This window comes from Castor canadensis, chromosome 4 (genome assembly GCF_047511655.1).
Source record: "Castor canadensis chromosome 4, mCasCan1.hap1v2, whole genome shotgun sequence".
In the NCBI taxonomy this organism is placed as follows: Eukaryota; Metazoa; Chordata; class Mammalia; order Rodentia; family Castoridae; genus Castor; species Castor canadensis.
Window position 1 is genome coordinate 119,296,169 of NC_133389.1, and position 208,913 is coordinate 119,505,081.

General features: G+C 34.8%; 1 protein-coding gene across 4 annotated transcripts; it reads left to right on the forward strand.

Moving 5' to 3' along the window:
• Window positions 1-41,381: 41,381 nt before the first annotated feature.
• Scn2a (sodium voltage-gated channel alpha subunit 2) lies at window positions 41,382-208,695 on the forward strand. 4 transcript variants are annotated; one of them, XM_074070999.1, is made up of 27 exons: window positions 41,382-41,601; window positions 109,672-109,989; window positions 110,919-111,036; window positions 125,028-125,118; window positions 126,243-126,371; window positions 126,925-127,016; window positions 127,881-128,153; window positions 130,911-130,974; window positions 132,477-132,618; window positions 132,753-132,959; window positions 134,309-134,596; window positions 145,149-145,496; window positions 148,712-148,844; window positions 153,093-153,331; window positions 158,537-158,710; window positions 160,595-160,951; window positions 173,608-174,087; window positions 184,044-184,164; window positions 185,703-185,857; window positions 187,724-187,897; window positions 191,104-191,226; window positions 192,460-192,741; window positions 195,226-195,279; window positions 198,240-198,377; window positions 198,751-198,855; window positions 203,350-203,620; window positions 205,021-208,695. In XM_074070999.1, the coding sequence occupies exons 2-27, from the start codon at window positions 109,723-109,725 to the stop codon at window positions 206,214-206,216; spliced, it is 6,021 nt and encodes a 2,006-aa protein (XP_073927100.1). In that variant the 5' UTR covers window positions 41,382-41,601; window positions 109,672-109,722; the 3' UTR covers window positions 206,217-208,695. The 4 variants fall into 4 exon arrangements, with proteins under 4 accessions (XP_073927100.1, XP_073927103.1, XP_073927101.1 ...); XM_074071002.1 differs by having other exon boundaries at window positions 109,779-109,989; XM_074071000.1 differs by lacking the exon at window positions 41,382-41,601 and adding an exon at window positions 107,876-108,028.
• The last annotated feature ends 218 nt before the right edge of the window (window positions 208,696-208,913 follow it).

A 208,913-nucleotide genomic window follows, 5' to 3' on the forward strand; every position in this document is an offset into this window, starting at 1 on the left:
ATCAGTTTTTAAGACTGCTGTAACAAAATACTGTCTTTGGTGACATAGATCAACAAAAATTTATTGTCTCCCATTTCTAGGGTATAGATGGCCAAAATTAGTTACCATCAGGACCATGAAACCTTTAGGAGAAGGATCCTTGCTCTTTTCACCTTCAGGTAGCCAAAGACATTCTTTGATTTGAGTAGCATAACTCCAATCTCTATTTCCATCTTTACCTAGTGATTTCCTTTTATGTCTTCACATAATTCCCCTCCATGCATATGCAAATTTCTGACTTCTATGAAGACGTCAGTTATTTTGGGTTACGGTGCACTCTGATGACCTCATGTTAACTTGGTTAGCGAGCACATTATCTGTTTCCATGAATCTGAAACAAAACATCAAGTATATGGAGCAAGGGAGAAGTGGTAGCATGGAAAGGCAATGGAGGGAAACAGTAAACAGTAGACAGAGAGCAGATGAAATCCAGAAATAGTGATCTTTAGACATATGAAAGAAAAAGTGGACCCTAACATAGAGAACTAAGCAAAATGGTAGGTTAGGGGGAGAATCCCCCATTAATTGCTGTAAGCAAAAAAAGAAAAAGAAAGCCTCAAAATCCCTGCAGATGCCTGGTCTGTCACTGTGCAAAAGTAAATTTTAAGATGGGGAATCTTCATACTGCTCAGCAAGTAAATGTGAAAGCAGGGACACTTGCACTTCTTAGCTTGCTCACTTGGGCCTTAATGGGGAGAACAGAAGATCCTGAATTTTCCTATCTCCAAACTCCAATGGCTTTCCCTGCCACTGACTAAGCAAGCAACCACCAGAACAATTTGTGTGGGCCCACAAAACTAGGTGTGCCATGGACCCAGAATCACAAACACAGAACTACTTAGGTGGGAAATGCAAACTATGAGCTGTGCTGCACTGGGAAGCCAAGGACAAACATTGGTAGAGCTGTGTCCAAACACTGGTAAGAGGAAAGAGACCAGCTGTATGTGGAAATGAGCAGGGGTGGTAGAGTAGAGAACTGTGAGGTCAGGGCACACAGGATCAGCTAGAGTCCTGTGCCTTGCCCAGCACAGATAGCTTTGGTTTGACTGCTTCTTACACTCACATAGGACTGGAGAGATTAGTGGAAAGCACCCACTGCCTAGAAAGGACGCCGAAGGGAAGACAGGACTGGGTGCAGCCTGCAATCAATTCCTTCTTATCTAACTAGTTTGGACTTCAGAGAGAGAACTGGCCTCCACCCCTGCATACAAAATAAACTGCAAAAGACAAAGCTGGAGAGAAAATTAGCCCTCTTCCTGGCCAGAACACAATATTGATGGATGTTTTTTGTTTTGATTTGATCTATTTTTTGACTATTTTTGTCTATGTATTTATTTAATGGTGTTTTCTCTCACCATTATTTCTTATACCTTTATCCCATATACTTTTCTTCTTTCCTATCTTTCTTCTCTCTTTTCGTTTCCCTGCCCCTTTTTTTTGTTACTTTTATATTACATTCAGATAGAAATAAAGAAAAAAATAAATAAGCATGACCAAAACATTTAAGAACTCTGGTACATGGTCAAAAGACCAAATCTAAGAATTGCTGCAGACCTAGAGAGAAACGAGATGGAGTGCATACTGAAAAGAAAGACTTGGAGTCTGCATGAAATTTGCAAGCAAGAAGGAAAGCTGGGGATGTGAGAAAGGAGAAAGGACTCAGACCCAGAGTGTTCCACTCCTTCAGTATTTATTGAGTTGCTGTGTATAGCTATTGATCATGAAGCATATGTGGATTAATAGTTAACTTCTGGATAAAATAGGGTATATTTTTAAACTTCTGTGCTCTGCAAAACAGCATGTAGCACTATTGAATGTAGGAACAATCATGTGTGGAAGGAATTCAGACCAAAAATAATCACAAGAGATAAAGAAGGTCAGAGCTTATTAATAAAGAGAGCAATCAATCAGGAATATATGATTGTAAATATATATGCACTAAACATTGGTGCACCCAATTTTATAAAATAAATACTAGTGGATATGAGGGTCAGATAAGTTCAGTTAACAATAATAGTGAGTGACTTCAAAACTCCATTCTTATCAATAATAACCCAGACAAAAAAATATAGAAAATTCAGAGCTAAACTGATCTATAGATCAAATGGATTTAATAGACATTTAAAAAAATTTCCATCCAGCACATAAGGAATACACATTCTTGTCAGCAACCCATGGAACTTTTCTCCAAATACATCACATTTTAGGACATAAAGCAAGCCTTTACGAATAAAACCGAATTCAAATTATTTCTTGTACCTTATCAGACCATAATGGATTAATATGAGAAATCAGTAGCAAAGAAACTATACAAATACTTGGAGATTGAATAATAAGCTTTTGAATGATATTGGGGTTTTGAAGAAATCAGGGAGGAAAATTTAAAATTTCTAGAATCAAATGAAAATGAAAATACCTTCTGTATACAGAAAAAATCTATTCTAAGAGGGAAAATTATAGCTGTAAGTTTCTACATTAAAAATCAGAGATATATTAAGTAAATAACCTAATAATGCAAGCTCTTAGAAAAATAAGAAAAGGCCAAACACAAAATTAGTGCATGAAAAAATACTAATGATGAAGGAGGAAATTAAATAAATGAGCTAAGAAACAACAAAATGAATGAATGAAACAACAAAGAGTTGATACTCTGTAAAGATAAACAAGATTGACCAACAATTAGCTAAGCTAACCAAAAGAAAAAGAAGATATATATTAACAAAATTAGAGATTAAAAAGGTCATACTATAGGCCAGGCATGCTGGCTCACATCTGTAATCCTAACCACTGGGGAGGTGAAGATCTGGAGGATTGTGATTTGAGGTTAGTACACACAAAATAGTTGGTGAGTACCCATCTCAGCCAATAAGTTGGGCATGATGGTGTTTGCCTGTTATCCCAGCTATATGAGATGCCTAAATAGGTCCAGGCCACCTGGTCCAGGTCACATGGTCCAGGCCACCTGGACAAAAATGTAAGATGGTATTCGAAAAACAACTAAAGTAAAAGGGAGTACAGGCATGGCTCGAGGGGTAGATCATCTGTCTAGCAAGTGCAAGACTGTTAGTTCAAACTCCAGTACTGCTAAAACAGGAGGGAGGTCACTACAAGAGAAATTGTGAAATCAAGAGGATCATTATGGAATATTTTGAAATTTTATATTGCGATAAATTGTAAAACAAAAAGAAATGAATACATTTCTAGGCAAAGTTCTAAAAAATTTTGAACTATGAATAAATAAATAACTGAAACAGATTTACAATGAGCAATGAGATTAAAGCAAAATAAAGAATCTCTCAACAAAGAAAAGTCCAGGACCAGATGTGCTTACAGCTGAATTCTACCAGACCTTCAAGGAAGAACTAACATCAATGCTCCTTAAACTATTCCATAAAATAAAAAAGTAAGGAATACTAACAAACGCCTTCTATGAAGTCAGTATAGCCCCAATATCAAAACTAGCAAGAACACATACAAAGAGAACTACAACAATTCTCTTGATGAACCTAGATGCAAATACTTTCAATACTTGCAAACTGAATTCGGCAACATACTAAAAAGATCATACAAAAAATGATCATACATCATATCATGATCAGGTTGGTTTCTTTCAACAGACATAAGTATGGTTCAGGATATGCAAGTCAATAAAAGCAATACAGCAAATCAGGGACAAAAATCATGTGATCAACTTAATAGATGCAGAAAAAGGCTTTGACAGAATTCAACGTCCAAACTTGCTAAAAGTTCTGAAGAAACTAGAAATAGAAGGAATATACCTTGCCACAATAAATGTAATATATGACAGACCTATAGCCAACATTATACAAAAAGTGGAAAAACTGAAAGCACTTCCTTTAAAATCAGGAATGAGACAAGAGTGTCCACTATCATCACAGAAATAAAGCAAGAGAAATAAATAATAGGGATATTAGAAAGAAAGAAAGAGGAAGAAGTTAAATTATCCCATTGGTAGTTGATATGGTTCTATGCTTAAAAGGCCTTAAAAACTCTACCAGAAAACTCCTGGAGCTAATAAACATTTTCATTAAAGTGGCAGTATACAGAATCAATATACAAAAATCCATAACTATTCCATACACCAATAATGAATATTCTGAGAAGGAAAACAATCCCAGTCACAATAGCCTCAAGAAAATTAAAATAAAAAAAGGGCTGAAGGCGTGACTCAAATGGGTGATCACCTACCTAGCAAGTGTGAGAGCCTGAGTTCAAACCCCAATATCATCACAAGAAATAAAGAAATTAAAATAAAGTAAAATACCTAGGACTAACCCTAACCAAGGAGGCTAAAGACCTTTACAATGAAAATTATAAAACACTGAAGAAAGAAATTGAAGATGATAACAGAAGATGGAAGGACCTCCTGTGTTCATGGATTGGCAAATTAATATTGAGAAAATGGCCATATTACTGAAATCAATCTACAAATTCAATAGAATGGACATCAAAATTCCAATACCATTCTTCACAGAAATAGAAAAAGTTCCTAAGATTCATATGAAAGCACAAAAGATTCCAAATAGCCAAAGCAATCCTGAGCAAAAAGTGCAATTAAGTATCAAAATACCTGATTTCAAATTATATTATAAAGCCATAGTAACTAAAAGAGGCATGTAGACCAATGGAATAGAATTAAGGACCCATAATAAACCCACACAGCTACAGCCATGTGATTCTCGACAAAGTTGTTAAGTCATAAGTTTAAGAAAAGATAGACTCTTCAACAAATGGTGCTTGGAAAACTGAATATCCAATTGTAGAAAACAGAAACTAGATCCCTATCTTATACTCTGTACCCCAAATCAATTAAAAACTGGTGAAAACCCGTAACGTAAGACTCAAAACTTTGAAACTCCTACAGGAAGACATAGGGAAGACAGTTCAAGATATATGTATGGACAATGACTTTCTAAATAGGACACCAACTGCTCAGGAAATAATAGCAAGAATTAACAAATGGGATTGCTTCAAATTAAAAAGCTTCTGCACAGCAGAAGAAACAGAATAAAGAGATGGCCTACAACAGAATGGGAGAAAATCATTAACAGCTATCCATCTGGCAAGGAATTAATATCTGCAATAAATAAAGGACTCAAAAATTTAAGTACCAAGAGAACAAGTAATTGAATCAATAATGTACAAGTTAATTGAGCTGATAGTTCTCAGTTCTCAAAGGAAGTACAATAAATAGATGAAATAGCCATCAGGGAGATGCAAAACTACATTGAAACCACGCATGGTGGAGTGCACCTGTAATCCCAGCTACTAGGGAGGCAGAAACAGAGGATCATGAGTTTGAGGCCAGCAGAGCACAGTTAGTGGATCCTGTCTCAAAAACAAAATAAAAACCAGGACTGGGGACAGATCAAGTGGTAGAACACTTGCCTAATAAGTACGAGGCCCTGCATTTAATCCCCACAACAAAACAAACAAAAACTACATTGAGATTTCATCTCACCCTATTCAGAATGGCTGTTATCAAAAAACAAAAAACCATTGCTGGTGAGGATTCTGGGAAAGAGAAACCCATATACACTGTTGTAGGAAGAATCAGTCCAGCCACTTTGGAAATCAGTATATAGTTTCTCAAAAAAAATTAATTAGGGCTACCATATGACCCCACTATACCACTCCTGGGTAACTATCCAAAGAATCAAAATTAGCATGCTATAAACATATCTGTACACCTTTGTTTATTGCAGCACTATCCACAACAGCCGAGTAATGGAATCAGCGTAGGTGCCTACTGATGAATGATTGGATAAAGAAAATGTGGTATATATAGACAAAATCAAGTATTATTCAGACTTAAAGAATGCAATAATGCTGTTTGCAGGAAAATGGCTAGAACTGGAGATCATCGTGTTAAGTGAAAGAAGCAAGTCTCAGAAAGAAAAATATTCCATGTTTTCTCTCAAATGAGGTATCTAGATTTAAAAATAGATACAAAGTCAAAGGGACTCTTTGGGGGCAGGGGCCACCAGTAGTGGAGGAGAAGACTAGAGAGGGTAATCAGGAGTTGAATGCAATTGAAACTACATTATATACCTGTATGAAAATATCATAATTAAACGCTGTGCATGTGTAATTAGTATATGCCAATAAAAAGATCCTATTTCCAAATCAGGGCATATTCTGAGTTACTAGGGATTAGGACGTCAATATTTCTTAGACGGAGGTGACACTATTCAATACCTAACATCTAGATGGAAATGTAAATTTATAGCATAAGAACCTGGTGATTCTTTCACTTAACTCCAATGACAATTCTATTTTGACAATAACAGCCTTCGTTTTTGGCCAGAATTTTGGGCAGTGTGTGGGATAATTGGAGGAAGAAGAGTTTTAGGTAATAGGATATTCAAAATAATAACAATAGTAATGATATTGACAGTTACTCGTAGTGTGTGCCAGAAACTGTTTTAAGTGTTATACATATAATTAATTTACCCTTTATCCATAGAAATATTATTACATATGTTTTACAGATGAAGCAGCAGTGAAACATGGAGGGAAACAAAAACACATTGGCCAGTATTTCGCATATCACTGGAACACACAACATTATAATAGAGTAAGATAATTCCTACAAATATTTACAAGGTACTAGAGGAGCATAAATGAAATAAACTTCCACAAATTTATAATAGAATCATGTGTACTACTCACACATTTAATGAACAATTTATATTTTATTCTTTCATGGTGTAAGCTTTCTATCACAAGTGCTCTCTATTTTCTAGGGATTTTAAGTTTTTCTTCTGTGGTCACAGGCAAATTATCCTTGTTTACCACCACATGACTAAGTGTTCACTATTTATTACCTCTTCCTCACTAGCAACATTATTTAGTGGTGTATGGTCATTCTAATGCTCACTGTTGGCTACCCAAACATACAAACAAAAAAGTACCCATACTAACAAAAAAGTGTTTTGTTAGTATGTTAGGGAGCTAATTTATGGGGGGAGGTGGTAACACAAGGCCACATTTTAGTGAAAACTGGCTTGAAAAAAAAAACAAAATGAACAATTATTACTGTGCCAATACACTGACAGCAAAAAATAAAGATAAAAATAAATAAATGGCAGCAAAGAGACCTTTTCTCTGTGTTACTAATGAAACTCATTTTAATTTAATTAATTAACTTTTTATGGTACTAGGGATTGAAATCAGGGCATGGATCTTAATAAGCAAGTGCTTACCCACTTAAGCCTCACTTCCAGCCATTTTGGCTTTTTAGTCTGTATATGTTCTCATGCTAACTTTGCCGAGTCTGGCTTCGGATTACAATCTCACCTCCACCTTCCAGATAGCTGGTATTATAGACATGCACTGCCATGCCCAGCCCTTGAAACTCATTTTATATGGGAAGAATTTGTCATTCATAAGAATAGAAAAATAGACAAGAAAGGAGATATTTGTTAACGCTGCTGACCTCATGGTGGCATTTGTACTTTCCTTTGGCAGAAGGAAGGATAGATAATTTTCAGATCCTGAGAAAGTTTAGGTGAATTAGTCATTGATTACAACATAAAGCCTCTGGATCTATAGCAATATCTGACCATACTTTGTAAACATATGCTTCATAAATCATAGAAATTCAGAGTAGAGTAGAGCAGAATCTTCCAGGTAGGACCTTTTCATTGACTTTTTCATCCTCCAGCCTCTGGCTCCTTGAGGTCTTTAAAAAACTGTGTGGGTAGAAACTTTAACTCTAGATAAACTTTTTTGATTATAAATAGCACTTTTTCATAGTACCTATGGACACTGGGAAAACTACCCAGACTTAGGTCTCACTTTCCTATTTTCTGGCTTATTAGTTCCCAAATGGTGTTCCCAAATGATGTCTGTCCTGCTGACCTCTGAGGCACTACCACACACCACTAGAATGGCTAAACTTAAAGCGGGGGACTCACTAGGTACTTATGGGATCTGGAGCAATAGCAGCTCTCCTATGCTGATAGAACGTGATCTGTTTTGAAAAACACTTTGGAATTATCTGCTGAAGCTGAACATGATTGAATCCTATGAGCAAGGGGTATTACTGGCCAACAATTGACAAACATGTACGTGTTTGTACATGATGTGCTCACTGTAAAGGAGCAAATATAGTCATCTTAAACTGACAGAGGCCACTCTGGGAAGGGGACCAGAAGTAGTGAAGAGGTCTGGTAAAGACAAACCAATGTGGATTGCAATACACAAGTGCATGGAAGCAACACTAGGAATTTCTCTGTATAGCTAGCTTTACCTCAAATTAGCAAAAATGCTTTCTTTCTTATCATCTCTTATGTTTTCTTTTCAACAAAATTGAAGAACAAGAGGGTGGAACAGGTTCTGCCCAGAAGTGGGGAGGGGGAGGGCGGGAGGAGGGGGAGGAGGGGGGATGTGGCCTAAACAATGTATACACATGTAAGCAAATATAAAAACAACAAAATAAAGGAAAGGAAAAAAATAAATTTGGAAAACAGGCAACAACAAAAAAGACTGCATAGCCACATCACTGAAAACAGCACAAATTAGAAAATGTCCAAATATTCATCAATAAAAAAACAGATAAAAGAAATGCAGTATATCTTTATTCATCATATCATATTAAGATTAAATGAAGGGAAACAGCTGCCCAATGAAATGTGTTTTTCACAAATATGTGGCTGAGTAGAAAGAGGCTAGACACTCATAAGCAAAACATTATGATTCTAATTATTAAATACTAAAAACAAAATAAATGATTTCTAACATTAAAAGTAAGAACAGTGGTGTCTCTTGAGATAAGATAGCCTTTGGCAAGGACTGGTTGAGAGAGAGGCCATTCTGGGGTGAGTATGTTCATATTTCTTGACCTGGGGATGGTTATATAGGAATTTGTGGTAATTAATTGAGCCAGACATATATGTTTTGAGTACTTTTCTTATATATAGACTAGATTTGCAATTAAACACATACAGACCACACACATTAGTAGTTCTATGGTTGGCACTTCTGGGGAGGGAAATGGGAATGAAGTCTGAAATGTACAGAACTCTCAAAGTCTCTATTTCTGTTCTGCTTGAACTTGTACACTTATATATGAGTGTATTAGTAGTGTAATTGTTTTCAGTTAGGATCTTGTTATGTTGTCTGGAATCTTGGCCTCCAACTTGCTATCCTCCCGTCTTAACATCCTGAGTAGCTGGGATTATAAGTGTTTATCATCACCCTCAGCTCCTATTAGTATAATTTAAAAAAAAATTTAAGACATTGAAAGTGCAATAAATATGTACCTTAATACCATTTGTACTTATGTATCCCTCAGTTATTCCTTTTTTAAGTTGAATCGAGAGGGGATCACTTATGCTATTTTAAGTTGAGTCTGCCCTGGAACCCTCTGTGTTTCCATTTTCTGTCACCTTGATAACAAAGTTACCTACCATTATACTTGCATTACTTAAGTAACATCAATTAGCATGCATTATGCTGTGTGTACCTTTATAGCTCTAGAGTCCACTTCAAATTGGAATGTCTGGTGGTCAATACTAAGATTCATTCATTTTGCCTGGTGCAAAAGGTGTCATAAATTATAAAAAGATACAAATACCCCTTTTCTGAGGAAAGGTAATGAAATACTTCCACATCTATTACATCTTTTTTTTCTTTATAACATCTTTTAAAAAGGAGAAACATGGATAATTTTCACTTGGAAAAACTGATATGGAAAAGCAAAACTTACATGGTGGCAAAAATTGGTCTAAACATCAGAATAATTGTCAGTCTAAAATTACTCACTACATAATATGATTATCAATAACTCAAATATTCCATATATAAAACCTGTCAAAATATCATTTATTATGCATACTTGAATTCAGTAGCACTAAAATATTTTTAACCTTTATCATAAAATTTAGTTTCTAGTGTAGACTACCTTCCATGCTGTAGCCATACAGCTATGAAACTGTAAATTTGCAAAGGTATCTTGAACCACTACTATCTTTTTAGTTGCTATTCTCATGGTTTGAAATCAATTTCTTTATATCATTCTCATCACTATTTCCCTCCAACACTTGGCAATCTCCTATTGACTCTACAATGCTGAGCCCAGGTAGTGAACTTGATATCCTGTCTTGCTCTTCCCATGCATAATTTAGGCATCCTGTTCTGAATTCCCTCAACATTTTCCTAGTGGTTTCAGACTGCACTGTAAACGTTGACTTGTTTCTAGCCATTCTCTTCAACTCTCTCCTGCACAAGAATATGAGTTCCTTGAGAGAAAGTATGATAGGTTCTTATTTCCTTTTTCTTTTATTACTTAATACATTGCCTGGAACTAAATATATATATATCTGTTTAGGGCAGGAGAGTTTTTTGTCACCACCTATATATTATTATGTTGATTACATCTTCCATTTAGGAAACCAGTAAGAAGGAAAGCCTTGCCATCTAGTAGCAGAGTTAGAACAAGATTTTATTCTATTTTTAAAAGATATTCAAAGTTGTTCCATCTCACCAGTAGCATAGTGGTAACCTCTAAGTGTGAAGTATCAGCTTAATTTTATTGCCATTCATAGATTTATATATGTTAGAACTAAGAAAATGCTTCATCCATTCAAATGACTAAATGTTCTTAGATGCTTATGTATGCCATTATTTATGAAAGGGTTTCATTAGGGAAAGACAGGTGTGAAGCCAATAAGGACAAGTACAGGAGATGTATTTCTGTGCTTCTCTCAGGAAGATCACTGGATGAGCTGTTTACCCTTATGCACACACAATCTCCACTCTAGGGCTTTGTGACTAAGCAACAGGTCTTTTTTTTCCTACACAAACTTTGTTAGTATGACACTGTCAGACTGTCAGATCATCTAAGCAAATGGGAAAAATACATTGTTGTTTTTTTCCCATGAGTCCTTAGCATCTGTAGCTAATTATAAGCAAGCACTTAAGACAATTCACTTATGCAATCTCTCATTCTCTCTTCTAAAACTTAGTGCATGCAAGTAATACAAATTGATGCATGGATAGGTTAATATGAGTAAAACTGAAATTTTAATTTAATGTGCTCTGTATGTTATTTTTGAACATATTCACTTGCACTATTATTTATACCTAAACTTTTATTTTTTACAGCTTAATTTGCATTATTTAATACTAAAACAAAGGTGGGCATGTAACCCAGTGTTAGAGTGTTTACTTGCCAGTGCTAGACTCTGGGTTCAACACAAAGCACGACAAAAGAGAATTCTAAAACAATAAAACTGGGAAACCATGTTTAGATCATATTTCTTCTAAGTCTGGAGAGCATGAGGTTTTTTAAAGTTTTATTTTATGAAAGATGAATTTTATTTATTTTTCAATTTTAAAAGACATTTAACAAAAATAAAAAAACTTTCACAGTTTGAAAGTTCTCTTTATTAGTGGACAAAAGAAATTAAAGGAATCTTTTTTGCATTGTTGGGGATTGAACCCAAAATTTTATGTATGCTAGATGGGTGTTGTATCACTGAGCTATTTATCCAATCCAAGAATTCTGTTTTGATTAATCAGATTAATCATAATTAAAATTACTACATGCTTGTATTTCAGAAAATTTAACCTGAATTTACAAAGGTAAGGTGACTAATGCAACTTTCCAATGTGCTGTGAGCAGAAAGAAGGGCTACTAAGAAGAGTGTGAGGGTAGGGGTGAGGGTGCTGAGAGGACTTGAAAGATGCTAATGGAAAAGATGGAAGGAAAGTACAGGACTGCATTTTTCTTTCTTTCTTTCTTTCTTTTTGGTGGAACTGGGGTTTGCACTCAGGACTTTGAGTTTATAAAGCAGACACTCTACCACTTGAGCTCTACCTCTACTCCATTTTGCTCTCGTTATTTTGGTGATGGGATCTCACAAACTATTTGCCCTGGCTGGCCTTGAAACACAATCCTACTGATCTCAGCCTCCCAAGTAGCTAGGATTATAGGCGTGAGCCACTGGAGCCCAGCTGCATTATTGAGGAGCTCCATCTATTAGAAAGAGGCCAAGAAGACAGAGAGAACAATGGAGTGTTATTGTGAACCTGAGTGAAAAATGTTTAACATTCCTTGATGAAAGTGGTGATGGATAAAGGTTTATGGATTTAGAAGAAATCATAGAGTTCATGTTGTAGATACAAATTTCAAACTATGTCTATATATTGACAAATATTAGATTCATAGTAATTTTAACTTTAGTAATTATTAGGACACTTCTGCCATCATATCAAAGATTCAGTGTCATCTGTAAGATTTGTTTATGTATGCATAGATTATAAGGATTCACTTATTTCACAATTATTATTAAGCATTTCCTGCTTGCCAGCAGCTGTTCTTGGTGTTTGGAACATATCAGTAAATAAAACAAAGAACCTTATTCCCATGAATCATATGCTTTGAAGTTATAGAAGATGTAGGCAACAAATAATAATAATAATAATAATATTATAGTAATAATAAATTAGTAAATTACGTGTTAGAAGCTGATATAATATATTGGGGCTATGTCTCTCAAATAGCCATTGTTCTCAATCCGTTCCAGTTCAAGAGGTCTCTGCAGAAATCTCTCCCCATCTTTTGCTTCTTTAGGTTTATTTATTCTTTCAAACCCTATTCTCCTTCTTGTTCCTTTATATGGTGCTTTTATAAACTACTGTTCTCTACCCAGTTTTCCAGCTGCAGTAATTGGGACCAGTTTGGGGTATATTATTTGCTACAAATTTCATGTGCTTTCTCAGAGTCCCTTGCATGTTTTTTTTCTCTTGGTTAATGGATCAGGATTTTGGATTGGAAGCAAATACCACACAATTCAAGGTGAGGATCTGCTTTCCTGAGCGGCTAGAAGGTAGAACCCTGAGATGTGGGGAGTTTGCTCTTTATAACATCAAACTTGACCACATGTAGCAAGAATAGTTCAGAGTCCACAATCTATATGCACAGGAATTATCACATTTCCTTATATTCTACAAATGTATTTTCTTTAAATTTGATGCCCTATCCCATTAAGATGTAATCTTCTCTAACACCAAAAGTGAAGTTTCTGATACCATACCTAATCATACCAGTCTTCTAATCACATTGTCTTCTCAGTTTTTCATTGCTTTGTGCACTCTGTCCTTTCATTTCTCTAATACTTCATCTTATGATACATTATAATTTACTGTGGTGGAGTCAGGAATGCAACCAGGGTCATATCTTCTTACGAATATTATGAAGCTATTTTTTAAAAAAGTAATATTATCTCTCCAGAGGTTTTCTGAGGAACAGGGTCTTTCTGCAATCCAGGTTCCCACAGACCTAATCCCTTTCCTATTCTTTAGAATAATTTTTTTAATTTCCTGACTTCTCTAAGGTACACAGCTTTCCTTATTCCCCCAAAGTTTGTCTTTTCCAAATAAAATTTTGGAGCTCATTAAACCAATAATTGTAATCTATGACAACTAAAAAACTACATCCCTTTCACTGGGAACATGCATAGGTTCATCTTCAAACTCTCGCAAGAATTTGGAGAAGTTATTTATCTTCCATTCTGCCGATACACCAAGGAATAGGAAAAAGCACTTGTTTTCAAGTTAAGTAGGTTTTCATATTAAAAAAGGAAAAACCTAAATTTTATTACAATACTGAAGAGGTAAAAATCCATAACATGATTTTGAGGCTGGATAAAGCCTCAAAAAAAAAAAGTGGAATAAAGAAAACCCTCCAGTTATTTTCATTCTGTTCTTTGTTTTCATGGTACAGGGGATTGAAGCCAGGGTTTCACAAGTGCTAGGAAAGTCCTCTATCATGGAACCTTATCACCGGTCTGACCCTGAGGTTTTTGACTTGAGAAAAAATAAAGTCTCTTCATGCTTTTTATGAAGATGATTAAAACATTAGGGGGAATCAGTTTTATGTGAAAATGAGCCATTTAGTGGAGGAATTTTGTTTGAGGTACTTCTGGAACATGAACTTGAAATGTCCAGGGACATTTAAGCCAATTTGTAGTGATGAAAAGAACTCCCAGATGAACAAGTTGCATCAGAGAAAATGAAAGCATTTATCCATTCCTGGCTTCCCCACCAGTGTTCTGAATTCCATTCCCTCCAATTTCTGCCCCAAGCTTGCTCTTTCTGTTATTGTGCCTTCTTTCAACCCTCTTTCTTCAATCACTACTTCACTTATGGAATAAGTACCTCTGACCATAAACAAGTTCCAGTATAAAGAAAGAACAAGAAAAGGAAAGAAGGGGAGAGGGAAAGAAGGGAGGTAATAGGAAGGGAGGAAGGGAAGGAGAGAAGACAGAAGGTTTTCCTAACCTTAGCAACTGTGCCTTCCATGATCACTTTTAGTGTATGGCTCCCAAATCCCTTTCCAGCCTCATTTTTTATGTTCTCTTTATTAAACATAGGTCTTTAAACAATAAGCATCTGTCTAATATCATGCCACCACTACCAACTCAACATTTCTAAAACTACTCATGATGTTTGACACAACCCTGTCTCACCCATATCAATAAATATTAAAGGTATTTTTGTTGTTCAGTTATAACTTTATCTACTTCTCTCATTTGCTACATTGGTTTACTCACTGGGTCATGATAATCAATTATTCATTTCTGCCTTAATTTATTTATATTATTATCTTTGCCCAGCCAAATTCTATCTTTTTCTCAAGGTCCACATAAAGTGTGACCTCCTATGTTAAGTGTCTCATAACAATCTTGTCTGATTAATAATGTACCTCAGAATCAATGGAATTTTTCATCATGAACTTGCCATGAAATACATTTGTTGATTGGTTATTCACAGTTTTATGTTTTGGGTCTTACTCTAAAGTGTACACTGGAAGCTTTACTGTCAAGTTGAACCTTATATTTTTCATAATGCTCTGCATGCTTGATAGAAATTTTATGCCCACTAAAAGCTTGGTGATGTCCTCCAGTACAGCTCCTCGATCAAGTCCCTTTCTCCAAGGATAACCTGCAGTAATCATTGACTTTCTTATTCACAATTCTCCAGGTTTGTAATCTTGAGCAATTGCTTGACTTCTTGAAACCTTAATTTCTGAATCTTTAAAATAAAGATATTACCAACACTTAGCTCATAGAGTTGTGAGGATTAAATTTAAAAGTTCATGTGAAGCTCTTAACAGAGTGACAGTCACTATATCTAATAAATATTATTCATTAGAATTTTACTGTCATATAGTTTTAACTATGGCCCTATAACTGTATAATGATGGAAAATTCAGAGATATCTTTATCTTCTCCTCCTTTCTTACTTCACATTTGATCAATTGTTCATTACAATAATTCTCTAATCAGCAACATAGTAGTACTCCTTCCAGAATGAGGTCCTAATGACCTCTTCTTATAGATAGTGCAATCATTTTATGCCTGATCACCTAAATAAAACCCACATTGCCAAGCATGCTACCTAGAGCACCAAATTCAACATGCCATTCTCATAAACAAAACTTTTAAGAAGCTCTAGGGTCCTGCTCTATTCGACAGAATCAAATCAAACTTTAATTAGCATCCATGACTTTTCATAAAGCATACACTACTTCATTCTAACAAACCAAATGTGAAAAGGTATTTTCAAGACAAAAGAGGAATTTTGAAAATAGGCAAGTTACGAAAATAATAAATTATTTTAATTTTCCTATGAGTAATAATAGCTTTGAGTTATATGAAAAAGTGAGTGCATGTGTTAGAAATGCAAGCTAAATAACATAAGGATATAATGTGAAACCCTGGAATTTGTTTTAAAATAATTTAGAAAAAAAGATTGATGAATCAAGTTTGGAAAATCTTGGTAATGGCCGCATATGGTGCATTTACTCTTGCTCTGCTTTTGAGTATTGTTTAACACTTTTAGCAGCACTAAGGTTTGAACTCAAGGCCTCATGCTTGCTAGGCAGGTGCTCTTACTGCTTGAGCCACTCCACCAGCCTCTTTAACATTTTTTATACTATGATAAATGATAAAGGATAATAAGTATTATAAAAAAAGCCCTTTCCCTGCTCTAAGCTAATCACTTTTATTGCTCTCTTTTAGCAGTTATTATGTATACAAATGTAATATATATATTATATGTCTATATAAAATTTTCAGTTGTCTAGTGGATTGTAAATTTAAGAAAGCTTGAATATCTTAGTTATCCTTATAATCATTAAATTTTCTAATGTGGATCCTTTTACACAATATTTTATGTACTAAATAATTGTGGAAATGGAGGTGGGAAACTTGTAAAATAAAATGACAACCAAATATCTCTGCAAGAAAGGATTATTTCTTTGATAACAAAAGAAGTAATGCATTTTTAATGCTGTAGCATTTTTAACCTGACACCTAATTAAGTAACTGGAAGAAAAAGTGGTAAAATTAAGAGCCACTGTTAACATGAGTAATTATACCAGAAATTTGTAACCACTGTGTGTGGCAACAAATAACTTTTTAAAATGGAAAATACAGAGTTTACAGACACAATTCTCACAAATTATCCAAATGAAAGTGTAGCAATGGCACAATTGTTAGGGGAAAAGATATCCTGAAGGGAAATATTGATTGTGTTACACGGTTTGAAGCTTTAAGAACAGGAGGAGTTAAAGATAATTTTACACATACAAAATGTGATTCTCTGGAGAATCACTTTTACCACTGATGTATTCACTTGTATGGCCAGAATCAAGCAATTCTTATCTCTCCCTTGATTACTGGCATGAAACAGCTTCTAAAATATTTTAGAGAAAAACTGCATATTTATTTTTCGTGCAATAGGTTACCTCTAGCAACACAAATTTTTTTTTTTGTTTAATTTCCATTTGGAAAAAAGTAATATCTTTTTTCTTTTGAAATGTGTCCCTCCAGTTGCAGACATAATTCATGCCATATCAGCAATGTTTAGTCTTTTAGAAAAATCTTTCCCTCTGCCACATAGGAAGGCAGGTGGCCTGGCTTTGGTCCTCGTTGTTCAGTGTCATTGCACACCTGGATTCATGTTCAGCCTCAAATAGAGCAGGTGGGATGAGAGTGGGCTGCCATGCTGGAAATAATTGGACTAAATACAGTGGTTTGCTCCTGCCCCAGGCAGGCTCACTGAGTGGGTGGGTGGGCATGGGCTACAGAAGGCTTAGGAGGGAGCCAAATAGAAGGGCAGATAACGCAAACACAGACTTTAGATTCTAAAATAATCCCGGGAATTAAATAGGGCCTGGCAGTCTACTTACACAGTAGTTAAATACTGGTTAACACCAAGGCAGGTGCTTCACATTGGCTGGACAATTGTAAGCGCTTGGATAAATATTAGCTGTTGATTTATTCTCACTGTTTTAAGAGTGTCAGTTTCCCAGCCTTCAGGTAGTCTACTAATTTACTCTATCTAGCCCCTTGTTTATTTACTTATTCACTCGTAAACTCGCAGCAGAGGAAGTGTCAGCTATTAGTTAAAGGATGATTGCAATTTGCTTTACCTGTGTACGTTTGCAAGCAAAAATAGAGTGAATGGCCTGATTAGCTCTGTGTTTTAGGTGTGGGACCTTCCTAAAGAGGAAGAATTGTGTTGTTCATCTGTGATGTTTGATCATTATGAGAAATCAAAAGGATATGTGTTTTGCATGGAAAAAATCATACAAAATCACTGTGAAAAGGCATACTGAGTCTGAAAAACTTATCTGAAATACTGTGGAAAAATTTGTGACAGTCATTTGGATGTTTCCAAAATATTGAAGTTTGAGTTATTCATTAACTCAACAGCTTGAGCTGTTCGACTCATTGTGCTAGATGATGGGACACAAGTAGGAATGAAATGTAGCCTGTGATCTCACAGCCTGTTGAAGGAGACTGGTCATACAAGCAGCCAGCCATTACAACATGACACGTGTGTGAAGATGGAGGTGTGCACACATGCTAAGGACATCAGACAGGGACTGCTCTTCAGAGGAAAAAAGCCAACCCTTTTCATGTGCAGTATGAACAGCTTCAAAACTGGAATGGCAACTTTAAAAAATGTAAATGTCCCAAAGTCAATGACCTTACCCAGTTACATGTGTTAATATGCACTTCTAGAATATAATTTCAAAGAAAATCATATGGCTGGATTGACAGCAGCAGTTTGGGGCTTTGTTGAATATAAGTGACAGAACCCTAATTCAAAAGGACTCAAGACAAGGGAGTATTAAAAGTCTCATGGAACTAAAAAATAGCAGGAGCTGCAGGTACTTCAGACACATCTGCATCCAATCCTCAAATGCTGGCATCAGGAATCTGTTTCTTTCCATCGCTCTTGGTTTTCTTCCATGCTTCCTTCCTTGTTAGACAAGCACAGGGAACGTTCTGCAAGTCCTGGCTTAATACAACAAAATTCAAGAATAGTGGGAATGAATACACTCTACTACCAAGTGCTCCAGGAAAATATCTGGTGGCCTCTGTTCAGATCAGCTGCCCAATCTTGGCTGATCACAGGGGCCAGGACAATGTGAGACTGCAAATGGTCACCTTGGTCACATGCCCGTTGTCAGAGAAGGGAATAGAATCAGCTGACCTAAATCAGTTGAACTGAGTGTAAGAGTTACTTACTTGTGGGAAATTGAGGAACTCATTAAAAGAATGATTGCTGGGCACTCCCATTATCAAAATCCATGGGTTTCTTTTTAAATTACATTTTTATTTTGAGATAATTGTAGACCCATATGAGTGTTTAAGTATTGAACATTTTTCTTAAATTAAAAAATGCATCAATCCATTCAAACTTCGTAAGGTATTCATAAAAAAATATTGCAATAATTTATTAGAGGAAAATGTTAATATGTATTTAAAATCAACACCTCCGTTTTAGAGTTTAAAAAGACCTTGTATTGGTCTGGCTTCTCCAGGAAAACAGAACCTATAGGATAGACAGATGACAGATAGGTAGATAGATGGTAGATAGATGAGAGAGAGGACAGAGAGAGAGAGAGAGAGAGAGACAAAGAGAGAGAGAATAAGGAACTGGTTCATGCAATTAGGGGGGCCAAGGAGTATCAAGTTCTACAATTGTAAACTGGAGACGTAGTTGTAAACTGTGGACTTAGTGTAAGTTCCAGTCCACATCTGATCCAAGGGCAGGAGACAATTAGAATGCTAGCTATAAAACAGTCAGGCCTCTGCCTGAAACCTTTTCTTCTTTTTAATCTTTAGAGTAGCTTTTTGACGTTATTTGGACAAAAAGGTCTCATTTTTAAATTTTCACACATGTATATAAAGGTACTTTGATCAAACTTATCACTCTGTTATTTTATCTTCCTTGCTCCACCTTTTAAACAATTTAAGAGATTCATTCTATTTTCAAACATGTGTGTAAAGTACTTCCATCGTGTTTACTTCCATCACTTGCTCCTTTCACCCTCCTCTCTCTCTCTGGTTTTCATCTCCAAACAGTCTCTGTTTTACACTCATGTCATTCATTTTTCCTTGGGTCTAGATTCCTTATATGATTGAGAGCATGTGATATTTGTTTTTCTCATTCTGGCTTATTTTACTTTCTTACTCAGCGTGTTGTTCTAGCCAGGCCTTCAATGGATTATATGAGGCCCACCTACATAGGAAAGAACAATTAGCATTACTCAGTCTAACAATTCAAATATCAGTGCCATCCAGAAACATTCTCAAAGACATACCCAAACATCTGAGCAACTCATGACACAATCTAGTGAACACATACCCAAACCCTCACAGACCCCTAGACTCAAGTCCTAGTTCTGCTCTTAAACATATATGTGACATTAGGCAAACCACTTGTGTTCTCATTTTAAGTACAGTAATGTTTCTGGTCCTACCTATCCCAGAGGATTGTTGGCAAGATTAATAAAGTGACAATATGGTTTTTAAACTGGAAACTGCTACTAAAATGATGCTTTATAACATTTGTTCATAAATTGTATTTTTGAAATGTACATTTTTACTCAATTTTGTATAAAGATTTCTTTCCATTATCTTCTTTCTACTGTCGTAGGATGGCTCAGTCAGAGAGACAGGGCACCAAAGCTTTCTGGAAGCAAGTTTATTAAGCAGGGCAGCAGCAACTCAGTGGATTCGCATCCAAAGCCTGAGCCCCGAGAACAAAGGGGGCTTTTCTTACATACCATTTAGAGCAGGTTACAGAAATGGGGGGTACAGTGTCCCATACATGGTCACTTACTATTTCATTGGCCGTTTTAACCTCTGGAGCAAGGTGACCCTTCTCTGGTCTCACCCCAGGTGGCATTCCTCAAATCCGGAGTTTTCTTAATTTCATGATGGCACTCATCATCATCTCTCATCATCTCCCATTCCCCCCGCCGTCCTTCCACACTACCTCTTATGAACACATGAAAAAAACTTGCACAGAGCACCTAATGTGGTAATTCAGCTTCTTATACTTTAAAGAAAACTAAGCTTTGGGTCTAGCATACTCCTCTCTTAGACTCTTCCAATGGTTCCTTATTTCTTAGTTGTTAGTCACCCCTAAGTTGGCCACAACTTCATGGTTTGCAAGTCTTTAAAATAAGACAGTCTTTCTGTTGTTAGGTAGGTGGGCACTAAAGAGCTTGAGCAAATTATATGAACAATTCCTATTCAGGAGCCTTAGGAATAAGCATCCGTGTGCACACAGTGGCAATATAAATTCTAGAGAATTAATTTATTTACTGAATACACAAGTCAAATAATGCATTGAGCAGGAAGGACTCACAGTGTGAGCTCAAAGGCAACTCTATGTTTATCACTACTGTTTTTGAAAAAGGTATAAAATGGTAGAATTTTCCTCTTCTCATGGTTCAAAACTCAGATATGCCCCAAATACTTTTAGTCCATAAGTAATATAAAGTCTTACAGTCTCATTTATTACAAACATATTTTCAATTCAGTAGTTATATGTATTTTGACCCATTTAGGATGTAAAAGTTAGAATTTTATTTAATCTTAATTTTTTTTGTCACTGGTGGAAATAGGAATGCAGTCCTCTCTTTTTCTCTCCTAAAAATTCCACTTTTCCTCTCCCATGATCCCCTTCTTAGCTTCTGACCATACTTCTTAGCTTCTGACCATATGGGATTAAAGAAAGAAGGATATGGGAGTGTTTGCTCCCATTTCCTGTATGAGGAACAGGAAATGTTTCTCTCTTCTCTCCCTCTGCCTTGTCTATACCTTATTCTGTTATACTAAAATAAGTACTTGCTAAAACTTAAGAAAAAGAAAGAAGGAAATAAAAAGCGTAAAACAGTAAGTTCCTGGTCTTATGTCCATGGCTCACATCTGTAATCCTAAATACTTGGGAGACTGAGATGGGTGGGTCACAGTTCAAGGCCAGCCCAAGCCAAAAAACAAAAGTGTGTGAGACTGCCCTATCAACAGAAAAAAACTCTCATGTGGGCGTACCTGTTATCTCAATGACAGTAGGAATCAGAAGAGTAAAATAGGAGGATCATAGTCTAAGTTGGTGTGGGCAAAAAGTGAAAGTCTAGTTCCAAAGTAACCAGAGTACAAAGGCTAAAGGTGTGGTTCAAGTGGAAGAGCATCTGCCTTGCAAGCATGATGACCTAAGTTCAAACAGCAGTAAAAAGAAATTCTAACTTGAATGGTACAGTGGTAAGATGGCTTTGTTATCTCGTTGTTTGCCAAATTTTACAGATGATTCTTTCTCTCATGAGTGATCCCTTATAGGGAATATTTGATAATATTTGATTACTCCTTTCTGGACAGAGACAATGCATTTTTTTCCCTGAAAAAAATACTTCTTCTTTGGCTCCTGATTTTTTAGTGATCCACTCCATGTAAACTCTTTGTCCATATATTGCTGCCTTTTCAGATGAACAGCTAGAAAAGTTTAACATGGTCCTAGACAGCCTCCTCTACCATTTGAAAACTCTTGCAATTTTTTACTTAACATTTTCCAGTAATACACTCCAATGCCAGTGTGGAAACCAGCTGTTTTGCAAAAGCATCATGTATAAAAATCAATGGATTAGATATCTCTGTGTCCTACGCCTAACTCAGTGCTGGCAACTTAGCCCGAGCTTAATGACTGATCACACCAAAACCCTCATCATTCCACATGAGGTGAGAATGCAATACCTTCATCTTTGTCTCTTGATGATGGAAGTGTTGGGGACTAATGGAAATCTCAAAAAATGATCTTTGAAATTTCTACTATGCACACCCCAGAGTTTGTTCCGTTGAGGTCAATGAATGTTTGTATAACTCATGATACTTCATTCAGACAAGGATGTCTGAGATTCTCTTTGCAACACAGCATTGTATTTATTAATTATTGGTAGGTTGGTTGAAATTCCCAATTTAAACATGGTGAATCACATATCTTGTTTTCCACACTATTTCATCTCTCTGAATCCTCTGATGTATGCTTTTACAGCTGTAGAAAGCCCCATTGATTCATTGACTTCCCCACATCCTTATCATCTACTGAATTTTCTACCAACAAAATCAATCAGATACTCCAATTTTGTCCTTGTGGTGCACCTCTGCTGAATAATGTCTTTGCAGGTTAATTGGACTAGCATCGTTTATGTCATCACTGACAAGCATGATATAAACAGTGACAACTGTCGATAATGCAGCTAATTGTTTCGATTTTAAGATTGAGTGGCAAAATTAGAAATTTGTTCTACATATTCCCAAACATAAACTCTCTTTTATTGGTAAATTTAAGAGCAAATAAAGTTCAGAGACATAGGTTTTACTTTTTAAATTAGCTTATGAATTGTTTGTAACCAAGTAATAAAGAGTCTTAAGCAATAAGTAGATTACATGGTGAGCAAGAAATAACTGTAATCATAAACCACAGTTCTCACCTCCTAAACTACTTGGCCAGCCCCTAAAAGCTGACATAACTAAAACCACACAGTTAATCAAATTCTTGACCCTAGAGATATAGACAGAGTATATCTGATGGAAAAGCAAGTCTATTCTAATTTTGATGGGCTGGTGACATGGGGAAAGATTAATGATTCAGGTTGTAGACAATTTCAGCTCTTATCTATCTGTCTATGTATCTATATCTATGTATATAGAAAAAGAATGAGATAGATGATATACAGATATGGATATAGATATAGATACAGATGTATAAGTATTGGCAAACAAGCTCTTGAAGAAGAAAGCACTGAAAGACTCCATTCTCTAAATCATAAATCTGGAGGAAATAAATGAGATGACAAGGCAAGGTTCTCTCCCCACTTCCTCTCTCTCTCCTTGTTCCCCTCCCTCTTCTTTTCCCCCTCCCTCCCTCCCTGTCCATTTCTCTCTCCCCCTCCCTCCCTCCCTTATTCCTTTTCCTCTCTCTCTCTCTTTCCCTCTCTCTCTCTCTCCTCTCCCCTCTTTATTTTTGAAATAGGGTCTTGCTAGTAGCTTGTAACTTAGGCTGGCCTGTAACTCATAATCCTCTTGCAAGCCAAGGTTTTCTACCAAGCTAAATGTGTGGCATGTAGGCAACACATTGTGTTTGCAGGACACTTTCATGCCATTTGAAATATGTACATTAATTGAACAAAAGATAGAAAGCATTTCCTTAAAAGCTTAACTCACAAGGTGTGTCCTAAGTATTGGCAAAAGCAACCCTCAGAAAGCATAAGAGAAAATAAAATAAAATTGCCATTTAATAAGTCATACTTGTAATTGAGCATGAGAATTTTAAGTGCTAAAACTAAAGCTACTTTTTGAAGATTGTCACGTATCTGGTAATGTTTTCCTGAGCACTTGGCAAATAAAGTTTTTTTTTAACAAAGTGCGATTTCACTTATGTGGTTTACTCAGAGTTAGATTGATTACATTAATAATCAACATCATTTGGGAAGAAAAGATAGTTGTTAAGCCAACCTCAATTTATGATTTATTTATTACTATATGGGAATGTAGCTTTCTATAAAGAAGACTGCTCAGTTTTCTTTTGCTTGCTAAGAGGCAGACATTTTAGAAACAGTGATATAAAAATCAGAATAATTTTGCTTCAAATGGCAGAATACTCTCTTGTAATTGGCTTAAGCAAAAAAGAGAGGCTTTTGGCTTATGAAACTGAAAAACTTAGACAGTGCTATGAAGACAATCTCTGTTCCGTCTATCTCCTTTCCCCTTCTCACTATTGGCTTTATTCATCAAAATGTTCTCCTCTTTTGTTCCAAGGTGGCCAACAGGAGCTGGATCATGTTAGCCCTTATAATTCTAGTTCAGTTGAGAAAAAGGTATGCCTCTCTTTTAACAGTTCCCAAGTGCTTATATTCCAATCCATTTGCTCAGATTAGGACTCATGTCCAAACTGGCTAGGTGACCAGAGAAATGCAGATTCTAGACTGAGTCTAAGTTACACATCTGTTGAAAACTGAAGGTAAGGAAAGTATCACTCAGACTACAGGAACTAGAATTTGAGTGAGAAAATTCTCTAGTAAAAACTTAGTTGGATGGCATAAGAAGGTGAGTGAATGAGAACAGGGTTGCAGACACAGCAAATGTAGCCTGTGGATCCTAGTTCCCACTGGTCAATCCTAGAAAATCACAGTGAAGTGAAGGGAGGGTGTATTGTGATGACATCTAAAGTCCACTAAAGTCCACCCTGTAAATGGCTCCTTGAAGGATTATGGAGGCACCCAAATAAGTGGCAGCTCCTCTTCCTGGGACAAATTCCCAGCTTTTACACCAGCATCCCCAGCCCTAGGCAACCATTAATCCACTTTGTCTCTATTTCTGTTTTATATAAATACAACCAATCATATATGATATGGTCTTTTTTTGTACTTAATCTCACCACTTTGCAAGGCAGCTAAAAGTATCACAGAAACACTGGTTCTGTCACTTAGCAAAATAATTTTAAGGTTTATCCATAATATGTATTTCATTCACTTTAATCATCAAAGACTATTCCATTGCACATACATACCAGATTTTATTTATCCATGTATCGGTTGATGGACATTTGGATTATTTCTACTTCTTAACTACTCTGAATAATGTTATCAGCATTATTTGCAAGTTTTTCGTGGATGCCTGTTTTTATAGCTCTTAGGTACATATATAGGAGTAGAATTGCTGTTTTGTATGGTAATTCCATGTTTAAATCTTTCGAGAAACTGCCAAATCACTTTCCAAATGGTTACACTATTTTACATTCTCACAAACAAGGTTCCAATTCTCCATATCATCACCAATATTTGTTTTATGATGTTATTTAAATTTTTGTAATTATAGCCATGTTAGTGGATATAAAGTAGCATCTCACAGTTTTGATTTGCATTTCCCTAATGATTAATGATGTGCTTTTTTCTTGCTCTTTGTGACCGCTTGTGTATTTCCTTTGGTGAAGTATCTATTCAAATCTTTTGCTCATTTTAAACTGGATTATTTGTAGAGTTGTAAAAGTTATTTATATTTTCTACATACAAACCCCTCATCAGGTGTGTGATTTGTGAAGATTTTATTCCCTTTTATGAGTTGTCTTTTCATTTTCTTTGTGGTGTCCTTTGAAGAACAACCATTTTTAATTTTGACAAAAATCTAACTGATCCATTTTTCTTTGTCACTTGTGATGCTAATGTTACATCTAAAAATCATTATTTAGAAGAAGATTTACTTCTGTGTTTTCTTTTTAAAGTTTAGCTTTACATTTACATATATGATCTAGTTGAGTCAATTTTTCTGTGATGTAAAAAATGGTTCTAATTGTGTATGTGAGTGTCTATTATACCCAGCACCATTTGTTAAAAAGAGCATTGAATTGTCCTGGAATTCTACTCTTCATTTGTTTTTAAATACAGTATTTTGCAACTGTAACATTATGCCATAAGCTAGAAGCTTATAAATAACAGAAGTTTGTTTCTCACAGTCCTGGAGGCTGGAAGTTCAAGATCAAGGCATTGGTAGATTCAGTGTATAGTGTAGGTCTATTTTCTTGTTTGAAGAAGGCCATCTTTTTCTCTAATATCACATGGCAGAAGGCATGTGAGCCTTCTGTGTTCTCTCATTAATTGCACTGATGAGTGTTTTACCTTCATTGTCTAACCACTTACCAAAGTCCCAACTGTTTAATAGCATCATCTTGGGTGTTAGTGGAATTCACATGTAAATTTGAGAGAGTCACAAACAATCTATCATATACCTACTCTTCTTTAGATTCTGCTGTCTCTGCCTTAGTTTAGGACCTTGAAAGTTCTCACTGGGATTGGGGAACATTTTATATATATAGAGAGAGAGAAAGAGACACAGAGAGAGAGACAGAGAGAGAGAGAGAGAGAGAGAGAGAGAGAGAGAGTTCAATGAGAACAAGGGAAAAGACAGGTGGAAATGTACATTGTGACTAGGAATATTCAGTGATATCAAAATTAGTGGTGGAGAGTGGAGATAAGGGAGGCATCTATCAACAAAGATAAAGCAGACAGAACTGTACCACAAAGGATATTGATTCCCATCTTAAGGGGAAATACTACACACTGTGACTATTGCATACTGATATGTATTGTAACTAACACCTGTAAAATCCTCAGAAATGAACAGGAGGTTTTAGTTACCATTTTGGTATTATCTAATCAATTGTATATGTACACACATACACACTCAGACAGAGAGAGAGGGAGTCTGTATGTTTCCATGTATACATGTGTATGCTAGTGTGGGTGTTCGTACGTATACACATTTTCTGAGTGTCACCTAATGTTCGTTTTTCAGGAAAATAATCATTTCCCCCATAGAGATTTAGAAATTTAAAGAGAAAATTCTCTGGAAAACATTTTTCACTTCCTCACAAACTATGAGACTGAGTTTTTAGAAAGTCGCTCCTTAATTTACTCTTTAGGAAGTAGGTAAATGATGGAAAGAGGATGGAGTAATTGAAATGAGGAAAGTGATTCTATTAAAGGGAAAAAATTGCGACAAGAGATGCAATTTTATGGAGCAGATTAGTGAGGGTATGGCAAAGTTTGATTTCCTTGTACTTTTGGGGGGAGGTTCAAGTATTAAATGTTCTTTTAGATAAGATACAAAAAAAAAAGAATCTGTGAATCTTTCAGAAGGTTATTTAGGGACTATTTAAGGGATAGTTTTATCTGAATATATATGAAAATTAATACATTTTGAATCTCAATGATATCTTTAACTAAAGTGTAGTTTTTTTCTGCCCAAAAGATACTTCACATAAATGAAGCTTCCTTCCATAGTCCATTTATAAAGAAACTATAATAGCATTTGTGGAATGTTTCTTCTGTTCTAGGGTCTCTACCTTTTTTTTTTTTTTTGTACTTAATCTCACCACTTTGCAAGGTAGTTACAGATGAGTATCACAGCAACACTAACTGATATGAAGAAGGTTCAGTAAAGTACCCGTGGTCACAGAGCTAGTAAATATTTGGACCCGAATTTCACCTAAGTAAAGTTTATCCTGCTCCAAAGTCTACACACTCCAAGTCTAAGCACACATTGAGGTATTATTCTATGATATAGGAGTAAAGGCTAGGGAAGTCAAAGACAAGAAAACAAAGAGGTGAGAGAAGCTTAAGAGGATAGAAAGAGAAGGTAGAGGTATTTTATCATAGAGTAGTATTGCATAAGGAAATAGTCTAGGAATATTTGGTCCAGCACTCATAAAACATGCTTTTTTGCTTCCTCTCATTGAGATAAAAGTTCCTGCCTGATTTAATAGATATTTTTCTCTGCAGATACCTTTGAGCCATACTCTGAGATGCAGAGATATTTTGTGTTGGAACCAGCTCAGTCGGCATGCTTGAATAAGCAGAATTATTCCTCTAAGCTATCTGAAATAGAGCTGAGTTACCAATGAGCAAATCATAACACACAAGAATGGAAAAGACAAACATTTATTCCCTCCAACTAGTGCTTACATTAATCTGATTAATTAAGGGATGAATGAAAACTATTTACTTGTGCCTGTTGTAAAAGAACAGCAGTAAATTAGCTCTTACCCTGGGAAACACACTGTGATTGTTAGCTCTCATTCTGTTGTTAGCCTCTTTACTTTCTCATGTTTCCATGTTTGAAGCTGGGCCAGTGCATAGAGAAGAGGCCTTTCCTTGTTTCACTGGTGATCAGATTCAAACAAAAGCAGGGTTTTAATGTTAAAATTAATCAAGAAGTTTGTCATCAGACAAGCTCATAAGGGTGTCCCCAAGACAACCACTTGGAATGGGAACAATAAAATGAGAGTCAGTTTTTATCTTTCTGAGAATTTTTCTTGGAAGTTTTAGTTTCCACTTGGGTTTGAGTTTCATCTAAAACTTTTATAAGCACTAGGTTTATTTCCAATTTTCTATCTGTTGCTTTACTAATAGGGTTTGATAATTTATCAGTAGATATAAGTTATTTATATTGAATCAATGAATGCTTCAAGACTTTGAACTATACAAGAATCATAAGAACCTGGCAAAATTTGTTCATAAAATCATAAAATAGCCTTTTTTCAGGGTCTTATGCTTGCTTGGGTTCTGGCTTTCACCCTGCAATGTCTGTCTGTAATAGCCACATTATATATGGTAGTAGAACTATTTTTAAATTTATTAATTGTACAACATCATGGGTTTTATTATGACATTTTCATAGAGGTACAGAATATATTTTGACCATATTTAGTATGATCTGCTGCCTTCATAAATGAATCTTCAGTTTCCACAAAGGACCATAAAGAGTTGACAGATGTTTTTAAATGCCAAAATAAAAGCAATAGTGTGGGGGGAAATGACTTGTAGTTAAAATCAAGTTACAATGAATGTAAGCTGTAAATAATTGACATCGATATTCAATTTGAAATATTCTTGGAAAGAAAACCAATATGTACAGTCATAAGTTTAAATATAACATCAAGTTTTATTTAAATAAACATCAAATTTATCTAAAATTCAGATAAGATAGAAGACAGGAGAGGAAAAACTAGAAGTTTTATGAAGTAATTTGAAATGTAAGTTGCGCCGTTTTCCTAAAATTATAAGCCTTTTGATGAGGTGATAAATTCATAGACAATATGCTTTGAAGGGATGGGCAAAAAATGTTTATGATGGAAAGTTGTGTAAGTATATATTCTTTATTGCACTTTTGTTGTTTTGTTTCAAATAGGAAGTTTTTTTTTTTTCTCTTTCTTGCCTCCAACATTGTTAATATGTCATTTGCCATACTTGTTTGTATTATGGAATGTATCCTAACCAGTGGTCACCTTGGTTTCATTTTCCTTCTAATCTGTTAGAAGATAAGCTACTTGAAGCAGAGGCATTGCCTTGTTCATCTTTGTGTACCTAGCACTTTACACAGGGCCTGTTAATAAATAGTTGTAATACTGAATGGTATGGGATGGCATTTGCTTGGAGATAGGAAGGCTTTGAAATGGTTTGTCACTGTGTTTTTGAGTTCACATGACAAATACCTAGAGGTGCAAAGTAGGTGAAGGAAAGTCCAGGAGCTATTTCTAGAAGGAAAGCATTTCTCTGATTCTTTGCTTCTGCCCACAGTATTAATAATACTTTGTTTAGCAGCCACACTCTCAATTTCATTCCAGATGGGACTCTTCTGATTTGAAGTCTGCTCTTTGCCTTCTAACAGACAGAGTAAGAGGAGGCACAGCAACATCAGAATTAAATAAATAATGATAATACATTGTGACAACATCTCACATCAATGTCAAGGGGAAAAAAGACAAGCAATCTCAAAAATTCTATCAGGATTATCATAAAGCACTGCCTGCCTATAATTTCACAATACTTTTGTAGTAGTTGGTTGTTTAAGAAGTACCTTCACAAATATATTTTCATATGATTATCCTGATAGGAATCTTGTGAGTATAGGAAAGGGAGGGATTTATGAAGCTGTATCTCTGCTGAGAGAGAAGAGAGTAATAAATCTGCTTTCAAATGGTTGGGGAAATCTTTGCAGGGCCTCTATTTATAAGATGAATAGCTTACCAAGCACATGATGCTGGAAAAGATAAAAAGGTTTCCAACAGAGATTTCAATGAGAAGAAGGGAGAAGACAGGTGAAAATGTATATTGTGACTAGGAATATTTGGTGATATCAAAGTTAGTGGTAGAGAGTGAAGATGAGGGAAGCATCTATCAACAAAGGTAAAGCAGACAGGAATCGTACCACAAAGGATATTGATTGCCATCTTCAGGGACCCAGACTTCATCCTTGGACAGAATTGAGTCACCGAATGGTTTTCAGAAGGGCACAGCTATGATTCATTCTTCTCTTAGTAAAAATTATTGAGAAAATATAGCTGCTTGTGATTAGAATGGAGACATGCAATTTTTTTTGCTTCAAAATTTATGCTGTTCTCACTTGAGACCAATTCCATGGTCCTATCCAAAGTGAAGTAAAATTATTAACCTGCTAATTGTAAATCTAACTTGCTTCCTCTCAAAAAAGCCAAGCTAGATAAAAGGGAGTAGTGTTTGTGCTATTATAGGGATAATCCCAAATATACTTTTAGTTTTACAAAAAAAAACTAAAAGTAACTATTAGCCCATTAAATATGATGCTCAAATTAAATGCGATTCTCTTTATAGTTAAAAGACTATCTTATCAGACAAAAATGATAGTAGAAGGAGGAAGACAAAAGAGCAATCAGAACACTAGACAGAGAACCAGGAGACCTGGATTTATTGGCACATGACAGAAAACTGAGCTTTGTTGCTATAACCACAACTGCTATTATATTTGTCCCAACAGCAAAACTCCCACTCACATATTTTAAGCTTTCTGTGCTGGTATTCTGTTCTAAACTTACAAAGCTAGATGACTCCTAACTATGTTAAAAATACTGAGGCTTTTTTTTTTAACATGTGGGTAAAGAGTTTTCCTTCTTCAGAAAGTTCAATTGAATAAAGCATTTTATGCTTATTTCCAAACACATATACAAATTTGGGAGTTATGAGATAAGTTCTCTGAAATTATTTTGGTTTGTGTTGTTTCCTCTTTGGAATCTGTGGATAGAAACTGTTATATTAGATTTCACATAGGTGTATTTTAGCCAAAGCTTTAAAAATAGAGCTGAGGTTTGAGGTAGTGGTCACTTCCAGAATAGGTGAGCTATATGGGTCTCACCTTTTATAACCAGAGGAATGTTATGGGTTAATGTTAGATAGTATGCTCTAAAGATTAATGCTTTCTGATAGTATTCTTTGTAGTAAACTAGCCCCATAGATGCTCCAAAGACAAAAATATTTCTGCAATTCAAAATTTATGGGAAATTCTTCTTATAAAAAGGTCTCTTTTGAAGATCATAATACACAGTGTTTTGAATATCTCAAAATACTTCAAAAACAAATCTCTTTCACAGTTTATTGATTACTTTCTGCTTCTTGTCTTCTTCACATTCATGTCAGAATGTGGGCATGAATGTCAGCCAACCTCAAGCATGAGGTTGAGAACAACACCCTCAGAGGATAAAGAACAGCAGAATCATTCCAAAATAACCTTTTGTGTATAGGTATGAAGGCAAGCTCTGCTCCATAAAGTTTTCTTTGCTACAATATCTCACCTTATATATTATTGTACTCAATATTCTTAAACTATTTTTTAATTTTTTTCTCATTCTTTAATTGATACATAACAATTATAAATATTCATGCAGTACAGTGTGATATTGCAATACATGTACATAATGCACAATGATCAAATAAGCATTGGTATATCCATTACCTCAAATATTTATCATTTCTTTGTGTTGGAAACATTCAAAATCTTCTATATTAGCTATTTTGAAATACACACTTAAACATCGTCAATCATAGTTACTCTTCTATGCTACAGAACATTAGAAGTTATTCCTCTGTCCACCTACACCCTTGGATTTTGGACAATTTCGAGATAAAGTAAAGAGAACTGATTAAGGGGAGGAGCTTATGCAACCATGGAGACTGGGCAGTTTCACAATAGGCCACCTGCAAGTTGGAGAAACAAGGCCAAGTCGAAGTTTTAAGAAATAGCATAACTCTCAGTCTGAGGCTGAAGACATGAGAACATGAAGGACTTCTGAGGCAGAATCTAAAACCATGGAACTGGAATTCTAATATCAAAGGGCAGGACAAAAAGAGGGTCTCAGTTCCAGAAGAGAAAGAGTAAATTTTCCTTTTCTCTGCCTTTTTTGCTCTATCTGGACCTCAGCCATTTGAATGATTCCCAACCACATTGGGTTAGGAATGTGACAGATCTTCCTTACTCAGCCCACTGGTTCAAATGCAAACATCTTCCAGACACAGCCTCATAGTCACACCCAGAAATAATGCCTTACTTGCTATTTCTGTATCCCTCAATACTTTCAAGTTGGCACCTAAAATTAATAATCATAGTCTTCTACCTTTTCTGAGAATCAGTTTCCTGATTTGTAAAACAAAAAAATATGATATTTACATATTTATCTGATGACAGTTTCTTTTTATTTAAGAGTTAAAATGCTTAAACTAGCCAGTTATTCCTACATCACAGTCAGTACAAGAAACCATCTCACGATACCTCTGACAGGTATTCATATTCTTAGATAATTCAGAGAGATTTTGGTTTGTCAAGACAGTTCTATTATCATTTAGTTCTCTCTCATATTGAACAAAAATGACATTATAAAAGCAATTATACGTTATAGATTTGAGTTCTCCTTCTTTATCTGGAATCATTGTGAATCAGTTGACAACCTTTCTGCATTATTTACCTTCCCATGGAATCTTATCATCTATTTTCATAATTGCACAGATATTATCTTTCATTCTTTAGAAATCTCATGCAAGTGTTCCTTTTTTGGTTCAATTCTATAATAACTGACTTTATCATCATGGGTAACATAAAAAAAATCAAAGAATATTTTATATTCTTTGACAGCTTTATCTTCCTCATGTATGAGTTCACCTTGTCTCTCAACATTGATTTTTTATTCTTGTATCAACATCCTCATAAGTACTCCATTTGTGATAATGTGGTTCCAATCCCTGTTATAAACATTAATTGGATACTATTTCATCATTTTGTCCCTTCTTATTCCATAGACACATATGGAAAATTAAAGTTTTGTGCTTATTTTGCTTTTTATCCAAGAAGGACATGGGTTGAATCTCCAAAGTGCAGGCATTTCCCCCCAAGTCTCTGTACACCTCAACCTGTGAAAAGGTAAAAATAAGGATGAGAAATTTGAGCTGTGCCCAGCAGTACAATTAGATTTTTGTGTACCTGGCCACTGAGTATCTGACAATGCTAGATAAGGGATTATCTCTGGGAGGCACAGTTTTGATCAAACATATTTTGTCATTTCTAGGATTTTTTAGTTCCTAATATCGAGTCACCATTAATTTTCCCATCCTGTTTGTCACAATTACTGTCTCAAGAAGACAAAGTGCTTCATATCATCTTTGAGTAGATCTAAAGACTTGCTTACCCAAATGTTCTATTGACTTCTGCTCTGCAATTTAGCTTAGTGTACTGATGACTTGGACATGCTGAGAAGAAATTATTCTCACAGGAAAACTCTTTCCCTTTTCTGTTTAATCTAGGTTGCTGGTCCTGCTGAAGATACAACTAATCAACAAAGTCTTGTTTGAGATTTAAGTACTTTCTTTTGGTGCCACCTCCTTGATCTCCCCATGTGTCACTACCTACCATGGCTGGTCATAGGAACAGCTATAACAGTATGCTTGCATAGTTGATGAAGATATCACTGGTTTTCCCAAAGGCCTTCTGAACTCCTTACCACACCATTGACCTTACATTGGAGTTTATCTCTGGTAATGTCATCGTGGTGGTAGTATTCTACACATTTAAACTACTACTCTGATTTCAATCCTCCTTTCCACTTTAGCATCTTAGTGACTTGATACATGCCTGAAAGAATGTTATTATACCCAAATTCTATATTGCTAATAAATTTTCAGAACAAGAAGATATCCATATAGTCAAATGAAAGCAAAGAATGATTGACGTGGATATATATAGGAACTTGTCTCAGTCAGTTTTCCATCACTGTAACAAAATACTTGATATAGTTAACTTATAAAGAGTTAAAGTTTAGGTGGAGGCAGGAGGATCATGAATTCAAGGTCAGTTTGAGTTACAAAGTGAGGAGAGAGAGAGAGAGAGAGAGAGATTTTATTATTTTGACCATGATAAATCAGTTCCATCATTCTGGGATTATGGTGAGGCTGCACAATGGCAGGAACCCATGCTGGAGCAAAACTATTCACCTCATTGCCAGGAAACTGAGGTCCCACAATCCTTTTCAAAGGCATCCCCTGCCCCCAATGATTTGAAGACGTCCCATTATGACTCACCTCTTAAAAGTCCTTTACTTCCCAATGGCACCCTGGGGAACAACTCACTAGACATATGGGACTTTCTAGAACTTTCAAGATCCAAACTATAGCAGTACGTATGCATATATGCTGGGTATTTTTGAGCAGTGAGATTAAGTTCTCTACAGCTATTTTGATGTGTGTTGTTTGTTCTCTGGAATCTGCAGATATAAACTATTATATTGGGCTCCACATCATTAGTTATATTCTACCTAGAACTTTAGAAGTGGGGCTGGGTATATGTGCATCTTTACTGAATGTATATTCATCATTGAATAGTGGATATATTTACATAATCCAATGATGCTGGTTGCTGGAGGAACACTAATTGGTACCCAGGTGGCAAAAGTTGGTAATTCCGTAGCATCTAATTTACATGGTTCTTTCCAAGATATCCTTTATCTTCTAGGATTCAATGATTTGCCTGATTCAGAAAAGCACCTTCACTTGCTAGTGAGGTACAGTATGATGAAGATAGCTTTAAGTCACTGGTATACTTGAAGACGGGTCAAGAGAATAGATGTGCAGTGCCATTCCTACCTCCAGAAGCATCAGAAAGTATTTATGCCCTTTGTAAGGTGAATCCAGGGTCACTCTGAAACTTCTCTAGAATTCATTTTCTTTGATTACTCCACCAACAAAACAAATGGCATCTTTTTGTTTCCATCAATCTAAGGTTTGCTTTTGAGTTCACTTTTAAAGTTTTCCATATTGCAATTTTCTCATATGACTCTGGTCCCTGTGCCTTGACAGAGTTTAATAAATCCAGTAAGGGTAGTGGTTGTTTCTGACAATTAATATTTCTCTTGTCTTGCTGCCCACTTTGTTTTCACATTTCATGTACATTAGCAGCAGGACTTGCTGCCTAATTCAGTTCCCAGAATTCTAATCATCTGAGATTTATGCATACCCCTTCATACCTCGTTCTATGGAGACACTCCCAAAGCTCTTTGTTAGGATCAATTAAGAACAGAATTGAAGGCCTCTGTCTTGGGTTCTCTAGTCCCATTGAAATGAAATTGTCAGAAAGTAAAACTAGGAATGAGCCATCTCCATCCAGTTCTTTTGCTTTAATTTGTTTTCAAATAGGGTCTCTTGCTTTCCCCTGGACCAACTTCAGACTGTGATCCTCCTATCTTTGCCTTTTGACTAGCTGGGATTACATATGTAAGTCACCATGCCTGATTTGCTCTTTTACATAGGGTTTCACTAACTTTTTGCCTGGGCCAGCCTCAAAACATTGATCCTCTATACTTCCCAGGTAGTTGGGATCATAGTTGTGATCCACCATGCTCAGCATCTACCCAAAGCCTTTTTAACAAGGTTTTCATAGATGATGATTACTATTATAGGCAATAATAATAATGATGATGATATACCTGGAAAAATTAACCACTATGAAATGACTACCATAAGAACCATCAAAAGGATGTGGAATTGATGATCAATCCTCTCCCTAACAGGGGTTTATTTGTGAACACCTGTGACCACATTTTAGCACAGAGTTCAGAGAGTGTGAGTTTGTCTAAGTAGTTCTTTATCATGCCAGATATAGTTATTTGCTCAAGGAGAAAACACACCTCCTAATTAGCAATGTCAGGACAACCTAAATGTACTTCAGTTTACTTCAGCAGGGAGTCAACAGCCAGAATCACTGTATTTCTGGTGCTAGTAACAGAATCTTGTGAGGCCTGCAGCAAAGTGTGAGAACTCTGCTTAGTGCATAATGAAATGCTGCTCTGTTTTAGCAAGTCATCTTCAGGGAACACACGGACTCTGGCAGGGCTCTAGGATACTGTGCTTGCTTTTTAGCCTCTCTGCCTTCTTCTCATTGATCTTTTGACAATTTGTTTTCCTTAAACACCCTAGCACCTTCTGTTTGTCTTCCTGTGTTAATCCTTCCAGTTTTTGCAAATCCATTGCCTATTCTTAGATGCCACAGTGAAGAGAAGTACTCCCAATATCAACTTTCTCTTGCACTCCTATCTCACTCTCTTAGTTCACCTGAGTGGGGAATTGCTGGAGCTTCGAAGAAAAAGCACAAAAACTCTAAAGGTCATTGGAACCATTTTCTCAGATTACATTTTGTGTGTCTCAAGAAGAATTCAAATAGAACCTAAGTATTGAGAACAGTGGTTTGAGTTGAAGTTCAAGATGTATCTTTTACTACATGAGAGACTTAAGGTTTTATTTTTCTCTTCTCTAAGAAAGAAAAATAAGTTTTTAAACTACTTCACAGATCTGTTGAGAATTTAATTAGATAAGTTGTACAAAGTGCTTAGCACACTCTTCGACCCATAAAAAGCAAGCAATAAACACTATTGCTAACATTGTTTTGTAGCATCCCCTCTTGTAAAGATTATGAGAACTATTCTGTTTGTCTGATTGTGGAAACAGAATAGTTCTCATAATCAAAATTGCTTTTATCACTCTTCTGCTTATCTACTTTTTGATAACATAATATTAAATGTCATTAATTTATACTAATTGGAATTAGTGTGATAAACTACTCATCTCATCAGTATTAGTAGTCTTTGATCATGGTATAAAAAATCTGATTTTTTTTTATACCATGACAGTCTATGATGTTCTAATGATAACACAATAAAAGAAGCATTAGATTTGAAGTTCAACTTTTTAAAACTGTCCTGAGGTCACTGATCAAATATTTGAAAGAGGCTGGCAGAGGATTTGTTTTGTTTTGTTTTTGCAGTGCTGGGGACTGAACCCAGGGCCTCATGCTCTAATATTTGAGCCACACCTCAGCCCAAGAGGTTAGCAGATTTTAATGTGACTAAAACTGTACAAACTAAATTGCCCCTTTCAAATATTTATTCATTTACATTTTTCAATGTAGATATATTAAATAGGAAGAAATGGTATAAGATAAATGTAAACAAATGTTAGATATAAACTAGACTTTTAAATGGAGTTCCTTTATTTTTATATCTGATGAATAACAACAAGACTGTGTAAATGAAAATGGCAAAAAAAGAAACCATAATTAAGTTTTGATCAACTTAATGGAAGTGAAATAAGATTTACTGGCCTGTATCTCCAAACTGTATCTGCAAAAATTAAAATAACTGAAAACCAAGTTGCCAAAAATAAAAGTATAGACTTAATGATTAAAGCAACACAAGAGAGATATATCATTGAGCAATTATGTAATTGGTTTATTGTTGATAGCCAAATCAATGCCCAACTCATGTTTCAGAAAAAAAGTATATCTGCACACATACAGAAATTTTTTTGTATACAAATATTATAAATATCTGTCATTACTCATAGCTTACAACTTGTTTTAAAACAGATAAAATATTCCAATTTCAGCATGGACATTATTAACTCAGTCCATTTAATGAATATTCACCGTATGTCCAGCTCTCTGCTTACACACTAGATCTAAACAAGGTTTAGAGAGTTTAATGAGAGAATATTCCGTTTACTCCATTAATTTACCACTATGGAAGACATGTTAATGAAAACATAGGCATTCACATATAAAAATAATAGCATTCCCAGGATAAAAACCATGAAAATGACATGAATATTCTATGACTAGGGCTTATTTATTTGTTATGTGGTTAGCTTTTAGGTTTCGGGTATGCTATATGAGTCAGGCTTATAGAAGTGACCAAATCATCTTCATGGAATTTACATTTTCTTTGGAGGAGGCAAACAACAAACACAATATACAGTATGTCTGTTAAGTACTTCAAGTGAAAAGTATGACTTTGGGGTCAGCACCTGTCAGTTCTGAGCCATGGAAGGTGGAAATGAGTAGTAAGGAGCCCATGGATATGGGCTCTGGGCAAAGGGATCACAAGGTGAGTACTTCCTGAAGAGGGGCATACCTGCCATGTTTGAGTAACTGTGAAGGAATCAGAATACATGGTGTAGAGTGAGTGAGAGCAAAGCTAATGTCAGAAAAGTACGAGGCTCTGATTGTGCACAATATTGTGATAATTTGTCAGGTTTCAGCTGTATTGTGGAGCACATGCACAGCCACTGGAAAGTTTTAAGGAGAGGAGTAGGAGATGTGACTTAGAGTTTAATAAGATCTTCCATTTGCTGTGTCACATCACCCCATGGTCCTCAAACTGAGATATCATATCCTCCGGAACATATGGTGGCATACCTAAAGAGACACATGATTCTAGAGTAAGTTAGGCATATGCTTGTAATGTGTAAATTTTACCCTCAAAATTATGGGGAAAATAATACTGTGTAAAGAAAAATGTTTAAGTATTTAATGGTTTGTTGAAAAATCCCCACAAGTTTAAGCATTGAGGGAGGCTTCAATAATATTTTATATTTATGGCATCATAGTCTTTGATCTTATTGGTTCAAGATTCTTGGTAATCAGAAGTGATTTTAAGGAAAAATGTAAAATGTATTGTAATTGATGTGACTGAAAAGTTTATAACCGTGTCTAATATTAATGAAGAAAATCTGTAAGATGAAATAGTTGACGTTGGTGGGAATGTAAACTAGTACAACCACTCTGGAAAAAAATTTGGAGGCTACTTAAAAAGCTAGACATTGATCTACCATTTAATCCAGAAATACCACTCTTGATATACTCAAAAGACTGTGACACAGGTTACTCCAGAGGCACCTGCACACCCATGTTTATTGCAGCGCTATTCACAATAGCCAAGTTATGGAAACAGCCAAGATGCCCCACCACCGATGAATGGATCAAGAAAATGTGGTATCTATACACAATGGAATTTTATGCAGCCATGAAGAAGAATGAAATGTTATCATTCACTGGTAAATGGATGGAATTGGAGAACATCATTCTGAGTGTGGTTAGCCTGGCCCAAAAGACCAAAAATCGTATGTTCTCCCTCATATGTGGACATTAGATCAAGGGCAAACACAAGAATGGGATTGGACTACGAGCACATGATAAAAGCTTTAGCACACAAGGGAGGGGTGAGGATAGGTAAGACACCTAAAAAATTAGCTAGCATTTGTTGCCCTCAATGCAGAGAAACTAAAACAATACCAGGAACTAGAGAAAAGGTTAGATCAAAAAGAATTAACCTAGAAGGTAACACACATGTACAGGAAATCAATGCAAGTCAACTTCCTGTATAGCTATCCTTATCTCAACTAGCAAAAATCCTTATTCTTTCCTATTATTGCTTATACTCTTTTCAACAAAATTAGAGATAAGGGCAAAATAGTTTCTGCTGGGTATTGAGGGGGTGGGGGGGAGAGGGAGGGGGCAGAGTGGGTGGTAAGGGAGGGGGTGGGGGCAGGGGGGAGAAATGACCCAAGCATTGTATGCACATATGAATAAAAAAAAAGATGAAATAGTTGAGGGCACATATTAAAATACTTTGATGTAGCAAAGTGTTAGTGTATTTTAAAAAACACATGAATGTATCTTAATACATTCATCCTAAAAAGTGATATTTAAGGAGGCAGATTTATTCTTCTGACTTATTAATTAGTTCTGGATAAGTTTCTACAGATAGGCTTTGATTTTCTTATCTACTCTGTGGGGGCACAGTCTGTGTAAAAGAACCTCAGCAAGTACAAAATGAAATGTAAAGGATCCAAAGAAAGTGTTACTTTGCAATCATATTTTCATTAAGTAAATTTGCCAACATCCTGGCTTCTGGTTGACATATATACATATTTTGTGCATAAATATGACATAACTGTTTGTATATTAAACAGCATCACTTTTCCTGCTTGGTATAGAGTTTTTAAAACTAAAAGTTTAGCTGGGTGCCAGTGGCTCACGCCTGTAATCCTGGATACTTGGGAGGCTGAAATCAGTAGGATTACAATTTGAGGACAGCAGGGGCAAATAGTTCACAAGATGCCCATCTCCAAAAATCACCAGAGGAAAAAAATGGAATGGATGTATGGCTCAAGTGGCAGAGAACCTGCTTTGCAAGCACAAAGCCCTGAATTCAAATCCCAGTTCTCCCCAACACATACAAAAAAAGAAAATAACTGAAAGTTATTTATAATATCACACCTTATGAAGACTTTCAGATTCCTTTAAGACCTAGAACTGTCTATGTAATTTGAAACTGAGGTTCAGCACCATGGACAGCATTACTGCAGCAGTTAATGAAAGATTTAGAGTATCAAAGACTTTTTGTACAAAGAATTTTATTTCATGTTACTGCCTACTGTAAAGAGTATTGTGGAAAAAGTAGAGCAAAATACCTATCTGTTTATTTCAAAATTTTTAATGAACCAGTGCTTCACAACTGATCATGAAAATTAATAATATATATCATATATAATTATATATACTAAACATATGATATACTCAGTAAAACTTTGGTTTCATAACTGTTATTATTTATCAAATGAAAAAAATGTAACTTTGCTCTTATCCTCCTAAAAAGACCTGATTTCACAATATATTATACCACAGTTAACGAATGTCATATGTAGCATATAACTTGATATGTGGACATTTTGAAATGGTTTAAAGTGCTCAGATTGGCTTAAGATTTTCAAACCTATCTTTTATTCATTAACTGTTCTATATTAAGTTTAGCCATCTAATATTTCTCCTAAACAACAATAACACTACAACCCAGAATTTCTCTAGTAAGAAAATACATGAACTCCTCTACAAAGAGGTACTCAGTAAGATAACGTTTGACAACTAAAATCATTTTTATAGGAGATATATATAACATTTTCAGATAGTACATGAGGTTAGATATATAAAGTTAGCCTTAATCATTAAAATTTAAATAATGTTAGAAAGCTTCCATTTAGTGTAAACACAATGAATGAATTTAAGTAAATCCCCAAAATAAAATTACAAATTTAAACCTTTCATACTGTAATGCTTCTTAAATGTTTTATTTCAATTAATTATGGTAGTTGGTTGCAAATGCATTGGATTTATGGGCTCTGCACCATTTAAAATCATACTTGATAAGTGGTGCATTGCCAGAGGAGGTTGAATTAAATGGTTCCACTTGTGGCCAGGAGATGGAGCTGTCACGCAAGATGCAGTTATATTTATTTATTTTTTTTTTTCAATTTAACATGCTGTTTTCTAACAGACAGTGGGTACCATCGAGTGAGTGTCAGAACAGAAAGCTAAGACAGAAGCAGAGCGGATGCTGTGATTGCCCTTTCTTGTTTTTTCTTTAGTGAGAATAGAGCACATGTGAGATTTTACTTTCTGCTCTCATCAAAATTCTAAAGAACTGAATTGGAGATTGTTATATTCAACACATACATGGATTCTGTGCTATGATTTACAATTCCCTTTATCTCAGGTAAGCTAGCATGATTCTATTTTTGTCCTACTGATGAATTGTTATCTATGTCAATAATAGCATTTTTTAAAAGGTACTTTGTAATCTTGTATTCAGAATTAAATGATTTGAAATCTCTGATTCTGACTGCTCTACATCTAAAAATCTTCCTAGGCTAAAATGAGCTCTGACCATGCCATTTTATGTTCTAGTATTTTGTTGGCTTCCCAGCCTTAAATGTCCATCCATGGCTATATTTGTTTTCCTTTTTAAAGGTAAAGCTTTCAAAGTGAGGGATGGGTCTTCACTCACAAGGGAAATACTGCTCCTTAGTGCACTGAACAAATTGCAGAGATGTAAGGAAACAGATTAATACGGCAGTGGCTCTGCTGAAACCCAGGGCTGAGCCTCCTTCTTGATAGCAGCCTCAAAGGCTCACCAGTATCCTGAGCCCAAAGGCCTTTTTGACAATCTCTGCTTGCTATAATGCTATTGATTGTTTATACTTTTGCTTTTACATTTTAGAAATAATATGTAAGTCACCTCCCTCCCATAAAGATTTATATAATGTATTTAACAGACTTGGAATGATAGCACAAAAATGCTCCCCCAACACACACACAGTATAGATATGAGAAGTATACTGAAAAGAAATTAATTGCTGTGAAAATGGATTTTTCTTATTTGTAACAACAGGACAGTGGGCATTTAGAATAGTTGATATTGTAGGAAGTGTTCACGTTTCAAATTATTTTAGGTCATGTGACAGCTGTGCTAAAGAGTGAAATGACTCAGGAGGTATAAATTGCATGCAACAGTCTTGCTGCTCTCCTCTCATGATTTCTCTAAGAACATTTTAATTTTTATTGTTATCAAAATAATATAGAAATGCCACATTTAAAAGCTAATGATTGTCACTTAGATCAATTTTAAATTAAAAGTATTTTAAATACTTTCACAGAATTGTTTCAAATGCTTCACTCCCTCTCCTGTGGAAAGAGATGTGTGTGTAAATGTGTGTGAGTGTGTCTGTATTTGTGTGGGTTTGTGTGTGGGGGGTGGTGTTGATGGTGGAGGTGGGAGTGCATGAAGATGTTTTTATTGCTTTCCTATAAAGGGGAGTTGTGCTGTGTCAGAGCTGTGAAAGCTATGGGAATGATTTTGTGAAATGGTGTGGACCACTGAGAAAAAAATGATTATTTCTAACATGTGGAAGCTATAGATATTTCAGTTTTATAAGGTTCTGTATATATAGGGAGCTTTAGAATCATAGATTTTTTTTTTTAGCATCCATCTTATCTTTTAAGGAAAAGCAATTGTGGCTGAAAGATTATATGGACTTCACATGAAATGGATTGTCATATTTAGAGTTACAGAGTAAATTAAAATCAGGTAAAGCTAGAACACTGATTGGCAGCTTCAGTACCTTTCACAGCAGTAATGAAATTTACCTTTACTCTGACATCCACATGGTATATACCAGTTGTGCTGATATTGACTCTCTATGTGTGTGTGGGGGGGGTCTGTGTGTGTGTGAGAGAGGGAGGAGGGATGGGAGAAAGAAAGTCAGTCTACATAAATCCTATAAAATAGAGCACAGGTTGCTTAACAGAATATGCAGTGCTAAATTTTCTCAGGGTTCTTGTCAAAGCACACAAGAAAACTAAATTAAGCAATTAAGAAATTCTGCCTCTTAGTGTTCTCTGTACACTGTTAGATTAGGTAAACCATTCTACCCCATGCTCATGAATGACATTATTAGACACATACCAGCTCATTATTCTATTTCTTCTTCTTCATAGAACAAACTATCCATATATATTAGTCTATTGACACAAGAATATTATCTCAGGTCCTGGCCTTCTCTTCTTTTTTCATTTAATAGGTTCAGACTATATGCTAAATCTTTAACACCTTGAAAAAAGAAGGGTATTAATATGTGCCACTTCCACATACAGTATTTATGGAGTACCACATTAGTGCCAAGGACTGTCCATGGTAGAGATGGAGAACTGACCACGGGGTTTACCTCAAGGAGGTTAACATGGAAATAGATGTGTATAGATACTATCATAGTTCAAAACATTATAAGCACCAAAATGAGTGATGAAGAAAGGTAAGAAAGTGAGTGGGATTGGAATATGAGGTCCTGTTTCATGCTACACACCCTGCAAAACATCTAGATTCTAATAAAGTCACAGTTTCTGGCCATGATGATCTCATAGCTCAGAGAGAAACAGTTAGAAGGATGTGAGAGTTAAATTAGAGAAAACTAGGTGTGAATGAACAAAAATAGAAAACTGTTCATTTGAGGCATAGAAGTTAAGTAAACAAATATAAGGCAATGAAGAATTATTTGGAGTTGGATAGGAAAACTATAGAAAATGATAAACAATCTCATTGGAGATTTTTGTTTATTCTGTTTTGTTTTATTATTATTTTCCCCCTAGAGAAGCAAAAGTAAGGATAACAAATTTGTCTTTCAGTGTTGTATATTTGACATAGTGACATACAGACATGTTCTGAAATAAGCTGAGAAATTTATATTCAGATATCATATTAGATGTTAAGACTGAAAATATGGATCTTCATGAAGTTATGGACAAGAATTAGGTCACAAATAAAAGCAAATCAATGGGGAATAAAAGTAGAATGAAGATAACTGGGGCATAATCTTAAGATTTAAGGAGGAAAGGAAATTTAGAAAGATATCAGTTAATTATGGAAAAGTAAGGGGAGAGGATGGGGAATAACACTGTCACAGGAGGCAAAGCAAGTAAGTTGAATACCAAAACAGGATCAGCAATATAGAAAACCTATAAAGGAGTTGACTAATAGAATAGGGGAGACCTGATGAACTTAGTTCTGACTATTAAGTCCTGGATAGACTTGAAGAAGTATAGCAGGGGCTCTGATAGAGGACTAAGTAGGAAATGAGATAACGATGAGTATATTTAAATTTTAGCAAGTTTATCAGTGAAAGGTAAGGGAAATAATATCTTTAGCTTATGGAGGAAGGTACTCGAGGGAAATTTGGTTTGGTAAGGAATAGAAAATCTTAAGCTCCTTCATAGACCAAGAATATGAGATCAGTAGAGAAAAAATAATCAAGGTCTGAAGGGAGACAGAAGAAAGGTTCAATAGCTTTTTAAAATTTTGAGACAAGAAGAAGAAAGCTGTTATAACACACTTTGACTTGTTCTTGGAAATTAAATCCTGTCTGTAAGACAAAATGCATTTTCTATTTAAATCAGTGTTTCCTCAGAAAAGGCTATTTGTGTCATATGGACTTTCTAGAACAAATAATTAATCCTCAGTAACAAAACACTTTCCTCCAGAGCATAGTCACCTCAATCCTTGAATCAGAGACTAATAACACTGTTTCATATTAAGGTTATTGTACCTACTTCTTCATCTATTTCTTATTCAGAGTGATCTGTTTAAAACAGGTTCTATTTAAAACTATTGAATCGGACCAACACATATCTATTCTAAGTTATGGTTAGCTTGCTAGCATCTGAACTGTTCAAGTGCTTTCCTTGTTTAACTCCCTCATTTCATTTGTACCTTCACCAAGATTTGTACACAGAGAAAAGAAAGTCAATGTAATCACACAGAACTTTTATGAAGCCTCCTACCAGAAGTTCTTTTCTCCTTTCTATTGGCAGTTCCAGAATCCTCCCTTATCTTTCTTAGAGCTGATCTTTAGTCATTATCCTGCACTCACTTTATGGAATGGTAGTGAGAAGCCTTGAAGAAGGCACAGATGTTAATGAGAATCCAATCCTTCTACCAGAATCTTTTGAAAAAGCTACTTTTCCAAGTCAGACAAACTTGGTTCACTTTAGACTTGACTGGAAAGAAATATAACTCCTGAGTTTCAGAGCTGACTCCATCCACCATGTGGTGGGCCTGGCAGGTCACAGTGAGAAAGGCAGAGTTTCCTGTGTAGGAGGCAGTGAAGGTGCTGATGACTTCCCTTCCCCCAGGGCAACCTTGGGCAACTCTGTAAAAGCAGAAGTCTGGTCACACCCCCCACTCACCTGTATCATATCCTCCCTCCTGTCTTCTTCCCCCTGGGTCACCTGGATATCCTCCCACCTACTTCATTCAGCTTCTAAATCTTGTAAGTGAGAGGATCTTTATCTAGCTCCAATTCCTAGTTACTACACTAAGATAATTACAATGGTACATGTGGGTTTAAGTTTTGGTTTTTAATAAATTTAGGTTATTATTGCCATCTATTGAATTCATGACCCAATAAATTTCAGAATGTGATATCTCCATATTTGTTTTTGGAGCAGCAGCATGGAGACTTTTGAGGGCAAGGATGGCCCATCTGATGATTTAAAATGGAAACACTCACAGCTTTAATTCCATTAACATCTGTTGCACACCCACACAGGCTCATGAACAATGCTGGGCACTAGAGGTTCTGAGGATGAAGCTCACCATGCAGCAAACTCAAGTCATCACTTCTTAGCTTAGAGCACTTTCAAAGGGATTAAATAAGCATATGAGTTTGTTGTTAATTTCCTTTGAATAATATCTATCTTGTAGTATTGTAATTTAAAGATAGGTCATAGAAAGCAGAAAGAAAATCTTAGAACAATAGTTTTTTAGCTCTGCTGTAAGAAAATATGTTAGAATTTCTTAGATATTTTTTGTAACGAAGGTCACATACTCTTAATATCAACTCCAAACCACTTTCAGATGCTGCCAATAGACTTAAAAAACACTAATTTTCTTGACAGTATCTCTTTACTCTATAAATTATTAGTACATTTTATTCAGTGTTTTTAATAGTTATAGGCAAGTTTATTTCAAAGAAAAACCATTTTTGTAAGACAAAATTGAAGGATTTGAATATAGACTATGCACTTAAAAATATTTTTGATACAGATTTTGTCAAACTACTTCACATGTATGTTATTCCTAGAAAATTAGTTTATTTTTTTTCTCTAGGTTTTTTTAATTTAATAAACATAAAATTTATGAAAAATGGCTTGCTTATGTTAGCAAAGATCTTGATTAGGATTCAAAAAAGAAAAAAGCCATAATGCCAGTGAAGGCAAATGAGATCTCTAATATCAAAATGTAATTTTGATATTAAGGAGTATCAAAGTTTTATATACATTTTGATGAGAATAATAAATACCATTGGCAATCCAGTAGTGCCTAGTGAAATATTTTAGAGCATGAGATGAAATTCTGTTAAAACTGAAAAGCAAAAACTGATTTTTTTAACCTCTCTGTAATATTCATACATTAATGTCATCTCCTTGATATTAATTTGTATTTACAGTAGTTGGAGATTGAGTGAAACCAGAGGTACAGGTGGAATCTGCAAAACAAAGCTGTACATTTTCCCAGAAATTGGGAAATTGATTAAAAAATATAAATACTAACTATATGAATAGTAAAGAAAATTTTCTAACATGTAAGCTTTTTTGTTAATTTGTGAAAATTTTAAAGACATAGTTTAAGAATCAAGGTACTTAAATAGATTTGTTCATCAGAAGTGTTAAAATTTTTGAAGACAATAAAATAATGATTATAGTTAGGATTTTATCTGTACTTGCCAGAAGACAAACATATTGGAATAAAAGAACTTTAGGAAGCAATCATTCTCGAGAAGTGTTTTGAATTGCTTCAATTATTATTATGGTTTTGAATTATTAAGTTTTTTTGTTGGTATCTAAAATCAGTTGAGATTATAATATGCTTTCATTGTGAGTCTTGGTGGTATTGGTGAATAAGTATGCAGTTATGTGATTGTGCAATTATGACCTGCTATATCTTATACTGGGTGATGTGTATGGAAGAATGCCAATGACATAATTATTACTAACCATGTATGAAAGAGAGTGAAAAAAAGAGGGAGTTTATGATATAATTGTGGTGAGAGAAGACTGAAATTATTTCCCTTCTCTGTATAACTGAGGTCAAAAAGTGAAATATCTAGGGCTCAGCACTACATTTCTAACAAGGAGGTTTTCCTCCTCCTGTGTCTTCTGTAGCCTCAGCAACTGAGAAAGTTCTACACCTTGTAGACAGTTAGGATCCGCCAGATAAGTGCTCAGACCTACACTTGCTATTTCCTGCAGCAACAGTCTTGGAAGTGAAGAAGCCTTATTTTATGGACAGGGTGATGGTAAAATGTATCATATAAACCAGGATGTGGCTTGTTAATAATTTCTTGATAACATCAGGTGTAAATTAGGACTGTTCCAGGCAAACTGGGATGTATGGTTGCTTCATTTCTAAGGTTTAAAAGAGGAAAATCAGAAGATGATTCTGCCATAGCTATCATTTTACCAGTCTATCCAAATAAATGGTTCCTGATTTTGGTGCCTAGGAATCAGAATGTAAAAATGTAAAATGATCTATCAACTAGAGAAAGAACATTCAGACAGGATGTCTCAATTACTATCGCTGATACATCCACTAACTAAAATCTCCAATGACTCTTGTTGAATTCTTAGTTACACCACTAGGAGTGATGAATTTCCATGGATTTTGAGACTGATTCTCAGAGAAGCCAATTCTGTGCAGAACTGTATATTCTTATTACATGAACTCAAAAGAAGCAGATAATAGGAAACCCTTTTGCACTTGACATAGCTACCCCACAGGCTGTAGGGAAGGATCAGTATGGATGGTTTCTTGCAGTAGTCCTACAGCCTCAGGCCAACAAATTCCTACATCCACAGCATTTTAAAAATGAAGTGAGTTGTTAAAATAAAAGTAATAACTTATACAAAGCCTATGAGTATTTTCAAGTATGATAACTTGGTAGGCTAAATGAACATGCAACTTCTTTATCAAGAACTAAACAATTTAAATAAATGTAGTATATATATTTCAAATACATAGTTAAGCTCATAATAAGTAAAGAGAGGGACTGGGGTGTGCAAGTGTGAGTCCCTGAGTTCAAACTCCAGTATCATAAAAAAAAGTAAAGAGAAACCTCCATATCCAAAAATGAGGAGACAACTACAAACTTAAATAGTAAACATGAAATCTGACCAAAGGATATGGGCAGTAAAAGGAGATGTATATGTATATATAGATGTAATATCTAGAAAAAATTCCAAATGCCCAGAGTATTTAGTTTTAAGACTTCTGTAAATATAAAGAATAAGTAAAGACACTTTAGAGAGTTAAAATTGAGAACTCTTGTAAAGAGGAGGGGCCCTTCAAAGAGTTGTAGTTTCATTAAAATGAGAATTAGAAAATAGTATCCACAGGTCCAGGAATATAAAGAAAATTATCATTGTCTTGTGTTTTATATACTATTATGCATGTGTGGAATTATCACAATAAAATTCTCTCATATTATTAATATATAATAATTTTTTAAAAATTAAAAAAATTTTAAAAGACACTAGAATTTTTTAAAAGAAAAAAAATGTCCCTCTCAAATAATTAAAACCCTTGGACTCTATCGAATAGGATTAGAACTTGAATATACACTACCTTTTAGGCAAATAAATCCTTTGGTGTCGAAATCAGTAAAGAATCAGTATTCTGCTGATGAAATTTGGGAATTTTTTTTGTTTGTTCATTTATTCACATGTGCATACATTGTTTGGGTCATTTCTCCACCCTGCCCCCTGCCCTCATCCTCTCCCCTCTCCCCCCTCAGTTCAGGCAGGTCCTGTTCTGCTCTTATCACTAATTTTGTTGAAGAAAAGACACAAGCATAATAAGGAAGACAAAGAGTTTTTGCTAGTTAAGGATAGCTATACCGAGAGATTCCTAACATTGCTTTTGTGTACCCATGTGTTACGACCCATGTTGATTCATCTCTAACTGATCTTTACACTGGTTGCTGAGCCCCTTCTCATGTTAACCTTTGTCACTTTAAGGTTTCTGTATTAGTTCCTCTGGAGTGGGGACATCAAATGCTTTCATGTTTTGGGTTTTCTACCTATTCCTATACCTCCCGTATGTGCTCTCCCCTTGTCATGTGATCCAAGTCCGGCCACATTGCTGCATTTACCCTAGATCTAAAGTCTGCATATGAGGGAGAACATATGATTTTTGGTCTTCAGAGCCTGGCTGACCTCACTCAGAATGATGTTCTCCAGTCCCATCCATTTACCTGCAAATGATAAGATTTCATTTTTCTTCACGGCTGAGTAAAATTCCACTGTGTACAAATACCACATTTTTTTGATCCATTCATCAGTAGTGGGGCATCCTGGTTGTTTCTATAACTTGGCTATTGTGAATAACACTGCAATAAACATGGGTGTGCAGGTGCCTCTGGAGTAACCTGTGTTGCATTCCTTTGGCTATATCTCCAGGAGTGGGATTGCTGGATCATATGTCAGGTCTATGTTTAGATTTTTAAGAAGTCGCCAAATTTCTTTTCCAGAGTGGTTGCACTAGCTTGCATTCCCACCAGCAGTGGACGAGAGTTCGTTTTCCCCCACGTCCTCGCCAACGCATGTTGTTGGTGGTGTTTTTGATGATGGCTCTTCTAACAGGGGTGAGGTGAAATCTTAGTGTGGTTTTGATTCGCATTTCCTTTATGGCCAGAGATGGTGAGAATTTTTTCATGTGTTTTTTGGCCATTTGAATTTCTTCTTTTGAAAAAGTTCTGTTTAGTTCAGTTGCCCATTTCTTTACTGGTTCATTGATTTTAGAAGAGTTTAGTTTCTTAAGTTCCCTGGATATTCTGGTTATCAGTCCCTTATCTGATGTATAACTGGCAAATATTTTCTCCCACTCTGTGGGTGATCTCTTCAGTTTAGAGACCATTTCTTTTGTTGTGCAGAAGCTTTTTGATTTTATGAAGTCCCATTTATTCATCCTTTCTCTTAGTTGCTGGGCTGCTGGGGTTCTATTGAGGAAGTCTTTGCCTATACCTATTTGTTCCAGAGTGTTTCCTGCTCCTTCCTGTAGTAACTTCAGAGTTTCAGGTCTGATATTTAGGTCCTTGATCCATTTAGAGTTGATACTAGTACAGGGTGATAGACATGGATCTAGTTTCAGTTTCTTGCAGACGGGTAACCACTTTTCCCAGCAACATCTGTTGAAGAGGCTGTCTTTTCTCCATCGTATATTTTTGGCACTTCTGTCAAAAATGAGGTGGGTGTAGTTGTGTGGATTCATATCTGGGGCCTCTATTCTGTTCCACTGGTCTTCATGTCTGTTTTCATGCCAGTACCCTGCTGTTTTTATTGCTATTGCTTTGTAATATAGTTTTTGAAGTCAGGTATTGTGATACCTCCAGCATTGCTCTTTTTGCTGAATATTGCCTTGGGTATTTGCGGTCTCCTGTGTTTCCAAATGAATTTTAAGGTAGATTTTTCAATCTCTGTGGTGAAAATCATTGGGATTTTGATGGGAATTTTATTAAACACGTAGATTGCTTTCGGTAGTATAGCCATTTTTACTATGTTCATTCTACTGATCCATGAGCAAGGGAGCTCTTTCCAACTTCTGTAGTCTTCCTGGATCTCTTTCTTCAGGAGTTTGTAATTCTCCTTGTAGAGATCATTCACATTCTTTGTTAAATTTACTCCTAGGTATTTGATTTTTTTTTGAGGCTATTGTGAATGGAGTTATTGCCATGTATTCCTATCTGTTTGTTCACTGTTGGTGTATAGAAAAGCTAATGATTTTTGTAGGTTAATTTTGTATCCTTCCACCTTATTGTAGCTGTTTATGTTGCCTAGAGTTTTGGGGTAGAGTTTTTTGGGTCTTTAAGGTATAGGATCATATTGTCTGCAAATAGGGATATTTTGACTGTTTCTTTACCTGTTTGTATTCCTTTTATTTCTTCTTCTTGCCCAAATGAACTGGCTAGAAATTCCAGTACTATGTTGAATAGGAGTGGGAATAGTGGACACCCTTGTTTCATTCCTGATTTTAAGGGGAATGGTTTCAGCTTTTCACCATTAACTATGATGTTGGCTGTAGGTTTGTCATATATAGCCTTTACAATGTTGAGGTATGTTCCTTCTATTCCTAGGTTTCTTAGAGCTTTTATCATGAAGTGGTGTTGGATTTTGTAGAAGTCTTTTTCTGCATCTATTGAGATGATCAAGTGGTTTTTGTCTTTGCTCCTATTGATGTGCTGTATTACATTTATAGATTTGCATATGTTGAACCACCCCTGAATCCCTGGGATGAAGCCAAGTTGGTCGTGGTGAATGATCTTTCTGATGTGTTGTTGAATTTGGTTTGCCATTATTTTATTGAGGATTTTTGCATTGATATTCATTAGGGATATTGGCCTGTAGTTCTCCTTTTTGGAGGTGTCTTTATCTGGTTTTGGGATAAGAGTAATATTGGCTTCATAAAATGAGTTAAGCAGGTTTTCTTCCCTTTCTATTTTGTGGAACAGTTTAAGGAGAGTTGGTATTAGTTCGTCTTTAAAGGTCTGATAGAATTCAGCTGTGAATCCATCAGGTCCTGAACTTTTCTTTTTTGGGAGGCTCTTGATGGCAGCTTCAATTTCTTTTTTGTGTTATAGATCTATTCAGGTGATTAATATCCTCTTGGTTCAGTTTTGGGTGGTTGTAAGTTTCTAGGAATCTGTCCATTTCTTTGAGATTTTCAAATTTATTAGAGTATAGGCTCTCAAAGTAATCTCTGATGATTTCCTGGATTTCGGTGGTGTTTGTTGTTATCTCTCCTTTTGAATTTCTGATTTTACTGATTTGGGTTTTTTCTCTCCTGATTTTAGTCAGGTTTGCCAGGGGTCTGTCAATCTTATTTATTTTTCCAAAGAACCAGCTTTTTGTTTCATTGATTCTTCGTATGGTTTTTTTTGTTTCTATTTCATTGATTTCAGCCCTTATCTTAATTCTTTCTTTCCTTCTGCTTGTTTTGGGATTTGTTTGTCCTTGTTTTTCTAGGAGTTTGAGCTGTAGTTTTAAGTCATTGATTTGAGATCTTTCTGTCCTTTTGATATATGCACTCATGGCTATAAACTTTCTTCTTAGGACTGCCTTTGCTGTGTCCCATAGGTTCCAGTAGGTCATGTTTTCATTTTCATTGACTTCCAGGAAACTTTTAGTTTCCTCTTTTATTTGACCAGTGACCCATTCATCATTGAGTAATGTGTTGTTCAGCTTCCAATTGTTTGCATGTTTTTTACTGCTGTTTTTGTTGTTGATTTCTAGTTTTAATGCATTGTGGTCAGACAGAATGCATGGGATTATTTCTGTTTTATATTTTTAAGGCTTGCTTTTTGCCCTAAGATATGATCAATTTTGGAAAAGGTTCCATGGGATGCTGAGAAGAATGTATATTGTGCAAAAGTTGGATGAAATATTCTGTAGACATCAGCTAGGTCCATTTGATCTATGGTGTGATTTAGTTCTAGGATTTCTTTATTGATTTTTTTTGTTTGGATGACCTATCTATTGGTGATAGGTGGGTATTAAGGTCTGCCACTACCACTGTGTTGGGGTCTATTTATGCTTTTAGATCCTTCAGAGTATGTTTGATGAAATTGGGTGCATTGACGTTGGTGCATATAAGTTGATAATTGTTATTTCCTTTTGGTGTATTCCCCCTTTAATTAGTATAGAGTGTCCTTCTTTATCTCATTTGATCAAAATAGTTTGAAGTCTAATTGGTCTGAGATAAGTGTTGCTACCCTTGCCTGTTTTGGGGGACCATTGGCTTGGTAAATCTTCTTCCTGCATTTCACCCTAAGCCAGTGCTTATTTCTGTCGATGAGGGGGTCTCCTATAGGCAGCAGATCGTTGGATCTTCCTTTTTAATCCAGTTTGCCAATCAGTATCTTTTGATGGGGGAATTTAGTCCATTAACATTCAGTGTTAGTATTGATAAATAAGTGGTGATCCCCATCATGTCTTTGTTGATTAAATGTTTGATTATGTGTAGCCGAATCAATGTTACTCTTTGCTTTCTTGTCTTTTCTTCTCCTGTGGTTTGGTATTGCTTGCCCTTTCATGGTTTTGTTTCCTTTTGTTTTCTGTGTGCAGAATTCCTTGGAGAATCTTTTGTAGTGGCGGCTTGGTGGTCATATATTGTTTTAGTTTCTGCTTATCATGGAAGACTTTTATTGTTCTGTCTACTTTGAATGATAGTTTTGCTGGGTAGAGTGTCCTAGGATTGAAGTTATTTTCATTCAGTGTTTGGAAGACCTCACTCCATGCTCTTCTTGCTTTTAATGTTTCTGTTGAGAAGTCTGCTGTGATTTTGATAGGTTTACCTTTGTATATTATTTGTTGTTTTCTCTCTTACAGCCTTCAATATTCCTTCTCTAGTGTCTGTACTAGTTGTTGAAATGATAATATGTCGTGGGGTAGTTCTATTTTGGTAAGGTCTGTTTGGTGTTCTGGAGGCTTTCTGTACCTGAATGGGCATAGTTTTCTCTAGATTTGGGAAATTTTCTGTTATTATTTTGTTGAATATATTACGCATTCCTTTTGCTTGCACCTCTTCTCCTTCTTCAATGCCCATGATTCTCAAGTTTGGTCTTTTGATGGAGTCAGTGAGTTCTTGCATTTTCTTTTGACAAGTGTTGAGTTGTTTAACTAATAGTTCTTCAGTTTTTCCTTTAATTGCCTTTCATCTTCAAGTTCTGAGATTCTGCCTTCTGTTTGTTCTATTCTGCTGGAATGGCCTTCCATTTTGTTTTGTATTTCTGTTTCATTCTTTTTTCTGAGGTTTTCCATATCTTGGGTTACTTCCTCTTTAATATTGTCAATTTTTGTCCTTAATTCGTTTACATCTCTTTTTATGGTGGTCTCAGTTTCAGTTTGGTGTTTATTTAGGGCTTCTATAATTTCATTTATCTGTTTCTGGGTTTTCTCATATTCTTTGTTTTTGTTGTCTTGGAATTTGTTGAGTGCCTCCTGTACGTTTTGGTTGACCATGTCTATACCATCTCTATGAAATTCTTATTAATTACTTGTAGGATTTCTTCTTTCAGATTGTTCTTGTGGGCTTCATTGGGTTCCTTGGTATAGTTTATCTTTGTTTTGTTCGAGTCTGGATCTGGGCATCCGTTTCCTTCATTTCACTCTAAATCCTGTACTACTTTATTTTTGGAGGGGAGAATGGTTTCCTTCCCATTTTCATCTTCCCATATTTCCACTAGGTAACGTTTCTATCCTTGGACTACGTGTAATTTAGTATTAGCTGGGTAACAATATTAATACTAACAAAACCAAGAAAGAAGGATAAAAGAGAGAGAGAGATGGAAAGATAAAAGGAATAGAGAAGAAAAGAGAAAAAAAATGGGAGAGATGATGGATGATCAAACAGCAAACAAGGCAGCAAATCCCTTAAAGAACGGGAAAAAAAATTGCCAGTTCTGGAACAGTAGAATTGCAGTCTTAGTTGTTCTGATGTTAGTTCTTTAGCATCCATACCTGTCTGTGTGTGTCTCTTAGATAGGTTTGGAGCCTTCCTGTGGCAAGTGTATGGTGGGTGTGGTCCCATGTGCCTTGGGTGGAGGCCTTTAGCTGAGGTGAAATAGGGCCTTTGGAGCATGGGCTTGGCATGCCTGAAGAGTGCAGGCTGGTGGAGTGGAGATCCTGCATGTCTGTGGATCCCCACCTTGACAGGCCTGGAGGGCACAGTCCAGCAGAATGGAAATCGTGTGTTTGTTTGTGGGTCCCTGGCTTGGCAGGCCTTAGGGGCACAGGTTTGTGGAGTGGATATCCGCTTCAGGCCTGTGCAGGCCTGGAGGGCACAGCCCAGCAGAATGAAGATCGTGTGTGTGTGTGTGTGTTTGTGTGTGTGTGTGTGTGTGTGTGTATCTCAGGCATGGCAGGACTTGGGGATGTGTCCAGAGGAGCAGAGATCCTGCAGGCTTGTGTAGGCCTTGGGGGCATGGCCCAGTGGTGATTGTGCAGGCCTGTGCAGGCCTGGAGGGCCCAGCTTGGCAGAACAGAGATCATGCGTGTTTGCATCTCTGGCACTACAGGCTTTGGGGGTGTGGTCAGCAGAGCAAAGATAGTGCAGCGCTGTGCAGGCTTGGGGGCATGGCCTGGCTGAGATCGTGAATGTCTGTGGATCCCCAGCTTTAAGGGCTCATCAGAGGGAAATCCTGTGTGTCTGAGGGGTGGGAGTTTGGGGGAGCACAGCCCTGGCAGGGCAAAGGAGCAGGGCCGGAGAATTGGAGATCCCACTGCATGCGGAGCAGTGGCTCTGTGGGCCTATGGGGCAGGGGTTAGCATGCAGCATCTGTTATTCTTTTAGTATATGCTGGAGTGGAGAGGCCTTCCATGAGCTAGGGGTTCAGAGTGCTGATATTTCAGCTCTCCCTGGTGCTTTACCTCAGTCAAGTGTGTCTCCAACTTCTTATCAAAGTCCCTGGATCACTGAGGTCAGAAGTCTGTGGCTGTGTTCTGGTCACCATCTTGGATCTCAAAATTTTGGAATATTTTGAAGAATATTCCAAATTGTAAAATAGTGGAAGTCCCTTTTCCCAAGTTATAAATCTCAAAGGAAGAAAAAATACTCAAGATAAACTCACAATAAAAAGTTACAAGCTGAAAGAGAAATAAACTAGCACAGCATACATTCACCAAACAAAAAAATTATACAGAACTAGCATGTTAGAAATCTAGGATAATAAGTAATCTGAAATAAACTATAGATAAACAAGTTGAAAATCCTCAGAGTTAAGGAATAAAAACTATATTTCAAAGCAAAACATTATTAAATGAAAATAAGCAGATATTGAAAAGAGAAGTCAAGTAGAAATTATATAAATGAAAATGGTAAGAATCAGCATTAAAAGGTCAATGAATGAGTTGAATATATTATACATGGCTGAAGTGAAAAATAAAGATATTTAGGAATATCAGGGTATCAATGGCATGCTTGAGATTAAAAGAAATGATAAGTAAGATTAAAAGGTACAATAGAATCAGACATTCTACAGGGACATAATTGAGACAATGAAGGATATTTGACATATGAAAAGATAATTACAAAGAAAACTCCAGGATTGTTAAAAGTCATGTTTCCTTGGATAGAAGAAACATAGAAAATTGTGAAACTGTTTTTCTTTAAACCCAGGAAAAGCTATTTAGCCATTTTTATTTATTGGTATTCATGAAACAGGAAATGGTATTTGTCATTCATTAAAACAGTGATAAAAGGTAAGAATTTATATGCAACTGTGCCATCCAGGCATGAGAAACCTCTCAAAAATCAGGAGCAGAGCAGATGGGCCATGAGTGGAAGGAGACACATAAGGACCAAATGGAATGTTTCTGGAAAAAAATTACTTTTAAAAAAATTACGCACTTTTTATTGTTGTCCAAAGTCTACCTGAAGTAAAAAGAATAGAACTTGAAGCAAGTTCTACTGGATTTAACTTTTAGCATATTTTAGCATATTTTTCTCATTTTGACTTTATAGACTTTTTACTTTTAAAACTTCATGCTATTTTGCCATGTTTTAGATTCTTACAAAAAGAGATAAAATATTATGCAGTGGTAGGCTCCTTTGTATCCAATACTAAATCTATTCTTATCACTCTCAAGCAATAGCAATTTTGAATTTGTGTAGTTTTTATAATCATATTTTAAAATTATGCTTTAGACAACTTGCACATATATATAATAGGTAATATTGCTTTATGTGTAATTTTGCTTTTTAAAAGTTTATACAAGTACCAGCATATTTTTTATTCTTCTACATTTTCTTTTTTCTTTCAACATGATGATTTTGAGAAGTGATCATTTTGATACATAAACCTATGCTTTAATTTCTTTAACTGGCTACACTAGAGGAATGTAATCACAAATTACTTACACTTCCCATAGTGATTAATATTTCAGTTGTTGCCATGTTTTTACTATTATAAACAATATCACAATGAAAATGTTTATGCATTTTATTTTATGCATATTGACATGAGTTTGTGTAGATTAATGTATTTGAAATACATACTATTTGAGAGCTTTACCCCTTTGATTGTAGTCTAAACAGTTAGTAGTCCCTATTTCTACTTTTAACATTATAACAGCTGTGAGTTACAGCTGTAAGTTCTTTGACAGAAGGCAAATTCATTATAATGTTTTAGAAAAAAATGAACGGAAAAAGTTTCAATAGTAATTTGATGCCCATTGACTGGTTTAAGGAGTATGGTTAAGTTTTTTAGGATGCCTTTCCTTTGGAATTAGTTTGATATTTTCCTTATGATTAGACACATAATAGTATTTTGGGGGGGAGGAAAACCACAGAATGTAAAGTGCCAATTTCAACACATCAGATCAAATATGTGTTTTATCAACATGATATATCACAGTTGATATCGGCTCTGATAACCTGGCTAAAGAACTGCTCATCTTCTCTTCTGTACTGTAAAGTTACCCTTTTTCCCCCCTTTCCATAAAATACTTTTGGTGGGGATGTCACTAAGTATTACTCACAATTAAAGAGTGAGGAGTTATGCTCTCCCTTCATGAAGACAGAGCATCTACATAAATTATTTGGAATTTTCTGCATAGGAGATTTCTGTGCCATTTGTTTATTTATTGAATCACACACATATCTCATTATGGATCAGGAGTATTTATTATAAACTTTGGGTCACAGTCTAATATATAATTTTTTTTTTGTCAAATCATTCCAATTTTAGCCATCGGGTGCTCTCTCTCCATCAAGGTGAGCACGAGGTAGTTTTAATCGTGTTTTAGAAAAGCGTAATTAGGTTGGTGGAGTTGCTGAAGTAGTAGAGTACCTGCCTAGCAAGCGTGAGGCCCTAAGTTCAAACCTCAGTATAACCAAAAAATAAACACAATTAGAATGTAGCTTAAATTGGAAAAGCAATATATTTTATATAGAATTATGCCTATGACATAATTTGCTAGAAAGTTTATCAATTCTCATTGCTCTTTGGCAAAATGTTTTCCTATGTCTCCATGTCTTTAGTGAATCACTCTTTGCTAGTCACAGTTCTAGAGAATTGATATACAATAGAGAACTTTGCAATACCCCTCAGTCATCAATTTCACATTCCAGCTGGGAAAGATAATACACTTCCAAACAAGTAAATGAACAAAATTTCAAAGAACAATATAGTAAATGCAATGAACAACAGAAAACACAGAAATATTAAAAAGATATGGTTGCATGAGGAGTGGGCAATTAGCTTTTGCTGGTTAAGGAAGCTGTCATTGAAGAGGTAACATTTGAGCTAAAATAAGACGTTCTCATCAGTGAGAAAATCCAGACTTTTGTGCCTCAAAGAGAAGGAATGGTGAATGCAAAATCCATAAGGAGAGGCCACATCTTACAGGAGTTTGTAAATTATAAAGGTTTCATTTTTATTCAAAACACAAGTGAAAGTCATCAGTAGGGATTGATTCAAGACTGAAATAATCTGCTTGGTGTTTTTAAATGACCATTCTAACTATAGGTAGAGAATGAATGATAGAGAAATGAAATTGAAATTATAGAATTCTCTTATGGGATACAAAGGAGACAACTAACTTAAATTAACTTATGCAATGTAGATAATTTGATCCATGTTCAAGGGATCTTATAGACAGAGTGAACATGACTCTGAATGACAGTGCTAAAAATGAAAAAGATCCAAGGTTAAATTTATTTCTCCAGTTCTCAGTGACAGTGGGACTAGTCTTCAGAGAAGATTCCCTATTCTCAATTAGTCCTAAGCTAATTGAGAGACTCCAGGTTTGATCTTTCAAAGTATCATGGGCTACAGTGCAAACAGCAGGTTTTAGTTTCTGAGCACAACATCTATTTATTTCTTAAAATTTAAATTGATTTTTTCATTACCATAAATGTACTACATATTCATTAGAATCCATATAGAAAACACATAAAAGAAAATTAAAGGATATATGATTTATCACTTCATTTTCCATCATAATTTATGTATTAGCTAATTAGTTCATTCTTTTATAAATGTATTCATACAATACACACTGTTTTTTATTGTTGTACTGTGTGAGGGTACATTATGGCATTTACAAATGTTTTTATGCTATGTCAAATATATCACACTTGAATTGAGCTCCTCCATCATTCTCATTTATCCTGCCTTCCATAATTCCTGGAATAGTTTCAACAGGCATCATTTTTCCATTTACATACCTGTGTGCAGAGTATTTGCACTGTGTTCACCTTCCATGACCTTTCTCCACCTTCTCCCCCTCCTACTAGTAATAACCCCCCACCCTGCCCAGGCAGGACCTGTTCCACCCTCCTGTTCTCTGATTTTGTAAAGGAAAACAAATGACATTTTTATTTGTTTAAGATTTTTGGTTTTCTGAGCCTAGCTAAACTTGTTCAAAATGATCTTTTCCAGTTCTATCCATTTACTTGCAAATGATAACATTTCGTTCTTCTTCATGGCTGAGTAAAATTCCATTGTGTATAAATACCACATTTTCTTAATCCATTCATCAGTAGTGGGGCATCTTGGCTGTTTCCATAGCTTGGCTATTGTGAATAGTGCTGCAATAAACATGGGTGTGCAAGTGCTTCTGGAGTAACCTATGTCACATTCCTTTGGGCATATCCCCAGGAGTGGGATTGCTGGATTATATGGCAGATCTACGTTTAGATTTTTAAGAAGCCTCCAAATTTTTTTCCAGAGTGGTTGCATTAGCTTGCATGCTCACCAGCAGTATACAAGGATTCCTTTTTTCCTATCTTTGCCAACACTTATTGTTAGTGGTGTTTTTAATAATGGCTATTCTAACAAGGATGAGGTGCAATCTTAGTGTGGTTTTGATTTGCATTTCCTTTATGGATAGAGATGGTGAGCCTTTTTTTCATGTGTTTTTTGGCCACTTGAATTTCTTCTTTTGAAAAAGTTCTGTTTAGTTCAGTTGCCCATTTCTTTATTGGTTCATTGATTTTGGGATAGTTTAGTTTTTTGAGTTCTGTATATTCCAGTTATCAGTCCTTTGTCTGATGTATAGCTAGCAAATATTTTCTCCTACTCTGCGGGTGGTCTCTTCAGTTTAGAGACCATTTATTTTGTTTTGCAGAAGCCTTTTAGTTTTATGAAGTCCCATTTTTCTTACTTTCTCTTAGTTGATGAGCGGCTGGGGTTCTATTGAGGAAGTCCTTGCCTATACCTATTACTTCCAGAGTGTTTTCTACTCTTTCCTGTACCAACTTTAGAGTTTCGGGACTGATATTAAGGTCCTTGATCCATTTAGAGTTGATACTAGTACAGGGAGATAAACATGGATTTAGTTTCAGTTTTTTGCAGACAGCTAACCATTTTTCCCAACAACATTTGTTGAAGAGTCTATCTATTCTCTATCGTACATTTTTAGCGCCTTTGTCAAAAATTAGGTGGGTAGAGTTTTGTGGATTCATATCTGGGTCCTCTATTCTGTTTCATGTCTGTTTTGGTGCCAGTACCATGCTGTTTTTATTGCTGTTGCTTTGTAATATATTTTGAAGTTGGGTATTGTGATACCACCAACATTGCTCTTTGCGGTCTCTTGTGTTTCCAAATGAATTTTAGGGTAAATTTTTCAATCTCTGTGATGAATGTCATTGGGATTTTGATGGGAATTGCATTAAACATGTAGATTGCTTTTGGTAGTATAGCCATTTTTACTATGTTGATTCTACCAATCCATGAGCACAGGAGATCTTTCCACCTTCTGTACTCTTTCTCAATCTCTTTCTTCAGTGGTTTGTAGTTCTCCTTGTAGAGGTCATTCACATCCTTTGTTAAGTTTATTCCTAGGTATTTGATGTGTTTTTAGGCTATTTTAAATGGAATTGTTTCCATATATTCTTTCTCAGTTTGTTCATTGTTAGTGTATAGAAAAGCTAATAATTTTTGTAAGTTGATTTTGTATCCTGCCACCTTCCTGTAGCTGTTAATGGTGTCTAGGGGTTTTTTGGGTCTTTAAGGTACAGGATCATATTGTCTGCAAATAAGGATATTTTGACAGTTTCATTACCTATTTGTATTCCTTTTATTTCTTCTTCTTGCCTAATTGCTCTGGCTAGGAATTTCTATACTATGTTGAATAGGAGTGGGGATAGTGGGCTCCCTTGTCTCATTCCTGATTTTTAGGGAAAATGGTTTCAGTTTTTCACCATTAAGTATGATGCCAGCTGTATGTTTGTCATATATAGCTTTTATAATGTTGAGGTATGTTCCTTCTATTCCTAGTTTTCTTAGAGCTTTTATCATGACGTGGTGTTGGATTTTGTTGAAGGCTTTTTCTGCATCTATTGAGATGATCAAGTGGTTTTTGTCTTTGCTTCTCTTAATGTGCTGTATTACATTTATAGATTTACATTTGTTGAACCACCCCTGCATCCCTGGGATGAAGCTAACTTGGTCGTGGTGAATGATCTTTCTGATGTGTTGTTGAATTTGGTTTGCCATTATTTTATTGAGGATTTTTGCATTGATGTTCATTAAGGAGATTGGCCTATAGTTCTCCTTTTTGGAGGTGTCTTTGCCTGGTTTTGTGATGAGTATAATACTGGCTTCATAAAATGTTTCCTTCCCTTTCTATTTCATGGAACAGTTTAAGGAGGTTTGCTATTAGTTCTTCTTTAAAGATCTGATAGAATTTAGCAGAGAATCCATCAGGTCCTGGACTTTTCTTTTTTTGGAGACTCTTTATTGCTGTTTCAATTTCATTTTGTGGTATAGATTTATGATTAACGTCCTCTTGGTTCAATTTTGGATGGTCATAAGAATCTAAGAATCTGTCCATTTCTTCAATATTTTTGAATTTATTAAAATATAGGTTCTCAAAGTAGTCTCTGATGATCCTGGATTTCTGTGGTGTTTGCTGTTATCTCCCCTTTGGCATTTCTGATTTTACTGATTTGGGTTTTTTCTCTCCTCATTTTTGTCAGGTTTGCCAGGGGTCTGTCAATCTTGTTTATTTTTTCAAAGAACTGAGTTTTTGTTTCACTGATTCTTTGTATGATTGGTTTTTGTTTCTATTTCATTGATTTTAGCTCTTATTTTTATTATTTCTCTCCTGTTTGTTTTTGGATTTGCTTGTTCTAGTTTTTCTAGGAGTTTGAAATGTAGCATTAGGTCATTGATTTGAGATCTTTCTGTCCTTTTAATACATGCATTCATGGCTGTAAACTTTCCTCTCAGGACTGCCTTTGCTGTGTCCCATAGGTTTCAGTAGGTCATGTTTTCATTTTCATTAGCTTCCAGGAACTTTTAATTTTCTCTTTTATTTCAACAATGACCCATTGATCATTGAGCAATGTGTTGGTCTTGGCTTCTGTTAATATTCTATATTACATTTAGTGATTTGGTATGTTGAATCATTCCTGCATCCCAAGGAAGAAACTAAGTTGATCATGGTATATGATCTTTTTGGTATGCTTTTGAGTTTGGTTTGCCAATATTTTATTGAGGATTTTGGCATCTATGTTCATTAAAGAGATTGGCCTATAATTCTCTTTTTTTTGTTGTGTCTTTGTCCAGTTTTGGGATCAGTGTAATACTGGTTTCATAGAATGAGTTTGGCATTGTTCCTTTCCTTTCTGTTTTGTGGAAACATTTTGGAGTATTAGTACTAGTACTTTTTTAAATGTCTGCTAGAATTCACCAATGAGATCCTTTTTTGGGAGACCCTGTATTGCTGCTTCAATTTCATTGCATGTTATAGATCTGTTTAGGTGGTTAATATTCTCATGGTTCAACTTTGGATGGTCATATGTGTCTAGAAATTTGTTAATTTCTTCTAGATTTTCCATTTTACTTGAATATGGATTTTCAAAATAATCCCTGATTATTCCCTGGATTTCTTTGGTGTTCATTGTTATCTTCACTTTTTCTTTTCTAATTTTATTAATTTGGATCTTTTTCTCCTCATTTTAGTCAGAATTTCCAAGGGTTTGTCAATATTGTTTACCTTTCCAAAGAACTAGCTTTTTGTTTCCTTGATTCTCTATATTGATTTTTTCTGGTCTCTATTTCACTGATTTTGGCCCTTATTTTCATTATTTCTCTCCTTCCACTTATTTTGGGTTTAGCTTGTTCTTGTTTTTGTAGGTGTTTGAGATGCAGCATTAGGCCATTTAGTTGAGAACTTTCTGTATTTTTAATATACACACTCATGGCTATAAATTTTCCCCTTAGCAATGCCCTTGCTCTTTCCAGTGGATTCTGATAGGTTGTGCTTTCATTCTCATTAAATTCCAGGAGCTTTGTGATTTTCTCCCTTATTTCTTTGATGACCCACTGATCATGAAGCAATGTATTGTTCAGTCTCCAAGTGTTTGAGTATTTTCTCCTGTTTCTTTTGTTGTTGTGTTCTAGTTTTATTGTGTTGTGGTCATCAGACTGTATGAAGGGGATTATTTCAATTTTCTCATATTTGTTAAAACTTGTATTATGACCTAAAATATGATCTATTTTGGAGAAAGTTCTATGGGCTACTGAGAAGAATGTATATTGTGTTGTTGCAGGATGTAATGCACTGTAGATGACTGTCATCCATTTCATCTATGTTGTCATTCACTGCTAGAGTTTCTTTATTGATTTTTTTTGTCTGGGAGACCTATCTATTTTGGTGATAGAGGAGTACTGAAGTCTCTCACCATCACTGTATTGGGGTCATCCATGTTTTTTAGTCTGGTAGTGTTATTTTAATGAAGTTATGTGCATTGGGTCCATATATGTTAACAATTGTTATTTCCTCTTGATGTATTGTTCCTTTTATTTATATGAAGTGACCTTCTTTGTCTCAGAAAGGTTTGAAGTCTACTTTTTCTGATATAAGTATTGTGACTCCTGACTATTTTGGGGGGGCCAAGAGCTTGGTAAATCTTCTTCTACCCTTTCACCTTAAGGCAATGTTTATTTCTGTCTATAAGGCAGATTTCTTGTAAACAGCAGATTGTTGGGTCTTCCTTTTTAATCTAATTTGCCAGTTGGTGTCTTTTGATGGGGGAGTTGAATCCATCAACATTCAATGTTATTATTGAGAAGTATGTGGTGATTCTTGTCATTTACTTTTTGTTGTTGTGTAAGGGTTTGTGTGTGTGCAACTCATTCTATGCTACTTGCTGATTACTTGTCGGCTCTTCTCTTAATAATTCCCATCCTTTCATGGCTATGTTTGTTTTCATCTTTGGTGTATAGGATTTCTTCCAGAATCTTCTGTAGTGGTGGTTTAGTGGTCATGTAATTTTTTTTAGCTTTGTTTATCATGGAAGATTTTTACTGCTCCTTCAATTTTGAATGATAGCATTGTTGGTAGAATATTCTAGGACTGAAATTGTTTTCTTTTGGTGCTTGCAATACCTTGCTCTGTGGTCTTGTTGTTTTTAAGGTTTCTGTTGAGAAATCTGCTCTTATTTTGATGGGTTTACCTTTAAATTTATTTGATTTTTCTCTCTTACAGCCTTCAATGTTCTTTCCTAATTCTCTGTGCTAATTGTTCTAACTATAATATGCCTTGGAGAGGTTCTGTTTTGGTCATGTCTCTTTGGTGACCTGAAGACTTCTTATACCTGAATGAGCATCTCTTTCTCAAGATTTGGGAGATTTTCTGCTGTTATTTTGTTGAATATATTGCCTATACCTTTGGCTTGCAGCTCTTCTCCTTCTTTGATGCCCATAATTCCCAAGTTTGGTCTTTTGATGGAGTTGGAGAATTCTTGCATATTCCTTTTGCAGTTCTTGAGTCTTTTGTCTAAGAATTCTTCTGTTTTTTTCTTTAATATTTATTTTGTCTTTGAGCCTTGAAATCTGGCTTGAAATCCACTTTTTTCCAGTCTGCTGGAGTGGTTTTCAATGGTGTTTTTTATTTGACATTTGGAACTTTTTTTTTATTTTCAGGATTTCTCTTTGATTCTTTTTCTGAGATTTTTCCATATCTTTGTTAAAGTACTCTTTAATGTCTTGTGCTGTCTTCTTTATTTATCTCTCTCTTTTTTTATAATCTCCTTAGTTTCATTTTAGACTTTATTGAAATCCTCTTTGAGTTCATTAAGTTGTTTCTGTGTCTTCTCAAGTTTTTTTTTATTAATGTTCTCTTGGGAGTCATTGAGTTATTTTTGTATTTCCTCTTTAAGTTCCTCTTTTAGCTCATTGACCATTTTTATCAACATTCTTCTGATGTTAGCAACAGGGAGTTCATCCCCTCTACCGTCCATCACATTTTCTATCATGTCTTTATTAGTCTTCTGAGGAGTCATATTCCCCTGCCTTCTTTTTCTCCCCATGTTTCTATTTTGTGCTTTGCTTGTGTGTTGTTGATTAGTTAGTTGGGGGTTTTAATCACCTGTTATCTTTCCCTTGACTTAATTTCTATGCTCTGACTAACTTAGTTGTTAGCTAGGTTGTTGTAATATTTCTGTTCCCTGACCTGGAGGTATAATTTAGCAATAACAAATTCACAGATTCAATGTCAAACCAGTTACTTACATAATATATTAAAAAACTGTTGACAATATTATCTATAAACCATGAGTATTGGGGAGATAACAGTTGGTTGCATGGTGATTGATACTTAGGTAATTGAAAACGTGGTGCTAGAAAAGGGGGCAGGGAAAGAGGATGGGGTGAGGTGGAGAAGAGGTATATGGTATAAGGACTAAAGAAGAATAAGGCCCTAATGTGTGTAAAGGTGTAGCTCAGTCATTGTGAGGGAGGGTGCTATTGTCAGGGATTGCAGAGAGATAGAAAGTATGGGAGTAACATGTAATGTGAATATAATAGACTATTCAGTGAGTGTTGAGTTTGGAAGAGGTAGGGACAGTGTGGACAAATGGAGGTGGAGGAATGGAAGGTGAGGAGAAAAAAGGAAGAGAGTAAAGAAGAAAAAATGGAGGGAGAAAGAGGAAAGTAGAACAAAAGAGGGTTATGCAAATTGATAATTGGATAGAATAGAAGAGGGAGAATGGTAATAACAAATTAAAAAGAAAATTAGTTTAAAAAAATTTTAAAAATAATTAAAATAAAATACTAAATAAGAATATATATGTGCATATTCTTCCTTCTTATGGGAAGGAGGAATGGGTTTCTTTTCAGTTAAATGAGTAGTCTGGGCTCTTTTCTGATTTTTCATTCAGGTTCTGACACTTTTGACAGGGGCTTTCTCTGTCTCTGCCCCTTCTTAAGGTTGGTATACTGGGCTGCATGACAATTGATGCTGTCCCTCCCTATTGGGAAGTTTTGGGGGATCAGCTCAGGCTGTTTGAGCCCAGGCTTTCCTTGGTTGGAAGGGTTGTTTGAGTAGGAAGGTTTTTTCCAATGTGGTCCCTTGAGGAGCTGATATGTGAGTTGTTGCCAGCCCCTACTATCTGCAAGGCAAGACTGGGAGCTAGAATTGAGCTTTTTGGTTCACTGCTTTTCTCTTGGAAGTCTGTCAGCTTCAGCTCACTATCAGTTTCTCCAAGGTGGTGGCCTGTTTTGTTTTTAACAGACTGTGGCTGGGCTGCCCCATCCACAGGCTGGATCACTCAGCATTCTGTCCCACCCCCCACCAGGCACAGGTGAAATGGTCCCTCCACTTGGCCAGCAGTTTGGGAGGGGGTGGGGGTGGAGGGGTGGGAATGGGGGGAGTGCACCCTGCCCACTGGCTGCACTGGACTATGTGGTTCTCTCCAAAGCAGATTATGTGTCATGCTCACCTGGCAGGGTTGCAATGTGGAATTGGATCAGTTCCAGGAAGGCTCAGGCAAGCAGCAGTCCGAGGTTCTGAGGTCTGTGAATTATGGCACTTCCTGCACATCCCAGATGCTTGCAGAACTCATTTTGCAGTTCTCTGTCTTGCATTTTTGCATGCAAGGAGAAAAAAAGCCAAAAGAAAAAAAAAGGAAAAATGGCTGCCAGTCTGCAGCGCCTGGGCTTCCAGAGGTGTTATGTGCTATAAAAGCTAATTTAAGGGTTATTCATGGTACTGTATGTGCCTCCTATGTATTGGCGGTATTAGTTGGCAAAAATAGCCAGTTACCCAATTCTTGCTTCCCCAAAACTGAAATATTCTTCTAAAATTGTGGAGTTCAGTGTCCTAGGGTCCTTCAGCTATCCACCATCTTGGAAAAATCACTATTTTCTTTTTAAACCTTTATTTTTCTTGTCATGTAATGTTCTTGTACATAATCATTTTTATTACTGCAAATTACACTATTATGGTATACTCCATAATTATTTAGCTAAAGTCTGTTGAGCATTTGGATTATTTTCAATACCTAAATTCCTACTGTAATAAAAATTTCAAGAAATTAATGATAAAGCTTTATAAATTTTAATTGGAGATTTAAAATTTTACGTGATTTTTAGCATAGTTTCTTTCTTTTATGAATCCTCTAGTCGTATTTACTACCTAGTGTTTTCCTGTCAAGATATTTGTTGAATTATATGATTTTTATATTTTAAATACATCATTAAAAACAAACACTCAAATTTATATTTAAGAATTATTTGTAATATTGGGTTGCTATTGTTTTACAGTATGTACTGTCTTTTAACATTTTATATATACATAGGAGTATTTTATATTTATATGTTATATATACCATACATAATTATATATTATATGTTATTTATTTGCGCTTATATATAACTTTGATGATTTCTATCGTAGTTGAACAGTTAGAAAGACTATTTATTCTAGGATATGTAAATACAGTAAGGTCACCTTATTTGTGGATTTATTACACATTGTTTTGACTAAACACAGTCAAAAACAAATTCCTGTGTATACGGCTTAGTTGATGCAGAGAAGTTCTCACTCAGTCTTTCATTATTATCCACTGCATTTAAACTCTACACATTTTGAGCATTCATGATTTTTCCTCAATGGAGGTCTCCTTGGGACCACATACCCAAAGATACTGTTTACTATTCTTAGTATTTAAAAGCTTTTTCTGGCTTCTCTGGTAGTAAAAGTTATGTGCTAAAGATCTAACTTTTTAAATTGATAGTACACCTAGATAATTTGTGAGGTAAGATCATTTTAAAGAAAACATTATTATGTATTAGTTTTTAATATTCAGTTTTAAAACTTAGACGGGCACTTGACTCCACATCAATGTCTATTTTACTTAGATATAAAGTTTATAACCTATTTTACTATCTAACATTAATTGTTCCCACTATTATTCTTTATCATAATGTTATTGGCAAGAAGTCATTTTGACTTGTTAATAAAAATTATAGACTTTACTAATACTCAATGTTGATGTGAATGAAGATAAGTAAGAAGCACTTTTTGGAATATAAGGTGGTAGCACCTATCAATATTTACCTTTTGAGCCAATATTTCCCCTTCTAGGACTTGATCTTAAAAGACTGGCCACATAACAGTAATCTTCACAGCACTGATTGTAAAAAGCAAAAACCTAGAAATGGTCTAAATGTGGAAAGATGACCACATGAAAAGAAATGAAAAAACAAAATATAATAACATTATGAATGGTGCCATACCATCTGTGGAAAAAGAAAATAAATATTTCACATATGTAATCTCACATATACACATGCCTATCTTTAGAGATTTTTGCATGGGTATTTAGAAACTTGGGCAAATATATAGGACTGCCTAACAGTGGTTATTTTGGGACTATTGACTTGTATAAGAAAACTTGTTTATAGAAGTTTTATTTTTCACTCTTTTCCCTGTTCAGGTGCACTTTTAATAGTAATCACATTTTTTTATAAATTGAAAATACAGATAAAATGTTCTTTGTGATTCACATTTAAACAGAAGGCAATTTTTCCTTTGATGTGTAAATGTTAAGATGTATATCAAAGTTTTTATACTGTAGATCCATAGTGCTTGGATATAGTCTATTAATTTTTATCCTAAGAGATATTTCTTCAGGGTTTTATTTTGTATGTGCTTTACTCTGTTTCTCTTTCCATTTAACATCATAATTCTATCTAAATATAAAAATGAAAACTGAATGAAATATGGATTTAAATTATTTTCACATTGAGAAATACATTTTTTAAGGAATTTGCACAAGTGTTTAATCCTTTTAGGAAATTAGCTTGAAGAAAATTGGCATTCTCTACCACATAACACCTATCCCAAATCTTGGTACTTCAGTATGCATATAGATGGCCTTTCTACAGACTCTCCTCTGAGTTTCTAACTTTTCTGTCCTCCAGTGATTGTGTTCTTTAATCTTCCTCAGACATTCGCTCCTATGGTCTTGAATGAGATCTTTTCATGGCCAGTAATCTCTACTTCATGTATTATGTATCACCTGTCTTTGTAGCCCATGTCAACATGAACTCCAACTCAGAAATCATTTTAACCCAAGTAGGACTTCAACTCATTGACTTTATCACATTTTCATGTCCCTCACTTATTTGATGCCATCTCTCATTTCATTGAATAAATTAAATTCATGGTCAGCACAATAATCACTTTCTACATATAGCTACACACTTAACCTTTTTCTCTTTCATATTTTTTTTGTAATTCTCTGGGAAAATACACATCTTGGTTACATCCAAGTTTCCTGTTATGCCATACCCTCACCCCTGCATCTGGACACAATTACACATGGGTCCTTGATAATGTCCAGAAATCATACAACTGTTCCCTAGACTACTCATTCTCCCACCCCAATTTCATACCCTCTCTTCTCTATTCAAAGAACCAATGCTTTCTGGTTCTCTTTCACTTTCATTTGACAACTTTGTTTCCCCTATAACTAGGAAAGCTGCAACAGAAAAAGATTTTCCCTGCCTCCCTGTCAAATTCTGCACCCACATAATCTGACTTCCCACCTGTTACCTTAAGTCAACTATACATGTTTCTACCTAAAACAATTGCTGCATCTATGCACTAGATTCTGTTCCTTCTCACTTCTACATTCTCTCTCTCTCTCTCCTCCTATATCAGTAATTTTAGCTCTCTACTTTTTCAGCACACAAGCATTGTATTATTACTCCTATTAATTTTTTGAGGAAGGGTCTTGATATATAGCCCATGCTAGCCTAGAACTTGCTTTGTAGCTCAGGCTGGCCTGAAACACTCTTTGCTCCTACCTCAACCTCCCTAGTACTATAAGAGGTGTGAATTTTTTTTACTCTTGATAGGAGTCCAATGATAACCATATAACTAAATCTAACTGTTGCTCCTCAGTTTTCCTCATATTTGACCACCCAACAATACTAAAAAAAAAAGTACACTGCTGCTTCCTTATTGATAATCTTCCTTCCTTGGACTCCAAGAAAGCACATGACATTCTGACTCTTCTCTTATTTCATTATGCACTACTTCACAGTCACTTTACTTTTTATTCTTGCTTTCTAAACTTTGTTACTTGGTAATATCTTTGGTTCAATCTCCAATTCTCTATCTACATCTACTTCCAGTCATCTCTTCTCATGAATTTAAATGCCATATAAATAATGATTGCATACAAATATTTATCTACAGTTTTTGCTTAATTAGCTTTATGTGTCTGTTATTTGACATCTTGATTTGAATATCTAGTAGATATCGAAATGGTAGCATGCCTATGGTGTGTTAATCTATGGTTAATCTTGATTGTCAAATTAATTGGATTGATAAATTCCTAAACACTAATAAATCATACCTCTAGATGTATCTGTTTCTGGTATGAGGAAATTTCCAAAAATGGTTAACTGAGGGAGAAGACCCACCCTGAAAGTGGGTGGTATCATCCTGTAGACTGGGGACCTGGATAGAATAAATGGAGACAGCCCACTAGCACTGGAACTCTCTCTGTGTCCTTCCTGGTTGCCATGATGTGAGTTGCCCTGCCCTGCCATACTCTTCCTTCCATGATGAAGGGAAAATCATGGGATAAAATAAATTTATTCCTTCTCTGGGTTGTTATATCATGTATTTGGCCACAGAAACCAAAAAATATAGCTAAAACAGAAAATTGGTAATGGGGTGTGTCATTACTGTGACTAAACTGATCATGTAATTTCTGAAGCTCTTGAACTCTGTTCAGGGGGAATTTGGAAGCTTGGAGAGGTGAGATAGTCAGAAGTCCTAGAATCCTATAAACTCAGCCTAATAAATGATTCTGACAGGAGGTCAGAAGACCAGGATAGAAATGCAGACAATAAAGATTATGCATGAGGTTTCAGATGGGAGCATGAAGTCTCTTGGGAATTGGACTGGAGACCATTTTTGCTATCTTCTGACAAAGAACCTTTCTACATTTTGTCTGTGTCCTAAGACCTTATGGGATGCTAAATTGAAAGGTGACAGAATAATTAATCTGGTGGAGGAAATTTCAAGCAGTCCAGAATTGGGGCATGTAAACCTGCTAGCTGTGGCATGGTTATTTCTACTGCTTCTTAAAGAATTACAATGAGAATCAGGAGCAAAACAGAGCAGAAAGACTTGAAAAACATGTAATTTGGTCAGAAATGCCTGGAGAATAAGAAAGTCATGTTTTCTGAAGAGATTATTATCAATTAAAAAGAAGCCAAGTACTTTTCCTTGAGGGAATCTTAAGAACTGGCCAGACCCCACCCATTACAGGCTCAAGGGTATGAAAGAGTAAACTCTTCTGAAAGACTTTCCCCTGAGAAGAGAGTACCTCTGGGGTGCCTTCTTCACAAGGGCAACCTAAGAAAGTGTTTCCCCATGTTTAGTCACCCAAGCACTAAGAGGCTGTTGCAGGTATGGGCCAAGGTACCTGACTATTATTTGAGCTGATGGCAGACCTTGGCATCACCCATGTGATGTTGGTTTTGCGGTCATGAAAAATGTGAAAGGCACAGGGTCACGGAGGTTTCCATGAAGACTTCAAAGGAATGTCTGTGAGGCCAGGAAAAGTATGAAAGGGACAGAGTTCCTTCAGGCATCTCCTGAGAGTGTGATGTGTCAAGCTGTGAGAGTGAAGCCAAAGATGCAATGGAGACCCCGGAATGGTAGAGATGCCAGGAACATGGAACATCTGCCAAGGAAAGCTGTAAGCAATGAGTGGAGTCAGCATGAGAAAATATGTAGGCTGCAAACCGCAATGCCATAGGGGCAGGATTAAGCAGCACACATCATGCTATCTTGTGTCTCAGATGACAGCGACCTGCTTCATGTCTGTGCTCAAATGCCATTTCTAAATGATGCCCATCTGACTATCCTATTTAAGATATAAGCCCCCTTTCATTAACTCCATTCTTCTGATAACACACATTCTGTTGTATTTTTTTCATTGTCATATTTTTCTTGGCTTTGCTTTAATGCTATATACTGTTTATTTCACCAATTTGTAAGGTAAACTCCAAATAGACAGAGATTGTTGTTTGGTATAAGTGTAAGTACTTATAATGGTTCCTGACACATAGAAGAACTTAAAATCTGTTGACTAAATGTATGAGTCTTAGAATTTTCAGTTGCATTTCTTTAGGCATATGAGAGGAAACCATACTGTTTTCTTCACTTTTATTGGGCTGATTCATGCTTACGAATGCTCAGTACAATCTACCTGCTTTTAAATTTAGTGTTTACAGCAGTAGGGATGGAATGCATAAGATTGTTAGAACAGCAAGTCTTGCAGGGGAGAAATAATATCATCGATACTGACTGATGACTTATTTCTGATTTATGTAACATTTAATACGTTTCTCATATAATCTCTCAATTCTTTGCTTACTTATTCATGATTAATATTGTGAGCTCCTCCATCCAAATCAGGAACTTGATCGTTTGTTTTATTTTGTTTTGTTTTTAAAGACAAGTTCTTGCTATGTAGCCCAAGCTGGCCTCAAACGCACTATGTTTTTTTCCTCCCTTTGGGATTTGAATTTAGGGCTTCATGCTTGCTAAGCAGGTACTCTACTACCTGAGCTACTCTGCCAGCTCTTTTTATTATTATTATAGAAAAATTATTAGGATATATTCATTATTCAGGGGGGATTCACAGTGAAAATTCTGATCAGGCTTAGATGGTACATTGGTTAGATCACCCACATAGTCTCTCCTCTTCAACCCCCTCCCCGCCCCACTTAAAGCAATTGCAAGAGGTTTCTTTGTTCTATTTCATGTAAGTATATGAAGTTCATCAAGTATATGCCCTCACCTTAATCTTTGTTCACGCTCCCCCTACCCCTTCCTAGGGGTACTCCCCTCCATACTGTACCTATTTTACAGTCCTGTCTTTCATTATTAATATTTAAGCTGTTCAAAGGGGTTTCTCAATGCATGCCCACTGTGGATATACTTTGCTTTGGTTCGTTCAACACTTTCCATTACTCTCCCTTAGTCGTTTGCCTCCCACTCCCCATTTTTCAGCAGCTTTCAATACACATCCTACATTCACAGTTGTTATGCTTTATATTACTGATGCTTTATCATTATCTTTTCCTTTCCCTCTTTCCCCAAGTTCCATAGTGTAGTTCCACTGTTACAAACATGTTCAACATATGAATCAAACTCACTATGTAGATTGGTCTAAAATTCATGATGCTCCTGCCTTGGCCACCAAAGTGCTGGGATTACAGTCCTGTGCCACCAGGCCCAGCATGGAAATAATTCTTCACATATGGTGCTCAAGTACCTAACCAATACGTGGCACATAAAAAGAATAGATAGAGGATGTGTGCATTCTTAAAATTTAATATTGTTACAGCATGCAATATGTGTCCTGATCTTTCTTTCTGCAGATTCCTTTACTTCTTAGAACAACGCTGTAAGGAAAGTTCTATTCTTGCTTAATCATTGCAAGTACGCTTACTGAATGATTTCTGGTGACCCATATCACAGAAAGTTAAATCTACTCCCTTTCTGAGGTGTACAGAAATAATAACTGTAACACAAGAGGTCTTGAGACATTTTTGTTCTCAGTTGGAAGTAAACCCTTAGCTTTATGAATAAAGTATAATGAATTTTATTTTGCTGTTCAATTCTGGGTGAAATTGACTTCACCTTTTTGGTTCTTTCAATCCCTTAACTCTAATAAAATTATTTATTACTTTAGTTTATAGAAACCACCAGGACCTAATCAAAGTTAATTAGCTGACTGTCCTAAAGTGTCTTCTTGCATGTCTCATTCTAAACCTTAGTTTAGATATTTGTCTTTGTTAAATTCCTAATGTCTGCATTTTCATTTATGAAGTTTTGTCTAATATAAATATGCCATCTGACCATTAGAAAATATATGACTTTCTATATGACCATATGCTGAAATTTTTTCCACTGAATATATTGCTATCCTTCATAAAATTCAGTTTTCATGAAAACTTTGTTGTGATCTAATTTGATATAACTTAAATGTCACTTCTTTTATGATATTCATTCATTATCATATACAAAATACATTTTAATTTTCCCTGAAATTATCTCTACATTTGGTAAAATATCAAATAGTTGGATATCTGTGCACCTGGATAATTATCTCACCAATGAAATCATGAATTATATAAGAACAAATATTTTGTATTATAGTCTTATCAAGCTACCCAATACCTACATGCTCTGTATTAGTTTTCTCATCATTGTGACAGAATGCCTGACATAAACAACCTAAAAGGAAGAAGGATTTAATTTAGCTCAGACTTTTAATTTAGTTTCAGAGGTTTCAGTCCATCATGACAGGAAGGACATGGTGGAGCAGCAGTGTTCAATTCAGGGCAGTCAGGAAACAGAAAAGAGCAGAAATAGGAAGAATCCATGACAAGACAAAGCCCCTGATGACACACCCTAGTGCTATACTTCTTCTTCTCTCCAGGCACCACCTTCCACAGTTCCAACACCTCCCAATAGTGTATTTAAATTTTAAATCCATCTGTGGATTAAACCATTCATTGGATCAGAGCCCTCATTACCTAATTATCTCTGGAAACATCCTCATGGATACACCCAGTGGTATGCTTTACTAATCTCCTAGGTGCTTCTGAATCCAGTAAAGTTGACAATCACAATTAACCATCACAACTGCCTTCCACAGTAGGTGATCAGTGCATTTGCTCAACTCCAGTCACTAAAATTTCAGTTATTATACTATTTAAAGTATACTATTTTATAACATAAATATGTTCTACTTCAAGTGACTAATTAAAATAGCCTTCAATAGACTACTTTAATATGACTGCCTCTAACAGCATTTAAATTTGATTTTATTTGAGTATACTACCTGTTGATTTCTAAAGTGAAGGAATTAATTTTATTTAGTATGTGCTATTTTAGTTTTATTGACAATGATTCTACAAATAAAAGGAAATGATATTTCAGAACCTAATGTTCTCTACAGCAAGTAGCAGAAACAGATTCATGGCATTTGTAAGCAACACAGAACCAATTCAAACAAACAAAAAGAATGTATTAGCTGGGTAGAGAATGGTTCACAGACAAGGATAAGTATTTGAGATTTCCAAGTACACAGTTGTTAATAACCAATAGAACATTAGCAATTGGGAAGTAGCCAAAAAAGCTATAATAACAACAATAATAAAAAAATAAACTGAATCTGGTATATTTTACATCTAGATTTTCAAAGAGGACAATATGTTGTCTCAGAAACTGCAGGCAATGCTGCATATGTTTATATGCTGGGCATTGCCAACTTGGTGAAGATTTCTATAACCTTGTCTGATTTAGAATTCTCCTTACCAGGGATGGGGATAGGGTATTTATCTCCCAGGTCCTTTTTGCCTGATTGCCAAAGTGGGACAGAAAGACCATCATCCAGCAAGTGCTGCCTACTCCTCTGGATTCCAGTAATTTTTCCTCTTTTGCTTCCTGCTGCTGCTAGCCTGGTGTGTACCATGTTTTGCTGGTTTCTTTTAACACTAATGCAGTTTTGTTAGTAGTCTTTTTGTTTTTAGTCTCTTCAGCTAAATTCTCCTATTTGTCTGTATAATATGCTTTGTGCCAAGACTTAGATTGATAAAACATTTATGAAATATTCACTATAATATAGGCACTACAAAAACAATTCATAGCTATTTATCTTCACATAGATCCTGTGAGTTAGGTGCAATCATGGCCACATTTAACATCAGAAGATACTGAGGAACATAAAATTTAAATAACTTGACAGTCATATAGATAAAAACTATCTAAGACAGAATAAAATGTAGGGATGACGGCTCCAGATCTTAACTTAGACATGGTAGTAAAATAGTTAATATCCTTTTAAGGATAACCTCATGCTTTTGGGGTCTATATAAATTATATAAACAAAAATCTAAGTAAAGAAAAATAAAGGAAAAATAGGTGCAAGTCAGAAAAATTTAGTGCACAGGTAATAAGGCTAAATATAGAAGACAAAAGGATCTGAATTTGCAAGTAGCTTATACACAAATTTGGCATTGTCTGAGTGTTTGCAAGTAGCTTATACACAAATTTGGCATTGTCTGAGTGTTTTAGGATCTCACTAAGTATCTTAATTTTTAGGGAAAATGGAAAGAGGCAGTATAGCATTTTCTTCAACATATAAAGAAAACATTTTATTCATACAAATATACTGACAAATTAATTGAAAAATTATCTCTCTGTAATCATTTTCAGTAATCAAAAATATATAACTTAAATTGAAGATTGAAAAAAATGTACTACTTAAATCCTTAAAGATTGGTTAAAGTCAATAAATACATTTTACTTATTAATTATCTCCCTCAAAATGCACATTATATCCTTTACAAATTGATTTTAAAATTTTTTAAAGCTATTACACAAATAACAGAAGAAAGATGAACTGATTTTTTAAATGGGTAATTCTTGCAGATTTTCACATATGAGTGTGACAAAAATGATGACAGAATTTATTGCTATTCCACCTACAGAAAGTGGAAGAGAAGATGATTTAACTCTTTTATTAAATCCCTCCGTGCCTTCTACTTGCCCTTCCTCACCTTTACATCAAAATTCTCCTCCTGCTGTGTATATATATCTGGTAGTAAGTAATCTTCCATAAAGTTTATGAAATACTTCATGCCATGACATAGACTATGACAGCACCATTTTTAATCTGCATTCTTCCTTAGCAAACTGATTTATGATAACATCACTGAAAGGTCACATATAACCTATATCAGGATCTAGCAAACTGGTTCTTTGCAGTCTCTTTTGCCTTTTTTTTTTCTGGTCTGCCATTTGAATGCAGGACCTTGCACTTTCTAGGCAAGGTCGCTACCTACTTGAGCAAGGCCTCAAGCTCTTGCAGTCTCTTATGTTTAAAATGTTTGGGAAATAAAGAATATTTCATGACATATAAAAATGTAATAAACTTGATGTTTACTGTAAATAAAGTCTCATTGGAATACAGCTATGCTCATTTATATATATATTTTCCATGGCCTTTTTCATCCTGTAAGGACAAGCCGTTTATCTGAAACAGAGACCAAATGGCCCACAAATTCTACAGCAGTTGCTAAGTGGTCACTAATAGGAACTAAGTTGCTAACCCTGGCTCATATGCTTATGCTAGTCTATAATGGCAAAGTGTAGGTGATGAGTGGTATTCAAACTTCTAGATGAATGATTTTTACATAGTGAAATGTGTAGGTATACTTACATTACAAACATCTCATATTAATTATCATTTTTCACTTGATTCTTTTAAATCTTCTAGTCATATGAGTTCTTCTAAAAATTATAATAATTGTATCAATATTTACTTCTAAATAGTGCTTCTTCTGCTTATTTCTAATCGTGGTATCTCCTAATTGGATTGACAGATTTATCTGGAAAATATTAACAGTGAAAATTTCTGTTTCCTAACTTTGATACAAATATTTATAGTGTTTCACCACCATGTTTTTATCAATATACTTACTGGTATAATGTATTGATATAAATTTGATTTGAGACAGACTTTGTCATGTAAAGAGGTTCTTTTTATTTCTCTTTCACAAAGAGTGTAATTTACAAATAGATATGATATTTATTTAATACCTTTTTAGCATCTAGATATAGTTCGTGTTCTTTGTAGACCCACTGATATATTTCATTAATATATTTCTTATATCATTTTTGCCTTCCTATTTGGCTCATTTTTCTATTAAGTTGCTGATAAAATTTATTTTAAGATTTTTATGTCTGCATTCATTAATGACATTGGTTGTAGGTTCTGGTTTTTTTCTACTATGATCTTTAATCATCACAATAATTTTTTTTTATTATTGTTGTGCTGGGGGTACATTGTAACATCTACCAAAGTTCTTACAATATATCATAATTGAATTCACTTCCTCTGTCATTCTCCTCTATCCCCACATTCCTGGAATAGTTTCAATGGGTCTCATTTTTCCATTTTCATACATGTGTGCACAGTATTTGCACCATATTCACCCTCCTACATATCTCCCTACATCCTCCCTCTTCCCCACTGGTACCAACTCCCCAGACAAGAACTGTCCTGTTCTCCTATTCTTGTAAAAAAAACTAAAGCAATGATATGCATATTGGTTTCCTTGTGACATTTCTATGCATATATGTATTATAACCCAAATTGTTTCATCTTCCCTATTTTTCTCCTTTGTCCCTTCATCCCCTCCTTATGGTGATTTCAACAGGTTTAAAAGTTCTATATTCATTTTGTTTTTAAAATTTTTTTAATTCATTTATTCACATGTGTGTACATTGTTTGGGCCATTTCTCCCCCCTGCCCCCTTCCCCCCCCTCCTCCTCTACCCTCCTACCCCTCTCACTTCCAGGCAGAACTTGTTCTGCCCTTATCTCTAATTTTGTTGAAGATTCTTGAATGTGAATTACATCAACCATTTCACCTTCTTAACTTCTTTCTTTTACCTGCCCTTTCTTGTGTGTGACCTCCCCTTAGTGTGACCTGTTTTTCATATTGCTTGTGTTCTATTAGGACTATAGTCCACATATGAGAGAAAACATGCAGACTTTGCCTTTCTGAACTTGGCTAATTTCACTTAAGATGATGTTCTCCAGTTCCATCCATTTACCTGCAAATGACAAAATTTCATTATTCTTTATAGCTGAATAAAATTCCATTGTATATAAATACCACATTTTCTCAATCCATTCATCAGTAGTGGGGCATTTTGGCTGTTTCCATAGCTTAGCTGTTGCATCACAATAAGTTTAAGACATAGGCACTCATATTATTCCTTGCCCACGGAATAGCTAAGGTTTAAGAAATTAAATCTTTTTCCCAGTAGGTTCTGTTCTTGAGACTATTTTTTGGGGAAAGTTTTACTATCAAATTTATATTTTTCTGTGAAAATTTTTTGAGTAATAGTTCTAGTTTTATGCTTTGCATCAACATACTAAAATGAAAATAATTGTTTCTGGATAATTTCAATATTTCCTAGAAATTTTCAATAACTTACCTGTAAAAATCTTACTGTCATCTAATGGGAATTTTACATATTTTTTCAGATAATTTCCTTGTAATTTCCTGGTCATGTTTTCTACTTCTGGAATCATCCTAACAATTTTGTTTTCATATGTCCATTGTATAGCGAATTTTAGAGATTTTTTTTTAACACAGTTTTTCACAGCACATTACATTATTTTTATTGTAGTCATTTTTCTCATTTTCTGGCTACATATTTGTCTTTACTTTTAAGTCAAATTTCACAGAGATTTTTCCATTTTTCTGGAAGTTTCAAAGAAAATAAAATCTTAAGGTGTTTGTCAATTATATTTACTAATCCATTGACTTCTGTTTGTTCTGAAGTTTCTTGCTCCTTATTTAGGCATGTTTTGTTCAGTTCTTTTGATTTTTCCAATCTGTAGCAATGGTTATTGAATTTTTATTAAATAGTCATATAAGGTCAGTGAATTTCTTTTGAAAACCACCATGACTATATCACTAAAGATAATCTGTCCTGATGTTTTCTTTAGTGTTGATTTTTTCCTTTAAACCAAGATTTATTTTGAGAAAAGATTGTTCAGCCTTCAGTTTCTAATTAGTAATTGAAATTTTAGGAAATTTCATAAGTTTAATATATTATTCTCAAAATACGTGATTGAAGTCTATCAAATTCCTACCTTCAAGTGTTTATTTAGGTAGGATTTTGTTTGCTTATTTCACTGCTTCATAGCTCTATTTGATCGCTTTGCCGTTTTATAATTGATCAATTTGGGAAACTATAAAAAGAAAGTATTCTCGGTAAAGTGCAAAGTTTGGTAGATAATTACTAAAATAATAGAGCTGGATGTAAGCGATGGCACCCATCTGTAGTCCCAGCCACTCGGGAGGTGGAGGGAAGAGAATTGCTGTCTGAGGTCAGCCCAGGCATAAGTGCAAGGCCCTATTTAAAAACAAATTAAATAAAAACATCTGGGAGTATAGCTTAATTGGTACAGCAGAACTTATATCTTCTACAAAATTATATTGAATTAATAGCAGTTTTGCATATTAATATACAAATATTTACTATCTGAATTTATGGATACCTGTATTTGAAAATTTACCTTTACAAGTATAAAATTGCCTTATTTATATATGAAACTTATTTTTGCCATGAAATAAATTTTGTCTCTAATAAGTGCAAAAACTACATTTTTGTTTTTATTTGCCTGATATATTTTTGCCCTCGTGTTATTTTTAATTTTGGCAATTTGTTCCATGTTTCTTTTAAATAAACAGCATCTGTTCAATTTTTGCATTGTGATCTAATTTGGTACATTTTGTTAGTTAATATGAATCAAGCAAGTCACAATTTATTATGATAACTACTTGGTATATTTGGTTTTTCTCAGATAACTTATTTCATGGTTTCCACTTTTAGTCATTATTATTTTTCCTGATTGGCCTAATAGGATGTATCACTACAGTTTTTTCCTTCTTTTATCCATTTCTTGAGTTATTTATAATGCTTATAAATTGTCTTGCTTTCATTCTTTACCTTAAAAAAATTGCCAGCATTATAAATGAAGCAATATCTACTAAGTATCTTTATGTGCCCAACTATTTTCTAGTTTTAAAAAAAACTTATGTATATACACATACAGTATATATCTATGTATGTATGTATATATGTGTGTGTGTGTATCTCTCTCTATATATATAGAGAAAGAGAGACACTGGCTCAGTAGTAGAGAGCTTAGTTAACAAGCTTGATACCCAACTCTACAAAAAATAATACATATGTAAATAAATAAACAAAATACACATAATTTGGTATACGAAATTTTGAGAAATATTCTTCAAAACTGTATTGCCTTATAACGGTGTTGGCAACAAAGACTTAAATGTATGTCTGTGGTTTAACTGCATGCTTAACTGAAAATTCGTAATTTTCCCCATTCTTTCCATCATCTTCTCTAGAACTAACATGTATGTTAGAAACACTGTTCCATGCAGGGCACATTGGTGATATATTTCTTCAGCTGTTGCTGTGTGATGTTTCTCTAATCCCCTCATATAGGAATGACAATTTTGCTTGGTACACAAATAACTAAAATAGTCTGTTGTATTCTCAGACATATAATATGGCCAAAGATAAGATACAGTCACATTATTTGATTGTGTTTTTTCTCTTTTTAGGAAGTAACCACTTTTCCCTACCAGAAACTAAATGGAGTTTTCCTTTAACTTTCTCTAGCTCATAGGGTTATTTCATTAATATGTGTTATTCAATGATAGCTATTTTATTTACAGACTTTTTTGATTTAATGATTTCATTCTTTCTTGAGATTAGAAATTGTTACAATGACTATGCTTGTTTTAATTTCTCCTCAAATTACTATCTTCAATTATTGAATGCTTTGGACTTTTTCTCCTAATTATCTTTACATTTCTAATAATCATTTTTATCTCATTGTGTTTTTACTCAGATCTTGGGAAACATTTGAGTTTGTGTTCCTATTAGTGGACTTGATTTTCTGCATTTTCAAATTTATTGGTCACTGTTTATATTGAATATATGAATTTTGCTTTTTTTTTTAAAGCGTCTTCTTACTGGACTCCCTGGTTGGCATCTTTACTTTCAGATTTAAAGTGTTGCCTTTAATATTAATTAGGGTAGATTCAACATTAAAATGTTCGACAACTTGCGGTAATTCTGTTCATAGGGAGAAACCCTCTCCAATTACCAAGAACATACTCCTTAGTTTGAATAATGTTATCTTTCCTTTGTCTTGGGATTTCTTTTTCTGCTCACTCATTCTTACACATATTCTTTAAAGAATAACATTGGGATTTGAAATAATTTTGTCAAATATTGTTAGTTCCTATAAGCATGTTGAAACCTTTTAGGTAGAAGGGAAAGCTTTAACTTTATTTTAATGGTTTCTTTAGCTTGTTTTAAATTTTCTGGCTTACAGCTCTAGTAACCTCAGGAAAATAAGACAACCACAGCAGGACTCTGCAGGTTTGGTGTCCAGGACTAATCACGGGAAGTGATGCATTATTTCCTGAACTCAGCGCCTTCCCAGGGAGCAGCATTCCTAGTCATTGTCTGGCAAGGCACTCTACACCTGTAAGCCAGGCACACTTTCCCATCTGGTAAACATTTCAGAAATATTCATGAGACCTGCAGAGTCCTCTAACTGGTGCAAAATTTGCAAGTCCTTCCACCCTGTCCATGAGATCCTACAGTTTTAGTGGAGAATATTTTCTGTTTTGTTTTATGAGTTAAACTGATCTTTCCACAATCCTGCTTATGTTTGCTTTCCTTCAATCTGGTCCTGCTGATACATCTTAGAAAAATACATATTGAAGGTGCACATCTCACTTGTCAAGTTTGTAGCACTGACACCTGCTTTTCCTCCTTGACTCTTTTCTGATTATGCAATGATCAAAAGATCATTGCATCTAACAAGAGTCCATAGTTGATGTTTGTGATGTAGCAACTATTTTACCCAAAATTAAATGCTTTCAAATCCTAAGGCTAATTGCATATGAAAGAGGGATAATGGAAATGTTCAACTGTCTTATAAATGTGTCTTCTATTTAGTTAATATAAAACAATTATTTTATCCTTCTTGTTAAATAATTTCTCTTCCCTTTCTTTTTAAAAATTTCATAATCCCTTCTTTCTTGTTTGTTCTCTCTCTCTCTCTCCTTTTCTTTGCAGATAAGAAATTTTGGTGATGAAAAACTACTAGACTAGGAGTCAGAAAAACAGATGTAGCATCTTTAGTGATACTCTTAATTTCAATATGCTTAATTTTTTATCAACTCTGAACTGAGGCTGCATTCATTCTAAAGTGTCTTCCAATCTGTCCTTCTTTTAGTCCACATTAATAGAGTTGCTGCTGGGCTGCTGCCGATTTTTAATGGACTACAGAGTAAATCTATAAGGAGGGACAGCGTTGCTCTCTCATTTGGAAGACAAAAGTTTGCTCAACACCACTGTCTTGAATTGTGAGGAATACAGAAGCTGTGTACTGCGTCATCAGTGCACTGTGGATCTTGGCTTTGGTCTGTGAACTTTCTGTTTCATTTATTTTTTATTATTTGGGATAATGAAATATGATCAGCCAACTCCAGTATGAGGTGGATGGATTTTCAGAACCCTCCATATAGACCTTTGTTTATGCAAATTATTTCTAATGAGGAATATTTCTATGGTTCTCATACTTTACCTGAGCTTCCTATCAATCTGGTCACTCTACATCAGTATGCGTTGTGTTGAGTGACTTGTGGACATTTGAAAAAGAGAAAGAAGATGGTGTTACGGCTGATTGGTAAAAATTATCAGTCGTTGCTCTGGGTATTGCTTAATCTGTATAATGAAAATGGCTTTTGAGTGCTTTGGCTATCTCTTTGTTGAAATTGTCTCTGTGTTTTTAACTGTTAATTAGTGAAAAATGTCCCAAGTGAAAAATATAATACAAATAGTGTTTTTTTAATTCATTTATTCATATGTGCATGCATTGTTTGAGTCATTTCTCCACCCTGCCCAGTGCCCTCACCTTCTCCCCTCTGCCCCCTCAGTTCAGGCAGGTCCTGTTCTGCCCTTATTACTAACTTTGTTGAAGAAAAGACACAAGCATAATAAGGAAGACAAAGAGTTTTTGCTAGTTAAGGATAGCTATACCGAGAGATTCCTAACATTGCTTTTGTGTACCCATGTGTTACGACCCATGTTGATTCATCTCTAACTGATCTTTACACTAGTTGCTGAGCCCCTTCTCATGTTAATCTTTGTCACTTTAAGGTTTCTGTATTAGTTCCTCTGGAGTGGGGACATCAAATGCTTTCATGTTTTGGGTTTTCTACCTATTCCTATATCTCCCGTATGTGCTCTCCCCTTGTCATGTGATCCAAGCCCAACCACGTTGCTGCATTTACCCTAGATCTAAAGTCTGCATATGAGGGAGAACATATGATTTTTGGCCTTCTGAGCTTGGCTGACCTCACTCAGAATGATGTTCTCCAGTTCCATCCATTTACCTGCAAATGATAAGATTTCATTCTTCTTCATGGCTGAGTAAAATTCCATTGTGCATAAATACCACATTTTCTTGAACCATTCATAAATAGTGGGACATCTTGGTTGTTTCTATAACTTGGCTATTGTGAATAGTGCTGCAATAAAATGGGTGTGCAGGTGCTTCTGGAGTAATCTGTGTTGCATTCCTTTGGATATATCCCCAGGAGTGGGATTGCTGGTTCATATGGCAGGTCTATGTTTAGATTTTTAAGAAGTCGCCAAATTTTTTTCCAGAGTGGTTGCACCAGCTTGCATTCCCACCAGCAGTGTATGAGGTTTCCTTTTTCCCCACATCCTCCCCAACACATGTTCTTGTTGGTGTTTTTGATGATGTTTATTCTAACAGGGGTGAGGTGGAGTCTTAGTGTGGTTTTGATTTGCATTTCCTTTATGGCCAGAGATGGTGAGAATTTTTTCATGTGTTTTTTGGCCATTTGAATTTCTTCTTTTGAAAAAGTTCTGTTTAGTTCAGTTGCCCATTTCTTTACTGGTTCATTGATTTTAGAAGAGTTTAGTTTCTTAAGTTCCCTGGATATTCTGGTTATCAGTCCCTTATCTGATGTATAACTGGCAAATATTTTCTCCCACTCTGTGGGTGATCTCTTCAGTTTAGAGACCATTTCTTTTGTTGTGCAGAAGCTTTTTGATTTTATGAAGTCCCATTTATTCATCCTTTCTCTTAGTTGCTGGGCTGCTGGGGTTCTATTGAGGAAGTCTTTGCCTATACCTATTTGTTCCAGAGTGTTTCCTGCTCCTTCCTGTAGTAACTTCAGAGTTTCAGGTCTGATATTTAGGTCCTTGATCCATTTAGAGTTGATACTAGTACAGGGTGATAGACATGGATCTAGTTTCAGTTTCTTGCAGACGGGTAACCACTTTTCCCAGCAACATCTGTTGAAGAGGCTGTCTTTTCTCCATCGTATATTTTTGGCACCTTTGTCAAAAATGAGGTGGGTATTGCCATGTGTATTCATATCTGGGACCTCTATTCTGTTCCACTGGTCTTCATGTCTGTTTTCGTGCCAGGACCATGCTGTTTTTATTGCTATTGCTTTGTAATATAGTTTGAAGTCAGGTATTGTGATACCTCCAGCATTGCTCTTTTTGCTGAGTATTGCCTTGGCTATTTGCGGTCTCTTGTGTTTCCAAATGAGTTTTAGGGTAGATTTTTCAATCTCTGTGGTGAAAGTCATTGGGATTTTGATGGGAATTTTATTAAACACGTAGATTGCTTTCTGTAGTATAGCCATTTTTACTATGTTCATTCTACTGATCCATGAGCAAGGGAGCTCTTTCCATCTTCTGTAGTCTTCCTGAATCTCTTTCTTCAGGAGTTTGTAATTCTCCTTGTAGATGTCATTCACATCCTTTGTTAAATTTTCTCCTAGGTATTTGATTTTTTTTTGAGGTTTTGTGAATGGAATTGTTTCCATACATTCCTTCTCAGTTTGTTCATTGTTGGTGTATAGAAAAGCTAATGATTTTTCTAAGTTGATTTTGTATCCTACCACCTTACTGTAGCTGTTTATGTTGTCTAAGTGTTTTTGGGTAGAGTTTTTTGGGTCTTTAAGGTATAGGATCATATTGTCAGCAAATAGGGATATTTTGACAGTTTCTTTACTTATTTGTATTCCTTTTATTTCTTCTTCTTGCCTAATTGCAACAGGCTAGAAATTCCAATACTATATTGAATAAGAATGGGGATAGGGGGCACCCTTGTCTTGTTTCTGATTTTAGGGGGAATGGTTTCAGTTTTTTACCATTAAGTTTGATGTTGGCTATAGGTTTGTCATATATAGCCTTTACAATGTTGAGGTATATTCCTTCTATTCCTAGTTTTCTTAGAGCTTTTATCTGAAGTGGTGTTGGATCTTGTTGAAGGCTTTTTCTGCATCTATTGAGATTTTTGTCTTTGCTTCTATTGATGTGCTGTATTACATTTATAGATTTGCGTATGTTGAACCACCCCTGCTTCCCTGGGATGAAGCCGACTTGGTCATGGTAAACTAGTATTTTATCTAGATGTCTAATCTGCCCAGAAATGATAAAAGGAGCTTTATAATGAGTTCTGGAAATTTCATTTTTGTTATGTGTGTTTTGTGTCCATTTATAATTTAAGGTAGGGGTTTAATAACACAGTCTTCCACCTATCTCTTAATTCAAAAAAAAACTGGTGGGTTTTTAAATATTTGTGACTTTTTAAATTATTGGCCTTTTTGATGAACTACATTTCAACTTTCCTTTAGAATTTTTTATTATTTTTTGATTAACTGTTTAAAATAATAGGATATTCTTTCTCTAACTAAAATGAAATAATTTTGAACTGTCTTTTTGAAGATATCACCATTTTGCTCATTGCTATAGTAAAACAGTGTGTGATAATTTTATGAACTATGGAATATTCACCTATTTTAAAAAAAATTTTTTATTAGGATATATTAATTGAATAAGGGGGATTCATTGTGACAATTCCAAATAAGCTTATATTGTACATTTGTTAGATTGCCGCCACTATCTCTCCCCTTCAACCTCCTCTTGGCCCCATTTCAAGCAATTGCAAGAGGTTTCATTGTTCTATTAAGGTGAACGAATATGGTTGATGGACTTCATATATTTGTAAGAAATATTCACCTGCTCTTAACAAGCACATTTATGTTTTTATCTCCAAAGACTACATTTATCAGCCATTCAAACTTCACCCAAATTTTTCTTTCATGAATTAATCAGGAATATCCATTTTCCACACCACTCCACTCAATTTAAAGCACACCTGGGTTTTTCTTCTGTGAAAGGGTCCTCACCAGTGACCTTGAATTTTGTCTTCTTGCTCCAATATCTCAGAGCAGAATAATTTTTAAATTAACTTTAATTCTTTTTTCCTGCATAAATTCGGGGTGGCTTTGCATGGAATTGGACTTCAGAGACTATTAATGTTAGAGAAGACTGTGAAAGCCAGAGAAGGTTTCTGTCTCTTCTGTACTAAGTCCCTGAACAAGTACCTTGCATTTCCTTCAACTTTTGAAACTCCTTCTTCAACATGTGGTCAAATTTCAAATTTTATGGATGGAAACTCAGAAATGCTCAAGTCATTCTCTCCTTATTCCCATTGTCTGGGTTTAGACATTCATTGTCATTTTCCTGGGTTCTTGAAATACTATTTTATTTTGCCTCCTTTCTGTAGAGTGAAGCATTGCTGATCTTCTCCACAGTACCAAAGTAAAATCTAAAGATAAATCTGGTTATGTTTCTCTTCTGAAGAGAGTTCCCAATGATTTCCAGTGCCTTTAGTAAGAAATATACATTGTTTAACTTGCACATAAGGGAACTCCACCCCAAGAATTTTATACTTTGCATAAGGTTCTAGCTATGTAGCAGTGACCATGGTCAAGATCTGACCTGATATGGGAGACCCAAATTAAACTTTTTTTAGTGGGACTGGGATTTGAACTCACTGCTTTGTGCTTGCAAAGCAGGCACTCTACCACTTGAGCCACTTCTCCAGCCTATTATGCTGTAGTTATTTTGAAGATGGAGTCTCTTGAACTATTTGCCCAGGGTTGGCCTCAAAACTGTGACTCTCCTAATGTCAACAATCCTGATTAGCTAGGATCAAGGGTGTGAGCCACCAATGCTCAGCGTGTTCATTCACATCTGTAATCCCATAACTCAGGAGGCAGAAGTAGGAGGATCATGAGTTCAAGACCAGCTTGGGCATACTAACGCCCTATCTGAACAATCAAAACTTTATAGTTATTAAAATCTTATCTTCAGTTTTTTTACAAAAATGGAGAATAGGAGAGAACATATCCTGTCTGGGGAGTTGGTACTAGTGGGAGTGGGGGAATATTGGAAGAAGATATAGGACAGTGAATACATTGTAAATATTTTGTACACATGTATGTAGATGGAAAAATGAGACTTCTTGAAACTATTCCAGGGACCGGGGGGAGAGGGATAAAGGAGAATGATGGAGGGAGTAAATTCAACTATGATATATTGTAAGGACTTTTGTAAATGTAGCAATGGACTCCCAGCTCAACAATAATAAAAAAAATCGTATCTCCAAATGTCTGTACTAACTTTTTTTTTTTTGGCAGTATTGGGGTTTGAACTCTAGGCCTTACAGTTGCTAAGCAGGCACTCTACCACTTGAACTACAAGCCTATTTTTGCTTTAGTATTTTTTGAATAGGTATCACACTTTTTCCCTTGTGCTGACCTAAGACTGCAATCCTCCTATATACACCTCCCACATAGCTGGAATTTCAGGCATGCACCACCACATCTAGCTTGTTCGTTGAGATTAGATCTTGCTAACTTTAAGCCCAAGATGGCTTCAGACCACAATGTTCCCCATCTCTGCCTCCTGATTAGCTGGGACTGCAGATATGTGTCACCATGCCCAATCCTATACTACCATTTTATTAATATATTTTATTTCTTCTATAGTCGGCCAAAAAACTTATTTCTTATTGGCGATAATTCAAATGGCCTTATTATCCTTTCCAGAATTTTCTAATGCCAACTGTTTTATCCTAGAGTTTTGTATAGTACTCAATTGAAAAGATTGAAGTTTACCTTAGTTTAGGTATCTCTTCATCCATGTACTTTGACTTTTTCCCCATGCTTAAAATTACCTCCCTTGATTTCAAAATTTAAAGATTTCTTCTTTGCTCTAGATCTCATCTGATCTTTTTTATTTCAAGAGAAATTTTTCTTAAATAAGTTTTCTTTCCATGCCTTTAATTCTTATTCTTCATCAAGTTTTTCTTCTGCCTTCAAGAAAGCATGGCTCTTTTTATATGATGAAATATGCTCTTTGTTTCTATCCTGCTCTTAATATAAATTTCTTTGAACAACTTTGATCCTTCAAATTCCTTTATTTCTTTATAAACCATTCATTTCTTATCCATGCTTAACATCCTACTAAAATTGCAATCTTTCTTAAATATAATGCCAGTACTTTATAATGATTTGTAATATTTAATATATTCTGTGTATGCCTTTCTTGGTCTTCCATTTTCCTTCTTAAAAGCTTCAGCAAACTGCCCTTGACCTTTAGCATTCTATTTGACACTTTCTTTGCTATGCTGCATCTTTCTCTGAGTAAATCTGCAACTTGATCTAGACAAGAACTTCTACTCCAGTGCAACTAGTCCTCTTGTTTGCTATTGTCCTGCTTTTTGTAATAACTTCAACCCTCAATGTCTGCAACCTTTTAAAAACAGGAAGTGAAATATAGAATAAGTCCCTTTTTTGCTGTTATGGTCAAAATCCAGGAGTTGTAGTCTTGATCTGTCACTTATTTGTCCAGTTATATAGACTGACTAATAACTCAGCTTCTTAATAACTCATCTGAAGATGAGGTTTTTCATCCATTCATGATCCACCTTACGGAGTTGTTCTAGTGATGAATAAAATAGTGTATATAAAGTTGATTTGTCAAATTAAGCTTGTCATTTTTATCACTAAAAAATGGTATAGTGCCTTTTTTGTTTTGCATTATTTTTATATGTTGCTCTTTTATGTTGTAAATGGACTCAGTATTAAATAAATTTCTCTGTTTATTTCACACACAACTAATTGGGTAGGTTACTAGTTTTTTGTTTTTGCAGCACTGAGGCTTGAACTCAAGGTCTTCCACATGCAAAGTAAGTAAGTTTTTTACCACTGAGCTACACACTCAGCCCCTAATTACCTAGGTCTTGAATTCATTAATAACAGAGAATATTGAAAGAGCCAATTCCTATTTATGTGAAAGCTAATTATCTTGGAGGCATATTTGGGCTTGTGCTTCCTATTAAAGTATGACTTGATTTCATGGTTTAGGAAGACTTTATCAACACAAAATGAAACAGTTGGTGAGTCTCAATTTATCCAGGCTGGTTGGTATAGCAACATAGACTTATGAAAAAGTAGGTAAAAGTTAGTGGAGAATGGGCTTACAACACTTTCTTACATTTAAATATAATTTGTATGTGTTGGGTATGGTGTATATGCCTGTAATCCAACCACTCTTGAGGATGAGGGATGATGATCATGAGTTTGAGGCTAGGTAGGATATATAGCAAGTTCTAGGCCAGCCTGACTATGAGATTCTACCTCAAAAACCAAAATAAAATAAGATACAATAAAAGGAAAAAGATATAGCATTTTCCTAAAATAAAACATTTTTTCAAATACACACCAGTTTGAATGTTGATAAATTTCTTCCTCTGCTTAACTACTATCCCATCCAAGACATAGAATATTTCTATCACCTAGTGCCTTTTCCTAGACAATTCCTCCTGTTCACAGAGACAAATATCATAAGGATTTCTGTAACTACAGGTTATTTTACCTGCTTAAAAATGTCACATAAGGCCTGGCATTGTGACTCACTTCTGCAGTCTCAGCAATGGGGGAGGTAGAAGTCAGATGGTTTGCTGCCAGCACTGGGAAACAGTGAAATCCCATCTCAACAAACAAACTGGGTGTGGTGACAGGCATCTGTGGGTCCCAGATACTTTTGAATCTGTTAGGAAGGAGGATCACCGTCTAGGCAGGACATGAGCAAAGACTCAAGACTCTATCTATAAAAAATAAATAAATAATCTAAATGTAAAAAAGACTGGAAGTGTGGCTCAAGTGGCAGAGTGCCTGCCTAGCAAGTGCAAGGCCCTGCAAACAAACCCCAGTATTGACAAAAAAAAAAAAAAAAATCACATAGGTAATATCATGATGTACTCCTTTTTTTTTTTCGCTTCTCTCACTCAATGCAATGCTTTCTTTAGATTTTAACATTTTTCCATATATAAGTAGTCCATAGCATTTTGTTGTAGAATAGTACTCTACTCTATATCAGTTTTTTCACTTACCCGTTGAGGGACATTTGAGTGACTTTGCATTTTAGCTAATATGAAAAGGTTAGTATGGTCATGATTGCAGGGTCTTTTGTGGGCATATATTTTCATTATGCATGAGATTGTCAAATTGATAAAAAAGCAGGGTCCAGAGACACTGTTTTCAAGACATATATTTTTAAATATACTAACACAGATAGGTTGAGAGTAAAAAGAATAGCCAAGATTTAGCATGCAAACTGTAAGTAAAAGACTTTACTAATATCAAATGTAGTATAATTCAAGACAAAGGATACAAAAGCAAAGATAGAAATGGTCTGTTCATTGGGATGAAAGAGCCAATTTGTAACAAGGCTTAAGGAGTATATGAAAAAAGTCTCAAAATCCAAGAAGAAAGGTGGAAAAATGAATGTTAAAAGTAAACAAATCTACAACTATTTTTAAAGATTTCAACAATCTGCTTTTAGGAGTTGATAGGACAAAAGACAAAAATTAGTAAAGATAAAGAATTGAATAATATTATCAATTATCAAATATTGTCCTAATTGACATTTATAGATTATACCCAAAGACTGCAAAATATGTATCCTCTTCAATAGAAAATTCACTATAAACCAGCCATAAAATTAGTCTCAATCCATTTCAAAGCATATTGTATTACAATTGAATTAGATTAGAAACCAATAACAGTAAAATATATAGAAAAGTCTGTTTTAGAACTAACCAACATATTTCTAAATAATTGAAAGAGGAAATCACAAAGACTTAGAAGAGGTGTTAAGTCTCACTGAATGTTAATAGAATATTTCAGATTAAAAATCTGTGTGTTCATGTCTTTAATCAACATTGTTGTCTCAGAAATCAGTTAACCAATTTAGCATTTCATTTTCTTCAGAAGAAATGAGGAAAGGATGGTCAGGAAAGTAGACTGAAGGGTGAGGAATTATAGTAATCATGACCTCTATCAGCCAATGAATTTCTTCTACTACAAATATAATGAAGTCAGTGGATCTTGGTTAAACCAAAAGGTAAATAACTTTTCATTATGCCAATAAGCAAAATGGTAAATAAACATTTTTTCCAGTAAGTGCCTTAGAGTGGTATATACAATGTTTCCATGTCTATCCAATGAAATGCTCCTGATAGTCTGGATAGTGCTCATTTAGCAGAGATTATAACTAAAGAATCAGTTAGATGGTGATTAAAAAGTTGAATAAGCAACCCAGGAAAGCTATGAAATCTCTGTTATGAGATACAAGAAAAACCATTTGCTTCTGATTTTAGTTTAATCCTTAATGAATATAAGAAGCTTGAGAAATGATCTCTTGGGGCCCTCCTTCCAAACATAAAAATCCATTATTCTAATTAGTATTGACGATGGTGTCAGCACAAGAAAAAAATTGCTCAAGATCATAGAGAAAATGATGAATCTGATTCTAAATATGTCATATCTTTTCAATCACAAATTCTTTCATTTGGAAAAATATTTTCTATATAGAACTCAAACCATTCCCTTGCCCACAATCTTTTATGAAAAATTGAAAGGAAATGTGGTTTGCAATTTGTGATCATGATTTGAACTTTTTAAAAACTGTGTGAGCCATTTCTTGCTCTTTGATAATTTCCAAATGACAAGGCTTTGCTTTTATATATCAATCTTAGCTTTTAATTATTTCAGCATATTTCATTTGGTTAGGAGCTAGAAAATAAATGAGAAATGTCATTCATGAGTATGAGCCTGGTAATGAATGTAGAGAAAGCAAGTGGTCAGTTTATGCAGGGTTGGGACTATGTTTTTCTGAGTCTTTTGCCCTTTTCTCTTCTCTAACCTGCTCTTTTTCTTGTGGTGATATGGTGGGGTGGAAATTACATAAATCTAACATATATGTCCTTCTGCATCTGTGTACATGGGTAGAGATGCTGTTCAAAATCCAACCATAGTTTTTAAATCCACATATGTGGAATTAAATAGGGAATTTTTAAATACAGAATGCAGGAGATAATTTCTTTCTCCTATTCATTCCCTACATGAAATTTAACAGTATTAAGAAAAAGAATGAATTATCAGTTATATTGTTTTACTCCTCAAAAAATATTTCATTTCTAACAATGTGAATTCATTTCAGTAACGACTTTATGGATTTATCCAAGAGAACCAAAATTATCTTTATTCTAAAGAGGAGAGAAAAAAATTTTAATTAAAAACTCAATGGTCAAGAGTTTAACTGAACTGAGGAACAGAATGGTAGATCTTTATTTGTATTCTCTATGGTGTAAGGAGTGATTAGAAGTGAAGACATGCTGGCAAGGGTACAAACCCACAGATCAAAGAGACAAACGCATTGTCAATACACTCAATGTCCTTTTCACCATGAAATAAACAAAAGGAAAATTATGGAGCAATACTTGCTTTGTAGCCATATCTTTTCTTACTGCTATTGTCTATGTTAAAATTTGCATCATGTTAAAAAAATCACCATTTTTTTTTGCAATCTTTTAAGATTTCAACAACTATTTCTAGGCATTAAGGAGAGGCAGCATTTTGCTTTGTCTACTTCTCTGATACCAAGCTGTTTCTAGCTGCTAAATTCAGCCACTGAACTTCCCATATCCACAATGCTGCTCTGAGGTCCGCTCAGCAGGCAGGCATCCAGGTTAGGATTTTTCCAAGCAGCCAGGGGTATGGCTATCCTGCTTTCAACATCTTCCCTTTGTACTCAGGTTGAGGCTGAGGACGTGGAAAAGCAGCGAGCTTTCCTTTGTTTCTGATGCAATTGCTGTTTCTCAGGGTTTGGCTTGGGCTCAGATCTTGACATTTATGTCACAGGTGTCACTGGTAAAACTGCTGCGAAACCAGATGGCAGGCCTCACTGGGGTTGGCAGCATCTGCTATTGTCCTCACTGTCACTGCTACCTGCTCTACTTTCTTCTTCCTGTGGATGTGTTATTGCCTTGTGTTGTCAGTCCATTCCTTCCATGCAATTTACCTTCCTCCAGGCCTTTCCAAATATGTATATCTTTCTGTAAGTAAGTCTATGATGCATTTACTCTACTTGGCATGCCTTCATTCAGGAACGCTCATGATTAGGCTGGCCTCCTCACCTTCCTTCAGAATTTCTGTTAAATTGCATTTTCTCAGCAACACTCTCCCTAACCAACCTGCTTAAATTTGCAACCCATTATTCTCCTTACCCACTCTGATATTTCTCTTTCTTTTAACTATAGCATTTTTTCCATAGCAATTCCCACCACCTGTTGTGCTCTATGTTTAACTTGCTTATACATTTTCTAGAGTTCTGTGTGGTTGGTTGATTACTGTACTCTAAGCAACTGGAAGAATGTTGCTCCTTTGTTGCTGAATTGTCCAGGGTTCGATCTCCAGCACGCAATAATAATGATGGCAATGATAATAATAACGTAAAAAGGAAAATATAATTTTTGGTAAATGACTAACTGGATTGTAAATATTGAAATTACAGGATGCTACTTTTATATTTGGATTTACTCATTGAGCTTAGTACAATGCTATGCTACAAATGTAAGACCTTGAAAGGCACAGGAGAAAAAATGAACATATAGATCTGCTATGTACACTGGATATTCTACTTAAATTATCTTCTTTAATCCTCATAAAGTAGTTGTGTCTGGCTCCAAAGGTATTGCTTTTTTGTCAGAGGTGTGGTACTACCAAATAGTAGCAAGTAAATAAGAGCTCTTTCAAATTAATGGTATTGTATTAATAAGGTAGGGATATAAACTGAATGTCAAAAATAGCTTGCTCAGAAAAACAAAGATCACGTTTTCTCTCATATGTAAGAGATAGACACAATACAAATACAAGCAATACTATGAAAAACAGGTTATGCTAAGGGGAGGTCACTAACGGGAGAGGGAAGATAAAAGAAGGTGAATTTGGTGATATATTTTCGATACAAGAGTGAATATAGAATTTTTAAACCTGTTGAAATCACCATAAGAATGTTAGAAAGGAGAAAAATAGAGGGCATGAATCAATTTAAATTATTTTATAATATATATGTATATATATATGTATATTTCCATATATACATATATATATGGAAATGTCACAAGGAAACTCCTTGTATAGCTATCTTAAGCAAACAAAAATGCCTGTTTTCAAAAATAGGGAATAGGAAGGTAAAACAGGTCCAGTCAGATGATTAGCACCAGTGAGACAGAGGTATCTAAGGAAAGGGTGCAGGAGGCTGAATTTAGTGGAAATATTACGTACTCATTTATGAAAATGGAAAAATGAGACATGTTGAAACTCTTCCAGGAATGGGAGGAGGATAAAGGAGAAGGATGGAAGGGGTGAATTTAATAATGATATATTGTAAGAACTTTTGTAAATGTCACAATGTACCCCCAGTACAACAATAATATAATTTTAAAAATCATTTTAAAAACTCTGTAAATTAGCTTCCTGAAAATATAACCATCAACTCCAAAAGAAAGAATTCCAAAATTACTTAGAGAAATAGCACTCAAGGGTAAGAGTTTGGACTTCCAAAACAGCTCATTTAAATGGGAAAACGTGTGTCTGGACATATATTTTAACATACTTGCTGAAAACACATTATTTACAATATGAACCCAATAGAGACAAAAATTCATTTCTGATGCTAAAAAGAAAAGGCACAAAGACCTCCATGACATTGATCTTGGATGCTTTCCTTATTGTAGCCCAAAAACTGTAATTAATTAATTTTTAAATGGAACTTATTTTATTAATAAGATCTTTCCTTATTTTGTCTTCTCCTTTGATTCCTTTTAATCTAGTTATACAAATGCAAATTAGGATTCATTATTCATTCAGCATCATATATTTATGAAGACCTGACATGAAGCAAAAAAACACAAGAGACTGGAAAGTCTGGCAAGCCAGGACAAACTCCCTACCCTCAGGAGGCAGCATCAGTCCCCAGTGAGGAAGAAGACAAGCTCCTGATCACCTCCTGGATGTTACCTTTAAGCCAGAATCTTGATAATAATATTATAATAGCATAGTTCTTTAATTAAAAAGATAAATTATTGCTTTGTTTTTAATTCAGCTGTAGACTCTAGAAGTTGAAAACAATTTTCAAACAATACATTCCAATTATTTGCCCCGACAAGTATCCTCACTACAGAGTCTGCATTAATGCTCTTATCTGATAGTTAAGAATTACTTCACCATAAAATCTGTTAATTTGTTTTGTGGAATTTTCAGAATTTAGCCATTATTATTTATACTTGATGAAGAGTAAATTAAGAAACAATTTTAGCAAACAGCAGTTCTTGAATCAGACAGCTCCAAAGCAGAAGTGATTTGAGGGCTCCACAAGTAAACGCAAAGAGAAGACTTTTGTAGTGTGCATGGGGAAGTAAAACAAAGAACATTGATTGTATTTACACAGTTGTTATGTTTGGTCTATCCTGATGGAAAGTCTTTAATTATATAACTGAATTAGCTAGTGCTTTTGATTAGTTAATCTTAAGTTTCATTTTTCTTTAATAGAGGCAGTCAAAAGGAAAACCTCAAGTTAGGTTTTGTTTATATTTGCAAATTAAGGAAGGGTATTGTCACATGTAAGACCTAATGGTTTTGTCTCCTTAGGGATTCTTTCAGACCTGACCTCTCTTAATTTACTTTAAGATATTAAATCAAAATTTTTCTTCTTACATCTTATTAGTCTTAGATGTGCCCTGTAGAATCACAAGAACCCAAAGCTTATCCAACTTCCCTATATGACAATTTGCTCAATGTTGCATCTCTGAATTCTTCTGTTATTCAGTTATTTGACAGAGTATCTATTTTGTGCAAGGCATTGCTTTATGTATTGCAAAAGTGATAATGAGAATAAGCATAGCCTTACATATAGGCAGTAGAGACAATTGCCTCCATTTTCACAAATGGTATGTGAAAAACAAGTGTCCTTGAGCTTGAAGAAGTCAAAGGATATGCCCAATTGGAAAGATGTGAAAATATTCATGGAAAACGCAAAGTTTGAGAATTAATCCTGCTGTTGTTTTGTTGGATTAAACTGGTGATGTAGTGAATTTGGACGACAAAATCAACCTAATCAACAGCTTGGAAGTAGAAACAAGGAGATCAGGATGCAAGTAGAAAAATGAGCAAATTATTTGGTCTTTGCAAAATAATGGTAGAGGTTGGTAGAAAAGGAAACTGGAAAGGAAAGTTGGGTCATTATCTCTAGGGGAAGAACTCATACTTCATATGGATGGTACTGGAGAACAGTTGAAAATTCTTGAATGTAGGTGACAAATGTAGGGTAACACTTTCACTAAAATTGACCAAGAAGTAGCTTTGGAGATGAATTAAAGTAAAGAAAAATGTATATAGAGGGAAGAATGAAGAGGTTAATACTGAATTAATTTTCTACTTTGAGTAAAATATAAATTCAGATAATGAAGAAGAGATAAAATTTTCCAGATCCAATAAGAATTGGTAAGACTTTTCAAGCTAATAAAGTGAATTGTGAACTTTGTGTGCTAGTGAAATAAGCTACAGAAGCAGGAACAAATGTGTGAATATGTATAAGTTAGTGTGCTTGTGAGCATATGGATAGTGTCTGTGTGTGTGTGTGTGTCACAGAGAGAGAGAGAGAGAAAGAGAGAGAGAGAAAGAGAGAGAGAGAGAGAGAGAGCTAGCCTGACTTTTGGTCAAGGACCATGTATAAGGCCCTATATTGTAGATATGTCATAGTGTATATAGTCACATATATGGTATATAAGACTCACATCATAATATATAAACTATACAAGACAGAAAAGAGCATATTGAGTGAAAATAAGAAGGAAGGTACTGAATAAATATAGGCTTAAAGAAATGAATTCACCAATTAGTTATTGAGAAACTTGTTTCAGGTAAGAGACTATGCAGGGTACTTTGGAAACCACAGGGAAAGATGAAATAAGTTAAGATGAGAAGAAAGGAGAGATACATAAATCAAGCATCTTTATGTGCCAGGCACAGTGCTGTCTTCATTAAGCACTTTCTATGCATCAATCATCATATCAGATATAAACTTATCTGAGAAAACTCAAAGTAAGCCTTCATTTCTTACTGGATGAGAAAAGTGAATCTCATCAGAGACTTACCCAAGGTCAAACTCACTGAGTTAGTAAATGGCAGGGACAGATTTTTATTCAAATCATTTGATTCAAAGCTCATGTTCTTTCTAGTGTCTCATGACTTCAGAAAGGAGAGATAGCTTCTAGCTTAGAAAATGAAGAGAGGCTGCTTAGAGAAAAATGATATGTAGGTTAATTTTGATGCATTAATTTTAATTGGTTTTATTGGGACAGGGAATACCTTTCATTACAAGGGAAAGAAACTGAGCAAGAATACAAAGTGTGAAATATGAGGGCTATGGAGCAGAAATAGTTCACCTTTAGCTGAGCATCATCAAAGAAGTATAAAGGAGTAAAATAAATTTAAGATCAGATCACAAAAGAATAACAAACTTGAGCTTTTAATTAGAATTAAAACTTTAAATGTGAAAGTTTTAGACAGTTTGTTAATATAACTATAGTCATGTTTTAAAAATATAGTAGCATTTATACAAAATGGATAGATGAGAAACAGACTAAAAAATGAAAACTGTTTATAGCACTATTGCTAACTGATAGTAAGTTCCTAACTCTGGTGTTGGCAATGGAAAGAAAGAGAAGGAAAGAGACAGGAAAGAATAATTTGAGAGGCACAATTGACAGGAATTGATGAACAGAAGGAGGGAGGAGATAGATGACATTGACACTGTGAAGCTGAGTGCAGGAGACAATGCCTTTAAAAGAAATAAGAAAGATAATCTGGCTTGGTGGAAAGGTCAATATTACTGTGTACCCAGACTATTATAGTGCTTTGACCATCATAGAAGATACTCATTATAATCATTTATCTATTCATTTAGTCCCTATTCTGCCATGGATTGTCCTAAGAGCCAGAGGTATCAAAACAAAAAGAAAAGAGGAAAATAAAATTTCTTTCTTTGGGTTAGTACAGTGGACATTGTGTTACTCCACCCAAACCAAGTCATCTTGGTCCCTTCTTTTTTTTTTCTTGGTCCCTGCTCCCCTGTGGCTGAGTATTTTGCTTCTAGGAATCTGTACCTGTGTCTCTCTTTAGAGGACTGCTTCCAGGTTATTTAAATCTTTTTCCCACTTGACCACAAAGACTAAAGTGCCTGGGAATTTATATTTCTCACCCACATCCTTAGCCAATGATAGACTATTACAGTCCTTTAAAGAAGACAAACAAAATTTGGAAATCACAACTTTGGATAGCTACTTCTTCATCCAGACCTTTAGTTTCCCCCAATCCCTTAATAGGTTGATCCTGGAAAAACTTCCTTAAACCATCTCATTGTCTGCTTCTGAAGAAAGTAACCTAAGGCATGTAATTTGCATTCTGTTGGCAGAAACAGATAATATAAATAACTCAGTTGTATGGTGGATTAGGAGTTGAAGTTATAGAACGAAATAAAGAACGAGATGTGTTCATGGTGTGTGGGGGTGTGTCTGAAATGTATGCACACATGCGTTTGTAGGAGGCGGTGTGCAGCTTACACAGTGTGGTTAGGGAAGGCATCACAGAGGTCACAGCTGAGCAAAGAATATGAAGTGCTGAGGGAATGAGCCATGCAAATGATGCAGGTGCAGTGAGCAAGGGGGAAGCACGTCAGACAGAGGGGAAAGCAAGGGCTAAGTCATGATCAGGGATGTGTCTACAGGGCTTGGATAAGAGTGACCATGCAGGACAGGACAGGGCAGGAGAAGAAGTGAGAGATGGTGGTGATGAACGTGGGCAGATCTTACAGGCCAACAGAAGCCACTATATGTATTTTGATGTTTCCTGACTAAGATGGAGAGTGATTGTGGAGTTTTAGTAGATTAGTAATTCAATTGTGTTGTGTTTAAAATAATCTTGCTACTGTATTGAAGAGACCAAGAATGAAGCTGGGAGAGCAGTTCAGAGATCATTACTAGGGTGGGATTCATGGGAATTCACACAGAGCTGTATATTCAGAAGGGTCCACATATGGATCTAATGCTCTGCACTCAGCAACTTGATATTTTTAGTAGTTTATCTTTGAATTTGGATTATGTTTGTAAGGTCCATGGAATGAAAGAAGGTCATATCTAAATCTTCCTGCAGCATCCCTGTTGGAACCCTGTCCCCTGGTATTTCAGGTTGCTTAGCCTCCTTCCACCTCTTCCTAATGACTATTGCCACCTTCCACCATGGACTATACTAGGTTGCTCATGGAGAAAAATCTTCTCTCTACTATCATTAACATTGTTGAGGTTTCCAGGCACAAATATAGGTCAAGTTGCAATCAGGAACAAATACTGTGTGCTGGCAGCACCAAGGTAAGTGAAATAGTCTCTTGTCCACTCCCAATCCAGGTGTGTTCAAGTACAGAGGTTTCAGTTCCTTGGGTGCCACTGCTTCAAAACATTAGTTAGAGCCATAGGCTAATGTCAAGGTAAATTGACTTCTTTGGCTCCTACTGGAGTCACATTGCTTCAGTCCAGCAGCTCGTAGCACGAATTTGGCAGTAGGAGTGGAAGACAGGGCAGAGAGAAGCTTGAGCTCTACTCTTGCCCTCTATCTCCTTGCTCTAGTTAGTGCAACATTAAACAGCAGATAAAAAAAGCATCAAATCAGGAGCTCATTCACATTATGTAAGAAAAAGTTTTATGTTTTCTTACCTTGTAATGCCCCTCCTTTTGCCACTTGAATAAAGAAGCCCCACATTTTCATTTTGCATTGCACTCCATAAATTGTGTTAGTGGATAACTACAATTGAAGGATTATAACTTAAAGGTCATGATGACTTGACCAGGGTGCTGGAAGTTGAGGAAGTGAGAAATGGTTGTATTCTAGATATTTTCTGAACATAGAACAAAAGAATTTTCTAATAGATGTGATACAGTACAGAAGAGCAAGAGAAAGGATTCAAGGATGACTCTAAGGTTTTTCACCTAAGGAATTGGTTATCATTTGTTGAATGGATGGATGGATGGATGAGTGCCCTATTTCATCTATGCCTGAAATACGTTGATGGTAATAAAGCCATAGGAATAAAAGTGAATCTTATAGGTATTTTTAAGAGGTAGATAAACAAAGATTTGATTACAGAGATATAAATTAAATAAAGGAGAGAGAAGTAAAAACACTTCGATTTAGGGAAATAGAATTGGTACCATCGAAAGAAATAAAGCATTTTAATATTATGGTTTGAATATGAAATGTTCCTCAGAGGCTTATGTATATATGCTTGGTCCCCTGCTGGTGGTGTTATTTTTGGGAGGGATTCTGGAAACATCAGAAGGTGTGGCCTATTTGGAGGAGTAGGTCACTGGGGTGATGCCTTTGAAGGTTATAGCTGGTCCTCAGTACTTGGTCTCTTCCTCTCTCTCTTCCTGTTAACCATGATGTGACTAGCTTCCACCACATATTTCTGTCACACATGGCTCCTACCACTATGATGTTCTGCCCAAGTACAAGGTGTCAAGCAACCATGGGCTGAACCCTCTGAAACCATGGGCCAAAATAAATTTTCCTCCTTGAGTTGTTTATTATAGGTATTTCATCACATGATGAAATGCCGACTAACACATAAAGAAAGGGCAAATTATCTAGCAAAGATAATTTCAGTTTTGGAATGTTCACTTGAGGTTCCAGAAACAGATAGCCAAAGAGAGATTGTCTGGATGTAATGAGATCCTAAATGAGTGTTCAGTACTAGGGATCATATTCAGAGCATCACCATGCAGCTGTAATGGTGTACAGGAATGGGCAACTGATTGAGAAATAAATATAAGGAGAGAGTTATACGATATTGCAGAACAAACTTTGTGTGCCACTTATCATTAGAAAGGAAGAGGAAGAACATAAACCTGAAAAGGGCCAGAGAAAGCAAGTTCAGAACAGGCTACAGTAAAGTGACGCAGAAATTAAAGACCCACCTTTCTAAAGAGTCATCAGTCATGTCAATGTACAAGTTCCTTATAAATGTGTAAGCTCCTCCTCCATGTTAAAACCAATATACTCAATATGGCCCACGTGAAGATATCTAAGATAATTTAGGCTTTCCAATAGAGGTCAAGTTAGTCCCACAATGCCAAGGTTATCAGAAGAAACTAGTTATTACAGTTTTCCTAATATGAGTGAGCCTGCTGGATTCTAAAATTATCTTGGGTATAGATAAGACATTTCACACTATTTTTTTCAGTTAGCCTGTCAGTGGTACATCTCTCACTTTTGAGGGAAAAATAGAACAATGAAATATATTTAGTATTTGAAATCAGACATATGTGAATTTAAACTTTTATTCAATGTAACAATGGCAAGCTACCAAACATCTATAAACCCTGAACACTACCATTTGGAATGTGACAACAAAAATACTTCAGAAATGCTGCAACAATTAAATAAGTAAAATCAAGAACCTAGTAGGGTGTCAGAATTTAGACTCTGTATTGACAAGACACAAAGAAACAAATCCATGGTCTCTTAGGATCTCATTCTGTCTTCTCTGATTCTTTCTCTCCTTGACATGAAGATATACACATATACATGCCCACATGCACACATGTATGCATAAAAAACTTGTATCTAGGAAAGGCTTAGTGTTTTTACTGTTTTTATTAGTTTTTTAATTTTTATTGTTTTGTTTGTTTCACAGTTCTCAGGATGCAACTGAGGGCCCCCACATGCTGGGCAAGTTTTTTACTACAGCTTTATCTCCAGCACTTAAGGATAATTTTTTGAGCATTATTTTTCATTTCAAAGCCCACCCCCAGGTGGGCTTGTTCTGACCTGGGAAAAATACCCAGACATTCAAATCTACTGCCCCATTGAGTTTAGAAGCTGCTTTTGATTCCACCACGGAAAAGGATGAGGGCTTATAGAAAAACTTTAGGTAGAAATCTTTCATAAAAAAGAAAGAAGAAGGAAGACTAAGTTATAAATACTCAGGCATACATAACAAATGGAAAGGTCTCACCCTCACAGGAGAATCACACCCAGGAAATTCTCTTCCTACCTGATGATGAAGGTCCAGAAATGAAATTTTTTGATCCCAGAATAATCTATGCATTAAGAATAAATATGTCATCAGATCGAAGGCGGCTTTTGTGTCGATGAGCCACTGAGAGAAGATTGATTCAGTGCCTGGCAATCTACTAACATATAATACATCTGAAGATTTAAGAAGGAACTGTAAATATACGACAGCCAACCTACAATAGAAAAACAAAAGGAAAATGTTTATATAAAGATACAGGTATATCTCCTTTTTTATAATTTATGGTTATCAGGACAATTTAACATTAAGTGATTATTTATAAGTTGAATTATATTATGATAAAATTCATATGCATTTCAGTTAATGGCAAATTATGTCTTAAGACATAGCAATAATTTAAATCAATGCCTATACTTTTATGAAGAATAATGCTCAGTTCATATAATATGATAATGAAGAAATGAAAAAAAGTTTCATATTAGAATAAGCCTCATATTTAAAGAAAAAAATGACAGTTTTCTGACCAGTACATACTGAACTTAAGTCTTACATAATCTATTGTGCACTGTTCCTAATCAATTGCAGAAAAAAAAAAGTAAGTTTGATTGTCCAGAACTTTCTCTCCTTGTGGAAATTGTTAGTTACAGAAATGAGCTGGTGGATTAAGCCTAAAGAGAGAAAGTTACACAAAAACACAGCAGGTAATGATCAGGAAGCTCTTGAGAACATAGACTCAAAGTTTTGGATTAAGGAAGCTAGAAAGTAAATCTTCAAACAATGCTTAGCAAGGCTTTTCTTAGTTCATTTTATACTACTCTAATATACAGAAGAAATTAAATTTATAATTTATAATTGTAAAACAGGATTTGAAGGGCACTTCTAGAAAAGGATATTCCTCAGTCTTTCTTGGCTTTCTTAACACTTGGTTAAAAAAGTCTCTAAGGTTTTGAACACTTGTTATCCACAACCATTAATTGTAAATTAATCCCTATCTATGAGATTTCACAACTCAATCATTTTCTTAGTTCAAGTTTTATTGCACAAAATACATAAATGATTTTTTTTTTGGTGGTAGTACTGGGGTTTGAACTCAGGGCCTCATGCTTGCTAGGCAGGTGCTCTACCATTTAAGCCACTCCACCAGGTCCTTTTTTGTGTTGGGTGTTTTTGAAATAGGCTCGTCTGAACTATTTGCTTGGGCTGTCCTCAAACCAAGATCCTCCTGAGCTCTGCCTCCTGAGTAGCTAGGGTTACAGATATGAGCCACTAGCTAGGGTTACAGATATGAGCCACCAGCACCTGGCTATAATTGCTGATCTTTATGAAGAGAAATTAGCTACATGATAATTATTACAACACATCCTTTTTTATTGCCAGTCCATAAAACTATAACAATTTTGTTTTGGAAATATCATTATGCATGCTAACATGGCTTAATTTCTTTATATTTTAATTTGGAAAGTTAATGCTAGTTTTTTATAAATTGAAAGGGAAACTTTATAGAAATGTCATCAGAATTTAGAAACCTAATTTTCAAATATTTTTGTTCTCTGACCACTTCAAATAGCATTGTATATCTTTCTCATAATTGGTGGGTGTTCTAAAGATAGGGTCTGGACTCAAAAGTTGGAGCATTGGCCAGGAATGGGGGTTCATGCCTGTAATCTCAGCACTCAGGAGGCTGAGGCAGGGAAATCATGAGTTTGAGACCAAGTTGGGCTATATAGCAAGATCCTACCTCAAAAAACAAAAGCAAAAATAAGCGTTGTAACAAAATCTTCTGTCTGAAAAATAATACAAATGAATATAGTTTTAAATCTTCAGGTGCCTGTCATATAGGATTCTCATAAAATATCAGACCAGAACCAAGGGAATAAAAATTAATTTGCGTGATTTCTGAAAATCTCATCCAGGAACATTAGTAAAAGGAGATTATAACTCTTATTTCAAATCTTCATTACCAGAGTCTCTTTGAGATGGGAAAACTATTCAGATATTTGCTTATGTTATGCCTGAATAGTTTGGTAAAAGATTTTGTGTTCACTGTTTGAAGTATTCTAAGGTACACTCTATGGTTAGGATTAATGGGAGAGAAAGGTGTGACCCCACAGTTGACACAGTATCAGAAAAACAGCACCAATGGTTGTGTGCTTCTGACAGAGGATTCCAGAAAAATCTCAAATACTGTATAATTTTTAGAAACATGGATTCTGTAGCTAGAGAACATTGGGCTTCAATTTTGGCTCTACTATTTTCAGTTGTAAGAACTTAAGTGTTGCAAATTATTTCACTTATTGACACCTCAGTTTCTATATCATTTAAATGGGCTTGGTCATAGTACCTACTTCACTAGATTGTTGTATGGGCTAAATGGTTTCATAGCTCTTAAAACAGTGCTTGACAAAAAGTTGCTATTATATGTCATTCGACAAATAAAGCTGATGCTCGCCATGGACATTTGTGAAGTATTTGTGTGTTTGATTACAGTAGTACCATTTACCTGGTCCCTAAATTTCACTACACAAAGTGTGTGTGTGTATGTGTGTGTATCCTAATGTTGATAGTTTTGATAACTCTATTCTTCAAATTTGAGGGCTTTGCAAATGTGACTAGTATGTGACTAGTGTGCCCACTTATTTCTTTTGTTGTCCAGTATTAATCTCCTCTCATCCCAACAATAAACCCCAACTCTGCTTTTGGAAAACTTCTATGTCCCTGTTTAATCTTCCTCATTCCAAGAGTCAGCCATGTGGCTTAGGGGAGACCACTTACAGCACAACATCACCCTGAACAGAGTAAAGAGTGCTTACTTCAGGAAGGGCATGTGACCCAACTGGAGTCAGTGAGAGACCATGAGAGTTTTCTGAGGTTTTTTTTCCTTTCAGAGTTGTCTTGGAGGTTGTCAGACTGGATCTGCAATAGCATCTTACTGCAGTAAGGGAAGAATTTCTAATGAAATTTATCATCTATCTATGAGCATAACTATGTAGTCTTAGCATCAGTTGAGCTCCTGAGTCATCCTATGCTTAAAGTTAGCCCTAAACAGACAGTAAACTACAAACCAAGAAATCCCTTTTTCTCTCCTTTTTTTTTTCTTTTTGATTCAACCAGTTTGAGCCACTCTTCTTTCTTTTAAATATAGTGACTAAAATATTCTTTCTGGCTAGATCATCCCCTTTTTCATTTCCAACAAGTTGGAATGAAAATGATGAAGCCAGAAAATGTGCAAACATACATATTTTCATTATTAATTAGTGCCACCATCTGATTTTTATTTACTATTTATTTCAGGGTTAGATTGCATGAGCAAGTATTTCTTTTCATGATTGAGTAAAGATCAAAGATTTCTGATATCAGACTTTGAGTTTGAATCCTGCTTATAGGGTTTCAGGGAACTTCTCCTGGTCTTAGTGCACCTCCGTTCTTCAAGTTTCAAATGTGGATCATGGAAGCATGTGTTCGACTTACGGGGAAGAGGAAATGGGACAGTGCATGCAGACTCGTAGCCTAGTCACATCTTAACTTTGCCAGAAGTTAGAAACTAGCCTTTACGACTTTGCTTTCTGTCAGTACTTTTTAACTTTTTGGTTGCTTTTCAATGACTTAAGTCAGGGATAAAATAAGATTGATGTATTATCAGGTTAATTTTTCCTGGGAAAAGTTAACTTCTATGGCACAAAGGCTGTGTTGAATTAGAAAAGAATTTTGAGTTTCAGATACTTTGGGACTGAGGCTGTTAAACCCAAACTATATGGAATACCCCCATTAATATAATTGCCGTTTTATTCAGGCTTTTATTTTTAATCCTTCACTATTTACTTTCTGTTTACTCTTAACTTCAATTATTTATATCGATTGAATGACTTTCTAACTTAGCAAATAAAAAGAATGAACAGAAGCATTGTCTGTTAACAAAAGTAATTATTGAAACCAGCAATGTTATAACGTTTAGGTCTAAGAAAAGCTTAAAGGAGAGCAGAACTCCATCACTGAAATCTTTGGGCTGCTTCATTTGTGTCTGTGTACACACTGTGAAGGTGGATTTCTTCACAGTTCCCCGCCCTCTAGTGGTAGCTATAGTAATGCCACTTTGTAGTCTCTGCACAGGAAATGCCTGTTCTTACTTCAGTTACCAGAATCCCTTTACAGGAAGTTAGGTGTGGTCTTTGAAGGAGAATTAAAAAAAAAAAAAGAAAAAGAAAAAGAAAAAAGAAAAAAAAATTAAAGCATGATGGAATTTTAGCTGCAGTCTTCTTGGTACCAGCTTATCAATCCCCAACCATGAGTGTAAAAGATTCTGCAGGGGTAATGTTTTCATATTCTTCTTATGCTTGTTCTCTGTAAGGCTTCTGTACCTTTACAGTAGAATCCTTGGGGAAATCTGCAGGGGGAACACGTTCATTTTGAAGCTGCTGCTGCATGTTTTAGCATGTCTCTTATATTAGAAGATCCAGGCATGACATTTTACAACCTTGACTGTGTAAAGACCGTCTTCATGCCTATGACTGTTGCTAGGCATGAGGGTCTCTGGGGATGGGTGAGGAAAATGAGGTATGTTTTGGAGGTGCTGTGATACTGTGATGAGAGCAATCTGATAGCTGGTGTCTGAAAGGTTCTGGTCAACTTCAAAAAATTTTTTGATGGAAACTATACAATAGCTTATGTTATTTCAGTATTCCTTCTGTTTTATGTGGTAAATACTGCAGAAATGAATTGAATATTAACATATTTTACACTTAGAAAATGTTTCTCATATATTTTAGAGGCAACTCTCATTTCTGTGGTGTAGAGGTTGAAAGAGATTGATTTTTTTATTAACAAAAAAGGAAAAAACTGAAGTGATTTTATACAGATGGCATTCAGCAGTCAAGATTTTCAATGTATTGTTTAAATAATGTAGAAACTCCTGTCTCTGGTTCAGAGATTACATTTGGAATCATTGCTATGCTGTGTTAACTTAATCTACTTTAATAAAATATGATTTGTATACCAGTAAAACTCCATTTATGTTATCACAAAGACTCATATAATAGATATATGTTTAAAAGATATGGTATGTTAAACTTACTAGTCTTCACAAGTCCAAATCCTGAAATGGATACTCATACTACTATGCTAGATTTTTGTAAAATGAGACCTTTTTGGAAAAATGGTGTCTCTTTGGTATTTCCTAAGGTATGGCAAATTTGTTCACTTAAGATGCAATTACACTAGCTAGCAGCAGGTTGCAAAGCCAGGGGGGGTCCAAACTACAGACCTCTGATGTGACTGACCTCCTGTCTGGTTTGGCAGGAGCTGGGTCCCTTCCTGTGTAGTTTCTGAGCAGTTCCAAACAGAATCCTGCATCTCTTGCTCCTCCCATTCCCTTGGTTTCAAGCAGTATCTACCTATGTTCTCACAGCCTGGCATTTCAGGATTTCCAGAGCTCTTTCCCTGGTGTAATGATTTTGAATAAACTCTTAAAGTAGATAAAGTGGGTCAAAGGGAACCTGGAGAAAAGCATGGAGATACAAGATCCTCACATAGCCCTGGTTCTACAATTTTGCATGCTTTTCATCTCTTGTTTTGGATCTGATATATTTTCAGAAAGAATGCTGAAAAACATGGCTGCCAAATTATTCACACAAGTGAAACAGCAAGCACAAATCAGTATCCTCCATTTCCAAGTTCAGAATTGGGTATTTTTCTCCAAGTAGCACAATCACTTTAAACATTTTGGGAGTGGGAGATTAAATTACCTCATAGACACCTACTGAATGTGAAAGATAGATCTACATGAAAGCAAATGAATGCATGCATAAGATTGCCTAAATGTTAAATACAGCTTCTTTTGTAAAGTACTCTACCTATCTTGGTTTATATATCTATGTCACTGCTCAGTGTCATATAATTGCTACAGTCATCTTTTATCCTAATGGTCATTGCTTTTTTCCCCCCTGTTTCTGTAGCACTTTCTTATGCGAGGAGCTAAACAGTGATTAAAGGAGCAGGATGAAAAGATGGCACAATCAGTGCTGGTACCGCCAGGACCTGACAGCTTCCGCTTCTTTACCAGGGAATCCCTTGCTGCTATTGAACAACGCATTGCAGAAGAGAAAGCTAAGAGACCCAAACAGGAGCGCAAGGATGAAGATGATGAAAATGGCCCAAAGCCAAATAGTGACTTGGAAGCAGGAAAATCCCTTCCATTTATTTATGGAGACGTTCCTCCAGAGATGGTGTCAGAGCCCCTGGAGGACCTGGACCCCTACTATATCAATAAGAAAGTGAGTTCTTAGTCAAATTGATTTATTTCCGCTAATATCCAATTGTGTCTGGGCTGGTCCCAGGGGTCACGGTGAACAATATTGTGCCTTTTCCTGTCTGCTAAAGTACCACAAGGATGCTGGATGGACCTGGTCAAGTAAAGGAGCAATTATCCTCCAAGTCTTTTGGAAGCATTCATTTGAACCTGCATTCTTGACACAGGCAGAGAACTGAAAAGGCTTTCTGCAGCGGGCAACTGAGGAAGGACAAAAGCCTACTCACTTTCAGATATAATTATATCATAAATTGATATAATTTAAGATGCAAATAGAGCTCAATTCTCTTGCAGTATGGTGAAATGAAAAGTAGAGAGAAGGAAAATATTTTATTGTCTTTATATTTCCAAGAGTAGTATCTATTTCTTCTTTATTATCTCTAGCTCTATATAAGTCCTTGAGTCTTTAGTAGGTTTAATCATATCTTCACACTATAGACTTTCTCTTTCCATGGCTCTCTGCCAAAGAAATAATAGTAGTTAACATGAAAATGCTAAAAAAAGTTTTAGCAAAAAACACCCTTGGGAAACTTCAGAGTTCTCATGAGAAAATGATGTAATTGAAGAAGTAACCAAAGCCTCATTGCTGTGTTTTATGTGAATTATTAATGTAGATTAAAATACTGATAACAAAACTTGATAAAGATGCTAACAATTCCTGTGGCACTGACCACAAATTATCTTAATATTCTTTAAATCCTCATGTCACTTATCCAGTTTAGGGGAGTCTGCCATGTTCAGAGGGAAAAAAGCACTATCATCCTATCATATGTTCATAATTAGCATATTACTATTTTATAGAGCAATGTTTCTAAATTTGTTCTTATCCATCTGCTAAAGTGTCCTGAATGTGTATTCTAAATTCTGTTTTACATGTTGTGTTTTCTTTTTCAGACATTTATAGTATTGAATAAAGGGAAAGCAATCTCTCGATTCAGTGCCACCCCTGCCCTGTACATTTTAACTCCTTTCAACCCTATAAGAAAATTAGCTATTAAGGTTTTGGTACATTCATATCCTTTTTATAATATCTACATGGTTTTTTTTTTTTGACCAAATTCTTGAGCTGAGCATTTTTGAAATATATGTGGTTAGCAATGTTATTTGCTCTTTGTTTTTTCTCTTAATCAACAGATAACCTGATGCAAAATGGGCACGTAGGTAAGTAGAGCACCTTTTCCCATCATCTTTTTTTTTTATTGTTGTGCTAGGTGGGGATACATTGCGTCATTTACAAAAGTTCTTACAATGTATCAAAGGTATCATGTTTGAATTAACCCCCTCCACCATTCTCCTTTATCCCCCCATTCCTGGAATAGTTTTACCAGGTGTCATTTTTCGGTTTATGAACATGTGTACACAGTATTTCCACCGTTCAGCCTCTTACATCCTTTCCCTACCTCCTCCCCCCTCCCACTGGTACCAACCCCAGGCAGGACCTGTTCTGCCCTCCTGTTCTCCTTTTTGGAAAAAGAAAGGGAAAAAAATGACAGTTTTTCTTGTTTGCAATAAAGGTAGTGATACTGGGAGTTTCCCTGTGGTATTTCCATGTATATATATGCATTATAAACCCAATTGGTTCATCTCCTCTACTTTTCTTCATTCTACCTTGGTCCCTTTCTTATGGTGGTTTCAGCTGCTTTAAGATTTCTGTATTCATTCTTGTATAAAGAGTACATCAACCATATTCACCTTCTTAACTTCCTTCTTATACCATTCATCTCTTGTATGTGACTTCCCTTGGCATGATGTGTTTTTCAAAATACTGCTGAAACATGATGCCTTTGACCTTCTCAACCTGGCTAACTTCACTTAAGATGATGTTCTCCAGGTCCACCCATTTACTTGCAAATGACAAAATTTCATTCTTCTTGTGACTGAATAAAATTCCATAGTTTATAAATACCACATTTTCTCAATTCATTCATCAGTAGTGGGGCATCTTGTCTGTTTCCATAGATTAGCTATTGTGAATGATGCTGTGATAAAAATGGGTGTGCAGGTGCCTTTATTGTAACCTGACTTACAGTCCTTTAGGTATATCCTTAGGAGTGGAATTGCTGGATCATATAGCAGTTCTACTTTTAGTTCTTTGAGGAGCCTCCATACTGTTTCCCATAGTGGTTTTACTAATTTAAATTCCCACCAGCAGTGAATGAGGGTTCTCATTTTCCCCACATCTTCACCAACATTTGTTACTATTTGTGTCCTTAATGGTAGCCATTCTAACAGGAGTGAGATGGAATCTTAACATGGTTTTGATTTGAATTTTCTTTATGCTCAGGAATGTTGAGCATTTTTTCATGAGTGTTTTAGCCATTTGGACTTCTTCCTTTGAAAAAGCTCTGTTCAATTCTTTTGCCCATTTCTTCATTGTGTCATTGATTTTTTTAGGAGTTTAGTTTTTTGAGTTCCCTGTTTATTCTGGTTATCAATCATTTATCAGATGTATAGCTGGAAAAGATTTTCTCCCATTCTGTGGGCTGCCTTTCCAATTAACAAAACATTTCTTTGGTTAACAACCAAAGAAGCTTTTTGGTGACTTTGTCAAAAATCAGGTGCGCACAGCTGCATGGATTCATATCTGGGTCCTCTATTCTGTTCCACTTGTCTCCATATCTGTTTTTGTGCTGTTTTCATTGCAATGGCTTTGTAGAATAGTTTTAAGTCATATATTGTGATACCTCCAGCCTTATTCTTTTTGCTTAGTGTTGCCTAGGCTATTCCAGGTCTTTTGTGCTTCCAAATGAAGTTTAGGGTTGATCTTTCAATCTCTGTGATGAATGTCATTGGAAGTTTGATGAGAATTACATTGAACATATAGATTGCTTTTGGCAATATAGCCATTTTGACAGGTTGATTCTACCAATCCACGAGCATGGGAATTCTTTCCATCTTCTGGACAATTTCTTTCTTCAGAGGTTCATAGTTTTCCTTGTAGAGGTCTTTCTCATACTTTGTTAAGCTTATCCCCAGGTATATTACTTTTTTTGAGGCTATTGTAAGTGGAATTGTTTTCCTATATTCTTTCTCAATCTGCTCATTGTTGTTGTATTGAGAGACTACTTATTTTTATAAATTGATTTTGTATCTTGCTACTTTTATGAAGCTGTTTATGGTGTCTAAGAGTTTTTTGGTGGAATTTTTGTGATATTTTAGGTATAAGATCATGTCATATGCAAATAAGGATAGTTCAACTACTTCCTTTCCTATTTGTATTCCTTTTATTTCTTCTCCCTGTCTTACTACTCTGGCTAAAAATTCCAACACTAAGTTAAACAAGTTAAACAAGAAATTCCAACACTAAGTTCAACAAAATACCCTTGTCTTATTCCTGACTTTTGAGGAAATTTTTTCAGTTTTTCCCCATTTAGTATGATCTTGGCTATAGGCTTATTATATATAGCCTTTATTATGTTGAGGTACATTCCTTCTATTCCTAGTTTCATCAGAGTTTTTATCATGAAAGGATGTTGAGTTTTATCACAGCCTTTTTCTGCATCTATTGAGATGATCATGTGGTTTTTGTCTTTGCTTCTGTTAATGCGCTGTATTACATTTAGTGATTTGCTATGTTGAGCAATCCCTGTACTCCAGGGAATAACTGACTTGATCATGGTGTATGATCTTGTTGGTATGCTGTTGAGTTTGGTTTGCCAATATTTTATTGAGGATTTTGGCATCTATGTTCATTAAATAGGTTGGCATGTAATCCTTTTTGTTGTGTCTTTGTCTGGTTTTGGGATCAGTGTAATATGAGTTTCATAGAATGAGTTTGACATTGTTCTTTCCCTTTCTGTTTTATGGGAATTTTTGAGAAAGAGTGTTGGTATTAGTTCTTCTTTAAAGGTCTGCAAGAAGTCAGCAGTGAATATGTCAGATCCTGGACCCATCTTTTTGGAAAGACCCTGTATTGCTGCTTCAATTTCATTACATGTTGTAGATCTGTTTAGGTGATTAATATTCTCATGGTTCAATTTTGACTGGTCATATGTATCTAGAAATTTGTTAATTTCTTCTGGATTTTCCAATTAATTTGAATATATGATTCTTGGGATTTCCTTGGTGTTTATTGTTTTCTCTCCATTTTTTCATTTCTAATTGTATTAATTTGAGTCTTTTCTCTCCTCATTGTAGTGAGATTTGCCAGAGGTTTTTTGACCGTGTTTATCTTTTCAAAGAACCAGCTTTTTGTTTTGTTGATTCTTTGGATGGCTTTTTTGGTCTCTATTTCACTGATTTCTGCCCTTATTTTTTATTATTTCTCTCCTTTTGCTAGTTTTGGGTTTATCTTGTTCTTGTTTTTTTCTAGGTGCTTGAGATGCAGCATTAGGTTATTTATTTGAGATCTTTCTGTGTTTTTAATATATGCACTCATGGCTATAAACTTTCCCTTTAGAACTGCCTGTGTTGTGTCCCATAGATTCTGGTAGTTTGTGCTCTCATTCCAGAAACTTTTTGACTTTCTCATATTTCTTTGATGACCCACTGAACATGGAGTCATGTGTTGTTCAGTCTCCAAGTATTTGAGTATTTTCTCCTGTTTCTTTTGTTGTTGTGTTCTAGTTTTATTCTGTTGTGGTCAGGTAGTATGCAGGGGGTTATTTCAATTTTCTCATATTTGTTAGGACTTGTTTTGTGACCTAAAATATGGTCTATTTTGGAGAAAGTTCCATGGGCCACTGAGAAGAATGTATATTGTGCTGTTGCAGGATGGAATACTCTATAGACATCTGTCATAGAGTATTGTCTATGTCAAAATATCAGGTCCACTTTGATCTATGGTGTCATTTAATGTTAGAGTTTCTTTCTTGATTTTTTTGTCTAGGTGACCTATCTATTGGTGATAGAGGTGTATTTAAGTCTCCCATCACCATTGTGTTGGGGGTCAATCTGTGTTTTTAAGTCCAGTAGTGTATTTTTAATGACGTTGGGTATACTGACATTGGGTCCATTTAAGTTAACAATTATTATTTCTTTTTGACATATTGCTCCTTTTATTATATGTCTCTTTTGGCTACTTTGGGTTTGAAGTCTACTTTATCTGATGTAAATATTAGTACTCCTGTCTGCTTGTGGGGACCAATAGCTTGGTAAATCTTCTTCCACCTTTTCTCCTTGATGTAATGTTTATTTCTGTCTGTAAGGTAGATTTCTTGTAAACAACAGATTGTTGGGTCTTCCTTTTTAATTCAATTTTCCAATTGGTGTCTTTTGATGAGGGAGTTGAGTCCATTATTATTTAGTGTTAATATTGAAAGATACATAGGATTCCTGCCATTTAGTTGTTTTTGTTGTATAAGGATTTGTTTGTATGCAACTAATTCTATGCTACTCACTTATTACTTGTCTTCTCTTCTTTTGGGGTTTAACAATTCCCATCTTTTCATGGTTATGTTTGTTTTCATCTTCTGTGTCTAGGATTTCTTTTAAATCTTCTGTAGTGGTGGTCTATTGGTCATGTATTATTCTTCATTTCTGTTTATTATAGAAGATTTTTATTTCTCCTTCAATTTTGAATGATAGCATTTCTGGGTAGAGTATCAAAGGACTGAAATTGATTTCTATTAGTGCTTGAAACACCTCACATCATGCCCTTTGTGTTTTTAAATTTACTGATGAGACCTCTGCTGTTATTTTGATGGGTTTACCTTTATATTTATTTGATTTTTCTCCCTTATAGCCTTCAATGTTCTTTCTTTGTTCTCTGTGCTAATTGTTTTAACTATAATATATTGTGGAGTGGTTCTGTTTTGGTCAGGTCTATTGGATGTCTAGAGGCTTCCTGTATCTGAATGGGCATCTCTTCCTTAAGATTTGGGAAATTTTCTGGTATTATTTTGTTGAATATGTTGCCTATACCTTTGGTTTGCACCTTTTCTCCTTCAATGCCCATGAGTTTTGTTCTTTGATGGAGTAGCAGAATTCCTGAATATTCCTTTTACAGCTCTTATTTCTTTTGTCTAAGGATTCTTCTGTTTTTTATTTAATAACTATTTTGTCTTTGAGGCCTGAAATTCTGTTTTCCATATGTTCCAGTCTGCTGGAATGGCTTTCAACTGTATTTTTTTATTTGACTTAAGGAACTTACTATTTCTAGGATTTCTGTTTGATTCTTTTCTCTGAGACTTTCCATATTTTTGTTAAATTCATCTTTCATATCTGTGCTGTCTTCTTTATTTCATATATCCCTTTTTAGTAATCTCCTTAGTTCCATTTTGGAGACCTTTTGAAGTCTTCCCTGAGTTAATTTAGTTGTTTCTATGTTCTCTCCCATCTTCTAAGGTGTTTATCCTTCTTCTGACTCATTAATTCTTTCTTTCTTTTCTCCTCCATACTCTTCTGAATTTCAGTATTGCCAGGTTCTCCTTTTAAGTGTTCAAATTTTACAATGTTATATAATGAATTGATTTCCATGTATTAATTTTCTTTACTATTTTTACATTTGGAAAATATATATACATATTTTCAGGTGTACAATTTTGTGTCTTTTTGGTCTGAATTGCTACTTCCTGCTTTTTATGTTGGCACTTGAGAGATCTGAGTTAATAAATGTTTATAACACATTAGTCTTTTCAATGTTTCTCCAACTTCTTCCCCGAGAGAATTCTCATTGACTTTCTTCTCCCACCCCAACTTTGGTTACTCATTTCTATGCTTTATTCCAAAGACTTAATGTCTACCTATCCATATATATATATATATATATATATATATATATATATATATAATTCTTTACTCTCCTTATTGAAGTATCTCCATCTTAGAAATAGGATCAATGGCATCTTGATGACAGACAGAAATTTTATTTACTCTTATCAGTTAAATAGAGTAGTTGGGAATGAGAGGTTTTATTTTAGGTCAAGGGCAGTAGTTTAGCTGAGATTCAGCATTGGAAATATGGAGAAAGAAAAGGCTTGGGAGAGTATGTCTGTGTTGAACTGGGACATTTCCAGGAAGAATATAGCAGCCTTGTAATGAAGAGTGGTATGCATCAGGAACCAGACAGAAGGCAGGGAAAAATGAAATTTAGCTAAGTGCCAGAGAAAACAACTTTCACTATTCTTTCTTCTTTAGAGATAGTCATGGCTCAGAATTCCATGACATGGTCTACCCACAGCCAGGCTTTAAGATTTATAGCATATAAGCTCACTGCCACTAGCAGGTATAGAAAATATTTTGAATTGGATAAGGTAAAAGATTAGATTGGGTAATCAATTCAGGAGATGAAATAAGTCTGGTACAGGGAGTTTGTCTCAGTTCTGGGCATAGGGGAATAAAGGAAGTAAAGCATGTTCCTAGGTTTGCCTGGTTATGTGGCAAACGATGTGTTTAGAAGCATTACATTCTGCAAGTCTTCTTTGTATCTCTAGTGCATCCTCTCCCCAAGTCAGTATTGACATCAGGATATTTTCATTACATATTTATGTCTTAGGTTTAAAAAGTTACTTTGCATTACCTTAAGCAGCAATGTTTCTTTACCTCTGTTTATCAGTTATCAGAATCTAGTTGCTTATGGAAAAATGTCTGAGTTAGCATTAGAAATTAATGATAAAGTTGAGATTTATACTTTGGCCTTCTGAATTATAAATGATGACCTATTATATTTCAAGTACTTATAATCTGTATACTGCATAAATCTTCTGTAAATTATCATTATATTTTTAAATAACAGCATTTCTCTTGTGTAAAAATAATTTATATGTGAAAAGCTGAAGCTTGGTTCAATGCCCTGTCCACATAGTAGATACTGGGAGCATATGTAGTAAATAAGTAAGTGACTAATAAATGACAGATTAGAAAATCAGATACAAAACAAATGAAAAAGAATATTTGAATGGATCAGAAAATGCTTATCATTGTGAGGATGAAAATAAAATCCCAAGAGATTGTGATTCCCAATTTAAGACCCTCAGGAAGAAACTCCCACTGGTAGAAGGCAAGGAGGCTTCAGAAGTTCTGATCAAGGAATCTGGGCTTTGGGGACATAGTCTCTGCAAAGAGCTCTTGGGAAGTTCAGATACAACTTGAATATGTGGGTTTGCATTTGCTTCCCGTAAGAAAGAATTCAACCTCCAAGTGTCAAAGTTGCCAAGAAACCTGCAATGATGTAAGTTGAAATGTGAAGGCAACCAGAAAAATCTTTTAAGTTGTGTCATCATCATGAACTCTTGACAATCCTGGAGTTTTGGAAATAGTTCATAGTCACAAATTTCTTCCATTATAGAAATTAGATTCTATTAAATGTCCCATTGCCTGAATTAAAATATTATATTTCAGATGTCTCGTCTTGGAGTAAAAGGTAAAAAAAGGCAGGTGGGCTAATAGTCTTAGATAAGTTCTTCCATCTTTTGGCTTCACTGAAATAATTTATCAGAGATCGATCATAGTAAGCTTAAATGTATATAACACCACAGTTTGTAGCTGGTTTTCACAGTGACTCTATCCTTTATTCCTCAAAATGAAAACTCTAGACTCAAAACTGGGTTTTGTAACTTTGAGTGCAGTGCTTTTGCTATCAGTTAAAAATGTTTGGAAATGGTCATGGGACTACAGTGGACTATAGTGGGAATGATGAAAGTGGTAAAACATCATCATAATACTTAGATTTACTCTGCAGAAGGTATGACAGGGTTTGCTGAGCAATTGGATTTGGGCATAAGTGAGTGAGAGAAGCAACGGGTAGCATTAAGTGTTTAGTCTGGTCAAAAAAGAAAAATGGAGTTACTGTTGACTAATCTTGGAACAAATTTGGGAGGTATAATTTGGTGGATATAATCAAGAGCTTGGTTTGAACATCTTACATTTGAGACACCTGTTAGATATTTAGTGGAGGAGTTGATGAGTTATGTGTATGTGAAATCTGAAATTTAGGAAGGGTTGGCTGAAGATTTAACTTTGGGAGATGACATTAAGTGGACTTATTTAAAGTCATGACACTGGATTATGCTTCCAAGGACCTGAGACACTTCAAATTGTGCAACTAGTGCTGATCTGCCTATCATTCATGAAGTGTAGGAAAATGAGAAACAGATTTGAGTATCAGAAAACCTAGACTCAAATCCTCCCCCTGAAATTTACCCATTAACTATGTGATGTTGAACCACATTACTTCTTTTAAATCTCATTTTCTCTATAAAATTGTAATCATGGCTTATAAACCAAAAATAATAAAATGTACATCAAATACCTAGCACCAGAATCCATGAGTTGTACTTGATAGGTACTTGATAAAAGATAACTGTGACAGCTAGTGCTGGTAGTACAATTCTAGCAGTATCTGCTATAAAGATTAGGAAAAAAAATCTATCAAATTCCTCAATGAATTCTGTATATATCACCACTTTGCTCCAGTTTGTGCTTGCAAATTTAAAAAAAGTACAGGTAGCATCAGAATTTTGAGCTTTAAATGACCAAAATACAATGTGATCATTCCCAACAGTTCACTTTTCAGATGAGAGGTAAGGCCAAGACATGTTTAGTCTCTTTCTAAAGGAACATTTTCTTTCTTTTTATTTTTTGAGAAAGTCTCATTATGTAAACCAGTCTGGACTGGAACTCTTGATTCTCTTATCTCAGCATCTATATATAGATCCCAGCATCTAATGAGTGCTGGGATTATATGTGTGAACCACCATACCTGGCTCCCTAAAGCTACACTTTCTATCAGTGGCAAGGCTAAAAGTTCAGCCCAGATTTTCTGATTCTTAGTCCAGTGCTTTGTGCATTTTTCATCCAACAGACTCTTCTGATTTTTAAGCTCAATGTTCTGGGAACATTTCCAATATCTGTCACTATACATTTCAAAGGATCATTTCAGTGGATCCAATGTATTAAATTTATATGATATTTATGTGGAAAATTTTAAAAGCTCATAGTTTTCCATGCAAAGAACTATACAGTCTATAGGAAAGAGAGTAATACAAACTAATGATTTCCCTTTCTTCTGCTTTCAATGCTCAAAGGTTATCACCTTGTATCTACGGGCAAATACAAGCTTGCTAATATTAAAATGAAACAACTCAGGAGTTAACAGTATATTTATGACTTTTATTTAATATTTCTCCTGCCTCAGAAATATGCATTGATATATATATATATATGTATATATATATATATATATACACATAGAAAGAGACTTGTTCTATTCTGTTTAGTTTTACACTTTTTTTTTCTTTTTTGGCAGTTCTAGGGTTTGAACTCAGGGCCTATACCTTGAGTCACTCCACCAGCCCTTTTTTGTGATGGGTTTTTTCGAGATAGGGTCTCTGAACTATTTCCCCAGACTGGCTTCGAAATGTGATCCTTCTGATCTCTGCCTCCTGAGTAGCTAGGATTACAGATGTGAGCCACCAGCACCTAGCTAGTTTTACATTTTTATGTTAGAAAAACTCTAATATCAAACTATCTTCTACCTCTGGCTTTTATACATAATAAGTTAAAAATTCCTTTGCAAATTCTTTGGCTGGTATGTAACATTGCTAAGTTCTTGACAAGAGCAAAGTACCTTTCACTTCTTTAATAATGATAAATACCTACATTTTACATCTAGTAAGTAAATGATCTGTGGTAATAAAAGTAACTAGCAATTATTATCTTAGCAGATAATGAGTATGTCCAATGAAAAAATATTAGTACTATTATCCAGATTTATATAAGAAAAGTGAGTCTCAGAGCATTAAGTTGGTGAAGCCTATGTGGCTGGTAAGGATATATTTGACTCCTGGTCAGTGACCTTGAAGCTCATGCTGCTTCACCCTGGCTTGTGGTTATAGGGGAGGTTTGGCAGTGCTCCACATCACAAGCTACACAACCATTTTCCATATAAACTTGAAAACATTTTTCCTTGACATATGTGCATAAGAAATATTTTAAGTTTGCCAACTTGTACATTAGTATCAGTCAGTAAGTCAATCCATCTTTATTAATCACTGGCATAAAGAAATTGATAGAGTGAAAGACTTTCTTTTGCTGTTATATAAGGTTCACCTGCTTCTATTTTATTTTACATAAACTAAGTTCTTAAAGAAGTGTTGTTATAATATACATTTCTCTTTTGAAAAATGTACTTTAGTTTATATCTTAGACTGTATATTTTTTAAAATAATATATTATGTATGAATTTTGCCACTAGTTTTAGACCTTTCAAATCTGCCTTGATGTATAGTTTCTATGTTTTTTAGTATGTGCTGTCATCAGTGTAAAATTCATACTTATATTTTTCATATTTGAATATTTGTTGTTTAGCTGAATCCCTACCACTCACCAAAATTCAGAAATTTTAAAAGTATGTGACTGATGAAGTAAGTTAACTATTAATAAAAGTTAACAGATTTGAAACATTCTATTCAAAGATACATATTATGTATAAAGTGTGCCAACCTGAATCTAGTTATCACCTATTTTATTCTAAAAGCAAAATACTTGTATTTGTTTTTTAGTGTTTGTCATAATTTTTAACTCAAGTATATAGTATACTATTAAAATAACAATTATGCAATATGGAAAGCAATGCTTTAGCATAATCCCCTATTATCTGTAACTAAATAATCATTATTTCTATTGTTAATATTGAAATATGTTACTTTATTACATTTAATTAGATTCTAGTATTATAAAAAGAAATTTTTAAAAATCACAAAACTATGGCTGAGTCTATTATGTGACATAAATGAGGCTGTTAATTTTCCCTTTATATTTATTCTATGTTCTACCTTTTAAAATGTAGAAATTTGTTTACACAATATATGTGGAGTTTGTCATTGTAGAAATACTTTAAGGTGCTATAAGTACATAAAAATGGTAGACCTAAATAGTCTGGTGTTATGGTGAACAGCTTGCTATTGAAAATAAGCTTTTGTCTAAGTACTAAAAAAAGTATGACTAGGCCAAAGTAAGGCAGAGAGAATTTTCAGGTACTAGAGGTGGCATTTGTAAGATCCTGATTTAAGAAAGTGCACGTGCCACACTTATAACATTCTATGACCTAAAACTATTACACAATTGTTGAAATGGAGATAGTGGAATAGGAGAAAATAAAGTGAAGCTAAAGAAATAGACGGGTCAGATCTCTTAAATCTTGCCTCAGTGTTAAGACATTTGATCATCATTCTAACAGTGAGAAGTACCAAAATAATCCAAATTACATTTACAAAGGTAATTTTGTAAATTACATTTACAAAGGCACAGTGTGCAGAATGTATTGGAAGAAGCCAAAAATTGGTTCAGAAAAGACCAGTTTATAGGAAACTGCATTAATGTAAGGCTTTTTGACTTAATGGTGGTTTTTGTGGACACTTGAATAATACAGTAATAAAGAAATAGATAATTGGGGATTGAATCTAGAGATAGCTGGCAGAATTGACAATAGTTGGTGCTAAGTTGAAGGTAGAGATTTCGGGAGAGGAAGAACTCCAAGATGGCTCCTATATTCATGTCTAGATCATGGAACATTACAGAATGCAAAGATGTCAAGGGAGCCATATGTAGCTGGAACAGAGGGATAGGATGAAAAAAATTAGTTCAATTTCAGATTTCAAAATCTTTTAAATGATTTTGAAATGTTGAGAAGACATGTAAGTGCAAATGTCATGTGGACAAAACAGTGTGTGGACTTCAAGAGATAAATTTCTCTTGGAGAGAAGTGTTTCATATTGGTAGGTATAGAGATGATACCTGGAGTTATTTTTCTGATGAGCTCTAACAAAGACAGCAGAAGAGGAAGATGGTTCAGGTGTTCCATGTCTTTCTTGTCAAAAAGGGGATACAGAAAAATGCTGCCCCCAAGACCTGAAGACACCAGAGAACTGGAATATTGTACAAGCAAAGGAATGAACTTAATGAAAGGGAGGGATCAGCTTGTTGAGTGCTGCTGGAAAGCAAGCCAAACAACAGCTCAAAATGATCCTTCTGTTTTTCTGTGACAAAACATGGAGGGTTTTCAGCATTAGATAGAAAAATTGGCAGGCTAGAAAGGCGATAGATACATAAGAACAAGAGAGAGACAAACAGTTCCTTTAAAAAGTTTGGCTGTGAAATGAAGAAAAGAGGTAGGGCCATAAGCAGATAAAGAGGATGTGGGTTACTAGGGAGAATCTCCTTTTTCCCTGGGATAGAAGAGGTACAAGCAAATTTGTGTTGATAGAAAGAGGCCAAAGGAGTGGGAGACACTAAAGGTAAGAGACAGAAGAGATAACAGATTGCTGAAGTATTCTGGAAAGTGAAAGGTATTCAGAGTATGGGTGGGGAGATTGAAAACATTCCCACCATCACAAGACAGAGAAAATATTAGGTTCCACTGTACAGAGGTTACCAGTTGGGAGTTGGACTGTGCTGTCTGATGCTATCTTTTCTCTCTGTGGAAAAATAAAGTCATTAACTTGCAATGGAAAGGAAAAGAAGAAGGTTGGAGACTGGAGGAAGTAGAGAATGTTTAAAATTGTCCTTATGGGAAGTACAAGGTGGAAACAAGTAGCCTTATGGGAAGTACAAGGTGGAAACAAGTAGAAAAACATAGGACTGTATTGAAGACCAACTGTGGTTGGTGACCATGAATTAGAATGCTGTCCATCTGCTGGGGGTGTTATGTGTTCTTAAAGGGCCTAGAAGGCACAGAGAAACTTCTGGTTTTATATTCTAACGGGAGGGCATCTTTTATTTTATTTTGTTTGTTTGTTTTTAACTGAAAAGATAACTACATGTTTCTTCTTCAAAATTTTGCTTTCTTGTATTGTCTAGATTGTAGTGCCCTCACTGGGCTAAGCCACATCATTCACTTATAACTATTTCCATGCAGATGAGTCTGAATAAGCTGAAAATTAAGGTGGACACTGTAACACTGTTGCTAAAATCCAAGAAAAAAAAATCAGTTTTTGCTATGTCTAAAATTAATTATAGGTGCAAAGAAGCTGCCTTTCCAGATTAACACAACATTGCCTCCTCCCTTTCCAACTGAACAGCACTTGAAATTGTGTTGATGTTTTGTTTTGTGTAAGTAATGTGAGTGAGATTAAGATATGAGTAGCATTTATTCCATTTCTAAGGCTTCTATAACTTTGTACAAATACTCATTGATAAAGAATGCTGTTTTACATACTTGAAAGATGCTTTATTTAAAATATGTAAGTAATTTCAATTATTTGACCACTGAATATTTTCTTAAATGCTTTTTTGCTGTTTTTCTTTCCAATGTAAAAGAAAGTGAAGGCTATAACTACAAAGGAAAAGAGGGATATAAGATGATCAAACCAGACGTCTTTTGGAAGCAGTGTTTTCTCTATTATCTAGGTGTAAAGAAAGCAATTTGTTGATTGTCTGCTGTGTAACCAGGAACACTAAGGTGGAGGAGATTTAATATATTTTCATTAAGTTGGTCCCCTTAGAAACTCTGTGAAAAGATTATTTTTCATGCTTGTATAACTAAGTCAATCAAGACTGAGGAAACTTAATAATAAGTAATTTGACCTTTGTTAAAACCCAAGAAATGCCACTATTAACACCAATCATCTTCTCCCACAATTTGGAAATATTTTATGAACAATCATAGCATATTATGCATTCCATTTAGAAAGGACCTTATTATGAGATGTTATTCCAGTGTGACCCTTAGAAAGATGTTATAGTGCACTTAATTAACTACTTGAATCCTTTTGTTGAATTTTTGCTAGTGTTTATTTACATGCTGGAGTTTTAATTTTATTCTTTAGTCTAGTCTGTCATTTAGAAAACTTAAATTAATAGATTATTTACTAATGAACTCATTGCTTGCATTTAATCTTTTCAATTACTAAAGATTCTAAACAGCCTCAAAATGTTGACAGCCCGAAGAGATATAGTCTATGTGGAGTTGTTGGATTATATAATGAAAAAAGAAATCAATGATAAAATAATAAGTGGAATAAATAATAAGCATGAAAGTTTTACACTTAATGGTAGTGAGAGCATGGGAGTGCATGGAAATGAGAATTTCCTGTTGGACTTGTCTTCCTTAACAATATTCTTCTACTTTATTCAATGTTCTCATTATGTGCACAATTCTTACAAACTGTGTATTTATGACGATGAGTAACCCTCCAGATTGGACAAAGAATGTGGAGTAAGTAGAAAATTTTGAACTGTTTTTCAGTATTGACAAACCTTTATATTTCTAATTATGACTTTAATATCTTAAGACCTTTTCAGTTTAACAAATCATGCTGGCTACACTAACCCAGAGACTGCTTTGAATTCATTTCAATTACTAACTTCCGTTAGGACAAAGCTCACAGTGAGTGGCTTATTCAGTTACTCAAATGACTACACTGGCTTGCCTGCCAGTATGTGCAGCCTTAGGCTGGGTGTGGTGGCTAATTCTTATAATCCTAGCTACTCTGGAGGTGGAGATCAGGAAAATTGTGGCTCAAAAAAAAAGTTAATGAGACTCCATTTTAAGTAATAAGCTTAGTGTGGTGTTTTCCCAACTACAGAGGAGGTAAGCCAGGCAAAAACATGGGCCCTACATAAAAAAAAATAACTGAAAGCAAAACAACTGGGAGCCTGGGTCAAGTGACAGTGTGCCTGCCAAGCAACAGTGGAGCTCTGAGTCAAACCCCAGTACTATCAAAAGTAAAATTAAAAAAAAAAAAAAAAATATCTGTGGCCCTTAAACTTTCTTATGAATCTTATATGCTGGAAGAATACCAGTGATTACTAACATTTACTGACAGAATTATGCTTAATTTGTGTATTCCTTTTCTCATGGCTATCACAGTTTTGTTTTAGCAGTCTACATTTCCTGGCTTTTAATGGTGTATATTCTATGAAATGCAAATACATCATTCACTTGGAGATTAATAACCCTTTATTTAAATCAGATTGAAAACTAGTATATTTCAGGAAATAGCATCATATAGAAAGATATTATTTAAATTTTTAAGTGAATTACTATAGAAAGTACAGTATTCATTTATTTATAGTCATTGAGAATGTCTTTTAGGAATTAATGCTACTTTTTGACTTAGGCACTCCTAAGCTATGTATCATAGGAAGACTAATGTATGTTTGTTGTTTAACCCATCTTTAAGATATGTACACATAAGTCTGGGTACAGGTCAGTGGTAGTGCACTTGATTAACAGGCATGAGTCCCTGGTACTAAAAGTATTAATAATGATAATAATAATAAGTACATTTGTAAACTACTTATGAGATCTTTACTGTGAGCATGGCTATTTTTTCTTAGGTACACCTTTACAGGAATTTATACATTTGAATCACTTATTAAAATACTTGCAAGGGGCTTTTGTTTAGAAGACTTCACATTTCTGCGGGATCCATGGAATTGGTTGGATTTCACAGTCATTACTTTTGCGTAAGTATTTTCAAACATTTTCATTCTGGAAGAGTAAATCATTGATGAGAGCCTAGACTACATTTCTCTGTGGCTTCTCTTGACAAATCAAGCATTTTTCTTCATTATCATGTGAATTTAGACTATTTTCTTCTAATCAAATTGTTCAGTTTGGAGAAATTAGGAACTATCATAATTTGGTTTCAGTTAGCGCTGTAAAGTAATGAAATAAAACTTCCCAGATAATAGAGATTATGATTAATGCCATTCTTCTCTGAATTGAGAAATTTGATGGCAACACTTGCTGAAGTTGAAAAGGTCTTAATTAAAGACCAACATAGACTTAGATTTCCCAAAATTCTGAATAACTCTGATTTAATTCTACAGGTATGTAACAGAATTTGTAAACCTAGGCAATGTTTCAGCTCTTCGAACTTTCAGAGTCTTGAGAGCTTTGAAAACTATTTCTGTAATCCCAGGTAAGAAGAAACTGGTATAAGGTAGTAGGCTTCTTCTATCTCCAACTCTTTCTTGTGTTCTGTCATTGTGTTTGTGTGTGAACTCCCTATTACAGATATGTGACAGAGTTTGTGGACCTGGGCAATGTCTCAGCGTTGAGAACATTCAGAGTTCTCCGGGCATTGAAAACTATTTCAGTCATTCCAGGTGAGAGCTGGGTTAAACACCGAGGCTGACTTTAGCTACACTGGTGCTACAATTACAGCTTTGTGGCAGAAACCTTGTTGCTTGGCGCATATTGCAAACAACTATGTAAAAAGCAAGAATTGTTACATCATTTTTGGATGGATTTTATTCTTTGCTTTTTACTGGCTGCTTTTTTCAAATTGTTCTAAATCAGCCTTTGAGTTTAACAAGTTTTGCATGAGGTGCTTACAGTAACAGGCTATCTAGTTTGCATCCTATAACATCAAGCTTTCTGCATAGAAGCTAAAATGTGAGACACCCAGATATGTAAATTTGACCAGTTCTGCCTAAACTGGCAATCTTTATAACCAGAGCTAGATGAAAAGCAAGGGATAGCATGAGTGCTGCATGGAGCTCAGTTTTCAGATGTCTTCCTTGTTTTGACCCATACTCAAGCTTTCACAATTCACAAATATATAACCTCACAATTCAATGGCTTCAAGATTTCGCACTCTGTTTATATAGGCTTTAAAAAAAACCAATAATGGGTTATAGACTAAGACATCTGCAAATAAAGGCAAAATATTTACATAAGGTTATTTAAGCATGAATAACAGAATTATTTCTTTTGCTCTAAAGAGTGTTTAGAAAACACATTTGGTTTGTTTCCATTCAGTTTTGTAATGAACATGCAAGTTTGCTTCCATTCATTTTCACCAGCTAGCAGGCTTTTCATGAAAATGTTATTCAGTCACAAACATAAAACTAATATTGTTGGCATTTTGCATGACATTTATATTTTCCAGGACAACTTTATGATATTTTTGTTGGTAAAGTAGCTGTTGAATCATATGTTAAAATTCCTCCTTCTGATTTTGTTTCTAGGCCTGAAGACCATTGTGGGGGCCCTGATCCAGTCAGTGAAGAAGCTCTCAGATGTCATGATCTTGACTGTGTTCTGCCTGAGTGTGTTTGCTCTGATTGGGCTGCAGCTGTTCATGGGCAACCTGCGGAATAAATGTTTGCAGTGGCCTCCAGACAATTCTTCCTTTGAAATAAATATCACCTCCTTCTTTAATAACTCATTGGATGGGAATGGTACCATGTTCAATAGGACAGTGAGCATGTTTAACTGGGATGAATATATTGAAGATAAAAGTAAGATATACTCTGTTTACCGTTATGTTGTTTAGTCTTTTAAATATTAAAAACCATATATGGTGGAAATTATCATATTTGATGTGAACCAAATGTCTAAGACTAATATAAGGTAGCTTAGTACATGTTATAAGGGTATCAAATGATATCTTATTCTTTTTCCTTATCTGACAGTTAGCTAGCATGATAAAAATTTTCATTTGAAAGTAGTTTATTATTTTCTAACCCAGTGTCCAAAGCAGTTACATATTATGCTGCATAAACAAAAATATTTATTTGGCAGGCATTGGTCAGGAGTTTTCACACATCTAATAAAAAATCTAGCAACTTGAACTCTTTAGTATATTATGCTGAAATGTGTTGCTAGGAAGAGGAAGACTGGGGAAAATAATTTGGACCTATTTTGTTGACTCAGCATACATATTGAGTGCAGATGATTTATCTGGAAATAGAGAAATCATTTACCAAGGTGATATCAAAACTCATGTAGTCATCAGAAAGTTAAGCAATCCTGATTTGGTCATTCACTTATTCTTTATTCTAATTAGTTCATTTGGTGTCTGTCATTATATTATAGTTATTTATCAGTGTGAGTTTATTTTATTTTAGGCATGGACATTAGAATAAGCTTATGATGCTTATATACTTTAGCATTATTTCTTATCACTGAGGCTAGTCCCTCTGTCATTTGGTAACCTGACCTCCTTCCTCTCCACGACTATTAGGTTAGCAAAAGTCTACTACTCTCTTTATCATCCATTCTCTACTAGGATATTCATTTAGAGATATATTTCATAGTCTACATGTTTTTAGAAGTGTATGAAATTATATCACTTCTCACATTATAATGCTTTTTTAAAAATAGCATTCTTAGGAAGATTTGTGCTTGAGATAGATAAGATTCATTGGATAGATGAATAAGTGAAATAAACCATTCCATTAATTATGGGATTTCCCATTTACTAATATTATGATTACTGATGATGACAAGTTTTGCCCTTAAATCTTTTTACTATTTCAGATTATTTCCTTCAGGTGGATTTCTGTTCATGGCATTTTGGGAAGGGGTCAATTAAGATTAAGATTGTAGAAATATAGTGTCAAATTTCTCTCCTGAGAGGTCATACCATTATTCTCCCTGTAGCAGTGGCCATTGAACTGAATTCTCACGAATATTGACTATTACTGTAGTTTTAAATCTTTTAATAGAACAAAAAATATACTCTACTGTTTTTATTTGTTCCCTAATTATTAAGGCTGAGAATTTTTCAAATATATTTGCTAGCATCGTTGGAAAGTTATATGCTTTCTAACACATAAATTATTTGTTGATATTTTTACCCCTTATTTTATCAGTTGGAAGTATTTTGAAGGAATGCATATGGACCCCTTAAGTTATCAAGTATATTAATATTTTGTCTTTTATTTTGGCAAGCATGTTTTCTAGCTTGCTCATCTATTGCTTCTTTCTGATGCCTAAGTGATTTAATTTTTTTAGCCAATCAGATCATCAAAATTGTTCTCATTTTATCCAGTTTTGTATTTAGAAAATGATTCTTGATTAAGAGAGGAAAAAGTCTCCTAAATATGTAAAAACAATCACACATATTTTTGATATCATGTTAGTGGATTGTTTTAATATCTATAAAAATCAAGAATTTTTAATGTAAGAATTTAAATTATAACCTAATTTTTTTTTTTTTTACAAATTCTGTTAAAGTACTCCTTTGGGAGGGCATGGGGGGTTTTGGAGGTGGGGGTTAGGACTTGATCTTAGGGCACCATGATTGCTAGGAAGGCACTCTATTATTTGAGCCATACACTAAGCCCTTTCTGTCTTTAGTTATTTTTTTAGATAAGGTCTCAAGTTTTTGCATGGCTGGCTTCCAACTGTGAACCTCCTGATCTCTGCTTCCCGGGTAGCTAGAATGACTGGCGTGCACCACTACACCCGACCACTTAAAGCAATCCTTATATAAAGTGCTTCAAATGTTTAAGTAATAATGTAACAAGTTTGTGAGTGAGGTATATTTGTGTTTGTTTATATGGATGTTTGGTTTTATAGGTGAATATATAAATACACATTTTGTGTGTATATATACACATTTCCTGAGAATATTTTTACAACTTACTAAAGTTATGTGTTATACTCTAAAAATAAAAATGAGACATACTTAAACTACATATATTGTCAAAGGAAAAGAATTAATTTTGTTCATCTGAAAGACAGAAACCAAGCAGAAGACCAAAACATCCTGAGAAGGAACAAACACCTAAGCCCATGTCTCACAAGAGATTAAGTGAACATTGGCAGGATAAAAAATTTCTTAATCTATTTTAAGTCCAAGCAAAAAACAGTTGTAAAATAAAAGTCATTTGCATGGATAAACCTAGAAGCATCAAGCCTTCCTCTCTCCCACACTGTGCCAAGCAAGCAACCCTAAGCCACAGCTCCCTCTTGAAGTAACCCACGCAGTGTGAGTTTATACTTGCTATAAATGCTGATATGAGGATGCCATCATTGTTATTCCCTCTGGAAATGCTTCTTTTAAAAACAGATATTCTGAAAACTTATTTAGTAAAAAAAATTTTACATTTTACATTTGTTCAGTATTCAAGTATCATGAAAATCTTTTCATTTAGTCATGTTTTATCTGGTTTGTTACAATTGGACATATTTTGAAGCTTTACTATCTGAATATCATGATGTTTTAAAGGCTTTTTAATGATTCTTGTTGTTCTTTGCTCTTTTAATAGGTCACTTTTATTTTTTGGAAGGGCAAAATGATGCTCTGCTTTGTGGCAACAGCTCAGATGCAGGGTAAGTTGTGTGTCCTACTGATTCTCAGTCCTCACTGCTCCATTAGCCTCAATAATCTGCACCTCCCACTCACCAACCCCCATTCGCTCCTCATTCAAAACCCTCCATAAATTTCACTTCACGCTGACTCTCAGAATAGCCTGAATAAGTGTAGATTCTCACCTCTTTCACACACTCATATGCAGTGATTATTTTTCCATACCAGGTCACATTTAATCTTCCAAATTAGCTCAATGAAAAATAGAGAGAAAAGCAGTGCATTTACATAAGAAGCTTATGTTAATAGAATTCATAAACACATCCTTGTATAAGTATGACATTTCATTTATGCTAATGTGATCCCTGTGGCTTAAAGTGTAAAATCTCTGGGAATAATGTCACTGTATGCAACATGGTGACTATATGTCTAGCATATTTTAGCAAAATGCACAAAAATGAAGAGTGTGGTCTAGACAGTATGCATAGATTCATATTTTGAATATACTACATCATGTCACTTCTCCTTGATTTAGTTTTTTTATATGATAAGTAAGTATTGCATTAGAGAATGTGTAGCTATTGTAGGGTTTTAATTATTATAATAGACATCATACTAATGATTGTTGTTATGAAGCATTGTACATAGAACAAAACCTAGGAAAATTCAGAGAAATAGTTACTTTTGCTATTTGGGAAACTCACAGAATAATAAAAAAAGTCTTATGTTCTTTGTACAGCTAATAATTTATGGGCATAGTAAATTAGTAAATAGTAATTAGTAATTGGTAAATAATTCCTTTAGCAAAATTCCCAAAATAATAATAGCCTTTGCATTTGGATCTTATGATTAAAATTGTATTGTCTTTATATCCAGATTCCAATGATAAGCAAAATAGATATTTTAATGCCTTGTGTCTACTATACTAACTACTTTGCATACATTTATTATTCAATGTTTGTGAATTTTCTAAGCAGATTCTATTATTAGCCCATTTTTCATATTAGGTGCCTGAAGCCTAGCAAGGTTAGGAAATTTGCAAGTCATTCAGTCTACAAGTATCAGGCACAATGTTAAAGTCCCATCTGCTTGATCTTTAAGGTTATTCTGTGAAATCCTCACTGCATACTGTCATTTTCTCCTTGTGTCTTCCCCTCTTTGTCCTACTCCACACTCAACACACTTCAATGAACACACATTGAATATTTCACTACCACATCTTCAATGAAAATCAATTGTTTCCCTGTAGGCTTATTTTATCTGGGCATGTCTTTAAGTCCCAGAAATTAACAAGGATATGATCACTTTTATATGGATATGTGGTAAATATAACTTTATAATTATGAATCATTAAAGAATTCACAAAATAAACTTAATAGAGTGTATGATTATATAAACAAGCTCACAGGTTACACAGTTAAATGCTAGGCTTTCCTTAGTGCCTGTGTAAAATAGAAAAAACAGAAAAGTCAACTAGCAGACTTACAGCTATTGACTTCCTGTCTTTCCTCTAATTTAATTACAGCCAGTGTCCGGAAGGATACATCTGTGTGAAGGCTGGTCGAAACCCCAACTACGGCTACACTAGCTTTGACACATTTAGCTGGGCATTCTTGTCCTTATTTCGTCTCATGACTCAAGACTTCTGGGAAAACCTTTATCAACTGGTGAGAAGACATACTGATTCTTCTGGGAAGCATGAAATATAGAGATCAAGAGAAATGCTGTAGAATACTTTATTGCTTAGAGTGTGGACTTGTAATATCCTACATTAAATTTATTAAAATGTCTATTTTTACAGACGCTGCGTGCTGCTGGGAAAACATACATGATCTTTTTCGTGCTGGTCATTTTCTTGGGCTCATTCTACCTAATAAATTTGATCTTGGCTGTGGTGGCCATGGCCTATGAGGAGCAGAATCAGGCCACCTTGGAAGAGGCAGAACAGAAAGAGGCGGAATTTCAGCAGATGCTTGAACAGCTTAAAAAGCAGCAAGAAGAAGCTCAGGTAAAGTTAGAAAGCATAGACTTTTGTTTTGTTCATCTCAGTTCTCTGACCTAAGTGTTGAGGATGATGCCATGGCAGATGGCATTAGAAATGTGTCGTATGTGTGTTGGTTAGTATTAGGAGCCTGTGGGTTTTTGGGAGAATATGACTTTCTTTCAGTGATTACTGTCAATATGAATGGCATCAAACATGGAGAATTACAATTGATTTATTGACATTTTTCCTCCCCGGTGACCCCTTGCAGAGATTAACTATTAACACCCTCATTTACTGAAGCTCATAAACCAGGTAGACCAATATGCCCTCAGTCAAACTATTTTCTCAATCTTTTGGGGAAGAGGAATTCAGTTACAGTTGCTTCTTTATTACAGTGTCAGTAGAGGTGAGAAAAGTCAAAACACTGTGTCAAACTAAGAAGGCAATTTCATAGAACGTTATTTCATAGAGTCTGGAAAGGCAAAGACTTTAGAATAACAAAATTCATTGTCCTATATATGAAGTATGTAAAAGCACATTTGTGGTTTACATCAGAAAATCACTAAAACACTCACTTTCTTTGCTGCTTACACAGTAAATCCTTTAATTTGGACTTGAGTTCTCAAAATAAGGGAACTTTTTCTAATTATGCTAGCTTGATTCAATGGCATTTGCTAATCCAATTGCCTATTACTGTCTTTTTTTTCCCTTCTGTCACTGACTGTCCTTAAATATGCAATAAAGGCCAAGCAAATAATAAAATATACTGGGGTACTAGCAACAATGCTGAACACTGTAGTTTTTCTAAAAACTGTACTATTATGATTTACAAATTCCCCTGTTGCCATGATGTGGGAATTCATAATACTTAATCTGCAATATGTATTGCTGTGCATTCACTCATGGAAATGGGAAATATTCAAATTAGGTCAAAAAATGTTCACTAAAATGAATACTTGACTGTATTAAATTCAATAATTCAGTCTAGCTGAATACTTGACTTGTTGTCAAGTGGAAGTGTGATGCAAAACAAATACCTCTCAAGTTTAAATGGGAAACGTTGAATTCTTTTCTTCTTAAAATAGTGTTTAAATAATAGAAAAAATATTGTAATACTGAATGTCTTGTTCATAGCACTAGATGATTAGAATGTGAGGCCAGTGCTTAAAGCTGCTCATCATTCAGTGTCATATTCTACACATAGTTGATTTTATTCTTTGAATAGTCTAATGAAAATGCTGCTTTCCAAAATAGAACAAAATGGAGAATTGATTTTCAAGATTGTATTCATTATAAGAAAGATAAGTGAATCAGTACATAAATAACTTTTTTAAAGTTTCTGCTCAGTTAATATTTACTTTGTGCCACTCTAGGCTGCAGCAGCAGCAGCTTCTGCTGAATCCAGAGACTTCAGTGGTGCTGGCGGGATAGGAGTTTTCTCAGAGAGTTCTTCAGTAGCATCAAAGTTGAGCTCCAAGAGTGAAAAAGAGCTGAAAAACAGAAGAAAGAAAAAGAAACAGAAAGAACAATCTGGAGCAGAGGAGAAGGAAGAAGGAGTCCGAAAATCTGAATCTGAAGACAGCATAAGAAGAAAAGGATTCCGTTTTTCCTTAGAAGGAAGTAGGCTGACATACGAAAAAAGATTCTCTTCTCCACACCAGGTAAAAATGTTAGTCTACCTAAATTGCAATTTTGCAACCAAATTTTTTAAAGAATATGCCAGAATTTGGTGGAGCAAAAGCTGCATTTTTCCTGGATGCTTTTGAAATGGTAATGGATAAGTGTTTAGGTTGCCACTTCAGAAATATTGTGAGTTTACAATGTTTTGGAATCCCAGGAAGGAATCTTTAGATCCTAATAGACTTGGGGAGGTTTATGGTTTTGAGGTTTTGTTAAAGACTTGAGCCTCCCTGGGCAGTCTTCCAATGATTGCCTTATGGTTCTCATCCCTTCTTAGCTACTGGACTTGGACCCAGTGAACTATGGGTTTTCTGAGTGGCAGGTGCCCGAAAGCGGACCAGAGATGCTTGCAGACCATCCAAGTGGTTGTTCCCATCCATGTGCACATGTCACCTGCAGAGTGCATTCCTCATGCCCTTGTTTCAAAGGGAGCCGAAGTATTTTTTTTTCCTAAAAATATAGCAAAAAATCTTAACTAGCCATGTGCTGAGGCAAAATTATATGACAATTAAATAAGCAATGATGTTTAATTATACTTTATCTATGTGTCCCTTGTTAAACATAGGACTTGTGGAATTTATATACTGCAGAAAATGCTCACTAGATGCCTCTGGCTTATGTACCCATTCAAGCTGTAGAAAACTTAAAATTTAGGATCCTTAATTGTCTTTAAAATTACCAAGATTATACAGAGCCTCAGAGAATAATTTCACCAGGAGTGAAACCTTAATATCCATGAATAAGCAATAACAATATCACAGCATTGATGGTGATGATAATGCTAATACTTATAAATTGCATTATTACTTGTAATATAAATTCATTTAAACCCCTCATTACAATCCCACATATATAGTTTAACTTTCAACCCAAATTTTCAGATATGAAGAGAGGAGAGACTGTGTGCTTTGCTGAGTGTTGATTTTATATTTCTTCCCTTCTTTTTTCTTTCCTTCCTTCTTTCATTTTTGCACATGCATTTTTACTAATGTGTATTAATTATATAAAATAATGGGTTTCAATTTGATAATTTTCATATATGCAAATAACCTGCTTATATCATTCACCTACCATAACCCTCTCTTTTCCCCATCTTCCCTCCCCTCTTTTCCTATTCTCTTCCCAATTAGTCTGCCTTCTGCTTTCATGTCTTTTTTTTTCTTTAATCTAGATTCCCTATATGAGAAAAAAAACTTGTTTCTTTCTGAGTCTGGCATATTTCACTTAACATGATAATCTCGTTTCATCCATTTTCCTGCAACCAACATAATTTCATTCTTCTTATAGTTGAATAATAGTCCTTTGTTTATGTATACCACAATTTCTTTATCATTCATTCAGTGTTGGGCAGTGAATAGTGCCACAACAAACATGAGTGTATTCCTTTAGATATATACACATAAGTGGTATAGCTGGATCATGTGTTATTTCTATTTTTAGATTTTGAAGAACCTCCATACTGATTTCCATAGTGGCTGGATTAGTTTACAAGCCCATCAGTTATGTATAGTTGTTCCTCTTCCTGGAATCCTTATGAGCACTTGTTTTTTGTTTTCCTGATGAGTTAGCCATTCTAGCTGGGAGGAGATGGAATCTCAATGTCATTTTGATTGGCATTTCTCTGATGGATAAGGATGCTGAACACTTTTTCATGTATATATTAGCCATTGGTACTACTTCTTTTGAGAACTATTTGAGCTCATTTACTAAATGGACTATTTGCTCTTTGGGTGTTTAATTTTTTGAGATCTTTATATACTCTGGATATTAATCTGTGTTGGACAAATATCTTTCTGTAGGCTGTTTCTTTTTTCTGGAAACTTTTCTAGGTTGTGCAGAAGCTTTTTAATTTGATGCAAAACTATTTGCCAGCTCTTGCTATTATTTCCTGAGCAATTGGAGTCTGATTTAGAAGGTCATTGCCTATACCTGTATTTTAAAGTGTTTTTTCCTGTTTTCTTCTGGTAATTTGAAAGTCTCAGGTCTTTGATTCACTTTTGACTGGTTTTTTTACACAGGGTGAGAGATAAGGATCTAGTTGAAAATAACACCATTTGTTAAAGAGACTCTCTTTTCTCCAGTGTATGTTTTTGTTCATTCTAAAACATTTTTATTTGTGTACATTAATTGCAGAGGCTTCATTGTGATATTTCCATACATGCATATACTGTACTTCAGTCAACTTCATTCTTTCATCACCCTCTACTTTTGCCCTGCACCCACCTTTGTTGAGATCCAGATGGCTGTAGCTGCCTGGATTTATTTCTGGGTCCTCTACTCTATTCCACTTGTCTGCATCTCTAATTTTGTACCAGTACCATTCTGTTTTTGTTTCTATGACTCTGTAGTATAATTTGAAGTCAGGTATTGTAATACCTCCAGCATTTCTCTTTTTATTCAAGATTGTTTTGGCTATTTGGGCTCTTTTGTGCTTCCACATGATTTGGGGATTTTTTTTTCATTTCTGTGAATAATGTCACTAAGATTTTAATGGAGATTGCATTGAGTCTGTAGACCAATTTCTGTAATTTCATAATATGAATTCTGCTGATCCATGAACATGTGAGGTCTTTGCATCTTCTAATGTCTTTTTCAATTTCTTTCTTTGGTGATTTATAGCTTTTAGTTTAGAGATCTCTCACCTACTTGGTTAGGTTTATTACTGGGTATTCTAATTATTTGAGACCATTATTGATGAGATCATTTTCCTGATCTCTTTCTTAGAATGTTTATTGTTCATGCATCAAAAACCTTTGATTTTATATCCTATTTTGCTGAAAGTGTTTATCAGATCTGATAATTTCCTAATTATCTAATGTATATATTATAATAGATTTCTAATTTTCTAATATATATATGAATAGGTTGACATCGAATAACAATGGGAGGAGTTAAAACCCTTCTTTCATTCTTGGTTTTATAGAAAATGCTTTCAGTTTTTTCCACATTTACTATAATGTTGTCTTAGTTTTGTCATATATAGCCTTTATCATGTTAAGAAAGGATCCCTCTAGTCCTTATTTCTTCAGGGTTTTATTATGAAGGGATGTTGAATTTTGTCATAGACTGTCTTCTATATTTTTCAATTTATTGGAAAATAAGTTGTCAAATATTCTCTAATAATCTTCTAGATTTTAGTGAAAACTTGTAATATCCCCTTTTTCATCTCTAATTTTATTAATCTGGATGTTCTCTTTCTTTAGTTTGGCTAAGGGTTTGTCATTCTTATTTATCTTTTCAAAGAACCAACTTTTTGTTTCATTGATCCTTTGTATTATTATTTTAGCCTTCATTTCATTAATTTCCACGTTAATCTTTATTATTTCTTTCCTAACTTTTGGTTTGCGATCTCTCTGATTATTTAATGTAGCTATCATAGCTATCAACTTCCCTCTGTCCTCTGTCTTTGCGGTATCACAAGGTTCTGATAAATTGCGTTTTCATTGTCATTTGACTCTAGGAATATTTTAATTCCTCTCCTGCTTTGGGCAGTGACCTACTGATCCTTCAGAAGTAGATTGTCCATGTGTTTGCATGGTGTCTATAGTTTCTCTTGATTTCTAGTTGTATTCCACTATAATACAATAAGACACAAAAATATTTCAACTTGTTTATAGTTGTTAAAACTTCCTTTGTAGACTAAACTGTGATCTATTTTGGAGAAAGCTTAATCAACTGCTGAGATGATATGTATTTTATAATTATTGGATGAAATATTCTGTAATTCTGTGTTAAAATATTTTGATCTATGTTTCAGTTTACTCTGAAGTTTCTTAGTTGATTTTTTGGTATGGATGATCAATCTATTAATGAAAGTGAGACACTAAAGTCACCCAATATTATTGTATGTGGATCTGCTCCTTTATGTACAATAGTGTTTCTTTATGAAATTTGATGCACAAATTTTTGGTAAATATACACTTGTAATTGTTATAATTAATGAAGATTTATTGGAGTTCTCTTTTTTTGGTGGTGCTGAGGCTTAACTCAGGGCCTCACGCTTGTTCAGCAGGTGCTCTACACTTAAGCCATTCTGCCAGTGTTATAATTGTTATATCTTCTTGATGAATTGTTCCTTTTACACTGTGTAGTCATCCTCTTTAGTACTTCTAATTTTAGCTTGATGTTGGCTTTGTCAGCTGAATATAGCTACTCCTTACTTTCTGATTCTGTTTGCTTTTAATATCATTTCCATCCTTTCACTTTTAATCTGTGTATATCTTTGGCAGTGGGGTGAGTTACTTACAGATAGCAAACAGATCTTGTTTTATAATCCATTCAGCCAATTTATGTCTTTTAATTGGAGGGTTAAGATCACATACATTTAGGGTTATTATTGGAAGGCATATATTAATTTCTGCCATTTTAATCTTAGAGGTTTGCTGATTTACTGAGTTAATAATGTTTGGTTCTTTTCTAATTCTTATTTATCTAGTCTTTCAATGAGATTTGTTCTTTCCTGAACCCACGTGATTGTGTGTATCATTCTTTTCTGTGTACATTATTCCCTTAAGTATCTTCTGCAATACTGGATTAGTGGTCATACATTGTTTTAGTTTATGCTAATCACAGAAGGTAAATATCTCTCCTTCAATTTTAAGAGAAAACTTTTCTGGATATAGTAATCTTGGTTCATAGTTATTTTCTTTCAGGTGTTGAAATACATCAGCATATGCTTTCTTATAGGGTTTCTATTGAGAAATCTGCTATAATTATTATATGTAACTTGGTATTTTTCTCTTGAAGCTTTCAGTATTTTTTTTCCTTGTTCTGGACTTTGAAATCTTTACTATGATGTAACCTGGCAAGTTTCTTTTCTGCTCATATCCACTTTGGGTTCTGTGCTTAGATGTTGATATCTTTCTCTGGATTTTGGAAGTTTTCTTCTATAATTTCATTGAACAGATTCTCAATGTTTTTATTCTGTATCTTGGCTTCCTCTTCTACACCAAATATTCACAGCTTTGATCTCTTAATCATGTTCCAGAGGTTTTGAATATTGTGTCTGATACTGTTTCTTCCACCTGGTCTAGTCCACTGGTAATGCTTTCAATTGAGTTTTTCATTTGATATATTGAGTTTTCACTTCTAAGTTTTCCTTTTTTCAGAATCTCTATCTCTTTACTGAATTTCTCATCCAAGTTGCTTTGTTTCCTGTTCAAGTGTTGAATTGACTTCTTCGCTTCATTCATCTGTCTATTTGAATCCTACTTGAGGTCACTGATTCTTAAAACTGGATCTGAATTCTTTGCATTTCAAGCATTTCAATACCTTTGGATATTGAATAATTGTGAATTTTTAGATAAGCATTCTGCCTTACTTTTTCATATTTTTGTGTTTCTGTGTTGTGATTTCAGTATCCTTTAGTTTGGACATCTCCTTAGGTGTTGTATGGAGTCTTCTTAGTGAGCAGCCTTCTCTTGGACTCAATTGCCAGTACACTCAGATGACAAAAACAAACCCCTATAACAGTAAAAACACTAAAACAAATCAGGTATAGAAATATAATAAAAACCAACTAAAGAAAACCACCACATCATCAATAACCATAGAAGAAGGGGACAAAAATAATGTAGAATAAACTGAAGTTAAAATTTAATAAAGGTAGGCAAAATAATAATAAAATAATGAAATAAAGAAGGGGATAGGGAAAAGAACAAAAGAAAGAAGAAGAAACATAAAAGAGATAAAGGAAAAAAAGAAAAGCAAGAAAAGAATGTGAGGCAGAGGAAAAGAATGAGATAAAAAATCCAGTTACAAAATCAAGAAAAATATATAACCAAAATTAGATTAAAAATAGGAATAAAAATGGAAACAAAGATTTTTAACAATATAATAAAAACAGTATTAAGATATAATAGTAAAAAAGAAAAATTATGTAGAAGATAAAGAATTAAAGAAGTTTCTTTTTGAGTCCTCTAATATTGGAATCCCCAGATTGGGGAGGGAGATAGTGGGTTACATCTGAAGTCTGTTGTGGTTCCTATGTTCCCACTGCACAGGTTGGCACTGTATGCACACTGAGTCAAGGACATGTTGTCAGCAGCAGGGCTACATTTATTTTACAAGCTTCTTTTCTTTGCTTATTATTGGCCACTGCTTATCCCAAACAAGCTTTGAAACCTGTGGTCAGACAGGTTCCCATTAGATCAAGAGATTCTCATCAGTGAATCTAGGAGAGCAAATGTCTATGCCACGGGGTACTTCCCAAGTGTACCAGGAAGTGGGGAAAGCAGACAGAGCACTAAGTTCTGCCCTGGAGGAAGAGACCTGAGCGAACTGGACACCACTTGCTGATCTCGGGGTTTTCAGATCTTTCCCAGCAGTAAGCCACCCTGTGAGAAGGAAGCTGGGGAAATCCAGCAATATGCCAGGACTGAGTTCAAACCTATCTGTCTCACCCAGTAGCAAACCACACGTGAAGGGGGGCAACTCTGGAGGCAGACCAGTCACCTTCCACAGGTGGCAAGGCTCAGTGAGACTGACCATTCCACTCTCCACAGCCTGATACCCCTGCTACTTAAACTTCTCAGCAGGTTGTGTCTGACCCTCTGACTCTCCTCAGCTGCCTCTCATGACTATCTCCCACCCAGACCCTGGGGCAGGGTGTTTCCAGTCTTCCTGACTTGTTCCGCATTTTCAGGTCCCTAGAGTAGTTCAATTTCAAACAATAGATCTTGTTTGAAAAGGGTGCCTGACTATAGTTCTCCAAGGTATGGGGAGCAATGCCATGGATATCTTCTTTAATACTAGTTTGTCATGTAGGAGCAGTTGTCATCAGACCAAATCTCTGCACTGGATTTGAGTCCTGTGAAATGCATGGGCTTTTCTTGCAACTAGGAACACCAGTGTGCTATCCTCAGGGCCACCTGCACTCTCCAGGCTTACTCTGTGCTTGTGGCTTTGGTTCAGGTGTTTTCTTTCTACATTATTATAATTAATGCTAACCTTGCTGCACAGTATCATTTTCACTATAGTTTTAGCTCAATGACGTTAAGTAATTGCCTAATGTCAGACAGTTATTAAGGGCTGAGACAGGATTCAAACTTTGCCTGGCATTGAAACCCTTGAACTTTTTCTTTTATCAAGCAACATCAAAAGAATATCTTTCAAAACTGATGAGGAAATTTATAATTTTATTTCATTTTAAAGATACACATATAAAGAATTATACTTACTCTTTATACCTTTTGTAGTATGAACAGTCTCACATAACGTTACATTTAATATGTGTAAATTTTTATAGATTAGCTAATTCATTCTAAATCCAAATAACATTATGAGCTAGGATAAATTCAAGTTGAAATCAAATTTAAAATAGCATTTGCTTTTAACTAAATATAAACATTTAATTTTTTCATTTTGTTGTCATAACCATTACAACCCCATTAGTAGAAATATAAATCAATTAATGTGAGTCCTTTAAAAATCAAATTCCCTTTTTAAAGTACTGGTCATTTTGCAAAGGGAAGAAAGAAGGAAAGAAGCAGGAAAAGAAGGAGGAAGGAAGGGAAGGGAAAGAAGAAAGAAAAAAACAAGGAAAGAGGAAGGTAGATTATTTCTGATTAAATCCTTACTTTTGGTCCTAAATTTGTCTAAATTATAACCTAAATTTGGTGCAATTGAAGTTTCATATCAATTGGTGCCCAGAGATTCTCTTCAATTTGCCTTATTTCAAATTCAGTAGAACTAATACTAGGCAAAATAGTGAATTCTTAAAAAGATGGACTCTGTCTCATCTCTTTCTGAAAATTTTGCTCATGATTGTAACATTTCCTCAAGTGGTCCCTTCTTCATTCCTCCGTTTCCTAGGTAGCTGGACATTATAGCTGATCACTGACTTACATGACATGGCATGTCTGCCTCAATTTGATATTTGTATCTTAAGCAGTCTCTGTATAAAAATAGTTAAGTACTTTTAAAAATAGCTAAATACTGAAAATTTTTCTCCTGATAAAGAAATAGTCAGACAAGTTAGGCAAAGAAGATGAAGAGGGAGAGTAAAAGAGAAGTGGGAGAGAGGAAAGGAAACAGAAAGAACCCAGAAATCACATTAACCCCACTCTGCAAGCCCTGGAAGTAATACTGAAAATGTCAAGTCAGATAAATATACTCAACCTGGGTGTAGTGATGGAGGGTCCATAGGATTTGTAAGATTTTTTTTCAAAGGTCACGGTCTCCAAAAGATTAAGAACTATGTAGTGACATGATGGAAAACATATTGTGTTCATAACCATTTCTGCTTTCATATTGAAACAATACATAATGTAAGCTTTTACTGAAAGATTATAATTTTCTCAGTAGAGTTGTAGAATTGTGAAATAGTTCTTAGACTTCTATTTGATTTGTAAGTGTGGGAGAGAGAAGAGGAGAAAAATCAAAGGTGCAATCTCCAATCAAATATCAATCTCACAGTATTTCATTTGAATTTATGAAACATAAGTAATTGAAATTAATTCTAATAGATGGGGTGCAATCGCTTCTCAAAAAGCTGTCACATGTAAAACTTACTTCTGAATCTTGAGAAATATTGTGTGCAATTTCATAGCTTATTTCCTCCCAACCCTCTATGGTTCTAATTGAATGGAGTACTTGTTGTTAAAATGTAAAACTCTACTAAAAGTGGCATGTATATACATACTTTTTTACTTTATTTCTTTTTAATCTTTATTTTTGAACTAATGATAACCATTAGGTCATAAATCCTATAAGTCTTATATCTGTAATATCCTCATAGCTACTTCAAAGCTCCTTGTGAAAAGAAAGAAAAAGACATGAAAGAAATTGGGTAGTCCTGGAGAGGCTTAAAAAGATAAAAGCTTATATGGAAAACAATAAAGGAAAAAGAATAACTCTTACTAATAAAGTTAATGATAGGATGAAAAACACAGCAATAAGAAAGGAGAAATTACTTTTGTTGGGGGAGCAGGTACATCTTATTTGTGGTTCTTTCTGTAAATATTAAACAGGATCACATAACAGGAGAGTGTTTAACATTTCTAGATATTTTATAGATATATACAGACATAGTTGAGAAGAATTATTACCTGAAAAGAAAATTTAAAGTATTTTTATGGTTCAGGAAATTGAAAAGCTATATGGGTATAAAATAATAATTTTATTTGGCTTCAAATCCTTTGGGGAGAAAAAGATAAATCAATCTTATTTAAATGACAAAATTAGTATTCTTTTTGTTAAGTTAATACTATTTAAATGATGAAATTAGTATTCTTTCTGTAAATAATCTAACTCAAGATAACTTAAGCAAAGAAAAGTTATTTGATCATGTAAATAATGTCTTCAAGTAGCTTTAAGAATGGCTGTATTCAGGAGATTAAATCATGTTATCACAACAAAACCTTTCTCCATATTTCAGTTCAGGTTCTTCCCAGGCAGTGGCAAGATACCCAGTGAAGCTTGGAACTTAGATCCAATATTTCCAGCAACTTCAATTGTAAAAGCACCTCTTTCTCAATCATAGTAAAAGAAAGGGTTGGCTCTCAATAAGCCATGCAGAATCCATGCTTATCCTTAATCCATTCTTCAAGCTAATAGTATAAAATACATTAATTGGCTTGGTCTGGGACATTGTCTCACTGTTAGACAGGGTTTGGGGTTAGTGCCTTCCAAGTTAAACAACCCAAGAGTTGAGGAGAACTTCTTAAGGGCCAGAGAGGTACAGTCAATTGAAAAGTGGATACGTCCAAATAAAAACAAGTGTTCACTAGAGGGAAGTTTTACTAGTAGCAAGTTGTTCTTCTCAGTGTTGTTACAGCTAAGAAAACAGCGTGATCCATGAAAGTAGTAACAAGGTCATTAATTAGAAAATGTAAGTTATTGTGATCATTCTTAGAGACAATCGGATTTTTGTTAAGAAGGTGCCCTTCAGATTTCTTGAAACAGACAGAAGCATGAAAAATCAGGGAATGAATCATACAATTATTTCAGCTTGATTTGTTTAATTTATTCATGAAAGCCATTATAAAAATATGCAATGGAAGGGAAGAAGCTGCTCCCTGTACTATAATTAAGCAGATCCACTAGCAAGATTGATTTTATTTTCCTGTGTGGGAAGATCTGCATCAGGGTGTGATCACTTGTGAGCTCTTACCGAATATATTTTTCCACTTCAAAAAATCCAAATGTAGATGTGTATTTAACTGCTTTTCATTGAATTAAGTAAAATTAGCTTTTAGAAGATGGCCTAGCAAAAATTTCAGTTCTTGGTGTCAGTAGTAAGACAAAACAATGGCATGGGAGTTCTGTGGACTATGTTAAGGCATGTGTAAAGTAGAAGAAAATGAGTGAGTAGATGAAAATGAAGGATGGGAGAAAAGGGAAAAGAAAAACAAAAGAGGTGAACCTAGTAGTGCTGGAATGCTACCTGCTATGAACAAAGGAGCCTTTGTTTCCCCTGTCCAATGAATTGACCTTAGATTAGTCAAAAGCTATGAAATCAAAGGTCAAGTCACATTTTTCAGACTCTGACTGTAATTCTGCTCATCTTTTTTCTTTTCTTTTCTTGTTATTCAGTCTTTATTGAGCATCCGAGGCTCCCTTTTCTCTCCAAGACGCAACAGTAGGGCGAGCCTGTTCAGCTTCCGAGGTCGAGCCAAGGATATTGGTTCTGAGAATGACTTTGCTGACGATGAGCACAGTACCTTCGAGGACAATGACAGCAGAAGAGACTCTTTGTTTGTGCCACACAAGCATGGAGAACGACGTCACAGCAATGTCAGCCAGGCCAGCCGCGCTTCCAGGGTGCTCCCCATCCTGCCCATGAATGGGAAGATGCACAGCGCTGTGGACTGCAATGGGGTGGTGTCCCTGGTCGGAGGCCCTTCTGCCCTCACGTCTCCAGTTGGGCAGCTCCTGCCTGAGGTGAGGCCAGTTAAAGCTGCAGCTGAGGTGATGGAAGGATGTGCAAGGCTGGTGCAGGCAGGGATGGTGGGTTTTTATTTCCATATCTAAGAATGTTTTTGATTCTGTTTTTCAAAGGCTAGGAGATGAATTTATCAAATTATAAATTTATCCCGTCAAATATTTCTACACATACTTTTCTACAAATTAATTAAACCGTAAGACAAGTCATACATATTACAACTTTACCTTTTTATTATTATTACTACAGTGGGAACTTACCAGAAGGCAACAATGTGTAATTAGTACAATGGAACTGAATGTAAGAAAATTAATATGCACAAATTATATAAATTCTCATCTTAAAGACTTTGCTGTCATTGTTCCTTTAACATGACAATTTGGTACTTCCCCTCCAAGCAGATACTATTACCAAATATATCTCTCTCTTTTCAGGTTATAGTGCTGTAACATTTTTAGCACCCAGTCAAATGACTATTATAAATTTGTGTAGTAAAGAAGTTGCTCAAAAAGTGTAGATGGTATGGAGTCACATGTTATAATTTTTAGAGCAGATTTCAGTTTTCATATAGCTGTCATGAATTCATTTTGTAAACAAACTGGCCCCAAATTGAGCACATGAAAAAGGGCTTCAACTAAATACTAGACATTTGTCAGAATATTATTGACATTTTCTTCACAGAACAAAAGACACTCTTAACATTTATATTAAATAATGTCATTTGATTACATTTTATAATTTTTTGAATCATATTAAAATCTCCTTCCTATGAACTCTATTATTAGTGGACAAATTCTCCAAAACCCCATTAAAATGATACAGAGTTAGCTTCCAGTCACCTCACAGAGGAGATTCTTGTCTTGAATTATAAAAATATTCATCAATCTGCTTCACTTTTTTCATGGGCCTCTTCCCATCCCTTTCTCCCAGAGAAAAGCAGCCTGGGAGAAAGAAAACCATGAGAAAAGTAGAGCTTTGACATGAAGGAACCAGGAACAATGAAGAGGAAATGTCAACTTTTCTTAAATAATAATTATAGCCAACTCTGTACCAGACACTGTCCACAGCATTACATTTGTGAATTCATTTAACCCTCATAACAGCCCTTTGTGATAGTTATTAATATTCTTCCCATTTTGTGGAGGAGAAAACTGAGGCCTGTGCATGTGGAGCTAAGATTTGACCCCAGGTATGCTGGCTATGGAACCTACATTCTATCCATATTGAAATACTGTCTCCCATGGAATTCCTTTAAATGGAAAAGAGGAGATGATTAAGGGAATAAACATTTGCATTAAAATTAATGTTTCTCAAAGTATCCTTCACTCACATCAGAATCTTCTGGGATGCTTCTAAAAAGTGGAGATTCACAGGCCCACTCAGACCTACTCAGAATGAAACATTGCAGACAACAAATCTGGCAATCTTTTTCTTTTCATAAGCACTGCACATGGTTCTCACATGTAATAAAGTATGACCATCACTCATCTTGATGTTCATCAAAAAGGAAAACCAAAAAGAGAAACAAAAAATTTATTTGGGTAAATACAAAGAGAAGGCCAGACTGTCAGAAATAGGCTGGCATTTGTTGCCAGTTCAAATAAATCTCCTTCCTATCAAGAGAATGCCAAAAATGCCAGAAGGCAAAATTTGGGCCTGTTTGAAGCAAAGTCTAATGTCTTCATTTTACTTCCTGCTTCTTTCCTTCCTTTAGTCTCACCAGCAGGTATTTTGTGGCAGTCACTGCACTTTTGCACAAAGGAGCTGAAGTGGCACACAAATGATGTCAGCTTTGGGAGACTTAGAAAGGGGATGACAGCAGAAAATAAACAGCTGCAGACAAATGGCACCTTCCAGGAACACAGTTTCCTCAACTTTACACATAAATTCAATTGAGACAATTTAGCTTAGAAAAAATTTCCTCAGTAATATTATTAGAGGTTTAAGAATCTATCATTAAAATTTAGACAGATCTGGAGTTCTATATATGGTTCTGCATGCAGGAGAAGAGACAAGGTAACCTTTATGTGACCTTGGTGCTTTTTTCTTAAAACTTTGCCTCTGCCAACGCCAGATATTTTAAATTCTGCAAGTCTTCATTTTTATTTAGAGAATTTTATTTTCAGAGAGAGGTTGTTTCTTTTCACATTTGATTTACTTCTGTTTTACCTTAACATTAATTTTAGATGACCTGTATGGATGTTTATCAATATTAGTGATGATCATATCATTCAGTGGAAATTTTGGTTTTAAATATATATGCACATGATATACAAGTCAATAAAGATAAAAGTAATTTTAATTGCTCACATCACAACAGGTCAAGATAGATGAATAGCATTCACATTGTTCTTCTAGAAATAGTGAAAATACTCAGGGAACTAAGAATAACTTATTTATCTTGAACACAATCAGACCTGCATTTGAAATGCTTGAGTTTTGCCCTTTGATAATTACCTTCATTGTTTGAACTTCTTAAGTAGTAATAAATGTCGACCCATCTTTAAATCCTGGTGAGTTCATTTTAGCATAGGAAAGTGTCAAATCATTCTGTTTGCTAAAAATTAAATCCCCCCAAATTGGTGTCATATCCTGAGATATGATAGAAACTCTCAAGATATGACACCAATTCGCCAAAGGATGGGCCATCTTGGATAGAGTTGTTTTGCAAATGGAAGACAAGGATATGGATTAGTTATAATTTAGTTTTGCTATTAAAAATGTTGAAAAGTGTATCTGTCTCTAATACAAGGATTTTACATCTGGAACACATTTTAGGGAACTATTATTACTGAAGCATGGGAAACTATTTTTTCATATATAAAGGTTAATGAACATATGTCTATGAAGGCCTAACAACTGAACTTAGGTGTAAATCAAGGAACGATATGTTTTAATCTGAAGCCTTCAGTCCGATTGGTTGAAATGGTGAAAGAACACCTATCCAATTGTAGACATGGTTCCTCCAGCCCAAAACTCAAGCATGGGGGAGTAGGAAAGACCACCTTGGCAAATCCAAGCATCCCAGAAGGCTGAAGACCTGATGGACTCTAAAACACTTGCCAAGAATGATAATCCCAGAAAAATCCTAATGAACTGTTTACACCTGAGAAAGTGTGGTGAACCTTTAGTCAAGTAATACCTACTATAGTCATTTGGGTTTTGCTGCCCTCAAGAATAATGTAATTTTTTTGTCTGAAATTTTGTTTATTAGGGTACGACTACCGAAACAGAGTTAAGAAAGAGACGATCCAGTTCCTATCACGTTTCCATGGACTTGTTGGAAGATCCTACATCAAGACAAAGAGCAATGAGTATAGCCAGCATTTTGACCAATACTATGGAAGGTATGTCAAAATTCTTACTCCACAGCTACTTAGTGGTACTTTGGTAATGATTCAAAGACATGTCTATAAATTTTAAGAAAATACTTCCCAACTTGTTACTATACCATCATTATTTCTTTTACTAGGTCAAAGTAAAATCCACGTATGACACATTGATCCGTCTTATTTAGAGTTTTACACTCAGCTTCCAGGAAACTGCTACAAATTGAAGGCATATTTGGAATATTTCTTTCATAATTAAGTTCTGAAGTCTTAAAGCTTTTCATGTGCATGACTTTGAAAAAAGTGAAATGATAAATGCTTGCCAGTGTGATAATGTTAACCCTTTTGAATTGTATTAACTGCTGGAGACATAAATGATAAAAATCTATCAATTTAACTGGAAATATAAGTGAAAAATGCCAACTACGGTTTGATATTCACCTCATTGAAGCCAAGTGTTCAAAATTTTATGGTCCTAGTTTTGTCTCATCCTGGCCAGAGTATTACAATACATCCACTTTCTCTTTATTTGCAGATTATATCTAAGTTGTTAAAAATGTGTTCCAAAGTCTGGATTTCATAATATCAAAATAAAGACTTTAAGGATAGACAGCTTAATCTGTGATCACTTCCTGGCTTTACCATATGTTAAATGTGTTAATTTGTGATTTAAATTTTGTTTTTCTCACCAGTAAAATATGGATAATGATGTTTAGACATAAAGTTGTTATAAGGATTAAGTAAGTCATCATATCTAAAGCATTATGTATTTGGCATGCAGAAGAGAGTCAATAAATATTATCACTAGTAATTATTCTCTTGTGCTTTTGTAAGTTCACGTTTTTGCCTTTTCATGCTGTAAGTGAATTCAAACAACTGTCATCTTCAACTATTTGAAAAGTACTTTTATGTAAAATGTTTTCTATTCTTCCCTTTTGCCCATCTCTTCCCATCTCTTCTGATTTTCCCTTCCTATTTTCACATAAAATATAATCTATCTCTCTGATTTTACAACTCTTCCTTGCCCCCTTTCCCACATGTGAAAGTATATTTGTGTGTGTGTTTTGTATGTGTGCGTTGTGTGTGTGTGTGTCAAAGGAGAAAGATAAAATAATTAGAATGGGATTGAGAAATAGTGAGTCTGTGCATGCCTTTCTTGATGTTAGTTTCTCTTGTGATTGGTTAGATACTTAGAATAATTCCTTCCCAGTCTGAATGCAAAGATTCCATGATATTAATGCAAATACCCCAACGTCTAAAGTTATAGCCAGAAAAAAAAATTACAGCGTAGTTGACTTTTTACATCACAAACATGACAGTATTACAATACCCAGTTTTCATAATGTCCTAATGCAGTGTCAGGAATCTTTTCACTGATTTCAATGAAATATTAAACTCTAGTACGTTCTTCCCCAACCTCGCCTGCATTAGCTTGCACTCCTTCTTCCCCCCCAGCTGCCAGTAGCTTGCTCCTCCCTATCCCTCCAGGTAAATCTTTTGAAGATTCTCTGGGCTTCTGCTCCTTGCCATAGCAAAACCACTGAGGGAGCTGCCAGTGGTTCTGCTACCGATGTCAGCAGCATGTCTGCTCCCCCAAGCAGGAAGTAGAGAAGGAGACAGGGTAAGTCTAAACCAACAGTCATACTTTGCACTTCTGATAGCATTAAGTTTGAGCTAACATAAGAAATTATTTTAGCAACCATCACAAGATTGGACTTGTTCACAACACTCACATCTTCCTCCATGGAAATGTCTCACGGAGTTACTTGGGATGAAAAAGATGTTCTAGGAACAAGGAGCTTAGGAGGCAACAGGCTGAGTGTTTTGTTTTTAATTTCTGCCGCACCTCTGTGAGAGCCAATGGCTTTGTGTTTTTGTGAAAGACAAGTGGTTAGCTTTTATTCTGTTTTGCATTGGTTTGTAGAATGAAAGCCTGACTTTTCTTTATTCAGTTATAGCTGAACACTTTGAATGTGGCATTGATCAAGGTTGGTTGGCAGCAATATTTAGCACATACATAAATCCTGAAGCTGACTTTAAAACAGTACTTTTGTTCCTGATAATGCTGGGGAGGTTTCTTGGTTGTTATAATCTGTTTATTTGAAGGTTATTTCTTCTCAGATTTAGTCTACCTTCCTTCTTTATGAACCAGGCTCATTAATCCGGTTGGCAACTATTGTTTTCCTTCTTTTTAACTACAGCCAAATCTTCATTGTCCTTAGCAATGAATAGTCTCGAGCTTAAAGAAGCAGTAGTGGATGGACAGAAAGGAATTCTTTGCTTTTTAAGCTTATTTTTAAATGCAAAACCATATAGAAATATTTTCTGGTCATACCTTTTTGAAGGATCTTGGGGAATGAGGTGAGGCAAAAACACTAGAAGAATCAAGGTGAGCCAGCAAAAGATACAAACATAGCTGTGAAAGGTTTTCAGTCTGACAACCCATGCAGGAATAATGGAGAGGTGGCTGTAGTTCTCCTGGATGCTTTGTTACAAAGTGTAAGATTCTCTGTTTTGGAATGAATAACTGAATGATTTTATTTTAGAACTTAAAACAATTTTGTTCCACTTTTTCCTGGTGTCAAGATGAAAAATACCTGCTGAATTTCCCCTTCTGAACTTTTCTCTGATTTATGTTTTCTATGTTATACCTGTTTGCTTCTCTTTATCTACTAAGTCATAGCTAGTGTAAATTTCTTAAAAATTTTCTCTGACAATATACAGGCTTTGTGAGATTTTGTAGTTTCTCTTTTACTAATCATTGTAAATGATATTTCCTTTTTATCTTCGGGGCAAGTATGAGGCTATTTGGGGGTCTTTAAAGTGTCTACAAAGTAACTAATGCATAACCATTATATTTATGTTTCTTCCCTGACTTACGACTCAAAAATTCTTTATAGTTGGCCAAATTACATTTTAAAAGAAATGGAAATAAAATATTCACTTGAAGAATTTCAACATCCAAAGAGACAATTGAAGAGTGACCTTTAATAAAATTTAGAAATAAATAGTAAATCAATTTATTCTAAGGAAGTGATAAACTTTATAGTGTTAATAAGTAGTTAATAAACATTAGCAGACAAAAAAAATATCATCAAGCCACTTCCTTCTTTATAAAATTTAGTTCATATGAGGTGTGGAGGGATTTTCTAGTAATACTAAAGTGAATGACCAGAGTTGATTATGCCATGGATGAAAAAAGAAGAAACCTTCCATCCATTTCAGTGTTAAGTAGTGATGTTCCCATGCTTGGATAAGCAGGTAATATGGTGTACAATAATGATATTGGAAGAAAACAACCAATTTTGTATTCCTTCTCACTCAGGAGTATGTTAAGAGACCATCTTATCAAAAGAAAATGGGTATATAATTTTCTACTTCCTAATTATCCAAAAGTCTGATAATACTTAGCAAATATGTATTGTCTTAAAAGTGTATGCACTGCTTGCTTCTCTCTGGAATTTATTTAGTTTTCTTAAATTTTTTAAGATGAAATTTTATGTCATGGCTTTGATATGATATAGATTTCAGTGCACTAAAATAAATGCATGCCATGAAAATGTATGGATTCTATGTGTGATCTCTTAAAATCAATTTGCATTTTATTCACACATTTATTTCATACATAAATCTCATTTTGTGAAATGTTGATTTACTCTAATAATAAGGACTTCCATTTTTTAGGTTAGGTATTTCCTTTCCTTTTGTGCCCTCTAGTTAAATTGAGGTATGTAGATAGAGATCAGGGACCTTCTATCAAATGAAGCCTAATATTAATAGGAGACTTTTTAACTGAAAATAGTAACACCAAAAGAATTATCTCATTAGAACCTCCCAAAGTACATCTAATCAAAGAAACTGAGTTCAACATAGTTGATTAAGGTTTTTAACATATCTCCTAAGAAGTATTCAATAATATAACATATACCTCTTGCTATATCTCAACATTGATGGGCTTTAAGTATTTGTAATAGAAAGTCCTGCCACTTCTAGTGGTTTGTATATAATTATCAAAAGGCTTAATATTGCAGAAAGAATCTTGGAAACTATGGTTACCTGAGAAAAATTTAGAATGTGTACTCGCCTTTCTGTACTCACCCTTCCTGTGACAACTCCATCAGAAGCTTTTTCTGGTTCTTTCAGGAAATTAACCTATAACACTTTTCAACAACTTCGGATTTTTCCAAAATTGCTTTTAGTTTAAACCAATAATTGCTTAATAGAAAGTTAACAGTTTTCATGAGTATTCTAACTTTTTTCTTCCAGAACTTGAAGAATCCAGACAGAAATGTCCACCTTGCTGGTATAAGTTTGCTAACATGTGTTTGATTTGGGACTGCTGTAAGCCATGGTTAAAGGTGAAACACCTGGTCAACCTGGTGGTGATGGACCCGTTTGTGGACCTGGCCATCACCATCTGCATTGTCTTGAACACACTGTTCATGGCCATGGAGCACTACCCCATGACGGAGCAGTTCAGCAGTGTGCTCTCTGTCGGGAATCTGGTAAGACTCCTTGGGACCTCCTCTTCCCATTGAAAATGTTCATGATTGCCTTTGTTAATTTCATGTGTCACTCTCAAATAAAACATCAACTAACTGGCGTTGCTCACAAAGACAGCAAAATTTGCAATCCTTTTTTAATAATAAAAATATATTGCTACTCTTAAACCTAGTGCAGAAGATTCAGAGATTTTTATTTGGAATTTGACTTGGAATTGAATTTAAATTGCTCATTCATTAGAAAGATGATTGAGGGTTATGGGTTTATGATAATAGTTCTGACATATTTCAAAGGAATTTAGAATAGATTCTTTAGAATATGCTTATTGTAAAATAGGCCAACTTAGAAAATTTTGAAATGTCATTTGCAAATAATCTGATAATGGGTCCTCATGCACTATTGGTGAGAATTTAAATTAGTATAGACTTTGCAGAAAACAGTATGGAGATGCCCCTCTGACACAAAAATAAAACTAGCATATAACATTTCAATTCCACTGCTGGGTAAATAGCCAAAACGAACAAATTTAGTATGTCAAAAAGAAAAATGCACTTCCAGGTTATTGCAGTGGTATTCACCACAGCCAGGAAATGGAAACAACTTTGTGTCCATCAACTAGTGAAAGGATAAAGAATATACAGGATATGTATAGCAATGAAATACTTAATTTGGCCACAAAAAGGATTGCAACTAGGTGGATTGAATTGGGGGGGGAGGTTACTATGTTAAGAGAAATAAGCCAGGAGTGAAAGACAAGTCTCACATGATCTCACTAATATCTGGAATCTGAAAAAGTTGAGCTAACAGAAGTTGAGATCAGAGGCAGGAGAGAGAGGAGGAAGAGAAGTAGTTTGGCCGAAGTTTACTAAATGATAGTTATGTAAGAGCCATAGGCCTTGGTGTTTATTTCAGACTCTAGATAATGATGATGTACTGAAAACATCTAGAAGAAAGGATTTTGAGTATTTTACCACAAAGAAATAATAAATGCTTGAGGGGACAGGTAAGTTTACCCTAATTCAGCCTTACACAATGTGTACATATAAAACATCACATGGGTATTCCAAATGCGCATATAGTTTTTATGTCGATTGTAAAAACTTACAAAATGAATAAAATACTTAGTAAAATGTTAAAAGAAGAAAATCTAAATAAATTCATAACAAGTAAAAATTAAAATGATAATCAAAGGAAAGCCTGGGCTCAGATAGTGTCACTGTTGAATTTTCCCAAATGTTAAATGAAGAGTTAACATCATACCTTAACTTACTCTTCCCAAAATAGAAGAGAAGGCAATATTCCTAATTTTAGGAGAACAAAATTATCTTGATATCAAACTCAGATAAAAACATTAGATGAAAAGAAAGCTATATACCAGCTATGTCCTCATGAGAAAAATATAAAACTCTTCAACAAAATATAAGTAAAACCACCTACACATCATATTTGGATTGTTGAATTTCATACCTTGACCATATGGCACTTATTGCAGTAATGCAAGGTTGAAACAAGATTAAAAATTAGTAAATGTAACATATCATATTAGTTTAAAAACACAGTCATCTCAATAGAAGAAATCACTTGTTAAACTCCAACTATTTCATGATAAAAACATTCATCAGCTTTAAAATGGAAGGAAACTTCATCAACCTGATAAAGGCCATACAAAAGGACCCCACACCTATTATTACACTTAATAGCAAAATCAAATGCTTTCACTTTGAAATCAGGAGCAAGACAAGGACAAGGATGCCGGTTTTTGTTACTTCTCTTCAACATTGTATTGAAGACTATCCAGGGCAATGAAGCAAGAGAAAGAAATAAATGACATCCAGATTGGAAAGAAAGATGTAAAACTCTATTCACAGATGGCAGGACCTTATATTTAGAAAGTACTATGATATACACACGCAAAGTGTTAGAACTAATAAGTGATTTCATTAAGGTTACAGAATACAAGATCAATACCCCAAATCAATTATATTCCTATAGACTAGAAATGAACAATCTGAAAATGAAATTAAGAAAATTTTATTTGTGGTAGGACCAAAAAAAGGTTAAATTCTTAGCATTAAATTGAACAAAATAGGGATGGAGGTATAGCCTCCAGCAAAATAATTATTGTAACTACATGAACTTATTTTCTTTAATATATAAAAACCCACATACTGCTTAGCATTAATTTAGCAAATTATTACAAGTCATCTACACTGAAAACTACAAAAACATAACTGCAAGTAATTTCAAATGATTTAAATGAATGAATTTTATCTACCATGTACATACAATGGAAGATTTAACATTATTAAATCCATATTATTGATTCAGGATTATTAACAAATCAGTTCTTCCCAAATTCATCTCCCAATCCCTGTCAAAATCTCAGCAGAATTACTTTGCAGAAATTATTGACTTGACTTTAAAATTTATATAGAAGTGTGTGGGACTTAAAATTGCTAAAACAATATTGATAAAAGAATAATGAAAAAATTACCTTACCTGGCTTTAGGACTTCTTATAATGCTACCTTAATCAAGAATCTGTAGTATTAGCATATGCAAAGATATTATTGGAACATAACGCAGAGTTCTTAAGTCGATCCAAACTATATGTCAATAAAGTTTTGATAGAAACACCAAATAAATTGAATAGAAAAAAAGAAATGTTACCAACAAAATTTCTGTAATACTTAGATAAATATATGGGGAAAATGAATTTCACCTCCCGTCTCAAATTACCTGTAAAAATCAATATGGAGGGAAGCAGTAGTGTGGAAGTTAAAACAGTAAAGTTTCCAAAGTAAAACATAAGGGGTATCTTTGAGAACCTGGAGTATGCAAATATACTTGGAAATCAGACAAAATAAGTGTTGTGTGTTAGATTTTTTTTTAAATGAGAAAAAAATACTAAATTTGTAATGCATGTGTGGGTATATTTCCATTTGAAGCATTCAAGAGATATTTGGGGAAATCACTGATTCTTGGTGATTTGATGCCTTAGGTAGAGAGAGGTTCCTTTTACTGAATTAAGAAATATAAGAGAAACAAGGTTGTACAAACGAAGTGATGAGGTGAATTTTGTACCTTTAAGTTTGAAGCATCTGTGACGTAGTTATGCAAATGAAGATATTGAATTTCAGGTGAATATGTAGTTTATAGCATAGGTGTCATGCTTGAACAGGAAAATGGATTTCAAAATATAGGGTTTTTTGGTTTTAAGGTAATATATTATAAAAGGAAAAATTAGGTTTAAAGGGTCTTAGAGAGACTGAATTTCAGTAATGAGTAATTTGTTAGGGGAAGAACAGCAAGTAAAATCATTTAAGGAGGGATTAATTTATAAAACTAAAAACAGAAAATATATTGGTAAACAAGGAACATAAAACAATATTAAAAACTTCTAAAAGTGCAGTTTATGTAGTAAAACTTTTAATTAGGTCAAGTGATGGTGATGCTGGTTATATTGATGAGGTTGGTGAAAGTAGTTTATGTTGATTGATGGCTTGTGGAGTGTTAAAGGAACAGAAAAACAAAAACAAAAACAAACAAACAAAAACCCTGAGACTTGTAACAAAGTTTATTTGTGCAAGAGAAAGAGGTTCTAGCACTGGGAAGCATGTGCAGGTTATCTTGATAGCCAGAGAAAAGAAAAAGATATACAGAAACAATGTGGTTATGTTTTGGCAGCTTTCAGCCTCTGATTGGCTGGATGATCATCTTGAGATTGGCAAAGACTCGATAGCTTGGTTACAATGGTGTATTCTTAGGTTAGGTTACAATTTGTTTACAAATTGAGGTAGGTTGCCCAGTTCACTATGTATGGAGATCACTTTGGGCCACACCTACCCTTGAATCCAGAGGCCAGTTTAGGTAAAATCAATTTTAGTTGAATAGGAGTAAATTGAAAAATGTAACTAAAGAGTTTAAATAAGTACGCAATCTTTTAAAGAAATTTGTCTATAAGGAGATGCTAAGTGATGGCAGCAGGAGGAATTGAGTGCAAATAGTTTATTTGCCAAATGTGGTGGTATTTTCAAGATGGGAGGGAATGAGTGTCTGTTGCTTCTTGAAAAATTCCAATAGAAAGCAGCCAGAGTAAGGTCAATTGATAAAGTAAATACCTTGTGAAGTCCAAAGAGACACACAACACAAATAGAGAGATTAGCTCAAAACAGGAGCACTACTTTCTTTTTAACAAGAATTAAAAAATAAAGTATGGACGTGGATGAAAATGGTTTGATACAGGGAAACACAAAGTTCAGGCTCAGGTTGACTATGGGAAGTACTGAGAGCATAGGAAATGGAAAAATGAAGATAATGAAGGAGAATTAGATAATAGTAGAGAGTAGAAATGGAGACTGGGAAGTGTGCCTTCCCTTTTGCCATGAAAATAGGGGGTTTTGTTTTGCTTTGTCTAACATCCTCACCATCTATGGGGTTATTATTTACCATATTTATTACAACTTACATAAAGTCTCCTTAGCACTAGTTTTAGCTACAGGACTGTGAGAGGAACTCAGTCCATTGTATTGATGACTAAAGTCGGCACTGATGGTGTTTGGTGAGGTCGTGGAGACCTAGAGAGGTCAAAGGCAAGGCCAAGCAGTTGATCGCAATTTCCATGTTTTATGTAAAAAAGATGAAGTACTTTTGTCTGAATTCATGTACTGTTTGACTGATAATACTTAGACAGCAAGTAAATACTGGTTTAAACACAAACCATTTGCGAGCACAATTTGTTATAGCCAAACATTTCATTTGATTTTACATTTTTGGCAGTACTAAGGGTTAAACATAGGGCCTTGCACTTTACCAGGCAGGTGCTCTACCACTTGAGACACTCTATCAGCCCTTTTTGCATTGGTTATTTTTGAGATGAGGTCTCATTTTATATCCAAGCCAGCACAAACCTTGATTCTCCTATTTGTGCCTTCTCATGTAGCTGGGATGACAGACAAGCACCACTGTGCTCAGTCATTGGTTGAGATAAGGTCTCTTGTACTTTTTGCCTAAACTGGCCTCAATCCACAAACCTCCAAATCCCCGCCTCCTACATAGTTAGAATTACAGGCTTGAGCCAACAGCGCCTGGCCCAAACCAGTTTTTAAAATTCGAAAGTTAATGTTGATTTGTTGGTCAATAATTGCTTAAAAGTTATTCACTTTTTAGGAGTACTTACACATGTAATAAACTACATTTCTCATTTAGGTCTTCACTGGAATCTTCACTGCAGAAATGTTTCTCAAAATCATTGCAATGGATCCATATTATTACTTTCAAGAAGGCTGGAATATTTTTGATGGTTTTATTGTGAGCCTTAGTTTAATGGAACTTGGTTTGGCAAACGTGGAAGGATTATCAGTTCTCCGATCGTTTCGGCTGGTAAATTAACTAGACGTGCTCATAATACTTATTTTTATAGTTAATTTAATTCATTTTCATTCTTATCTGATAATAGTTTCAGAATTTTTTTTCATAATTACAATGTTATTTGAAAGCAATTCTGAAACAAACTGGATTGCCTCTCCACTGGATTGTAGTTCCTTCTTCATCATAGCTTTAGTTTATTCAAATGAACAGTCAGCAGTTCTCTCCTCAGTAATCAAATACAGTTCTAATGGAGAGTGAGAAAAAGGGAATCACAGGTAAATTCAAATCACAAACACACCATAGTAATCCCAGTTCTTTGAGGTTTGTATCACCATGCACGATGCTTCCTTCATTGAGATGTAGGACAGTTTTCCCTATCAAGGGCTCATTGCCCACTTTGTCCCCTTAGAAGCCAAGACTTGGAACAGGTAACAGCGTACAAAGGAAAAGAAGAAGCTGACCAAGAACCCCCACCCCCCAAACATTTGTTCCTTTAGCCAAGTCAGGAAATTACAAAATCCACTGTCTGAAAAGAGTTGCCTGGATTATATTTTGTGAATTGTAGAGAAAATGTCTTTGAACTAAACTTTATATTTTGTAAATTTTTAGATATTTGAAAATTAAGAGACAAAATATCATTTGACACATTTCTATTGAAAGTTTGGTATGTTTTATTGTGCTGTTACTTTGAGATTTTTCTAACTTTTTGTGATTTATCTTTAAGTAAAAGAGGTTGTATATAGTTACCAATGACAAGTTCTTGTAGGTGATTTATATAGTCTCAAGACTTTGTTATTCTAAATCTGTTTAGAAGCTATTATTTCTTTCCCTCATCCTTAAGGAGCCACAGTTTGAAGCTAGAAAGATGCAGGAAATAGAGAAGAAAAAATATGAATGATTGATCAGTAGTATGGGTAACTACTTTTTAAAAAAAATGTTTAGTAAACCTTTGTGATAATGTGATGAGGTTTAGGGAAATAGGAAACATAATATCAGTACACCTTGCTTAGTGTGTCAGGTTCTTTTGCATAAATTATTCTCTGGGAATAAATCAAACACTATGGTGCTTATGTTCACTTATTTGAGTCACTTAGATGCAATTAAATAATGCAGTACTCTCTGCCTGACATTTACTGAAACACTGGAAATAAAATATTGCAGCTGTTTAAGTGTAAGTAGCACTTTACAGACCTCTATGAGCTCACACAATCAATGTGCCAAGCCCTGTGGTAGAGGAACATTAACACACTGTAATGACTTGATTAATTAAATCACTGGAGATATCAAGGTTGAAATATGCAACTTTTTACTTAAGTCCAAGTACTTATCCTTAGAATATAATAAATCTTATAAATATAGGTTAATGTTACAGCAAGTAAAAGATACAACTATATTAAAAACAATCTACTCCAAATTAGTTCATTTACCCTAATACCTTATGTAATTTAAGTGTTAATATCACCTGAAGTTATGCACTTGAGTGGGATGTTTTCAGTACACTGAAAAAATATATTCACTTTGGACTTTTAAATAAAGAGAGTCTCTACTTGTCAAAATGAGCCTCAACTAATTAATCATCAATAATCTTAAAAATCTTTGTTCTTTAAAGGCATATTCCATGTGCTTGTGCAGAACTCTAGAAAATTTGTCATATCTTATGAAAATGCCAATTCAAAAACTATGTAATATAATTATTTTATTTACAGTATGGAATGTTTTAAGAATTAAAAATTCCCCCATGGTACCAAATATCTGCTACATTTGCTGGATGATCATTTGACACTTACATTATCCATCGCTATACAATTGAGAGAGGTACATTGAAGATTTCTGCTGTAAATTGTAGATGCTTCTGAAAGACAGGGCACTAACAATCTTCTTTCTTTGTGTTTTCAGCTCCGCGTCTTCAAGTTGGCAAAGTCCTGGCCCACGTTGAACATGCTAATAAAAATCATTGGCAACTCAGTGGGGGCTCTGGGAAACCTCACCTTGGTGTTGGCCATCATCGTCTTCATCTTCGCCGTGGTTGGCATGCAGCTCTTCGGCAAAAGCTACAAAGAATGTGTCTGCAAGATTTCCAATGATTGTGAACTCCCACGGTGGCACATGCATGACTTCTTCCACTCCTTCCTGATCGTGTTCCGTGTGCTGTGCGGAGAGTGGATAGAGACCATGTGGGACTGCATGGAGGTCGCTGGCCAAACCATGTGCCTTACCGTCTTCATGATGGTCATGGTGATAGGAAACCTAGTGGTATGTAGTAAAACCCATTTTCTTAATTTTCATAAAAAAAGACAAAGAGATTGTAAAAAGTATATTCAACTGAAGAAGGTTTTGCATGTTTTTATGAGTTATTTTTGTGCCAAGTTTATTTACAATTCTCTGTGATTCATGGTTACAAGTGTAATCCACACAAACCCTCACAATCCTCTTGAACCAAAGATGTTCTTCCTCACTGTTCCTCTTAACCATTCCATGGAAATGAACATTTCTGACTTTAATCTTTCAGTTCCTATACTAAAGTATGGAAGTGTCCCTAAGATCAGCCAGTCATTTTATTTATAAGTACTGATGATAGTATCCTTTGAAAATATTTCAAACTTGGTTTTCCTAGAAGCCAAGATTTTAAAAAAGTTACTAATCATCTCAGTTCATTAAAAGCACACTTCCAGAGTCCAGGGTACTTGATACATATAAACTACAATATGAGTCAGTAACATTGACTCAAGAAACATTAGTTATCATTTCTGTATAAAATTCACTATGCACAGCACAACTGTACTGAGTCTTAGAAGCATGGAAAAGATAATGGAAACATAAATATGACAGTGTTATAATGTTTACTCAAACAAATAAAAATAACTAATACATGTTCAAAATATGAAAACAAAGTGCTATATCTTAGATTCACAAAATGGAAACCTTGTTTTACAATAGCAAGGTTGTGTCAAAGAGTTTGGAAAGAAATATTTATAATTGTGATGTTAGATTTAGCTTTGTAGGAAGAAAGGTGGCCATTTCAAACCAGGGAATTATATACTCCGTTGAGGAACAGAGGACAATGAACTCTGGGAGAAGGAGTAGGCTGTTATACATTCCCTAGAGGGGAAAAGAAGGCAAAAGATAATCATTTAACTCTTTCATTGTATTCATTGCCAAATTTTTAGACTTCTTGGCCTTAGCTTAAATAATTTGCTTTTTTTGTTGTTTTTGTGGGACTGTGGATGGAACCCAGGGACTTGTGATACCAGACAATTGCTCTCTACTACTGAAACACATGCCTAGGACTGAACTGTTTTTAAGTAAAAAGAAATATGAACAGTATACATTTGAGAAATATTAACAGTATCTTAAAGCATCGAACATTGATCAACACATAGTTTCTGTGGATCAGGAATTTGGGAGCAGCTTACATGGGTGGGTGGTTCCTGCTGGGGGTCAGTTATGAGGTCGCTGTCAAGATAGTCTTGATTGGGATCGCAGGAGCAGTTTCCAAGAAGGTTCAATTTCATGGCTTGTGGTCCCAGTTCATTGTGCACTATTGCTTGAAGTTTTGTACTTCCTCTCTATCTGGGCCTTTCCTAGGGCTGGTGAGTGTGCTCATGACATGAGATAGCTTCTTCCAGAGCAGGTGATACAGTAGAGAAAGCAAGGAGAAAGTCCTCTTTATGTTCTAAACTTGAAAGTCACACTTTCTCATTTTTGCCATGATCTGTGCACAAGAAGCTAGTCCTTAAAAGGAGGAAACAATTAAGAGGAAACAAGGCTGTATTTTTTTTTAAGGAAAGAGTACAAAGTAATTTGTAGATATATTTTAAAGCCATCAGAAACATAAAATGTTTGCTTTTTAAAAAGTATAAGATTATACAGGAGAGAAAGAAATGATCAAGGGGGTCACATAGAACAGGAACAAAGGAAAGGTTATAAGCTATTTTATAGATTCAATTTCATGAATCTATATTTGGCATACATTGGAGAAGAGAAGGAAAAACAGCAAACAGATTCTTTTTGACAGCAATGAATGACTGGACAGCAACAGAGAATTAAGAGTGGGAGTAGTTAAATTGGGCCCAATTTAACTACTAGTAAAATTGTAGTCTGATTTATGAACTTTCCTTTAGGAAACTCAAAGCTACAGATGGCTTTTTATCAAGAATTAACAACGAGCAACTAAAATTTGAAAAAAATTGATGTAGAAGGAGAATGCAGAGCGGATTTAAAGAGGGAAAAAAAAAACCTGAGCCTACTTCATATCATCTGTTAGTTTACTGAAATAAAATGTTTCTCTAATGTATAATTATGTGGCAAATTCAAGTTTAAAGAGATTTTCAGGAAACATCAGTAAACTATACCTATGGATCACATTTGATATTGACTTGAACTGCTATATATGCATGAAATAAGTGCATATATTAACATGCAATAATCATCTACTGGAAAAGATTTAAATTCTATACCATCAAGAGCAAAATTAAAGGCTTTCCTTTCTTTTTGACTATCAGCTTAAAAATTAATTTGATATATCCTAGATATATTTATGGAGTAGCTACGGCAGAAATATCCATTATGTTTACCACTAGTAAGGAAATTTTTTCTTTATGCACTTGCCTAAGTAAGAATGTATAAATTTAATACACTGCCTCCTACAAATCTTCCTTCCCACATTTTCTGGAAAGAGGAAAATTCCCTCAAAGGTGAGCTGATGTAACTTCCTTTCAGCACTTGTGAGCTGCTGTATGGGGCTCCACCAATGTGGCTGTGGGTTCTTTCTGCCAGGTCTAGTCCACAGGCAAGAGAGGGATGGGTAGGGCCACAGACAGTACTCCCCAGGCCAGGTTATTTATGAAGGGTATTTTTGGTTTCATGACATCATAGCCAGAGACTCCTTTAGAGACTTCAGGCAGGTGCTGCTAGCTCTGGGAGTAGTGGACACCATTTCTTCTCTAAGAGAATAGCAATAGCATATGGGAGGGATATTAAGGTTTAGGATTCCTTTATCATGTTGTGAATCAGAATGGATAAAGTATTAATATGTGCAATAAATTTCCATCTGGAACCCCAAATAGAAATAATGGTAGAATTTTCCTCCCAATAGGTTAAACTTGTGGATATATGAAAGAGTTGATTTCACTCAGGGAGTTAACAATCTGTCCAGACACCTTTGTGTAATAGAATTCAGAGTTTTAATCCCTGAGTGAGCTTATTGATCTGTTCCCTTAAATCACCACTGATGACACTAATCACTTGGGTCAGCTCATACACAGAGACCCTTCAGTAGGAAAAGAGGTTTAGACCAAGTGATTAACTTGGCTCACACAGATATTTCTAGAAAAAATAAGGGAACTAGAAAGTTAGTGTTATAGAGGGATAAAGGGAACAGTGATAACAACTAAATTTTCTCAAGGGTTCACTATGTGCTGAGAGCCACATGAATTCTTTCTTTGAATCCCTACACCAACCTTATAGACAGGACTCTGGAAAAATGCTCATATTTATTTCACAGATGAAGAAGCTGAGGCTCAAATTGATTGTGCTACTTACCTAGTGATAGAATCTTGTATTTAATACAAGTGATAGAAACTTGATTGTTTTCCAGAATTCTAATTTTGAAACATGTGCTCTTCTGATACCAAGTAATTTTTGGAAGTAAGAGTGTGTAGAAGGTATTTGTAAGACAATTCTTATCAGGCCCCACCACATGCAGATTGACTGTGTTTTTTTTTTAAAGGCTCCACTTACAGAAAAGAAAAGTTATATGACCAGTGAATCTTTTGTCTTTTCCTAACAATGGAATAACATTAAATGAACTTGTCAATTTGTAATATCAAAAAGTTAGAACACTAACGGCAACGTATAAGTGCAGTAGAAGTTCACAGAAAGGAATTATCAATGAGCAAAGCTGGAAAACTGATTCTTCATGCATTCTGCAAACAGCAATTAAGAGCCAAGAAATCAGAATTAGACTACCAAAACAAAATACTGCTTCTCTGCTTATTAACTGTGATCTTGCACAAAGCACTGAAGTTATAGAAGGCTCAATTTTCTTTTTTTTTTATTATTATTTTATTATTCATATGTGCATACAAGGCTTGGGTCATTTCTCCCGCCTGCCCCCACCCCCACCCTCACCATCCACTCTGCCCCCTCCCTCTCCCCCCACCCCCTCAATACCCAGCAGAAACTATTTTGCCCTTATCTCTAATTTTGTTGAAGAGAGAGTATAAGCAATAATAAGAAGGAACAAGGGTTTTTGCTGGTTGAGATAAGGATAGCTATACAGGGAGTTGACTCGCATTAATTACCTGTACATGTGTGTTACCTTCTAGGTTAATTCTTTTTGATCTAACCTTTTCTCTAGTTCCTGGTCCCCTTTTCCTATTGGCCTCAGTTGCTTTAAGGTATCTGCTTTAGTTTCTCTGCCTTAAGGGCAACAAATGCTAGCTAGTTTTTTAGGTGTCTTACCTATCCTCACCCCTCCCTTGTGTGCTCTCGCTTTTATCATGTGCTCAAAGTCCAATCCCATTGTTGTGTTTGCCCGTGATCTAATGTCCACACATATGAGGGAGAACATAAGATTTTTGGTCTTTTGGGCCAGGCTAACCTCACTCAGAATGATGTTCTCCAATTCCATCCATTTACCAGCGAATGATAACATTTCATTCTTCTTCATGGCTGCATAAAATTCCATTGTGTATAGACACCACATTTTCTTAATCCATTCATCAGTGGTGGGGCATCGTGGCTGTTTCCATAACTTGGCTATTGTGAATAGTGCCGCAATAAACATGGGTGTGCAGGTGCCTCTGGAGTAACCTGTGTCACAGTCTTTTGGGTATATCCCCAAGAGTGATATTGCTGGATCAAATGGTAGATCAATGTCTAGCTTTTTAAGTAGCCTCCAAATTTTTTTCCAGAGTGGTTGTACTAGTCTACATTCCCACCAACAGTGTAAGAGGGTTCCTTTTTCCCCACATCCTCGCCAACATCTGTTGTTGGTGGTGTTGCTAATGATAGCTATTCTAACAGGGGTGAGGTGGAATCTTAGTGTGGTTTTAATTTGCATTTCCTTTATTGCTAGAGATGGTGAGCATTTTTTCATGTGTTTTCTGGCCATTTGAATTTCTTCTTTTGAGAAAGTTCTGTTTAGTTCACGTGCCCATTTCTTTATTGGTTCATTAGTTTTGGGAGAATTTAGTTTTTTAAGTTCCCTATATATTCTGGTTATCAGTCCTTTGTCTGATGTGTAGCTGGCAAATATTTTCTCCCACTCTGTGGGTGTTCTCTTCAATTTAGAGACCATTTCTTTTGATGAACAGAAGCTTTTTAGTTTTATGAGGTCCCATTTATCTATACTATCTCTTAGTTGCTGTGCTGCTGGGGTTTCATTGAGAAAGTTCTTACCTATACCTACTAACTCCAGAGTATTTCCTACTCTTTCCTGTATAAACTTTAGAGTTTGTGGTCTGATATTAAGATCCTTGATCCATTTTGAGTTAATCTTGATATAGGGTGATATACATGGATCTAGTTTCAGTTTTTTGCAGACTGCTAACCAGTTTTCCCAGCAGTTTTTGTTGAAGAGGCTGCTATTTCTCCATCGTATATTTTTAGCTCCTTTGTCAAAGACAAGTTGGTTATAGTTGTGTGGCTTCATATCTGGGTCCTCTATTCTGTTCCACTGATCTTTATGTCTGTTTTTGTGCCAGTACCATGCTGTTTTTATTGTTATTGCTTTGTAATATAGTTTGAAGTCAGGTATTGTGATACCTACAGCATTGTTCTTTTGACTGAGTATTGCCTTGGCATTCGTGGCCTCTTGTGTTTCCATATAAATTGTATGGTAGATTTTTCAATCCCTTTAATGAATGTCACTGGAATTTTGATGGGAATTGCATTAAACATGTAGATTACTTTGGGGAGTATCAACATTTTTACTATGTTGATTCTACCAATCCATGAGCATGGGAGATCTCTCCACTTCCTATAGTCTTCCTCAATCTCTTTCTTCAGAAGTGTATAGTTTTCCTTGTAGAGGTCATTCACATCTTTTGTTAGGTTTACACCTAGGTATTTGATTTTTTTTGAGGCTATTGTAAATGGAATGGTTTTCATACATTCTTTTTCAGTTTGCTCATTGTTAGTGTATAGAAATGCTAATGATTTTTCTATGTTGATTTTATATCCTGCTACCTTGCTATAGCTATTGATGATGTCTAGAAGCTTCTGAGTAGAGTTTTTTGGGTCTTTAAGTTATAGGATCCTGTCGTCTGCAAATAGGGACATTTTGACAGTTTCTTTACCTATTTGTATTCCTTTTATTCCTTCTTCTTGCCTAATTGCTGTGGCTAGGAATTCCAGTACTATGTTGAATAGGAGTGGAGATAGTGGGCATCCTTGTCTGGTTCCTGATTTTAGAGGGAATGGTTTCAGTTTTTCTCCATTAAGTATAATGCTGGCTGTAGGTTTGTCATATATAGCTTTTATAATGTTGAGGAACTTTCCTTCTATTCCTAGTTTTCTTAGAGCTTTTATCATGAAATGGTGTTGGATCTTATCAAAGGCTTTTTCTGCATCTATTGAGATGATCAAGTGGTTTTTGTCTTTGCTTCTGTTAATGTGGTTTATTATGTTTATTGATTTTCATATGTTGAACCACCCCTGCATCCCTGGGATGAAGCCTACCTACTTGGTCGTGGTGAATAATCCTTTTGATGTGTTGTTGAATTCAGTTTGCCATTATTTTGTTGAGGATTTTTGCATCAGTGTACATTAAGGAGGTTGGCCTATAGTTCTCCTTTTTGGAGATGTCTTTGCCTGGTTTTGGGATAAGTGTAATACTGGCTTCATAAAATGTGTTTGGCAGTTTTCTGTCCCTTTATATTTCGTGGAACAGTTTAAGGAAGGTTGGCATCAGTTTTTCTTTAAAGATCTGATAGAATTCAGCAGAGAATCCATCAGGTCCTGGACTTTTCTTTTTGGGGAGACTCTTGACTGCTGCTTCAATTTCATTTTGTGTTATAGATCTATTCAGGTGATTAATTTCCTCTTGGTTCAGTTTTGGATGATCATATGTATCTAGAAATCTGCCCATTTCTTTAAGATTTTCAAATTTATTTGAATATAGGTTCTTGAAGTAGTCTCTGATAATTTCCTGGGCTTCCATGGTGTTTGTTGTTATCTCCCCTTTTGCATTCCTGATTCTACTAATTTGGGTTTTTTTCTCTCCTCATTTTAGTCAGGTTTGCCAGGGGTCTATCGATCTTGTTTATTTTTTCAAAGAACCAACTTTTTGTTTCATTAATTCTTTGTATGGTTTTTTTGGTTTCTATTTCATTGATTTCAGCTCTTATTTTTATTATTTCTCTCCTATTTGTTTTGGGATTTGCTTTTTCTTGTTTTTCTAGGAGTTTGAGATGTATCATTAGGTCATTGATTTGGGATCTTTCAGTCTTTTTAATATATGCAGTCATGGCTATAAACTTTCCTCTCAGGACTGCCTTAGCTGTGTCACATAGGTTCCAGTAGGTTGTGTTTTCATGTTCATTGACTTCCAGGAACTTTTTAATTTCCTCTTTTATTTCATCGATGATACATTGTTCATTAAGTAATGAGTTGTTTAGTTTCTAGCTGTTTGCATGGTTTTTGTCTTTACTTTTCTTGTTGAGTTCTACTTTTACTGCATTGTGATCAGATGGTATGCATGGTATAATTTCTATTTTCGTATATTTGCTGAGACTTGCTTTGTGCCCTAGGATATGATTTATTTTGGAGAAGGTTCCATGGGCTGCTGAGAAGAATGTATATTGTGTAGAAGTTTGATGAAATGTTCTGTAGACATCAACTAGGTCCATTTGATCTATTGTATATTTTAGATCTTGGATTTCTTTATTGATTTTTTGTTTGGATGACCTATCTATTGATGATAATGGGGTGTTAAAGTCTCCCACAACCACTGTGTTGATGTTAATATATGCTTTTAGGTCTTTCAGGGTATGTTTGATGAAATTGGGTGCGTTGACATTGGGTGCATACAGGTTGATGATTATTATTTCCTTTTGGTCTATTTCCCCTTTTATTAGCATGAAATGTCCTTCTTTATCTCATTTGATCAATGTAGGTTTGAAGTCTACTTTGTCAGAGATAAGTATTGCTACTCCTGCCTGTTTTAGGGGGCCATTGGCTGGGTAAATCTTCTTCCAGCCTTTCATCCTAACCTATGCCTATTTCTGTCTGTGAGATGGGTCTCCTGAAAGCAACAAATTGTTGGATCTTCCTTTTTAATCCATTTCGTCAAACGGTGCCTTTTGATGGGTGAATTAAGTCCGTTAACATTAAGCCTTAGTACTGATAGGTATGTGGTGATTCCTGTCATTTAGTTGTGTTAGTTGTTTGAAGGTTTGATTGTGTGTGCCTAAGTGAGGTTACTCTCTACTGTCTTGCTTTTTCTTTTCCTGTGATTTGGTGCTGCCTGTCTTTTCATGGTTAAGTTGGGTTTCACTTTCTGTGTGCAGAATCCCTTGCAGAATCTTTTGTAATGGTGGCTTTGTGGTCACATATTGTTTTAGTTTCTGCTTATCATGGAAGACTTTTATTGCTCCATCTACTTTGAATGACAGTTTTGCTGGGTAGAGTATCCTGGGGTTGAAGTTATTTTCATTCAGTGCCAGGAAGATCTCACCCCACGCTCTTCTTGCTTTTAATGTTTCTGTTGAGAAGTCTGCTGTGATTTTGATGGGTTTACCTTTGTATGTGACTTGTTTTTTCTCTCTTACAGCCTTCAATATTCTTTCCCTAGTTTCTGAACTTGTTGTTTTAGTGATGATATGTCGTGGAGTAGTTCTATTTTGATCTGGTCTGTTTGGTGTCCTGGAGGCCTCTTGCATCTGTATGGGAATATCTTTCTCTAGATTTGGAAAATTTTCCGTTATTATTTTGTTGAATATATTACGCATTCCCTTTGCTTGCACCTCTTCTCCTTCTTCGATGCCCATGATTCTCAAGTTTGGTCTTTTGATGGAGTCAGCGAGTTCTTGCATTTTCTTTTCTTTGGTTTTTCCTTTAATTACCATTTCATCTTCAAGTTCTGAGATTCTGTCTTCTGTTTGTTCTATTCTGCTGGATTGGCCTTCCATTTTGTTTTGCAGTTCTGTTTCGTTCTTTTTTCTGAGGTTTTCCATATCTTGGGTGATTTCCTCTTTAATGTTGTGTATTTTTTTCCTGAGTTCATTTATCTGTTTATTCATCATGTTCTGTGTTTCACTTTGGTGTTTATACAGTGCTTTTATGGTTTCCTTTATTTCTTCTTTTGCTTTTTCAAATTCTCTATTTTTGTTGTCTTGGAATTTCTTGAGTGTCTCCTGTACATTTTGGTTGACCCTATCCAGTATCATCTCTATAAAATTCTCATGGAGTACCTGTAGTATGTCTTCTTTTAAATTATTCTTGTGGGCTTCATTGGGTCCTTTGGCATAGTTTATCTTCATTTTGTTGGAGTCTGGATCTGAGTATCTGTTTTCTTCATTCCCCTCTGGTTCCTGTACTAATTTTTTGCTGTGGGGAAACTGGTTTCCCTGTTTTTTTGGTCTTCCCGTCATTGTCTTTGGTGTTGTTACTGTCCCTGTACTGTGTGCAATTAAGTATTTTCTAGCTTGTAATAATAACAATGGTAATATTTAGAATGGAAGGGTGAGCGGAGATGGAAAAGAAGAAGTTAAAGAAAAGGGAAAAACAAATAAACAGAAAGAAGGAGAAAAGAGAACAAGGAATCAGACAAGAAAGTTTCAAAGGTATAAACAGGGAGTGTTAGTGTACTAATTGACTGTAAGCTGAACAGGCATTAGAGAGACAGAGAGAGGATTAAAAATAAAAAATTTAAAAAAAGAATAAAAATAAAAAATAAGTAAATGAAAGAAATATCTATATATATAAATAAAATAAAATAAAATGAAAAATAGAAAATTTAAAACAAAAAAACAAAAAAACAAAAAACCTCCAAGTTCAAATGCAATGAAGTTTCAGTCTTAATAATTTGGGTGTCCATCTCAGTCTCCAATCCTGGAAATGGTGCCTCAGATGTTGTTCTGTAGTTGTCTCATCAAAGGGGACGCATAAAGTAGAACAAAACTACACACACACACACAAAAACCCCAACAAGTGTCCCAAGTTCAAATGCAATACAGTTTCAGTAAATTTTTCAGCATGCAGGTGTAATTCGGTTGTTCTCTCATCAAAGGTAGGGAGAAAAAGAAAAAAAAGAGTCTGGAGACAGTTCTGAGAATGGTATCTGTGGCTGTGGCTTGCCTGCCCGCTGGTGTCAGCCTGTTGTTGCTGGAGCCGTTATTTATGCAGATCTCAGGGGTAAGCTTAGCACTCACCTGGCCCTGCAGGCTTTGTTTACTCAGAGTTCACCTGTGCGTGAGCCTCTGCTACAAGCTTTCCCCTTTCTAAGCACACTGGGAAAGGTGACATGCACCCAATTTCTCAGGCCTGCGTGTTTATTTACAGTTCATGTGGATAGTGGGTCTTCTCCCCTCTCCTGTGCAGTTTTCCTGCCACCACCACTTTTACAAGCTTTCCTGCTCCTGATTACTGGGCGGTGCTGCTGCTCCTGCCAGCCACCATGTTCCTCTCCTGTGGCGTTTTCCTCCCTCTGCCACCCTCACAAGCTTTCCCGCTCCTGGTTGCTGGGCTCACACCCCCACTCCCACAGGAGCCTCTCCTGCCCACCCGGCTTGTTTATTTACAGTTCCGGGAAGGATTCCCTTCCCCCAATCTTCGGTGCTCAGTGCACCCCACCCTCTTTCCCATGTGTCTTTATTGTTCTTATTGCTTATTAGTCAGTTTCTCTTTTTTCCCCAGGTGGAGGTCAGTCTGTCCAGGGGGCTATGCTGCTCTGGCCCAGGGTTGTCTGTGGGAGTACTGTGGTACCACAAAGCTCACCTTGTTTGCATCTTCCCAAGCCGTCTGGGCATGGGCGACTGGCGGCCCTGGGGCCCTCCTTGTTTCTCCATTTAACATGAAGTGGAGATTCTCTGTGTTGGCTGGAGGTGTGAAGGGGTCAAAGTTTTGCCTCTTCTTGGTGATTTTGCCTGCAAAGTGTGTCTCCAGCGTCTCTCCAAGATTTCACTATAGGAGGCTCACTTTCTGCTTCCTCCCTCTAGCCGCCATCTTGGAATCTCCCTCAATTTTCTCACCTATAAAATAGTGATGATGATAATCCCTGCCTGACAGGGTTGTTGTGAGAAATAAATCATGAACTTTATAAAAGCTTGGCACATTGGCAGAGGACTAGTGCTTACTAAGAGCTCAGAAAAAAATTGCTTTTATTATTCTTAATTTCTGGTGTCAGTGCTCTAGAACCTAGCTCTAACTCATGCTTCATACCTAAAGGGGCAGCCAAAGTACCAGCAAAGTTGTACTTATTTTAAAAGGAATCCATTCTGATGTGCTGTTACCCAGTCAGGTGGCAATTACCAACAACACATTATATATTTCAAAATAGCTAGAAAAGAGGATTAAATCTCTCATCACAAAGAAATAAATGTTTAAGGTGATGAATTTTATAATCGCCCTTATCTGGTCATTATATAATATAGACAATTGTATCTTATAAATATGTACAAATTGTTTTGTGTCAATCAAAAATAAAAATAAAGCAAAAATAAAAAAAAAAGAATCCAATATTGGGTGTCACTGTGAGAGGATTCATTTTTATGGATTGAGAAAATTTTCATAATAGACAAGTACAGTACATTAATAACCCCTACAAAATTAAATCTAGAAAATAATTATGGCACCATAATGCAGTTTGTGTAGATAAAAATTAAAATTTAGAACATAGTTTTATCTTCCTTCTTTTAAGTATTTTTCATCCAAATAAACTCAAAGACACATCACACCAAATCATAATTTTGCTGGTAAATTTTAGAAGTAAATAAGCAGATATGAATGTCAAGAGCCACAGAACAACAACTGACAGAAGAGTCAGCATAGATTCAAGATTACACTTTCTACTAATTGTATCTTACACATTATTACCTTCCTTTTCATTTGGGTTTTACTTAAAATCTTTCCCAAGATTTTTTATGTACTGTTATCTTTTGCATTTGGTTCCCATTACTGTGATTTCCTTCTCTTATTCTATATGCTTGGATAATCAGGACTTCATGCACATTGTCAATCAGGTCCTGAGAAATGTTTGTTTCCTTAGTAATTGCCTCTTTTTGCAGGTTTAATTGTTCCACTAATCTTTTCATTTTTTCCTACAAGTAGGGCTTTTTTGGGAGATTTCAAAGTGATAGCTCAGTTCCACAATCTTCTATTCAATATTAATATTATTATATTTTTATAATGACCTGTCTTACAATATTCCTAACTATTATATAAATATATTAGCCATGATTTTCTGAATCAAAAATTGGGACTTGTCATCTAGAAATAAATATATTTTTCTCTAATTTAGCAAAAATGTTCTAGGTGAAAAATGGTACAAAGGCACAAAAATCAGATCATATTTAAATATACTGGAATCATATTTGGTTTAGGGAATATAATTAGAAAAAATTATCAGTATTCCAACAAATACAAATAATATGGTCCAGATGCCTAGCATCCCAAATAAAACTCTTTTTTTTTCCTATTTCACTATGCAGAACTTAACATAGACATTTTATGCAGTAATGTATTCAGTGAATTTGTAGTAACTTAAAAAAAATAGTGCTAATAGCAGTATTTGATACTGGCCAGTTATTTTTTATTTTTATTCTCTGTTTTTCAGAATAGTCATGACCTAAAAGAAATACCTAGTTTAAAATAAAGCATAAAAACAGTTTTGTAAAACTTATAATCAACAGCTTTATAGAGGTTGAAGCTATAGAGCACTGTGGTAACCTGTTTTCCTACTGTTTTAGGTTCTGAACCTCTTCTTGGCCTTGCTCCTGAGTTCCTTCAGTTCTGACAATCTTGCCGCCACTGACGATGATAATGAAATGAACAATCTACAGATTGCTGTGGGAAGGATGCAGAAAGGAATTGATTTTGTTAAAAGAAAAATACGTGAATTTATTCAGAAAGCCTTTGTTAGAAAGCAGAAAGCTTTAGATGAAATCAAACCTCTTGAAGATCTAAATAACAAAAAAGACAGCTGCATATCCAACCATACCACCATAGAAATAGGCAAAGACCTCAACTATCTCAAAGATGGAAATGGAACAACCAGTGGCATAGGCAGCAGTGTAGAAAAGTATGTCGTGGATGAAAGTGATTACATGTCATTTATAAATAATCCCAGTCTCACTGTGACTGTACCCATTGCTGTCGGAGAGTCTGACTTTGAAAATTTAAATACTGAAGAATTCAGCAGCGAGTCAGATATGGAGGAAAGCAAAGAGGTAGGAATTTTTTTAAAAGGGGATATTCTGCTTTTATGTTTTTCAGTTGCTTTAAAACTATTAAATATTTTTAAATTGTATGACTCCTCCTATAAGAAAATAAATATCTCTTGATAGATTTTCTGTAGTAAAAATGGTGATTAGCTAATGATAGATTAAAAAAGAGTTAGACAAATGATATACCGACTCACTTTTTTTTCAAATATTCAGCTTTATAATCTCATAACATTATTATGCAAATAAATATTTCTAAGTGTTTTTCAATAATTTAGGAAAATGCCTCAGTTTATGTACTTTTATCTTTACAATTCACCCACAGGAATGGTTTTTGTATGAACTAGAAAAGTATTTGTTGGGAGGGTAATTCTGACTCTCATCTTGTTATACCCTTGCCTCTTATAAAAATGCTTCATAAAAAGTAGTTTTATTTGGCTTCCCCAGACATATTAAGCCATGGAAAATCTGCCTGGGCTCTTGGCTTGATGTTTACTTACAGTTTTTGTTTCTTGAAGTAAATATGTTTAAGGAAGAGAAGTTTGTGATAAGGAATCAAGGTAAATGCATTTTAACCCTAGTGAGCCTCGCACATTTTTTTAAACAAACAAAAAACCTTAATGCGTTATAGAATGTGAAGTTCTGATAAAGCAACTCAATAAGAGTCCTGGTAATGTATTCCTTGATTTATAAGAAGATTATGAGTACCAGAAAATGTTTTCAGTTTGGTTTGTTTGTTAATAACTTATTAACAGATTAATAAAGGCAGAGTTGGAGGAAAAATAAGAAAATTTGAAAGCTTCATATTTAATATCTAAATATACAAAAATGAGGATAAGATTCTTAGTAATTAGAGTTTGCATAAAGAAATAAAAAGAATAATCCAAACCAAGATTCTCCCTTTCCTTATTTGAATTGTTTGAAAAGGAAGGTAAAGGCCTCTGTTACTGTACTCAATCTAAGAAAGCTGGTGATACCGGGGAGTTTGAGCCACTGAAAGATAACAGTTTAAGTAGTACAACACAGTTGTTATAATTGTAAAACAGTTAAAATTATGCAGAAAAATATGCATTAAAAAGAGAACTTTAGACAATTTCAGTACGTTATGTTTATTAAATAAAAATTGCTAAAGTAATATGGTATTTTCCATTCTTTCTTGCTCATAAGGTAGTGTTGCTAATTCCATGATAAAGTAGAAGTAGATGCTAAACTTGAAATTCAGGCAATATTAAATGTAGGTATGAAAGGTTAAGACCGAAGTAGCAGGGCCATAGTAAACCAGCTTCACAAAGTATTAGAGGATTCAAGAGGAAAGCAGGAACACCCTAGGACATGGAGGAAAGAATAACTGTAATTAGGTAAGCTCAAACGTTTATTAAATTGGAGTCTTATTTTCAGATTGAATTATACATAATATATTGTTAATAAAATTTTTGAATAAGCATAGTTGGGTTGTGCTTAAAAAGATAGTACCTAATTTCTTATATTGTATACTACTGGAAGTTGAAGTCAGCATTTAGAAAATAAGATTGGATTATTAGAATTATAAGTATATTCCCCTATTATTATTTTTCCTTGAAATCTAGTGATAGATATTTCCCTTATAATAAAGAATGTTGACCTTTGTTTTCACCTACGTTTGGTTTAAAATATATAAACTGAGAGTCAATTATAAAGGATCAAATGTTGAGGTCATGAGTTAGTTTAAACTTTTAAGTAAGTTTTAAGGTATGGTTAACCCTTTAAGGTGTGGTTAACTTAACATCCAGTCTTCCTAATTTTCAGAAAACTTAAGGCTCTTCAAAAGAGCATGTGTTTTCCCTCACCTCAAACTATCATGTTTGACAGTAAGATGGGGGTCATAGTAGGGAAATCCACTCTTGTCTTAGTTTCTATGGTTACCATCAAGATTTTCTGTTTGTTTTCTGTTTAAGTACTCCAAAATACTATTTATTTAATCAGTATTTGGATTTGTAAGTAGAGAACTGAACTGTCCATTGGAAGTGTTCAGAACTATTTCTTCGGAGTTATGGAGTCTTCAATACCTTACTTCATAGATTGTAACCTTAGTGTTGTTTATTACTCTGGAGAAACTTAATTATGCCCTTATACCAAACTTTCTAGAAATAAATTCATAAACTCATAAATGATTAGGGCCATTGTTTAAGAAGGGACTATATTGTATAAATTTTTTAGCTCTACACTAAAAAACAAAAGAGAATTAAAATGATTACCCAAGAATGTGCAACACTCCCACTTGGATTACCTTCTTAGCGTCTGTTTTCCATTCATTTTGTCTGGTCATTTTTGAACTGGTGGGTGGGTGTTATGTCTTAACATGGGTAAGAAATGGTATGAAGCTTTTCACTATTCCTAAGTGATTTCTAAAATTAGAGGAAAAACTGAGGCACTTTTTTGGAATATCTAAATGAACTTCTTTTCGTAAGGTAGACTAACTGAGTGGACTCAGAAGCTGTTGAGGTGTTTGAACTTAGGTCCTCTTTAATGTCATTGTCAAATTTGTTTGTCTCTGTTAGCTTTTTGGAGAGTCTTCATGCCATAATCACATATGCTTTAACTCTTACTATGTCCTTTTGACTGTATTTAATGTAATTTCTTTTTTTATTTTTAAATAGCTGATTTTCCTTTTAATTTTTAATGTTGAAGCCATGCTTGAATGATAAGTTTTCACAATGCATTTAGTATTATAATACAGTGATCTTCACTGCTTACCATTCTTACTTCTCACAGGGGTAAAATCAAGCTGGAGCCATCAAGAATGCAGCTCTGGGGGTTTTTAACCAGTCAGAGGCTCGTGCCACCACTTTTATCCAGGTTACCCAAGCAAGTTGTACATATATAAATATAATCAGTTTCTAAATGACTTTTGACTGGCCTGCATGTTACTCAGCTACATTCCTTGCCCATCCATTGGCAGTAAAATAAAAACATGTGCAGCTGCTCTTTGGCTGAGTCATAAAAAGCATGGTCAGGCAAGTCTGACAACCCTAACTTTTTGAAAAAAAAAATTTATCTGCTAATTTTCTGACATAGATTTTAATGAAAATTATATTTAATTAAAAGTAAAAGTGCATGCCTTTATGGATTATTAAACTTCCATTGAAGGTTTCAGAGTTTTGAGCATGCTAAGACCCCAGAGGAGAAATGTGGGTGCTCCTTGAAAATCCCTGCCCCCTTTTTTTCCTTTTTTAAATATAGTCCTAATGAGTGCACTATGTTCGTAATTTTTTTGTCTTGTGTCATATCATTTTCTGAAGAGTAATCTGTAAATTAAAGCAACTCTAATTCATGTGTAAACTTCCTAAAGAATGTTTCAATGTGATAGTAATGTAAATGAGTTGGAGTATTTATCTTTTGGCTGATAGCAGCATGGGTATAATTTCTGTCTGCTTCATTTTAGCAAAAAGGGCATCACTTTATTTAGCAATTGACACAAAACATTCTGCGTTTACAATATGATTCCCTTAGAGATTCTGTTTATATTTATTCCTAAAATGAAATAGACTGAAAGAAAAGGAAATAAGTGTATTTGTACAAAAAAAAATGAAAGAGGGACTTACCTATATTTAGGTGGTATGCTCATTCTGAAACAGATCTGAAGTCCACCTTCTGCATCTTATTGACTTCTCTGTCCACTGTGGTTCTACTCTCCCTTCTGACTCATCTACATCTGCTGGGAAACTTTGTCCTCCACCATATTATTTAAATATATCATGCTTTGCAAACTTCACATCAGAAGAGAATCATGAGTTCTTACTCTTTTGATTCTTGATGGTTTTCAAATGAAAGAGCCTCCCTCATCATGTGACTTTAATACTGAGTGTAACACCATTCTGTGGACTCTATTTAGTGAACTCTTCTTTATATGATATCAAAATGACAGTTTTGTTAACAAATATAGAAACCAAATCATTTCATCCAATTTAACTATTTTTAGAAATGTTAATTAAATACTGTCAGTTCGATTTAGTTTCCTCCCTTTCTGCCATTAAAGTTTTAAAATTACCCTAACAGAAAAGTATGTTTCACTTTTGGAAGGAGCAAAAATTCTACAATTCTTGAAATACTCATTTATACTTTTAAACAAAATATTCAGTCATTGGTACTCCAGATTCATGAAAGGTGAGACCTTCTACATTGAAAGATGGTATATAAAATGGGACTCAAGATGTATAATTACTCACACTTAAGCAATAGACACACATACATATACATAGGGACTGGAGGTTTTTTCCTATTATGCAATAATTCTTCAGAAAAGCATGAAAATTTAGCTATTTGAGATAAGGGTGTGCTTTTCCTAGTTTCCTGGAAAGAGACAAGGGTAGTTTCCTTGATCCCTGAGTGTTCCCATATTCCATGTTTGTTTACAGAAAGGTATTTGACAGACAATCACATGTATAATGTACCAGTGTATCTAGGAGATTTAGATAGAGTAAATGTGGAACACAAACTAAGCAAGAACTGATGTTTACAATTTCCCATTTCTTTTAAAAACTCTCTGATCCTCCCTTCCTTAAGAAAAATTGTCTATTCCCTAACATATTGTATAAATCCTAATATAGAAGTTAGGAAAAGGGGGTAAAAATGTGAAGGGAAGATTTCAGTAAGCATTGGTGGAATGAGTTCTTTAAGACGTTGTCTATGTTTTTATCCTGGAGAATGAGTGGTTGGCCAAACACAGTATCTTAGGAACACTAGTAATCTGCTAAGGATGAAGCCACCATGCATAAATAGACTTTTTTTTATTGTTTAAGGTCCTGCAATTTATGGTTTAAATTTTTTAACATATGCATTATAAACAATAAAATTGCTTTCTGCATAAATTCGTATAATGAGAATGATTTGTTTTAATATTGTCATCTTCCTTATTATTAACACCAATAATCCTTATCTAATAGTAATGTGTCACTATGGCCATAAGCCCATCCCAAAACAAGGAAGACCATCCATCACTTGCTAATATTGTTCCAATGTTAATATTTTTCATGCAAAATGATCTAGTACTCCTTAACTACATTTTAGCAATAAGATCCATTCTTGGAAACCAAAATAGTCCAATATGGAAAACTTGAGTCAGTCTACATTTGGAGCTATCTCTTTTTTGAAACACTAGGTTTTTTTTATTAAATTAGACTTCCTCCAAAATTTGTACACTATTTCCTAATTACATTTTCTTTAAGATGTGTCTTAACTTTTGTAATGAGAAACGAGTACCCTTATGAAAAACTTAATGTGAAATGAAATTTGCTCTCCTTTTTTCTACTGGAATTCATTATTTTTAATATGATTCACTTTCATTTCATTGTGTCTGAAACCAGGACTATTAGTTTGACATATAACTTATATGGAAAGTAAAAGTTTGAAGTGTAGTATTTAACAATACAAACGGAAATACTGTATCTAGATGTTTATTCATTAGATTACTAAACAAACTATGATTCTGCCCTGCTTAACTCGTATAACTATAGATAATTACTCAGCATTTAGAAGAATTCTAACAGATTTTCAGCATGGAGAGTCCATAATATGAAGTTTTCACCAAAACAAATGCCTAATATTTCTACCTGAATGGAAATGATTGCCAGTACTATTTATAACAAATATAATTGACTCTACTTGTTTAAGCTCTTTATTACCCTGACATTAGAGTGTACCCATACTTTGTTAAAGTTTAATTAGGTAAAGGCTTCCTAAAAATGTCATTTGGTTCACTTATTTGCTGATAAATAAGTATAGGTTATAATAATAGATCCTGAATTTCCAAGTATTACCAAAGGAAAGTATAGAACTTATCAAACTGGGTCTACTTCCAGCCAGTTCATATCTTGGTTTCTTACTTTGTAACACTTTGCAGTGAATGAGGCCCAGATGGAAGCTTACAGACAACCTGTATTTGAAAATTCTTCTTTAAATGCATAAGTTGTAACAGTTCTGTATAATGATATACATTTGATAGTTCTAATTGGTAAATTTACTCTGCTGTTAAAATGATCATGATTATGACCTCATCTAAAGCTGAAGATTTTTGTATTCTTAATTAAATTTTTATGATGTTTTGACACATTTTAATCAACATATTTTCATAAGACATTTGTTTCTTTTGTGATTTTTAAGTCATTGAATTATTATCAAGAAAGCTTTTGTAAATCATAATTTTTGACCTACATCTCATGATTATAGTTTAAAGTGAACTGTTTATTCATCAAATATTCCAATGTGTATTTATCCTTAGTCTTCATCAATATCTATAAGAATTATGAATATAAATTGAATTAATGTTAAGGGTCATGGTTATGAAACATGAAAATCAATAATATCACAAATACTATCTTAAACTTAAAATATTAAATTATATATCCAGTCTACTAACTTTTAAATTGATAAAGGTTGAGTTTTCTTGTGAATTACCAAAGAAATTTCCTACAGCAGCATGGCAAAATGGGGTACAGGGACCTAGGCTACAACCCCTGATTTACTAGGACTTTGAGAAGATGATTAAACCCACATATCCTTGTCTAAGTAGGTATTGGTTGGCTGATATTAAGCATTAATGTAGCTATATTCTTTGCCGTTTGTAAATTGAATACCATAAGTGTAAAGATATGCAAGTAACACATGTGACAGATTCTGTGCTATCCCACTTCAGAAAAGATTGAGAAGGAAGAGCTTGCCTGTCTTTACAGAAGTTCCATCCCTGGAATGGTAGATCCATGAATATAGAGTAGAAAGAGGAAAAATAATGCCAAAATAACATTTTCTGACTGCAGAGTTAAACTATAATTCACTTTATAGACTCATCTTAAGTCTGGATTATTGGTAGCTTGGTTTTAAGACAGCACTCCTAATTCTAAAAATTATTGAATATCATTTAGAAAATTCAGAATTGTAAAGAAATTTTGTTACATAGCAATTAAGAATTAGAATATTTGTTTATATTTCCTTGAATGTGAAAGTATCTGGTAGGTGTTAGAAATAGTTAATGTAGATAAATGATAAAGATAATGTAGATAAATGATCCTTGCACTGATCATTTATTCATCTAAACAAACATTTATTAAACACCAACATTGCTGATGGGTGTGAAGTTTGCAATGATGGCAAAAACATGGTCTTCTGCTCTAAAAAGATTAATCTAGTGAGTTACATCTTCTAGAAATACAAAATACATTTAAGTTGCACTTTTGTGAAGGTGATAACCTGACCATTAAATAGATATAAATATTTGGCTTCTGGAAAATTGATCTTTTTTATATCAGTACTAAGGCTCTATACTAAATGAAAGTAAACTTTGGTCTTCTATTTTAATATAATTTAAATAAAAGAAAATTTAAAAGTACCTTTTATAGTTAGAATTTCTAGAAGTAAGGCTTTAAAAGTAATTTTTAATGAAACTTCTAGATGATTGTCATTTTCAACTGAATATGAGAAGCTCCAATAATCTCCAATGTTCTTTAATATTTCTCTAATTTGAACAAACTTTTAAAAGCAAATTATTTACCTATTAATTTGTTCATTCTGTCAATATTTAATTAAAATCATTTTAGAAATTAAAAGTCTGCTCCTGTTTACTATTTAACATTTTCTGTATTATCTATAAGCCTATGCATGGTTCTTTCTCTCAAATGTCATAGCATGTTAGGGAGATCAGAATTTATCTTCATCAAAGGTCAAAATATATGATAAATGATAAACAAAAAAGACTTTTGAACAAATTAGGGTTCATAAGTCAAGGCAAAGGTAGAATGAAAGAAATTAGGAGTCCAGATTTATTGGAGAGACTTTATGAAAGGGAGGAAGGTATGACTGCTGCAAAATAGATAAGAAAGGGGATGGCAGTGGTGACACTAGCCTTCGTGATGAACTTGGTGGTAGGAGTAATAGCCAATGTTTCAGGAATCCTATGAAAGATTTTGAACTGTTTAACAAGATTTCCTGCAATATTTTTTTCTGGTGTTTGCCCCGATAACTGTTCAGAACTAGCCTTCATTCTTTTGTGAAGCTTTTCACTCATCCATTCAGTTTTAGCAATATTCATTGAGTACCTGCAACATAGCTCAGCACTGATGTAGGCTCTGTCCAGCAATGCCAGACTGAGCATGTGGAGAACCCCGAAAATAGATCCCCATGTTTCCCTTGCATCTACCTCAGGTCTTCCCTGCTTCTGTGTTTACAGCAAGATCCTCATTCTTAAAAGCAGTGTTTTCCTTTTCTTATTTTGTGCTGTTAGATCAGATGTGACTGAGATTCAATTTGTCTGATTACCTCTGTTATATTTTAACATCCTGCAAATGACATCTGTATTATCAGATTAGTCCCTAATAACTAACAGCTTCATGTGAAGTAGATGTATTAAAACGGAGACAATGTTTTAGTATTGTCTTAGTCAATTACATGTATGGAAATTCAAGTTTACCTATCAAAGGAAAGAGTCTAACCAAAAGAAAAAAGATATGAAAGTTTAAAAACTCTAAAAATTACAATATTTATAATAAATCTTCTTACTATGCTGTTTCATCTTCGAACAAAATATATTCAAATTTTAATGATAAAGATGTATTTATCTCACTAATATTGTGACATACTGGATGAATAGAGAATCAATAACCTTCAAGCACCTATAATGCATAATCTTTGATTTAACTTTTGTGAACAAATTAAAAACCAATCACAAAATGAAATAAGTATCTAATATTTATGCAACTATTATTGGTATTGTTAAATTAGCTGAGACAAATGCATTTTCAATATATATTATATACAAGTATTTTTCATCATCAGAACCAATATGCTCAGTAATTACTTTAGAAAAATAAAATTACTTTCATGAAATAAAGGAATCATCTTCATAGGGGGAAATCCATATAATCCTTAGCCCAAAAATGAGTAGACTCTGCAGTCTTTACTATAGCATCCATTTTATTCTAGGATTACTTACTTCAGTGTGCATTTCATCATGTGCTTACCTCATCCTCTTTACAAAGTAGCTCTTTCCAGCTCAACCATTTCCTAATGTTATGCACTAATGGTAATAACATTGTAACAGGTTGGAGAATGCTGCGGCCCAAACTACTCTGATTCCATGTGGCACTCACACCTGGCCCTTCTTCATTCCTGTAGCATTTTAAAACCAGGTTTAAGACTGGGATCCCTTCCTTCATGCTGATCCCAAGAATGGCTTGACCAGGCTACAGTTTATGTATTTCAAGATTTAAGACAACTTCTGTCTACAAAATTTGTCTTTTGATATCATTTGATTTAACCTAAAGGAAAATAAAACAGCAAAGATTCATTTCTGCCTTTACTAACAGGACAGGTCAGAGTGCCAGAGTACCAAGTAGTTTCCAAATGCACAGTGATCCTGGGAGTGCATTGGCCAGTGAGAATGCGGAGTCTCAGCTCTTGCTATAGCTAACAATGTGCTGCTGTTTTCAGAAATAAAAAATTATAGAATACATTCAATAACAACCAGTAGTATATGTTTTCATGTCAATGAAAAGTGGATAAATTTAGACTGTTGCTGTTTATGTGCATTTGATCAAATCTTTTCTGCATTTGACATGAAAATACACTTGTGCAGCTTTTGTTGGCTGGGTCACAATTTTAGAATAAAATACCTGTTACAAATTAGTTAACAAAAGCAAGATCACAGATGACCTTGAAAATTTGCATAAGCTTTCTGCAGGATTTTATTTCAGAATCCCTATACATGGGAACTGAAACAAAAATTATTTCATATTTAAAGAAAAAAACACACTGTAGTGCTGTATCTAATCTTGTGACCTCCCACCTCTCCCAAAGCAGATTGGCATTATATTTAAGTTATTCTTAAATTGCAGATCAAGAAAATGCATACAGAAGACTGGGGGGCATACATTATGAATTTTTATATTTATATTAGAGACAATATTCAAAAGCTTTTGTGTGGGATTGATTTTCAGAAACTAAATGCAACTAGTTCATCTGAAGGCAGCACAGTTGATATAGGAGCTCCCGCTGAGGGAGAACAACCTGAGGTTGAGCCAGAAGAATCCCTTGAACCTGAAGCCTGTTTTACAGAAGGTGAGCAAAACAATAGTGTGTTGGGTCAGTGGCCTTCTTTTGTCTATCCATCTTTTCTGTCTGTTTGTCATCTATGGCTATCTAACACTATTCACTTATTTGTTAATTTTTGCATTTTATGTATCAAAATAAAGTCAATTTTTAAAAAACCAGTTTAATTTATGTAGTAAACACTTATTTTTGAGGATCCTATTCAATTCTAAGAAATTCTATTAACTGGCATTTCTATGGCCTTTTAAAATATCTAACAGAAGAAGTCAAATCATACTTATCTTTCTTTAGGTTTAGAAGAGAAAAGAAAAGAAAGCAAAGGAAGTAATTTGTCATTTACTGCTTGGTCATTATATAGCGAGCACTAATCAAAAAATGTACATTTAAATCTATCCTAAAGTAACAGTTTCCTGTCAATTATTTTAAAAAGTCAATTTTTAAAATAATTTCTGAACAAAGTAATAACAAAAACATGAAATATACTACAAGTTATAGATACAGGGCAATGTGCTATTGAAATAGTCTCAAAAGGATTTTCTAAAAATGTAAAAATACATTATTTCAGGTATGGATCAGTTGTCTCTCATAGTAATAGTGTTGCATATCAAACTACCTGAAACTGTAGCTGCTTCTCTAGCCTTGACTTCTAATTACATCCGTGCAACTCAGACATTCCTCAACTAAGTTTTGCTTGTATCGCTTTCTTCATTCTTACTGCTTCATGTTCTAGATTCAGTTCTTATACATCTTTTAAGATCTAACCCCAAATCTTATTTTTCCATAAATTCCAGAACTTAAACTCTATTGAATTTTTATAACTTTGTCTTGTGATACTTGTTGCTTTCTATAACTATAAACCTTGAAGAAAAATTACCCCTGTTTAAAATACATGTTTTTTTAGGGCAAAGCTGTTTTACAAGTCATAGTTTTATAATTCTTCCAACACAATTCTTTGAATACAGTAGCCATTCAGTAAATATTTGTTCAAGATTCTTTGATGTAGGATTTGAATTACAGGAAGGTGTTTATTATACTGTTACTGATAATTGCCAGAAATAAAGTAACTTAGACATTTCATAATAGTAGATTAGTTACATAAATTGTAGTGATCTTATTTAGAGAAATGAGATGAAGTATTTCTTTAAAGTATTTACTTGTGGGAAGAGGGGATATATTTATATTACATCATTAAGTGAACCAATCAAAATTCAAATAGATATAATTTCTATTCAGAGTAGAATTGCAGGGTGGCTAAGGATAAGAGCAGGGTGGGAATCTGAACTTTTGATTTTATTTTTTCTTCTGTTTTTCTATATTTATACGTCTTATAATGCAGCATAACCCATGATAATAGTACTATAAACATAAAAATTACTTATTGAAAGAATGATCAAAAGGCCATATTTGTGGGTCTGATTTAAATAGAAGCCATCTTAAAAAATAAAATCGTTCACAAAGTATTTTAAGGCTACAGTGTAGATGAATGCTCCAAGAACACCATATGCAAAGAGTAATTTTCTTTCTTCATTTACTCTCATGTATTTTAGACTGTGTGCGGAAGTTCAAGTGTTGTCAGATAAGCATAGAAGAAGGCAAAGGGAAACTCTGGTGGAATTTGAGAAAAACGTGCTATAAGATAGTGGAGCACAATTGGTTTGAAACTTTCATCGTCTTCATGATTCTGCTCAGCAGTGGGGCTCTGGTGCGTGATTTGTCGTTTCATCTTTTACCCAAAACCTTTTCCCACTAATAAACTTCATATTACCTGTTTTTAATATATAAAGTCTTTGTGAAAATGAAAGACAATATGTGTGATATGTTTAGTACAGTGTGAGAGACTCAGTAAATTGCAACTTTTATTACTCTGTCTGGAGTAATCAGAATCAAATCAGATTAAGATGGTTTCTTGTAGTATTTAAAGAAGGACCTTTCTGACCACTAGTCATCTCTAGCAGTTCTTATTAATGGACTATTAAATATGACATGCAATTATCACTAAATATCAAGCTGTTTCCCATAAGCTCCATGCTGCAGAGAACTCACCTGTCTTATAACTGCAGTGAGTGGTAATATTGGTTTAACTTAATTATTCACCAGCAGCAAAGTGAAAGCGTTTCAAACCTGATTCATATCTGATTTTATCTGTGGAATGCTTGGCTTGATCAAAGCACTGATTAACATAATGAAAATGATGTGACCCATGCTCCCATTTGGTGATACAATGCAGTTGCATTTCCATTATTTTTCAATTTCTCACTGGAGTGATGGGTGAGTTGATCACTAGGAGGGTAGCACACTGTATCTGCAGACCCCGAAGCCCACTTCTGATTTGACTAAGAATGCCGTACCCCACCACATTCTCAGTGTAAAGGTTTAGCTTGCAGTTGAGTGCCGAGGAGAGAGGAGACTGTGAGCTTTCATCAGTGATGATGCCCTGGCTGGAATAGCTCTGGGCTCTGTATTACACTCAAAGTGCAGCAAAGGGCCCAAGCATACAGCATAGCAGCTGGCTTCTGAAGAGCTTCCTATAAAGTAAACTCAAAAGCCTATTAGCCCCTTGTGTTAAGCCTTTTTTAGAAACACGAATCATGTCCTCTAGAAAAAGAAAATTTTGGTAGGATATGGTGGTGTGTGCCTATAATGCTAACAACAAGGGAGATGAAAAACCAGAGGATCTCAGTTCAAGCAAGCACCCATCTCAATAAACAAGCCAGGCATGGTGGTACATGTCTATAATCCCAGCTTTAAGGGATAGGTTGGAAGACTGCCATCAGAGCCTGGCACAGGCAAAAAGCAGGACACCCTATCTAAAAAATAACTAAGGCAAAAAAGGGCAGGGAGGGGTGTGATTTAAGTGGTAGAGTCTCTGCCTAGCAAATGCCAGGCCCCGAGTTCAAACAACAGTACTGTCAGAGGGGATAAAAAATTCTTTTGTCCTTGTTCCAGTCCCCCATGTCACCTTGTCGATTTTAAGTGATCTTTTTATTCTAGAAGGCCAGTGACTCCTACAAGTAAGATCTGGGAGGGAGGGAGCGAGGGGAGGGAGAGAGGGAAGGGAGGCCAATGATGGAGGAGAGAGAGAGAAAGACGGAGAAGAGAGGAGGGGAAGGATGAGGAGCAGGAGGAGGAACAGAGAAGAGAAAGTGAGAGGTGCTAATCTTTTCCCTTTTCCCCACGATGAGGGTACTTGTGGATTTATATTTGCACTCCCAGGAGGGCAAACTCCAGTGACTCTGAACTCAACAGAGCATATACTTCCAAATGGCTTTTTAAATCCTTCTTTACAAAGAAGCAGCTGGCTTGCTCTCAAAAATGTTAGGCTCTTTTGAGATACCCTAATTTCCAAATTTAAAAATTATGTGAATTCCTTGATTGAAATGCCCAGCTAATAGTCATTTGTGTACAAATGACCATAGCTGCAGCTACAAGGGAAATAGCTGTACAGCAGTGCAGCCACAAGAAACACGGAGCACCTAACAAGAGGCTTGCATGGTATTTTTCCCCTAAGACATAAGTCAGAGACTGTTTATGACCATGAAATTCAACAGATTTTTGTTTTTGCTTACAGGCCTTTGAAGATATATACATTGAACAGCGGAAAACCATCAAGACCATGTTAGAATATGCTGACAAAGTTTTCACTTATATCTTCATCCTGGAAATGCTTCTGAAGTGGGTCGCATATGGTTTTCAAGTGTATTTTACCAATGCCTGGTGCTGGCTAGACTTCCTGATTGTTGATGTGAGTATTCTTGGTTGGCTTCCTGTTTCATTCCCTGGCAGGTGGTGGCTGACACAAAGCAAGCATTCAGTAAATACTGCTTTGGACCAAATGTAAGTGATGTGTCTTACTTTCCCAGTGAGAGAATATCCAAAACATTTTTTGCCAATTTAAATGCACATTTACATTGTGAAATGCCACCTTATACTTACTGAATTAACTTCAAATAAATATTTAAATTCATATTTGAAATCACAAGTTATGGAAAATAATATATTATTAATTAATTAGTTTTGTGGTACTGGGGTTTGAACTCAGGGCCTACACCTTGAGCCACTCCACCAGCCCATTTTTGTGATGGGAGTTTTTGAGGCAGGGTCTCATGAATTATTTGCCTGGGCTGGCTTCAAAACTCATCCTACTGATCTCCGCTTCCTGAGTAGCTAGAATTACAGGTGTGAGCCACCAGTACCCAGCAGAAATTTTGGGTTTTGACACTCACATTTCAATCCTTCACTAGTAGTAATACCTTTGTCATCACGATAGCTTGTTGAGAATTATTTGTCACACAGATGGAATATTAGGAATAAAGGAAATTTGAAATTTCAAAAGTCAAGAGAAATTACTTGATTTATTCAATGGTAAAAGCTGACCAATTATTTACTGACCAATTATTTAAAGATTTATTAAACTATATTGGTGTTAAAATAAGGTGGAGTGCCAGAATACAGGAGGATTTTTTGTTTGTTTTGTTTTACTGTTATTCTGGGTAGGGGTACATTGTGGCATTGTGTCAAATATATCACACTTGAATTCACTCCCTCCACTGCTCTACTTTATCCCCCCTTCCCCAGTTCCTGGAATAGTTTCAACAGGTATCATTTTTCCATTTACATACATGTGTACACCTTATTTGCACCATACTCACCCTCCCACACCCTTTCCCCACCTCCTCCCCCCCACACCACTGGTATCAAACCCCCTCCCGCCGCCCTCTGCCCTCTCCACTCCTCTCCCTGCCCCACAAAGGCAGGATGTATTCTGCCCTCTGCAGAAGGGTTTTTAAATAATTGAAAATGAGGGCTGTGGGCATGGTAGAGTACTGCCTAGCAAATGTGAAAACCTGAGTTCAAACTCCAGCACCTCCATAACACATAAATAAATAAATATGTTCAAAATAATTTCATGAGATATTTTTTCTTCTCTTTATTTTTTATTGTTAGACATATTACTAAGTGCAACATATAACAAATATATGAAGAATTACTTTAAAAGTGTTCTGGAAATAGACCATAAATAATATTTAAAACCACACGTTTCAACGTTAAAAATATGGAAAAATGTGCCAAATCTATAACCATTTCTCTATTTCCATGATGGGATTATGCATAGTACTATTTCTTTTCTCTATTTCACATGTAGTTATGATAGCCTGGTAGATTGATGATAAAATATCTAATACTTGATATATCTATGCAAGTATAAAGTCATTGAGTGAACACTATCTGCATGTAAACAAGTTCTTAAAAGAAACTTAATTTCCCTGCAGCTTGCACCCATAATACCTAATATACTCTCATAGCTACAGCTTCAGGTTTAAGAAAAGTTATATATTAACCTGGTCAATACTTTATATCAAATATGTTTATTTCTCATAAATTCTGTTATAGAAGCTACATATAGAAAAAAGTCACTTATTCCTATATGTAGTGTTTAAAGGAGCTTGTAGTCGAATACGAAGGATAGATATGTATTTGATGACAAGCTGGCACTTGTATTAGGAATACTATTTGCTTCATGAAGGAGGCATGGTGTTTGCTGGAGTCCGAGGGATGAGACAGTCAGCAGGTTCAGATGATAGAGGGACGCTGATGTGCTACAATACCCATGCAGGACGTGCAGGCCAATACAAGACACAAGTAGTGTCCTTGAGGGGAAGCATGGAGTGCCAGGGACTAAGCAAAAGGTTTTTAAGTAAGAAAGGTAAGTTAGAGAAGACTGAAGAACCTCAGGTATCATCCAGAGAAATTTGAATTTACAGTATAATAAAGAGGAAGCCACTGGAAGATTACATTTAAGGAGGAGACAAGACAGTTTGGTCTTTTAGGGAGAGAGGTTCGTGAGACTGGGAGTGATGGCATAGAAGGGGGATTATTTAAAAAGCCAGAGACCAATTAGAAGTTTGCAGCAGAATGTAATATTATAGAGATAAGATTTCACTGTCTCTTTCAGATCTCATTGTGCAAGTTATATAAAATGGCATATTTTACCACCTCTTTACCATTTGCCCCTGTTCAGAGTATTTTTCATATATCTAACTTTTATCTTTGATCCTTTAATGTATGCCTATCTCTTTTTAGTTCTGTCTTCAGAGAAGGTAAAGTACTACAGCTCTTCTTATCTTATATTCGCAAAATCTTCACAATTCATGATAATTAATTTGTTTTTCAATTATCAGTGAAGAGGAGACTAACAAAGCCTAAAACTTCAAATTTTAGGGCAACTAAAACACTTAAGTTTTTTAGCTCTTTTTTTCCTAAATTCAGAGATTTCACTTTCAGATTGCATGTGCAAAATTAGCTAATAAGCCAAGTTTTTGTAACAACTTTCTATGTGCCTATTTTTCTTGAAAATAGTGTTTTTCAAATATTTATGGACACTGCCCTTTTAAAGGCTATATTGCACATCTATTTCTGTTAATCTGGTTTGAAATTGTGTTTACCTTAGGACAAAATACCTTTTCATAGCTTATGTAATTTTAATGAATTTTCTACCTATTTTAAAGAAAATCAGACATTTTGGTGCCACCTGTGAGTTTTTTTCCTTTCATTTTTAACTGAGATGTTAGAATAATCAACTGCATTAGTCATCTTATGAATGACTAAAAAAAAAATCCATCCTTGTAATTTTGTAGTTATACTAAAATCTCAACTTTTCTTTCTTTTAATTCACTTATTTTATTTGACCTAGTTATTGATACTTTCCAAAATGTGGCTCATTAATCAGCATTATTAACTTTAGGTGGGAATTTGAAATGCAAATTCTAAGATTTTCCCCAAACTAACTAAATCAAACTTTGCCATCTGTCAGAGTCTTTAACCTGCCCTCCAGGTGATTTTGAAACTAATTGAAGTTTCAGAAAAACCAGTTTAGTGTATAGACCAGGATTGAACTTTGTAGACATTTTTGTCTGTAACTAAGAACACAGTGTTGCTGTTTCTGTGCAGGTTTCATTGGTCAGTTTAACAGCAAATGCCTTGGGATACTCAGAACTCGGTGCCATCAAATCTCTCAGGACACTGAGGGCCCTGCGTCCACTGAGAGCCTTATCACGATTTGAAGGGATGAGGGTAAGACCAAATACTTTGGAATTTGCTGGAATTATCATTGAGAACAGCCTGACACTTTGTACCTTAGAACTGACAACTCCATGGAGAATTTGTGTCTATTGTATCCATATTTACATAACCATCAGTTATAATATTTATCAGATGTCCATCCTCCAAGCATTATTACACTCATTCTCAAAATGCAGTGCCCAACTGCTAATTAACTGGATTTCCAGCACAGGTGGGAAATCTCTATCATGTTGCACAGTTGCCAATCTGTTATCTTCTTTCCCTTTATAAATGTGCAGGAAATCCTACTTAACTGTAATTGAAAACTACCAAATCATGACTCATCATTTCTTCACTGCCCAGCATAACGTATTTGGAGTCTTTTGAAGTATGAATCTAGTCTTTTAATTTTCAGACACAAGCAGAGATAGCTAAAAAGTAGGTCAGTTGTGGAAATCTAATTCACATTTTAAAAAGTGGCACAAAGGGGCCATAAAACCTGAGCCCCCAAGCCCTCACCACATAGAAAACGATGAGGCCCTGTCTCCATGGTCTTAGCAGCTCCAAAGGACACTTAGAAAAGTGTCCTTTTGTGATGTGTGATAATAGTTACTTACACTTCATCTGAATGTTGCAAACACAACCAGAGATGAGCGTTGTATGTAGGTGTGTTTGTGTGTGATTGTGTACGTATGGGTACACGGAAAAGTATTGTTGACTGTTGAATTCTTTGTACTTTACCAATTAAAAATCTCCTTTTGCTGTAGTAGGCTTAATAAAGAGTATTGGACTTTCAATACTAAAATATTTTTCACATTTTCTGTGATAAATGTAGCCCCAAGTGTTTTTCTTTTACTCTCAAATTTTGGTAGTAAATTGTATAGTTTATAATTTTTAAAATTACAATATTCAGGTGATGATCTTATTTATATACTCATGACCCTATTTGTATTTTTAATCATTTCTTGCATTTTAATTGGCTCTATTCCTTGATGAAAATTTGTTACATATATATCCTTACCTCATACAAAAACATTGGACAACATAAAATTCGTTTTATACTCTTAAGAATTATAACTTTAAAATTCTTAGTCTGACATTCTAGACACTTCTACCTAATATTCATCTTTGAAGACAGATCTATTTTCTAATATTTGACTGCTGGTTTCTTCATATAATATTTAAGTAAAAATAGGCATTTGTAGTTGGTGTTTCACTTATTTTTTCCTTCTCATCCTGTGCCAGGTTGTTGTAAATGCTCTTTTAGGGGCCATTCCATCCATCATGAATGTGCTTCTGGTCTGTCTGATCTTTTGGCTAATATTCAGTATCATGGGAGTGAATCTCTTTGCTGGCAAGTTTTATCATTGTATTAATTATACAACTGGAGAGATGTTCGATGTAAGCGTAGTCAACAACTACAGTGAATGTAAAGCCCTAATAGAGAGCAATCAAACTGCCAGATGGAAAAACGTGAAAGTAAACTTTGATAACGTGGGACTTGGATACCTTTCCCTGCTTCAAGTAGTAAGTAAACAGTTTTTCTCTGTGATGTGTAATTAAAATAAGTCTTAAGTTCTTCTCTCCTGCAATGAGGTACTACCTCACATCTGTTAGCATGACTATCATTAAAAAGAAGAAAGATAACCAGTGTTAGCAAGGATGTGGAAAAAAGCACTCTTGCCCATTGTTGATGGGAATGTAAATTGGTGCAGCCATTATAGAAAATGGTATGGAGATACCTCAAAAACTTATAAAAGAACTACCATGACTCCAGCAATCCCAGTAGTGGGTGTATGTCCAAAGGAAATGGGAAACCAATATATGAAAAAGATATCTGCCTTCCTATCTGTATCATATATTGATTTCACACTGCATAGAAATACACTGATTTCAATTACAGCATTATTCATTAATAGTTAACTATGAAATCGATCTAGGTGTCCATCACTGGAGGAGTGTATACAGAAACTGTGGTATACATACACAATGGGAAAAAAGAACAGAATCCTGTCATTTAAAACAAAATGGATGAGCCTATAGGTTAAATGAAATAAGCCAGGCACAGAGAGACAAATATAATCTCACTTACATGTGGAATCCAAAAATATTGAACTCATGGAAGCCAAGGGTTGAATGGTGGATACCAAGGACTGGAGATGGGAAAAAGGAGAGATGCCGGTCAAAGATACATTTCAATTACACAGGAAGACTAAAAAATAGAGATTTATGGTACATCATGGTAACTATAGTTAGTAACAATGTATTGTGTACTTGAAAATCACAAATCACAAAGAGAATAAATTTTAAGTGTTCTCAATACAAAAAAAATCATATGTGAGGTAAGGCACATGCTAATTAGCATGACTTAGATGTTCCACAATGCAGACATATTTCAAAATATTACACTGAACAGCATAAATATAAATGTTTATATGTCAATTTAAAAAATAAAAATTTAAATTTGAAAAACAATTAAAACATAAATGCCAGACCTTTAAGATTGCTATATAGATGTAATAATCTACATAGAAAGAAAAAGAAAAAATAAAATACTTTTTCCTTAGTGTTCCTTAGTTACTGTCTCAGATCCGTCTTGTCTAGATTCTCTCTCAGTGATTACTGAGTTAACTTATCTGCACATTGCTGCAAACAAAATGGCTCTACAAAGTTTAGTGTCTCTGACTATGCAGTAGGTAACCCAGTTCGTTACTGAGATTTCTACCTAGGTTTCCATTGTTTTCCTCCATCCCTACTAAAAGCAAAGTAAAGGTGCTGGGTGAGTGAGTGGGATTGGAATAGTGGGGGTCTTGGTAGGTATGTGTTTTGTGCTCCTTCTCAAGCACCACATAGTACCTAAACTCTGTCAAGTCTCCATCAACCCAAACCCATAACCAAAACCCCTACCTCACTCTCTCACCAAAATTCTCCCCATGTTCCCTTCTTGCCTACTGAGTGAACACTTTCATATAGGAAAACTGTTCTCTTGCAAATGATAAATTTACTATCGAAACTGTTATGTCTTCTATCGACTTGTAAGAATTTCTTCAACTTCTCAACTAATCACAGTATATTATATCCACTTCTTTCCTGAAGTGATTCCTGGTCACAATCCCCAGCACTACAAGAATAATCAAGGAAAGATCAGACCATGTGGCACCAAGAAACTAAAAATCCTGCACTGTACTTTTGTTTTTAGAATTACTGTGTCCACTCAGAATGCAAATATCTCAAGGTGCAAATTACAATTGAATATGTTTGTTTTCAGGTTAGGAAACTGTTTCTTCTTACAGAATAATTGTCTCAGAATAGTATGTTCAACATTAAGGAGATTTTCTAGGATAAATTCTCAGATTGATGATGACTGGTGATAATAGTACTTAGAAAAGAATAAGTGGAAAATAAAGTATGAATGCCAAACAACGCCACATACTTTTAAACTTGTCTCATACTGCCACTGTATACCTGAAGTTCTTCCACTCTCATGTCCATTGGAGACAAAGGTTGTTGATGAACAACTTTTTTTTATGAAAGTACATTGTTACAGTACATCATGACTGAACTATAGATATTAAATGCGTACATAAAGATTTTACAGAAGAATATACCACTTCTTGGTCATTTGGCTAAGATCAAGTAAAGATTTTATAGAAGAATATAAAGTTGAAGTATTTTCAAAGATTATATTGTAAAATATTCCCCAAAATATTTAAATATTCACCTTGAACTATTTTGTATGTGTAACTTAACCATAATTTCTCTGATACTTGCCTTTACTGACACATTAAACTATGTATGTTTATGGAGTATCATATGATGTTCTTATACATGTACTAACTGTATAATGTTCAAATTAGACTGAGCACATCCATCTCCTCAAGCATTTATCACTTCTTCATGGGGAAAACATCCATGATCCTTTCTTCTAGCTTTATTGAAATTTTACTCTGATACTTTACTTTTTAAAATTATAATGCAAGATAAAATTAATTAATGTAACTTTTTTTACAGGCAACATTTAAGGGATGGATGGATATTATGTATGCAGCTGTTGACTCAAGAAATGTAAGTCTATTTTGTGGGAAATATGTAATTTGATATTTCTACAGTGTTAAAATTTAGTGATATAGTCAATAAAATAAAACTGGATCAATTTATATTATAGCACATTTTTATTATAAAAATTATTTAATCTAATATTATTCTTCAAAATTTCATTAGAATCTTTTTCTCTACTCACTAAGAATTTTTTTGACATACCATTTTTTAGTATTAAAACTTTATTGACTATATTTTTTAAATGAGACATTTGATTTTTGAGTCTGATAATTCTGGCCATTTGTGCATTACAAACCTTCACAGGCAATTTTCTTCGTCTGTAAAAGATGTCCTCCAGGTTTGATCTTCCTTGTAATAGGAAGGATAGGGCTAATGGTCAAAAAACCCAGGTAACAAAGCAAACAAACAGAAGACTTAAAAGTTCCCCCACACACCCAAAAGGTGAAATTATGTGATGGAAGGCAGGAATTATCATAATCCACCTTATACATACCAGTAGTCCTGAAAATTTTTCTGCAATTTCATACTATTTAGCAAGGAAGAAATTATATTTTGGAAAAATAGATTGATTTCTGGCCAAAAGAACAGCAATTAAGTTCAAATACTATTTCTCTAGTATCAGCAACCAACTTTCTGAGTGAAAAATTCCTTGGGATTTTTTTTCATTTCATAAAACAGAAAGAGATGAACATAAAGAGACAGAGACAGATATTAAAAGTGTTGCATTATTTCAGGAATCCCAATGACAGGCTTTTCCTGAATAATAATGATAATAATAATTTCTGCTTATCATGCTTAGGGCTTTCTTACATTATCCCATTAATCCTAACTAAGAACCTCTCTTGTGCAATACTAACACCATTTACTATTGAAGCAGAGGCTGAGCACAGAACGTAATAGAACATTTTTGAAATCTGACCACAAACAATGGGTCAGCACCACTTTCTACAGTAGTGTCCTACTTTTTTGATTAAGTGATTCAGAGTTCTCTCTACCTTCCTAATCAACAACCTGTAATATGCAACTTACCTTTTGTTTCTTCCTTAATAAACTGCTACAAAACTCCTCAAGATTCAATAATATTAAAAAAGATGAAATCCAACTGGGCACTAAAATAATGAAAAGTTGCTGGCTCTTACTTTCATCAATCATTGGAGAAATGCAAATTTAAAACAAAGTGAGACATTATCTACACATTTGCCAAACTGTAAATGCTAGATAGTCTGATAATATTAAGTGTTCTTAAGAATAAAGAGCAGTAACAATTCCCAAAGCATGCTAGTAGGGGAAAAAAATGTTTAAATATTCCTTTAAAAGCATTTGCGCAATATCACATTATTTGATAATGTTCAGGTATTCTTTAATGCTGCAATTCTACTTTTAACAATATGTGCTACAGAAACTTTTGTACATGTATAGGATAATGTATGTAAAAGAGTGATTTATTTGTACTACCAAAAAATTGGAAATAATTCAACTGGTAGACAAATATTATGTAGTGATAAAAATGGACTAATACAGCCATTTGCAACCACATAGATAAATCTTAAAAATATAACACCAAACTAAAAAAAAAAAAACCTAGCCATATCCTCTGATTTTACTTAAAAAGTTCAAAATTTAATCAGGTGCTGATGACACACACCTATAATCCCAGCTACTTGGGAAATTGAGATCTGGAGGATCAAGGTTCCAGGCCAGCCCAGGTAGAAACATTTGAAAGACCCCCATCTCATGGGAAAAAAGCTGGCTCTGGTGGCGTGCGTCTGTCGTCCAGCTTGGACAGAAAGCATAAAATAGGAGTCCAGGACAGCCAGGATCCAAACTGAGACCCTATCTTTAAAATAATCAGAGCAAAAAGGGCTGGCTCAAGTGGGGGAGTACTGAGTTCAAACCTCAGTACCACCAAAAAAATTTCAAAATTTGATGAAACTGAACTTATTGCTGAAGAATGCATAATAAGGCATTAATTCTAAAGAATTTAAAAAAGAATTACCATAAAAGTAAGAATAATGATTATCCTAGCAGAGATGGTAGAGTTTACATTTTGAGAAGTATGCACTAGGGATTTTGAAATCCTGATAATGTCTTGAATTGGGAATTTTACTTTATAAAAATACATTACAAGGCCAGGCAGACGGATCAGAAATTTGAGGCCAACCTGGGCTTCATAATGGGTTATGAGCCCTGTCTGGACTCAACAGAGAAACCCTGAATCAAAAAATAAACAAGTACGTTATATCTTGTATTTTATGTTATGCACTTTCTTGTATGTGTATTGTATTTAATTTTAAATTTTTTTAAATACCATTTTACATTACTATGCACACATATACATAGGTAAAATCAAAATATTATTAAAATAGTTTTACAATAGTTTTTTATTTTATCCTACCTATTTCATTACAAAAAAAAATGTTGGTCATAACCCTCTATGATTCAATAGCTCTTATTGATATTGGTTAACTAAGTTGATTAGAACAGTGTTCTATGAGACCTGAACAATAGATTGCAGCCAAATTTCAAGCAAAGTAATATTTTCCTAATCAAAAAACTGAACAAAGGAATGTACCACTGACACAGATACAGTGCCTACTGAATAGGTGAATCAATGGACTCATTTTCAGGAAAGAAAGATCCTACCAATAAACATATGCACACATGCGATACTGATTCTAGCCTACCTCCATAAATGTCCGGCAGCAATTTCTCTTGGTTATATATTTAATGAAATTATTTATAAATATTTAGACTTTCCTATGGATTATTACACTTTCAAAGTCGGTGAATATTCTTGCAGTATTCTTCAGTGAGCATGTTAGATCTGAAAGTTCATAAAATGTATTTGATGTTTGGTTCCTCTTCATTCCATTGAGGAGACATGCTTAGAGAAATGAAAATTCACTGACATGCCTTTTACAAAACAAGTATTAATTCTAATGGTTATCGTTCCTCATATTTTATAGGTAGAATTGCAACCCAAGTATGAAGACAATCTGTACATGTATCTTTATTTTGTCATCTTTATTATTTTTGGTTCATTCTTCACTCTGAACCTGTTCATTGGTGTCATCATAGATAACTTCAACCAGCAGAAAAAGAAGATAAGTATATTAAAACTTCATCGTGGCTTTAAAATGTGAGCTAAGTATGTCAAAGTTTCCTTTGTGCTCCAAAATGCAAATGTCAAAGAACATAATATTCTTAAATAAAATTCTGAGATAATATTCTGATATAAAATTCAGAAATTGTTTTGTGATCTCATAATGGTAAGTTTTTAGGTAATTTATAATTCATATAGAATACTTTTATATTTCCAATATGCCTAATATGACATTCTTTATATAAGCATCTCCATTAATACAGAGAATAGCAATATTAGAATAGATTATGGGATTCAGTTTTCAAATGATTATTAAGGTGGAATTTTATAACTACCAAAGAACGTGGTTATGACTTTTGCTTTTGTTCATTTACTTTGGAGGTCAAGACATTTTTATGACAGAAGAACAGAAGAAATACTACAATGCAATGAAAAAACTGGGTTCAAAGAAACCTCAAAAACCCATTCCTCGACCTGCCGTAAGAACAATACACTTTCATCATCCATGAGAACTATGCTCTTTATCACGTCACAGCCAAAGTTACTGGAAAGTAGTGTTACTGTGAATTTGCAGCACAGTGGGTTTTTCTTAGTACTGTGATCAGATACCTAAATAACCTAATATTTATATTTGATATATGTGAAATATATCTAAATTATTTAACACATAATATGGTTTATATACAAACATAAAATATATATAAGTAAAAAAATTTAGTCTTATATACTAGTAGTTTCACACAGAATTGGTGTCATTGAGGGGATTCTTACAGCATAGAGAATAATGCATATATTAACATGCATAATGTGGAAATAGTGAATGTTCTCTGACTGCTTTGGGGACTGATTGGCCTAATTGCTACATCTCAGATAGGCCCCATTTTCTCTCGAACTCTGCAGATTGAATGGAATCATTAATAACATAGGGGTTTTTTTAAACAGAAGTTTAAAAAGATGGCCAAATTTCATATTTTCTTCTACTACCCTATTCCTAAATGGAACAATACTGTGTAGTTCATGACATTTTATGACTTTCTGTTGTGTGTTTGCCAATGAATGTGGTTCTGTTTGGCTGCTGCAGGGAACTGTTTTCAGGAAAGTCCCTGAGTTCTTCCATCACTTCTGAAGGAATAACTCATAACTCAGATATTAAGTCTCAGAGCTCTTCCCACAAGGTACACACTGTATAAGGAAATCTAGGAATCTTGACTTTATGAATTCATTGGTGATTGTATTAAAGTAGTCATAAACAACTGTTGAGTTTGTTTATATGCGAGTAGCTAAAGAATATAAGGAAAATACAATTTGAGCTCTTTGAAAAATAATACAATTTGAATGAGAGAAACAAAAGTAAAGGACAGTTCCTTTATGAGATAATGTATACTCTAAAACCCTGTGAATTAACATTTTAGGGGAGAATAGTAATGTATTTTAATTAGTGACTGGTAGACAAAGATTTTCTAGGTTAAATGTGTCAAGATTATAACATGACTCTGAAGCAATTAGTCATAGTGTGGTAGTACAAATGCAATATAGTTAATAGAACAGCATATTAATGTAAAGAAAAAGAGATTTTAGAGAGTTTAACCCAGAGCTTGGTATGGGAAGATGCTAGGGATATGATAACACTGAGTCATAAATAAAAAGATGAACACATATATACAGGAAATTAAATCTATAATCTTGGTCATGTCAACAGGGCTAGAACACAAGTTAAATGGGTCAAGAAGATTCAATGGAATGAGGCAACTGTAGAATATAGGAAAAAAGAGAGGACATATCAATAATATAGAATAATACTTGATGTTTTGCCAAATTATTGGTGCTGGCTAGGCTGACAGAGTGGCTCAAGTGGTAAAAAAGCCTGCCTAGCAAGCATGAGGCCCTGAGTTCAAATCCCAGTACACCAAAAAAAATTATTGAATCTGTTAATATATACTGGAATCTTGTAAAAAGCATTTGAAAGTACAGTTTTAGGTCCTATGAAACATTCTAAGATAATCATTTTAGAGTTGTCAAAACAGAAATCGGTTGAACTCTAAAACAAATTCATTTCTGAAAAATAATTAGAATAGAGAAAAAATGAAAAGTTTTAAGTATGAAGCTTTGAGTATTTCACCAAGTTACAGGTAGAGGAAAATCAATAAGGGAATAAGAGTGATCAATTATGCATATATATGCACGGTTACTTGAGAAATTATATATATAATATACAATTTGAGAAATTAAAAAATACTTTACATCAAATGAAGCATAGATTTACCTGTGTAAAAGTACAGATGCTTGAGAAAGATCATTTAGGTAGAATATGATGAGTGATAGTTGGGCAAATTAGGAAGAAATACGGCAACAAATATCCATCCATCCATCCATCCATCCATCTATTCATTCATTAACAAGTGTGAAGCACTTGTGATAGTTGATGCAGCAGATAGTAATCAATAGTCATATTAACAAAATGGGACTTTCCAAGAAGGAAGAGAAGCATTCAACTGTGAATATTGATAAGGCAGAGCTGATTGATCCGAGAAATTAGGGAAGGGTTTAACCAAATGATAAATGAGCTGAGGATCAAAGAGGAATGAGAAATTATCAATTGACAATGGGGGGTGACAAGAATCCTTAGAAGGGGAAGGCATATGTGAAGAGCCAGTGAAACTAGAGCACAGAATGGGAGGTCTATTTGGGACAGGTTGAGAGTGGGCCATCCTTTACCAAGTTGTCTTTATCCTAAGAGTAGTGGAAACTATCAAAGGGAACCTGGTCAGCTTGATGTTTGTGATGATCGCTCAACCAGTTTGACAGAGAAAGGTGTGTGTGCATTGTAGACTGTTTTGGAGCCATTTCAGAGATGATAAGTAGCCTAAACCAAAGTGGAAAATGAGAAATGGAGATGAATGATAGCAAATGGATTTATGAGCTCTCACCAAAGTGAAATTAAAAAGCTTATCTATCAAGTGCATGTGGAAGTGAAAGGGTAGACAGGAATCAGAAGGTACTCTCTGGCACAACTAGATGCCAGAGGGATTTCATAGGATATAGAGAAGGAAGATGAGTGGTGAGAATACTGAATGTTAGTTTGCAGAATTTGGCAAACAAAAGCAGAGAGAGAGTACTTAGCAGTAAAACAAAGATTTCCTAAGACTGAGTGATTAGCTTTGAAGCGCAAGGAAAGAAGTAAAGAAGTTCTGAAGATGAAGCAATTAGAGAGAGAGGGGAGAGAGAAAGTAAAGATGGAATAAGGTTGTACAAGATGTGGCTCAAAAACATCGTAGCTTATGTTGTTTAGAGAGTAAACGGGAATGAGTCCTCTAAAATTTCAAGTAACAAGGTATCAATCAAAATAATGTGAATGTTGAAGTTCTCAATTAAAAAAAGCAGAAAGTATAGTAGGTAAAAGAGTGGGAAATTTCTGAGAGTTTGGAATTATCCTGGGAGCAAATGAGAGATAAATAATAGCAGTTGTTAGTTAGAGAAGGTATTCTTTGGGCAGCAAGGCTTTGAGGCTATACAGCTTCTTCCAACATATTCAATATACAAGTATTAAAATTGAAAGTAGAAAGTAGTGAATCCCTCGGGATTAGAGTTGTACTATGAATGTCCCGTTAGAAAAGTACACTGGCAGGGAACTAAGGAGCTTGTTTTTGATCATGCTGATATGAAAATTAGGACAATTTCTGCTTTTTAGTTAGTCTGAACTTATTACATCCTAAACACCATATCTTTGAGAAAAATGATACCCCTTTGCCCTTAATGAGCCTCCAAACAAGTGGAAGAGAAAGAAAACTAAACAAATAAGAACAAACCATCTGCATACAATGTGATAGATTTTCTGATAGATGAAAGATATCAGAAAACAGCTTAAAACTATGTTATTCCTCAGAAGACTTAGACCAGGTACAGATAAACAAGATAAAATGATATGGTTGAAGCTACATCAACTCAGGACGTTAAGCCCTGGACTGCATGAAATACTAAGCCTATATGGGCAAAATGGAATAAAGTGGATTCTAGTAATCAGAACTGGCTTACAAATTGAGAACTTAATTTCAGGAATAACCAAGTAGTTCTTAAAAACAAGATCCAAATTGGCTAGGGCAAAAGTTAAATCTTTGAATTGCAAACTGTCACTTTTTAAAAGATAATTTTATTCTTCAAAGAGAGTTGCCTATATAATCTCCACATAGATAAGTTTTCAAAACTAAGAAATTGACTTGATATCCACTAATGAAATAAAGTACAGAATTTGATCCAAATTCAATAGTTTTCCCATTAATATTCTTTTTCTTAAACTATAATTTTAAAAATATTTATCACAAACTATATGATGGATTTTAAGACACTGGATTTCATGAGAACTGAAAAATAATGAGAGAAAATCTAGACAAATATTTGTTTTAAATTAAAATTAGAGTGGTAATTTTAATACCCACTTACCAGCAGATGAAATAAAACAGATTTAGTATAGCTACAAATATTTACTTACTGCCCATCATACACTGTCCATTAATAAATACATCTTTGATAATTATAGTAGTGTTATGTACATTTATATACATTAATCACACATAAAAGCTTCAGGTCATCTTGGAGTTCAGATAGTTTTCTATGGCTTTTAATATTCCTTTTTAGAAGTAGACAAAAATTCAAACAGATTCCTTATCACTAAAATACTTTAAGTTTTTATGTATAGAACATTAAATAAGGTATTGAAAGTATGATATATGATCCATAATGTGTGTTCTTGGGGAAATGAGAACACAATTGGTTCTTAACATTTAGTCAGTTTATAAAATGTGTACCAGGAGTAGTACACATAAGACAAATACATTTGAAGAGCTGGATATTCTAATACACAACAAATGCAGCATGTTTTTAAAGAAGCCACATTTTCATATTGCTAAGCTAAAATCAAGTAGTTCAATTAGACTTTTTCAAGTTTCTGAGTGAAATTTTCGATTTTGTTGTTTCAGAACAAATTTCAAGGAATGGTCTTTGATTTTGTAACCAAACAAGTCTTCGACATCAGCATCATGATCCTCATCTGCCTCAACATGGTCACCATGATGGTGGAGACTGATGACCAGAGTCAAGAAATGACCAACATTCTCTACTGGATTAACCTGGTGTTCATTGTCCTATTCACTGGCGAGTGTGTGCTCAAACTGATCTCCCTTCGCTATTACTATTTCACCATCGGATGGAATATTTTTGACTTTGTAGTTGTCATTCTCTCCATTGTAGGTAAGAGGTGCTTTTACTTGAGGAATAGTGAAAATCTGTGTTTTAAAACTTTAGAGATGTTTTTCATTAATCTTTCTCATTCATCTTAAAATTTCAGAGAGTAGCAGTTTTCCCAGGGCAAATCTTATCCATTGCACTCTGTGCTGACTCCTAGAATTTCTCCAAATGCAGAAAACTCTACTGCATAATTTGTGGTGTGTATTAGTGCTCTCCTTTGTAAAAAAAAAAAATTAAGAAATGAGGAATATAAAAAAGTTCATCTCATAGACATTGAGAATAGAATGGAGGTTAGTTAGCAGAGGCTGGATAGAATAGGGAAGAGGGAGACAAAAAGAGATTAGTCAATAAGGACTAAGATATAGTTGGGGCAAGAAGTTATGGTGTGCTATTGACTGTAGAGTGAGTAACAGTGGTGTACTGTATATTTCAAAAAGCTAGAAGAAAGTATTTTGAATGTTTTCATCATAAAGATAAATGTTTGAGGAGATAGCTGTTTAACCTGCATTAAATATCACACAATGTATACATGTATTGAAACATCACATAGCACTCTAAATATTACAACTTTTATGTTTTATTTATCAGTTAAATTTTAGTTTTAAGAGATGGCATTTTAAGGTTCAAAATGACCTGATATGGGGCGTCCTTATTCCCTTGCTTATCAGCTGTGTGACCTATGGCAAATTAGGTTAGCTCTCCAATTCCTGGTTTTCTAAGGAATATTTTTGTGAAGTATTACGTGAGGATAAAATCAGATTATGTTAATACTTATGCTTTCCACTGTGCCTATTATGAAGAAAAGACTCCATAACTGTTAAGTTTAACAACTGCAAAATGGTGACATTATTACTATTCAGTAATGTTTAAAGCCAAGATCCAGGATTCAGTTCTGCATCCAGAGCCTGTATTTTCTCCTATTCATAACTTTACTTGCTCCCAAATAAGGGAAGATCACAAGCAGCTCAGAAGGCTATAAAGTCTCTCGGAGAGCTCTCACCAAGAATGTCTAATTGAAAAATCACATGCTTCCTCCTTTAGTTCTTATGAAAATAACAGGTCTAGTATTTTGGAATTCTAAATTTATTTCTACACTAGGCTACTATATACTTTGTGACATCTTTAGACTTCTGGTGGCTGAATCATTCTTTGATAAAAGCTGTCTGAATGAGGAAAATAACTATTAATATCTTCATTTAGCATAACAGTCTTAATGATACCACACCAAAAGCAATTTCATTTTATTGAGCATGCAAGTAATCTGCAATGCTTGCTCAGTATATGTGTATACATATATATATTCTTATGTCTACATTATCTAAAAACTAGGCAGTACTTATAATGTCAGTTATTGTTTGCTGATATTATTAACAATATTTTTGTTGGTTATTGGTTTTCTACAGGAATGTTCCTAGCAGAGCTGATCGAGAAATATTTTGTGTCCCCGACCCTGTTCCGAGTGATCCGACTTGCCAGGATTGGTCGCATCCTACGTCTGATCAAAGGAGCAAAGGGGATCCGCACGCTGCTCTTTGCTTTGATGATGTCCCTGCCTGCATTGTTTAACATCGGCCTCCTGCTCTTCCTGGTCATGTTCATCTACGCCATCTTTGGAATGTCCAACTTCGCCTATGTTAAAAGGGAAGTTGGAATTGATGACATGTTCAACTTTGAGACCTTTGGCAACAGCATGATTTGCTTGTTCCAAATTACCACCTCTGCGGGCTGGGATGGATTGCTGGCACCCATTCTCAACAGTGGACCTCCAGATTGTGACCCTGAGAAAGATCACCCTGGAAGCTCAGTGAAGGGAGATTGTGGGAACCCATCGGTTGGGATTTTCTTTTTTGTCAGCTACATCATCATATCCTTCCTGGTTGTAGTGAACATGTACATCGCTGTCATCCTGGAAAACTTCAGTGTTGCCACTGAAGAAAGTGCAGAGCCCCTGAGTGAGGATGACTTTGAGATGTTTTATGAGGTTTGGGAGAAGTTTGATCCTGATGCTACTCAGTTCATAGAATTCTCCAAACTCTCAGATTTTGCAGCTGCCCTGGATCCTCCTCTTCTCATAGCAAAACCAAACAAAGTCCAGCTCATTGCCATGGACTTGCCCATGGTCAGTGGAGACCGGATCCACTGCCTCGACATCTTATTTGCTTTTACAAAGCGTGTTTTGGGTGAGAGTGGAGAGATGGACGCCCTTCGAATCCAGATGGAAGAACGATTTATGGCATCAAATCCTTCCAAAGTTTCTTATGAGCCCATTACAACCACTTTGAAACGCAAGCAAGAGGAGGTGTCTGCTATTGTTATCCAGAGAGCATACAGACGCTACCTCCTGAAGCAAAAAGTGAAAAAGGTTTCATCTATATATAAGAAAGACAAAGGCAAAGAAGGAGATGGAACGCCTATCAAAGAAGATATCCTTATTGATAAATTAAATGAGAATTCAACTCCAGAGAAAACCGATGTGACACCTTCCACCACTTCTCCACCTTCCTATGACAGTGTGACCAAACCAGAAAAAGAAAAATATGAAAAAGACAAGTCAGAAAAGGAAGACAAAGGGAAAGATATCAGGGAAAGTAAAAAGTAAAATGAAACAAAAGAGTATTCCATTTTGTGATCAATTGTTTACAGCCTGTGATGGTGATGTATTTGTGTCAACAGGACTCCCACAGGAAGTCTATGCCAAACTGACTGTTTTTACAAATGTATACTTAAGGTCAGTGCCTATAACAAGACAGGGACCTCTGGTCAGAAACTGGAACTCAATAAACCAGAGAAACAGCACCGACAGGAGGTTTCTGTTTTCACAACCAGCTGACGCTGCTGAAGAGCAGAGGGTAATGGCTACTCAGACTATAGGAACCAATTGAAAGGGGGGAGGGAAGTTAAATTTTTATGTAAATTCAACATGTGACACTTGATAATAGTGAATGTCACCACTGTTTATGTTTTAACTGCCACACCTGCCATATTTTTACAAAATGTGTGCTGTGAATTTATCACCTTTTTTTTAATTCACAGGTTGTTTACACTTATATGTGACTATTTTTGTAAATGGGTTTATGTTTGGGGAGAGGGATTAAAGGGAGGGAATTCTACATTTCTCTATTGTATAACTGGTTATATTTTAAATGAAGGCATGCTGCAATTCTCATTCACACATAAAAAAATCACATTACAAAAGGAAAGAGTTTACTTCTTGTTTCAGGATGTTTTTAGATTTTTTGAGGTGCTTAAATAGCTATTCATATTTTTAAGGTCTTTCATCCAGAAAACTTTTAATGTGCCTGTAAATGTTCCATAGAGTCACAAGCATTAAAGAGTTGTTTTATTTTTACATAATCCATTAAATGTACCTGTATATATGTATATATGTATATGTGTATCTATACATATATATGTATACACATATGTCCACACAGATATACACACATACCATTGCAGAGTTGTTCAGAGTCCTGATGGCATGACTATAACATTTTTGATAAGTGTCCTTTGGCATAACATAAAAAATATCCTATCAGTCTTCTCGAAGAAACCTGAATTGACCAAAAAGCATCCCCACCACCACTTTATAAAGTTGATTCTGCTTTTTCCTGCAGTATTGTTTAGCCATCTTCTGCTCTTGGTAAGGTTGACATAATATATGTCAATTTAAAAAATAAAAGTCTGCTTTGTAAATAGTAATTTTACCCAGTGGTGCATGTTTGAGCAAACAACAATGATTTAAGCACAGTATTTATTGCATCAAATATGTACCACAGTAAGTATAGTTTGCAAGCTTTCAACAGGTAATATGATGTAATTGGTTCCCTTATAGTTTGAAGCTGTCACTGCTGCATGTTTTTCTTGCCGATGCTGCTCTATCTTATTCCTTCCACTGTTCTGAAGTCTAATATGGGAAGCCATATGTCAGTGGTGAAGTAAAGCAAATTGTTCTATCAAGACCTCATTCTTCATGTCGTTAAGCAATAGGTTGCAGCAATTCATGAAGAGCTTCTTGCTTTTTCTTCTTCCAATCCTAATTGAACACTCTATGGTGAAAAGCTTGACTGTAAAAACACATTGCAAGCTGCTTAGATCTGTTGAAAATATATGGTTAGAGTTTTCTAAGAAAATATAAATACTGTAAAAGTTCATTTTATTTTATTTTTCAGCCTTTTGTATATAAAATGAGAAATTAAAATATCTTCAGGTTGATGTCACAGTCACTATTGTTAGTTTCTGTTCCCAGCACTTTTAAATTAAAGCACTTCACAAAATAAGAAACAAGGACTAAGATGCAGTGTAGGTTTCTGCTTTTTTATTAGTACTGTAAACTTGCATACATTTCAATGTGAAGCAATTCTCAGACCGAGTCTAATGTTTTTTTGCTTTCAAATAGTAATGCCTTATCATTTGAAGAGGCTTAGGGAAAGACCAGTTGATATCTTGACATTGCTTGAATCAAATGTTTCCACCTACTCTTTTTTTTTTCCCAGTAATCATCAGTCTTTTCCAATGTTTGTCTACACAGATAAATATAATCTTACTGATCCATATGGCACTAGAACTATATCAGATGTGACATGAGATCCAAGCTTTTTTTTTTTTCAACTCACAAAACCAGGTAGTGAAATTATATTACCAGTTACAGCAAAGCATTTTGTGTTTCACAAGCAACAGTCAACATAGATTCTTTATACTAAAGCTATTGACTTGTAGTGTGTTGGTGAAATGCATGCGGGAAAATGCTGTTACCACAAAGAACGGTAAACCACATCACAATCAAGCCAAAAGAATAAAGACTTTGCTTTTGTTTTTGTATTTAATTGTTCTGTCTATGTTTCTATCTTTGAAATGCCATTTAAAAGTAAATTTCTATCATGTAAAAATGATCTATCAGAAAAAATAAATGTAAAGACTACGCATTAAATATAATAATTCATCCTTAAATTTTTTCATGGAATGGAAATTAATTAAGAAGAATGCATTGGTTATCTAGTTTTAACATTGGCCACAAACCTAAAGATGGTATCAGGTAGAGTAGTGGAAAGTTACAAAAATTAATAAAAAATTGACTAACACTTTGTGTGTGTATCCTTTCTCCTTCCCGTCTACATATTTGTTTTTCACTTTCCTTTTTAAATTTCTCCCTTATATAATATTCTTGATCTACCTTCCTATATATTCTTTTATGCCTTCCTTGGGCTTTTAGTAGCATTCCTGTTTAGTAGCATGCTTGTTTATTTTCTACTTACCAAATGTCTTACTGATTATACTCTGTACAAAGACTCTGTGCACA

Excerpts from the sequence above, each read along its gene's own strand:
- Scn2a (XM_074070999.1), top strand. The coding sequence starts at position 109,723 with ATGGCACAATCAGTGCTGGTACCGCCAGGACCTGACAGCTTCCGCTTC. Across the intron at positions 134,597-145,148 it reads GATTCTCTTCTCCACACCAG|TCTTTATTGAGCATCCGAGG; the intron begins GTAAAAATGTTA and ends CTTGTTATTCAG. Across the intron at positions 148,845-153,092 it reads TTTGACCAATACTATGGAAG|AACTTGAAGAATCCAGACAG; the intron begins GTATGTCAAAAT and ends TTTTTCTTCCAG.